The 250,477-nt window shown below is 42.1% G+C and overlaps 5 protein-coding genes across 11 annotated transcripts; all 5 read right to left on the bottom strand.

Moving 5' to 3' along the window:
- Positions 1-17,116: 17,116 nt before the first annotated feature.
- mapkbp1 (mitogen-activated protein kinase binding protein 1) lies at positions 17,117-101,957 on the bottom strand. Of its 3 annotated transcripts, XM_080414422.1 has the most exons (34): positions 100,988-101,957; positions 85,357-85,448; positions 70,454-70,516; positions 67,695-67,752; positions 63,800-63,970; positions 63,155-63,289; positions 62,408-62,590; positions 53,417-53,577; positions 51,268-51,478; positions 48,943-49,077; positions 48,368-48,561; positions 46,964-47,055; positions 46,764-46,797; positions 46,581-46,672; positions 44,629-44,699; positions 42,416-42,537; positions 36,431-36,506; positions 36,062-36,173; positions 35,467-35,530; positions 35,076-35,177; positions 33,360-33,478; positions 33,204-33,259; positions 32,393-32,545; positions 30,710-30,844; positions 24,700-24,815; positions 24,280-24,410; positions 23,352-23,480; positions 23,081-23,141; positions 22,635-22,782; positions 21,317-21,598; positions 20,578-20,899; positions 18,233-19,111; positions 17,937-18,022; positions 17,117-17,540 (listed from the first exon to the last, which is right to left on the bottom strand). In XM_080414422.1, the coding sequence occupies exons 1-34, from the start codon at positions 101,099-101,101 to the stop codon at positions 17,199-17,201; spliced, it is 5,241 nt and encodes a 1,746-aa protein (XP_080270548.1). In that variant the 5' UTR covers positions 101,102-101,957; the 3' UTR covers positions 17,117-17,198. The 3 variants fall into 3 exon arrangements, with proteins under 3 accessions (XP_080270548.1, XP_080270547.1, XP_080270549.1); XM_080414421.1 differs by lacking the exon at positions 46,764-46,797 and having other exon boundaries at positions 46,581-46,706; XM_080414423.1 differs by lacking the exon at positions 46,764-46,797 and having other exon boundaries at positions 20,578-20,887; positions 46,581-46,706.
- A 3,527-nt stretch (positions 101,958-105,484) lies between these two features.
- Positions 105,485-160,377, bottom strand: mgaa (MAX dimerization protein MGA a). 4 transcript variants are annotated; one of them, XM_080414709.1, is made up of 32 exons: positions 160,258-160,377; positions 154,821-155,949; positions 152,063-154,319; positions 151,631-151,733; positions 151,345-151,452; positions 150,460-150,588; positions 148,555-148,680; positions 145,366-146,669; positions 141,511-141,629; positions 141,222-141,382; positions 138,340-138,470; positions 136,302-136,388; positions 135,310-135,601; positions 133,905-134,533; positions 132,768-132,925; positions 131,885-132,002; positions 130,309-130,615; positions 128,548-128,850; positions 124,658-124,969; positions 122,927-123,552; positions 120,796-121,230; positions 119,788-119,928; positions 118,652-118,763; positions 118,029-118,264; positions 117,580-117,713; positions 115,826-115,940; positions 114,030-114,141; positions 113,699-113,917; positions 113,024-113,188; positions 112,673-112,792; positions 111,928-112,068; positions 105,485-109,992 (listed from the first exon to the last, which is right to left on the bottom strand). In XM_080414709.1, the coding sequence occupies exons 2-32, from the start codon at positions 155,900-155,902 to the stop codon at positions 109,040-109,042; spliced, it is 11,235 nt and encodes a 3,744-aa protein (XP_080270835.1). In that variant the 5' UTR covers positions 155,903-155,949; positions 160,258-160,377; the 3' UTR covers positions 105,485-109,039. The 4 variants fall into 4 exon arrangements, with proteins under 4 accessions (XP_080270835.1, XP_080270837.1, XP_080270836.1 ...); XM_080414711.1 differs by having other exon boundaries at positions 111,976-112,068; XM_080414710.1 differs by having other exon boundaries at positions 128,548-128,826.
- A 9,360-nt stretch (positions 160,378-169,737) lies between these two features.
- tyro3 (TYRO3 protein tyrosine kinase) lies at positions 169,738-210,002 on the bottom strand. Its single transcript, XM_080414609.1, has 19 exons — positions 209,504-210,002; positions 203,515-203,698; positions 191,770-191,870; positions 189,182-189,352; positions 187,426-187,512; positions 187,016-187,131; positions 186,642-186,822; positions 184,341-184,483; positions 182,400-182,538; positions 181,630-181,753; positions 179,576-179,673; positions 177,739-177,834; positions 177,289-177,369; positions 176,552-176,644; positions 175,865-175,989; positions 174,745-174,854; positions 173,793-173,952; positions 172,796-172,932; positions 169,738-170,542 (listed from the first exon to the last, which is right to left on the bottom strand). The coding sequence occupies exons 1-19, from the start codon at positions 209,622-209,624 to the stop codon at positions 170,026-170,028; spliced, it is 2,784 nt and encodes a 927-aa protein (XP_080270735.1). The 5' UTR covers positions 209,625-210,002; the 3' UTR covers positions 169,738-170,025.
- Positions 210,003-211,755: 1,753 nt separating this feature from the next.
- Positions 211,756-227,591, bottom strand: lrrc57 (leucine rich repeat containing 57). The gene is made up of 6 exons (XM_080413812.1): positions 227,465-227,591; positions 225,229-225,718; positions 222,397-222,532; positions 221,074-221,342; positions 220,506-220,691; positions 211,756-214,823 (listed from the first exon to the last, which is right to left on the bottom strand). The coding sequence occupies exons 2-6, from the start codon at positions 225,310-225,312 to the stop codon at positions 214,782-214,784; spliced, it is 717 nt and encodes a 238-aa protein (XP_080269938.1). The 5' UTR covers positions 225,313-225,718; positions 227,465-227,591; the 3' UTR covers positions 211,756-214,781.
- Positions 227,592-230,001: 2,410 nt separating this feature from the next.
- Positions 230,002-242,144, bottom strand: haus2 (HAUS augmin like complex subunit 2). Of its 2 annotated transcripts, none has more exons than XM_080414535.1 (7): positions 242,100-242,144; positions 240,479-240,572; positions 239,777-239,872; positions 238,735-238,804; positions 237,884-238,016; positions 237,336-237,444; positions 230,002-230,366 (listed from the first exon to the last, which is right to left on the bottom strand). In XM_080414535.1, the coding sequence occupies exons 2-7, from the start codon at positions 240,563-240,565 to the stop codon at positions 230,256-230,258; spliced, it is 606 nt and encodes a 201-aa protein (XP_080270661.1). In that variant the 5' UTR covers positions 240,566-240,572; positions 242,100-242,144; the 3' UTR covers positions 230,002-230,255. The 2 variants fall into 2 exon arrangements, with proteins under 2 accessions (XP_080270661.1, XP_080270660.1); XM_080414534.1 differs by having other exon boundaries at positions 242,105-242,141.
- Between the last annotated feature and the right edge of the window lie 8,333 nt (positions 242,145-250,477).

The raw sequence follows: 250,477 nt of genomic DNA, 5'->3' as shown, positions 1-250,477 counted from the left end.
TCAACTTTTAATGTTACTGAAATAACATCACACAAATTGAACATTGCTTTTGACATAGGCCTACTACTGTATACGTTTACTATTCTTACAGCAAGTCTACTCTTGCTGAATATTGGTATTGGCATATTGACCATTGGTAAGCTAATTTGATGACAAAATAAGACAATCATGTTTTCATACTGTAATACCATAGTATAGCATTGTTTTAAGAGTCCTGTTGTGACTCTTGTATTGAGTGAAACATTTTGTTGACAAGATTTGATGGTATGTTGTATGTAGGGAATAGAAAAGCACTGGACTGGATATAGAACCTTTCTGTGACTGTATATGGAATAATGATTTTCGGTGATTACTTAACCAATGTGGAAAGGAATAATGCTGTAACTGTTGAATTCATATGGATTGCTCCTGTGACATACTGTACAGTAGAAGTGAGTGTTGTAGTGACCACTACTGTAGGCCTACAGAGTGTGGTACAGTATATGTTTGTATTTTTTACAAGAAACATCAGACAAACTCAGACAAAATTGACTATTGTTATGGTTTGAAGCACTGTCAGGTTGTCACATGTGTGCACAGGCAAGGCATGTGTATGAGTGTGGACGGCAGGCGTGTTCATGTGTGTTCATGTAGCCTAGTATTTGGGTAGGGTGGCCTGGAAGGGTGTATGACTCCCGGCCTGAATTACAGGGCCAGTCTGGACCTGGGTGTGTCTGACTGTCCTCAAGTGACTGAGAAAGAGCCACTAGGCTCGAAACGTCACACGTCATGGTAATAAACCTTTGATCGTTTGGAGCATAGTCCAGTGTGCAGACACATTTTTTTCATTGTTGTTCACCTCTGCCCAGCACCTATAGTATTAATTTAGTTGGATGTGCATGCTCTTCTACCTGTTGACTGACATGATACTGACATGATAATGAAATGATACTGACATGATACTGACATGATACTGACATGATACCGACATGATACCGACATGATACTGACCAAGTTACTGACATGATACTGACCCGTGTTACTGTCATGATACTGACATGATACTGACCATGACACTGACCATGAAAATTACGTTGATACTGACATGATACTGAACATGCTACTGACATGATACTGACCATGACACCAACATGATACTGACATGATACTGACCATGACACCAACATGATACTGACATGATACCAACATGATACTGACCATGATAATGGTATGATACTGACCGTGTTACTGACATGATTCTGAAATGATACCGACATGATACTGACCATGATACTGACATGATACTGTAACACTTTTCTCAACCATATGAACCGTTATTACATTATGAGTGCAAATTAGCTTTGGCTATGCAACGGTTTCAGGTTTTTACACACACAGAGTTCTGACCTGAGGCTGCGGTCCTGACAGCCAATGGCAGCGTACTTCCTGGTTGCATCAACGTCCATGTCGTACAGGGTGGTCTTCCTCACCACGTGCTGAGTCCTCCTGAACTCCAGACCCTCTTCCGTCTAGAAACCACAGAAGAAGAAGAAGATGGACAGGTCAAAACATCTGGGTAGAAGAAGACCACTTCAAACATGTGAGCGAAGCATTGTGAGCTTGTAGATCAACTATTTTAACTATGTTGGCTTGACACTCTTGTATGATGAACCGCACAGGGCCCACAATGCTCTGATCCCCAGGTCCCTGGTTCGATTCCCAGCCAGCCCAACCTGCTTGCTGAATATCATTCCCTTTCTCTCTCAACTGTCATTATCAAAATTAAGGCAAACAAAATAACTGGGGGGGAAAAACAATAATAAAAATAAAAACATGTATTAAATATTGTCGCCGTTGGGTAGAAACCTTGTATGTTACTTTTCAGGAAATGGAAAGAAAAATGTTCAGAAATAGTGAAAACAGCCAATCTACAAGCTACATTATCACAATATAGACCTATTTAACAATTCATTTAACTAAAGAAATATATCTACTGCTCTGCTAAAACAGAACGCCTGCCTGTGGGGCAGTACCATTTGTCAGCCAGTAGGTGTCCCACCGACACCAGGGTGTAACATGTCTCAATGGAAGAATAGGGAGACTCCAACCACTCCAAAAATCAACTATTTTGTTCAACATATTTGAAAAATGTTGAACTATTTAGAATATATTGTTTTACACAAATCTTCTCTTCTGGGGGTCCCTGTCACGGTTAAGCTCCAAAATCACATTAATCACACAAACCCACTCTGCAATTATTTTCAATTTTGTGGAGGAGAGGAGACCAGTGTCCTAGCCTGGCGTAGCTAGACTAGAGTGCAATTTTTTTTTGCACTCGCAGATTCGTCTGGTCCCAGGCTACCAGTGTCCCTGTTCAAACCTAGAGGAGAGGAGAGGAGAGGAGAGGAGACCAGTGTCCCTGTTCAAACCTAGAGGAGAGGAGAGGAGAGGACCAGTGTCCTTGTTCAAACCTCCAGGGACAAGAGGCTCAGTAACTGGGACACACTGGGAACTGTGTTTAACCAGGAGGAGACGAGCTCAAAACATAACTACACTCACTAAATAAGAAAAAGAGGTTGCGCATCAACAATGTTTTTTTTCAGTGGAGTGCTAGACCCAAAATCCAGTATACACATCAAAAGTAGGAATTTAAAAAAATCCCATAAAGGTAGCACATCCAAAATTTTAAATAAATGGAGGACAAAGTACTCACATTTCCATTTTGTATTGACACACACCAATAAACGAACGTTTACGCGTTTCCTACACAACGCTTACACGTTAACTACACTTACTAACTTTGTATCGTCTCTGTCGGGTGGAAACCTCATGTGTCTAAAAACTGTTACTTTTCAGGATTGAAATTCTAAAATAGCAAAAGTAGCAGATCAACGAGCTTGTGGATCTGCTACTTTTTGATGCTTATGTGTGACGCTGTAGTATGATCAAGTAGAGCGTTAATTTACCAAGAAAAAACACACAAAGTTAAAATGTGGACATAAGAGGTTTATGACCGACAGCAACGACATTAAACAGTTTGAGCATTTCCCAAAGGGAAGGGGAGGAGGTGAGAGGAGGAGGTGAGAGGAGGAGAGGAGGTGTAATCAATACCTTCTGAGCGGTGCGGAAGTAGATGCTTTTATCGGCTCCACAGCTGATCATGATTGACATTGACATTGACATGATGACTCATCATGATTTGTGTGCATGGGGATCTCATCTTAAACAAGCTCAGTGCTTAATGAGTCTTCCAGTTTAGTAGACCTTGTATTGTGAATTTGTACTTCCATGTACTGTTATTCTCATGTCTTACTAAATAAAGTACATCAATCAATCAATCAATGAATGATCAGCCTGAGCTTCCCCTCATTGGCTGACAAGACAGGAAGGAGAAAACACACAACCATCGTTATCAACACTGACTTTGAGTTTTTTTCTCAGAAGTTCAGGAACCCAGAAGTAAGCGTTAAAGCTGCAATCAATACCTTTCATTTAGTTCATTAAATGCTATTTTGTAATTCATTTGTATGGTAAACAGAGCATGTGGGCGGAGCGGAGCTGGAGCTCTTCTGCCGCACAAGAGGCCGCAATGTCGGACATTACCCGACGCTTGCATCATACGCTCTAACCTTTGATTGCCTTTCAATAAAACCATATTTGATAGACATAAGTATCACCAACTGATTATAGAGAATGTGAAATTATTGTTATCTTTATTACCTGTGCAATGGATTAATGAAATCCAGCGAATTTGTGCTCCGCGAATGGCATCGCAGAGCACAAATCATTGCGTCTTATATAATCACAATTGACAAGGAATTGACACACCCACTTCTGCTGATAATAGGAATATTAGAATCACAGAGATTTCTTGAGAATTAGGAGTGAGGGATATACAATAATAAATAAATACAGTGAGCTCGTAAATCTCACGGTATCAATACTGTGGCTATTTTATTTATTTTTTTAAGATATTGTTTGGGGCTTTTTCTGCCTTTATTGATAGGATAGTAGGCTGACAGGAAATGGGGAGAGAGATGGGGGGGATGACATACAGCAAAGGTCGTCGGGATCGGGAGTCGAACCAGCGACACGCTGTCAAACTGTATTACCAGCATATATGGTATGCGCCTGGACCGCTAGGCCAGCAGACGACCCAATACTGTAGCTATTTATACCGTGGTAATAACATAATACGTATACCGTTACATGCCTATCACCAACCAATCAAAGGATACGGTTTGAAATACAAGTGGCGGGTTTTGTCTGAACCACTCACTTTGCGAGTCCCTCTCTCTCTCTCTCGAACCTGGAATTAAATCCCACAGGATTTAATGCCGTTTTATTAAAAAAAGACAACGCCTATGTAAAAACTTGGATTTGGACTGGCCTAAGTACAGTACTTAAGTAAATGTACTTAGTTACTTTCCACCACTGGTCCCAACATTAATACAATATGTATTTGTCCACGGATACCAGATTGAAGTATTGAATTATGATAACGAAATGACAACAGACTGAAGAGATAAGTTGAGGACCTAAATGTGTTGCAGGAATGTCAGTAGTTTTTCATGTCAGTATAGTCAGTGTGGTTGAAACAGACAACTCATTTCAAATGTAAATTGTTGCGTTGCTATGCGTTCTCTATTAATGTTTTGGTTATTTGACCACTGACAAGCTGATTTTAAATCACAGTACAATGTAAGACTCTTTTACTCTGAACATTTCTTTCACACGTCGGGTCAATTAAGGCAACAACAAGTTAAAACCAGTGTTGTAAACTTTAATAATTACATTTGACACAAACTTTGAGCACCTTCTGGCTGTCTGCTAGATACATCGTCATTCAGTCCCCTTTGGTCAACTGCTGTTGAAATTGAACCTAAAAATGTACAATTGATTGTTTATCGTTTTACTTGAAAACTTGCATTACGTTCAGAAGAACTACTAGAACTCTTAGGGCCCCAAAAAACATGAACATAATGTTGCGTGAATTCAAAAGTAGTATAGGCTACAAGGCTTGCAGACAGTGCAGTCTAATGTAGTCCAGCGTCCTATTTTTAGTGTCAGACATTGATTCGTTTAACTGACAGAACGTTCAACCAGGCTGCATCACAGCCATGATGAAGAAGCTTGACTTTGCATCTTAAATGGTTCCACTTGGGGGCGAAATTGAACTGCAGAAAGTATCTCTCTCTGGGATGTTACTGTAAAAGGTTGGGACTTCTACAACATTGGTTCTCAAGCCATTTAACCCATTAAGACCTGAAGTGATTCTTCATTTATTTTTTCTAAATCCCAACAGTTTTTTGAAAAAAATCTAAAAGATTTCTTTTGAAGAATTTTCAAAACTAGCAGATCTACAAGCAAAAACAAAATAGCAGATATACAAGCTCATAGCGCTGCACCGAGTGCCGCACTATGAGCTTGTATATCTGCTATTTTTGAATAGCCAAAGAAATCTTAGGTGACACAGATGCGTTCCAGGTCAAGGACCTCCATAACTCAAGAGTGTAGAAATGTACACTTTCAGAGTTACTGACCTGCACGGGTCCATTTGGAACCCCCCGATAAGGAACCCCGACAGTCCCTGGATCCCAAATTGAGAACCACTGTTCTACAATAATACATTACCACCATCAGGTGGAGAGAGAAACTACTGTCGGTTTTCATCCAACAGCGGTGACATAACATGACATGATATCGGAGCAGAGAAACAATACAACAAAGTACAAAACAGCAGGAACTCAGTACTGTTGCTACAGTAGTTGGATGGTATCATATTACTCATGAATCTTTTAAAAAACACAGTAAGTCGTTTCTGCTGTTTGTCTCTGTGGAACACAATGTCCCATAACCGTAGTAACATTATATCCATCAGTAGTCTCAAAACAAAAAAAAGGTGACAAAAAAACTTCCATGGACCTGTTTCAACCAATAAATAGACATACAGTAACAGTACATACATATAAATGTTCATACGTGATTCTGTAACAGTCTCTCTCTTTCTCTCTCTCTCTCTCTCTCTATTTCACACATACACACACACACAGTCAACTCAGAGTGAAAACATGGATGAATTGTGTTCATTTAAGACTAGAGGATTGATTGCTGTTAAAATATTGTACCATTGTGTTCTAAAGCTATGCTGTAGTGTTATGGTGTTGTGTTATAGTGTTACAGTGTTGTAGGGTTGTTGTGGTAGTGTTAGTGTTGTGTATACAGGTTCAACAGACTAAACCCTGGTGTGTAATGGTGCTTTTCCAGTGCAAAGAACCGACTCGACTCGCTCTTCCACTCAATGTAGTTGGTCATCATTATAGCGATGTCCAACCCTTTGTATAGATGATTGCTTAATAATCCTTAAAATAAAGTTAATGTTTATGCCAATACCGGAAATTATCTGCAGTCTAACAACAACAAAAAATTTGGCAAGAAATAGACCAATATTTATCAATATTGATGAATTTCACAATGAACCACTTAAGCCCCTAAATACTTCGTCATATGACAAATAGCGGGGAAATAGCAGATCTAAAAGCTCAGAACTGGATACAGCAATTGAATGAAAGCACCCCCCCCCCCAATTCTGCCAAGTAAATTCAACCCCAAGGGAGAGGAAATAAAATGCAAGTAGATTAAAGTTGAGCTGGTTCTATGCAAAGGAAAAGCGCCATAAAGTCACTCCAAGCACTTTGATGAATGATGACGGATGGTTATGGTTAGCTGGTAGAGTAAGACTAATATGATTATTTTAATTTGATAATAAATTGGCATCATTTTAGAAAGAAAATGTTGAGGTTGTTTTCAAAGTGCAAGCGGTTGTCTATAAGCTCACTGTCGACCAACACCCAGTCATGTGAATGACCTGTTAACTTATCAATACATCCATCAATAATAATCACCTTGCTGATGCTGAACCAATACCCAACTCATAATAAATAATATGTAAACCCCAAAACCCTAATAAAACACCCAGTATTGCTAGTAATCCTCTGACTTTAATTGCTGACAATTGTTGTTGAAAAAACAACAACATTCTTTAAGACACGTGCCCGACACAAATCCAAGTGTTAACTGGAAGATAGCCGAGGAGAAACGAGCTGGGGCAGTGAAGGCGGGGGGCATCAAAGCCACTGTGGCCGTAGGGCATGTCATTTTTTGAAGGGCACACGGCCAGAGAGAGGGGCAAAGAGGGCCATGGCCGTCGTGGCTGCCGTGAAATTCCTGCTCTGCTCATGATGTAATAACGGTTCATAATGTAATAATCTAAAGGTAATAAAAGCTCATAATGTAATAATCAGCTCATAATGTACTGCAATAAAATTATGAGTGCATAACGTAATAACAGATATTTTCATAATGTAATAATGTGTTACATTGAGAACCTTATGTAGCCACTCATAATATAATAACAGTTCATTATGTAATAACAGCTCATATTGTTAAGAAAAGTGTTACATCGTAATAATCAGTATCACTATCATGTCAGTATCATGGTCAGTATCATGGTGACTATGGGAAAAAATGTAGTCGACACACTGGACTATGCTCCAAACGATCAAAGGTTTATTACTATGATGTGTGACGTTTCGAGCCTCGTGGCTCTTCCTCAGTCACTTAAGGACAGCTAGACACACCTATACTAGTCTGTGCTAGGTCAGCTGACCAGTGACCCAGCTGGCTACAACGATACCAATAATGACAAGATGAAAAGTGCAACACCATGCCCATCATGAATATGATATACAGAGATAGTCACAATGTACATGTAACTACTACCATAAAGTACATACATTCAATGGACCCACAGAACCTTTAAAATCAATATAAAAACATCCTGGCGGGTCTTTGCGTAACCCGTTTGCAAAATAGATATATGCAGCTGACCCAGCAGAGCAAATATTAAGGGCAACTACGCAACGATCCCAAGTCAAAATCCTCATTTAACCCTTTTGGGGCCAATGTGTCTAAAGTGTAAATCCAAAAGGCTTCTTGTTTGAGGAGCCCCCAGTATAATATGTAATATAATATTGAGTTATTTGTATGCTCCTAGGGATTATGTTACTAAACATTGTATTCTCACCAGCCTGTAACAAGCTTGAACTTTTAGCTCATAACATGGCACAATTGGTAGGCTATTCTATATGGCTGGATGTTTAGCTGTAAAAAATAACCTTGGCATTAGGCTACTTGTTACTGTCAAAGCTTATTCCGTTTAGTGATAGTAGATGTGTTTTTCTTGTGGTAAGGTCCAGGTACGATTCACCATGGTCAGAGGTGGATACCTGCGCAAGGAAGTTTTTAAGTGCCATAGGGGGTGCGCTCTTCCTAGTCGCACTATCTTCACCACGATGAGGTAAACCCGGTGGCGTGGGTGACCCATGACGACCAGTCCCCCATCATGGCTGCAGGAGGCTGCCGGGTCCTTGTTTTTTTAAGGCCCGCCTATTGCGCACCGCCAGCATTGTTGTGGTATTATGTCTATCACAAACATAAAACCTACTATTCTCTTATAGTTGAGTGAGTTGACTTTGTCAACTTTTAATGTTACTGAAATAACATCACACAAATTGAACATTGCTTTTGACATAGGCCTACTACTGTATACGTTTACTATTCTTACAGCAAGTCTACTCTTGCTGAATATTGGTATTGGCATATTGACCATTGGTAAGCTAATTTGATGACAAAATAAGACAATCATGTTTTCATACTGTAATACCATAGTATAGCATTGTTTTAAGAGTCCTGTTGTGACTCTTGTATTGAGTGAAACATTTTGTTGACAAGATTTGATGGTATGTTGTATGTAGGGAATAGAAAAGCACTGGACTGGATATAGAACCTTTCTGTGACTGTATATGGAATAATGATTTTCGGTGATTACTTAACCAATGTGGAAAGGAATAATGCTGTAACTGTTGAATTCATATGGATTGCTCCTGTGACATACTGTACAGTAGAAGTGAGTGTTGTAGTGACCACTACTGTAGGCCTACAGAGTGTGGTACAGTATATGTTTGTATTTTTTACAAGAAACATCAGACAAACTCAGACAAAATTGACTATTGTTATGGTTTGAAGCACTGTCAGGTTGTCACATGTGTGCACAGGCAAGGCATGTGTATGAGTGTGGACGGCAGGCGTGTTCATGTGTGTTCATGTAGCCTAGTATTTGGGTAGGGTGGCCTGGAAGGGTGTATGACTCCCGGCCTGAATTACAGGGCCAGTCTGGACCTGGGTGTGTCTGACTGTCCTCAAGTGACTGAGAAAGAGCCACTAGGCTCGAAACGTCACACGTCATGGTAATAAACCTTTGATCGTTTGGAGCATAGTCCAGTGTGCAGACACATTTTTTTCATTGTTGTTCACCTCTGCCCAGCACCTATAGTATTAATTTAGTTGGATGTGCATGCTCTTCTACCTGTTGACTGACATGATACTGACATGATAATGAAATGATACTGACATGATACTGACATGATACTGACATGATACCGACATGATACCGACATGATACTGACCAAGTTACTGACATGATACTGACCCGTGTTACTGTCATGATACTGACATGATACTGACCATGACACTGACCATGAAAATTACGTTGATACTGACATGATACTGAACATGCTACTGACATGATACTGACCATGACACCAACATGATACTGACATGATACTGACCATGACACCAACATGATACTGACATGATACCAACATGATACTGACCATGATAATGGTATGATACTGACCGTGTTACTGACATGATTCTGAAATGATACCGACATGATACTGACCATGATACTGACATGATACTGTAACACTTTTCTCAACCATATGAACCGTTATTACATTATGAGTGCAAATTAGCTTTGGCTATGCAACGGTTTCAGGTTTTTACACACACAGAGTTCTGACCTGAGGCTGCGGTCCTGACAGCCAATGGCAGCGTACTTCCTGGTTGCATCAACGTCCATGTCGTACAGGGTGGTCTTCCTCACCACGTGCTGAGTCCTCCTGAACTCCAGACCCTCTTCCGTCTAGAAACCACAGAAGAAGAAGAAGATGGACAGGTCAAAACATCTGGGTAGAAGAAGACCACTTCAAACATGTGAGCGAAGCATTGTGAGCTTGTAGATCAACTATTTTAACTATGTTGGCTTGACACTCTTGTATGATGAACCGCACAGGGCCCACAATGCTCTGATCCCCAGGTCCCTGGTTCGATTCCCAGCCAGCCCAACCTGCTTGCTGAATATCATTCCCTTTCTCTCTCAACTGTCATTATCAAAATTAAGGCAAACAAAATAACTGGGGGGGAAAAACAATAATAAAAATAAAAACATGTATTAAATATTGTCGCCGTTGGGTAGAAACCTTGTATGTTACTTTTCAGGAAATGGAAAGAAAAATGTTCAGAAATAGTGAAAACAGCCAATCTACAAGCTACATTATCACAATATAGACCTATTTAACAATTCATTTAACTAAAGAAATATATCTACTGCTCTGCTAAAACAGAACGCCTGCCTGTGGGGCAGTACCATTTGTCAGCCAGTAGGTGTCCCACCGACACCAGGGTGTAACATGTCTCAATGGAAGAATAGGGAGACTCCAACCACTCCAAAAATCAACTATTTTGTTCAACATATTTGAAAAATGTTGAACTATTTAGAATATATTGTTTTACACAAATCTTCTCTTCTGGGGGTCCCTGTCACGGTTAAGCTCCAAAATCACATTAATCACACAAACCCACTCTGCAATTATTTTCAATTTTGTGGAGGAGAGGAGACCAGTGTCCTAGCCTGGCGTAGCTAGACTAGAGTGCAATTTTTTTTTGCACTCGCAGATTCGTCTGGTCCCAGGCTACCAGTGTCCCTGTTCAAACCTAGAGGAGAGGAGAGGAGAGGAGAGGAGACCAGTGTCCCTGTTCAAACCTAGAGGAGAGGAGAGGAGAGGACCAGTGTCCTTGTTCAAACCTCCAGGGACAAGAGGCTCAGTAACTGGGACACACTGGGAACTGTGTTTAACCAGGAGGAGACGAGCTCAAAACATAACTACACTCACTAAATAAGAAAAAGAGGTTGCGCATCAACAATGTTTTTTTTCAGTGGAGTGCTAGACCCAAAATCCAGTATACACATCAAAAGTAGGAATTTAAAAAAATCCCATAAAGGTAGCACATCCAAAATTTTAAATAAATGGAGGACAAAGTACTCACATTTCCATTTTGTATTGACACACACCAATAAACGAACGTTTACGCGTTTCCTACACAACGCTTACACGTTAACTACACTTACTAACTTTGTATCGTCTCTGTCGGGTGGAAACCTCATGTGTCTAAAAACTGTTACTTTTCAGGATTGAAATTCTAAAATAGCAAAAGTAGCAGATCAACGAGCTTGTGGATCTGCTACTTTTTGATGCTTATGTGTGACGCTGTAGTATGATCAAGTAGAGCGTTAATTTACCAAGAAAAAACACACAAAGTTAAAATGTGGACATAAGAGGTTTATGACCGACAGCAACGACATTAAACAGTTTGAGCATTTCCCAAAGGGAAGGGGAGGAGGTGAGAGGAGGAGGTGAGAGGAGGAGAGGAGGTGTAATCAATACCTTCTGAGCGGTGCGGAAGTAGATGCTTTTATCGGCTCCACAGCTGATCATGATTGACATTGACATTGACATGATGACTCATCATGATTTGTGTGCATGGGGATCTCATCTTAAACAAGCTCAGTGCTTAATGAGTCTTCCAGTTTAGTAGACCTTGTATTGTGAATTTGTACTTCCATGTACTGTTATTCTCATGTCTTACTAAATAAAGTACATCAATCAATCAATCAATGAATGATCAGCCTGAGCTTCCCCTCATTGGCTGACAAGACAGGAAGGAGAAAACACACAACCATCGTTATCAACACTGACTTTGAGTTTTTTTCTCAGAAGTTCAGGAACCCAGAAGTAAGCGTTAAAGCTGCAATCAATACCTTTCATTTAGTTCATTAAATGCTATTTTGTAATTCATTTGTATGGTAAACAGAGCATGTGGGCGGAGCGGAGCTGGAGCTCTTCTGCCGCACAAGAGGCCGCAATGTCGGACATTACCCGACGCTTGCATCATACGCTCTAACCTTTGATTGCCTTTCAATAAAACCATATTTGATAGACATAAGTATCACCAACTGATTATAGAGAATGTGAAATTATTGTTATCTTTATTACCTGTGCAATGGATTAATGAAATCCAGCGAATTTGTGCTCCGCGAATGGCATCGCAGAGCACAAATCATTGCGTCTTATATAATCACAATTGACAAGGAATTGACACACCCACTTCTGCTGATAATAGGAATATTAGAATCACAGAGATTTCTTGAGAATTAGGAGTGAGGGATATACAATAATAAATAAATACAGTGAGCTCGTAAATCTCACGGTATCAATACTGTGGCTATTTTATTTATTTTTTTAAGATATTGTTTGGGGCTTTTTCTGCCTTTATTGATAGGATAGTAGGCTGACAGGAAATGGGGAGAGAGATGGGGGGGATGACATACAGCAAAGGTCGTCGGGATCGGGAGTCGAACCAGCGACACGCTGTCAAACTGTATTACCAGCATATATGGTATGCGCCTGGACCGCTAGGCCAGCAGACGACCCAATACTGTAGCTATTTATACCGTGGTAATAACATAATACGTATACCGTTACATGCCTATCACCAACCAATCAAAGGATACGGTTTGAAATACAAGTGGCGGGTTTTGTCTGAACCACTCACTTTGCGAGTCCCTCTCTCTCTCTCTCGAACCTGGAATTAAATCCCACAGGATTTAATGCCGTTTTATTAAAAAAAGACAACGCCTATGTAAAAACTTGGATTTGGACTGGCCTAAGTACAGTACTTAAGTAAATGTACTTAGTTACTTTCCACCACTGGTCCCAACATTAATACAATATGTATTTGTCCACGGATACCAGATTGAAGTATTGAATTATGATAACGAAATGACAACAGACTGAAGAGATAAGTTGAGGACCTAAATGTGTTGCAGGAATGTCAGTAGTTTTTCATGTCAGTATAGTCAGTGTGGTTGAAACAGACAACTCATTTCAAATGTAAATTGTTGCGTTGCTATGCGTTCTCTATTAATGTTTTGGTTATTTGACCACTGACAAGCTGATTTTAAATCACAGTACAATGTAAGACTCTTTTACTCTGAACATTTCTTTCACACGTCGGGTCAATTAAGGCAACAACAAGTTAAAACCAGTGTTGTAAACTTTAATAATTACATTTGACACAAACTTTGAGCACCTTCTGGCTGTCTGCTAGATACATCGTCATTCAGTCCCCTTTGGTCAACTGCTGTTGAAATTGAACCTAAAAATGTACAATTGATTGTTTATCGTTTTACTTGAAAACTTGCATTACGTTCAGAAGAACTACTAGAACTCTTAGGGCCCCAAAAAACATGAACATAATGTTGCGTGAATTCAAAAGTAGTATAGGCTACAAGGCTTGCAGACAGTGCAGTCTAATGTAGTCCAGCGTCCTATTTTTAGTGTCGGACATTGATTCGTTTAATGTTCCTCAACAGAACAACACTGACAGAACGTTCAACCAGGCTGCATCACAGCCACGATGAAGAAGCTTGACTTTGCATCTTAAATGGTTCCACTTGGGGGCGAAATTGAACTGCAGAAAGTATCTCTCTCTGGGACGTTACTGTAAAAAGTTGGGACTTCTACAACATTGGTTCTCAAGCCATTTAACCCATTAAGACCTGAAGTGATTCTTAATTTATTTTTTCTAAATCCCAACAGTTTGTTGGAAAAAAAAAAGATTTTTAAAAAACTAGCAGATCTACAAGCAAAAAAAAAAAAAGCAGATATACAAGCTCATAGCGCGGCACAGAGTGCCGCGCTATGAGCTTGTATATCTGCTATTTTTGAATAGCCAAAGAAATCTTAAGTGACACAGATGCGTTCCAGGTCAAGGACCTCCATAACTCAAGAGTGTAGAAATGTACACTTTCAGAGTTACTGACCTGCACGGGTCCATTTGGAACCCCCGATAAGGAACCCCGACAGTCCCTGGATCCCAAATTGAGAACCACTGGTTCTACAATAATACATTACCACCATCAGGTGGAGAGAGAAACTACCGTCGGTTTTCATCCAACAGCAGTGACATAACATGACACGATATCGGAGCAGAGAAACAATACAACAAAGTACAAAACAGCAGGAACTCAGTACTGTTGCTACAGTAGTTGGATGGTATCATATTACTCATGAATCTTTTAAAAAACACAGTAAGTCGTTTCTGCCGTTTGTCTCCGTGGAACACAACGTCCCATAACCGTAGTAACATTATATCCGTCAGTAGTCTCAAAACAAAAAAAAGGTGACAAAAAAACTTCCATGGACCGGTTTCAACCAATAAATAGACATACAGTAACAGTACATACATATAAATGTTCATACGTGATTCTGTAACAGTCTCTCTCTCTCTCTTTCTCTCTCTCTCTCTCTCTCTCTCTCTCTCTCTCTCTATTTCACACATACACACACACACAGTCAACTCAGAGTGAAAACATGGATGAATTGTGTTCATTTAAGACTAGAAGATTGATTGCTGTTAAAATATTGTACCATTGTGTTCTAATGCTATGCTGTAGTGTTATGGTGTTGTGTTATAGTGTTGTAGGGTTGTTGTGGTAGTGTTAGTGTTGTGTATACAGGTTCAACAGACTAAACCCTGGTGTGTAATGGTGCTTTTCCAGTGCAAAGAACCGACTCGACTCGCTCTTCCACTCAATGTAGTTGGTCATCATTATAGCGATGTCCAACCCTTTGTATAGATGATTGCTTAATAATCCTTAAAATAAAGTTAATGTTTATGCTAATACCGGAAATTATCTGCAGTCTAACAACAAAAAAATTAGGCAAGAAATAGGCCAATATTTATCAATATTGATTAATTTCACAATGAACCACTTAAGCCCCTAAATACTTCGTCATATGACAAATAGCGGGGAAATAGCAGATCTAAAAGCTCAGAACTGGATACAGCAATTGAATGAAAGCACCCCCCCCCCCCAATTCTGCCAAGTAAATTCAACCCCAAGGGAGAGGAAATAAAATGCAAGTAGATTAAAGTTGAGCTGGTTCTATGCAAAGGAAAAGCGCCATAAAGTCACTCCAAGCACTTTGATGAATGATGACGGATGGTTATGGTTAGCTGGTAGAGTAAGACTAATATGATTATTTAAATTTGATGATAAATTGGCATCATTTTAGAAATAAAATGTTGAGGTTGTTTTCAAAGTGCAAGCGGTTGTCTATAAGCTCACTGTCGACCAACACCCAGTCATGTGAATGACCTGTTAACTTATCAATACATCCATCAATAATAATCACCTTGCTGATGCTGAACCAATAGCCAACTCATAATAAATAATATGTAAACCCCAAAACCCTAATAAAACACCCAGTATTGCTAGTAATCCTCTGACTTTAATTGCTGACAATTGTTGTTGAAAAAACAACATTCTTTAAGACACGTGCCCGACACAAATCCAAGTGTTAACTGACGAGCTCAGTCTAATCCTCATTTCTGTCTTACAGAGACTGTCTGTCTGTCTGTCTGTCTGTCTGAGAGACAGACAGACAGACAGTGATTCATAAAGTGTGAGCAGAAAACAGTTCCTGCTGTTTGTCTGTGTAAACATCAGGTAACAGTAAACAGTGCTGCTCTCTGGGACCTGCTCATAATGTCTTCTACCATGCAACACTAAACCAGGGCTTTTCTGGGACCTGGAACGCAATAAAACCAGGGCTTCTCTGGGACCTGGAACACAATAAAACCAGGGGTTCTCTGGGACCTGGAACACAATAAAACCAGGGGTTCTCTGGGACCTGGAACACAATAAAACCAGGGCTTCTCAAACGTTTCCATCTTAAGGACACCCAAACAGCGGTAGCCTCCATCTGGCTGCAGACCCCCCCCCCCAAGCCAAATGGCTTTTATTTATTAAATATTTTTTATTTATTTATTTAACCAAAATAGCGTAAATAGCTGATCTACAAGCTCACACAACACTCTCTGCTATTTTCGCTATTTTAATTGTTTTCGTATTTTTGAAAATGTTAGAAAATGTTTGATAACTTTGCCCAAAAATAGGGGCCACCAGGTTGAAAGTGGTTCAACTGGCACAATGATTAAATAAAGGAATTGAATTTTTAATATTTTACAGTATATTATAATTCTTTCTTTTTTCCTCTCCTTTCCAATGATCTCCCATAGTGCCTATACGGTTTTCAAAGCGCCTCCCGCCACTTTGAAAACCTGTGCAATAAAACACTCTGTCTCGATGTCCAATGAGACGGCTGAACAGAAGGCGAGTTTCACGAGAGTTCCTCAGAGCGATCTGGACTCTTCTCTGAATGTCTTCAATGTCACTCAACTGGGGAGAGGGGTGTGTGTGTGTGTGTGTGTGTGTGTGTGTGTGTGTGTGTGTGTGTGTGTGTGTGTGTGTGCACTCGCGTGTGGCATGCAATGCATGCATGCATGTGCATGTAGGTGAGGGTTGATGTTCTAATATGAACAAAAACCTGACCAGTTTCACCGTATAAAAAAAAACGTGTGTTCACGCTTTGATCCACAAGTTTGTAGTTAAGACTGGGAAACAACTTCCTTAAAAAACTTAAGACTCCTAAAAAAAAACGCGTCCTCTAGAAAAGAAACGCAGCGTTCCTTCATTTTGGAAATATCATTGAATGCTTTTAATAAAAAAAAATACAAATAAAAAGTAGAATCCGTCGATTATTGTTCCCGGGCAAAACGAGGTGCACCGAAACCCCAAGGAAATAAAATGGCTTTGAGATCCTTCGTCTATGAGGAGGAAGAGGAGGAGGAGGAGGAGGTGGTCTAGGACAGTTAATCCTCAACCTTTTTTTCCATCTCGAGGACCCCCAGTTTGGTATGCATGAATCCACGGACCCCCATTTTTTTTTTTTTTATCTCAACACGGTAAAAATCCTCAGTGTTCATTTAACTCAGAGAGTGTGCAAATGGAACCAAATGGACCCTTACGGGTCCATTTGGTTCCATTTGCACACTCTCAGATTTTACAGACCCGTATAGGGGTCCATTCGGACCCCTTGGTGGTCCCGGACCCCCCAAAAAGAAACATGGGTCTAGGAGTACTTGTGCTCCAGTCGTTTCTCCACAGCCTGCACCAGGAGAACGGAGTAGCGCTCCAGGAGAGCCAGAGTCCCCTCCTCTTCCTCGCCTCCTCCTCCTCCTCCTCCTCCTCCTCCTCCTGCCACCCCCGGCTCCTCCCCCCCGATGCCGCTACCCACAATGCACGGCGGCGAAGGCGGCGAGCCGGAGCGTCCTGCCGTCGTAGCGATGGCGGCCAATCCGGTGAGAGCAGGGAGGGCGTTGAGCTCCGCCCTGACGGCCAGGAAGGCGTCCGATAGGAGCTTGGACATCTCCATCTGCTCGGGGGAGGAGTTAGCGGCAGGCCCGCTGGTCACCTGGCGACACACACACAGTTTTTGTTCCTATACTTGTGAGGACATCGACAATTTATGATGACGATTTTATGAATGCCATTTTTTATTTTTTAGGCCATTTAAACCCTAATCCTAAAGCCTAAAAGTAGCAGATCTACAAGCTCGCAACGAGTTGTGAGCTTGTATTTTAGTGCGCGAAACCGGCACGCAACTCAACCTAACCTCTAAATGTCTAATGATAACCCCAACCTGAGCCTTTTCCTTACACACACACACACACACACACACACACACACACACACACACACACACACACACACACACACACACACACATGCGTGTACAAATGCGTGCTTGCATTTATATCTCAATTTGTAATAAAAAATAAAGTGAGTAATGTGTCGCATCTCCTCTCACCTTCCTGTAGACGTCTGCTGCCTTCTGAACACACGTCTGCAACTCACTGACCACTGATCTACACAACTCTACACTCACACACTGACCTGGAGAGAGAGACACACAGAGACAGACAGACAGACAGACAGACAGACAGACAGACAGACAGACAGACAGACAGACAGACAGACAGACAGAGTGTTTATAATCAAACGTTTCTGTTTCCATTCAGGTTTTCTAATGCGATGCATCATAATTGTAAAATATGTTAACATTTTCGCACGAGGGCGGCTACACACTGTAAAGACGAGTCTCACCCTGCAGCTCCTGCGTCAAGGGAGCCTCTGTCTGGGCCTGCTCACGCAGCTCCGCCGTAGGCCCTATGTGCTCTGGTACGGAGCTCTGAGCTGGGGCCTCCCGGGAGTCTTGAAGCTGGGGGGCACTTACTTGGGGAGGGTGTGAAGAGGAGGGGGAGGAGCGAGGAGAGGAGGGCGAGGGGGGAGGAGAGGAAGGGGAGGGGGGCGGAGAGGAGGTCTTGGAAAAGGAGGGGCAGAGAGTGAGCGAGGGTTTATCGGGGAGGGGCTTGCTAATCAGCTTGGACTGCAGGAGACCCTTGGAGGGCGTGGCCGCAGGGTTACCGTGGTTACCGGCCGAGGAGGAGGAGGAGGAGATGAGGGGCAGGACTATGGCGGCGTGGGGGGGCGTGGCCAGAGAGGCGTTGGAGGGAACCACCGCCACGGGGGTAATGGCCCCTCCCCCACCCGGTTTGTTACCACAGAGATGAGCAGGAGACGCCGTCGGCGGGGCTCCGCCCACCCTGGCCGGCGTCGATAACGTGACCGCCGCCGCCGCCGCCGCCACCGCCGCCTGGCTCTCCGACGAACTCCCAGAATCCTCGGAGGGGGAGTGCTCGTTGAGTCCGTCGCCGATGGAAACGGAGCGACACATCTTGGCCATGGAGGAGGTGGTGGGAGACATGTAGGAGGAGCGCTTACGGGGCGTGCTGTTACCGTGGTTACCAGAGGAGGAGGAGGAGGAGGGGTTGGGGCTGTGGAGGGGGGAGTAGGAGGCGGGGGGAAGGGAGGAGGGGGAGAGGGCCCGTCTGGGCGTGGAGGGGAGGGTGGTGGGGCGCTGGGGGAGGGGGAGAGGGAGGGGGGACGCGTCCTTGGAGGGACGACATACCGACTGGGAGGCATCTACAGAGAGACAATATACATGAATCATTATATTACATATAATAATAATATACAGTATTATGTCTTCTATATGAAGTTCAAGTTGTACAACTTGTGTTTGTCTGTGTGCCCGGACTCCAAATATGGACATGCCCAACGTCAGCACAAATAAGAGAGATCAGCGAGAGGGAGAGACCGTTTCACAAACGCAACAACCCAGAATGTTCTGAAATGCGTTCTGAAATTTTAATAAATGGCCATATTAGGGGTATTTTACACTGGGCCCGAATACTTCAGGTGTTTGGTGGTATTTTACACTGGGCCCACCTATACTTCAGGTGTTGGGGATATTTACAATTTACAATTTAGGCATTTAGCAGACGTTCTTAATCCAGAGCGATTTACAGTAAGCAAGGAAAAGATAATACATCAAATGCATAGGAATAGTAATCTAATAATAAAGTAATACATAAGTAAACCAATAATCTAATAATAACTAATACCAAGAACCTATCATCAGCCTGTACATTGAAACTATACACACTATAGGATGCCAGGTCAACAGTGACCTGGCATCTGTCTACATAACATGCTATCTACATTTTAGCCTTTGCATAATCCTGCAAGGTCGTCAAGGCTAGGACAAGTGCTACGGGCTAAAGGTGCAGTCTGAAGAGGTGAGTCTTCAGATTACGGGAGAAGATTGGGAGTGAGTCTGCAGTTCTAACTGCAATGGGGAGTTCATTCCATAGTTTGGGAGCCAGAAGGGAGAAGAGTCTGGGACGAGTGGAGCGTTGTCCGGGGTGTTTTAGGGAAGGTTCTGACAGCTTCCCTGTGTTAGCTGATCTGAGAGAGCGGGAGGGGTTGTAGGGTTGGATCAGGCTTGAGGATATGGGGGTGCCATACCTTTGCTTGCTTTGTAGGCCAACGTCAGAGTTTGGTACTCTGTGCGGGCAGTAACTGGGAGCCAATGGAGGGAGCGGAGAAGGGGGGAGACATGTGAACATTTTGGCTGGTTGAAGACCAAGCGTGCTGCGGCATTCTGGATATTTTACACTGGGCCAACCTATACCTATAAGTGTCGTGACAGTAATGTGCCCTTCATGGGGAAATTAAGCTCTTGGTCCAAAGAATAAATAAATGTTCCACCAAAAGGAACGCTTTATTGATTGATGTGTTGTCAGCACAATAAACCTGTATCTATCTATCTATCTATCTACAGTATATACTATAATTTACCAAATCTGTGTGTGTGTGTGTGTGTGTGTGTGTGTGTGTGTGTGTGTGTGTGTGTGTGTGTGTGTGTGTGTGTGTGTGTGTGTGTGTGTGTGTGTGTGTGTGTGTGTGTGTGTGTGTGTGTGTGGGGGTGTGTGTGTGTGTGTGTGTGTGTGTGTGTCACTGTCGTCTGACAGAGCAGTCTCATATGACCAGAGTTAAATAATAATAATAATAATAATAATAATAACATAAAGTGCTAGTGTTCTTACCCATCTCAGACAGCAGGCTGTGGACTGACTGGGCCTTGCGGAGCCCTGAGGAGGTGCCGGTTCTCACCACAGGTCCCAGAACCGCCGTCTGGGTCTTCCTCCTGGTCGGGGTGAGGCGCTGGGCCAGGGGAGGCGCAGAGGAGGAGGAGGAGGTGGGGGTGGAGACCTTCTCTGGACCAGGAGAACCAGCCAGCATCTCATGTTGCTGCTGCTGCTTGGAGGAGACACTGCAGTCCTTAGAGACCTTGGTGTGGTTCTCTCCTGGATCCAGTTGAACCTGGTCCTGGTGGGTGCTGCTCTGCGTTTGGTCCTGGAAGTAGGCCTGTAACAATTATTACATATTAAATCTAATCACAAATTATTTGAGATAATCGCAATTATTTTGCATAATCGCCATTAATCGCTTCCATGTTGAAAAATGTTCATAGTACATTAACATTTTCAAAAAACAGTGGAAATAGCAGACCTACAAGCTCACAACGCGTTGTGTAGATCGGCTATTTCCACAAGTAATGTTTTTTTTTAAAGTATAAAGTTACTAAATATGTCATTTCTTTGTATATTTAGGTAATTTGTCATATCTGCCCCTGGGTAACTTCAAAGCCTAAACGCCAAAACAGAAAAGTGATTTTTATGTTCCAGTGTTCAATGTCAAAAACACAATGAAATCGTTAATCGCAATTATTTGTGTGACTATTTAATCGTCATGTAAAATGTCCTAATCGTGAGACAGCCCTACCTGGAAGGAACTTGGACCCTGCTGCTGGACCCGAGTCTGGGTTTGGTCTTGGACCTGATGAGTCTGGTCGGATTGGTTAGACTTCTCCTGGGGGTTCTTCTGAGGCAGAGAATCGTGGGAAGAATCCTGATCCAGATTTGGACCCTGGTGGTTCTGGGTCCCTGGTCCCTGCTGCTGGAGGACTGGGTCCTGGAGCTGATCCTCGGTCCAGGACTGAGTCTTCTCCTGAGTCCCGGTCTGGTTCTGACACTGGTCCTGGATGTGTGATGATGACCACGTCTCCTGAGATGAGACACAGATTCACCACTTAAACCTTCTGTTCTTAAGAAGTCAGGACAGACCTGAGTTACAAGTGTACATGGACCGCTTTTTTTCCCCCCTCCACACAAAATCTCTTCACCAAAAATAGCCGATCTACAAGCTCACAATGCATCATGATGTTGCGTCACGTTGTGAGCTTGTAGATTGGCTATTTTTGGCTAACATAGAATATGGATGCTGGGGTTCAAGGGGTTAAGGTAAACATGAGGTAAGTAAAAAATAATTTTCAGATGATCTAAGTAATCTCTATGGTCAGATCATCAGGTAGTGTTGATCAATATGTGCTGGACTACACTGATTAGTTACAATGTAACAGTAGAGCCTCTAATCTAATAAAATCATTTCACCACTTTCAAACGTTGTCCCTATTTTCCCTATTCGTCATAATGACGAAGTATACAGGACAACCCAGGATGCCCTCAGTTAGTCTCTCTCTCTCTCGCTGATCGAGCTCTGGTCTGATGTCACACACAACATGATCCGTTGCTTAACCCATTAAGACCTGGAACTTTTGATTTGAGCTAAAAAGCATTATTTTACACTTTGGCTATTCAAAAATAGCAGATATACAAGCTCATAGCGCGGCACCGAGTGCCGCGCTACGAGCTTGTATATCTGCTATTTTTGAAAAATCAAGAAAATGTGTACAAATTAATTTTTTATATTTTTTTAAAGCGAACATTTTTAACTCAAATATTTGCTTCTGGGGGTCCCTGGAACAAAATATTTTGAGATGGGGGTCGGCGGCCAAAAACATAATTTCGGGGGTCCTTGACATGAAAAGGTTTGAGAACCACTGATATAGAAACATACGTTTTTCAGAAAACTGTTTGGATTTAGAAGACATTAGTAAGAATCGGCCTCAGGTCTTAATGGGTTAACAATGCCGATTTATGGTCATGTCAGGGATCACCAGGGAATAGATGTAGAGGTAGAGAGAACAACCTGCTGCTGAGCCTTACTGTCTGTTAATAGAACATACATCATAGGTTCTGACCTCTCTGACGCACTGTGGAGCCGTCCTCTCCTGGTCCTGGTTCTGGTCCATCAGTGGTCGCACCTCAGACACCAGTGGTCTGACCTTCATCTCCCCTCCTCCTCCTCCTCCTCCTCCTCCTCCTCTGCTGCTGAATGGAAACACAGACCTGAGAGGATGAGGAGAGGAGAGGAGAGGAGAGGAGAGGAGAGGAGAGGAGAGGAGAGGAGAGGAGAGATAAGAGAAGGACAAGAGAGAGCAGTTTTGACTTTTTCTACTTTTCTCCCAATTTAGTCATCAAGCCAAATCCTCCTTATACTGTAGTTCTTGTCACTGCTGCAGATCCCTAGCCTCGTATAATTTAAGTTGATATCGGTATCACAACGAACTAATAGTAATAACAATCTTTGTTAAAATATTAATGTTATACCATCATTAAAATCTGATTTGAATTGTTGTTTATTTACCTGTTTGTTCCCTGAGAGAGAAACCTGGAAGAGATGCTGACGCTCTCACTGGAATTCTGGCCTGTCACACACACACACACACACGCACACGCACACACGCACACACACACACACACACACACACACACACACACACACACACAAAGATATATAAAATTGATTGGGAATCGTTTTGAATTGAGAATCGATTTTGAATTTGAGTGTGTGTGTGTGTGTGTGTGTGTGTGTGTGTGTGTGTGTGTGTGTGTGTGTGTGTGTGTGTGTGTGTTACCTGAGGTGTTGACGTCGTTCAGGGTGACAAAGTGTTTTTTGAGGAAGACTTCCTGGTCTGGAGTCTGAGGTACTTCAGTCTTCATCACCTCAACATCATCATCCTCATCCAGCTCAGACGAGTTCTCCTCTGACACACACACACACACGTTAGGAACAGCAGTGATTCACAAAGTAGGGTCCGGGGACCCCCAGGGGGGGTCTCCAGAAAAATGTGTTAAATCATTATGTTATACTTCGGCTACTCAAAAATAGCCAATCTATAAGCTTCACAACACATCGCATTGTGAGCTTGTTGATCTGCTATTTTGGAAACATGTAACACACATCTTCTCCTATGGGGGTCCCTGGCACAAAACATTTCCTTCACTTTGGGGGTCCTTTACGTGAACATGTTTGAGAACCATTGATATACAGTATGTGTGTGTGTGAGAAGCATGATGTCATATATCTCTGCTGTCGGGCAGAAACCAACCATGTCCAAAATATAAATGTTTCAGTAAATGAAAAAAAATGTTTTTAATAACGACAATATTGCCTCATCAAAGTTAGTATGGTGACTTTATACATTGTCAGATACTTGTATGTGTCCTTATATTATCATCAATTTACCCAAATCCAGCTCAAGTGGAATTTTTGACCATTAATGTGGAGATAATTATCATCAATGACGAAGTCAGATGGAAAAAAAACCCTAAGTTGGAGTTGGTGGATTTGAACGACAGTTTGAGGATCCAATAGAGTTAGGAGGTTTAGTCAGAAGCGTTTCTAATACTTTTCATTGATTCAATATTTGTAAAACCCACATACAGACGTAAAGGGTGTTCAATAGCACTGACTTTTTCAAGAAAATAAAACAGTTGGAAAACAGAGATAGTTAGTTCCTGCCTGACAGCGATATAGACTGTCTGTCTGTCTGTCGGTCTCACCCTCTCCAGTAGGTCTGTCTGGACTGGACAGATGGCTGACAGATCCGTATCCCAGAGAACAGGTGCTGTCTGGACTGTGTTTGTCCTTCACACCGCCTGACCCACCACGTGACTCCTGGACCTGGTACTCACTACGCACACACAAATTAACAAACGCATGTGTTTACAGTAAACTGTGGAACACGTATGACATCATCACATACTGTCCTATAAGCACTTCCTGTGTGTTGTATGGTCAGATGTTTGCTACCACTTTGAGTAGGTACTGGAGCTGTACTTTGATTTTGGTTGCACACACACACACACACACACACCCCCACACACACACACACACACACACACACACACACACACACACACACACACACACACACACACACACACACACACACACACACACACACACACACACACACTTACCTGCCGGCGAGGCTGGTCTGGTCATCCCAGTTGTCAGGGTAGAGGATGGGGTCAGGGTTAGGGGTCAACAGGATGTAGTCTGGACGAGGACTGATTCTGTCCTCCTCTTCCTCTGTCTGGGGGGGGAAGAGAGAGAGAGAGAGAGAGGGAGAGGGAGAGAGAGGGAGAGAGAGCGAGAGATCAAAACACATCTACCGACCTACCTACGGGCTATAATTTTGGGCCTAACCCTAACCCACTTTGCTGCAAGGACTCACTCCACCCTTCTCCAGTCTGGAAAATACCAAACGTCACCAAGCATCACCCGCCCGACACCCTGTTGACTGAGCTTCATACCTGATCACCCAAAATAGGACCCTCTGTCTGTCTGTCTGTCTGTCTGTGTATGTATGTCTGTGTATGTCTGTGTGTGTATGTCTGTCTGTCTGTGTATGTATGTATGTGTGTGTATGTCTGTCTGTCTGTGTATGTCTGTGTGTGTGTGTATGTCTGTCTGTGTATGTATGTGTGTGTATGTATTGGATCATTCCTTTTAACAGGACGTTCATGAAAGTCCTTGCGGGCTTGTTTCCAATGAGGGCCTGTGAGCAATTAGGGGTTAAGAGTCTTGCTCAGGGACACATTTCATTTCATCGACACATATGCTGCGTGGCCTGGAATCGTACCTGGGGCAACCAGGGCCTCTGGCTCCCTAGGCGGGCTCACTAACCACTCAGCTATGGCCGCGTATGTCTGTGTATGTATGTGTGTGTATGTATGTCTGTGTATGTATGTGTGTGTATTAGGGATGGGAAGATATGAAATTTTTATGTCACGATTATTGTGACCAAAATGATTGCGATTTACAATATTATCACGATAATGTAAATAATTATGCTTAAAAATCTTAAAATGCCACTTTTGTTAACCAGTTGAACCCCAGCATCCATAGTCTAGGGTGGAACATTTGGCAAAAATAGCAGATCTACAAGCAACGCGTTGCGAGCTTGTAGATCGGCTTTTGAGATTGTATTTGATTTTTTTTAATCTCTAGGCCATCAATCTACACCGTCAAAAACAAAAATCTGAACTGTGTTAGTTTAACTCTGACAGTGTACAAATTGAAGCAAATGGTTCCATTTGTACACTGTCAGAGTTACAGGCATGTAAAGGTCCATTTGGTTCCTAACAATCAATCTTGTGACTGCACTGAAACTGAAATTATAACACTAATATCACTAATTATAATAGTATGAACTTTTTTGTGGTATTTTTAAAAAGGTTTTCAGAGTACTTGACCACTTCTGTTCGCTCAACACTACATATTTTTGCCCATTTTTTTTTACAAGAGCTTGTAGATCAGCTAGTTTTGCTGAATGTTCACCCCAGCATAGGGACGCTAGGGTTCATGTGGTTTTAAAAAAAAAACACACACAACCAAGCCATTTACACAAGGCAATAATATAATGCACTGGGGGCAAGTACAGTAAGGTCAGTCAGGGGGATGCTACCATTTACCCTCCTGAAGTCTGTGAATAAAAGAAGCCTATGCTACTGTATATCAGCATACTCATAGAAGCATAGACATATCTAACCCGAAGTATTACGGTTTAACCCATTAACACATTGATTGCCTAGATCGAATTAATTCGTTTTTCAAATCCATCGCTTGCGTGCCGCAATTCTGAAGAACGAGTTAATTCGTTCTTTGGAATTTTCATTGTGTTAATCTGTGATCGCGCTGTTCTGTTTATTTTTCATCATAGGTTTCGTTTTCCACTTACTTCACACACACACACCGGGATCCGGTTTCATGACGCAGATTCCGTTTCCGGTTCTCTTTTTTTTTTCCCGGTCATTTTCGGCCAGAATAGGGAAAAACACATTTTTTTCGCACAGTATAAAAAACTAACGGAGAGCTCCACTTCTATTTTATTTAGTCCGGGTGACGAACAGTCTTCGTCGTCGTGTATCACATCGTACTTAAGGCCGATCAGCGATTGTCGAAAACGTCACATCCGGTTATGACGTATTGACTTACCAAAGCATCTGTCATTTTAACCAATTTAACCATTATCTTATACTTTGGCTATTTATTTTAGAGAAATTGTGAAAATGGGAATATGTGTATTTTTAAAGCAAACATTTGTAACTCAAATCTTTGCTTCTGGGGATTCTACAAAATGTCTTCTAATTCCTAACAGTTTTCTGAAAAAAAACGTATGCTGCTATAATCAGTGGTTCTCAAACGTTTTCATGTCAAGGACCCCCAAAATGATATTTATTTGGCAGCGGACCCCAATCTAAGAATATGTTTGAGTTAAAAATGTTCACTTTAAAAAAAAAATATATATATATATATATATATATATATATATATATATATATATATATATATATTCAAGGATTTGCATTTTTTTTTTTTATATATCGGATCTAAAGCTCATAGCGTGGCAATGAGCTTGTAGATCTGATATTTTTGAATCGCCAAAGTATAAAATAACGGTTTAAGTGGTTACGCAGATGCGTTCCCGGATTGAATGGGTTAAATGCCAATGTATATGTCACAGTACGTTTGGAGAACCAGTACGATTGAAGACAGAGCGCTCGTTTTTAGGCACGGGGCTCCTTCGGGGCGAGGCGGGGCTTTTCGAGACAGGGTTTATTAGCGAGGCTCGCGAGGAGGAGAAGGAGGACGCGGCGCTGCGAGGCGGGGGTTTATTACGCGAGGCTCGCGAGGAAGAGGAGCCTCCTCCTCCTCCTCCTCCTCCTCGCGTAATAAACCGTCCTCCTTCTCTCCTTCTCCTCCTCCTCCGAGGAGGAGAAGGAGAACGCGGAGAGGCGGGGCTTTGATGCGCCGACGCAGACCTGTCTTTTGTTGTTCCCCCCCACATAGCAACCAGGACACTACGCTAGGGGAACCATAATATCTATGAGGGGAACGCTGAACACGCGTTCACACGCACACGCTTGTCCATGACGGAGGCGCGCCGTCTAGTAGAGCTTGAGGCCGAGGAAGCGCGCCCTCGCGCCTCCAGGCGCGAGTGCCCGCGCTGACCGGCCGATGCTCTACTAGACGACTCAGCGCCGTTTGAGTTGTAAACCGATAGGGACAGAATAGTTCTTTTCATGGATCACTGTGTGTGTGTGTGTGTGTGTGTGTGTGTGTGTGTGTGTGTGTGTGTGTGTGTGTGTGTGTGTGTGTCAGGGAGAAAGTAAAACAAAAGCCAGAACACAATAAAAGTATCTAAACAGTCCTGCTTTCAATAAACCAAAAAAAGCATGAGCGCGTGCGCGTGTGTGTGTGCGCTTTTGTGTGTGTGTGTGTGTGTGTGTGTGTGTGTGTGTGTGTGTGGCCATATATGTTTGCGCACAAGCCTGGCTTGTGGCTCCCTCTAGTGCTGGGTGGGTGGTAAAAACGAGTGCGCTTTCTTCAATCGTACTGGTTCTCCAATCATACTGTAACATATACGTGCACCTACTGTACTAGAGGTTTAATGTATACGTGCACCTACTGTACTAGAGGTTTAATGTATATGTGCACCTACTGTACTAGAGGTTTAATGTATACGTGCACCTACTGTACTAGAGGTTTAATGTATACGTGCACCTACTGTACTAGAGGTTTAATGTATATGTGCACCTACTGTACTAGAGGTTTAATGTATACGTGCACCTACTGTACTAGAGGTTTAATGTATATGTGCACCTACTGTACTAGAGGTTTAATGTATATGTGCACCTACTGTACTAGAGGTTTAATGTATACGTGCACCTACTGTACTAGAGGTTTAATGTATACGTGCACCTACTGTACTAGAGGTTTAATGTATACGTGCACCTACTGTACTAGAGGTTTGGGCCACAGAGGAGACGAGCAGGGAGAGAGGGGGATGACAAGAAGGAGAGAGAGAGAGGGGGGCGGGGGGTGAAGATGAAGATTAGACATTCTAGACAGGAACTGACCATGTCCTTGTGTGTGACTCTTAACAGCTGCTGCGTAGAAGCTCTTCCCGAGCATTGAGCCTCAAACTCCAGTCCACACAAACACACCGTTTCCAAGGTGTCGTTGCCTTTCTCTACATCTCTGCATGTCTGTCTGTGTTCTATCTTTTGTCTTTATCTCGATGTGCCCAAATATGGATGACTGATGTCATAGTACTGGTGACCATAGTACTGACAAAACACATCTTATTATTAGCACATTTCAGATTATAGATTTTGCTAAAAATGGCCATTCACTCTGAGTAACGTCATATAATGATTTCATCAAGGAATGACATCACACTATCGTCATCACATTCAGCATAATTGTCCTTTTAAACGTTTTTTATTCTATTTCCAAACACAACACCATTCAGCAACTGTTACCAACACATTGCCCCGACTTCTAACCTCTTCTGTAAATTAGTTGCACTGATTCACAGTGGTGCTGGTGTGTGAAATGCTTCACTGGACGATACATCGGAAAGGAGGACCTAGGCTTTCCTGGCCGGCTGCTGTCATAGTCGGACACAAGCTGTACTCTTTTGGAAGTTACCCTAACAGTCATTATATTGATGTCCACATCTTCAACACACTGTCTTTACGCTGGAGGACGTTGACCACAGTGAAAACTGGAGGAGGAGAACATCACCTTGAGGTTCCCTGCGTGCGTGCGGGCCATACAGCTGTTCTGGTAGAAGATATTGTCTACATCTGGGGGGGACATACTAACTGTAACGTGCTTTATTCATTTGATGTTGACAACCACAGATGGTCCAAACCCAATATTGCCGGAACTGTTCCAGAGGGGAGGAGCTACCACTCAGCCTGTGTCTTGAGGAAGGTCATGTATATTTATGGAGGAAACACCCAGCTGACTAATGACATCCACAAGTTGGACACCATCACAATGGTCTGGTCTTTAATTAACACCAGAGGCACTTCAGCACCCGTTTCACCATATGACTCTGCCACCATCATCGGGACAAAGATGTTTATATTTGGGGGCTGTGGCTCGGGGCGCTTATACTACAACATCAGAGTGTTTGACACAGAGACCAACTGCTGGCTGAGCACACGTGCACCTTCTGCACGGCTTCGTCCAAAAAGACGCCATGGTCATTCTGCCTTTGCCTACAATGGAGAGCTGTACATATTTGGTGGAAACAACAACTCGGGCCAGACCCTCAATGATCTGTGGAAATTCAATCCACAGACCTTCTCATGGAAGAAGGTTGAGCCCAAAGGGAAATACCCAAAGGGAAATACCTTATGGATGCGTCATTGCATGGTGGGAGATCATATCATCCTCTTTGGAGGATACAACACACCTGATGACCTGTATATCTTAGATTTAAGTCCTAGTCTGAAGATGTTATGCAAGCTAGCAGTTATTCAGTACGGTGTGGAGCAGTCTGAACTACCACATGACATCAGGTGGGAACTGGCAGCCATGACTACCGACAATAAAAAGCCCTATAAAAAGAGGAACAAACTGAAGCATATCAGAGAAAGATGATGAAGAGGAAGATGATGGCCCTCAGGAGAAAATGCAGATGAAGAGGAAACATAAAAACATAATGTGGTTCACAGTGACATGTGTAGACCAAGGACCAGTGGAGATTATATCCAGAGCTAAGTGGCTGATGTGCTGGAACTGTTACCTCCACGACCCTCTGGATAAGTGGATGAAGATGGATGGCTGGATGGATGGATGGATGGGTGGATGGATGGATTCACCAAATTAAGACTAAAGAGAGGGGCGTGTCTGATAAAATGAATATCAAATATCTAAATACTGAATCAAGCAACTGTCCGGGGTGCTCCCAAAAGCCTGATCATGTTCGCGATAATTACAGTACCCCGCGATACAGTTATCGTGGACGCTTTTTATCGCGATATACGATAATATCGTATATCGTCCCATGCCTAGTGTGTATGTATGTCTGTGTATGTCTGTCTGTCTGTCTGTGTCTGTATGTCTGTCTGTCTGTGTCTGTATGTCTGTGTATGTCTGTCTGTGTCTGTCTGTCTGTGTATGTCTCACCCATGCAGGTGGAATCTGCAGACTGACGGTACTCCCCAGCTCTGGACGCGTCCTGTGAAGCCCCACCCCTTCTACAGGGCTCCGCCTCCTTGGGCTGCAGGCTGTGTTTCTGACCTCTGAGGGGTGGTCCTTCACCTAGAGTGGGAGGGGACAAAAAATAAAACATTCATACTAGAGCCAAGAATAACAGAGAGAGAAAAGGAAGAGAAAGAAGAGAGAGACAGAGACAGACACAAACACACACAGACAGCCAGTGTAAGAACTGTACGGTAGTGTGTGCTATGGGTATAGAGGTGTGGGGGTGTGCTGTACAGGTGTGTAGGGCGTACAAACACAGGAAATAATGTGTATATATATATATATTTAAAAAACAAATCAGTGCAAATGGTTCTGATACCCCTTTCGATACCCCTTAACACATTCCATGCCAGAGTTTAATATCATAATGTACTCACCAGTGCCAGCGATTTATTGTTGTTTTTTTGTTTTTTTCACCTCGCCACAGACCTCGCTAAATACCTTATGATCGCGCGTTAAACTGTTTGTAGACACACAGGGTAGCTGTGTGAGTGGCCCAGAGAAGAAATTTTCAATCGGCGACATTCCATTTTGCAGTCGTCGCAGTTTCTATTAACTCATTGAGTGCCATTAACGTGTTTCACCGCTGGTGCAACGTGCCATTTTTTTTTTTAGAACCCAAGATATCATTATCTGAAGATTTGCAGCTTCATCCACTCCTTGTTTAACTTATAACTGAAAAAGGCTGTATCTCGCTTCCTAAGCACTTTTACTTTGAAAAAAAAATAATAAAAAAATCGTACTGGCCAGAAATAGCCAGAAATAATTCGGGCACTCAATGAGTTAAACAGCGTTCAGCGCGGAGAAAAACAACACCGAGATAATGGCGGATTAGCGGACGCTTTAGAGCGGCGGCGGATGGGAACTAAAATCTTCGATTGACATTAATTTCCGTTTCCGGTGTGCTACAATGAAATGTGTCACTGCGAGAGAGGCCTACAATGAAATGTGTCACTGCGAGAGAGGCCTACAATGAAATGTGTCACTGCGAGAGAGGCCTACAAGGAAATGTGTCACTGCGAGAGAGGCCTACAATGAAATGTGTCACTGCGAGAGAGGCCTACAAGGAAATGTGTCACTGCGAGAGAGGCCTACAATGAAATGTGTCACTGCGAGAGAGGCCTACAATGAAATGTGTCACTGCGAGGGAGGCCTACAATTAAATGTGTCACTGCGGAAAAAAGAAAAAAAAATACCACTTCGCGTAGATCTACGCGACTGGCACGCTGCGCTGTTATCTAGGTTCGCGTAGAACTACGCGATTGGCACGCAATGTGTTAAGGTTTCGATACAGAGTAACATTGATGCTTTCATTTCGATGTCAAGCCAATTCCAGGAGCCAGGTAAAGGTTAGGTGATTTCGGCATCTAGTACGGATGCCTCCCGAGCGTCTCCTTAGGGAGGTGTTGGTGCACGTCCCACTGGGAGGAGATCCCCTGGCAGACCAAGGACCAGATGGGGGGATTATAACATCTCCACACTGGCCTTGGAACGCTCGGGAAAGAGGAAAGTCTGGAGCTCTCTGCTGAAACTGTTGCCCCCGCGACCCGACTACGGATAAGCGGTTGAAGATAGATGGATGGATGGATGAATACCAAGCCCTACCGGTGTGTGCGGTGGCTCCAGAGGTGTGGGGGTGTGCTGGCAGTAGGACTCCAGCTGACGCAGGTCCAGCATGGACTTGACCATCAGGGACCCGTCGGACCCCTCGCTGTCCGTCCTCCTGGACCAGCGCCGACGAGGCGTCCGCGACACCTCCTGATTGAAAAAAACCCAAACAAACACCATTTAACTACTTGAACCATCTAGACCAGTGGTTCTCAAACAGTGGGTCGGGACCCATGTTTAGATCACGCACACCTTTTTATGGGTCGCAAGTATCGTTTCCTACATTTAAAAAAATTATATGTATATACATATATTTCAATTTTGTTATAATTTTTCATCAATTAAAAACAATTCCAACATTTCTCAAAAGTATTTAATTAATACAATTTTAAAATCAAAATCATTCTATAAATCAAAAAAACTAAAATAGCAGATTTACGCAACTCTGCGTGAAGTGATGCGTTGTGAGCTTGTAGATCTGCTATTTTCACTAGTTTGGGTCCCAGACAAACGTCTAATTTCTCTTTTGGGTTCTTGAGCTATAAAGTTCGAGAACCGCTGCTCTAGACCAGTTGTTCTCAAACTTTTTCATGTCAAGGACCACCAAATTGACACATATTTCGGTCGACATTTCGGTCGTTAGATCTTCATCAGGACAGGACAAACAATGAAACGTCGACCTTTAGAAACGTCGAATAAAGAGCAACATTTTTCCAAGTTCCAGACAGACCTCTTTCTTTGGTTTGATTATCAGAGATCCCCTTTTGATTATTAGTTAATAAAACATATAATCATATTAATTTCAAACCTTTCTGTCGTTTCTGCAGTGAGAGATGAGGTTGTTGTGTTGCTCATCGGATGTGTCTGGAACACATGAGAACACAAATATTATTATCATTATAATGAATACACATCTAAAATCATACATACAGTACATGACACCGTAACCTGCACGGTAACCCACCAGTCTCCTCCCCCACACTTCCTCCTGAGACCATAAAAGGAGATATGAGCTCCTCCCCTTCCTCCTCTTCCTCCACCTCCTTGTCGCTGTCGGAGGACATGGTGACGATGGGAGGAGAGCTGTGCACGACGCGCGCGCACACAGACACACACACACACACACACACACACATGCATGCACACACACACACAATAGGAAAAAAAGAACACTTGATAAAACAGGATGTGGTCACAAAGTTTACAATATCTTCTCTGTCGGGTGGATGATTGATTGATTGAATATTTTATTAGGCAAAAAATTTAAAACAGCACAGTTACATTTAAAATACTTTGTCTAACAGGTCCGTTCATAAAAGTCCTTGCGGACTTGTTTCCAATGAGGGCCTTGGTATTCAATTCATAGACATATAGTGGCACCACAGTTCAAATATCATTACAAAAAAAAAAAAAAAAAAAATTAAGGGGAAAAAAATATGTACAAGAACAGGGGGGGGGGGGGGGTCTGCTGTCTAACGGGAAAATGGTACTACCTCCTCTTTTGGCCTCCTGAAAGGTGATTTTTTTTTAAGGCTCTTTTAAATGAGCCCAGCGAACTGCATTTTTTGAGGGATGGAGTTAGACTATTCCAATCCTGGGTGGCAGTGCTGTAGAAGGAGAATTTGCCCATGTTTGTTTTATGGGTGGGTGGTACCAAATTGTTGTTAACGCTCCCTCTGGTATTGTGACTGTGGGTGTCACTAACCTTTTGGAGGTATTTACTCAGATATGCGGGAATAGGGGGCATATCGGGCAAATTTGCATTTACAATTTTGAAGGCCAGTATCCATTTTTAGTTGTTTAACCCTGTCTTCCACCCTGAGCCAGCCTAGGCTGGCAAAATGGGTGGGAGAAAGGTGGGTCATGGGCCCCAATCCGAGGAGTAGCCGAATCAGTTTGTTTTGGGAGGTTTGAAGCTTAGTCTTCAGTGACACTGAGGTGTTGGAGTACCAGGAGGTGCAAGCATAGTCAAAAAGTGGTTGAATCAGGGCCCCAGAGAGAGTCCTGAGGGCCTGAGGGTTGACAAAAGAGGAAACTCTGCCCATAAATTTGGTTCTCTGGTTTACTCTTTTGACCACCTTTGTAGCCATGCTTCCACCTGTCAGGTATTTGTCAAGAACACAACCCAAACAGGTAATCTCTTCTTTGCTAGAGATAATTGTGTCATCGACTTTGACCTTGAAATCATTTACATCCATCTGTCTGAGGGAATGTTTGGTCCCAAAGAGAATGGATTCAGTTTTCCCAAGGTGTAGTGACAGTTTGTTATCGGTAAGCCAAGTACGGATTTTTGAGAGTTCAGAGCTGAGCGCCTCCTCAACTTGCAACTTGTCCTCTCCCGAGATCAGGAGTGCCGAGTCATCAGCGAACAGGAACAATTTGCAGTTACAGGCAGCATTCATGTCGTTAATGTATAGAAGAAACAGTAACAGCCCTAGAATGCTGCCCTGAGGAACCCCACAGCTCACCGGGAGGGATGAGGACATGGTTCCGTTGATGTCAACCACTTGTTCTCTTCCCTCCAGGTAAGATCTCATCCAGTTTAGTGATGTGCAGTCAAAACCAATCGCCCTCAGCTTATCAAAAAAAACTCATATGTCCAAAACTGTTACTTTTCAGGATCCAAATTGAAAAATACCAAAAACTAGAAGATCTACAAGCTCAAGCTGTACGTGCTCACCTGACTTGAGGTTTGTGAGGCGGTGTCTTGTGTTTGAGTTCAGACAGTCTCTGTCTCATGTTGATGGTCAACTCTGGACTCAACCTCCAAATGAAGATACAACTACACGCACACGCACACAAAAATGTCAAAATTTCACTTTTAGATTATGTCCATAAACAGACACCAACTACAGTACACACATTAAAACACAGTGTTAAGTGTGACAAATACCATCAATTACTATTGCATTCCCTCACAGAGAATCCAAAAAGAATACTTGATGAATTGAAGAAAACAGGGGCCCAGGATTAACAGCAAAACTATGTATATCAAAAAATATGTATGTTCAAGCTTCAAGGTGTGAGTACTTTATAGAACATATGTACACACACACACACGAAGGCAGTACCTGTCTCCAGACACTGTGAGGAGGTGTTTACAGTCGTTGGTGAACTTCATCCCGGTCACAACCTCTGAAATAAGAGGGACAGAAAGGTTCACACACACACACACACACACACACACACACACACACACACACACACACACACACACACACACACACACACACACACACACACACACACACACACACACACACACACACACACACACACACACACCCCCCATTGTTAAGTTGTACACTGATGCTGCTATGGAACCAAACATAATATTGAGTCTCACAGTAAACTGGGAAGCCAAGGCCTTGTGTCAATAACTGCGTTTGATAATGTGTTTTTTGCCCAAAGACCAAACCAAAACAAAATATATTTCATAAGAGGAAAAACATGAGTGAACTGTTTGAGAAACATTGTAATAGTTCTTCTCCTTTGTAAAGACTAGGACTGAGGCTTTCCTTCAAATATACTACACAGCCCGTTTCTCCTGGCGGCTGAAGTGCAAGATGGTCAGTATAGCAGTGAGGGTCTGCTGAGGTCAGGAAGACAGACAGACAGACAGACAGACAGACAGACAGACAGACAGACAGTTGAGGTGGCGTTTACCTGAGTGTCCATACATGGTAGCCACACATTCTCCTGTATAGAAGTCAAAGATGCTGATGTTTTTATCTGAACAGCTGGTGGCCACGTAGAGTCCAGAGGGGTCAGTCTGCACCTGGAAGCAAACAGTGGTGGAAAACACATCATTTATATTATATATTATATCTGAATAAAACCAAACACATACATTCAACATGTAATAGACATGTGGTTCTCAAAGTGGGGTCCAGTGACCTGCAGGGTTCCTTGAGGGGGGTTCCAAATGGAACCTTACAGGTCGGTAACTCAGAGTGTACAAATGGAACCAAATGGACACTCTAAGAGTTATGGGGAAGCACTGATATAGGCTGTTGTTCCTGTGTTCATACTGACCTTTATGAGAGTACCATCTTCTCCCAGAGACCCTTTATACAACTTCTTCTGTTTACCAGTACTGACATTGAAGAGCCTGCAGGACACAGCACACAACATCATCAATTATAGTTATACTATGTAAGATTTTCAATTAAAAGAAAAACGTTTTTCACTGGCACATCCTACTTTGACCAATGATCTGAACTTGCACACAGAAATTGGCCGTTGGCATATGAAGACAGTGACAAAGCAAATTCTTCCACTTTTCCCAATTTAAGCTGTTCATTAGCGTTCTTTTGTAAACAGTCCTCACAGGCAATGGGATCTGTAGTTGTGTTTGTCTCATAGCCCGGATGGACAGTGGGTGGAAATAAACATTCAATATAAATAACAACCATTCAATATAAATACTACATAATACATAAATAAATTAAAAAAAACAATGTTTATTCGCGAGTGTCTGCCCGCTACACTGGGAATCGCAGTTGAAACTGCTATACTAGCCGCATAGCTACCGTCACCAAAATACTCCAATTCTATTTTTACACTTTACACAAACAGAAAACAGAAAACTACAATTGTTCTTTTTAAATATATTTATTTTGAACAAAATGAAAAAGGATCATCATGTACTATGTGAGATTTGATGTGGGAGGCAGCTGGCTTATTTGAAACAAACAAAAACAAATTCATAATTTATGCATTCATTTTGAGCAAAAAAGGCTGCGGTGTTAAAGGTTTCATGACATGCTGGTTTTACAAAACATTAAAAGTCTTTATCATGGCCCTTCAAACGTGTATTAAAAAGGTTTTAACTGAAAAATCCACTAACGTGAGCCATAACTTCATAGTGTTAGTGTTCTTGATATGTTCTTGTAAATTCAGGTAACAGGAAAATAATTATGCTCCAAGTCAAGTCCACTGACAGAAACTACATTAAAGATTTAAAAAACAGTCAAACGTAATATGATAAATGGAAATGAACCATTAACCAAAATCTGATCAATTACTCCTATTAACCGGCCATTCAGAATAAATCGTAAAACCAAACTATTATGATATCAGAAAATAGGCAGTAAAACACACAAAAAACGGCTGATGTAGTCAAGTTGCTGTCTCTCGTTAGAGAGATAGACAAAAAACAACATTTTATACAGCATAACTGCAAAAGGAATAATCTGCTTTTTATTTGCAAATCGGAAGATTCTCCAGTGACCTCTTGGATCAGGATGCCATAGGGACGAATGGCACCTTCCACAATCTTCAATATAGTGATATTGGTATTAGTAATAATAATCATAGTATTTCTTGTATTAGTATTGACAGTATTGTAAGGATATTTCAGAATGTAAATCAATCTGTGTTGTAGTTACGCAAGTCTGTTTCTCAACGCCTTCAGGAGGGAAAAAAAAACAGGAAGCAAACCAGAATTTTAGCGGGCTCACACACACACACACTTTTTTTAAAACCACAAACAGTTTTAATTTTAGCGGGCTCACACACACACGGTTTCACAATGATCCGAGCCATAGGACACACATGCATCTAATACCTTGACAGTATAGGGGCCCCGGCCACAGGTTTCCTGCTCAGCAGTGGTGTAAAGTAACAAAGTAAATTTGAGGTACTTTTACTTTACTGGAGTATTTCCAATTGTCAATACTTGTACTTTTACTCCACTACAATTATTTGAAAACTTAAGTTACTAGTACTTACTTTGCAGATATAGATAAAACATACATGAACCACTTTAGCCCTATTTCATACTTAGGCTATTTGAAAATAGCCGATCTACAAGCTCACAACGCATCGCGACGCGTTGTGAGCTTGTAGATCTGCTATTTTCAAACATGTTACTACTTCTACTTTTGGTACTTTAAGTACATTTTGATACCAATACTTTTGTACTTTTACTCAAGTACATTTTTTATTCCGGACTTTTACTTGTAACAGAGTACTTCTACGTTGCAGTATTGATACTTTTACTTAAGTAAAACATTTGAGTACTTTTTCCACCACTGCTGCTAAGCTGCACTTAAAGTTAGGGTAGTTAGTGAGGAGAAGGAAGTAGTCTGTGACGTGCACATGCTGTCAGGGTAGAGAACTTATAACCTGTAGAATGCTGACTTAGTAATGTAATCTTTGCTTTTACTCTGATCAAATCTTTGTGCTTGTTGTGACCTGGAGACATCAGCTGGTTATAATGCATCTTCTTCACCACCTTGCACTTTGTCTCTGGTATCAAGTCACTTGTCTTGCTTATCACAGAGTTATATCACTGGAATTGTTACATTTCCATAACAGATAGATATAAAGATAGTCGGACAGTAAATACAGAATACAGGGAGAATGTACTGCTCAACAACAACAAAAAACCTGGAACCCCCTCAAGGACCCCTTTTAGAACCACTGGTTCATTGCAATGTTGTATTGGTAATGTATTTTTTATAAAATACAGGCAAGGCATGTTTATTTGTATAGCACATTTCAACAGCAAGGCCATTTTCAAGTTCATTGCAAAAGTCCATCACTGGTTCATTGCAAAGTTATTTACATAAAACATCAAGAATTAACACATAATAAACACATTATGAAAGGACACTTGAAAACAACAAACATAAAAATGAAAATAACAAATATGAGTAAAATTACAGCGCAGAAGAAAAAAATAAACTCAATAAAAGGCAATGGCAAACCTTTTTTTTTCTTTGCTTTTATTTAAAAGAACTTAAGAGTTGTAGCTGACCTGCAGTGTTCTGGGAGTTTGTCCCAGATATGTGGTGCATAAAACCAGAATTTTGCTTCTCCAAGTTTAGTTGTGATTCTGGGGACAGAAAGCAGACCCTGTCCCCCAGGACGACCTGGAAGAGGTCTGGAACATCAGAAATGTACTTTTAGTCCCAAACCAATTCAATGCTTCACAAACATTTGATTTCGTATTTTAAAATCAATTCTCTGACAGACCGGGGGCGTCGTGGAGCGGGGGGTGGGGGTGGTGGACATCGTGACTGCAATGTTTGCTGAGAGACTGGATGAGGTGGGCGCAAAGGGGGGTATCCAGGAGAGGAGACAGAGGTAGGCTGGCGGGAAAATTTGGTCCCGGGAGTGACCAAACTTACCCCAGAAGGTCGTGAATAGGGGGGTGGGACTGGGGGCAGTGGACCTCCTAACTTTAATGTTTGTTGAGCCACTGGATTATGTGGGCGCAAAGTGGGGTGCCCAGGAGAGAAGACGGGAGTAGGCTGGCGGTCAAATTTGGTCCCGGGAGTGACCAAACTTACCCCAGAAGGTCGTGAAGAGGGGGGTGGGCAAATGCTGGGAGTAGGCCGGGTCGTATGTTGGTTCCCAGGAGGGACCAAACTTACCCCAGAAGGTCGTGGAACGGGGGGTGGGGGTGGGGAGAAAATGGCAGTAGGCCGGCGGGTACGTTTGTTCCTATGAGTGACCAAAAAAGCGGTGGGTGGGGGTGGTCCTGGAGAGGGGGGTGGGGGTGGGGGTGGGGGAGGGATAATGCTGGGAGTAGGCGGGTGGTCACTCCTGTTCTCAGGAGTGACCAAAAAAGCGGGGGGTGCTGGCAGTCTCATGCTGGCAGTAGGCCGGGGGGGTGGGTCAGTGCTGCCAGTAGCCCGGGGGAATGGGTTAGTGCGGGTAGTAGGCCAGGAGGGTGGGTCAGTGTGGGGGTGGGCCAGGGTGGGCCAGGAGGGTGGGTTAGTGTGGGGGTGGGCCAGGGTGGGCCAGAGGGATGGGATAATGCTGGCAGTAGGCTGGGAGGGTGGGTTAGAGTGGGGGTGGGCCAGGGTGGGCCAGGAGGGTGGGTTAATGCTGGCAGTAGGCCGGGCAGTAGGCCGGGCAGTTACCAAACGGTAGGTCACTGGAGGTTCTCCAGTGACCTCTTGGGCGGGGGGTGCTGGCAGTCTCATGCTGGTAGGCCGGGCAGTAGGCCGGGCAGTAGGCCGGGCAGTGACCAAACGGTAGGTCACTGGAGGTTCTCCAGTGGCCTCTTGGATCAGGATGCCGTAGGGTCGAATGGAACTCTCTACAATCTTTCTCTCCTGCCGAGAAGAGAGATGTTCTGGAACAGGAACCAGCCAGTATTTCTCGTGGTTACATATCACTCTCTCTAGGGGGTTTATCCGGTTCTGCATGATGACCCGGTAAGTTTTGCCGTTCTTTTTGGATGTGAACGTCTTGGTGTACCGCCGGGCCTCGCTGAGACACGGTGTAGAATAAACACCCCGTCCGTGCACGGCCCTGTTTCCTGCCTTAAAGTGAGACTGGACGATACCTTTGGCTCCCTTTATGCTAGTGCCGTGATAGGAGACGGCCCATTCTCCAGGAGCAGAGTGATCCCTCCAGCAGCAGCCGTTTGAACCCAGCCAGGTGTTGCCGTCGGGGTACTTGTTCCACACTTTCAGGGCCATTCGGTACCAGCCCCAGGGCCGTTTGTAGGACTCCCCGCCTCTTGAGCACCGAGTCGATCGAAACGGCAACTCGGTGAAATCACAGTCATAACTTGGATCAAAAAACTTGCCCATATCCACAAAAAACTCTCTCTTAATCGCTTTGCACTGACTTGGCAAAGATGTGACCATGAGCATCTGCTCCATTTCCCTCGTCAACAGCATGCCGAGGAAGTCCTCTGGAGTAACGGAGGTGTTGGTAGATAATATATCCAGAGGTATCACATCAGCTCCCAGAAGGGCAGACAGAGCCTCAAATCGGACGTGTTGATCAACCATGGCTGACAGAATTCAAACACTGCTTGGCTGCGTGTGGATCTTCGAGTGTGGTCGCTGCGTGGATGTACTGTTCCCGCCAGAAGAATGAAACTTTCACACACACTTTTACTTTCATTTCCTGGCCAACTTCCTACAATGACGAGCTGCACGCCATCTGTCAGTTGCCACAGTTTGTTTGACTTTTTTTTCTCTGCCATTTCTAACAAAATAATAATAATGTTTCACTAGGAAATACACCATGATATTATGGTCACAAAAAAACACATCTTTAAGAAGTCAATCTTATCTGCCGCTTTTTATTGTTATGGTGTTGTTATATTCTACTGCTCTGTTGGCAAAGTCTCTGCAGAACATATCTTCACCAAAATTTCGCTGAGTAATCCCCTCTTAATTCTTGTTCATAGGCCTGAATAGTATAGGTCTGTGGTTCCCAACATTTTAACTTGAGAGACCCAACAGAGAAATGTTATGTCACCCTGGGACCCAAACAAGTGAAAATAGCCGATCTATCTGCTGTCATTTCTTAGGTTCTATTATCGTTTTGAAAAAGGGTATTATACTCGGTATATACTCGCAACCCATAATAATGGGTCCACAACCCACACATGGGTTCCGACCCACTGTTTGGGAAACACTGGTATAGGAGATATGATTATCATCCTATGTCTTATGGTATATTAGACATCCTACAGTAGGTCTTATAAATGGTAAATGGTGCATCTATATAGCGCTTTTATCCAAAGCGCTTTACATAGATTATGCATTACATTCACCCATTCACACATTCATTCATTCATTCATGCAAGGCACCAACCTGCTCATCGGGAGCAATTAGGGGTTCAGCGTCTTGCTCAACGACACTAACTCTGGGGGAGCCCGGGATCGAACTGGGAACCTCGCGGTCCATCCGGCCGCTCTACCGACCACTCTACCCCTGAGCCACTGCCGCCCCTTATGTCTTATTATGGTCTAGGACAGTGGTTCTCAACCTTTTCTGGGTAAGGGTCCACTTGAATATCTCAAAAGTGCGGGCAACGGTTTTAGGTTTTTATAAGTTGATAAATTGCCCCTATCCCTGTCAATTGATAAATTGTCCCTGTCAAAAAAAAACTTCCACACAGTTTTTCTGTGTTCAGTTTATTCTGTGTTTACATTGTAGGTCCACACACACACACACACACACACACACACACACACACACACACACACACACACACACACACACACACACACACACACACACACACACACAAAAAGTTCTGACCTGAGGCTGCGGTCCTGACAGCCAATGGCAGCGTACTTCCTGGTTGCGTCGACGTCCATGTCGTACAGGGTGGTCTTCCTCACCACGTGCTGAGTCCTCCTGAACTCCAGACCCTCTTCCGTCTAGAAACCACAGAGGAAGAAGAAGATGGACGGGTCAAAACATCTGGGAGGTAGAAGAAGACCACTTCAAACATGTGAGCGAAGCATTGTGAGCTTGTAGATCGACTATTTTCACTATGTTAGCTTGGTCCCTGTTTCGATTCCCTGCTTGCTGGATGTCATTGACTTGCTCCCTCAACTGTCACTATCAAAATTAAGGCTAAAAAAATAACTGGGGGAAAAATAAAAACATACTTAAATATTGTCGCCGTTGGGTAGAAACCTTGTATGCTACTTTTCAGGAAATGGAAAGAAACTTCAGAAATAGTGAAAACAGATGATCTACAAGCTACATTATCACAATATAGACCTATTTAACAATTAATTTAAAAGGTAGGGTAAGTGATTTTCTTTGGTCAAAATAAGTGTTAAATAGCTCTATATTCTGATAGTACTCATTGCTATAGCTATAGAGCGTCGCAGTTCCCGCCCACTTCCTGTTTTTTTTGGTGCCGGAAGAAAAAACTCAATGCATTTTTCCATTGACATTTCCAAAAATATTTATATCTATTAATTTAAGCCTCGAATCAAGCCATCACGAGATGACATGAATCATGACCATAAAACGTTTTTTTCTGTGATTTTTTTTAATTTTATATTTAATTATATGATATACTATATTTAATAAATACCCTTTGTTTTGCCGTTTTCAACAAAAAAAAAAATCACAGAATCAAACGTTTATGGTCATGATTCATGTCATGTCATGATGGCTTGATTCGAGGCTTAAATTAATAGATATAAATATTTTTGGAAATGTCAATGGAAAAATGCATTGAGTTTTTTCTTCCGGCACCAAAAAAAACAGGAAGTGGGCGGGAACTGCGACGCTCTATAGAGTGTTCAGTAACAGGAGTTACCATGTCTCGCCAGCTCTTTAATAAACAGAAAATGCATTTTCAGGTCGGGATACCAATTTAATCCAATCAGGATAGAGAACTCAGTCAGGATACAGATTAAACAAGTGACATTGGAAGTGAAAACAAAAAGAAATGAGCAAACAAAATTGGAAGTGGAACACTATAAAAAAAAAAGCTGATAAATGGGTGAAAATACGTTTTCTGTTTATTAAAGAGCTGGAGAGACATGGAGACTCCCGTTACTGAACAAACACTCTGTAGCAATGACTACTATCAGAATATAGTAATCATTAACAAAAAAACGTTTTGTTTTAACCCAAAAATATCACTTACCCAACCTTTAACTAAAGACATATCCCTTACTATACCTTTAAGGCTGAAATCCATTTCATGTCCTACCTGGGGATTTCAACCCAGGTCTACCCAAGTCTACTGCTCTGCTAAAACAGAACCCCTGCCTTTGGGGCAGTACCACTTGTCAGCCAGTAGGTGTCCCACCGACACCAGGGTGTAACATGTCTCAATGGAAGAATAGGGAGACCACCTTCAACCACTGCAAAAATCTTCTATTATTTTCAACATTTTTGAAAAATGTTGAACAATTTAGAATATATTTTCTTACACAAATCTTCTTTTCTGGGGGTCCCTAGCACGGTTAAGCTCCAAAATCACACAAACCCACTCCGCATTTTCTTAGGCGGAGTGGGTCTTTAAATGCACTTTGTCCCGCCCCCCCCCCCCCCCCCCCCGTGGTGAGGTGACTGCTTAGTGCCACCTCAGTCATTTAAACATGTGGTGGAGGAGAGGAGAGGAGAGGAGAGGAGAGGAGAGGACCAGTGTCCCTGTTCAAACCTCCAGGGACAAGAGGCTCAGTAACTGGGACACACTGGGAACTGTGTTTAACCAGGAGGAGACGAGCTCAAAACATAACTACACTTACTAACTTTATATCGTCTCTGTCAGGTGGAAACCTCATATGTATATTTAAAAAAAAAGTAGCAGATCGACGAGCTGGTGGATCGGCTATTTTTTTATGCTTCTGTGTGACGCTGTAGTATGATCAAGTAGGGCGTTCATTTACCAAAAGAACACAAAAAGTTAAAATGTGGAGGTTTCTGCCCGACAGCAACGATATTAAACTGTTTGAGAGGAGGTGAGAGGAGGAGGTGAGGAGAGGAGGAGTAATCAATACCTTCTGAGCGGTGCGGAAGTAGATGCTTTTATCGGCTCCACAGCTGATCAGCCTGAGCTTCCCCTCATTGGCTGACAAGACAGGAAGGAGAAAACACACAACCATCGTTAATATCAACACTGACTTTTTATTTGTTTTAGTTTTTCTCAGAAGTTCAGGAACTCAGAAGTAAGCATTGAAGCTGCAATCGATACCTTTTATGTAGTTCATTAAATGCTATTTTGTAATGAATTTGTATGGTAAACAGAGCATGTGGGCGAAGCGGAGCTGGAGTGGAGCTGGAGCTCTTCTGCCGCACAAGACGCCGCTTATGTAATGTCGGACATTGCATCATACGCTCTAACCTTTGATTGCCTTTCAATAAAACCATATTTGATAGACATAAGTATCACCTAGCCTGGTAAACCCTCCCTCCGGAAATCTCATTTCTATTTGATTCCTGGAGTGAGTCTGGCCTGATCCGCCTTTCTGCAATATTGGCTGTGTATGCCAAACGGCCGAGCCTATCAGCGTCGTCGCTCATTGTTCTGTGATTGACAGCTTACGTTGGCCAATCAGGTGGCGAGTTCGAGTGAGTCCAAAACACGAACGGCAGCCATCTTTTCCTTGTGCGCTATAATTCTCCGAAATTTTTTTACTTCAAAAAGCTCTCTAACTTCTATTTTGAGGCACGGAATTTACTTATAAGATATCGTTTGGATAGAATTTAGTTGTTTAACTTCATATATGTGGTCAATTAATCATGACAAAGCCTATTTAAAAATAAAATTTTAGAGAACCGGTAGGGGCGGGCAGTGACATCCATGTAGCCGAATAAGGCAACCCATTTTGGGCATGGATCGTCTCAAAAGTCCCGTTCCGTCACATTAGACTGGTGAACTGCTGATTGGCTGAAGGGGAAAAATTATCATTGGCTGAAGGGGTTGTCAGTCAACGGTATTACTCCCGCCCAACTCCAGCACAGCCAATATTGCAGAAAGGCGGATCAGGCCAGACTCACTCCTGAAATCAAATGGAAATTAGATTTCCGGAGGGAGGGTTTACCAGGCTAAGTATCACCAACTGATTATAGAGAATGTGAAATTATTGTAATCCGTTCTTTATTACCTGCGCAATGGATCAATGAAATCCAGCTAATTTGTGCTCCGCGAATGGCATCGCGGAGCACAAATCATTGTGTTTGAATAGACGTTAACGTCTTATATAAACACAATTGACAAGGAATTGACACACTCACTTCTGCTGATAATAGCAATATTAGAATCACAGAGATTTCTTGAGAATTAGGAGTGAGGGATATACAATAATAAATAAATACAGTGAACTCGTAAATCTCATGGTATCAATACCGTGGCTATTTTTAAAAAAATTGTAAGATATTGTTTGGGGCTTTTTCTGCCTTTATTGATAGGATAGTAGGCTGACAGGAAATGGGGAGAGAGATGGGGGGATGACATACAGCAAAGGTCGTCGGGATCGGGATTCGAACCCGCGACACACTGTCAAACTGGATTACCAGCATATATGGTATGCGCCTGGACCGCTAGGCCAGCGGACGCCCCAATACTGTGGCTACGGTATTTATACCGCCGTAATACCGTAAGACGTATACCGTTACATGCATATCACCAACCAATCAAAGGATACGGTTTGAAATGCAAGTGGCAGGTTTTGTCTGAACCACTCACTTTGCGAGTCCCTCTCTCTCTCTCGAACCTGGAATTAAATCCCACAGGATTTAATGCCGTTTTATTAAAAAAAGACAACGCCTATGCAAAAACTTGGATGGCGTGTTTTGCATCAAAGTTACTGTCCATCTAGGCTCTCTACTACGCTAATGGGAACGCATTTGTGCCAAAAGATGAAGTGTTTCGGACACGCAGCAAAATACCCGTGTTTTTTTTGTTTGTTTTTTGGCTGCTGAGTGGACAGGCCTGAGCGGAGCGACTCACCAGCGAATCTCACGGCCGTAATGGATGAAGAGTGTTCATCCATCGTCTGGACGAGACTGTAATCTCTGTCTGCATCCAACACATGGATCAACCTGTCTCTGCTGGCTGTGGCTAGCAGACTGACTCCTGATAGAGAGACATAGAGACAGACAGAGAGAGAGAGAGACACACACATGGATCAACCTGTCTCTGCTAGCTGTGGCCAACAGACTGACTCCTGATAGAGAGACATATAGAGACAGACAGAGAGAGAGAGAGACACACACACACATGGATCAACCTGTCTCTGCTAGCTGTGGCCAACAGACTGACTCCTGATAGAGAGACGGAGAGAGAGACAGACAGACAGACAGACAGACAGTGAATGAGTGAGTGAGTGTTACCAGTCTCAGGTTTAGTGTATTCCAGACAGAGGATCTCAGAGTCGTGAGCCTGAACGTTGAGAATCTCCTCCATGCTCTCCACATCATGGATCCTAACACGCACGCACACGCACACACACACACACACACACACACACACACACACACACACACACACACACAATAACACCGATGTAAAAGTATGCAAACAAGAAAAACATAGGTCCTATGCACTCAAAAATGGTCATAGGAAGGAACAGCTACATTAAAAAATATATATATTATATGGTGGGTACAAAACAACCTTGTAGACCGGCTTTTGGCAAATAACACTTCTGAGTGTAGGGGAAAAAAGCAGGGGACCAAGTTAAGGTTGAGTACCGAAAACCGATAACATACTAGAACCGGTACCACCACGTCAGATACTACCGATACAGTACAGTAATAATAGTACTGATAATAGGTACCGTATTGCAGTGCTGTGTAACTAATCTAGGCTAATCTCGAATCAGCGCAAAGTAGAGGCCAGTCCACACCAATGCAATTTCTTGGAACTGGTTGCAAGTTGCGAGTGGACTGGACTTAACCCTTTAAGACCGGGAACGCATACTGTGTCATTTTTTGAATTCTTTGGGCTATTCAAAAATGGCAGATATACAAGCTCATAGCACGGCACCGAGTGCCGCGCTATGAGCTTGTAGATCTGCTATTTTTTGGGAAAAATCGTGGAAAATCATGGGTCTTTGAATATATATTGTTTTAAAGCGATTTTTTAAAACTCAAATCTTTGCTTCTGGGCATTCTACAAATGTCTTCAGTTTTTTGAAAAAACATATGTTGCTATAATATCAGTGGTTCTCAAAAATGATATGTATTTGTCCAAAATATTTTGTTCCAGGGACCCCCAGAAGTTGTAACAGAGTTAAAAATGTTCACTTAAAAAAAATATATAAAAATGTATTTTTCAAAAAATAGCAGATCTATAAGTTCACTCGGTGCCGTGCTACGAGCTTGTATATCTGCTAATTTTGAATAGCCTAAAGAAGTCTTAAAATGACACACAGATGCGTGCCCGGTCTTAATGGGTTAAGGCAGCACTGGCAGCAGGCTCACATAATGAAACCAACTGTCCCCCAATAGTACAACATTAATCAAATTTGCCCTGGCAAAAAAAATTAAATAAAGAAAAAAAAGGCCATTATTGTCATTACCCGTTTTTTTTTGTATTGAAAGGGGTTCTGGCACAGTTTCGGCACTGGCATTGTTTAAAAACTACATGTTTAACACTGGTATCGGATAAACCCCAATCAATACCGAACCCTAGACCAAGTATAGAGCCCTGGGGGATGCCATGTACTGATATTTTTTTGTACTGGACTTTACAATTAGGAGATAGGATGAAGTGCTCTTCCTTTCCTCCTCTACCTCAGTATTCCCATGCGGTCTCCGGAGGCCAGGTGTCGTCCGTCGGGGCTGATCTTCAGGGTTCTGATCCCCGCCCTCGTGTCTGAGGCTCCGCCCCCTTCCTGCCCCGTCCCCTTCTCCGTCTGGTTGCCGGTGCACTCGACGTCCAGCAGACCCGAGAGGTTGTTGTCAACGTAGATGATCTTCTGGAGGTCCTGATGAGAGACAGAGAGAGAGATTATGTGTTTATGTAGGTGCTTTTCCTGGTCCTCATAAGATAAATTGATGTTTTAAATGTTATATTAATATAATAGTTAGGTTTATGGGTTACTTAGTTAGGGTTAGAGTTAATGCCTGATTTATACATAATACAGTTGTGCGCCGGTGACACGGCCCGAAAATAGCAGATCTACAAGCTCAAAATGTGTCGCAGCACATCGCGTTGTGAGCTTGTAGATCTGCAAATTTTGTCTTCAGGGTAAAAATGGCTAATTTATTTCTTTAAATAGCATTCATAAAATTGCCGTCTGAAAATGATGATGTCCTCACAAGCATAGTAATAAAAACGTGTGTGCGTGCGTGCGTGCGTGTCTTACATGGCTGATGATGTTGCGACACAGAGCGGTGCTGTGAGCGTCTGTGTTCCACAGTCTGATGGTGTTGTCTGATGAACAGGTGAGGAAGGAGCCTGGGGGAGGGGCCGCCTGACCCCCTCCTCCTTCTGGATACACCTGAGAGGAGGAGGAAGAGGGGAGAGGAGGAGAGGATGAGGAGGGAGGAAGAGAGGAGAGGATGAGGAGGAGGATGAGGATGAGGGGAGAGGAGGAGAGGAGAGGATGAGGAGGGGAGGATGAGGAGGGAGGAAGAGAGGAGAGAATGAGGAGGAGGATGAGGATGAGGGGAGAGGAGGAGAGGAGAGGATGAGGAGGGAGGAGGAGAGGATGAGGAGAGAGGAGGATGAGGAAGAGGAGTTGCATTAGCCTCAATGTGTTCAGTTTTAGTTTAGTTCATTCGAAAAGTAGCAACAAGTTATAACCAATGGAGGAATACGACACATCAGTCCAGGACTTGGAAAACAATTACAACTGCAGGTTCTCACGGGAGATAAAAAGTGGTTTAAAGTAGTTCAAAGTGTCAGTGGTGCTCATGAGTCAAACAGGGTCAAAACTGAGGCTGTCGCCTTGATTTTTTTTTTAGTTTGAGAACCACTGATATAAAGAATTTCTTAGAGAAATGTCCATCACAAGCCGGCCTGGTGATGAGCCCTGCTCCAGGAGAGGGGCCACAGAGAGGAGAAAATGGCGTGCAGCAGTCAGGGGCCACCTGTCATGTGTGTAGATTACATGTGTCCCCTCATGTGACAGCCAGGGGCCCACCTCTCTGTCTCATATGTGCAGATTACATGCGTCCCCTCATGTGACACACCATGAGGGTCGCGTACCGCCTGCACGGTCACATGCAATGTTATACACACACACAACCCCCCACAATGACCCATTTCTGGAGGAGCTGAAATCGATGGACAGCCATAAGCAACGCAATAGGTGTGTGTCTGTGTGTGTGTGTGTGTGTGTGTGTGTGTGTGTGTGTGTGTGTGTGTGTTAGAGGTGAAACGGTTAATCAAATGAATCCATTTAATCACTTCTAAAAAGGTATCTGTAATCGATAATTTCATAAAATAGATTATTAATACTTTATCCCTATTTTGGGCATGTCATTATAGATGAACGGTTCAAAACTTTCTTTCTTGTTTAAATAGTAAAGATAGACAATCTACCAGCTCACAACGCTTCGCATCATGACACGTTGTAAGCTTAACGTTGTTAAGGCTATCTTAACAATTTTTGCACAACAGCCTTGTGTATAAAATAATGCTTAGGTGGTTTATCAATTTGTTTATATATATTATTTTTATATTAAAAAAAGCATCTCAATTATTCAATTTATCTTCTTCACGAATAAAATAAATACATTGTCCCCAAATATGGCTTATGTCAGGCAGTGGTGGAAGGTAACTGAGTACATTTACTTAAAGGAGAATTCCGGACAAATTAAGTGTTATCTTTCATGTCTCGTTACTCACCTAGCGACGTAAAAAGTGGCGTTCTTTTTTTCCATATATTCCCCTGTCGTCATTTTTTAAACACCCTCCGTTGTTATAATGGGAGCGAGTGGGTTAGTGAAGTTCGTCTATTATAACCAACGCAATGTTATTTTTTTCTCTACTACGATTCATTGTAGAGTCTCATGATAGTCAAACATGCGCTGAAAATTCCTGCGAGCCTGCCGTTAATGGCGAACGATTTAACACTGGTTGCTTGTTTCCAGAATCTGGCAACACGAGTTGCCAGGTTCTGGAAAGAAACAAGCATCCAGTGTTAAATCGGTTTCAAATATTTTTGTACTTTTACTTTTGGTACTTTAAGTACATTTTGATGCCAATACTTTTGTACTTTTACTCAAGTACATTTTGAATTCTGGACTTTTACTTGTAACAGAGTATTTCTATATTGCAGTATTGGTACTTTTACTTAAGTAAAGAATTTGAGTACTTTTTCCACCACTGATGTCAGGGAATGTTGTCTAATTGGGAACAAAACAGATGTCCCCAAATTGAATATTACTCCATTTCATAGGGTTGGGTTAGAAGATATGGAATGAATCTAAGTCGATGTAAATTCCAGGCCTGCTCACTCCTCATGCGTTGATGGAAGCATGAGCTCAGTCCAGGGCTCTCCCCAGGCTGGCAAAGGGAGAGTAGCGCCAGGATTATTACAAGCATAGGCATTGGCACTAGGTGAAAAATGGGTTACAAAATCGTGGAATCATTTTTGCTTAAGAAAAAAAAGGAAAAAATAGTAAATTCCAGAAAATCTTTAAATATGTGTTTGTATGCGTGTGCATGTGCACGTGCGTGTTACCTCCAGACTCCAGACGCAGGCGGAGTGGAACAAAGCAGAGAAGATCTTCTTGGTCCTCCTGGGCTCCCGTACATCCCACACGTACACACTGTGGTCGTTGTACACACACGACAGCCAGCCGCTGCTCGGGTCAAAGGTCACCGCCACCGTGTCCGGGTAGCCGCGCCCGTCCTCTTCTGACCCCGCCCCTCTGTGGGCGGAGAACAGGTGTCTGTGGGTGAGGGGGGGAGGTGAGGGGGAGAGGGGAGAGATTCATTCAATGTCCTGTTATTACATATCGTTGTTGTCGGGCAGAAACCTCTTATCTCCATATTTTAAATTTTTGCTTCTTTTTGTGTGTAAATTAACGACCTACGTCGTCATACTACACTGTCACACAAAAGTAGCAAAAATAGCCAATCTACAAGCTCACAACGTGCCGCATCTTGTAGATCTGCTATTTCTTTGCTATGTTTTAATTGGAATCCTGAAAAGTAACAGTTTTGGACATACTGTATTGAGGTTTCCAGTTTCCACTACAAATGTTCTGAGCTTCTAATATCGGCTATTTTCACCAACCCCTATCTGAAAATGTTTTGTGCCAGGGACCCCATACCATACAAATGTTTCAAAAATATAGCAAATTTGTCCAAAATGTTTCGAAATTATTATTACTTTTAAATAGCAGATCTACAGTGGGTTTGTAGATTGGCAAATAGACAATTTATCATAGAGTTAAAGTGGTGAAATGCTATTTTAACTAATTTTCCTGGGAACCCCCCTCAAGGACCCCTGAGGGGTCCCCGGGCCCCACTTTGAGAACTACCGTCCTAAACAACACCAGGGTGTAAATGTCTCAATAGATCCACTAGTCCCAGTCAACTGGTTAAAATCATTCATTTTAAATCATTCAAATAAGTTCCAGATTGCACCTTTAAATCTATTTTACAGAGTGGTCTGTGATTTGTGTTGATTCAGTCTGTGACCTTTGACCCTGACCGCCTCCACTTCCTCTCCCCTCTCCTCCCCACAAAGAGGAGGTGCTCTCCTCTCCTCCCCACAGAGAGGAGGTGCTCTCCTCTCCTCCCCACACAGAGGAGGTGCTCTCCTCTCCTCCCCACACAGAGGAGGTGCTCTCCTCTCCTCCCCACAGAGAGGTGCTCTCCTCTCCTCCCCCCACACTCTCCTCCCCACACAGAGGAGGTGCTCTCCTCCCCACAGAGAGGAGGTGCTCTCCTCTCCTCCCCACAGAGAGGAGGTGCTCTCCTCTCCTCCCCACACAGAGGAGGTGCTCTCCTCTCCTCGCCACACAGAGGAGGTGCTCTCCTCTCCTCCCCACACAGAGGAGGTGCTCTCCTCTCCTCCCCACACAGAGGAGGTGCTCTCCTCTCCTCCCCACAGAGAGGAGGTGCTCTCCTCTCCTCCCCACACAGAGGAGGTGCTCTCCTCTCCTCCCCACACAGAGGAGGTGCTCTCCTCTCCTCCCCACACAGAGGAGGTGCTCTCCTCTCCTCCCCACATAGAGGAGGTGCTCTCCTCTCCTCCCCACAGAGGAGGTGCTCTCCTCTCCTCCCCACAGAGAGGAGGTGCTCTCCTCTCCTCCCCACAGAGAGGAGGTGGACAGAGGATGAGTTGTTTACACATGAATAGACTGAACACACACACACACACACACACACACACACACACACACACACACACACACACACACACACACACACACACACACACACACACACACCTCTCTGACAATGTTTGTATGAATGAAAGTGTCTGTCTATCTGTGAATTTGCATGTGTCTGTCTGTCTGTCTGTCTGTCTGTCTGTGCGTACGTACAGTATGTACGTACGCATACGCACGTATGCAAGTAACATGTCCCCTGGACTTTTTTGTGTTAATTAACACAAAACCTTAATGCCTGACTGTACCACGTGCTGTTTACATTTCTGACTAATAAAGTATTCAATCAATCAACGTATGTATATGTACAGTATGTATGTATGTATGTACCGGTATGTATGTGATGTGTATGATGAGTGTGCTTATTTAACCTTTATATAACCAGGTGTTTTGTAATTTGGCACTTTCTCAATTAGTTTGCTCTGCAAAGTGACCGTGTGTGTGAGTGTGAGTGTGAGCGTGTGTGTACGTGCGCCTACGTGTACCCACCCAGGTTCGGTCAGTGTGGAGATGTCTGTCCCCAGGCTGTGAGGTCGGGGCAGGCTGCAGATGAAGTGCAGGTTGGACGGGCTGAACGCTCGGATGATCCCATCGGCACAACCACAGAATATACACTCCTCTGTTACACACAGACTGGTGGCCTGGCGCGTCTGAGAGAGGACAGACAGACGGGTTAGACTGGAGGTGGCGGGGTGGGACGGGTAGACAGACAGACAGACAGACAGACAGACAGACAGACAGACAAAGGGAGAAAGGGAGAGAGGGAGGGATGTATGTATGTGTTTATGAGAGATGAGTGGGTGGGTGGCTTTTCCATCAATCTGTTTTGAAGTTGTGTTTAAGGTGAGCACCTGCAACTACAGCCTTCATCAAGCTACCTTGATAGAGGCTGTGGCTGAAACATCGGGTCTGTAGTGGTATTAAGACCCATCATACCTTGATATCAATAAAAACACTTAAACCCCTCTATTCTTAGTAAAACGGACCTGAGTTCTAACTGTACTAAGTTGGCACACTCTTTTTTTCCCAATCTACACCAAATCTCTTCGCCAAAAAATAGCAAGTTCATAAGCTTGTAGATGCTGCACATTTTTGGCGAACACCCACCACAGAACAGGGATGCTGGGAACAAAAAAAAACTAAAAACAAACAATACACATTTATTGCGTGAGCACCTGATTTGATCAAGTCTGCTACTTAGTTGTTTTTCTGGGTCGGCATGGCTACTTACAGCCAGTGGTGGAAAAAGTACTCAAATGTTTTACTTAAGTAAAAGTATCAATACTGCAATGTAGAAGTACTCTGTTACAAGTAAAAGTCTGGAATTCAAAATTTAGTTGAGTAAAAGTACAAAAGTATTGGCATCAAAATGTACTTAAAGTATCAAAAGTAAAAGTACTAACATATTTGAAAATAGCCGATCTACAACCTCACAACGCGTCGCGATGCGACGCGTTGTGAGCTTGTAGATCGGCTATTTTCAAATAGCCTAGGTATGAAATAGGGCTAAAGTGGTTAATGTATGTTTTATAATGTAATAATTTATATCTATAAAGTAACTAGTAACTAAAGTGTTCAAATAAATGTAGTGGAGTAAAAGTACAATATTTGCCTCCGAGATGTAGTGGAGTAGAAGTAAAAGTACTGGAAATTGGAAATACTCAAGTAAAGTACAAATACCTCAACATTGTACTTAAGTACAGTACTTAAGTAAATGTACTTAGTTACTTTCCACCACTGCTTACAGCCACCAAAAGACTGATGGTTGTGTGTGTAAAAACCTTCAAAAGGATTAGCAGACCCCAGGGGCACCTGACCCAGCCAGAGGACCTCCCCGGCCAAGTCCCCCCAAGACGTGGCCCGCTGCCCCGCACCAGCCTCTCCCTGCTCCAAAAGTCTGGAATCGCTGCATGGTCCCAAAATACCACCATTGTCCCACAGAAAACAGCACCTCTCCCGTCTGACTCTGAGCGACTTAACACCAGCCACCATGAAGTGCTTCAAGCAGCTTGTCGAGGAGCCCACATCACCTCCTCACTGCCCCCCCTCCCCCCCATAATTTTGTTGACTAAGACTAAGATTTTGATATTTAGTCGACTAAGACTAGACTAAGACTAAACCATTTCAGATGACTAAAATAGGACTAAAACTAAATGGTGTCTTATTCAAAAGACTAAGACTAAATCAGAATTTGCTGTCAAATTAACACTGCCACACACTACACCAGTGGTTCTAAAACTATTTTGTGTGCCAAGGACCCCCAAATTGATATGTATTTGGCCGTGGACCCCCACCCTCATCTGAAAATGTTTTGTACCAGGGACTCCCAGAAGAGAAGATTTCTGTTTAAAAAAATAATCAAGATTATTCAAAAATATTCAAAAATAGCAGATGTACAAGCTCGCAGCACGGCACGAAGTGACACGCTGTGAGCTTGTAGATCTGCTATTTTTAAAAAGCCACAGTAACACATTTATCTGGGGACCCCCCTGGTTCTCTATATACATCGATTAGATACTGTACAGTGTACACATACAGAGATTCCCTGTAGATTCTTTATTGTAAAGAAGAAGACACTGCTCTCTCTCTCTCTCTCTCAACGACCTGACACGTTGATAGCTTGTAGAGCCGTTCTTGTTTTGGCAAGCAACACCATCGTACTTCCGAGTATAAATTAGGCTCGTCATATTTTGCTTACCGCTGTGGTTAGAATTGCAGACGGAGGATGAGTTGGATAGAATCCCAACCGCCCACAACTTGCCACAACAACATAACTGCCGTATATTCAGCTACAAAGCAACTTCCTATGCCATTGTTCGGAATGTTCAGAGTCAGACGCTGTGAAGACAGACCTTTCACTTGGAACGTCTAGAGAGCCTTCTCTGCAGGTTCAAAGAGCCTTCAGAAAGTGTTCTGCTGGTTCAGAAATGGCTGTTTTCGAACTACAAGAGCTAAGTGAAACCATGCTGTTTAATAAGGCATTTCACAGGTTCAGGATTTGTTTCCACGAGATACGACTCCTATAAGAACCTTTAATTTGGGCCTTGCTCAGGAGGTGGCACTTAACCCTGAGTTCTTGGAACCCAGAACTGAGAACTTATATGCTTTCAAAAACCTGCTGCTTTGTCGAGCATCTATACGAACACAATCGTCCCGTGTTTGGGGGAGGGTTATATTGGTCACTGCACGTACTGCTACGTAAGTGGGACTGAGTTACTAGGCCCCCCCCCCCAAAAAAAAAAAAATCATAGGGGGGCCCACAGTGAATCTTTGTCCCCAGGGCCCAGAATTTGGTGCTACGCCCCTGGGAGTAGTACTAGGAAGCAGTGTTGATTTTGATAGCAAATTTTGATTTCGTTTTAGTCATAGTCTTTTGAATAAAACTTTAGTTTAATTTAGTTTTTGTCATATTTTAGTTATATGAAATGTTTTACTGTTAGTCTAGTTTTAGTTGACAAAACATCATAAGATTTCAGTCGACTAAATCTACAGTTGATTTAGTCGACTAAAATGTATTTTGGCGGTGCCTTGATGGCGTCGTAATGGCTGATTTCACACTTGGTTGCATGCTGAAAATAGCCGATCTACAAGCTCACAACGCGTCGCAGCGCGACGCGTTGTGAGCTTTTAGATCTGCTATTTTCAGAGCGCAACACCCGAGCGTAACCAAACATAAAATGACTCGTCTCAGTTCTAATGGATCTCTTCTCCACTAGTCCCTCCCTAATATTATAGTCTAGTTTTTAATTTGTTGACGAAATTGTCAATATATTTAGTCTTAGTTTTATCATACAATAGCTTACTTTATATTTCGTTTTTGTCAGTGAAAAAAGGTAGTCAACGAACATTTTTCATCACAGTTTTAGTCGACGAAATCAACACTGGTAGGAGGGAGGCTCTATGTCTTCAATGGACGTGCTCAATGGACTGAGAATATATTAAATACTGTATATGAATCTATTAAATGTGTTTTGTTTTGAGTGTGTGTGTGTGTGTGTGTGTGTGTGTGTGTGTGTGTGTGTGTGTGTGTGTGTGTGTGTGTGTGTGTGTGTGTGTGTGTTGTAGTTGAGTTAGAACAGTCCTGATGAAGTTGATGACCACTTTACACAGACCAAACATGTTGTGTAAACTCTCTCTTTCCGTTCGCTCCATCCTATTCTCTTCATCATCCTCTCATTGTCTCTCTGTCCTCCTCTCTCATTATTTGTCAACTCCCCCGCTTTCCCTGACTTCTGTTTCATTCATACACTGCTCTCTCTCTCTCTCATAAAGGCTGATTGTTCATTGTTCTGTCTGCCAGTCGGTCCACCTCCACTGACCCATTTTACACACACACACACACACACACACACACACACACACACACACACACACACACACACACACACACACACACACACACACACACACACACACACACACACACACACACACACACACACACACACACACACACACACACACACACACTTTCTCAGAATGTGCCTTCATTCCATCTCTTCGTGACTCCACCCACTCCAGCCAGCTCCTTGACCTTTGACCTCCTTTCTGTGTTTTTCTACATTTCACCTACAATTCTGTTGAAATGTCTCTGTCGGGTGGAAACCTCATATGTCAAACTGTTACTTTTCAGAATTCAAATAAAAATCACACCAGTGTGAAGAGAGTGGTGCCTTTCATGAGTTCATTTCGTTAGTTACTTTTTACAGACTTTGATGACTTCAAAGTATTTTTACGAATTTTAAGTACTTTAAAATGTTTTTATTGATTTTTACGTGTTTTTACTCATTTTAACATCTTTTAAGTATTTTTACTCATTTAAAGTATTTTTACTCATTTAAAGTATTTTTACTCAGTATAGGAACTTTAAAGTATCTTTACTAATATTTAAGTATTTTTACTCATTTTAAGTATTTTTACTCATTAAGTATTTTTACTCAAAAGTGTGTGTTGTGTGTGAGTGTGTGTGTGCGTGTGTGTGTGTGTATAATTAGTGTAACTGGTTGCATCTTTGTGTTGCAATCAGCCGCAGCTGTTGAGGCTGTGCTCATACACACAGACACACAGACACACAGACAGACACCAGGACAAAGTCACTCCTTGGAGTGGCTAGCACCACTCAAAAATATATGAAATAACACAAAAAGTTTGAATATGGAGATAAGAGGTTTCTGCCTGATAGCAACGATATTTGACTAAGGGTGCGTTCGGAAATGCGCACCGGGAGCGCACTCACGTATTCATTTGTGTTGACAGTGCGCTCAGTGCTATATTATCCGAACGCACCCTAAATGGTGAAGGTTGTGGTTGAGGTGGTGCACTGTGAAACCATCCAATGAGGTGTGAGGTTGACTGGTGAGATGACAAGGGAGTCAGTCAGTTCAGAAGCAAGTTTCTAAATCATGTACGGTATGTCAATAAGGATGCTTCCATTTGATAATTTGGAACAAAGATTACACATAAGACTCATCTAAACTGACCCTTTGTTTCAGGTAGTGTTCTTAAGGGCAGGTACACACTGCAGGATATTAGGTCCGATATTGCTGTCGCCGACTTTTTTTGGCACTCGCCGACAAAACCTCCCGATCTGACGCAGATCGGGCTTTGATCGGCGAGCTAATGCTCGCTGTGTGTGAAAGGCTCCGTGAGACGATTTGGCCACGATTATCCGCTCTGCGATGGCTTTCCGACCGTTTTCAGATAACTACCCTGTTAGATATTCAGCTCTGTCCCAGACAGGACAGCAGACAATATCATACAGTATGAAAGGAGCTGCGACCACCTTGCGAGGAGATGCACGCTACAGCCAATGAGAGCACATTACAGCCACCGCGGCTAGGGGAGCGTCGCTGGATCTGACCACAACAAACAGTCCCTACCGCAATATTACCGTCCAGTCCTGTATTAAGTTAACATTATAAAACAAAATGAGAGAGTGAGCGAGCCTGGTGGGCTGTTTATTTGAGAGGAATTGTACAGAGAGAGAGAGAGACAGAGACAGAGAGCGAGAGCGAGCTCTGTGTGTGTGTGTGTGTGTGTGTGAGTGACAGGGTACAGCCACACATGTCCGTAAAGCGTCCGTCAAGTTGCCGTACGGACGCCGGAAGTCCCATCCACTCCCATGTTAAGTTTAAAACCGGAAGTACCGTTCCGTTTTTTTTTTTAACATGGGAGTGGATGGGACTTCCGGCGTCCGTACGGCAACTTGACGGACGCTTTACGGACATGTGTGGCTGTACCCAGAGACACACGCTGTGTCTGAACTGCGTTGCCAGATGTTGCGAGAGAAATAAGCAACCAGGTCTATGAAAACAAGCCCAAGAAAAGGCCACTTGAGCACTTTAAACCTATTTACAAATACATTGGATATTTGAAAATAGCCGATCTACAAGCTCACAACGCGTCGCAGCTATTTTCAAAGAAAAATCTTGTGGAATATTTTCCAAATCCACACAAATCTTGTATGGGGGTCTATGATGGCACAACATATTTTCAGAAGGGGGAGATCTGCGCTTTTGCGGACAAATATTAATTTGGGGGTCCTTGCCATGAAAATGTTTGAGAACAACTGGTTCAAACAACATTAGGAAACAAGGCCAAAAAAGCAACTACACTTTCAAGCAACTTTACAGAAAAACAATCCCAAAGTCGCTTATAATAAGCGGACATGGCAACCCTGTCACTGACTGCTTCAGCGCACTTGACGTGCGAGAGAGAGAGAGAGAGAGAGAGAGAGAGAGGGGGAGAGGCATATCACGGGATACGTCGATTAAAATGAATTTGAATGAACACAAATGTATGTATTGGGTCTGACTCTGGAGATAGCATCCTAGTGAACTATCCTACAGTGTGTAATCCCTGGTCGGGGATCAATCTATAGTGTGAAAACCACAACGACATATGACAGCCGATTTCAAGAAATAAACTCCTGCAGTGTGTAATGCTTAACGATCAGATGACCCCCCGACCACTTTAAGGTCCTGCAGTGTGTACCTGCCTTAAGACTGTCTTGCTGAAGTGACTACCTCACATCATGTTATTTGATCTTATAACATGCCTAGCTTTTATTTGGGGTTTAAAAGGGACAAGCCATACCTGCCCTAGGGCATATAACTGATATGACAGTAGCTGACCAGTCAGCTCATACATGATGAACGGTCAACATGAGCGGGCTCACTCCTTAAGGAACACAACATGTCAAACATTTGCATTGATCAAATGTTATTTTCCGTCTTAGCGGCTAAATAATACTAAACTGGGTTATACTGGGTAAAGAAAGTCTTAGTCGACCAATAGTCATAATGATTAATCAACTAACTCAGGGGTCTTTTCCACTATATATTGTATAAAATTGTGTCGCAGATTAAACTTTACCATAGATTTTACAGATAGCGTTATAGACGTGTTTGACAGCACTGTCAACGTGTAGAAAAATATGGGGGAAAAAAGCTGAAACTAAATATTGGTCGACTAAGAAAGACCAAACCGACTGATTAATCAACTCCAAGGGGACAGGCCTAATATGACATACTGGAGGTGTCCCCTCAAAAGTTGAAGAATAGATTCATCTGAGTGATATACAAACTAACGACATACGCCGGCACATACAACGTTTATCCAACGCAGGCTGGATAAACTCCTCTGGCAATTAACACAATTCCCAGGTTGATAATCTATGTCTTCGATCTCACTTCATCTCTAGGACTGTCACGATTACAAATTTAAGTTGATGATTAATCATCACTCAAATAATTGCGATTAACGATTTAATTGTGTTTCTGTCGTTGAAAATTAATGGAACATTATGATTAAAAATTACATATCTGTTTGGCTTTTAGCTTTCGTAAACAAAAGTTGCATAGGGCAGATATGACAAATAACACATAATTAATTACTTTATACTTAAAAATAAACATTAATAGTGGAAATAGCCGATCTATAAGCTCAAAACACGTCGCGATAGATCTGCTATTTCCACTATTTTTGACATTTTTTAAAAATATGTAATTTTAAAATAATATTTTTTAACAAGGAATTGATTATGACTATTATGCAAAAATAATTGCGATTAGACGATGATGTAATAATTGTGACAGGCCTATTCATCTCATGTCATGACAACAGTTTAAATATTAAAGTGTGCGTTGCTGAAGTGACTGAGTCTAAAAGATGAGATGTTTGAGATGCTGTCGTTCTGACTGACTTACTGTGATGTGGTCGAGTTTCTGGGAGCAACACAGGAGCAGGGGAACAGAGGTACTCACGTTAGAACGGCGGGGCAGGTTCAATTCACGGTCAAATTCCTCAGTATTAAAAAAGGTGGGGTAAGTGATATTCTTTTGTTAAAGTAAGTGTTAAATAGGTCTATATTCTGATAGTACTTTCATTGCGTGAGTGTTTGTTCAGTAGCACTAGTCTTCCTGTCTCTACAGCTCTTTAATAAACAGAAAATACATTTTCAAGCCGGGCAGAAGAGAGAACTCACACAGGATACAGATTAAACAAGAGAAATTGGAAGTGATGACACAAAGAAATGAGCAGACATAATTGGAACTGGAACACTATAAAAATGAAGCCGATAAATGGATACAATTTGCAACCCACCTGAAAATGTATTTTCTGTTTATTAAAGAACCGGTGAGACGGGGAGGCTCCTGTTACTGAGCAAACACTCTGTAGCAATGATTACTATCAGAATATAACACTTTAACCTTTTAACAAAACACTTCAAGTTTTAACCAACAAAAAGTATAACTTACCCTTACCTTTAAATGAACACTGAGGATTTGACTGTGTGCATTCATAGAATCCAGCTACATGCAGTAGTATTATCGGTTCATGTTCCATTGATGTCAGTGTTTCTCAAACGTTAATTAATTCGATCATGATTCGACTGGAAACTGAGTGAATTACTTTGAGATCAAATGACTCAAACTAAGTCATTTAATTTCCCCAAGCAACAACAAACTGACTCACCCATAGACCCACCAACATCAACTAAATAACAATAAGTAGGATATCGACTCTGTCGGGTGGAAACCTTGTATGTCCAAAACTGTTACTTTTGCTAAAATAGCAGATCTAAAAGCTTGAAACGCGACGCAAGCTTGTGGATCTGCTACTTTTGATGCTAATAGGGCATTATTAATTATTACCCAAAAAGTTAGAATATGGAGATAAGAGGTTTCTGCCCGACAACAACGATATAACTGATTGATCAATTAACTAAAGCGGAATACACACTCCGTCCGACGTCCTAACGTTTCTTCGGAAAGGGAGGTGATATAACTACAAATTGACGTCATTCCGACCTTCTGATGGGAGGTCACAGAACTTTTTTTCTCAGAACTCGCGCACCTCCAGATGTACCGACTCTCCGAACTATAGTTCGTAAAAGCCTGTCCGAACCCTGACGTCGGGAAGGAAGTACGTATTGCGCTTAATTCAAGTGGATTTCTAATTGGATGACTGGCTTTTTACCCGTAGCTCCACCCATTTGTCCAGGAGGCGTCGGTCGTTGAACTCGCAGAGGAGGCCGGACGACGTGATGCAGAAGGTGGAGCTAGCGTAGCGGCCACGCCCACACGCCACGTCGCTGAAGAAGTTGTTCCGCAGCTCCCCCAACAGGCCGGAGCGGCCTAACAGAGGAACTGTAGCATTCAACTGAGAGAGAGAGAGAGAGAGAGAGAGAGAGAGAGAGATAGAGAGAGAGAGAGAGAAAGACAGAGGGAGAGAGACATAGAGAGAGAGACACAAAGAGAGAGATATAGAGAGAATAAAAGCAGAAAAATATATGTCATTTGTCGTTCAGAGCGAGAGAGAGAGATATTGAGAGAATAAAAGCAGAAAAATATATGTCAATTGTCGTTCAGAGAGAGAGACAGAGATACAGAGAGAATAAAGCGTAAGGTTCAGAGAGAGAGAGAGAGAGAGAGAGAGAGAGAGAGAGATTTCTTTATTCCCATTTAATTGTACATACATAGTTTTGTTTTGGCAATGTAAACGTATGTTTTCTCATGCCAATAAAGCCCCTTTGAATTGAATTGAGAGAGAAAGAATGAAAGTAGAAAAATATGTTTCATTTGTTGTGATGTCAGCTGTTAGCTAAGGAGCATATGGTTGGCGCAGGGATGAAGTTACTCTTAACTCTTACTGTGTGTGTGTGTGTGTGTGTGTGTGTGTGTGTGTGTGTGTGTGGGTGTGTGTGTGTGTGTGTGTGTGTGTAACCTTGGAGGTCTTGGTATCCAGGTACCAGAACTTGACGTGACGGTTGCCGGCGGTGACGAAGTAGGAGGAGTCATCGGAGAAGGAAACGGCCGTCACCTTGCTGGACACCTTATTGGCTGCTACCACCACGTTTTTCTAGACAGACAGACAGACAGACACACAGTATTTCTTTTATTTGTGTCCACATACATGAAAAGCACAAAATGCAAAGACTTGATATTGTATTTTATATGTTTATAATAGGTTGTGGACAATAATTGCATTGCCACAGTTACGTGACGCATACCACTGGTATTTTATATTTTAAAAAAAGTGTCAGGTGCAGGATTCAAAAAGGTCAAAGTAAGCATTGTGTAATAAAAACTCAACAAAAGATACAATTTAAATTCACTAGTTACTGTTGTACAATTAACGAGAAAAACGAAAACGAAGGGCATTTTGTCTATAATTTCAGTCCGTTTTAGTTAAGTTTTGTAAACACACAATACAGTTTCAGTTAGTTGTCGTTTCTTTTTATGTTCTAGTTTTTATTTAGTTAAGTTAGCGAAAATATATTTTTCAATTTTAGTTTTCGATATTTCGTTAGTTTCCGTTAACTATAATAACCTTGGTGCTGGTATCAGTCAGTCAGTCATTCGGTGTTACCTTCCAGTACCAGACGTTGACCATCATGTCGTGCTGGTATCCCACGCTGATGATGTATTTGCTGTTGGGAGAGAAGGACACGCAGGCGATGCCATACTTGTGTTCCTGTAGCTCTGCCACCTGCACGCGCTCAGTGACCTCCCACACGCGCACAGCAGGCATGTGACCACTCTGCAAGACACCCACGGGACAGGACAGGAGAGAGTTAACAACCCGTCATAAGCTGTACAAACATACACCATCATTACAGTGATATAGTGATATATACACATGTAGCGCACGTATATAATTCCATATACGAACACCACACTACTTTTTTTTTATTTTATTTGCTACGTGACCACAAACGGAACAAAAGACACACAAAAAAATTAAACATAAAAAAGAGACAAAAAATAACCACTATACACCAAAACAACATTTGACAACATTGAACATTTTTGAAAAATCTTGAAAGTGTTTGAAAAATCTTGAATAATTTTCAATTAAAGAAAAAGTTTGAGAACTACTGATTTAGAGGACATTTGTAGAAACCGACTCAGTTCTTAATGGGTTAAATAAACAGACAGACGAAAGACAGTTTAACCAATAGGCAGACAGACATACTGTAAGATCATATAAAACTTTATTGAGCACCAGAGGTAAATGCAGGTGTCATTTTAGCAACCCGGTTGAAACACAGGAGAATCAGAATCAACTTTATTGTCACATCACAGGTTTACAGGTGTGAAACAGCGGGTGAAATTCATTTTTGTGTAATCTCCATCCAGGAGAAGTTCAGGTAAGAGTGAAAGCCAAGATAAAAAGAAAATAATAGATTATGGCACTCCATTTCTGCAATGGGGAATTAATTTATGTAATGACAGTCTATCATAACAAGCATAATACAGTATGTCAAAGTTCTGCACTATATACAGTACATCCTAGTACTCCATGTGCAAGAGTCAGTATTCAAAACATCAAAAGTCAGTAATAGCCGACGCAGGTCTTATGAGGGTTAAGGCTGGGTTGTGGAGCCTGATGGCTCCTGGCATGAGGGCTCATCATGGGGGGTTGAATGGTCCAATCTGTTGGGGGAAAAAAACAGCTTCGGCTTGTTTGCACGGTCCCCTCAACAGCAGTGCTTGAATGTTGGTAGCCAGTTGTCTTTCTTGCGGTGCGCGCGCGCACACACACACACACACACACACACACACACACACACACACACACACACACACACACACACACACACACACACACACACACACACACACACACACACACACACACACACACACACACACACACACACACACACACACACACACACACACACACTCTGGAGCTGTTGGCCTGTAGCCTAACCTCCAGACTGGCCTTGGTCGCCGCCAACTCCCATCTTCAACTCCTTCTGGACAGCCTTGACCTCCTCTGCCATGAAGCCCTCTTCTTCTTCTTGTTCAACCGGGCTTTGATGGCCCCCATTGATCCAGAAAAAAGTTGCTGAGGAAGCAGCTTTTTGGTGTTACAAACTCTCTCCTTACAGAACGTGATGTAGCCCAAAACACAATGGGAGAGTCCACTGACGTTCTCCTTGTGGACCTCATCTAAATGGGTCCCAGATCTGTTGTTTCCTCTGTAGAGTAAAATCCTCTGTATTAATTCATCCGTACAACTCCAAGACTGTACAAATGGAACCAACTGGACCCTTAACAAGGTCCATTTGGTTCCATGTTCCACTCTTGGGAGTGTAAAAACGGACACGCCTGTAGTGAACCCTGCTGAACCACCTGCGTACCGGGGTACTGGGCTGCTTCATCTATGAAGAAGTGGAGCCTGGCAGACAGCACAGCATGCGAGTGCAGGGGAGCTTGAGCAGACTGCCGACCACACAGTCAACACCTGTCCCCTGTATAGACCACCTGTATAGACCACCTTCTGTCCCCTGTATAGACCACCTTCAGAGGAGGGCCTCTTCCTAGTGGGACCAGAGATGAGGGGGGCGTGGCTTCTAGTCGGTACGGTGATACACTGGCACGCTGGTACATTGGTACACAATGGTACAAGTCTCACCAGGTTGTGGTCAGTGAGGGGGAAGGGCTCCTTAATGTTGGCAGACAGCCGGTCCAGGAGGTCATGCCGGGTACCTTCTGTCACAACTCTGTTCCCTCTGTTCTCTTCTTCTTCATCTAGACTCTTCATTCTACCGCTATCTGTGTGTTAAACCATTAATGCTTCAATCATTCTACCTCTATATCCATCTGTGTGTGTGTCATTCATTCATGCATACATATAAAAATACAACTGCACTGTCCTATATGGTGCCCTGTGGTTTTACTTTTAAACTTTTACATGAATGTGTGTGTGTGTGTGTGTGTGTGTGTGTGTGTGTGTGTGTGTGTGTGTGTGTGTGTGTGTGTGTGTGTGTGTGTGTGTGTGTGTGTGTGTGTGTGTGTGTGTGTGTGTGTTTTAAAGAGCTGTGGTGATAAAGGAAAAGAAGCAGGAGCTGGTTTTATGAGACATGTTCTAGAGAGGGAACATGTGCTGAAGGGGAAAAACATTCTGAGGGGGAAAAGAAAAACGCTGGTGCTGTGCCAGGGAACCAGTGATCCTTCTCATTGAACCGGCTCCCGTGTATCAACCCCGTTGGAGGGAGAGTCGGACCATTGCGCCAGTGGTTCTCAAACTTTTTCATGTCAAGGACCCCCAAAATGTATTTCTCCAGGGACCCCCATCTCAAAATGTTTTGTTCCAGGGACCCCCCAGAAGCAAAGATTTGAGTTGAACAAAAATATACATATTGAAAGATTTGCACACATTTTTCCGGATTTTTCAACAAGCTGCTATGAGCTTGTAGATCTGCTATTTTTGAATAGCCAAAGTATGAAATATGGTTAAAGTGGTTGAAATGATTGTGACGCTGTATTAACACGTTTTGCTGGGGACCCCCTGGTACCCCCTCCAAGGACCCCTGGGGGTCCCCGGACCCCACTTTGAGAACCAACGCATTACACAACTGGATGTGGTACGCAGCTGGGCTGCCATGGAAACTGTGAGCACACAGATGTGTGTGTGTGTGTGTGTGTGTGTGTGTGTGTGTGTGTGTGTGTGTGTGTGTACTTATATTACTATACTTGTGAGGACCAAATGTCCCCACAAGTATAGTAGTAGATTATGAGAAATAAGACGTCAGGACAGATTGGGCTCAGTTGCAGCCCCCTCCCTTTGGAACTCACTCCCATCTCACATCAAAGCCGCCCCCACCCTTGCCCTGTTCAAAGCCTCCCACCAAAACCCACCTTTTCAGACTTCACTTTAAATTCATATCCCTCTTTCTGCCTTTTAATTTTAATGTTTTTCTTTGCCTAGTTTTTTGCCTTTTTAAAAGGACAACTTTGGTTTTTTACAATCAAGGTTTATGTTTTAGCTTGTAATTAAAGTAAATAAAAGATGAGTGTTATCACATTTTCATTTACTGCTTTCTATAGTTTTAGCAATTTTTGCAATCTTTTTTACAGTGGGCGGGGGCATTTGAGCAGGTGGCGAAATGTATTTTTTTACACAATAAAAAAGGTCCCGTGGTCTTTAATGGCCAGATGTGAGTTATTGGGGGCTAGAAGAGCTACTGTAAATAATAATAAAGAAATCGACGGGTTATTGTGTAAAAGAAATACATATTTAGCCACCTGCCCAAATGCACACTCATCTCTTATTTACTTTAATTACAAGCTAAAATATAAACCTTGGTTTAAAAAAAACAAAGTTGTCCTTTAACAAGTTATTCTCTCAATGAAGTTGTTTCTTTTCTTATTTGTTCTGTTGTGTAAAGCGACTTTCAGTACCAAGAAAAGTGCTATATAAATTGGTTGTATTATTATTATTATTATAGTGTGTATGTGTATCAGTCTCTCACCTCTCCTGTTACTATGTACTTCCCATCTGGAGAGAAGGATAGAGTGGTGATGGTTTTCCTGAAGAAAGAAAGAGAGAGTGAGAGAGAGAGGAGTTTCATTGGTCAATTACATTGACCCAGATTTCATCCTCTGCATTCCAGACATCCTAGGTTCCCCGTCAGTGTCTGCTCAAGGACAATGTGTGAAACCATGCCAGCAAGAGCCGGCATCGAACCGGAGAGACCTTACCGGAGTACCAGGTACATAATAATAACCTTTATAGTAAAACAGTAATATAATAAAGTACAAAATAAAAATTTTGTTGAACATACAGTGGTGGCGTTTCTTTTTAGTTTATAATAATATACGTTTTTTATAATCGTTCAGTAACCCATTAAGACCTGGAACGCATCTGTGTCACTTTAGATTTCTTTGGCTATTCAAAAATAGCAGATCTACAAGCTCATAGCGCAGCACCGAGTGCCGCGCTATGAGCTTGTAGATTTTTTTCAAAAAACTGTTAGGATTTAGAAATCATTTTTTAGAATCGTCTCAGGTCTTAATGGGTTCATCGTAATCGAGGCAAAAGTTTGAAATAATCGTGATATTGATTTGAAGTCGTATCGCCCATAGCGCTGCTTTGCACTGTAATAAATCAACATTCACAACACGTGATTTCATTTTAAACATCAGCACCGCCGTTCCACATTTCAGAGCCGCTCCTTTTTTATTTATCCACTCGTGCAAAACAAACTGCGCCCGGAGTGCATTTCTTTTGTGGAGGGTTGAGCTCCAGTCACGCAGACGCAAGACGTCATCAGAAGACTTTTCTTCCTTCTTTTCAGAAAAGGCTCTGGACATGATGTGTGAGCACTATGAGAGACATAATAAGGCTTGCACGCGGCTCAGTGAAGTCATGCTAGAGTTGGAACCTAAAGAACAACAAGAGGTACTGCTGGGTGAAATACGATCATGCAACCCAGATATCCAATGCTCTTCTCAAGCTGGAGCAGAAATATGTTATTTTCTAACGTCGATGAACTTGACGGCGCAAAGCCGATATAATTCATGCACCATAAAACACTTAATGTACACATAATACACCGTTTAATAGTGATTATTGATGTTAGATACAGTTTTAGAGTGGTTATTAATGTTAAGATAACAATGTTTTAGCTCAGTGGCCTTGTGGTTAAGAGTGTCCACCCTGAGATCGGGAGGTCGGGGTTATAAAATTGGGACCCAATGCCTCCCTGCTTGGCATTCAGCATCAAGGCTTGTATTGGGGGTAAGTCCTTGCGACATACTAGCAGGGGTTGACACTAATGTCTCAGAGGCACTTGCTCGTCGGGCAAATATCTAAATAACTATGAATCTGACTATGGGTAGTCATGTTATTCTATACTTTCAAGTGTAGCAGTGAAAACAGCACATTATAGGCCAACAGTGCCCTTATTTTACATTCCACAAACCAGAACTTTCCCATAACATGACAATGTGCTCTTATTTTGAAGTCCACCGACTGGAAGTCAAGGGTTTATGTTCGTCTGACTTGACACGTGCTTTGACCGTTCAATAAACAAAGTCAGTAGGTACTGGGCTGGCACTGCTGTTTTGAAAATGACATAAGGAAGGCTTTATAAGCTGCATTTTCACACGTCGGCCAGGGACTAGGGAACATGCGACAAAAGTCTGCAGGTGTTTTTTTTTAAATTATATCGCGGGTGGGATGCATGCATCCGTGCTCATCTCACGCACATGCCCGCCCGTAGTAGAGTTAAACAGTAGCAAAGTATTTTCTACTGGGAAAGAAGGCTTGAATGAGCTGAAATTGAAACAACACTTTGTGAGCTTGTAGTTTCTCCGGAGTTCATAAGAGCCACTGCACTGTAGAGTGTGCGTGTGTGTGTGTGTGTGTGTGTGTGTGTGTGTGTGTGTGTGTGTGTGTGTGTGTGTGTGTGTGTGGAGGGAAGGAGAGAGCGAGAGAGAGAAGCGGGGACAGAGCGATCTGGCCACGTTCAGATGTTTAGACAGATATCTCATATTGTGTTTATAGTGAACTAAAGATGGTTGCCTCCCCACTCAAACTAGCAGTTGCCCAGTCGGGCGACTTATTGTAAGTCGCTTTGGATAAAAGCGTCAACCCGGAAGCATTTTCCGCCTGCCCGCTAGTTTTATTTACCTACCTCGGGCAGCCGTTAGCGTCAACCCCTGTGCTAGCCTCATGTCCAGGGGGTGTACACTGTACTTGTACATCATGGCTGGGGGAATGAACTTCAAGCACATCAAGCTGCCTCACGCTACAGAAACAGGAGATAGGCTCCTGAACTGATTGATTGATTGAATACTTTATTTAGAAGTTTGAAGAAAAAAAAGCACATGAAAGTACAGTTTAAATACAAGGTCAACTAAATAGGATTGAAAAGCCCATGAAAGCCTAATGGCTTGTTTCAAATGGGGTTCCCATGTACTCAATTCATAGCAAAATGGGCAACATTGCTCGGCAAGGCTTACTTACTTACTGTTTTGTAGTGGTTATTACATTTAAGTACTGTTTTCTAGTGGGTATTAATGTTAGGTACTGTTTTGCAGTAGTAGACTACAGAGTTAAATATGATGGTCCTATATGGCCTTTATCCGACGACGGTCACAGTGACATAGTGACGCGATTGGCTGTTGAGTGCAAGCAGAGGGACATGTGATTGGCTGTGGAGTGTAAGCAGAGGGACATGTGATTGGCTGTGGAGGGTAAGCAGTGTGGCGTGCGATCGGTTGTTACCTGCAGTTATTGAGGATGTGATGTTGTTTGTTCTTCTTGGGGTTCAGTAACACCACCACACACCTGGAAAACACACATTTGAAATATGTATTTATGTCCACATAATAAGAAGTACAGGATGTACAGAGGACATAAACACTGCCAGTGCAGTCAGATAAAGGGAAAACAGACAGTTACAAAGTGCATGTAAAGCAGAGCATTGTTACATACAAAACAAAAGATGGCACACACACACACACACACACACACACACACACACACACACACACACACACACACACACACACACACACACACACACACACACACACACACACACACACACACACACACACACACACACACACACACACACACACACACACGTTATATTACTTGACACATTATTAAAGGCAGTCATGTTTCAGACAAATCAGTCATGTGACACAGAGAAGTGCTCATCTCAAGATAATGAGTCACTGACCTTAAGTCTGTGGACATACTGGACCACACACTCCCACTGGCCAACAGTCCTCTACTGTTGTACTGGGAGCTGACCAGTACAACCACAGCCTTCTACTGTTGTACTGGGAGCACAACAGCTTTGGACATATGAGATTTCCAACCGACAGAGACGATATAGACGGGATTCAAAGTCAGTCACCATTATGTTCTCACGTTACTCCTTGTGCGTCCATTTGTCTGTCTGTCCTTTTGAGAGCATTGGTTCGCAAACAATGGGCCGGGACCCACTCCGGAGGGTCCGGGTCACGCAACCATTTTTATGGGTTGTGAGAACAAATATTAAAGAGATCAAAGAAGAGTCGCCGATGCCAATGATTTATTGAGGATCTTTTGAGAGAATAATTTTTTTTAACAGCGGATTCACTTGTGAATAAATCTTCCCCTTTTACGTAAAAAAAAAGAAGTAGATATTTAAAAAGAATTACAGATACTGTAAGTTCTTAACTCTTTGACTGCCAATGACGAGATTTCTCGTCATATTTTGCCAAGGCTCACACTGCCAATATCGAGTATGACGAGATTTTGTGCTAGATGGCGCTGTGGCCATTTCATTCTCAGTCACACGTGATCGCAAGATCTCCTCCACCATTCACTTCCTTGTTATTCGATTAGGAAAAACGGCTGTATCTCGCCTCCCTGGATTTCCTCTGCATTTTTTACGAGACATGCTACATTCAACGGCCTATAACTAGCTAACGAGGGGTCGCAATGATTTCTTTTTCTTTTTCGGAAGCACAGAGAAACCCTCTGTGTTTAGTCAGTTTTGATATTTTTTTCTTTCATAAATTACAAAATGAAAAACCTGCGACAGTCAGTCAGACAGTCAGTCAGTCAGACAGTCAGACAGACAGTCAAGTACAGTAGGTTGTGTGTGAACTTGATAACCAGGGTTCACATTTCATATCGACCACGGTGGGTGACAGACGAATAAACAAGGACGTAACCAACTTCACACCGCAGGCACTTCCTGCGCAGTAACACAACACTCTGACATCACACCTCAAACACACAGACACACACACACACACACACACACACACACACACACACACACACACACACACACACACACAACGGGGACACTGTGACATCACTTACACAAACTTCTTTGATGTCACAACAGCAACACAGGGAGAGAAGGTAAGATGTTCTCTGACCTCATTTGTGGAATACAACAGGTGTGTGTGTGTGCAAAATGCATGTTTCAATTTGTCATACTGTACTACAAACATCCTGTAACACAAAAGTTACGCACACGCACACACACAGCTGTGAGCTCCACAAGTAGGGACGCTAATTTAGTCGGCCCTCGTCGGGTCAATCACTTTAACCCTATATATACGTACGACAAATAGTGAATATATCTATAAGTTCACAACGCATCACATCGTAACACATTCTCGTGCAGTGGTCTGGTCTCGCGCCGCTAGTTTGCGCACCGTTTGCACATTGAGTAATATGCGCAGTCGGCTCCAAAAAATCTGCTCGGCTCAAGTTGGTTGTGAAATGGCCGGCTTCTTCAAAAGGAGGGCTAAACAATTACTGTAGCAAGGTACTGCTCAATATCAGCTATTATAGGAAGCCGCTCAATTTGGAGGAGGTGTCGTTTCCTTTACCCATGATTGTTGTCTGCTGTGCTTGACAAGTATGCCAACATTATTGTATGTAACAATGTTCTGCCTTATATGCACTTTGTAACTGGCTGTTTTCCCATTATCTGACTGCACTGGCAGTGTTTATGTCCTTTGTACAAGGCATTCTTGTACTTCTGTTTATGTGGACATAAATACATATTTCAAATGTAAGCTTTCGACCTATAATGACATGTTCAGAATAGGGAAAGTGATTAATGGTTATAAACCGTCCGTAATTTTTTTAAACATTGTGCATGTGTGTGTGTGTGTGTGTGTGTGTGTGTGAAAGCTTTCACCTATAATGACATGTTCAGAATGGGGAAAGTGATTAATGGTTATAAAGTGATAAAGATTTAAATGTACCATTTAGAATTATGGCCGAATGTCAGTGACTCACCCACCAGGACTAAATTTGCACCGCTGCTACAGGAACCCAGTACAACTAAATGTGAGTAAATGTAGTCAATCTGGTATTATATTTCATATACACGCTGTGCAGCTCGGCATCGTGTGTAGTACATAAATTGCCTCAGTCTGCAAAACCTTGCAATTTGTGAAGCATGCAGAGCTAGCATATTGATTTAGATCATACCGTTATTGCGAAACACGCTTTTTATTCTGGCGAAGAGACATCGTTTGGAAATTAAAATCTCACAGACGTCTCGACCGGCCGTTCGCGGCTTGTCAACTTCCTAAAGTGCCTCAAGGCTCCTGACTTTCCTGAGGCACGAGACCACGAGTATAGGGCAGCTGTGACAAAGGGACAACCGCCCCCCGTCCCCTCTATGATGAGCTGAGACAGAGGGACATTAACCCCTCCCGTCCCCTCTATGATGAGCTGAGACAGAGGGACATTAAAGGTTCTATGACATTCATTTTTAAATGTTTTTTGGGGGGTTTTATGACCTCAATTACACCCAAAAAATCTGAACTTTGAACATTCAGTGGATTTTCTGTGGTCTGGGGTTTTCTGAATAATTAGGCTGAAAAGTAATCTGAGCTTGGCCCTTGGGCAGTGAAGTCACAGGCCATTAATCCCGCCCACTCTCCTCCTCGCCCCTCCCCTCCCCTATCCTTTCCTTTGGGGGGGGGGCGGAGCAGTGGCGATGATTGACAGGCAAAATCCTTCAACAGCGACACCCGACAAAGATTTATTTTTTCATTGCAGTTGAAAAGGCTTTAGAAATGTGAGAGAAAAACACCTGCCATGGATCAATGGAGTGGATTTTTTTGTTAAAGCTTTTTATACACGTTTGAAGGACCATGACAAAGACTTTTAATGTGTTGTCAAACTGAACGTCATGAAACCTTTAACCCCTCCTGTCGCCTCTATGATGTATTTATTACTGGTTATGTGACAACCCTGAGGTTGTCCTTTGTGTCGTCTGATCTTGTGCTGGTGTTTCAGAGTGAGTGGAGGTGGAGTAAGGAGATCTGGTGCACTCTAATATCAGTGGTTCTCAAACTTTTTTAATTTCAAGAACCCCCATGACTCTGACCCGAAAGGGTCCGTTTGGTTCCATTTGGACCCCCTCAAGAAACCAGAGGGTCCCTGGACCCCACTTTTGAGAACCACTGCTCTATATAAAAGGCTTCGTCTCTCTCTCCATGCGGCACCAAGAGAGCACTCCGGCTCTTCATCTTTTCATATTTGACCATTGCTTGAACACACTTAATCTTCCACTCATCCTCAGATTAGATTACCGATTTGATTAGGTGTCCATTATCATCCACTAGGGAAAATCATTGTGTTCAGGTCAATACATTCATTCAAGACAACAAACTTACATGTGTCATTCCTGAGTTTCGTTATGTTTACGTTGGCAAAGACAACATATTTGAACGGTTAAGTTTGCGTGAGCTTCCTCCTTTGTTACAAGATGAGCCGCTTGTAACCATTGTGGCCTTTATTGTCTTATAGTTTATTGATGTGTGTATTGTTCATTGTTATGCACTTTTTTTTACTCTTTATTGCTGTTTACAACCTGAATTTCCTCCCTGTGGGATTAACCCATTAAGACGTGAGACCGATTCTACAAATGCCTTCTAAATCAGTGGTTCTCAAACTTTTTCCGTAATTCACAACACTTTCAAGATTTTTCAAAAATGTTCAAAAGCAGCATATGTACAAGCTTGTATAGCCAACGCAAAAATAAAACGACAAGGCTTTCCCGGTTTTAATGGGTTAATACAATAACACACACACGGATGAGTATTGCTGACAGTAGCTCACTGTAAGAAGCTAACGAAGCTGTCAGCAGTCAATTATGCGACACCTTGTAAAACAACACAACACTACACACAACATTACCACACAACACAACACAGCGGAGCACAGCTCAACATACTAAGGCCAGACAATTTGACTACAAATCAATCACGATTCTTTCTAACTTTTGCCTCGATCACAGCATAGTGAAAATAGCCGATCTGCAAGCTCACAACGTGTCGCCACGTACAGCAAAGCACTGTATAATGCACGGCTTACTGTAAGTGGTTAATCAGACTAATTGATTAAGTCAATTATACAAAAATCTATTAGAATTGTCTCGTGCCGAGTCAAATGTAAATAAATTATCACAAATAACCCTGCTTCTAAATTAGTTGATTAACCTACATGAGCAAGGTTAAGTCGGGTAGAGGTTCTACATTTCGGTTAATTTCCCAGCCCTACAACACACAACATTACAACCCACCAAAATACATCTACACACAAAGAATACAACACAACAAACATCATAAGTGATCTCCCTACTCTTCCATTCCTTGCCATTAACTCTCTCAGTCAGGAGAGGGAGACAACAGACATACAACTTATGCATTGTAGCTTTAACACGTCATGCTGTGACTAGCTTCATTAAACCCATGTTGCTTTTGTCTTTGTGTGAAGGTGGTTTTGTTCCTCGAGCGTGTGCTCCTAAGGCAGCGCTTAGTCCTGGGCAGCCTACTACGGTCCCCAGCAGCCATGTAATCGCCTATCACCTCTATTTAAAAACGCAAACATTGCAATATCAGTTTTATACATATCAACTTGCCCTGATACACACAAAGAGCAGATATCAGTATCTAAGCCAAATATTGTCCCTTCTAGATTGAAACAAGAATTGCACAGCTTGTATGCCACGATGCACGATGATGGAGAGACCGACCCTGTTTTGCAATACCCGTTATACCCGTTGTCATAGCACCCGTTTTAACGGAAAAGTGACTGACAAAAAAAAAAGTGAAAAGTGGACTGACTAACTAATCAAATGGCAGGTGTGGGGAATTCGGCCTGGCGTGAGGAATTTGCCAAATCAAGTTAAGGCTGGGGTTGCCATGGCAATAAATTGGCTCATTTGGGCCACGGCCAGAGCCTTTTCTGGCGGTTCTGGACAACCGCCTATTTGTCGACGCCCGGCACTGCACTTCCTCGGGTCGTCTGCGACGTGTGTGTGTCGAATTTGAAGTCGTGGGTCGAATGGTTCTCGATATTTTACAGACGTACATACAGACTCTCAGTGCATTTATTGTAAGATATCCCCTTCCTTCCCCTGAACTTAACTGATCTAGCCTCAACACGAACCCTAACAGACACAGTATATGCCTAACATCAACCCCAAAGTCTACAAAACTCTAAAAGGGGGGCCGGACACACACACACACACACACACACACACACACACACACACACACACACACACACACACACACACACACACACACACACACACACACACACACACACACACACACACACACACACACACACACACACACACACACACACACACACACACACACACACACACACACACACACACACACACACACACACACACACACACACACACACACACATCAATTATGTCCCTAATTAAACATGCACAGTCCCAATTAACTGGTGTAACGCCTAAGATTTTACCCAAAACGTGGCCCGTTAGGAACGAACACATTATTCACTCTTTCTCTCTTACACACACACACACATGCACACACACACGTGCACACACTGCAGTATGCAGTAGCCAGCTGTGTAGAGGAACATGCATGTAGTCAGGTACTCGCTGTACCTAAAGGACACACACACTGCAATGCAGCACACAGAGAGACAGAGAGAGAGAGAGAGAGAGAGAGAGAGAAGGGGTTTTGGGGGTCTGCAGTAAAAGGGGGAGTGGTCCATCATCTCTCTCTGTCTCCTTTCTCTTTCTTTCAGTCTCTCTCTCTCTTTCTATACCTCCTCTGCTGTTCTCTCGGTCATGTGCTCCCTCTTTCTCTCTCTGTCGTCATGCATATGTTTTACTCCCTCCATTTGTCCTTCCCCTGTATATTCTCTCCCTCTGTCTCTCTCCCTCCCTCCCTCTCTCTCATCCCTCACTTCTACAACCACTTTGACTTTGACCTCTTTATTGATAATAAACATAACGTTGCTGTCGGGCAGAAACCTCTTATCTCCATAATCCATATTCTAACTTTTTGTGTTTTTCCCCCGTAAACTAACGCCCTACTTGATCATACTACAGCGTCACACAAAAGCATTAAAAGCAGCAGATCTCCAAGCTCATCTGCTACTTTTGACGCTTCCTGAAAAGTAACAGTTTTGGACATATGAGGTTTCCCCCCGACAGAGAGACGATAGGTATTGTCACACAATAGACCAATTATTTGTTTACCAACATTGAGACTGAACACACAGGTGATTGTTTCATGCAATCAATTCCCAACATAGGGTGCGTTCGGAAATACAGCAATGAGCGCACTGGCCAATACAAACTAATAGGCGAGTGCGCTCCGGTGCGCAATTTCCGAACGCACCCTTGGTGTCGGACCTGCGGGCGCAATACTGGTTCTTATCGCTTGCAACCAGTGTGACGTCGTCTGTTAAGGGGTCTATTATCAAAAGGATAAAACGCAAGAAAGCCAGCGGGCTTTATTTCAATGGCGGTCCTTTCACATGTATATGTGCTAATTATGCAGTGATGCATGATGGGATGAGTGAGTGAGTGTGTTTCGCACTCAAGTCCACCACGCACCCACTGGTGCAAAAAAAAAGAAGTCCTTGTGCATGTCAGTCTGAGCACCGGTCGGTGCAAAAAAAAATGTCCTTGAGGTAAAAGTGTGGGTGTGCCTTCCCCACTGTCTGGTGGGTAGGGGGGAGATACCTGAGAAATACAGGCTGGAAGCGGGGGAGGGGGGACGGGACAACCTGTTCATCCACACCTCTTTCTCTCACTCTCTCCTCTCCACAGTCCCACTGACCCAGTTTGTAGCTGTTCTGTTCTGTTCCATGCTGTGTATTTCCATTTCACGCCATTAAATTCATAATTCAACTAGAAAAAGGTGTCTCCCGCCAGCCGTTGCAGTTTTAACCCATTAAAGACCTGAGGCCGACTCTATACAAATGCCTTCTTAAATCTCTAAAATCAGTGGTTCTCAAACTTTTTCGTGCCAAGGAACGCCCGAATTGATATGCATTTGGCCGCGGACCCCCCCAGAGAGATTTTGTTAAAAAAAATGCAAAATTAAAATAAACACTATTTTTATAATGAACTAAAAAATAGCAGATGTACAAGCTCGTAAGCTAACCACTGCTCTAAACCACCGTTTTAATCCGAAGAGTTTCCTGAAAATATTATATATACTATATATTGCTATAGCCAAAATGTTAAATGAGATGCTTTCCCGGTTTTAATGGGTTAAAACACAAGCTTGTAAACGAGCTGTTTGTTGGGACAGGCTGTGTCCATTAGCAGCAGGGCATTCTCTGTTAGTAGGCTACAGAGGTGTTAAAACCCCTGCTATGTGCAGCTGGAGTTCACCTTCACTTATTACGTTGCTTTTGTTGAGCTTGCATTAGTTTATAGATACTTCTGTGTGAACAGGACTTATCGGGGCCACTCCTTCATATATAGGCTGTGTGCATAACTCTAGCTATAGTCCCGGGTTTCCAAAAAGGTGGCAAATTATTCCGGTTCAGTGTCCCGTATAAGCTTGGTATATAATCCAAGGCCAATTTTTTTTTAAAGTATCTGCGTGAAGCATAGGTGGCCGGCTGGCCGCCTTTTTTGGAGACCGCAAGCAGGTTGGAGTCTATTATTTTATGATAGTCTATTATAAGAGTGAACGTGAACACAGCTTCGGAACCATTTTTTAGCGCCATGGTCACTGAACTAAAGCGAACGCAGCGTGTCACTTCGTCCCACGCTGTGAGCTTGTACGTCTGCTATTTTTGGAAAATCTTGAAAGTGTTTGAAAAAGTTTGAATATATATATATTATTATTTTTACACATGTTTTCTTTTCTGGGGGTTCCTGGCACAATAGTTTTTCAGATGGGGGGGTCTGCGGCCAAATACATATCAATTTGGGGGTCCTTGACATGAATAAGTTTGAGAGCTACTGCTGTATGCCACCTTCTGGAAGCCCGGGACTACAGTTATGCACAGAGCCTGTAGTACTCTGGACAGACAATAGGTCTGCACTTAATGCATTCACAAAAATATGAAATAACATAGTTGACATTGACAGATTGGAAACAAATGTGTGTGAAGCGTCTTCCTTGGCCTACTAGAACCGTGCAGAAAATGTTTGCCGCCAATTGGTCCAGCGATTTGCAAGATTAGCTCTGGAACCATCCACACACTCACACACAAACTCTCAACACAATCTCTCACCCCACCTTCGGCTGGCAGAGACAACAATGAAACTCTTATGTTTTCTACGTTTACTTACTGGAATCAAACCTGTGAATAACACAAGTTAAAAACAGAGAGAGAGGCTTGATTGTAGGGAGACAGCCGCGCAGCTGAGAGTGAGACAGTGTAGGAGAGACAGACAGTAGCACAGCTGAGAGAGAGACAGTGTAGGAGAGACAGACAGCAGCACAGCTGAGAGAGAGAGAGAGAGAGACAGTGTAGGAGAGACAGACAGTAGCACAGCTGAGAGAGAGACAGTGTAGGAGAGACAGACAGTAGCACAGCTGTAAGGGAGACAGTATAGGAGAGACAGACAGTAGCACAGCTGTAAGGGAGACAGTATAGGAGAGACAGTAGGAAAGCTGAGAGACAGTGTAGGAGAGACAGTAGGACATGAGACGGTGTAGAAGAGACAGTAGAAAAGCAGAGAGAGAGACAGTGCAGGAGAGACAGTAGAAAAGCAGAGAGAGACAGTGTAGGAGAGACAGTAGAACAGATGAGACAGTGTAGGAGAAACAGTAGAAAAGCAGAGGGAGAGACAGAGTAGGAGAGATATACGGTAGGACAGCTGAGAGAGAGAGAGACAGTGTAGTTTATGAAACAGGTACTAGGGATGGGTCAGAATAATTGAAAAACCATTTTGGGATAAAATCGAATATTAAAAAATCTATATTGTATTAAAATATTTTTTTCCCTGTTGTAAAGACTATATAACGAATATTCGAATAATCGTTATTAATAGAATTATAGTTAGAAATTGATGATAGTAGAAATTCATTTTGGTCACTTTTACACACATCAGATGCTACCACTCCATCCAGTCTGACAGGTTTTTTAATGTCAGAGAAACCTGACACCACCACAGCACACAGCAGTACAGAGGGCCCCAAGGGCCACATCACTCTGTCCTCTGTCACACTCATCAGGTAACAGGTGTGTGTGTGTGTGTGTGTGTGTATGTGTGTGTGTATGTGTATGTGTGTGTGTGTGTGTGTGTGTGTGTGTGTGCGTGTGTGCGCGTGCGTTTAACCCTTTAAGACCTGAAGTCGATTCTACAAATGTCTTCTAAATACCGACTGTTTAAAAAAAAAACTTTGTTGCTTTATCAGTGGTTTTCAGGCTTTTGCATAGTTGTCAAGGACCCCGAAAATGTATGCATTTGGCCGTGGACCACCCATCTCAAAATATTTCGTTCCAGGGACCCCCTCAGAAGCAAAGATTTGAGTCTCACTCAACGTCCAGTGTGTGTGTGTGTGTGTGTGTGTTTTACAACACAAACGCATGACCTTTTACATCATCACTTGACAACAAGGCAGGTGTGCCGAGCAGCCGGAACAAAGTCTGCTGCCCCACAGCCGGGGGTTTCACTCAGCCGCGCCCCGACCAGCCTCGAGGCCTTGAATGTTGACGAGCCGTGCCGTCCATAATAGTTTATGACGGGAAAACCAATTCCAAACAAGTGATCCCTCCTATGTTCCTCCACATGGGGCCCCGGGGATCCTTGATCCTTGAAATGTTTGATAGTTAATCTTCACCATTAACCCATTTAAAATGTTTGACAAACTTGATTTTGCAAGTTTTGACAAACTATTGGTCAAATCATCGGTAATCCGCGGGCTAGGACACTGCAAATTCGGTATTGGCATCGGACTCAAAAATCGGGCATTGGTTTGACTCTAGTAGACAGATTTCAACTGGAAATTGGGGGGGGGGGGGGAGGGTGCATTTCCTGTTAGAGATCATTGGTACAGATAACTGGTTTATATAGACAAACTTGTTTGTCCACAAATGATAATAATGGTCTTTAGCATGTTGTTTAGACAGTTCTTCAAGGTTTTATGTCCTATAGTTTATTTGAAGCACTTAACCGTTTTATTTACACTCTACTTATGTGACTATCCGCCCAATCCACTTATTTACCCTGTCCTTTGTTGACTAGTATAGGGTGGAAGCCACTTACTCTGATCTTACCCTTTGTAAGTCACTCTGGATAAGAGCTGTTTGCTAAATGCCTCTAAAATAGCTGAGCTGTAACACTGCAGCTAGTCCATCTTTAAAGGGATAGTTCACCCAAAAAAATACTTTTTTTTCCAGTCGATTAGTCACCCCATGGAGACTTGATTTCATGATTTTTTTTATGTATGTCGCATTCCTAAGCCAATAATGTGATGACCAGCGGACCGGTAGGCAGCGGTTCCGGTAGGAGACACAAAGGAGACTCTTTGTCTCTCCTAGCGGAACCTCTGCCGGTCATCAAATTATTGGGTTTGGAATGCGACAAAAAAAAAGATATATATATATCCATGAATTAAAGTCTCCATGGGGTGAGTAATCGATAGAAAAAAAGTCATTTTGGGGGTGAACTATACCTTTAAGGGTTTACTATGACTCCTGTCTTAGCATCATCTGTCGGTCTTGTGTCTGTCTGATTTATTTATCACATAATCGCCTAATCACAATTATTTCAGCCAATTACAATTATTTTGCATAATCGTAAAGGCGGTTACACACCGGCGAATATGCGAATATACGCAAAATTCGGACTCGTTCCGAATAATTAAAAGACGCTTTTTCGCTCCATGTACGCTTCCATTGACTTTATAAGGTTTTTAAAAAAAACATATTATTCGCATGAAAAAATCTCCCCGGTGTGTAAGGACCTTCAGAATTGTTTCCATTGATCTGTATGAGAACAGCTGGATGTAATGAACAGAACTGTCCTATTTACAGGGTTAGGGTTAACCACTTTCAACCTGGTGTTCCTATTCTGGGCCTTTAGGGCGAGAAATATTCTCTATTCAAAAATAGCAGATTTACAAGCACTATGAATGAATGAAGATTACATTATCAGTATTACATTATGATACTCGTCATTTATTTTGATTATTGGTCCCGGTCACTAGTTCCTAGTACCTTTGACTATGAATTGAATACTAAGGACCTCAATGGAAACAAGATTTTTTGGAACGGACCTTTTAGACAAAGTCTTTTAAATGTACTGTGCTGTTTAACATTTTTGCCTAATCAAATATTCATTCAATCAAAACCTACAGTAGTAAGTACAAGCCATTCTCTGGTTTTATGACGAGCCTGTGAGTGTGTATGAGACATGTGAGGACCTGGTGTTGACCCTGGACCCCACATGTGTGTGTGTGTGTGTGTGTGTGTGTGTGTGTGTGTGTGTGTGTGTGTGTGTGTGTGTGTGTGTGTTCTGCGAGGCAGTCCCTCTGCATCACATGGTGGCTTTGATCTCATTATGTCATTAGTCTTTAAAGCTCTGTGCGAGTGTGTGTGTGTGTGTGAGAGAGAGACAGACAGAGAGAAACAGTCAGAAATAGTGACATTCCACCAGCAGCTTTATGTGCAGTTTGTATGGAGCTCATGTTAGCTATATAAACATTACATAAGGAGGGGCGTGCGCGTGCGCCCACACACACACACACACAGTGCATTTCTCTTCCACAACAACAGACCATCATTCACACCTCTCTCTCTCCCTCTCAACGCTGAGCTGGCACTTTTGTCTCTCTAAATAACAGATAGAGCTTTAACCTCAACACGAGAGAGAGAGAGAGAGCGCGAGAGAGAGGGGGAGCGCGAGAGAGAGAGACAGAGAGACAGAGAGAGAGAGAGAAGAGACTTGGAGACAGGGAGAAGGAATTCCCACATGGTTGGCAACATATTGTACATTCCTCAAAGATGAGTCTGGTTAACATCCGACAGTAGAGCTACACCACTACACCTAACAGTAGAACTACAGCTACTGTAACATACAACAGAACTACAGCTACTGTAACATACAACAGAACTACAGCTACTGTAACATACAACAGAACTACAACTACTGTAACATACAACAGAACTACAGCTACTGTAACATACAACAGAACTACAGCTACTGTAACATACAACAGAACTACAGCTACTGTAACATACAACAGAACTACAACAACTGTAACATACAACAGAAACAAGCCTAGCAGAACTAGTTATCATCAGTAGCTGCTCTCAACGTTTGGCAATGCATAGCCTTGTAGCACTGTTGCCAGATTTTGCGAGATAAATAAGCAACCAGGTCTATAAAAACAAGCCCAAAATAAGCGACTAGGATACGGCTATTTGAAATAGCCGATCTACAAAATAGCCGATCTATAAACCCAAAACTAACAATATTTACAAGCTACTTTACATAAAAACAAGCCCAAAGTCGCTTGTAATAAGCAGACCTGGCAACACTGCCTAGTAGCCCAGGTGCCCCGTTCCCAGAGACCCTGCAGGAGTCCATGCAGTGTAGCTCTAAAAGTTCCTCCGCCAGTTTAAAAGTTAACTTTGAGAATTAATTTGCTGTGCTCTTGCTATACACAAACCAGCTCATCGTGCTTTTCAAATGGCCTATTTGTTCATATTTACAAGGTCCATGGTTCAGAAGAGGGTTGTATTGCATCCATAGAAATCGTGTTAAAACTTGGTCGTGTCCCCCAGCGTTACGTTCACTTCAAAGCGGCACACCTGATAACACGGGTGGGATAATGAACTGAGAGCATTGCTCACGTCTCAATCTTGGACACGGTTTAGGAACATAATAGTATGTTTTTGTATAGCAGTGGCATGGCAGCCACACAAGCACAAACGACGTGACTCCACTTGCCTGTAGTTCAAAGAGTAGTAAGAAGACTCTGTGATAACAGGCAGAACCTTGTAAACGTTAATTCCCAAATAGGCCCCAATATAAGCTCTCTATTTGTACACAGTGAGTTCATTCAAGGCTGAGTTCACAGACAGTGTTGTACTTGGTTCAAATCAGTACTGCAGCCAAACAGTGCAACTCTACACTATACACAGAGAGCAAAGAATAAACGCTCACGACTACGCATGCACCTCATGGTACCATAGCACCACAAAGGCCTTAAAAACAAGGCTCCAGACATCCCAAAACAAACTGGCCAGGCTACTTGCTTGGCCTTGCATCTACAACTCATCTAACGCCTGCTCACTTTGCTAGGGTGGGATGGCTCAGGGTAGAGGACAGAGTACAGCAACTTGCAATGGGCCTGGTCTACAAGATACACTACACCACAAAGACACCTAAGTACCTGTCAAACTACTTCAAAAACGTTAAAGACGTCCACAAACTCAACACCAGAGGGAGCTCCACAAATCACTTTCAACCCAGATTTGGCTCAAACACAGGATTACATTTGTTCTGCCCCTATATGCCACAAAAATGTGGAATGCCCTACCAGCAGTCATAAAGACATGACTCAAAAAACACTCTAAAAGAGCACTTACAGGTGGCTGCAATTCGGAAGCGGCCCCTGTAAAAAGTCAAAGCCTGCTGAACTGTACTTCCCTGTGCTTGTCTTTTCAAACCATTAATAAAGTATTCAATCAATCAGTGACTTTATTCCTTAATCTGTCCTGAGATCAACATGGACTCATGTCACGTCAAATGCACATGCTGTATATGGATGGAGATCAAAATGCACAGATGTCATATACACAACATAAACCAAATGCTCATGTATGGAGATTTTCAACTGGACTGATGTCAGACACAATCATGCATTATTAGATTTAAAAAAAAAAGATGAACACTGTTTTGCGATATGAGCAAAAAATAAACACTCACTTTATTCCTGTACGGAAAGAAAAAAAACAGAACACTGTCCTACACCACTACCGCTGATGTTTTTAGTTCACACAACCACACACACACCACATAATGTTAGATACAAGCTTCCTGTTTGAAAAGGCATCAGCTGTTTGTAATGGAAACTAGGGATGAGCAGGGCTAGTCTATTAACTCATTCAATCCGGGAACGCATCTGTGTCATTTTTTGATTTCTTTGGCTATTCAAAAAATAGCAGATAGCCTATACAAGCTCATAGCGCGGCACCGAGCACTTAAGTCTGCAGCTATGTTGCTATACATCACAGTGTACGATAAGGTCAACCTGCCATGTTTTTACCCTGCTGTGGAGTTTTTAAACCAGTACAGGAAAACAGAATACTAAATCAGTTACGGTTTCATGCCCCTTTAAACGGTGGTGTGTGCACGTGTGTGTGTGTGTGTGTGTCTCTCTCTCTCTTACCCTGCAGGATAAGCTACCAGTCCAGTCCGGGGGTCACAGGCCAGCGCTCGATTCCCCGGAGCCGTGATTCCCAAAACCTTCTCTAAGGTCACCTGGGGGGGGGAAAGGTCACATAGGTCAATGACATCATTCTTGTTGTTATGTTATCAGTCTGTGTGACACGCGCGCACACACACACACACACACACACACACACACACACACACACACACACACACACACACACACACACACACACACACACACACACACACACACACACACACACACACACACACACACACACACACACACAGTTATTTTCATAATAATCACTTATTGTTTTGATTGTTTGACAGTACATGGATGAGGGTGAAATAAGGTAATAAAAGCACACGATGAGGGTGAATGCTCACGACATGTTACCGGAACATCAGGATATTGTTTAATATGTTTAACGCGGCCAGTCGGAACTGAACCTTTTATTTCATAACATGAAACAAGGAGCAGCATTCACATTTTGGTAAACACCACGTATTAGAAATACCTATAAACACCAAAATTCAATTCAGTTCATTTTCTGTCGAGAGTTGGGATATAGTGGTAGATGGTGTGTGTGCTGTGGTACAGTAGGTTTGCTCTTTGGTTTCCATGTGGAAAGACCCAGGTCCTGGGTCAAGAAAAGGTGTTTATTATGGCTTTTTAAAGATTTTTGTAACCCATTTTTTTCACCCGGTGCCAATTTCCTAAGTGATCCTGGGCGCTACACCAGCCCTACACCAGCCCTACACCAGTCCCCCACAGCCTAGGGAGGCTAGGGCCGAGCTCATGCTTCCTTCAATGCATGAGAGCCAACTGACCTTCTTGTCACCTGACAGGGGGGAGTTTCCCTGGTAGGACGTAGCGCGTGGAAGGAACACGTTATTCCAACCAGTTCCCTTCCCCTCCATCAGGCGCCCCGGCTGTCATGGGGGAGGCGGTATAGCGACCAGGATTACTACATGTTTTTGTGAGGGTATTAACTACCCTAGGAGACACGGGGAGAACATGCAAACTCCACACAGAGTAGGCCCTTTCACCAACCCCACCTAGGGTATGGGCGCTGATGACGCAGAGGAGAAGACACGCCCCCAGCGCCCACAGCGTCCCCGGCGGGAATCGAACCCAGGACCTTCTAGCTGTGAGGCGACAGCGCTACTTTTCATTTTTTTTAAATAACAAAAGGAACAGTTTTGGACATACTAAGGTTTCCACCCGACAGTGACGATACGATGCCTAAAACCTCGTCGTCGTACCATTTGACCTTAAAAGCACTGTATGTTGTTGTTGTTCATGGCAGTACGGTGGAGCTGCGCTCTGATTGGTCAATTAAGTTTATTAGAAACGCCTCGCTTCACATTGAAGTTAACACACTAGCTAATTTAATCAACACCCCCCCCCCCACCCCCCACACACACACACAGACTTTGGTCTGAATGGTCAAGTTAATTTTCTTTAGTAGTATTTTCTCCGTCAAGCTGTTCAATATATTGACTTAATTGATATAAATAAAGTTGTGCCCCTGTCGAGCACAAAAAACATGTATGTCCAAAACAAGTTACTTTATGGAAAGAAGAACCCGTATTCCAATGGAACCAAGTTATCATTATTGGTTATTATTCAGGTCACAAAAAGCTCTTTTTTTTTATACTTTATTGGTTTTCAATGGTTTCAAAAATAGTGAAAATAGCAGATCTACAAGATCTCAAAAAGCAGAAATATGGATATAAGAGGTTTCTGTACGACAGCAACGATATATTAAGTGTGTCTGAAGTGCAGTTAGTTACAGATTAAAACAGTCATTATGTATATTCTCAGCAAACAAATCATACACTCATTCCGGCTACTATGTCTGCTACCAAGGACACACACACACACACACACACACATGCGCACACGCGCACACACACACACACACACACACACACACTTGACTTTGAACAGGGTCCTAACGAGGGAGGCCATCTCCTTGAACGACTATGAGCATAACGAGCTGTCACAGCCAATCAGAATCTCTGTCTCTGACCTCGTAAAACCGTTATACTTAGTTGACCAGGGGTCTCCCAGGGCTATGAGGTCCGTCCCTTTTCCCCTCTCAACACCACATATCTTCTAAAAAAATAAAGAACATAGCCGATCTACAAGCTCACAACACATCACAAGTCGACACGTCGTATGCTTGCAGATGGACAGTTTTTTGTCAAAGACGTTTAATGGTTCAGAGTGAAAACAGGACAGGGGGACTTTGTATTGTAGTCAACTACTGAATACAATAGGATTTAACCCATTGCGGCCTGAGGTTCCGATTCTGCAAAATGTCAACGGTTTTCTGAAAAACTTCAGTTTCTATATCAGTGGTTTTCAAACCTTTTCATGTCAGGACCCCCACAATGATATGAATTTGGCCGCGAACCCCCCATCTCAAAATATTCTGTTCCAGGGACCACCAGAAGCAAAGATTTTAGTTAATGTTTGCTTTAAAAGAATATATATATATTAAAAGTTTTGCACACATTTTCACGATTTTTCAAAAATAGCAGATCTACAAGCTCATAGCATGGCACTCGGTGCCGCGCTATGAGCTTGTAGATCTGCTATTTTTGAATAGCCAAAGTGTAAAATAATGCTTTTTAGCTCAAATGAAAAGGTGACACAGATGCTTCTTCAGGCAGGCTGCCAAGGCTAGACTGACTGTTTTCTACACCAACTGTGTGTGTGTGTGTGTGTGTGTGTGTGTGTGTGTGTGTGTGTGTGTGTGTGTGTGTGTGTGTGTGTGTGTGGGGGGTAAGGGTTTAAGATATTAGCAATTATTTTTGTATGATCGTCATCATCGTTTCTATGTTGAGAAAGGTTCTTACATTTTGAAACGTTTTTTTTTAAAACAGTGGTTTAGCCGATCTACAAGCTCACAGCAGGTCGTGTGATGCGACACGCTGTGAGCTTGTAGATCGGCTATTTCCACTATTCTGTAATACATTTTGAGTATAACTTATGCCGTGTTTTGGCCATACTACATTGATTTAGATTAGATTATTTGTGTATTTACGTTTTTGTCATATCTGTCCTGTGCAACTCCTAGTTTGCAAGGCCTAAAAGCCACACAAAGAAATAGTTAAAGGGTCTACACCATGAAAATCACTTTTTTCTTGTTTTTTTGTATTTTTTGGGGTCCCCAGTGTCTCTTGTACCCAAAAAAATGTTTTTTTTTTAATTCAGTCATTCCTTCTCATTTCATGGATTTCCAGAATGGGCGTGTCTGAACAGGCGATCTCAGAATGGAAATGTTTATGATGTCATAAACATTAATGATGGCAAACCCAATGTTAAATGAAAAGTGCCCGAATCGCTCCGAAACTTTTTCTACCCCCCCTAAGTGGGGGTCTACGAACAAATACTTCGGGCTCGGATTTTGGCTCCGCCCCCCGGAAGTGGGTGAAACAGGCACCTCAAACACTTGGTGGAATTGTTCAAAAATGTTCAAAGTGTTTTTTTTTTCGATTTTGTATTTTTCTTATATGCTTCTTTTTATGCAGAATTTTTCCATTTTTTTTTTATTTTTAATAATTTTTTTAAATATTTTTTTTAATTAACAGACAGAATTGCTCAGTAGCCCCCCCTGCACAAGAGGACGTTTTGGTATTGCAGCTGAAAGTGCTGTATAAGCCAGAGACAATTGACTTGGGATGAGTATATCTGAGTGATGATTTAGGCTCAAACCTTTTGAAAAAGGTTTGAGGGACATACACCATATGATATTAAATATCAAATATATTTTTTAAATTCATGGTGTAGCTCCTTTAATCACAATTATTTATATGACAATTAATCGTCGAGTAAAATGTCATAATCGTGACAGCTCCGTGTGTGTGTGTGTGTGTGTGTGTGTGTGTGTGTGTGTGTGTGTGTGTGTGTGTGTGTGTGTGTGTGTGTGAGAGAACAGGGCTAAGCTCACAGCGGTTGTGTTGATCTCAGGTTTAAAATCCAGGATGGAGACACTGAGTCAGTCAGAGCACACACCTCCTCTCACATGACTCTCTCTCTCTCTCTAACACATCCCCCCTTCACACACACACATCTATCTCCCTTCCTCTCACTACTGCACACAGACAGACGGGTGGGGGAGAAGCACCAACAAGGCAGAGACATGGAAAATAAGAATAGGGCAAGACAGACAGACAAGAGAGCAGCACTGCAGCAGACAGACAGACAGACAGACAGACAGACAGACAGACAGACAGACAGACAGACAGACAGACAGACAGACAGAACCAGTATTGACAGAATGATAGAAACATGCTGGGGTCACTGGTGTTTCTGAATACAGATGTTATGTAACACATTCATATTCATTTTCACAGAACTCAACCTGAGTGAAGGATATGTGTGACTGTGTACGTATCTTATCTGAAGCTCATATTAGAACCAGATTAACAGGAATACACACGCACACACACACACACACACACACACACACACAGGCAGCTATATTATACACAATTGCACACAAACAACCACACAGACATACTGTATTTATGCACACACGCACATTGTACACATCTCAAACACACAGGCACCCGACACTTATTGTTTATAATGGTACATAAACACATTAAAATGTATTATTTATTTATTTGAGGTAGGACTGATGCACACAGCAGCTAACAAAGGCAACTACATTGTTGGAATTGTATTTTCAGTGCTTTTTTTAACTGCCATTTTTTGGCCATTCACTCATGTCACTGCAATGTTGAGGAGCCAAAACCCATGAATCTCACCCTCTTTATACGTGTGAGACGTAACAATAAAAAATGTTGATTCTAGAGCTGCCAGCCTGCAGCAACAGTAACATTGTATTCCCTGTAAACAGACTGGATCTATAAACCACAGATACTGGAAGATCCTTCAGGGCGGACACACACACACACACACACACACACACACACACACACACACACACACACACACACACACACACACACACACACACACACACACACACACACACACACACACACACACACACACACACACACACACACACACACACACACACACACACACACACACACACACACACACAGCTATGACTTAAAACATGGAGCAGGTAGGAGAGATTTGTAGTATGATCATTGTCCTCTGCAGGTCAGCCCTGTCAGTGGATCTGATGTGGACTCATGTAATGGGTCTGATTGGACCTCAAGGACAGAACGAGCAAACACTCACAACTCATTCAACTTGACATGAAGCTCTGAGTCGCTCTCATTTACCACTGGATCCCGCACATGCACGCACGCACGCACACGCACAAACGCACGCACGCACGCACACGCACAAACGCACGCACGCACGCACGCACGCACATCTGAGAAACAAAGGGTCCAGTTCTCAAGGAGCTACAACATCGTTAAAGTAAAGTACAGGAATTCCAAACTAAACACAGAGCGACAGACAGTCTACTATAGGCTATAGGGCAGTGGTTCCCAAAACATTTAGCTCAAGACCCAAAAGAGGAATGTGATGTCTCCATGGCCGGGGACCCAAACTAGAGAAAATAGCAGATCTACAAGCTCACGACGCGTCACATAATATGCTATTTTTGGGCGGTGAAACCGCCCCTATATGTGAGGTTTGGACATCGACATTCGCTGCACTGTGATTGGCCACCATTGTACCCCCCCACCGAAGAATGCGAAGATTACTAGATATCTAAAAACACAGATTATTCACAAAAAAAAACCCAGGATCTTGTTTCTTGACTCCTAAACTTCATTAAAAGACCGAAAACTTCTTCCAGGGGTGAAATGCTCCTTTAAGTGAAATTCCATCACTGTGATGACCACTGTGACCACACCGCCCACTTCACACTGGGTGTGATTTTTTTCACTTCTTCGGGTGTAGTATGAAATGTGTGTCAGTGACCGGCACTGAGAGACCAGATGATGTTGAATGTCTCGAGACGCTACAGCCAATGGCAGCACAGGACAGGTGGACACGGATGCATGTTTGACTGTGTACAAGTAATTGTTATTTTTATAGACAGGCCATGAATGAAAAAAGGGGATATTGACTCGGAAAGTTACCCCACTCTTAACCACTGTTTCCCAAACAGCGGTTTGGGACCCATTTTTGGGTCGCGGACCAATTGTTATGGGCCGCGAGTAAATATCCCCTTTTTTTTTGTTTACTACATAAAAAAGAAATAAATATTGACACAAAAAAAGTCGAATATAATGAAAAAATCACACCCAGTGTGAAGTGGGCGGTGTGGTCACAGTGGTCATCACAGTGATGGAAGAAGTGATGGAAGAAACCATAACTTAAAAAAAAACACATTTATGGTTTTTTTTAAGTTATGGTCCTATTTATAGGGCTATGCACATGTGTCATGTTTCCCTAGCCAATCACAGTCCTGAATAGACTGTGATTGGCCAATCACGGTGCAGGGTTAGGGGGGTACATTTGTGGCCAATCACAGCGCAGGATTTGGTGTGCAAATATCCAAACCTCACATATAGGGGCGGTTTCACCGCCCAAAGAAATCACACCCAGTGTGAAGTGAGCGGTGTGGTCATCACATCATAAGTGGAATTTATAGGTTATCAATGTCATCATGTGTCTCGCTAGCCAATCACAGTGCTGAATAGAGTCAGCCAATAGAGTCAGCCAATCACAGTACAGCTAGGGGTGTACTAATGGGCCAATCACAGTGCAGGAAACTAATACTAATGAGGTGTCCCAACCCCACTTATAGGAGCGGCTACACCGCTCAAAAATGATATTTACTCACAACCAATAAAAATTGGTCTGCGACCCATTTTTGGGTCCCGAACCAGTGCTCTATAGACGAATCCACAGACGCGCTGACTGTAGGCAATCATAACTGCTCAGACACCAGTTATGATTGCCCTTCTGTGGATTCGTCTACAAAGTGCACCTCCAAAAGCGCTTTCCCTTCTACCCCTGGGGGGGGGGAGGGAGGGAACCACAAATGCTTGAAGTTGAACATAGTCATAGAAACGCTATCCACCCCACAGCTTCCTCGCGTCCTCCTGACGGTTGCAAACCATGAATTACACAGCCCTGGCTAAGGCAATCTGGCGGAGATATGGCGCGCACCGTTTTTTCAATCCAAAAGGGAGAGGTTTTGTGGGCTCTGTGTATCATTGTTTGTTTTCCTCCCAACTTCAGGATCTTCAATGCTATTTGAGCCCTATTCTGCCTGCAGTTTTACTCTGTCTCGGAGCACCACCTCACACTAAGTTCAAACTTAGCCTAGTTAGGGAAGTATCTGTCATTTTTAGATCTATTTGGCTATTCAAAAATAGCAGATCTACAAGCTCATAGCACGGCACCGAGTGCCGCGCTATGAGCTTGTAGATCTGCCATTTTTTTGAAAAATCGTGAAAATTTTACATTTGTAACATGTTTTTGTTCCAGGGACCCCCAGAAGCAAATATTTGAGTTAAATATATATATTCAAAGATGTGCACACATTTTCACGATTTTTCAAAAATAGCTGATCTACAAGCTCATAGCGCGGCACTCGGTGCCGTGCTATGAGCTTGTATATCTGCTATTTTTGAATAGCCAAATAAAGCTTTAAAAAGGTTAAGCTATAACTAGGCTAAGTTTGAATTTAGTGTGAGGTGGTGCAACTGGCCCCTGGAGATAATGTTTTGGTTCATTTCACCAAAGTTGGAGCTCCTGCAGCTTTACTGCAGCAACATAAGGGTGCTGCTATTTTGCTCTCGGTTCATCCTCAGATTTATTATCGAGTTCATTCATTAATGTATCTCCACCAGGCCGAAAGGTCCGGGAGGGGTGGAGAATGGAGATGATGTTATTATTGCCCCTGTCCGACCTGTCTGTTCATCTGTCCGTCTGTGTACAGCTGACCTCTCGGCAGTGGCGTCCCCAGGATTTACATTTAGGGCAGGCGAGATCAAAAACTAAATGATTCATTGGATCATGACAACCCCCCCCCCCTTCCCCCCACCCCCTCGTGAGTCATGAGAACAATGTGACATTTACATTCACCCAGTCTCTCACACACATTCACACACACATTCACACACCCATGACAGAGACAACCATGCAAGGCACCAACCTGCTCATAGGGGAGCAGTTAGTGGTTTAGTACAGGGGTCCTCAACCAGTGGTCCGGGGACCACCAGTGGTCCATGGGGGGGGTGCCAGGGGGTCCCCAGCGAAATAACCTAGCGTCAACAGTCATTTTAACCGCTTAGCATTGGCTATTCAAAAATAGCAGATATACAAGCTCATAGCGCGGCACCGAGTGCCGCGCTATGAGCTTGTAGATCTGCTATTTTTGGAAAAATCGTGAAAATGTGTGCATATCTTTGAATATATATATTTTTTTTCAAAGCGAACATTTTTAACTCAAATCTTTGCTTCTGGGGGTTCCCTGGCACAAAACGTTTTCAGATGGGGGTCCGCGGCCAAATGTATATCAATTTAGGGGTCCTTGGCATGAAAAAGGTTGAAAACCACTGGTTTAGTATATATTGCTCAAGGACACTTCGACAGGAACCTTCCGGTTCCCAAGTGGCTGCTCTGCCTCCTGAGACACTGTCTGTCGCCCCATGTCCTGACCAGTGGTGTAAAGTAACTAAGTACATGTACTCAAGTACTGTACTTAAGCACAATTTTGAGGTGTTTTTTACTTTACCGGAGTACGTCCAGTTTTATCTATTACAAAACATGCAGTAACCACTTCAGCCCTATATACATTTCGGCCATTTGAAAATAGCCGATCAACAAGCCGCGACGTATTGTGAGCTTGTAGATCTGCCTTTTTTTTTTTTGACATTTTATACATTTGAAAACACGTGAAATGGGACATTCTGCATAATGAGTACTTTCTACTTTTGTACTTTTACTCAAGCAAATTTTGAATTCCAGACTTTTACTTGGTTATAACAGAGTATTTCTACATTGCATTATTTGATACTTTTACTTAAAGGGATATTTCACTTTCAACATTTTTTTTTGTCATTTTATCGTCTACTCAGGCCTTTGTGAACCCCCCAGACAGTTTTTAAGATGCTCCATTCAGTATTTAGATATTTGATATTAATTTTATCAGACACGCCCGCTTCCTATACAAACCCATTGTAACTTCAAACTCCATTTTAACCATGTTAGATTAATCAAAAACACCCGTCCTTGGTTCTGGTGACTCATACCACCCCCCTAATACGCGAGGGGGCTGTGTTTTTTCAATTACTTTTTTCATTTATTTTTAATATTTTTTTAGGAAAATGAAAAAAATAAAATGCAATAAAGAAATGTAATAAAATAAATGAAAAAAAATATCGGAAAAACACGGCCCCCTCACGCATTAGGAGGGCAGGGTGAGTCAGCAGAACGAAGGACTGATAAAATGAATATCAAATATCTAAATACTGAATCAAGCAACTTAAAAACGGTCTGGGGGGTTCACAAAGGCCTGAGTAGATGATAAAATGACCAAAAGTTTTTTTGAAAGTGAAATATCCCTTTAACTAGACAATGTGAGTACTTTTTCCACCACTGGTCCTAACGGCTGCCCCCCCCACGACTGACACAGCCCTGTGGTAGGTGTAGTGGCTCAGAGCCAGGGTTGCCACATCTGCTTACTATAATTTTCCTGCAAGATTTTATTTGAAAATAGCCGATCTACAAGCTCACAACGCGTCGCATCGTGACGCGTTGTGAGCTTGTAGATCTGCTATTTTCTAATAGCTGATGTACATGTTAAAGTGCACATGTGGCCCATAGTGGCTTCTTTTGGGCGGGTTTTCCTAGACCTGGTTGCTTGTTTCTCTCACAGAATCTGGCAACACTGCTCAGAGCCTCTGCCTGATGACCAATTGGTTATTGGTTAAGATGTTGGCTTTCCAATGCGAAAGAGGACCCGGGTTCGATTCCCGGGCGTTACATAGGCAACCCAACCACAGCCTGCTATAGAGGCCTACACACTCCGCTAGTGTTCAATGTTTGTCTGGTTGACATGACAACCAGCAGACTGTCTGGTTATGTGCAATCAATCCATGGTTCAATCCACCTTCTGCTGTTATGAAACCTTCTGCAGGGAGACCATGGATGTGTTGTCATGCTTGCTGTGTGTGTGTGTGTGTGTGTGTGTGTGTGTGTGTGTGTGTGTGTGTGTGTGTGTGTGTGTGTGTGTGTGTGTGTGTGTGTGTGTGTGTGTGTGTGTGTGTGTGTGTGTGTGTACACGTTGTAGTCCTGATAAACACAATCACACCAACAATCACTGTGGAATGTTGTTGCTGTGGATCTGGAGACAGGCTGTCTGTTGTGTCTGTGTGACAGTGATAAATGCTATAATGACATGCCCAAAACAGGGATAAAAAAAAAAAGCCCTTAAAATATATATATATATGGTCTCTGTCGGGTGGAAACCTCATATGTCCAAAACGGTTACTTTTCAGCATTCAAATTCTAAAATAGCTAAAGTAGCAGATCTACAAGCTCAAAACGAGTCATGGTTTTGTGCTTGTAGATCTGCTACTTTTGATGCTTTTGTGTGACGCTGTAGTGTGATTTAACTAGTTGTACGAATGCTTGTTTTCTATTGCTGTATTGTTTATTGGATTATTGGATTGTTTATTGGATCTTGTTTAGTCGATACACTTATTTGTTTTAGCTCATGCTCATTTGATTTAGCTATTTTGTCTCATCTGTTTAAGGAAATAGGTAGCTGATATATTGCACTTTTACCTTAGCGCTAGGTATACTCTTGGCTGCTTGTTTTTGCAGAAAATGCACTAAAGACTTCTGGTGATTAGTAGTTTTCGTTCCCTACCTATGTTGAATACACTTATTGTAAGTCGCTTTGGATAAAAGCGTCTGCTAAATGACTGTAATGTAATGTAATGATCAAGTAGGGCATAAGTTTACGAGAAAAAAACACAAAAAGTTAAAATATGAGATGAGAGGTTTCTGCCGTATAATGGGTTAAATTGATTAGCTGGATTAAGAGCTGCAAGCCTAATAGGAGACATTAACCCATTCAATCCGGGAACACATCTGTCTGATTTTAAGATTTATTTGGCTATTTTTGGAAAATCTTGAAATTTGTGCAAATCATTTTTAACTCAAATCTTTGCTTCTGGGAGGGGGGGGGGGGTCCCTGGAACAAAACATTTTAAGATGGGGGGGTCCGCAGGCCAAATACAGATCTAAAAAGGTTTTCTAAATCCTTACAGTATGTTGCTATATCAGTGGTGCTCCAACTTTTCCATGTCAAGGACGCCCCCCAAAATTTGGCCGCGAACCCCCATCTCAAAATGTGTTGTTCCAGGGACGCCCAGAAGCACAGATCGGAGTTACAAATGTTGGCTTTAAAACATACACACACACAGATTTTTTTTTTGCAGATTTACAAGCTCATAGCACGGCACAAGCTTGGAAATCTGCAATTTTTTTTAATAGCCAAAGAAATGTTAAACTGACACAGATGCGTTCCCTTTAAGACCTGAGGCGATTCTTTAAAAAAATCGAAATCATAACTGTAAAAAAATTAATAAATCTTTTTTTCAAGATTTTTCAAAAATAGCAGATCTACAAGCTCATAGCGCGGCACTCGGTGCCGCGCTATGAGCTTGTATATCTGCTATTTTTGAATAGCCAAAGGCATCTAAAGTGACACAGAAGCGTTCCAGGTATCAATGGGTTAATGGATGAAATGAAAGAAGAGCTGAGCTGTGTTGGTCAGGGTCAGTCCATTGATTCCAGTCATGAATTGATTGATGGATGGATTGATCAACGCTGACCAAGACAAGACGGCGGTTCTGGATGTTGACTTTGCAAGAATTGTTTAACCCCATATATACGTTGTTGGGCGGAGTCCGTCAGAGCTCTGTACTAGTGTCTGTTTTGTTTTCCCTCTACATTAAAATATCTTGAAAGCTGAAAGTCAGCCGATCTACGAGCTGCTTCCACAACGCATTGTGAACGTAATTTTCTGCAAATGTATCCCCCAGAATACGGAGGGCCTGGGGTTTAAGTGTTTAACTACTCTTCTCCAAAGTGAGTGACACCCACAGCCACGACACTAGAGGGGGTGACAACGATCTGGTATAGGGTTGGTGAATTAATATTCGAATATCGAATATTCCTCGAATATGGGGAAAATATGTATATTCGAATTGAAAATTAATATTCGAATATTTAAAAAAATATATATATATATAAAATAATATTCGAATATATTTGAATATCAGCCAATTTTTAAGACCAATATTCGAATATCATTTCTGAGGAAAGTTGACAGCCCTAGGTACCACCCAAATATAGAACAAACATGGGGAAAAAATCACATTCTACTATTCTGACACCAAAATGTGGAATGCCCCGAGTCTGACACCATCCATTACCAATAATAATAGCTAATAATAGCTTGAATTGATGTATCGCCTTTCATAAACCCAAGGACGCTTTACATCAAAAACAATGAACAACCAACATAACAAGCATAACAACACAACATAACACACTCATGTATGTGCTCATTGAATGAAGTTTAATCACAAAGTGAGCTTGTAGATCTGCTATTTAACTATTTTCTGTATGTTTTGAGAATTCTGGAAAAGTTAGGCCTATAAAATAAATAACAAATCAATTAAATAGATTACTTCGATTAACTGAATGCAGCAGATGCACCCCCGCGTGAATCTCGTGGAAGAGTGGGAGAAGATATTTGACTAAATAAGACATTTTCGGAAGAACTTTCAAATGGATATGATGCTAGATGACAGGAGCTGACCCCGCGTCACAGCAGTTCATTACTGGGTGAACGGAGTGCTACCAATTAGAACGCCGCCGTCGCCCGGTTCAATCCTCGATTCCCTCCATGAGATTACATGGAGTGTTCCATGGCTGGGGAGCGTACACCAAGGGGCCAGCTTGAGATTTTTACATTGACTCCAATACGGAAGAGACAGTTCATATGAATGGCCTGTAGTTTTGCCGTTTTACCGCGGCAGGTGTCAGAAATAATTTATTTTAACGCAAGCGGATGGGTTTTTGACAAACTTTTTGACAAACTTTTAGACTAGATTTTCTTACCTTAATAAAAATTGTCATAAATTCTATATGCTTCCAGTCGCTAGTTTAAAGTCTCCTTCCAATCATCATGATATGCGTTTTGCTAAATTATGGTCCCATTTATTCTAAAATTGACGATAAAGTAGTAGGCTATTCTCTAAGAGGGGCGGGATGATTTGATTGACAAGCTACACAACCAATAGCATTCATTCCCCGCCCCCGCTCTTGATTGACAAGCTACCCAACCCAATAGCATTCTTTGGGGATTGTTTTCCGGTTCCTGTTCCCGACGTGCTTTTGGGCTTATATTAGAGATGGCGGATTTCTAATTCCTGAACAATCTGCTTCATTTTCGGTCTGTAGAAACCAGCGGTCTGGCTTTGTCCATCTCTTTTATACAGTCTATGGCGAATACCCATGTTCACCTCAAGCCCTATGTTGTATGTATAAGATTTGTGGCGTGAACATTTTCAAAGAATGTCAAGATGTTTTGAAAATAGCCGAGAGAGAGAGAGATAGAGAGATATATATATATAGTTGGTTCCTATCTAACCATCATTTATCTGGGGAACCCCTGGAACCCCCTCAAGGACCCCTGGGGGTCCCCGGACCCCACTTTGAGAACAAATGCTGTAGAATACATGTATGGATGGAATATCAGCCATTCTAGGGCTATAATATAGACACAACACTACAACCATAAAATAACGCACTGTATACCATACCAGTGGTTCTTAAAGTAGGGTCCAGGGACCATCAGGGTCCCTTGAGGGGGTTCCAAATGGATCCCTAAAAAGGATCCCTGGCTATGCCTTCATACATTATAATTGCCCTTTATAACTAAAATGTCAAATTAAAATGTGTTAGTTATTTTAGAAATAGTTCATATTTTACTCAAGGGGGACAACTTCCGTCACAAGCTGATGATGTCATTTGTCCATGTGCTCTATCCCTGTGGAATTTATGGAATGCATGTGCACATAAAACATATTTAAAATATTGATTTGATGCTCATATTAACCTTAGGAAGTATTACGGGGTTTTTTTCACATGCATTCCATAGGGCTGGACCACACATGGTCCACATCAACATTGCGACGGGCGTTGTCCTGCTTGAGTAAAAGATTAACTATTTTTTGTTACTATATTTTTATATTTAAGGTGTTTTTATTTGAGTTATTTCTTTGAGGCAATTATAATGTATTAAGGCATATAAGGCTCATTAGCCAGGGATCCTTTTAAAGGAGGTATGCAACTCTGTGAGTGTAAAATGGAAAATGTGTGGTTCCATTTATACACTCAAATAAAAAAGTTTGAGAACCACTGCACTATACTATACAACACTACACACACACACACACACACACACACACACCATAAAAACACCACAAAACTAGACTACAACACACTACACCATACCAGTACACACAACAACACAAGCACATGAACACAACTGGAGACCTTTATACAGTGAGTGAGTGTGAGAGAGAAGTTGCTAACAGCAAAGACATCAAACCCTTCACACACACAAAGGATCAGCGTGCATGGTGTTATACTGTAGCCTAGGGTGCTTTACTGTAAAAAATCTTCAGAAACATTAACACACCTGGAACCAGAGACAATCTGACTGACAAACTACATGATATAGTTTTTTTTTAATGCTATGTTGATGAAGTGAATACATACTGTAGATAGGACCACAATGAAAAATCCCCAGGACTGTTGTTTTATCTTTTTAGCCTTAATGTCTGACCTGCTGTACCACGTGCTGTTTACATTTAGGACTAATAAAGTGTTCAATAATAAATTAATAAAAGTCATATACTGTGTGAGAGTGTGAGGGTAGGAGGGACAGACAGACAGACAGACAGTTAGTTCTCTGGATGAACATTATGAGTGAATGTGTGTCAACCAGACAGCATCTGCCTTACATTGAAATGAGAGAGAATACAGGCTGCTCTGTTCAACAGTCTTCACATTAAATGACCCTTTGATCAACAATACAGCTGATTTATTCTGAACATTATCTCTCTCTCTCTCTCTCTCTCTCTGACACACACACTCTAAAGTTAATAGTTGTTTTATTTTTTGTTATTCCATGTAGAGTTATATCCAGATCAACACAGTTTAAAACCTCACACTGCAGGAACATAATATGTTATAATGACATAGCTTTAGATTAAATGTATTATTGGCTGAAACCATTTAAGGTCTATAAATTGAACAATCCACATTGTGTGTGTGTGTGTGTGTGTGTGTGTGTGTGTGTGTGTGTGTGGATGAATTGAATACATAGCCCTATTATCCTTTTAGCATCATTGTATACTTGTACCTCTGTACTATTTGCAAACTGTTAATAAATAAGTATTCAATCAATCAATCAGAGTGTGTGTGTGTTTATGAAAGCTGTTAGTAAATACACAGAATGAGGCTTGGGTTGGTTGGTTCTGACACACACACACACACACACACACACACACACACACACACACACACACACACACACACACACACACAGTGCTATAATGTGTTCCAGACTGACCTTCTTGCTAAGGTGCTCTTTGTTGACAGCTTTGCTCCTCCTCAGGTTGATGGCCGGGGACCTGAGCAGGTTCTTGATCCGGTTCTTCATGCTGGTTCCGTCCGTTCCAGTCATGATTATTAATACAAAAAACCCCACTTTAACCCTCCTTTAAAACCCCCACTTTAACCCTCCTTTAAAAACACACTTCAGTCTGATCAGACCATGGGCCACTGAGAGGATGTTAAACTGCAGCAGACCCGGGGGTCACATGGTACGAGCTGATGCGTTTTAATAATAACCTACAGATTTAAAAATGAAAACACAACAAAAAAGGGAAGGAGAACAGTCTGAACCGACAAAACAAAACATTAAATAACACAAAAAAAGGAGATAAAGCTAGATAAATTAAATTAATAGGCTAAATAAAACGCCTCGGAGAGACAGTCGGGAGTCAGTTATAGGAGGAATGAACGAGGAGGTTTTTTTAGAGTCTGCTTTGCTTTGCTTCCAGAATAGATATCATCATCATCATCGCAGATAAGAACAGAAATCCTTCCTCGTTTCTTCTATAAAAACACACACAGGTCCTCGTGTCGTAGATAGTGGTTAAGGTCCTTTAAAAACAAACCAAAAAGCAGCATTGACGTCCATTTATCCATGTGTATGTATTCCTCAGAGGAGACAGTGAGTGTGTTCTGTTCTGTTGCGTCGTTCGTTAAAAATCCAACCGCCGGCCGGCTGGTGCGTTCAGATTGTGCAGAGCTCTGCAGAAAACACAGACACACACACACACACACACACACACACACACACACACACACACACACACACACAGAGACTCACAGAGAGACTCACACACACCAGTTCAGAAGCAGTGGGCTGACTGGGAGTCCAGTATACCCAGTAAAGCACCACACACACTCACTCACACACTCTCCACACAAAGGCGCAGGTTTGCCCTCATTCCGCCACACATGGAACAGCCTGATGATGTCCCTCAGATCAGATCAGATGAATTCTTCTTCCATCTACATTTTGACAGCCATATGTTTCAGATCTGACCCACATCCATCCCCGATCCATCCACGTTACGACGGCACGGCCGGGGGAAGTCTACAGCGCTCCCCGCAGGTCGGAGTATACATGACTGTCATATCATATGACAGTCATGGCGCTACTTGTTCCTGGTTTTTGAAATATATACATTTACAACCCTACATCTACATAAACGTTCAAATCTCAAATATAAAGTAGTGACCTCACGGCCATGGATGTAAAAAGTTAAAACGCTTGGGTGTAAGTTCACGTATTTTCCGTATTGTTCAATAAAAAGCATTTTAATCCGATTGGTGGCCATTTTTATAGAGTTATAATGTATCAAGAGTGCAGTACACCTCCCAACCGATGGGGTCGCGTGGTTGAAAGCATATGAATAAAAATTCGGAGAAAATGGCCACTGATTGGATTAAAATGCTTTTTATTGAACAATACGGAAGATAAGGGTACTTACACCCAAGTGTTTTAACTTGTTACATCTATGGCCGTGGGGTCAGCACTTTATATTTGAAATCTAAACGTTTATGTAGATGTACGTGTTGTAAATGTAGACATTTTAAAAACCAGGAACAAGTAGCGCCATGACGCTAAGTTGTGACAGAAGAGCGTCATGTGAACCATGGCTACGGCGGTGCAAGCATGGGGTACTTTTGTTGCCTTTAATGTTGATGGTTAGCCACCGTCCCGTCGACACGTTGAGTTCCTTCCTTCCACCCGAAAATGCGATTAATTTAAAAATCGATTGGTTAAAAAAAAAGACGATTCACATGTTAAAGATTATGTTGTGACACATAAATGGCATAAAACTTACCTTACGGCAAATACAACACATCCGACAAAACCTTCTGAGTCTAAAAGACTATCTAGCGGCCCCTAGAGGCCGTATTGCTTACTTACATCCAACTGGCACAAAAAAGCTAAAATAACACAGGCTATTAAAGTTAAAATAAAATAAGAAAATAGCTGCAACACGAAATAAGTGGATATTTAGCCTACAAGGGAAGCCAGAGGAAAGGCTATGAGATAACTCAAATTTGTTTCAGTCTTAGGTTTCACCCATCCTGCAATCTTCATATTAGATATTAGATGCATAGAGTTAGAGTAGATGTTATAGATCTTGTGTGTAAGCTACAGTAAAGGTCATAGGGTCATGCACATAGATATTTAGACCAATTTGATTTAAAATAAAAAAAAATTATATGATTAAGTCCTCACTGTTTTGCCTGATTCACTGCCATTTTTGCTTTTATTTTAATGTTGTTTTATGCTTTTGCTTTTCTTTTTGCTTTATTGTTACATTTGTTGTACTTTTTCTGTAACTGTATTCTTGCTCTGTAAAGCACTTTGAGCTCCATTTCATGTCATGAAAGGTGCTATACAAATAAAGTTTATTATTATTTAATATTTTCTATATTATATCAGTTGATCCAGCTCCAATCAAAACACATCATAGCAGTTCTGAAATCTCTACATTATTATTAGTTGTAGTATTTAATACCAGTGTAGTGTCCAGAAGTTTTAAGAACTTTACATTTTAATTTAAAGTCTAGTAACTGGCCTATTAAGCTTTCTGGGTGGCCATAGCTGAATGGGTAGAGAGGTGCAGGGTCCCCATAAGGCAGGGTCCCCATAAGCAAGACACTTCACCCCAACTGCTCTCCGGGTGCTACATTAAAGGAGCATTTCACCCCTGGAAGAACTTACAGACACTCAATGTTAATAATATTTGTAGTAGATAACAGTAGCAAAATTTGAAATTTGCACCCTATGGCCATAAAAATATAGAAGTCTGTGTGTTTGACTGGGGTTTGACTGGACTGCTGCATTACTACAAGTAAGACGCGCGAACGCGGGAAGCGAATGCAAAAAAAAAAATAATGAAAAAAAAAAAAAAGAAATTCTACGTTAAAAGTAGCATCTTAGAAAAATACAAATTCACAAAAAAAAAACTTTGAATGTTTTTGAACAATTCAACAAAGTGTTTGAAGTGCCTGTTTCACCCACTTCGGGGGGGCGGAGCCAAAATCCGAGCCCGAAGTATTTGTTCGTAGACCCCCACTTAGAGGGGGGTAGAAAAAGTTTCGGAGCGATTCGGGCACTTTTCATTTAACATGGGGTTTCAATGGGGAGTTTTTAGGAGCCTTCTCTGGGGCGTGGCTTCCGGGGGAAGAGGCGGGCTTAAACGCAACCTTGACAGGTGTGTTCAGTTTTCAAAGACCTTTCATTTGATGTATGGTACGTCTATATTGGACATTTACTTGGCTGCACACAGGCAGTGCACACAGACACACACACACACAGATACACAAGCCGAGCACGGTGTCATAGTAAGCTCCACTTGCGCGGAGGCTCCGCTGCGTTCGCAACAATGACCATAATGCTTTGGGGCACTGCCCTTCCTTGTGGGGAGGGGAGGCTGCATGGGGGTGTGGTCTACATTGTAGTCAGGAAATAAGGTGAGATAAAGAGACTATGAGTCAAATGACTCATAGTCTCTGAGGATATGGATACAAATAAAAAAATACAGATAAAACACCAAAAACACACCAGGATCATGTTTATGGGTCCTAGACCTAGATAAAAATAGGGGTTTGATGCAAAAATCGTCAAAATGTCCCTTTAATAGCACCCACTGCTCCTACTTAATAGTTACAATGGGTTAAATGCAGGGAACAAAATGTCACTTACTTTGTGCAAACTATGACAAAAATACCCCCCTTCCCCTCCCCTAGCTCCCTTACTGGTGTAACTTGGTACACAGACTCATGTCATTTATGAACAGAACTGTAAACTGCTGCTTGTTCCAGAAACTCAACGTCAGTTTAAGAACAGCTTGACTTGTCTTTGGCCTTTTAAGAACTGTTTGGGGAAAGAAGCACATCTCTTCTTAGCTGAATTCAGTCTTATTCTGCATTAATTAACCACTTAAACCCTCTCAGTCATAGTTCACACTGGCAGCTACAAAGATGCAGGTACTACCATTCTTTTTCAATGGAAGTTTCCATATATAGATAGATATACAAAGATACATCCAACGTTTGCAGCTGCTACAAAGCTACAAGAAAGTTGAGCTGGTTTCAGCTTCAGCTACACAGATACAAAGCTAGAGGAACTGGACTTGAGTTACAACTGTATTTTGACCGATTGTTTCTACGACATATCTCTTCGCCATAAATTGCCGATCTACAAGCTCACAACGTGTCGTGCTGCGACACATTGTGAGCTTGTAGATCGACTATTTTTGGCAAATGTTCCCCACTCCCCCCCCAGAATTATGCTTAAGTGGTTAACCTCTTAAACTGCACACTTCTCTGACCGGAGTCCCCCCAGGGGTCGATACTTGGGCCCGCTCCTTACCACCCCCCCCCCCCCCACGCCACATTTCTTTGCCCAACAATTGCCGATTTGCAAGCTCAGACTACCAGAGTAGAGAACAGAACCCTTTTTCATCAGTACGTTTTTATTTTATTTTATTGCGAGGACATCTTAATTAAGCCAACATATTATATCCGAACCTGACATCTTTTTTTTACAAAAATACAATGCATCTCTAAAAAAAAAAAAAAACACAAAACAAAACAAAACGGTAAATTAACAAAGGAAGGTTTGTAGGAAGGAGTATCACCCAAGCTCTGTCACCCAAACAGGAAGTAGAAACTATATCTTCAGTATATATATATATATTTTCAGTATATATATATATATATATTTTCCAGTATATATATACGTGTCTATATATATATATATATATATACACACACACACACACATGCATCAAACAAAGATGAAGCGCTTTTAACACAACTTAACTTTATACAATCATTGATTCGGTCCGCAGTGCACTGCCAACCAATGGGATCCATCGTGCTAGTGAAAGGAATGGGACAATATGAAAATTACATGTCACGATTATTGTGGCAAAAAATATTGCCATTAATGATATTGTCGCAATAATCAAAATATGCTTGAAACTTAAAATAGCACTTTCGTTAACCAAAAAATGCCGATCTACAAGCTCGTAGATCTATCTGCTCGTAGAGCTTGTAGATCTGCTATCTTTGGCGAATCGATTTACCAACTGTGCTCTTTACAGGTCGGTTTAATCAAGTATAGAGGGTTTAAGTGGTACTGAATTTGCAGCTCGACAAAAGCTAATTCATCCTAGTGTATGACAAGAGGACAATTTCACAATAAATTAAAATCTCTGCTGTGTTTTTTGACCACGATAAACTATTATCGTCCCATCCCTAGCTATAGTGACGTTATGTATTTGCATGATTGAACCTGAGCGGTTTGCACCTGCCGTCCAACAACAGGCCAATGAACAACGTTCTTCCAGCTGAATGCTCACCTGTTGGTTCAACCAATCAGACGTCACCTTTAGAGCACTGGTTTTCAACGCCGGGTTCCGGTGGACCACCAGCGGTTCCAAATGGACCCTCCAACGGGTCTGTAACTCCGACCTAGAGTGTACAATGGGTTAATCTCTGGGACCCCAATCTACACTGTAAAATCTTGCAGTGTTCATTTAACTGTGTGCAAATTTGTACACTCTTGCAGGGGTCCATTTTGACCGCTGGGACCACCAAACATTGAGAACTAGTGCCTTAAGACAGTGGTTCTCAATCTGTGCACATGACCCCCCCCCCCCCAGATGACAGTGAAGTGACCTAAAAGTAATACCTAAAAAACAAAGAGAGAATAGAAAAAGACCATTACTGCATCAAAGGTAATCAACAAACTTTACAATAAAAACTGGCCAATCATTGGCCAAATTGTTAAATATAAGAAAGAGGCAAAAATTGTGAAAATAGCCAATCTCACAACGCCTCGCGTGAGCTTGTAGATCTGCTATTTTCACAATAATTATCTGTGGAGCTGAGTCAAACTAAATCTAATGCCTCACCTCCTACAATGCCAAGCGCTTATCAGGGTGGGGGGTCCCCAATTCAAATACGATTATTTTGGGGGTCCCCAGTTCAAATATGATTATTTTGGGGGGTCCCCAGTTCAAATATGATTATTTTGGGGGGTCACAGCCTGAAAAGGTTGAGAACCACTGCCTTAAGAGATTCTGATCACAACATCCTTAAATTTCATCTGCCATTTGTAAATCAAACCTGTTGCACTGGAGCGAGATTCCTATGTCCAAACATTATACGCATTATATATATATATATATAGATATATAAAAGATTACATGTTTACATTGTTTTTCTTCAACTATGTAAACATTTAAATGACACATGAGCTTTTGAAAACGGAACAGAACCCGGCGAGCTCACATTCTACAATGAAGAGACTTTAATTGTTAGGAATTAATTCAGTGAGTGGAGAGAGTTTTCAGTGACTCTCAATATCCCAACACCAACCTCTGTACCAAGAATCACTATAGTACTAAAAAACCTATCGTTGTTACAACTCAAGTCATTCCAGTTGTTTTTTTTTACAAAACTTTAATTATTAGTTTCAGTTACAGTTTAACATGGTTCCGAGACAAAACCCATAGCCCACTGAACCTATAGAACAACCTAGAACAATATGGAACATAACTGTACAAAGTTTAAGGTAGTTGTGGTCATCGTGTCTTATTTCAACGAAATACAAATAAAATAAAATGTCTAGAGAACAGATGATGTTTAATGGAGCAGCATACCGTCTTCTGTAACACACACATACACATTCTCACACACACACACTTGTCTTTGGCTTACAAGTTATGCCCAATTTATACTGAAGGTATTATAAGATGGTGTTACAGACCGAGAACAGCCTATCTAGAAGCTCACTAATTGTGACGCAGAATGCGACACATTGTGAACTTGAAGATGTGCCATTTTCGGTGCGCAACACCGTTGTACGACCGAGCATAAATTAAGCAACGAGGCTGTTTTAGAGCAGAACTGCTTATGAAAACAGGCCAGACATACAGTACAAACTGTACATTATCACATTCTAACAGAAGCCAGCAAATCTCTGATGGTTTCAGACAGACAGACAGACAGACAAGACAAGACAAGACAGGTCATCTACAGAAAGAACCAACAAAGCCAAACAGAATCAAATGGAATCAATGACTCAAGGTTCCATAGGAACAAGGAGTTCTTGTGTGAGCATTGCCTCTATGTATGAAGCGCTACAACAGAGTCACAGGGGGCAAACTAGACAAGAAAATGTCACCAGGACCAAACAGACAAGCAAATGACTTCCCATCCAGGAACTGACGTTTGTAGCTGCTAATTGTTGGCGCTTCGGAGAGAGGAAAACAATGGTCGCTAGTGTGTACTATCTTGCGGTGGCAACTCGTCAAGCTAAAGTAAAGCCCCCGTGCCGCAATCATAGAGTATGCTGGGAATTCTTTTTGAATTATACTGGCTTAATTAGCCAAATGAAAATGTATCCCATATATTCTTTCAGTCCACAGCAGTGGGCTATATGAATGTGAAGACAACACCGTTTTGAACCGTTGCTTTTCTTGCCGTCGGTCTCTTGTGTCCGTTGTTCTGCTCACAAGTCTCTCTGGAGGGTGACTGCAGGGTGAATTAAGGCTCTATTTCGACTACGAAGGGTTAACTCAGAACCTTCCAGAATCTGAAACCTTTCGATGAAACCTGTGAAGTCTTTATGATTGTTGTTTCTGCTTACGTTTCCGTAATAATAAGCACAGCCACTCCTGAAGGGGGAGGCACGTGATAAAAAACAAACTCATTAAAAAAAATTGCAAAGATAGCCAATCCACAAGCTCATGAAAGCGTCTTATCGCCACGCGTTGTGAGCTTGTAGAGCTGCTTTTTCTGGGGTGGGAAAATGTTTTAAAGTATAGGTTCTGGAGTTCGGGGATGCCCAGAACTACCTCCTGAGCAGGGGCCCAAATTAAGTTCTGAGAACCGAGAACTGAAACTTGAGCTGTAGCGTATGGAAACAAAACCCAGAACCCGTGGAAACACATCTCACAGCACGGCACGGTTCCCTTGGTTCCCTTGGTTCTTGTGAGTGTTAAAGAGCTCTTTAGTGCTACGTGGGAGGAGGGTTGTTCCGGAGTCCCAGCGGAACCAGCCGAGGCATGGGTCTCCACTTGGGCGTCGCCGAGCCGGGCCCCGCCCCTCCTCCCGCCCCACCCTCGCTGGGGGCTTCCACGCTTTTGGCCACGCCTCCTCCATGATGACCCGCCTTCATCTGCAGCAGAGGGGGCGGAGTCAGCGCGTCGCCGCCGCCGCCGCCGCCGCCGCCTTTGGAAGAAGTGCATTGTGGGCTCTGTAGTTGAGCCTGTCCGTTGGACGTGTCGGCGGGAGGAGGAGGAGAAGGAGGAGGAGGAGGAGATGAGTGGGATCCTGGCTGCGGCTGCGTCCTCTCAGAGGAGGAGGAGGAGGAGGAGGTGCTCCCACTAGGGTCCTCGTTCAGCTCCAGCAACCAGGAGGGGCTGAGGGGGGGCTCTCCTGGAGGAGGAGGGGGGCTGGGAGGAGCGTCCGAGGCCTTCTGGTTGAGAAACTCAATCTCGCTGAGGAGAGACTGAAGGTTCTCTTCACCTCCGTCACCCTCCGTATTGTCCCTCTCCTTCCCCCGGGAGGTGTTGCTGACCTCCTCCTCCTCCTCCTCCTCCTCCTCCTCCTCCTCCTCCTCCTCCTCCTCAGCCTGTGGAGGCCCTGCTCCGCTCGAGCCAGTCTCCTGGCCGGGGAGGCCAGAGCGTGAGAACGTAGGTAACGATGACGATGACGAGGAACCCGGGAGTCTGGAGTCTGGAGGAGCGGGTTCTGGGTGGACGACGTGGACCTGGGCAGGGCCCGGGGCTCGGACTGTGTTCTGTGTGGGGGTGGGGGTGGGGGTGGGGGCGGAGGCCTGGGTCCCAGCTCCCTCTGGGTTCTGGGTGGAGGATGGTAGTCGGGGGAGAGGGTTGGTGCTCCTGGTGACCAGCTGTAAGGTGCTGCTCTGTGGTTGGACCAGGCTCAACACGGTGGGGACGCTCTGAGCTGTGAACGCAAAACAACCAGTGTCAGCTAGAGTTGAATACTTCATTTACTAGGGATGTACCGATACATTTTAACCCATTAACCCATTAACTGCCAGAGAGGTATTTTCATATTTTTTTAGCCAGTGCCAGAGATTTTTCATTGAAAAAAAAAAGTAGCCGATACAGAATTTTTAAGTTTTAAGTTAACAAGGAAGTGGATAGGAGTCTAGATCTTCGAAAAATCATATCTCCTTGGTCTTTGGGTCAAATTGGAAAAAAAAATAATATATGTTTAGTTCACGTAGATCTACGCGACTGGCACGTGGCGGCTTTAAATAGGTTCGCGTAGATCTACGTGATTGGCAGTGAATCAGTTAAGACCTGAGGCGATTCTTGATTTTTTTTAAAATCCTAACAGTTTAAAAAAAAAAAAGAAAAAAAAATGTTCAACGTTTTTCAAAAATAGCAGATCTACAAGCTCATAGCGCGGCACTCGGTGCCGCGCTATGAGCTTGTAGATCTGCTATTTTTGAATAGGCAAAGAAATCTAAAGTGACACAGATGCGTTCCAGGTCTTAATGGGTTAACAGCGATACGATCCGCGTCACGATACATGGTTGACGATACGACACAAGGACGATATTGGTTCATTCATAGCGATACAATACGTTTCAATGATTTAAAATCGATACAGTAACTATTTAGCAAAGAAATTTGATCTGTGTGGAACGTGTGGATAGCTCAGGTATTTTAAGGGAAACATTTATTATTATGGATATAAATAAGTAAACACAGTGATTCTCTGGCAGATACATGGACATTGTATTTGAACACAAACCCGCACCTTGACATGAACACAGAGAATACACACATTTATCCATAGACCAAGTGTATCTATAAGTAATTAAACCCCTCTTTTTATTTGTTCATCTTAAAATTGCTAAATGCAACGCACAAGTGCTTAGTATCGATACAATTGATTATTTGCATTGCAAAACGATTCGATACGATACAAAGTCTAAGATAAGATATGTTGTTGTTTACACTTTAATATACTCCGATTGTTGAAATTAAAATCGATGCCGTTACTGTATCGTTACACCCGTATTATTAACCCATTAAGACCTGGGGCCGATTCTACAAATGCCTTCTAAATTCTAACAGTTTTCTGAAAAACGTATGTTGCTATACATCGTTGCTGTCGGGCAAAAACCTCTCATCTCCATATGTTTGATCAGACACACCCTAATTGATCATACTACAGCGTCACACAAAAGCAGCAGATCCACAAGCTTGAAACTCGTCGCGAAGCGACGCTTTTTGAGCTTTTGGATCTGCTACTTTGAATTTGAATCCTGAAAAGTAACAGTTTTGGACATAATGAGGTTTCCACCCGACAGAGAGGATGACACAGATGTTTTCCTGGATTGAATGCGTTAATGCAACATCTGGAATAAACAATGACTTTTTTTTTAAAAATTTGACCCAAAGACCAAGGAGATATGATTTTTTGAAGATTTAGACTCCCATCCACTTCCTTGTTAACTTAAAACTTTAAAATTCTGTATCTCGGCTCCTGAGTACTTTTTTTTTCTCAATGAAAAATCTCTGGCATAAAACAGAAAAAAAATCTGAAATAACTCTGGCATTCAATGTGTTAATATGTTATTTCTTCTTTCTGAGGTTAGCAGCAGAGGCAACAGTAAGAAGCACAGTGTCTGTTTAATGGGCTAGTTATATGAACATCTACCTGAGATGTTAGCTAGTTATGGCAAGAATCATGTACCGGAGATGTTAAACAGTTGGTTATTTATTTGTGCACCTGACTTAACGTTAACTATAACGATAACTATAAATACAGATTATAGATTATATAGATTATTCATAATATCGTCTCTGTCAGGTGGAAACCTAGTTATTACCTGGGATGTTAGATAGATAGTTAGTCGTGTACCTGAGATCTTAGTAACAGTCAGTAGATGGTGCTGCGTGAACATCTTACCAGGAGCTGGGTGGGACAGAGAGAAGGCAGGACCACTGCTATGGACCACCTGATTGGTCAGACTGGGGATGTTGAAGGTGACTGAAGCCACACCTACACAGGAACACATTTAAACCAATGGGATTAAAAATGAATACATACCAGGTGTGTATTCATGTTTATTACAGGTTTAGTGTATTACAGGTTTAGTTCAGGTGTTACCCTGTGATGTCTCGAATTTTCATTTGTAAAATATTCCTTAAAGGTGAATGAAGAAACCAAAAACGTCTTTTTGAATTGAAGTAAATTGGAGACCGAAATTAGCAACAAAAAACAATCTGTTTATATAACATATATTTTACTGTAGTTAAAATGGATTCTCTGTGTCTTCACAGGGTAAGAGAATGATAGAAATAAAGTCAATTCTTGGGTTAAGTATTCCTTTAAGGAGTAGTTCATGTGTAGTTCAGGTCAGCGTGATCTAATATGAGAGTGACGACACTAGCGTTGACTCCCATTGTAAGAATGGAATGCGGAAATGCTCTGTCTCAATGAGGAAGTTCCAATGTTTGGAACTATAGCCCATAGAGGCCCGCTTTGCGGCGGGATCAAAGCGTGTCACAACTCTCTCTCTCTATGGGTCTGGTTTAGGTGTAGTACCTGGCGTAGTTAAGGTGTAGTACATAGTGTAGTTAAAGGTGTGGTTAAGGTGTAGTACCTGGTGTATTTGAGGTGTGCAGCAGGGTGGGTCTAGGGAAGGGGTTCATGGTGACGATCCGTTGCTGTGGCAACACCAGGGACAACACAGTAGTAGTGTGGACGGGAGGAGGACTCGCCTCTGAATGGAAGGAACACAGTAAAAAGATGAAACCAATATGTCTTACAGTCAAACAGAAGACGAAACACCCTGCCCGAAACCAATATGTCTTACAGTCAAACAGAAGACGAAACACCCTGCCCGAAACCAATATGTCTTACAGTCAAACAGAAGATGAAACACCCTGCCTGAAACCAACATTTCACACTGTCAGATGGAACATGAAACAGGATGTAGGAATTGAACCCTCACCCTCCGTAGGGTCTGTGAGCGGCTGTAGCTGCTGCTTGCGGCGAGACAGGATGTTGGGGACCGTCCTTGGTCTGTCCCATCCCATCCCGTCCTGGGATGGAGAGGGTCGGGGAGAGGGTCGGGGAGGGGGAGGACGGTGTGGGGACTGCTGTGACGCTGGCATGACTGTAAAAATAATAATAATTATGTTTTGTTTTTTTATGTTAAAACTATTTTTTACAGAGTTCAGAGGAGTACAACCCACACCAGATCTTTTTGAGGTGCGGGCTGCAGGTGCAGAACTGAGAGGAGATCAAAGTAGCCGCACGCTCCTCATATACCCTGAGGAAGGCAGCGTGCCAGCCGAAAAACGTCGGCTATGTGGTTTTAAATCTCTCTCGTCCGTTATTAAAATAAAGTCTTTGGCACTGAAGCGACGAGTGTGCGGCTACTTTGATCTCCTCTCAAAACTAATTTTACACACATGGCTCAACAGTGTTATGAGTCACATCCTGCTTCGTAATGAATGGACAGATATTTAGTGTATTTATAGTCGTGATTTGTGATATGCTACTCCCATTTGTGTGTGTATTTTTCATGAAGTAGTAATAATAATAATATGAAAACTTGACAAAGAAGAAGAGAGTTTATAAAGTGCTTCATAAAGTCATCAAACATATAAAAATGAAATATTACCATTATGAGATGCAGAAGTGTTGGCTACAGGTCTGGAGGACTGGGGCGTGATGGAGCCTGACAAGGGCTTAAGGACAGCACCCTCTGCTGTCTGTTTGGGGGTACTGCGATCAGGTGTGTGTTTGGTGGCGCTGGTCTCAGTTCCGTCTTCCTTCTCCACTCTCCTGCTTTTACATGTGATCTGCTGTAACTTCCCTAGAATGCTCTCCTCACTTTTACCTGGACACAAACACACACACGCACACACACGTACACACACACACAGTTAGTTATTCAACACGTTATTTGTTTAGTTAGCTGGTAATTTATCATTTAACGGACTCATTATTACCAGACTTGTGAGCGATCTGTCTGATGTACTCCGCTCTCTGATAGGTGAGACAGGTGTGCAGTTTGTCCAGTCTGTCCTCCTGCTCTGTGAGGTCTTCTATTTCCCTGCGAGCCTGTGACACGGGACACACAGCGCCATTAGCCACTTAAACCCATTAACCCATTAAGACCTGGAACGCATCTGTGTACGGTAATTTTTAGATTTGAGCTAAAAAGCATTATTTTACACTTTGGCTATTCAAAAATATCAGATCTACAAGCTCATAGCGCGGCACCGAGTGCCGCGCGCTATGAGCTTGTAGATCTGCTATTTTTGAAAAATCTTGAAAATGTGTGCAAATCTTTGATTATATATATTTTTAAAGCAAAAAAAATTAACGAAAATCTTTGCTTCTGGGACCCCCTGGAACAAAAATATTTTGAGATGGGGGTCCGCGGCCAAATACATATAATTTTGGGGGTCCTTGACATGAAAAAGATTGAGAACCACTCAATCTTTACGTTTTTCTTTTTTTTTTAAACGTTTTTTCAAACATATGTTTTTCAGAAAACTGTTGGGATTTAGGAGACATGTAGAATCAGGGAACGCATCTCTCGTCGTTGTAGATTTCTTTGTAACTCAATCTTTGCTTCTGGGGGGACTTTACAAATGTCTTCTAAATCCTAACAGTTTTCTGAAAAAAAGTATGTTTCTATGTCAGTGGTCCTCAAACTTGTTCATGTCAAGGACCCCCAAAATGATGTATTTGGCCGCGGACCCCCATCTCAAAACATTTAGTTCCAGGGACCCCCAGAAGCAAAGATTTGAGTTTTTTTTGTTGTTGCTTTAAACAATATATATATATATATATTCTATCTACAAGCTCATAGTGCGGCACTCGGTGCCGCGTTATGAGCTTGTAGCCCAAAGAAGCCCAAAGAAATCTAAAATGACACAGATGCGTTCCCGGCTTTAAAGGGGTTAAACCCCGGCATCCGTATGGTGGGGAAAGCTTTTTGCAGAAAATAGCAGATCGACAAGCTCACAACACAACACAACACAGTAACAGAAAACAGAAAATACACTAGTATAGAGCCCTGAGGGACTCTGCCCAGCCATATTATTTCTACTTTGTTTTGTCTTGAGTGTCGATGTTTTGTTATCGTTTGTTTTTAGTATACTATAAGGGTGGGAATTATAAGCTATGGCTTCAGCCTACACCTTTTCGGTCCAAGGATTGTGTTTTCTTTGCTGATAATATTGCTGTGACTAACTCTGTACAAGGCTTACGACCGAAATAAACGATTGCATTATTCATTCAATTAAATATGGGGTTTAAAAGGTTAAGCACGCCAGCCCATTAACAACACGCCGCACGTTCTCGTCTGCCACCGACGGAAGTGTAACTCGGGCACTAAGGGTGATGTGAGTATACTTAGCTAGAACAGCTGCTCTGCCACGCAAGCACGTATAAATCAGGCATTACAACATCATACATCATATTCCAACAGGTTCTCATGGGATCCAGCAGGTTCTCATGAGGTCCAGCAGGTTCTCATGAGGTCCGGCAGGTTCTCATGAGGTCCGGCGGGTTCTCATGAGATCCAGCAGGTTCTCATGAGGTCCAGCAGGTTCTCATGAGGTCCGGCAGGTTCTCATGAGATCCAGCAGGTTCTCATGAGGTCCAGCAGGTTCTCATGAGGTCCAGCAGGTTCTCATGAGGTCCGGCGGGTTCTCATGAGGTCCGGCGGGTTCTCATGAGGTCCGCGGCTCTCATGAGGTCCGGCAGGTTCTCATGAGGTCCAGCATGGTCTTACCTCATGCAGGACTGCAGCTTTAGTGAGACACTGAGCGTCCATGTTCAGGGTCACTCTGAGGGCGTTGTACTGAGTGTTCAGCAGCTGACGATGTACTTTGGCCGTCCAACGGTTTCTGAACAAACAAAACGTGACTTTACATATAAATATGATGAATAAATAAATGACCTACACAGAGACAAGACCTACTTCTGGATCTACTTCTGGTCTGCTTTAACCCATTCAATCCGGTAACGCATCTGTGCCATTTTAGATTTGAGCTACAACCATTATTTTCTACTTTGGCTATTAAAAAATAGCAGATCTACAAGCTCGTAGTGTAGATCTGCTATTGACTTGAAAAATCTTTGAATGCATATATCTTTTTTTAAACAACATTTTTAACTAAAATCTTTGGGGGGTCCCTGGAACAACATATTTTGATTGTCGGCCAAAAACATAATTTTAGGGGTCCTTGACAAGAAAAAGTCTGAGCACCACTGATACAGCAACAATAGTTTTTCAGAAAAATGAAGACATTTGTTGAGACATTTGACACAAATGTTACAAATGTACAAAAACGCTTTAAAAAATATATATATTGAAAGATTTGCACACATTTTCACGGTTCTTCAAAACTAGCAGATCTACAAGCTCATACCGCGGCACTCGGTGCCGCGGTATGAGCTTGTAGATCTGCTATATTTGAATAGCCAAATAGATCTTAAAATGACACAGATGCGTTCCCGGTCTTAATGGGTTAAAGGCCAGCGGTCATGATTAGAGTTTAGATTTATATTTCCTTGACTCTTCCATAATAGGAGATTAACCTTGGAAGTGTGTGCACTCTCCACTTCTTATATAGCTCAATGATATAAGTGAATGTACATCATACACCTTATTTATATCATTTATATATACGTACAGTATGTTGTCCCTGTCGGGTGGATACCTCATACTGTACGTCCAAAACTGTTACCTTTCAGGATTCAAATTCAAAAATATCAAAAGCAGCAGATCCACAAGCTCAAAACGCCTCGCTTGGCGCCGCGTTTCGAGCTTGTGGATCTGCTACGTTTGAGTGACGCTGTAATGTGATCAAGTAGGGCATTCTTTTTTTTTAAATAATTTTTATCCCTCGATTTTGTAACCCTTTTTTTCACCCGGTGCCAATTTTCTAAGTGATCCTGGGCACTACACTCCCCTCACCAGCCTAGGGAGCCCAGGGCCGAGCTCATGCCTCCTTCAACGCATGAGAGCCAACTGACCTTCTTGTCACCTGACAGGGGAGAGTTTCCCTGGTTGGACGTAGCGCGTGGAAGGAACACGTTATTCCAACCAGTTCCCTTCCCCTCCATCAGGCGCCCCGGCTGACCAGGGGGAGGCAGTATAGTGACCAGGATTACTACATGTTGTTGTGAGGGTATTAACTACCCTAGGAGACACGCGGAGAACATGCAAACTCCACACAGAAAGGCCATTTCGCCAACCCCACCTAGGGTAAGGGCGCTGGTGACGCGGAGGAGAAGACACACCCCAAGCGCCCACAGCGTCCCCGGCGGGAATCGAACCCAGCAACGATATTCTCTCGATCTTGAGGCGAGTCCCTGTGTCTCTCTCCTCTCAACCTCCATCATGAGCCGGGGAGACGCACGCACACACACACACACACACACACACGCACGCACGCACGCACGCACACACGCACGCACGCACGCACGCACGCACGCACGCACGCACGCACGCACAAGAATGATGACAACAAGTGCACTTACTTCTGCATGGCGTGTGGTGATTTGGTCATCAGACTGGCGTCCACGCTCTCTATATCAATCATCTCCTCATCATCATCATCATCATCATCATCACCCTGTGACTCACCATCATCCTCATTATCAACATCCTCCTCCTGCAACACAAAACAGGAACACAGGGGGGCAGTGTTCATTTTGACAGCAGATTTTGATTTAGTTTTAGTCGTCGTCTTTTGGATAAAATTCTACTAAATTCTACTAAAATACTACTTCATAGTTTAGTCATCTGACATGTTATAGTTTTAGTTGACTAAATATAAGATTTTAGTCAACAAAATGTACAGTTGATTTAGTCGACTAAAATGATGCCTAATTTATACCTGGCTGCATGCCGAAAATAGCCGATCTACAAGCTCGCAAGAAAACTTTCATTTCACTATTATTTCACTGGCCGAGTTCTGTGTTCTTACACTCGTGAGGTTGATGACGACACGTTTCCTCTTCTTCATAACAGCCTCGTCTTCATCTGAGGAGTTGATGACGACGCGTATCTTCTTCTTTTTCTTCTTCTTCAGCACAGCCTCGTCTTCATCTGAGGAGTTGTCCGTCTCCTCCTCAGAGGAGTTGTCCGTGTTCTCCCCCAACAGGTCCACCATGGAGTGGCCTGGGGTCTGGACCCGTCTGTACACCGCGTCTACGCTCTCACCTGGACACACCACACAGGACACAGACAGCATGAGAAGATAGGACGAGATAGGACAGCAGTGGTGGAAAAAGTACTCACATTTCTTACCTAAGTAAAAGTATCAATACTGCATAGTAGAAATATTCTAGTAAAAGTAAAAGTCCGGAATTCAAAATGTACTTGAGTAAAAGTACAAAATTATTGGTATCACTATCAACATGCACTTTAAGTACCAAAAGTAAAAGTAAAAGAATGTCTGAAAATAGAAGATCTACAAGCTCACAACGCGTCGCATCGCTGTTGTCAGCAAGCTTACGCTGCAAGCCTGCTGACAACTGAAAAAAGACATAACTTATATTATTGCCCTGGTCTTGATTTGGTTTGAGGTTAGACATGTGTTGTGTTTACCATTCAGGATGGACATGGTGTTCACCAAGTCGTCTCTCCTCCTCAGCAACTGTCTCTTCTTCTCCATCAAAGTCTTGTGCTCGCTGCTCAGAGTCTGGACTGTCTCCAACGCCTACAAACATGATACACACACATTACAGTTGTACTTTGAAAAATACACATAAGAACAGGTAAAAGACAGCTGTGCAAGGTTCTTATGCGTATAGTAAGAAAATGCTTTTGTACACTTGTCAATCATACATCACTGTATGACTGATCTCCACACAACAGTTAAGATCAATCAACAACGTACACCAGTTAACTCATTCACTGCCTGAATTATTTATGGCCTTGTTTGCCCACTGCCAGAGATTCTTCTTTTTTTATTTTTTTTAATAAAATAAACAAATATGTTTTTTACGTCAGTGGCAGTATTGGTAAACGGGAATAATTACGTTTATTACGTCAGTGGCAGTGAATGAGTTAAGAGTAATTTTTCTTGCCCAATTTGGAGTTATACACAATAGATTTGTATGTCATATTCTACAAGCTCACAACGCCTATCTTGTAGATATTTTGCAGGCTATTTTATTTTTTAAGATGTTTTTGGGCCCTTACTGATAGTCCACAGTGAAGAAGAGAGACAAGGAAACAGGGAGAGACATGCAGCAAAGGTCCATCGGGCTCGGGAATCAAACCCGGGACTCACTGTTAGGGATCAGAGCCCGTGTGGTAAGCGCCTTAACCACTTGGCTATCGGCGCCCCCAATAGGCTATTTTCGACTAAGAGATTTGCGGCCCTATCTTGCGTGGCGTCTTATGCCGTATCCCTAATCTTCTGAGGCATTTTTAATACTTTTAAAATAGTGAAAATAGCCAATCTACATCTACGCGCTGTGAGATTGTAGATCGGCTATTTACACTATTTTAAAACGTTTTTCTAAGTATAACAAAATGCCTAAAAGATTAGGGATAAGGCATGAGGCGCCGCGCAAGATGGGGCCCATAGTGTATCTGTAGAGGGAAAAGGGAAAGGGGCCAAGGATAGAGCCCTGTGAGCACCGCGGTCAGCGTCTCAGCGAAGTATACAGGGAAGAAGTTTAGTAAAGCGGCGTTAAGACTGCAGCCAAGCAGCGGTTAAGGAGAGACAGGCTGACCTCGTTGAGGATGGTTTTTTTGGCCGTTTTGGTTTCGATGAAGCCCAGCTCTTTCCTCAAAGCATGGAACCTGTGGCCCATGTCCACTCTCCTCTTCCTCTCGACAACGTTATGATTCATCCTCCCTGCAACGTTTATCTTCTGCAGACAGGACACACAATGTAACATATACTGTATGCGTGAGTGCGTGTGTGTGCGTGTGTGTGTAGCTGTGAGGCGACAGCGCTACCGACTGCGCCACCGTGCCCCCCTAAATGAGACCTTTTAACGCATTCCAAGAACACATTCAGGAATCGAATCGACTCCTGTTTAAGTGCAAACTGCACTATTGTTGAGAATACTAATACAACAGCTATTAACCCATTAAGACCTGGAACTGTGTCATTTTTAGATTTGAGCTAAAAAGCATTATTTTACACTTTGGGCTATTCAAAAATAGCAGATCTACAAGCTCATAGCGCGGCACCGAGTGCCGCGCTACGAGCTTGTAGATCTGCTATTTTTGAAAAATCGTGAAAATGTGTGCAAATCTTTGAATATATATATTTTTAAAGCGAACATTTTAAACTAAAATCTTTGCTTCTGGGGGGTCCCTGGAACAACATATTTTGATGGGAGTCCACGGCCAAACACATATAATTTTGGGGGTCCTTGACATGAAAAAATTGAGCACCACTGATATAGAAACATACGTTTTTCAGAAAAACTGTTGAGATTTAGGAGACATGTAGAATCGGCTTCAGGTCTCAATGGGTTAACCCATTAAGACCGGCGACGCATCTGCGTCTCATTTTAAGATTTCTTTGGGCTATTCAAAAATAGCAGATATACAAGCTCATAGCGCGGCACCGAGTGCCGCGCTACGAGCTTGTAGATCTGCTATTTTTGAAAAATATTGAAAAAATATTTTCCAGATTTTTTTCAAAAAACTGTTGAGATTTAGATTTTTTAAAGAATCGCCTCAGGTTTTAATGGGTTAATAACAACGATGATGAAGAAAGCTCTTACCACAGGATTCTTCTCGTCGTCGCCATCGCTGTCCGACGACGAGGCAAACGACGAGTCTGACGAGTTGTCCGTCTCTTCGCTCGAAGAGTCCAAGTCCACCGTCTCCACCGACTTACTCGTCTTCGTGTGCACGATCTCCACCTCGAGGTCGGAGTCCGAATCCACGATCTCCACTTCCCGACTACCGTCCAACGAGGTTCTCTGTCCGTCGGCCGGGTCCGCGCTGCCGCTGCCGCTGCCGCCGCCGCCCGCCGCCCTCTCTACGGGAACCTCCTCCACGACGTCGTCGTCGTTGTCTTCGTCCACGCAGACGATGTCCAGATCTACCAGACCTTGGGCCGGCTCGGGGCTCGACGACGGGCCTCCTCCTCCGGACCCGGGCCGGCCTGCTGGGACGGCGGGCCGGGCCACAAGAGCCGGAGCCTGGGTGTAGGGCTGTCACCCATTACAAATTTAAGTTGACGATTAATTGTCAGTCAAATAATTGCGATTAACAATTTAATTGTGTGTTTGGCCATTGTTGAACATTGGAACAATGTTCAACAATGCCTTCAAGGCCTTTAAAGGACAACTTTGTTTTTTTACAACCAAGGTTTTATGTTTTAGATTGTAATTAAAGTAAATAAAAGATGACTGTTATTTTTTTTTAATTTACTGCTTTCTATAGTTTTAGCAATTTTCGCGATATTTTTTACAGTGGGCGGGGGCATTCTGTCCGGTGGCTAAATATGTCATTTTTTACACAATAACCCGGTGTTTTCTTTATTATTATTTAAAGTAGCTCTTCTAGCCCCCAATAACTCACATCTGGCCATCAAAGACCACAGGACCTTTTTTATTGTGTAAAAAAGGCATATTTAGCCACCGGACAGAATGCCCCCGCCCACTGTAAAAAATATCGCTAAAATTGCTAAAACTATAGAAAGCAGTAAATGAAAAAAAAATAACACTCATCTTTTATTTACTTTAATTACAAGCTAAAATATAAACCTTGGTTGTAAAAAACCAAAGTTGTCCTTTAAGGCTTCGTAATCAAAAATTGCACAGGCTAGGGGTGTGCCGATTACACTAATTTCATGAAACGATACGATACAATATTGGGCTCACGACATCGATACGATACGATATACGACACTTTTTTATTATGAAAATATATGGGGGGGAAAAAAAGTAAATTCAAAAAACAAAACAAATTCTTCTGTTTTTGCATTATTATTATTGCCCAAAAAAACTTTTTTTTTCTTTTTTCAAAACGATATTTTTTCCCCCCAAAACGATACATATCGTCACGAAAACGTATCGCGATATTTCACGGGACGATATATCGGCACACCCCTACAGGCCAGATATGACAAATAACTTGAATATACAAAGAAATTATTGACATTTATTATTGACAAATATTTATTATTTAATCATTTTATTCTTGCAAAAATAGCAGAAATAGCAGATCTACAAGCTTACAACGCGTCACTTTGTGACGCGTAGTAAGCTTGTAGATCTGCTATTTCCGCTTTTTTTAAATATTTCAAAATGTGTGAACAATGTTCAACATGGAAAGGATTATGACGATTATGCAAAAATAATTGCGATTAAAAGGAGTAGTTCACCCAGAAATTTTCTTATTTTCTATCAATTGCACACCCCATGAAGGCTTGAATTCATGGATTTGTTTTTGTTTTTGTCGCATTCCTAAGACAATTATTTGATTACCGGCGGAAAGATGCTAAATGCATTCGGTAGGAGACTCAAAGTAGACTCTTTATGTCTCCTACCGGAAAAATAAATGTTGAATTCAAAGCTTCATGGGGTGTGTAAGTGATAAAGAATCACACCCAGTGTGAAGTGGGCGGTGTGGTCACAGTGGTCATCACAGTGATGGAAGTTCACTTAAAGACAAGTAATATTGTGGACCAACCATTGTACACCCCTAACTTAAAAAAAAACATAAATGTGTTTTTTTTAAGTGCATAGTCCTATTTATAGGGCTATGCACATGTGTCATGTTTCACTAGCCAATCACAGTCCTGAATAGACTGTGATTGGAATCACAGCGCAGGGTTGGGGGGGTGCAAATTTCCAATCCTCACATATAGGGGCGGTTTCACCGAACTACTTGTGACAGGCCTACCTGGGTGCTGACGGTACCAGAGGCCCTGGCTTGGTTTGGGGCCTGGATGTGAGTCCATCCAGGCCCCAGCCCTGGACCTGGTACGATGGAGACGACGTTGAGCGCCGGTGGTGGCAGCGCGGGCCGCGTGGGAGACCCCCCCTGCGGGGGTGGTGGCTGCAGGAGGGTGAAGGAGCCCGTCGAAGCCGTCACCTCGGTCCGGGGCTCGGTGGGAACCATGGCACACTTGACGAACAACGGCTCCTTGTCCTTGGACGTGGGCAGGATCTTCAGGGTGCACGTTCCCTTCTGGCCCAGGAAGCCGGCGCCCGGAGGGACGGGCACGGAGGACACGCCACCGGGGATGGAGAAGGACTGCAGGCCGGAGAGAGAGGAGGTGGTGGTGGTGGTGGTCGTCGTTGGAGAGATGGTGTTGGAGATGGAGAAGGACTGCAGTCCGGAGATGGAGGCAGCGGCGGCGGCGGTCGTCGTTGTAGGAGTGATGGTGTTGGTGGAGAGGATTTGGCTGGCAAAGCGGACCTGCATGGTTGGCGCCGGAGGAGGGAGGCGATGAGGGCCGCCGGCTGTGGGCCCAGCCACGCTGGGTCCTAGAGAGATAGTGGCTGTGGGCCCGTGGGTGGGTCCTCCTGGAAGAACGGCACATTTTAGAATTAGGGAATTTGTCAGAACACTCTTATCCAGAGGTCAGGGGGGCGTGAACCCAGCCAACAACATGAAGTGGTTCAGTGAAAGTGTGAAAAGTACAATGTACAACGTAACGATTATAGCAGGTAGACGGTGTATAGGAGACAGTAGGACAGCTGAGAGGGAGACAGGAGTTGCTTTACCAACTCATTACAATATTACACTCGAGCACACCCTCGAGTGTAATATTGCGATAATACAACAGTTACCAACAAAACACATCCAAATGTATTCATATTGTGGGGCAATTAATAATAAAAATGTTTCGCTATTATCCGTTTCCCTGTAAAGAGAAGAGTTTTTGACTGAGAGACATTAAATGGTCCCTGTAGCAGCGCTTTGAGTTTGAGGCACTGTCTCATCAACACAGCTGAGCTATCAATGCTTGCGCAGTGGAATGGGATTTGAACTCAGGCTAGTCAGGACGTGTGTGTGTGTGTGTGTGTGTGTGTGCGTGTGCGTGTGTGTGAGACACCACCTCAGCCCGTAGCACTTGCCCTCACCTTGACGACCTTACAAAGGCTAAAATGTAACTTACATTGCATGTTACGTAGACGCCAGGTCATTGTTGACCTGCCATCCTGTAGTGTGTATAGTTTCAATGTAGGCTGATGATAGGTTCTTGGTTTACGTATGTATTAGTTATCATTAGATTATTGGTTTACTTATGTACTACTTTATTATTAGATTACTATTTTCGTGCATTTGATGTATCATGTGTATTATGATGCATCATCTTGTGTCCTTGCTTACTGTAAGTCGCTCTGGATTAACCCATTTAGACCTGGAACGCATCTGTGTCACTTTAGATTTCTTTGGCTATTCAAAAATAGCAGATATACAAGCTCATAGCGCGGCACCGAGTGCCGCGCTATGAGCTTGTAGATCTGCTATTTTTGAAAAATCTTGAAAAAGTTTTTGGGGATTTTTTTCCAAAAAACTGTTTTAGAAAACATTTTTAAGAATTGCCTCGGGTCTTAATGGATTAAGAGCGTCTGCTAAATGCCTAAAATGTCAACTGTGTGTGTGTGTGTGTGTCTGACTCACCTTTGGTGACCACCAGGTTGGGGTTGAGGGCTCTGAGCTGGCTGAGTGGGATCAGCTGGACCAGTCTACCGTCCGGCTTCTGACACAGCAGGGCCCCGTGGTTCGACCCTCCCGTCACCTTGTGCACCACCAGCTTCTGGCTGGGCGGCGGCATGGGCACGGCCATGGTGGTCCTGCTGCTCTGGCTCTGTGGGGCCGACCGACTCCCCCCCGCCGGCGAGGGAATCAGCAACATCTGGCTCATCTGGTTGTTCAGAATGGTGTTTACCGCCGCGGTGCCGGCTGTCTGGGAGGACAGGAGCCTGGGCTCTGCTGCAGAAAGACATGGATAGTGAATTTGTCAGAACTTAAAGAATCAGTGTTTTTGCTACGGAGCCAGGGCTCAGTTAGTCACATGAACCCCAGCCTCCGTATTCTGGCCTGGGGAGAACCTTTCACCGAAAATAGCTGATCGGCAAGCATTCAAGCTTCTCAATCTGCTTTTTTTTTGTGTTTTTTAATTTGAATCCTGAAAATTCATATGAGGTTTCTAACCGACAGAGATGATATATTACGCTTAACATATACATTATTTCACAAATTAACGAAAAAGATAAACAGAGCCACATCTTTTGAATTGTGTCAGTAAGATAGAAAACCTGACAATATGGAATGATATTGAATATGAAATATCATTACAACTCTAAGTCATAGCACCTTAGCTCTAGTACTATCAGTCTTTCTATCAGATTGACCAGTGTAACCAACCACTGAAACCACAATGAACACAATGGTGACGCATAGTGGATGCAAATCTCACAACATCCTCACAGCACAATCACCACACAACGCAGACAATAAACACTACAAGACAACACCACAAAATAAACCCAACGCAGCATAAAACACGACAGTGTGACGTTGCAGGCCAGCGTTGGGGGCGACGGCACACAGCAGACGATACAAAGCAAAGGGTTTGGAGATGAGAAGAACGTACATAGATGCGATACGATGGGAGAGATGGACACAGGCTGCCGCACAATTCATTGTAGTATTAATCATAAATCACAATTTTAGTTGAAGCCGTCAATACATTCCTCAATGCGTTTCAGAGTATCATAAAGGCTGATTGATTTGGATTTCTGGCTATAGATTAAAAGGGGGTTTAAGTGATATATATTCTTGTTAAAGTAAGCGTCAAATAGCTCTATATTCTGATAGTAATCATTGCTATAGTGTGTTTGGTCAGTAACAAGGGTCTCCCCGTCTCTCCAGATATTTAGTTAACAAGAAAAAAGCCTACATTTTCAGTTAGGAATACCAACTTTATCCTATCAGGAGAGAAAAAAAAGAGAAGATAATATTGCAACTGGAACCATGTAAAACTGAATCTGAGATAAGTGATCTTTGTGATGTTCTCCAAAATTGGCTTACCAACCTGAACATGTATTTTCTGTATTTACTAAAGAACTGGAGAGACAGGGAGACACCTGTGACTGAACGAACAAACACTCTATATAGCAACAATAATAAGATACAATACAAAAAGGTACAATAAAATGATTTCCCCCCCATTTCATCAAGTACTGTAGCAATTGTGATATATGACCTTCATACAACAATCTAAATCAGTGGTTTTCAACCAGTGGTCCAGGGACCACCAGTGGTCCTTGAGGGGGTTCCAGGTGGTCCCCAGCTAAATAATGGAGAGTTGGTAAACAAATGGATCCTTGTTAGATCTTTAACGTAAAATGAAACCAAATGGACCCTTATGGGTCCATTTGGTTTCATTTTACACTCCTAAGAGTTCAATTATTGTTAAACATCTGCATTTACTTAATTAAAGAATTGTTATTTTGATCAACGTTTGCCTGTTATCTCTCCTATTGGTACCAACATCAATACAGCATGGAATTGTGGACAAAATCTTATCCAACGATAACAAAATATTCTAAGTCTTGGGTCTGAGAGGCTTAAATCTTGACATGAAAAGGGTTGAAAACCACTGATCTAAATGATCATCCAAGACATACATAAAAGACAAATCAAATAAATTAAATCCAGGTTCATGAACCATGAACCTCGTGCTCCTGCTCGACATTGAACGACATGGCATGAACACTTCTGAACCATGACAGACGCACGTCACGCCAAATTCACACCAGCAGTGTGTGGTATTGCTGCAGCCAAATTCAATGCATTACCTATGCATTGGTTCTCAAAGTGGGGTCCGGGAAGGAACCCCCAGGGGTCCTTGGGGGGGGTTTCAGGGGGTCCCCAGCAAAATGTGTTAATATAGCATCACAATAATTGTAACCACTTTAACCTTTTATACTTTGGCAATGGCTATTCAAAAATAACAGATCTACAAGCTCATAGCGAATCGTGAAAATTTGTGCAAACCTTTGAATATATATATATTTTAAAGCAAACATTTATAACTCAAATATTTGCTTCTGGGGGGGGGTCCCTGGAACAAAATACTTTGAGATGGGGGTCCGCGGCCAAATACAAAATCATTTTGGGGGTCCTTGAAATAGGCGGCGCAGCCAAAGAGTCACGGGGGGGCAGCCAACCAGAAGCGTGATGTGGTCTGAGATGGAGCCGTGGACTAGGCATACGCGCAGGGTGTTTCAAGATGCTTTGTGCATGCATGCACATGATAGAAATCACTTTGAAATGCTGGTGTGAATTTGCTGTAAAGTATGACTGTTGTGAGACTCACTTGTACCTTATTATACACTCATATATTTAATTGTTGATACTTTTACATATTTGTCCCAAAATAGAGACTCCCAGGTTCATAGTCGTCGAGTCTGTCTGAGTTTTAACCAATGACAAGTATTAACAAGAGCTTGTTACCAGTGGTGGAAAGTAACTAAATACATTTACTTAAGTTGAGGTATTTGTACTTTACTTGAGTATTTCCAATTTCTACTACTTTTACTTCTACTCCACTACATCTCAGAGGCAAATATTGTACTTTTACTCCACTACATTTACTTGAAAACCTTAGTTACTAGTTATTTTTCAGATATAAATTATGATATAATGAAACATACGGTACACTAACCACTTTAAACCTATTTTAAACCTAGGCTATTTGAAAATAGCAGATCTACAAGCTCACAACGCCTCGCATCGCGACGCGTTGTGAGCTTGTAGATCGGCTATTTTCAAATATTTAGTACTTTTACTTTTGGTACTTTAAGTACATTTTGATGCCAATACTTTTGTACTTTTACTCAAGTACATTTTTTATTCTGGACTTTTACTTGTAACAGAGTATTTTTATATTGCAGTATTGGTACTTTTACTTAAGTAAAGAATTTGAGTACTTTTTCCACCACTGCTTGTTACTAAATAATAACTATATTGGATCCATTGGTTTCCGCCCGACAACGATGATAATATATATCCACAAGTTTCCTAGGGCATTGTGGGCATCCCTTCCTGTCGATTTGATCAGGTATCAGGGATCAAATCAATAGGAAGTGATGCCCACAATGCCCTAGGAAACTTGTGGATTGGCCTTATTTGAGAATGTTCGACTATAACATTGCTCAAAATAGGGACATAAGGGTTCATGTTGGTTAAACAATACCTCAGATAGACCCGCGTGGATAAATAAATGTTTATCTTATTGTATCATATCTTATTTTATCTTAACCACTTAAACCCTATATGCCTGACCCTGCCTGAAGTCCCTCGAGGCTCTATACTAGCGTCTTTTATCTGTTTTCTGTTATTGTGGGGAAGGCTTTCGCAGGAAAACAGCCGATCGACAAGCTCACAACGCGCCGTGGTCCACAATGCGTTGTGAGCTTGTCGATCTGCTATTTTCCTGCGGAAAGCTTTCCCCACAACAACAACAACACGGAGGCTGGGGTTTAAGTGGTTAAAGGATATACCTGAGACAGAGGCGGAGCTAACGGACACAGCAGGTACCACCCTGATGGGATTGGCCCCTCCTCCTCCTCCTCTTCCTCCCTGTGGGGCTGGAAAGACGGTGGTGACCAACTGAACTTTCTGGTTCTGAGCCACTCCTCCACCTCCTCCGCCCGCTGAGCCTACGGCCTGTACCTGCCCCGCCCCCGATTGACCGGCCGGAGGCAGAGGCGGAGCACAGGGACGGGGGACGGAGGTCGCTGGACCTGATTGGCCGACCCGCACAGTGGGGGCGAGGCCTGCTGAAGGCAGAGGGACCGCAGGGACTGTTTTAATAAAGAACAGCGGTGTTAACCCATTAGAACCCATTTTAGATTTTAGCCTTGGCTATTAAAAAATAGCAGATATACAAGCTCACAGCGCGTCACTTCATGCTTGAACATCTGCTATTTTTGAAAATTAAAAAAAAAAATCTTGAAAGTATTTGAAATATGTTGAATAGTTAAGACTTTTTTTTACTCAAATCTTCTCTTCTGTTGGGGGGGGGATAAAACGGCATAAAACGTTTTCAAATGGGGGTCCACGGCCAAATATATATCAATTTGGGAGTCCATGGCACAAGAGACTTTGAGAACTATTGATTTAGAAGGCATTTGTAGAATCGGCCACAGGTCTTAATGGGTTAAAGGTCCTTTACACACCAGGGATACACACCAGGGATTTCGTACTCATCCTAAGTGCATCCACACAGATGCCCGAACAATTACCATAACGTTAGGCCTGAAACCCCGGAAAACCAGAAGAAGTGTCATAATGTGCTTAATGTGCTCAAAGTCACACATCAAACAAGCTTTGAACTGAGCAGATTGGACCTTCCATTCCAGAGATAATGGACAAACATCTTGAAAACGGCAACTTTCGCCGTTTTTAGATGTTTGAGTTTTGGCCATTTTTGCCAGTTTTCTTTTCATAACACGGGCTAGGAAGGTCGGACGGCAACGAACTAGGTACCTGAGTTAAAGTTCACTTTGAGCTGCATCCAATGCATCCACTGCCATTTCCGTCGGCCTTACCGTTAGGCCGCTAGGGGCAGTTGAAATGTCTTTTTTGAGGGTAATAGAATTGATTTTATTTTATATTTCTTTTAGACATGCATGGCAGACTGGCGTCTTGACCATAGACATGCATGGCAGACTGGCGGACAGGGTGCGTAACGCAACACCGTTTTTGTTTTTGAACGAGGCATCGACTACATGAATAGTTCTAATGCGGAGTAATCGCCGGATGTTTTTTTTCATATAATTTATTCATCACCCCCCCCCCCGGTGTGTAAAGACCTTTACTGTTCATAAGCTGTGTGTTGCACTCAACACAATTGTACTGAAACTCATAGCAAACACATCTACTGTTAGGACAATAAAACAGTTGAAAGGACAGGTGGTTCTCAAACATTTTAACCACTTTATCCATTTATACTTTGGACGTTCAAAAATAGCAGATGTACAAGCTCACAGCGCATCACTTCGTGCCGCGCTGTGAGCTTGTAGATCTGCTATGTTTGAAACATTTTGAAAAATATCGAAAATGTTTTGATCATTTAGCAACATAAATCTTCTCTTCTGGGGGTCCCTGGGAAAAGAAAAATCAGATGGGGGTCCGCGGACAAATTCATATCAATTTGAGGGGTCCTTGAGAACCAGTTGAAAAGACATCACACACACACACACACACACACACATATTAATCCAGAATCACACAATGATTTTGAACACCCTCGTCCTCACCTGTTGTCGCCGCCTGTGTCAGTTTGAGAGTGACGGTGGTGGAGATGGGGGTGGCGGTCGTCACGACGACACCGGGCATGGGAGGAGGAGGAGCCTGGCTAGCGTGGGAGGAGCCACCAGAGGTTTTTTCCGCTGGGCTGCAGGCGGCGGCGGCGGGAGCGGCGGGCTGCTGCTGCTGGGGAGGTTTGGCGCTCTTGGCGCTAGGCCCCACCCTGCCCGTCAGGTACGCCGCCAGCCGGTTCGCCGGGTGGAGCGCACCCATCCCGCCTAGCTGGATCTTGGCCAGCGGGTACGCCTTCCCGTTCACCTGGGACACACACACACACACACACACACACACACACACACACACACATTGGCGTATAATGTTTACACTTTTACAAAGCAATAGGTTTGGAATTTATATAACCAATTAAACCATTAAGACCTGGAACGCATCTGTGTCACTTTTTTATTTGAGCTAAAAAAGCATTATTTTACACTTTGGGCTATTCAAAAATAGCAGATATACAAGCTCATAGCCGGCACGAGTGCCGCGCTACGAGCTTGTAGATCTGCTATTTCTGAAAAATTATGAAAATGTGTGCAAATCTTTGAACATATATTGTTTTAAAGCGAACATTTTTAACTAAAATCTTTGCTTCTGGGGGGGTCCCTGGAACATATTTTGAGATGGGGGTCGGCGGCCAAATAAATGTAATTTTGGGGGTCCTTGACATGAAAAAGTTTGAGCACCACTGATATAGAAACATACGTTTTTTTCAGAATACTGTTGGGATTTAGAAGACATTCGTAGAATCGTTTAGTTTTCTGAAAAAACTTATGTTGCTATATATATAAATAAATCTTCCAGTGAGACATTTAGACCAATGGTGGTGTTGGAGCTCATAAAAGCCTAATATCTCTCCTTGGCCAAGCGGGGAGCTACTGAATACCAATTAATATTTCAAAACTTTAATAACTGATACCACGTTATGGCTTTACTATTGACTCGCATTCTAAATGCTTATCGTACAAAACTGTTGCTTTTCAGGATTCAAATTCAGAAATATCAAAAGTAGCAGATCTACAAGCTCAAAACGTGTCGCTTTGCGCCGTGTTTTGAGCTTGCAGATCTGCAACTTCTGATGCTTTTGTGTGACACTGTGGTATGATCAAGTAGAGCGTAACTTTTACGAAAAAACACAAAAATAATTATACATTTAACTCTCTCAGTGCCACACAACGAGATATCCCGAGTTTTTTCTGAATGCCCTCAGTGCCAAGAACGAAAAATCCAGTGTAAAAATATATATATATACATTATTATTATTATTATTTATTTTATTTTTTTTAATGTTCAGAACCCAAGACATCATTATCTGAAGATTTGCAGCTCCATCCACTCCTTGTTTAACTTATAACTGAAAAAGGCTGTATCTCGCTCTCTAAGCACTTTTTTTTTACTTAAAAAAAAAACAATTGCTGGCACAGTATGAACATATTTTTTTATTTCATTGGCACTGAGAGAGTTAATATGGAGATGAGAGGTTTTCTGCCCGGACAGCAACGTTATGCTTCTAACTTTAGTGCTTACCTGGACCAATCGGTCTGTGCCACCCGGCTGTCTCTTATTGGCTGAGAGGATTCCAGCAGGGCTGATTCCAGTGATGAAGGGCAAACCCATCTTCATCAGTCTCTTCCTGTCCGCAGCGCTGTCACCATCATCATCATCATCATCATCACAGTTTAGTTGACCATTCATTGTTATACAAATAATTGTGATGAATGATTTTATGGTGTTTTTGGCACTGAACTTTCTTGGAACATAATAAATAAATAAAAAATTTTTTTTTTGCCTTTTTAGGCTTTGTAAACACAAATTGCACATGGGTAGATATGATAAATAACTGAAATATATAAAGACTATTACGGAAATATAGAAAGAAATGACTTGACAATGACCCGTACCAATAATCAAAAAATCTATAATTTTACCATCGCCAAATCAGGCCATTTCCTTAACTCATTTAGACCTGAGGCCCATTCTAAAAAGTCTAAAACGTTATATATATATATATAATATATATATAATATATATTCAAAAATTACAAAAAATGTACGTTGCTATATACTGTACATAGCAACAACAACCGCAAAAAAAGGGGTTCCCTTCTTGAAAGGTATAGTTACAAATAGGGGTTCCCGCCCTAAATGGGGTTAATAAATACACACTTTAAATGTATTTAAAGAAGAAAAAAAAAAGACAATCAACCTCTTTCAAACTATATGACTGGTATCCTATTCAATCTTTTCTCCGTAGGAGGCGTAAATGTGTAGTATTGTCAATGTATTGTGTGATCTGTCTATGTATTGTGTATTGTTTATGCATTGTGATTTCTGTCTCCTGGAATTTGCACAGGGAGGGACAAATAAATAATCTATTCTACATAAACAATGTAATAATTTGTGACAGGTACCTGTGCACTCTGCTGCGTTCCTCCTCCTCTCTAGCCATCTGCTCCTCTGACTCCATAGCGTCGTCCGTCCCAGAAGAATCCTCCTCCTCTTCCACCTCCCTCTGCCAGTCCTCCATCCCCGCCTCCTCCTTCTCCTCCTCATCCTTGCGCTGCATGTCCTTGCATGGATTAAAGCAAAAATAAAATGAATGAATAGTTTATTTCGGTCCCTTTAACCCATACAATCTGGGGACCCCCCCCCCCCCCCCCATCTGAAAATATCTCCCCCTCAGAAGCAAAGATTTGAGTTACAAATGTTCGCTTTAAAACATACTAACTAGACCATACCCGTGGGGGGATATGCGCACATGATTTGGCAACCCGGGAGCCAGCGAACACAAAAACGCTAATAAACAGCTGACATTTGGGGAAAGTGAAAAACGGGCTTGGCTGTTCCGTGCACATGGTAATGGTCAATAGAGTACAGAAGTCCTGACGTCACTCGTTCATCCCCTGGTTCGTACGGTAATTTCTCTATGGAGAATAACATTGGGTCATCTTAGAATCGTCTCATATAAGAATTGTGGTCCAAAAATAAACAAACTGTCTTGACGATATTGTCAGGGAGGAGGTTCTGTATCGTTTATGATAGTCAGTCACTTATATTTGATACAGTCTGTTTCTGGTGAAAATGTAACTAATTCGGCGGAAATGACATTATCGTTTTCTCACCGTCAGTTGATGGTTCATATCCATAAGAGTCAAACCGCCGGGATCATTTGTTTATTTTTGGAACACAGTTCTTATTTGACGCAATATTAAAGACGTCTATGGGAATTCAGAACGGGGGTGGAAAACCACGAACCAGGTAGGATGTGTAAATTACGTCAGACTTCGGTGCTCTATGGCTGTGTGCAAATTCAGATCAATTGCTCCTGCCACTGAGGAGAACCGGGCAGAAGAGATTTTGGGCTCACCACCCACACAGAGCTTTGTGGAATTATAGAAGGATATATATATATATATATTCAAAGATTTGCACCAATTTTCACATTTTGCCATATAAATGCAATTCATTATTTTTGAATAGCCCAAAGAAATCTTAAAATGACACAGATGCGTTGCCGGGTCTTAAAGGGTTAATCCGTAGGGTCCTACCTCATTGGTCGCTGGCTGCGGTGTGCTGGTGAACCAGGGGCGCGGGCCTGTGTTGGTGACCCGGCGGGGCGGGGCTGTGTAGACGACGGGGGGCGGGGCTGTGTAGACGACGGGGGGCGGGGCTGTGTAGACGACGGGGGGCGGGGCTGTGTAGACGACGGGGGGCGGGGCTGTGCTGGGGACCGGGTACGGGGGCGGGGCCGTGCTGGGGACCGGGTACGGGGGGGGCGGGGCTGTGCTGGGGACCGGGGGCGGGGGGGCGGCAGTGATGGTGAACGTGGGCGGGGCCGTGACCCGGGGCCTGGGCCCCGTCAGGATGGGCTCGGAGATGTTGACCTTGTAGTGGAGGCAGGCGTCGGGGGCCTCGCCCTTCAGCACCTTGCAGATGGGGGTGATGAGGTGGGAGCCGACCCAGAAGGCCTCGTTGAGGCGGTCCTGACACATGGCCTGCACCACCTTCATCAGGACCTGGTTGCGGAGGCCGGTGTTCTCCCAGCGGCAGTCCGTCACCACCTCCAGCCTTTTGGACGCGGGGAGAGCGGGAGGAGGAGGTGGAGGTGGAGGTGGTGGGGGAGGTGGAGGTGGTGGGGGAGGTGGAGGTGGTGAAGGAGGAGGTGGTGTTTGTTTAGCTGAGGAAGGGAGAAATATGGATTGGAAAAAGATTTAAATATGCGTTGTTTTTGTTTTCTATGATAATCTCATGTTTTTTGCATGTTGGTTACTTCATCTCATTCATGATTTTTATAGACATACTGACTGTTTGCTGTCCACAAATGTTAAACCATTGAATCCGGGAACGCATGTCTGTCATTTTAGATTTCTTTGGCTATTCAAAAATAGCAGATCTGCTATTTTTTTTAAATCGTGAAAAGCTGTGCAAACCTTTGAATATATATTTTTTAAAGCGAACATTTGTAAAATCTTTAGTTCCAGGGACGCCCCAGAAGCAAAGATTTGAGTTACAACTGTTCGCTTTGAAAAATATATGTACTCAAAGATTTGCACAACTTTTCACGATTTTTTCAAAAATAGCAGATCTACAAGCTCATAGCGCGGCACTCGGTGCCGCGCTATGAGCTTGTAGATCTGCTATTGTTAAATAGCCAAAGAAAAAAAAAAAGAAGAAAAAAAAAGACATGTGTTCCCGGATTGAATGGGTTAAGAATGTTATTTAGATGTCATGTTGTTTAGACAGATGCTAGCGTTGATGTTTTAGCTGGTATCCTAGTTACCTTGTTGCACTTAAATTGTTTTCTTTAACACATGACCATTTACGGTTGTTTGCGGACTAGGGTTTTCAGGCCATTGACTTAGATCTTCCACTATGTAAGTCTAATATAAGAGTGTCTGCTAAAATCTTTAATTGTTGCAAAAAATATGGTAAGAGAGTCAATATTTCTCTTACCATGTTGTTTCAAGTTTTTTTTAGAATTGGTGTATCTGGTGTATTTGATCTTGGCGAGGCTCTTGTCTGGAGATCCTTTGTCTTTAGTGTTCGCTGCTGATCCTTTGACTTCTGGACTCTTAACTACTGGCGCTTTGTCCCGTTTACTTTTCCTCGTCACTGCTGATGCCTTCACTTCTTTACTCGTCACGGCTGATGCTTTATCTTCTTTAGTCTTCACTGCTGATGCTTTATCTTCTTTAGTCTTCACCGGTGATCCTTTGTCTCCTTTGCTCTTCTTTACAACAGCGTTCTGGGAGACAGAGACACACACACACACACACACACACACACACACACACACACACACACACACACACACACACACACACACACAAACACAGTACCAAAACCTCAGTGGGAGATTTTCCATGATGCATCAAGAGCATTTTTATTTTCTGGCTGAAAACGCAAAATATACTTAAAAGTACCAAAAGTGGAAAGTAGTCATTATGCAGAATGTTTCATTTCACAAGTTAAATGTATAAAAAACTTTTGAAAATAGCAGATCTACAAGCTCACAATGTGTCGCATCGTGATGCATTGTGAGCTTGTAGATCGGCTATTTTCATTTAGCCAAAACATATATAGAGCTTAAGTGGTTAATGTATGTTTAGTAATACAAATCTAAATCTAAAAAGTAACTAGTAACTAAAGTTTTCAAATTATTGTAGTGGAGTAAAAGTAAAATATTTTCCTTTGAGATGTAGTGGAGTAGAAAGTATTGAAAATAGGAAATACTCCAATGTAAAAATGCCTCAAAATTGTAATTAAGTACAGTACTTAAGTAAATGTACTTAGTTACTTTACACCACTGTTTATTACCCTGCCTGTACACCGCAATGCGTGGCAGGTTATTGTGCTCCCTCCTGTTTGTTTGCGTGTAGATCTGCTTTTTTTGCCTCATAAATGGGACGCTAGCGTTCATGTGTATAAAATATGGGGATGCTTACCTTGGCTGCAGCGGTGGGGCTGTGCTGTTGAGTTTTCCTGCCGCTGTACGCTCTGACTCTGGCACACGTCGTCCCACCTGGATCATCCTGCCACACCAATCAAACATGATTTTCAGGCATTCTGTCACACCGATTTACCCTCTACGCACCTCTGCCGCGACACAATTTCCCACCGGCGAGACTTATAAAATGTCAGAAAACTTGTCGGTTCCTTGTGTAGGTTTCATAAACCTTAATTTAACCGGGAAGTCACATTTGGGTTGAAAACATTATCATTATCCCCCAGCATTATCCCCCAGCAAATCCAACCTTGCCTAGGAACAGCCAGTAGGGGTCAGCAGTGAGGCATTCTTAGCATCACCAACATTGTTCTTGTGAAGCACTCTTGTTCTTATTGGTGAAATATTTACACATTTACAACACCATTTCCATTTGGCCAAATGCGCTGTTGTAGACTGTCACCGCACTGGGAACGTGCACACAAACCGGGACAGTACAGCTTCACCACTTAACACTGCAGTGATATTTTATTTGTGCGGCTTCCATTTACAAACTGCACACTGGAAAAGGAACCCATGTCGTTATTATCAGGCAGTCTTGTTTTTAGCTTGTTGGACAGAACAGTGAAGAGAAAAAAACGTGAAATATGTCTAAGAACTAGTTGTCGGGCAGAAACCTTGTATGTCCATATTTCATTTTTTGGTTTTCTGTTTTTTTGTTTTTTCATAATTGAATGCCCTATTTTATACTTCCATGCGTGTCATACAGTGTCATGCAAAAGTAGTGAAAATAGCTGTAATCTACAAGCTCGTAGACCTGCTACTAAGTTGATACAATTCTGTGGGGATTTCAGCCTATAACGACATGCACAACATAGTGCCACCAGGTTGACAGTGGTTTAAGTCCGTCTGTGGGTTTTTATCAATATTTAACCAGTATTGACAAGAGCTTGTGACTAAATCATAACTCCATTGGATCCGTGGGAACACCGAAAAGTAACGGTTTCGGACATACAAGATTTCTGCCCCGACACCCGACAATATATTTTAATGAATGATATAAAAGTCATGTTGCCCATACTGTATGTCATGTGAATCAATAAGCAAAGTGAGTAAGAAAGTAATGAACCACTTGAACCCCAGCGTCCATATTCTGGGGGGGAACATTAGCCGCTATTTTTGGCATAGAGATTTGGTGTGGAGGGTGGAAAAGCCGGTTCAAGTACAGAGTCATCTCAGGTTGGTTTTACTAAGTCTGCAGTGGTTCTTCTCTCATTAACGATTTGCTTAGAAATTATGTTCAATGGTGGCTTAAAAGCGCATTTTTTTGTTACTCAGAGAGCGAGAGGGTACAAGTACACGGGTCCATTTGGTTCCATCTGTACCCTCGCAGAGTTAAATTACGGATCGCGATGTAACATTACCGAGTGGGGAGATCATCTCACAGACAGACAACCAGACGACCAGCTAGCCGAAATGGAGAAAGAAGAGATGCCGTCGCCAAAGAATTTCCCTCATATTACGGGGTTGTGGTATAAAAAAAGTTTGAGAACCCCTGGTCTAGAGGGTTTAACCCTTTGAGACCTGGAACGCATCTGTGTCAATTTTTGATTTGAGCTAAAAAAAAAACATTATTTTACACTTTGGCTATTCATAAATATCAGATCTACAAGCTCATAGCGCGGCACCAAGTGCCGCGCTATGAGCTTGTAGATCTGCTATTTTTGAAAAATCGAGAAAATGCGTGCAAATTAATCTATTTATATTCTTTTAAAGCGAACATTTGTAACTCAAATCTTTGCTTCTGGGGGGTCCCTGGAACAAAATATTTTGAGATGGGGGGTCGGCGGCCAAATACATATATCATTTTGGGGGTCATTGACATGAAAAGGTTTGAGAACCACTGATATGAAAACTGTTAGGATTTAGAAGACATAAGTAAGAATCTTAATGGGTTAAGTGGTAACATAGTGAACCCATATGGTTGTGATTATGTTGGGGTCCCAGTCAGACTGAGGGGGGGGGGGGGGGGTTCTTACTGAGGCGGGCAGGGAGGCGGGCAGGGAGACCAGCTGGGCGCTGTAGAGTGGCTCTGGATCCATGTGTCCGGGCTCCTGCTGCCACAGAGTTCTGATGCGCTGGGCTGGCTCACAGACGCTCTCCTTGAGAACTGCAGGGGAACCAGAGAGGAAAACCTAGTTGAACCGCGTGAACACGGAAATTAGTGATGCACGATATTATCGATAGCATATCGATATCGGCCAATATTTCATTAAAAATGCAATATCGGTATTTGTTCTGGCCCCATGAACTCCCCACTGATGTCAGGACAGCAGAGTCACTGCCCATCTTTCGCCGCAGGATGAAAACCCACCTCTTCAGGAAACACTACCCCTTCGCCTTGCCTACTTGTTGTTAACTAGTTGTACGAACTCTTGTCTTATTGTTTTATTGGATCTTGTTTATTCGATACACTTATTTCTTTTAGCTCTTGCTCATTTGATTTTCCTATTTTGTCTCATCTGTTTATGAAAGCAGGTAGCTGATATATTGCACTTTTACTTTAGCGCTAGGTATACTCTTGGTTGCTTGTTTTAGAAGAGAATGCACTTAATGCTTCTGGTGATTAGTAGTTTCGTTCCCTACCTATGTTGAATGCACTTATTGTAAGTCGCTTTGGATAAAAGCGTCTGCTAAATGACTGTAATGTAATGTAATGTAATCTAACAGATATTCTTTCACCAATATTGACCGATATTCTTTCACCGATATCTTTTGACCGATATTTGATCGATATTTCACAGATATTGACGCAAATAAAATAAATAAATAATAATTCAGCAATGAGCTCAATACAAATATAATGTATAATAATGTAATATATCGATATCGGAATCGGTATCAGCTAGCCTGACACTCAGCCTGAATTTTCATTTCGTTTCACTCCATTATTCAGTCTGAAAGCCCTCTCAACGCAGCGGAGTTCTGAGATGGGGGCGTGGCCAAAGTGGGACTCCACTATGAACCAACGCGATTGGTTCATACTGGATTGTCCCGATCCCGATTCGTCGGTCAGATTTTCAACCGAGGAACACCCGCCTTCGAAAGCGTCACCAGACCCTGAATGCTAGGCAAAGGATTCAGGGGGTGGAGCCAGGCTAGGTATCAGCTGCTTTCAGCCTGCATATTATCGTATGTCGGTAAAATTTCAATATCGTGCATCTCTAATGGAAATCGAGCCATTATTAACCACTTGAACCCCAAGCGTCCCTATTCTGGGGGCAAACATTCTGTGAAAATAAACCAGAGAGAGTAAACCAGACGGCAGACGCATCCATCCATTCTATCCAGCATTGATAAAAAAGAGTGCATCCAGATCCTGTATTGTTCAGTATATATATATCGTCTCTGTCGGGTGGAAACCTCATATGTCCAAAACTGTTACTTTTCAGAATATACGATCAGAGGCTCCATTCAGAAGTATACGTCTGGCAGCCGTTTCTGTCACACTTTGAGGTGTATTCTACTGTTGCAATATAGACATTTGCCATTCCCCCCCCCCCTTCCCTTTCCCTCTTCATCCCAGTTATAATAGATTTATTTATTTTACAGATTTTTTACGTTGCAATTGATTACATTACATTTCACTACAAAAAAATAATAAATATAATCTGTTCCATTCCTCCTTTTATTCTGCATTTATTTGTTTATTCTCTTTTTTTTCTTTTCTCTCGACTTTTATTTTGTGATACCGATTTTCTTGCCAATGTATTGTACAAAAATTCCCTTGCATTTTCGGTCATTTAATAATTGGTTGATACGGGTATCTGTTTCATTGGGTATTGAGTACTAGTGTCTGTGATGTTTGTAGTTTGTTATATGTTTGTTTGAGTATCTTTGTCTTAAAAAATGTAATAAAAATATTTGAATAATAACCGTTACTTTTCAGGATTCAAATTCAAAAATAGCAAAAGTAGCAGATCTACAAGCTCGAAACGCGTCGCTTGTGGATCTGTTACTTGTGTTATTACGCTGTAGTATGATCAAGTAGGGCGTTAATTACGGGGGGAAATAACAAAAAGTTAGAATATGGAGATGAGAGGTTTCTGCCCGACAGCAATGACATGGTGAAAATGAAGGGGGATGATGTTGGCTAATCATAGGCTATTATGTTCAGATCAAATCAAATCTGATTTCTAAAGATGTGTCTCAGGGAAGCCCGATCTATACTTTGTCGTACGACGGTAGTTGCTCGCTCGAAAAGCAGATCTACAACAATATACAATTCAGGCATTCAGCAGATGCTCTTATTATCCAGACTTACAACAAGCAAGGTAATCACATACGTCAAATGCAGAGAGTCATTGTAGTAGTGCTTCAGTAAACTAGGATCACAAGTAAACCAAGAACCTGACCAGTGGTGTAAAGTAACTAAGTACAAGTACTGTACCTTAAGCATTGTAAGCTTGTAGATCTGCTATTTTCAAAAAATATGTATACATTTTATACATTTGAAAACTTGTCAAATGGGACATTCTGCAAAATGAGTACTTTTACATGTGGTGCTTTAAGTACATTTTGATACTTTTGTACTTCTACTCAAGTCTATTTTGAATACTGGACTTTTACTTGTAACAGAGTATGTCCTACATTGCAGTATTGATACTTTTTACTTGAGTAAAACATTTGAGTATTTTTTCCACCACCGAACCACAAACTCCACACGAAGCGAAATATTTACAATCTCTTAACGCGTCGCAGGGTGACACGTTGTGAGCTGGTAGATCAGCAATTCGTCATATGATTATAGGACTTAAAGTGGTTAAAATGGCACGCACGTGTGTGTGTGTGCGTGCGTGCGTGCGTGCGTGTGTGTGTGTCGGGAACCACCACTTTGAACAGCACAGGAGCACAACCCTACCATATGCCATCTTCATCCTCCTCTTCTTCTTCCTCTTGCGGGTGGAGTCGGGGGTGTCGGTGTGGCTGGAGTCGGAGCCGTCCAGGTTCTTCAGCAGCACCACCTTCTTCCTGAGGCAGGTGCAGCCCAGCATGCAGTCCACCCGGCCACAGTGGGTCAACCTATACATAAAAAATAAAACATGGTTAAAGTGGTTACACAGACGCTTTCCCCGGTTGTAATGGGTTTATAATGGAAGAGGTAATGGGTAGAATACATTAATGAGAGAATGCGTAGCAGCGGTTCAAACCTGTGGGTGTAGTTGAGGCTGACACAGACGCAGCCCAGCCGACAGCATGCCTTCAGGCAGGGCGGAGCTCTGCGTTTGATCACCTGGATGGGAGCCGTTGGGTTTTCACTCACGAAACCCTACAGAGACACACAAAAAGACTTTTAGGTTGTTGTTCATCCTTTATCCCAGTGGTTCTCAACCTTTTCAGGCCAAAAAAACGATCACATTTGAACTGGGGACTCCCCCACCCTGATAAGCGCTTGGAATTGTAGGAGTTGAGGAGTTGAGATAAATAATTGTGAAAATGGCAGATCTACAAGCTCACAACGCCTCGCGTTGCGAGGCGTTGTGAGCTTGTAGATCTGCCATTTTCAAAAACGGTTGCCGCTTCATTTTTGAGGTATTGAAAAGGTCTTAAAAATCATAACTCATTGAGTGCCATTGACGTGTTTCACGTGTTTTACCGCTATGGCGCAATGTGTTTCACGTGTTATTTTTTTTTTCGTTTTTGTTTTTAAAGAAACGTTCAGAACCCAAGATATAATCATTTGAAGATTTGCTGCTCCATTCACTTCTTGTTTCACTTATTACTGAAAAAGGCTGTATCTCGGCTCCTGACCACTATTTTTTACAATGTATTTTTGGCCCAGACATGTTATTTTCAAAGGCAGACAATTAATGTCAACAAGGTCGCGATGACCTTGTTGACATTTGCGAAACCACACAGTGCAACCCTCAGTGATTAGCACCCATCAGGGGGTCGATTATACTGGAGATAAATATTCTGTGACTACTTGAAAAAGGTAATAAAATTGAAAGATTGCTGGCACAGTATAAACATATTTTTTTTATTTCATTGGCACTGAATGAGTTTAAATTGTCACTTCACTGTCATCTGGGGACCCCCGGTTGTACAAACGCGAGTCGTGGGTTGCGGCCGCCGGGAACGCGAGGAACACGCTGGGAGGAATATATCGTCGGAGGCCGTGCGACGCGCGGATACATGGCGTTTTGATTTTAACCCATTAAGACCTGGAACCGTGTCATATTTTTTTAAGCTAAAAAGCATTATTTTACACTTTGGGCTATTCAAAAATAGCAGATATACAAGCTCATAGCGCGGCACCGAGTGCCGCGCTACGAGCTTGTAGATCTGCTATTTTTTTTAAATCGTGAAAATGTGTGCAAATCTTTGAATATATATATTTTTAAAGCGAACATTTTTAACTAAAATCTTTGCTTCTGGGGGGTCCCTGGAACATAATATTTTGATGGGGGTCCGCGGCCAAATACATATAATTTTGGGGGTCCTTGACATGAAAAAGATTGAGCACCACTGATATAGAAACATACGTTTTTCAGAAAACTGTTGAGATTTAGGAGACATGTAGAATCGGTTTCAGGTCTCAATGGGTTAAGAAATAGGCCTCTCCCACTAATTTTACAGGCCAAATACTGAGACCTGAGATCACTTGTATTTCATTTTGAGAGGATTGATGCCCCCAAAAATCATGTTTTTGCCTCAAGCGGTTACATTTTGCGAATTTGTGGCGTGCCCTACCACACGACCCTTGACATGTGATTCAAATTTGGGATTGACTGGAGGTTTTGTTCACGTTTTTTGGGGGATTTCAGCATTTCTAAGATCCCCGATTTGGTCTCTAAACCTTGTGGCGTAGGTGTGGGACGACAGTTCTGCCCGCATTCTGCTTGCTTCCAGCAGGAGGCGGTTTCATTTCATCTGTGTCGGGTGGAAACCTTGTATGTCCAAAACTGTTACTTTTCAAGATGCTTTTGTGTGACGCTGTAGTATGGTCAAGTAGGGCGTTAATTTATGAAAAAAACACAAAACATTACGAACTTGGAGATAAGAGGTTTCTGCCCGACCGCAACGATTTGTTTTTGTTTCGTAGCAGGGATGGTGCTTCAGATCAAATCCATGTGACAGCTCATTTTAAGATCTCTTTGGCTATTGAAAAATAACAGATATACAAGCTCATAGTGCGGCACCGAGTGCCGCACTATGAGCTTGTACATCTGCTTTTTTTTATTGTGGAAAATGTTTGCTTGAAAAAAGAAAAGAATATTAAAATAATATATATAAATATTAATAATTATATATTCAAAGATTTGCACAAATTTCACACATTTTCAGATTTTAAAAAAAAATAGCAGGTCTGAACTTGTATATCTGCTATTTTTGAATAGCCAAAGAAATCTCAAATGCCACAGATGTGTTCCCCGAATTGAATGGGTTAACCTCCAGTTTTCTAAACATGGATTTTTTAAAAAACTTTAACCATTAAAGCGGCATGAAACCCTAGGCTTATTTTGTCGTTGGTTTGCAACGTAGCTGCAGCCAATCAAATTAATAATGGCCGTGTTAAGATTTGGGTGTGCCCAAAAAGACCCATAGAGAGAGTTATGACTTTGATCTCACCACAAAGCGGGCCTTTATGGGCTATAGTTCCAAACATTGGAACTATACCATTGACATTTCCGCATTCTATTCTTACGAAGGGAGTCAACGCTAGCGTCGTCACTCTCATATTAGATCACGCTGGGTCACCTGGGTGTGCCTAGAGCCATGGGTGTGCCAATGATTGTGCAAGCATAGACAGAAGTCAACAGTATGGTGAATGCACGCTGACACACCTAAATCTACTGTAACACATCCATTATTAATTGGATTTGCTGCAGCTGCATTTCTTACATCATGGTGTACTACAGTATAAGGTCAGTCTTATACAGCTTGCCATGTTTTTACCCTGTTGAAGTTTTTAACCTGAACTAGAAAACAAACTGGCTAGGGGGCTAGGGGTTTATCCCCCTTTAAATGCCTTAATACATTATAATTGCCCTCTATAATTAAAATGAAACATTTAAAAACACCTTAAATATATTTTATTTTAGAAATAGCTCATCTTTAAATCAATAGGGACAACACCCGTCACAGGTTGATGATGTCATTTGTCCATGTGTGGTCCAGCCCTATGGAATGTATGGAATGCATATGCTAATAAAACATACCTAGAATATTGTTTTTATGTTCATATTAAGCGTAGGAAGTATTAAGTTGTTTTTTATTAGGACATGCTAATAACATTCCATCTGCACCACACATGGACAAATGACATCAACCTGCGACGGGTGTTGTCCCTATTGAGTGAAAGATGAGCCATTTCTAAAATAAATAAAATATTTAAGGTGTTTTTATTTGGCTTATTAGCCAGGGATCCTTTTAACCCATTAAGACCTGGAACTGTGTCATTTTTAGATTTGAGCTAAAAAGCATTTTACACTTTGGGCTATTCAAAAATAGCAGATATACAAGCTCATAGCGCGGCACCGAGTGCCGCGCTACGAGCTTGTAGATCTGCTATTTTTGAAAAATCGTGAAAATGTGTGCAAATCTTTGTATATATATATATTTTTAAAGCGAACATTTTTAACTCAAATCGTTGCTTCTGGGGGTCCCTGGAACTAAATATTTTGATGGGGGTCTGCGGCCAAATACATATAGTTTTGGGGGTTCTTGACATGAAAAAGATTGAGCACCACTGATATAGAAACATACGTTTTTCAGAATACAGTTGAGATTTAGGAGACATGTAGAATCGGCTTCAGGTCTCAATGGGTTAAGCGTATATGGCCTCAATAAGTATTGACAGAACAATGTAAAACACCATACTGTAACCGTCATGTAGGAGTTTGTGTTCTTCAGATGTCTGACCATCGGTTGTCACGTATGACTTTTGTACGTGTGTAGAGGTTCACACCCCGGCCCCTAGTGACAAATACCACAAGTATGGAGAAAAAAAAACATCTACATTCTTCTGAAGCTCCTTGAGACAGAAACACAGTGGAACCTACCACTAATGTGAAGAGTGACGTCAGAGAGATGGCTGCTCTCTCGGTGGTGATGCACGTCTTGGGTCGTCCCTCCCAGACGACCCCGTCCTCCAGATCCTTCTGTTTCAGCAGGGCTTTGGTTACCAGGGGCGTCTTCTCGTACCTTCCGTCCCGTTTTCGCTGAGTAGAGACAGAATCCAGCTCAGTGTCCGACTCCAGAGATGCCAAGTCCTCAGGAACCTCCATTGGGCCCCGGATTTGGGGCAACGATCTGGCTCTTAGCTTATTTTTAAAGTTGACGAAGGGGTCTGACTCGAGAGGCACCATTTCCTCAGAAACCTTCCTTTGATCCTGGATTTGGGACGGCGACTTTGTTTTTAGTTTCTTTTTCCTTTTCGAGAAGGTTTCCCACTCCAGAGGGGCCATTTCATCAGAAAACTCCATTGGATCCTGGATTTTGGACGACGACTTGGTTTTTAGTTTCCGTTCGTTTTCCAAGGTGGGGTCCCACTCCAGAGGCGCCAGGTCCCACTCCAGAGGCGCCATCTCCTCAGAAACCCCCATGAGATCCTCGATTTTGGACAACGACTTGTTTTTTAGTTTCTTTATCTTTTCAAAGATGGGGTCCCGTGGCAAGTGAGTCACGGGTGCCGTGTTATTGAACTGGAACGGATCTTTTGCCGGTTTCGGGGGCTTAACGTGAGACGAGTTCTTGGACTTGAACGTCATTTTCTTTAGGCTAAGGACATTGTCCTTGGGTCCATTGCTGGATACCGTGTAGTTGTACAGCGACGCGATTCCCTGCGTCTTATTGTTATTGACGAATGACGGAGGCTTGGCGACGTCCGGACCAGCTGGAGGAGGTGTAGCGGGTGCTGTGGGCGGTGCTGACGCGGCAGTTCCTACACTTCCCGTTTTGGGTAACTTCTGACTAGAACCTAGTGTATACTGCTTCCTCAACTGCCATTTCTTCTTCTTGGGCCCCATCGACATCATCATGGGGGGCAGTCGGGGTCTCTTTGACGGGGGGACGAATCCGGAGATGAGGGCGGAGGTGGGCGTCGAGGTGGGGGGCTGCATCTTGAGGACGCTGTCCAGCGTGCGGACGTAGCTGGCGCTCGTGACGGGCAGCTCGTACGTCACGGGTTCGAGCGCGGCGGCCTGGGAGAAGCTGGAGGCCCGCTGGTCGAGCAGCTTCCCCTCGTTCTCCAGGTACTCGTCCAGCATGTCGCTGCAGAACGCCGCCAGGTGGTTCTTACTGGGAACATCTGAGGCCGGAGGAGGAGGAGGAGGAGGAGGAGGAGGAGGAGGAGGAGGAGGAGCCGCTGAAGAACAACAGAAAGCATTTGATGATGATGTTAGCTTTTCAATGTAGTGAGCAGTATTGCCAGATTTTGTGAGAGAAATCAGCAACCAGGCCTAGGAAAACAAGGCCAAAAGAAGCGAGTATAGGCCACACTATAGGCTATATATAGGCTATAGACACCCTATATACTGTATACATCGGCTATAGCCGATCTACAAGCTCACAACGCGTCGCATCGCGACGTGTTGTGAGCTTGTAGATCTGCTATTCTCAAAATAAATCTTTAAATAAAATGTGGAATATTTCTTAAACATTCTAACATTTTCAGAGGGGGGGTTAGGGACAATAGTAATATTATAAATAACATTAATTTGGGGGTCCATGACATGAAAATATTTGAGAACCAACTGGCTTAAATAATCAATTTAAAAATTCAAAGCAAGCAAATTAGCAACTGCACTTCAGAAACAAGCCCAAAAAAACGCAACCACCAATATTTACAAGCAACTTTACAGAAAAGTTTGCTTATAATCAGCTTATAATGAGCAGACATGGCAACACTGGTTGTGAGTTCCCGGGACCCACAGGTGGCCATTTGATTGGGTCACCAATATAATTAATTTGATAAGAATTAAAAAAGTGGGGTGCCATTTAATGTGCTTGATGTTATATCATCCTATAATTCTACAAAGCTCTGCGTGTGCCTCTGCGTGTGCCTCTGTGTGTGCCTCTGTGTGTGCCTCTGTGTGTGCCTCTGTGTTTGCGTCTGTGTGTGCGTGCGTGCGTCCCCAAAATCTTTCCTCCCGGTTATACTCAGTGCCTGGAGCAATTGCATTTGCACACAGCCGTTGACCATCAGCATGTGCACGGAACACTGACGCCCGTTTTTCACTTTACCCAAATTCAAGCTGTTTAATAGCTTTTTTCCGCACCTCTGTTTAATTCGGGCGGAGTTTTCACCGTTACTGCGCATGCGTGGCCACGTGTGCATGAATGCGCAGCCACGTATGTGCGCATGCACGTTTGTGGTCGCTGGCGACCGGGTTGCCAAATCATGTGCGTGAAACAAGCGAGTGCGTCCCCAGAATCATACTTTGGGTTCTCATATCCCCCGACGGGTATGGTCTAATGGTTATAATTGTGGTTATACTGATGGAACAAAGCAACATAAAATCTCATGACTGAAACCTTGAAAATTGAAAATATTGCTTTGATGCTCATATTAACCTTAAGAAGTATGAAGTTGTTTTTTATTAGCACATGCATTCCATAGGACTGGACCACACATGGAGAAATGAAATCATTAACTTGCGACGGGAGTGGTCACTATTGAGTGAAAGATGAACTATTTCTAAAATAAATAAAATATTTAAGGTGTTCTAGTTATAGAGGGCAATTATAATGTATTAAAGGGGAAATCCACCCATTTTCAATATTTAACTATGTCATTAATATAGCATAAAGGAGTTGTGTGGAAATAAGAAAAAATTTAAAAAAATTAACATTGCAAAAAAATTTAACATTGCAAAAAAATTAACATTGCAAATTACACTGTGATGACTCATCATGGTGTAATTTGCAATGTTAATTTTTTTGCAATGTTAAATTTTTTTGCAATGTAATTTTTTTTTTAAATTTTTTCTTATTTCCACACAACTCCTTTATGCTATATTAATGACATAGTTAAATATTGAAAATGGGTGGATTTCCCCTTTAAGGCATATAAGGCTTATAAGCCAGGGATCCTTTAAAATTTCAATTATTTATTTACTCTGGTGATGTCACATTATAGAATTCTCCCTGGAAAGTGAGAACTGACAGAGGACGAAAAATAGATTTGACTAAAACAAACATAGCAGGCAACTCAAAACGTCAAAAAGGTAACAGCCTATGAATAAAATTACCTTCAGGTACAGATGAAGGGGTTGGGATGGGAGAGGATTCTGAGGCAGGGAACTTATCTCTCCAGCCTTTTATCTGGGTGACGTCTGTTGTTTTCCCCGTTCTAGAGATGAAGGCAGCAGAAACACCTGGAGGGCAAGCAGCGGTGGAAAAAGTACAGACATTTTTAACTTAAGTAAAAGTATCAATACCACAATCTAGAAATACTCAAGTTACAAGTAAAAGTCTGCCATTTAAAATGTACTTGTGAAGTACAAAAGTATTGGCATCTAAATATACTTAGAAGTAACCAAAGTACTCATTATGCACAATGTCCCATTTCACAAGTTCAATATGTATACAAATCTTTTGAAAACTAGCAGATCTACAAGCTCACAACACGTCGCCTCACGCCGTGTTGTGAGCTTGTAGATCGGCTATTTTCAAATAGACAAAGTATATATATATATAAGGCTAAAGTGGTTAATGCATGTTTTGTAATAATAAATCAAACTTTACACCCATAATGACATGCCCAAAACAGGGATGCCAGGTTACTTCATTTTAGTAGTGTTTTTTGGTGACACCTCTTGTAGCTAGAAGAGAGAGAATAGAGTGTGCACACTGGTGATGCTGAAAAAGCTCTGCTGTATTTTATTGCGTCGTCATCGTTTCGATCTATTCATATCTTCATCAGGACATATACATCATCTAGTAGCCTGGCTCTCACATCTAGTAGCCTGGCCCTCACATCTAGTAGCCTGGCTCTCACATCTAGTAGCCTGGCTCTCACATCTAGTAGCCTGGCCCTCACAGCTAGTAGCCTGGCTCTCACATCTAGTAGCCTGGCTCTCACATCTAGTAGCCTGGCCCTCACATCTAGTAGCCTGGCTCTCACATCTAGTAGCCTACAATTTAGGCTATATGCCATTATTACAATTATTGTGCTCATGCACATGGCTACATATTCAACGACAAACGCGATGCAACAACAGAGGACGCACAACAGATGAATGCAGAGACACACACACACACACACACACACACAGAGAGTGCAACAGTGTCTGGCAAGCATGGACGCTTGCGTCTTGCACAAAATAAAGTCATTTTCCTTTTCATTACTGTCGCGATATATGGCGTTCAAAAGCTCAAGTATCCTGTGTGTGTGTGTGTGTGTGTGTGTGTGTTCACGCGTGTGTGTGATCGCACATGTGTGTGTGTGTGTGTGTGTCGGGGCTAGGCAGAGATCGAGTCACAGGAACAGACGGCTGGTATTTTTGGCGAAACAGTTTATTTTGTGTGTCTTTGTGGGTTACTTCATCACGTGTGTGATGGCGTGCATATGTGTGTGTGTGATCGCGCGTGTGTGTGATCGTGTGTGATCGCGTGTGTGATCGTGTGTGTGATCGCGTGTGTGTGATCATGCGTGTGTGTGCGTAAGAGCCCTTCTGGGGCAACGTAATATGGGTCACGATAGAGTGGTGTGCTACCGAGCCAAAATATGGCCCAAAGAACGAATACAAATGTATGCTGAACAAATAAAAGTACACAACCCAAAGGCTACAGCCATGATCGATTTTTAGGCTAAATGTGTAGGAAATTGGACGCGTGGTCTGCTAGAACATAGCTACAACATAGCTGAAACAAAGAGTCCTACCCAAACTCCGCCTCTTTGCAGATAACCCGGAAGTCTAACCATTAGGCGATTTTAATATAGGACAATGTATACGATACATATACGTCATGATGTATAATATGTCCTGATGAAGATCTGAATAGATCGAAACGTTCGACGACAATAAAATACAGCAGAGCTTTTTCAGCATCACCAGTGTGCTGACTCTATTCTCTTTTATGATACTTTTGCTTGTCTTGCACCTGGGCCACGGATGTGCGCGCACTACCTTCCTCATAGCTACAGGACTCACCTTGAGACGAGGGCAGTGTCTCAGTCAGCGCTTCCAGGGGGGTTCCTGGTGGAGGGATTGGTAGACGAACCCCCAGCCATTGCAGGTCGATGGTCAACATGGGGTCCAGCAAGTTCAGCTTCAAGCCAACTTGGTATTTTTAATGCATCACGAACAAAGAAAGACCGACAAATTTCCAGATTCAAGGTTAAATAATGTATTGTCCTTTTAACCATGGTTGCTATAGGGTTTTCTTTCTGCTCATGATAAATTGTGATAAATGATATTCTTGTGGCACCAAAGGGGCAGCTATATCAGATGGTATCTGTAGACTGGGTTCATTGTTAAAGCTGCACTATGTAACTTTCCTCTTCTACAAGTGCTGACATTTTTACCATTGAGCCGATAGAGCCTGCCTGCTTGCTCAGGGGATACATTGAATCTTGACCTATAGGTCTAGGTGAGACATGACCTTTGACACGATCTAAATGTCTCAATAGAAGAGCAGGGAGACAAAATACAACCACCCCAATTGTATAAGTTATATTGTATGAACATAGTCTACCATACAGATTTGACAAAATGTAATTCTATTCATTAAGAAAAGGTTACATAGTGCCACTTTAATTATAAGTTGAGCCATGAAACAATTTCTAAACTATTGTAATGAAGCTGTTTGTGTTAAGTTCATATTAGATCTCTGACTCAATATATAACATTATGGTGCAGTCTGGTGGCCGAAAGGTCGTGATTGGCAAAGATGCACCCAGATCAACTAGGCACACGCCTGTGTTGTATACAGTATAATGACAATGTTGCAGTTTATGAGTGCACAAGTAGGCTGCCCAATAACTCGTATACTAATTAAAACATTTTGAGAAGTTTGTGTTGCAAATGAGAGCGTACCTTCTTGTAACACAGGATGTATGACCTGTCTGTGTTTCATCAGCTTCAGATCTTTCAACAAAAGCTGCTCCAAGACCGCTATTCTTTCCTCTAGGGTCTCTGTTTTAACTGCGCAAAGCAAGATTCTTGAAATCAATTTCTCTCACGTAATTATACTCATAACGCATGTGTTTTTACTCCTAATAAACAATATCTCACATAATATTTCATTTTTGTCACACAACAATGTAAAACGTATGATTTTCTATCAATCACAATGTAAACATATTACAACTATGTCGTTTACCGTTCGTAGTGGCTTCAGGGGACTCCTGAGGTTGAGGTTGATGAGGTTGTGCAGTTGCCTCAGGAGACTCAGGGGCATCCCCAATGTGAAGTTTAAGTGCTTCCTGAAATGTGAGGCTTGTGTTTACTGTCATTGAACAAGTTTATGTTTAGACTGTGAAAAATGTGATGATCCCTTTTATAACAATCAAATCATAGGCAACTTGATTATGAATTAAAATAGCTCAACGGTAATAATCTGTAATGTTTGGCGGCTCAGCAGTATTATTGATGTTGAACGTTTTGCATTATTTCAGTTTAACAGTATAAAACGCTGTTCTTCTTTCACACCACAAGATGGCACAATGCAGACAAAAATATAGACACAATTGTCCACTATACTGTGCATATTGCAACACACATGAAAGCAAGAAATAAAACATTTTAACTTTACCTTTGATGTGAAAGAGACAAATAGCTGTTCCTCGACTTCTTCAACACTGGGTTGCATATTAGTAACTCTGGATTCGGCCTGATCTCTGGATTCAGCCTGATCGGTCCTCCGAGGCCTTCCCCTTTTCTTCTTGTGTTTCAGGGGTCTGGTGTCTGGGGTTGGTGGTACTTCTTTTTGAGAAGGCAGTACTTGTGTGTTGGCTGAAACAACAATAGGAGGAGGACAGGGAACTGGTGCTGCTGCCTCTGGGTTTGAAAAGTCCACCTCCATCCCAAGATCTCCATCAGTGGAGAAAAAGTTCATGAGATCGCTAAGTGAAGGTGTGGGTGACAATGCATCACCGTCTAGTGAGGAAAATGCTGGAGACAGTGGGGATGGGAGCGCAAGAGGAGACAGGCCTGCAGGGAATGGCAATGACTGATCATGGTCAGTGGGGGAAGGGCAAGTAGCGCTGTCCAGATCTTGTAGGCCAGAGTGGGACTGAGGCAAAGGCAACAGTGGGATTGGTTGAAATGATGTAAATGTGGTTAAGAATGGGTCGGGTGGAGGTATCACCGTATGCCATTTCAACAACTTTTGAGTGGGGATATCGACACGGTCTGCTGTCTGTGTACGAGGTACTGCTGATGGTTTAGACCCGGTGGAAGCAAGGTTATGTCCAAAAGCTGCAGAGATATCCAGGGAGGGTAAAGGATCTGGTGAAGAGGCAGGTGACAAAGGCTCAAAGCTGATCGGAGAAGATTCCCGGAGTGAGTGGGTACGTCTTGTGAAGCCTGGGCTTTGTATTCGTGTAGTAGCAATTGTCTCTGTGAATGGAAGGACCGGGGGAGATAACACTGTGTCAAGGGGTGATGATGACATTGGATAGGTTGAAGTGATGGCATGAGATGAGGGGACAGTGGATAGAGCTGCTTCAGAGGTATGAAATGGCGGATTTGTGCTGGGTAACACTGGTGCACAATCTGGTAGTAATGATTCTGGGGTCACACTTTCAGGGATGGGGGCGAAGACTGGACAATCGTATCTTGGTTCCAATTGGTCTGCAGTTGGAAGGCCAGCTTGACCCGAAGGACAGGAAACCAGACCACTACTCTCATTTGCTGGACCAATGACATTTGCTCTCTGTCCTACAATACACCGCTCTGAAACATCAACAGAGGCCTTGCTGGCAAACTGTGTGACTTGACTAATGCAAGCATTTGATGGATCAGCAAGGACAGTGGAAGGATCTTTGACAGAACCACTGGAAACTGTGCTAGCCTGTGAAGATGTGGACGGTGATTCAGGTGGAACTCTGGATGGTGATTTCAGTCTGTTGGTGTGCCTGGGTTTCAGCGCATGCTGCTTCAGAAAGAGAGCGAGGGCAGGCAGAGGCCCCCGCACAGGCTGTTTGTGTGGTTTCGGTGTCTCTTCAGGCTGAACTTCTGATGGGATTTTCTGATCGTCTGATGGCGTTTTCCGGTCTTTAGGTGGCGTTTTCTGGTCTTTAGGTGGCGTTTTCTGGTCTTTAGGTAGCGTTTTGTTATCTTTAGGTGGCGTTTTGTGACCTTTAGATGGTGTTTTCTTGTCGTTAGGTGGTGTTTTCTGAACTTCAGATGGTGTTTTCTGAACATCAGATGGTGTTTTTTGATCTTCAAATGGGGTTTTCTGAACTTTAGACAGTGTTTTGAGATCTTTAGACTGTGTTATCTGATCTTCAGATGATTTTTTCAGAACTTCAGATGACATTTTGTGATCTTCAGACAGTGTTTTGTGATCTTCAGACAGTGTTTTCTTATCTATAGATGATGTTTTCTGAACTTCAGATGGTGTTTTGTGATCTTCAGACAATGTTTTCTTATCTATAGATGATGTTTTCTGAACTTCAGATGGTGTTTTGTGATCTTTAGATGGTGTTTTGTGTTCTGCAGATAGTGTTTTGTTATCTTCAGAAAGTGCTTTCTGATCTTTAGATGGTGTTTTGTGAACTTCAGACAGCGTTTTGTGATCTTTGGATGGTGTTTTCTGAACTTCAGATGGTGTTTTCTGATCTTTAGATGACCTGTTATGATCAGTTTCTTTGTTGTCCCGGTCCATAGAGGTGTTTAGGTGTACTTTTTTCACAACATCGTCGTTGGTTATAACATTTACTCTCCCCGTAAAATACTTTGCAGGTGCCTTGGTTTTGATGCCCATTTCCTTCCGGTCGCATCTTTTCAGTGTGACGTGAGCCTCCCGAATCAGTTCAGAAAATAACTTTTGTGTTGGACGAGCATTACTGATGTGGGGGAACAAACAACAACACATTAGTGCCAAATCGTTTTCGGTCATGTTCTACTCTTGTAAACATCAATCTCGTTAATGATTCAGCCATCTATGACATCTTACACATTTGGTCATAACTTTAAAGTCACTCATTCATAATTTAATCCATTTATGAATTTAATATGTCATTTGCTTATGGTGATCCAAAATACAAATCCATCTATCATAGAAGATAAAAGAAAAGATATGAACCATAAGGGGTAGGGTATTACATGTGCAAAAAGGTTCAATGAAGAGCATAACAGAAGCCGACAAAAAAATTAGCAATGTGTAAAGCTCTCAAACAACGGTCCTAACATAAAAAAGTAAATGTTTGCTTGACATATACTGCTGGATATACTATGTAAAGCGGTGTACTCTCAATTCGGTTATTCACCAACTTCTGTGTTTAATATACTATTATGACTAGTTAGGACACCTTTATCGATGAATTGATTAAATATCACGTTCTTACCAAGAATGTTCTCCAGTGGATACGTTAGCAGACTGGTCTTTGTCTGTAGTCGTCTTCTGAGGGACTGACGGGGGGCTTTTTTGGTCCAACACTTTAGCACTTCTGGGCTTATGGTTTGCCAGTAAAGACTTCAAGTTCCTTTTCATAGAATTCCCCTCCTTAGAGGTTGAGCATTCCTCTTTCTTCAAGTCTTTGCCCGAGATTGACTTCAGCTTTAGACCCCATGAACTCGACCCATCCTCCTTCAATCCTTTAGCGAAAGGGTTGTAGTCAACTTTCAGCTGGGCAAACCTCGAGTTCTGATAAGCTGTTACCGCAATAAACTCTGTCTGGGGAAAAGTGAATGTAGCGTGCGGGCTGCTGAGTTTTAAATCTTTAGGCGATTTGTCAGATGGAAACACATGCAATCGTGGTATGTATTTGTGCAATGCATGCAAGACAAGCATCCCCTCCTGGTCTGAGACACTGTCAGTCAGCTTGAGTTTGTAAAAGGACACTGGATTCTGCATCCAGTGTTGACCTGATGCTGGAGAATCTGGATGGGCAAAGGGACTACTTTTCACTTGCCGTTCTGCTCTCCCATCTCCTACCCAATCTTCCCCAGTCCACTTGTAATGGTTGCTATCCACCAGTTGGATGTCGATCAACAAAGAGTACTTCTTAGATGGCTCCAAGCCAGCAAGGCGGAAGCGGCAGTAGGGAAACATCCTGCTACCTTGCTTGCTCAGAATCATCTCCGTTTTACATCTGAAGAACTCGTTCCACATGTTGTTGTTATCTAGTGTGACCTCAATGCCTCTGCAGGTACTGTCTGCTGGCAGATTCTCCAAAGGCTGCGTGATGGGAAATGTAGCAGACACTTTGACCATTTCCTTTTTCGAGGTCATGTGAGATCTAGTTTTTGTCAGCATCTTTGCCTCATCTCCATTAACAAGAAGGCCTTCTCCCATCCTGCCCTCATGCGCCTTCCCAGGTTTCATGGCAACAAAGAGACTAGATCGTGAGTCCGCTGCAGATGCTGTCGGGGCTGCTGCCCCTTCATCATGACGCACCATTCCCCTCGTCTGCCTCGTAGTAGCCATGAACAAGTCACAGACATCTGAAGGCTTTCACTAGTCATACATGACTCCTAAAAAACAGAGACAGTTATTCAGAAAGACAAACACCTTGTCCCATAATCTCAAAGGAAAATCTGTAGTCATCTGTAAACTGGTTATATGGCTAGAATGAAAACCAACTCAATTCTAGGTTCTCAGGAGGTGAACTGAAATCAAATCCATTCATTAGAACTTCAGATTTGAGAATAAAGTTGGAGTTGATATAGGAGACGTTTAAAAAAAGGATTATTACACAAGAATGTTCTGTTCAGTAGGTAAAATGTCATAACATCAAGAAGAATGTTCTGTTCAGTAGGTAAGATGTCATCACACCAAGAAGAAGTGGCTACAGCGCTAAACTGGAACTTCCAGTTCTAGCCCATAAAACTGGCCATGTCTACAGAGGTTAATCGTCCATAAAAGCTAATATAGCCTATGGGCTGCAAAATTGCTAGCCTTTAACAGAGAACAAACTGGGGTCAACTGAATTTCCCTCTGGATCAGTAAAGGCATGTCGGTCTGTCTATCTATATGGTTCATTCTGCAATCTGCATTTGATTATGCATTATCTTGTGTGGAAAGCTGACATTTTGACCTGAGGGTGGCGGAAAAGGTCATGGGGTCACTGAAATGGTTAGGGTTCATACTCCAGGGAGGATGAATGCGCTTCTCCGTAAGTTGCATGGCAATCCAGCTACAGTATTCCATTTTGAGATCTCTTGTGTGCGCGTGTTAAATGTTGGCCCAGTGTTTTTTAACCTTGACGATCTTTGGAGAGCCACGGGAGCAACGATGTGTACAGGGATGTAAAACAAACCGCGATCGGCCATCTTGTTGCTATCGGCCGTTGAAAAAGGCTTGTTTTCACCAACAAACAAAAAAGAAATCCGACTAGATGTGTTTTTCTACAACTCATAATATAGGAGTGGACGGAACGGACGTTTTTTGGGATGACGTCACATCCGTCCATTCCTTCTCTCAGAGTCAAGGGATCATTCCTTTTTTTTATTGACGTAGATCTACGTCAATGTGGTCAACGGTTGAATTTGAAATGACGTAGATCTACGTCAATGGCGGTGAATGTGTTACTAAAGTATTCATTTATCAATCAAAACCAACAAAGAAAAACGTCCTTGGGGCACTCACTGTCACCAGCAGGACTAAAAACCCTAACCTGACTCCGTCAGATGGGGCGGTATTGAGTTCACATTAAAGTAATACTAGGTAACTTTTTCAACAAAACTAAAGTTAAATTGTATATCTTTTGTGAGTGGCAAATGTTTCACAACACCCACTCCATGAATTTCAACCCCGAAAGCCTTTTCTATTATAATTTCTATTGAAAAGGTGGCTCGGGGAGCCTTTCCCGCGAAAATGACGTCATCCGGCCGGAAAACGGAAAAGGAAATGCACCGGTTTCCTGTTTGGCCAGGAACTACCGTACCGGTTTCCTGTTTGGCCAGGAACTACCGGGCTAATAACAAAAAGGAAACTCACGCTGATTTTAAGAGATTGTTGGATTTGAAGATCGAAAAACAACAGAAAAAGAAAACACAGCTCACGGTAACTAAAGCTCCACTGGCTAAGAGAAACGATCCACAGATCGTATGAAACAATTAAAAGAACGCTTTTTGAAACGCTTCCGTCTTCCGGTGAAAACAAATGGAATTCTGGGTAACAGAGGAATAAACCAACGGCCTGCAGTGACGGTAATGACCAGCAGAGGCTGCTAAAAATAGTTATTTGTGGACCTGCACTGTATAACTTTAAGTTCACTGTAGAGCGTGCCAAAATTCCAGAAGGGGGCGTCAACAAGTGTCTTTTGGTAGCTGCGGACATCTTTGAGGTGTAAAAACCAGGTTGACTTAACATTGCCCAATGCCCCCCCCCCCCCCCCGTGGTGACGACACGTTGACACGCTCTATACAGCCTCCATCTGGGATCGTCAGAGATTTGAGTTTACACCGACCCGTGCCCAGTCAAACAAATCAGCGGCAGCTACGGGCGGATCTTGGCGAGACCGGATGTGACACCATCGAGAAGCTCCTATCGCATTGTAGTTCTTTCACTATTCATCATGGCTGCTACCACGAACAACAACACTACAAGTTGCCCAGCTACTATACGTCATGTAGACGCGTCAAATATGATTGGTTGGAGTTAGCACGGCCAGACGGTGATAGACAGACGGTCCCATCCAATCACCTGCCAAGTAGCTTGAAAAAAGGGACCGCCGTCTTGCAGCAGTTGGGCTACCGAGATCCCAGATGGAAGTAGGTTGTGAATTAAGTGTGAAGCAAGCTTCTTCCATCTGGCGGAGTCAGGTTATAAAAACCCAACTTCAAAATAGAACTAAAAACATTATATTGGTGAACTAAATCTAATTTAGTACTACTTTATTTTGAACAATCTAGCCAGCCAGTAAATGCAAGTCAATTTATATGTTAAAAAATAACAGAGATGAAGGCTGACATCTGTCACAGTCAGGATGTACCGTCACGGAACTACATAAAAACTGGGCGTTTCTCCCGGGGACCGCCCCTTTAGCCCAGTCACGCCATGATTTGCGATGCAACGAACCCGCCGCAGAACGTTGCAGTAAAAAGTTGCAGCATCACGAATCATTGGTGTGGAATGAATGGGCTTCACTTACGAGTGTTGTGTGCCTGATGTTAGTTCTTGTTGGCTCACATTGGGGCGTCTTGTCAAGCTAAACTAAGCTAGCAAAAAAAGTGTTTATTACTACTAGCGCTGGGAACCCACCAAAAGAAGTGTCGCTAACTCGCTTTTAATGTGAACGCAAACTGTGAGTGCTGTTATCACCAAACGTGGCCACACCTAGCCTGGGATCAATACCATTTTCTTACCATTTAGTTTGGTACGTTTCTTTTGGTACAATAATCGTTTGGTGTGTCCATATTCTATCCTACAAAAACAATGCAACGCCAACTGGAACCAACCACCGGAACCACGATACTTTTTTCTAAACCGGATCACACGGCTAGTTTTAGAACGAATACCAGGCTTAAGGCTTTCCTCCGAGTTAGAAAGTCTGGTGACGCAAGGTTAGGCCACAACAGGACATCTGGTCAATGCATTTCAATGAGAATGCGCGTTGACAAACTTGTTTTTCCGCCCGAGCGGAAAAAAATAACTTCACGTGTGCGAGTGGAGCGTCCGTGCTCGAACAGTGAGAACGGCTATATTCATTAACATAGAGCGGGGGGAAACAGTGTCTGTGCGCTTATGCTTGAGTGCCTGCCAGGTTCCTAGCGTTACTGTGACTTATCTTTGCATTAACCTTAAGTTTAAACCTACAAGATACCTCACATCTAGTTCTAACTTCAGCCAAACATTTACTGTAGCAGCCTGCATTGTGTGTTTATGCAAACCACTGATACGTTGAATGTTGACATTTCTTAACCAGAAATATATTTCATATCAATATACAATTTCTAAATAAATAATGACTTATTCGCAACCTACTGATATGCAACTCGACGACGCACAAGACCATCGGCTGCTGTGGGCACTGGCTCACCTAGCACCCTGCACTGCAGGGTCCTGACAACCGTGCATCCATCTTGTTAAACCACACCCACCCGGCTGAAACACCCAGCACAGCTAGCAACGAGCTAGCTCAAATACGCTATTGGAGAGCAGAGATGGTTTGTTAAGTGCAGGATTAAATAAAAAAGTTATAGTTAACCTAAACCACGTCAGTCTCATCTCAAACGGCATGCTAGCAGGCATCGTTTTTTGCATCAGAGTAAGAGAAAATCAACAGTAACTTCCCCGCAACCAGTTGAAAACCGAGATCTGCATAGACTTGTTTTGCTTCTTACACAATAGACCAGTTATTTTGAGACTCCGGTAAATAGCACAACACTGCAACCGAAGGGCATCAACTTAGTATTTAAGTAGCTAGCTACCTACCTACAAGACTTCACCAACAGCATTGACCTGCACACAGTGCATCCACAAGTAAAGTTAGCTTCTTCCCATAGCAGCCATGGTCAAATAACAGGCCTGCTCAACCCACAGTTCCCATGTTATAACTCTCACTGCATTTCTTGAGCTATATGCATAGCAATAGCACACATTCTATCATCCTTTAGTACATCTGTTTGTCACGACGTCATATCCAATATGGCGGTTCGCAGATTGAAGATGGCGACCGAGAGATGCGCATTAACCCCGAACCGTTGGCACGTGAGTGCTTGCTTCAGCATGTATGCTTAGCAACCGGACCTCAGGTTGACCCATATAATTACCCAAACAGCTAAACATACACAACTGAACATGTCTGTCCAGGTACCTCTCAACTACACATGGATTACCTTGTGACACATCGGTTATGATCACGTAACGTCGACGGCGCTGTTTTAATCCACGTGCTATCGTCTCTTTTTTTCCCCCATTCGAAAAAGAAAAAAAACAACAGACAACATGGAGTCTTTTTTGGGGGAGGTGAACAGGCAACCATGCGCGAGGCTCGTCACGTGACCAGAGACGAGACCACAAATGGTGCGCGCGCACGCTACAGTCCGCCATTTTGTTCCTGTGTCGTGGTTCAAAAACAAACCCCGGTCGGTCGGTCTCGGTCCGGTCCAGAGAGAGACTGCCTGGCACGGCACGGCACGGTACGGTACGGTACCACGCAGCGGAAAGACACCTAAAGCGGGGGACCCTCTCTCTCTCGCGGACGCAACCAGCGGTGTCGTCTTTCAACGGTCGTGTCGGTTCAGGTTACCGGTGTTTTTTATCCGTTTAAAAGGCACCAACGACGGCCGTTTCCGGGACGCTTCGAGTCAAACGTAACGCCAGTGTTAAGGTTCAGTGTCTGGACGTTTTTTTTTGCGATACAAATCCACACGCAAAAACATTCCGTGACACATTTTAAATGATTCCAATCCTCTTTCAACCTGTAATGGTAACGTTTCAGCTGGAAGCTACAGCCTGTTCTCCACAGCTAGAGACCATTCACCGGGTGACCAGACCACGGCTAGTGTTGGGTTTGTTTAAAACGTGTTCATGGCCGTTGTATAACTTGTATTGTTCCTAACGGTCGTTACTGCCGTCCGGAGCACATGGCGCTGCTTTGTTGGAGCTGTGTAGTGAACCGAACGTCGAGCTTCCATTTTAAACTGCAGTGCGGTTATATTCTTTACATTTACACAGCACAACAGACAAGTAAGACTGATGTGCATCGCACACCACAGTTAGAATAGTAGTTACATGTTTTAGGACATCGATTTAGTGTTATACAAGTAGTGTTATTATCAAGTAGTTTGATGTTAGGATATTGGTTTAATGTTGTAATGGTAGGACATTGGTTTTAATGTTGGAACAGTAGCTTAGTGTGTGTGTGTGTGTGTGGGGGGGGGTGTATTGGTTTAAAGCCCTTAACTTGCTCAGAATCCTTAGTTTATCTCCCCATAAATATGTCAGTGATGTCAGGAACAACTAACAACTAATATCTAGTACGTCAATTACTCCTTAATGTGTGACTGATCACAACCCAGTCAAAATGCCTAGTCAATGTTGTCAGTAGCCTACTGTAGGCCAACTGTATTTTCTGGTGTAAACTATAGCTAGGGTTTTGATGACACTGATGCGCATGGCTCTGTCTGTATGTCATATACATTTCAACAGTACAAAGTTACACATGAGATACATTACAAGAGATTGGAGAGTATTCAAATTTATGCTTTTACTGTTTGTACTGTAATTTCTTGACAGACTGTCATTCCAATACAGAAATGAAAAACACTGGACTGTTTGACAGAATATAAAATAAATACAAAATTATATGTAAATAGGAGACAATCCATAGGCATAACAACTGTACATAGCCTACACAGCCGTATGGGGGTTTACAGTTAAATCTGTATAATCCACACCTCCGGACGTCCCGGTATGTCAGGCCACAGATTCTCATCATTATTTGCACACACTTATTTAACTCAAGACCATGTTCACATTGTATGGAGCACGGATTCATATATTGACGGAATACAATAAATAACAATATTCGTAAGGAGTTACAGATGAAGCAAAAGGCATGGCTGAGTGAAAACCTGTGTGATTACCTGTGTGACCACTATGCATCATTTGAACAACGGACCGTTTTTCAGAAAAGCACTCAATTTACAAGAGTGCAGGTAATTTCAACATAGATGGGTGAATTATATAGTACTTTGGCAGATATATTCTCATCCACATCACAACAACAGATCTCTGCTTCCCTTGCAATGCAGCATGGAAAGTATCTTTCAGAATGTCTGATCCACCATCTGCAGGCGTCTGTCTGCTGTGTTGTCCTTTCACATGCATCCATCCATGGCAGCCAGCAGGCTCACCTGAATACCTTCCACCGCTGAGTACAACTCCTCATACTAATAGGGAAAGGAGTGCAGGAATCAAATTATTGTGGGAGGTCCCCAGATGATAACTTAATCTCCATTGTTTTCTCACTCGACAGAAACAAACTAACATTACAGTAAGTGTAGACAGGGTATCTGCACATTTCCAAAGTGACAAGCCAATCTACAAGGCGTTGTGAGCTTGTCGTTTGTCCATTTTCCTAATATTTATCTGTGGAACCGTCAAACTAAATGTAATGCCTGCAATTCCAAGTGCTTGTCAGGGTGGGGGGTCCCCAGTTCAAATATGATTATTTTGGGGGGTCACGGCACTGAACAATTTGGGAACCCTTGCTGTAGTGGGTCTAATGTTATGACAGCTGGTTCACAAACAAACATGACAACTCCTGGCTCAACAATTCTGCGATATGAAACAATGCCTAGTTTTGGCAGAGAAGACTATTCAGACAATAATACATTTTGATCAACATGAAATAAACACCTGATGATGCAGGATGATAGTGTAAGGAAACGACAGAGAATTGTGCATAAATGTGCCAAAGCATTTGCAATTTGTTACAAAATAAATAGCTGTTATGATGAAGTGACTAGAAGATGTGGAGGTTGGACAAGTAGTAACCGGGAGAGCATATTAAAAAATAGCAGATCTACAAGCTCACAGCGCATCACTTCGTGCCACGCTGCTAGCTTGCACATCTGCTACTTTTGAACATTTTTTTAAAATCTTAAGCGTGAGAACTAAGGCATTGTAGAATCAGCCTCAGGTCTCAATGGGTTGGAGACTGTATACAAAATGACACGAACTGGAAATAATAGGTGGTCTGATATTAGTGTTATGACTGGCTCTACGATTTTGCATGTAATGCCCTGTGCAATGAACTAATGCATGTATTCAACAGAAAAACAGTTTAACCACTTAAACCCCAGCATCCAGCGGTATTGTGGGGAAAGCTTTCGCTGAAAATAGCAGATCGACAAGCTCACAATGCGACGCCTCGCGTTGAGCTTGTCGATCTGCTATTTTCAGCGAACAGAAAATACACTAGTATTGAGCCCTGAGGGATTCTGATTACCCACATGGGATTTAAGTGGTTAATACATTGTTGATGAAATGTCAATTGACTATGTAGAGAACAGCATTTGCATGAACATGCCAAAGCACTTACAAAAAGAATGAGAAATCACATTTATGATGACTGCACAACAAGTTTGAATAGATTATTAAATTGAGGTTGAACAAGTACTTTAGATCATGAGAAATGAAATGTACCCAAACGTATAAATGGAGGACATGTTGACGTCATTGGGAGTGGCGTCTTTTCCAAGGTCTCCATCTTGAAAAGTAGGAGGAGGAGGAGGAGGAAGAAGAACGTTCTGCATGTTTGTTTGTCTCCTGGAAGAATACCTTCATACGTCTCGGATTAAGATCCTTTTCACCCCCTCAACAAAAAAGAGAACCTGCTCAACTGAAACCAGTAGCAGTGGAAATAACATCGTGCTGCATGCTTGTATTATCTTATTATTATCTGCATGGCTGGTTGAATTCAGTTGTAATTTACAAACGAAACGACGCTTCGGAGGGTCTTTTTTGTTTGGATTTACGACGGTCTATTTCACACAGGATCAGCTGTTCCCACTTTGTGTGTGTGTGTGACTGACTGACTGACTGACTGACTGTGTGTGTATGTTTGTTTGTTTCCACTTCCAGGTGTTTTAGTGGGATGTGTGGATGGATGTGTTGCTCTAACCTGTGAAATGTAAAACATTTTCTATCAGATCTGGTTGTTGGATGGATGATGACATACATACAGTCTTAGATTATTGTGGTTTATTTCTCGTTTAAATGGAGCGGCATCCCATTGTTTTTGTCCTTTGTTTCATTGGTCCCACCCCCTTGTGTGTGTGTTATTTGGATCCCCATTTAGCTACTGCAGCAGCTACTCTTCCTGGGATCCACACAGAAATAAATTACATTACATTTTTTAATCAATCGATTATATGGTGGACTGTAAATCCTTGCATAATTATGATTTCTTGATATCTCAACAACCATAGATTATACTAGGCCCAGAGGCTCTGTATCGGCCCATAGAAACATTAAAAAGTGTGCTGTGTGTGTGTGAGAGAGAGGGGGTGGCGGTCTGCAGAAAGCCAATGCAAAGGGAACGGGGCCTCAGGACAATGTTTAGGCCCTGCGAAAATGTGTTCTTGTCGTACCGAACCGAACGTTTGAATGGTAGCCTAAAACCAGTGTTGCCAAAATGTGTGAGGGAAATAAGCAAAGCAACCAGGTCTATGAAAACGAGGCCAAAGAATAGCCTATCTACAAGCCCACTCGTGATGCATTGTGAGCTTGTAGATCTGCTATTTTCAAAAAAATCTTGAAGAAATTGAATACTGTCGAAACATTTTGGAACAATACAAATTTGGTATGGGGGGTCCCTGGCTGGCAGGCTGGCACAACATGTTTTCAGATGGGGGTCCGTTGACAAATACATTTGACCTGAAAATGTCTGGCAACCACTGGTTCAAACATCATTAGGAAACAAGCCCAAATAAGCAACAACACTTTAGAAACAAGTGCAAGCCCGAACAGCTGGCGTAGTGGTCCGGGCACCTAGGCTCCAATGTTGCCTGACAGCGCATCGCAGGTTCGAGTCCCGTTCCCGACGATCTTTGCTACATATCTCTCCCCATCTCTGTCTGACTGTACTGAAAACTATAGCCCCCCCAAAAAATACTTTAGAAACAAGCCCAAATAAGCAACTATACTTTAGAAACAATCCCAAATAAGCAACCACACTTTAGAAACGAGCCCAAATAAGCAACTATACACTTTAGAAACAAGCCCCAAAAAACGCAATCCGCAACTAACCAATATTTACAAGCAACCGAACAGAAAAAGAAGCCCAAAGTGGCTTATAATAAGCGGACATGGCAACACTGCCTAAAACACTTCTATGTCGCCCAACAGCATTGTGTAGGATATCGATGCAGTCTCAGGGAGGGGAGAGGGCAGTGAATGTTTTGTGAATATTTTGTCCAGACCAGAACTAGCCTCCTAGACCTGAGTCCGATTCTACGAATGTCTGCTAAAAATCCTAACAGGTTTTTGAAAAAACTTATGTTGCTATAATATCAGTGGTTCTCAAAACGTTTTCGTAAGGACCACCCAATATTATATGTACTATTAGGCCGTGGACCCCCATCTCAAAATATTTTGTAATAGGGACCCCCAGAAGCAAAGATTTGAGTCAAACATGTTCCCTTTTAAAAAATATATATATGTTCGAATATTTGCACAAATGTTCAAGATTAAAAATAAATAAATAGCAGATCTATATATGCTGTTTTTTGAATAGCCAAAGAAATGTAAAATGACACAGATGCGTTCCCGGTCTTAATGGCCCTATGTGTGTGTTTCCCCCCCCCAATAAAATGGTATTATTTTAAGGTAGTTAGTGGTTCTCAAACATTTTCGTGTTGAGGACTAATATTCTATTTAGGCTGCGATTGGTCAGCATTCATGAATATTAAAATATGGCTTTAAGAGCTCAAGCTGTTTGTTTTGCTGGGACCAATTAGGTATTGGGTATTGGGTAGGTTTCTATCTGAACCTTTCCAACAGAATCCTGGTAGGCTACCCATTAAACTCCCATCGATAGGAATTGACGATGCAGGACTGCTGCTCATCGACTACAACTATAAACAAACGTGCATCTGAATATCTTTCGAAATAAATCATTAAAAAAAACCTACTCATAATACTTTATTCATGTGAGTAGAACACAGTTCTGATGACAGATCTGAAGCCAGTTTGTAGAGGTAAGAAACATGACATCATTATTATACACGTCTTCAAGTCTAAAAGGTTTTTGAATTTAACTCAGGTACGGAAAGCATCGTTCAGACACATCACATATTACATAACAATCAACTTCTATAATATTAAAACTTTGTCTCCCTTGATATATCCCAACAACACACACGAAAAGGTCCAATAAAGATTATTATCAAGGACATGGTTACTTCAAGCGTCTTGTATGGACGTGAAACTAGTTAAACCAGCCAGTTGCCTTTCTTGGCAGCCAAAGTAAGTAATATAAAATAAGTTTCAAATACACAATGGCTATATACCTGGTACAGGTGCTACTACTGTAACTGGCTGGCAGCTATAAGAGTTATTTCACGCCATCAATAACAACCATCCCATATCTACAACACAATATAATATACATCTATAGGTACAGGAGACTGACACATAAGCCAATATTGGCATATTAGTGTCAATTATAAAACATTTAATCACAGCTAGGAGAGTAGGTGGTCCCATTAAAACGCATCAAAGTTGAATTATATAAACAGGCCTATTCATTATTAGCGTGCATCATACTTCAGCATTGTTAGGGATCCTGAAATGATAAGTGAGTGGTTTTTCACAAAGCAGCGAATATAAATGCCCAACTTCTACAGCACACTTTGAAAACAGTGGTTGGTTCAGTTCATCATTTCACAGTGCCTCAAATTAATAATCATAATAGTGAGCTTCTAATGAGGTTATCTATTCATAATGTGAATAAATCATCATTGGCCTTATGGTCCAAATACAAGGAATGAGATATATATATATATATATAATAAGGCATATTCATTATAAGTCTAATAAACGTTGAATCTGCTACATATGTTGACATGTCGCTCAAAACCAGTGGTTTGAAGTGACAATTAAAAATAAAGAAGGGGGACGGGGTATAATCTCAACACCGCACAAACTACAGTGTTTTGTCAGAGGAAGATGTGTTGACATTAAATATGATAAATATTTTAATAAATTGTTACTCCAACACAGTGGCATGTCCCTCAGGCTGCAGACATTAGTGACCCACATCCAGGGAATGTCCCATGACAGGTCTCTCTGTTCAGGACAAAAGGCCAAACAGAATGGAGGACCAGGCGTAGATAATTATTGGCAAGCTTTCTATAAATATATCCTTTTGACTGATCTTGTAATCTGCTGTGGTGTGAGTCAGTCTGTGATAAAGGCCATACATTGTAGTGATTGGATGAGGAGTGGGTTATAGTTACTTCATGACATGTTGGTGTAGCTGGTTTATGGATAGCTTAGCTTAAGTGCTCAACTGGATGTGCAAAATGCAACTGCAAAAAAGGCATTTAAACTGCTTTACAAAGCCAACGAGCAGTTATAACGTGTGCCTAGTAAAACAAGAAGTGTCTCCTGTTTATCCAAAAGTATTGTTGGTACATAGGCTAAGTGGATAAGATATGATTTACTAGCATTTCTCATTAGGATTCTTGGTTGATAAGAAAACTAAAGTTTTATTACTTACTAAGTTATTGTGCTGGTTGACTTCAGGAGCCCTCAGGTTGGTACCATATCGTTGCTGTCGGGCAGAAACCTCCTATCTCCATATTTTAACTTTTTGTTTTTTCATAAATTAACAGCCCCTAGTTGCTACTTGATACCACAGCGTCACACAAAAGTATCAAAAGTAGCAGATCCACAAGCTCGAAATTGAGTGTGTAGATCTGCTACTTTTGCCGTTTTTGAATTTGGATCCTGAAAAGTAACAGTTTTGGACATATGAACCGTTGCTATAAACAGTAACAGGGGTCCCCCTGTCCCGTCCCCCGTATCTCCAGCTCTTTGGTAAACAGAAAATATATTTTCAGGTCTGGATACCAATTTTTACCCAATCAGCTTCATTTTGAAGGGTTAGGGTCTTCCAGTTCCAATTTTGTCTTCTCACGTTTTTTTGTTTCATCACTTTAGAATTTCACATTTTTCCCTGTATTAGTTGTCGTCTATCCTGATTGGAATTTGGTATTTGGTATCCCAACCTGAAAATGTATTTTCTGTTTACTAAAGAGCTGGAGAGATAGAGAGAACCATGTTACTGAACAAACACTCTATAGCAATGATTACTATCGGAATATAGAGCGATTTTAAACTCTCTTTTAGAAAAATTAACACTACCTTTAACTAGCATTGATAATCTAATCGGTGTCGAGTTCAATCACTCAGAGAAGAGACCCAAGCCTAGCTGGCATGTGGTTGAAATGAGCATATCGTCTCTGTCGGGTGGAAACCTCATTATGTCCAAAAATGTTACTTTTCATGATTCAAATTCAAATTCAAAAGCAGCGAAAGCAGTAGATCTACAAGCTCAAAATGTGTCGCTTCGAGCTTGCGCGGATCTGCTACTTGTGATGCTTTTGAGTGAAGCTGTAGTATGATCAAGTAGGGAGTTAATTTACGAAAAAAAAACAAAGTTAGAATATGGAGATAAGAGGTTTCTGCCTGACAACAGCGATAATGTGTATCAGTGTTCATCTGGACATGTGCAAAATTCTAAATATATACATTAAAAAAAGGCGACGTGCAGTAGTCCAAAGGCACGTTATCCCTAGAATAGCCTGGACCCCGAGAATCACTTCACCTTCAGTGGACTGTCTGTAGAATACATACATACGTACATGCTCTCTCATCACTGTTGTCCTGCTTGGCTTCCATTTCAACCTGACTAACCAGGGACCTAAACGTGATTTATGCAGGTGCCTTACACACAATCTATAAGCTCGATCAAGGTTATTAAAGTTGACTATAACCAGGGGGGGGGGGGTGGTTAGTTAAAAATAAAAATGAGGCTTTACCAAAAAATAAATAACCAACTGCAACTGTATTTTGTGTTTACAAAACTAACTAAAATCATAGAGAATATAGCTGTAGATTTCATCTTTGCCAATATTTCCTAAAAGCCAAATATGTTTGGGTGAATATGAAATGAATACTGGATACTTTGAATAGTTAATATGGTATGTTTTGTTTCTCTGCAGTGTCTGCGGTAATAGAAAACAAGAAGTCAACAAAATAAACCCTGGTCGCGTTATGAGCTTGTAGATTGGCTATTCTTTGTACACGACACTGGCACGCAACTAAGTATAAATCACTCTTAACCCCTTAAGACCTGGAACGCATCTGTGTCATTTTAGATTAGTTTGGCTATTCAAAAATAGCAGATCTACAAGCTCATATCTACGAGCTTGTAGATCTGAGCAAAATCGTGAAAATTGGTGCAAATCTTTGAATATATATACTGTATTTTTAAAGCGAACATTTGTAACTCAAATCTTTGCTTCTCGGTGTCCCTGGAACAACATATTTTGAGATGAGGGTCCGCGGCCAAATACATATCATTTTGGATGTCCTTGACATGGAAAAGTTGGAGCACCACTGATAAAGGATTTAGAAAACATTTTTAGATATGTATTTGGCCGCGGACCCCCATCTCAAAATGTTTTGTTCCAGAAGCAAAGTTACAAATGTTGGCTTTAAAAATATATATATATATTCAAAGATTTGCACAAATTTTCACGATTTAAAAAAAATAGCAGATCTACAAGCTCATAGCGCTATGAGCTTGTAGATCTGCTATTTTTGAATAGCCAAAGAAATCGCGGATTTCCCGGAATTGAATGGGTTAAAAGTAGGCCAAACGTCTGGATAACCAGGTGAGTAGAGTAGACACCTGTCTAGCAGTGATGTTTAGTGTCACTGGCCCCGCCCCCGGTCATTCATTGGTCGTTCAAAGTATTCAACCCGCTGGGTCAGGGTCAGGTCGTACAGGTGGGGGTGGGGGTGGGGGGGGGGGCGGGGGAGTGGCAGCATGTGGTCCATCTCTTGTCCAATCAGGTCAGAACCCGTCACACGTTAATGACGGCATCGTCCTCTTCGTCCCTCAACTCCTCCTGTAAGGTGCCCATGGACTCTCCTCTCCCACGACCTCCTCCCCCGGTCACCACCTCCGTGGTGGTGGTGGTGGCGTCTTCCTCCTCGCCGCCCCCCACGAAGGTGTTACGGGGTCCCAGAATGTACCTGTAGTCTCCCCCGATGGCAAACGCCGCCCCCGAGGACACCATCAGCCAGTCCTTCTCGCCGCCACCGGCCTCCATGCCGCCACACTGCCACGGCACGCCCCAGGGGGGCTCCTCGAGGCCGGGAGAGGGGGCCCCTGCTACGGCCCCTCCTCCTCCTCCTCCTCCTCCTCCTCCCCCCCGCTGGTCCCTCTCCTCCCCCTCCAGGTTGACGTAGAGGAGCGCCTCTTTGAGCAGAGGAGCCGGGGACAGGCTGGCCCACAGCGCCTCCAGCTGGCCGACGAGCTGCTGGAAGCTGGGCCGGCACTTTGGAACGGGACTCCAGCAGCTGTGCATGATTTCATAGCTGAGAGGAAAAGGGAGATATAAATAACATGCAGTGGTGGAACAAGTATTTTTTTTTACTTAAGTAAAAGTACCAATACTGCAATGTAGAAATGTTACAAGTAAAAGTCTGGTATTCAAAATTTACTTGAGTAAAAGTACAAAAGTATTGGTATCAAAATGTACTTAAAGTACCAAAAGTAGAAAGTACTCATTATGCAGAATGCCCCATTTCATAAGTTTTCATGTATAAAATCTATTAAAATCTTTTGAAAATAGCAGATCTACAAGCTCACAATGCGTCGCATCGCGACACATTGTGAGCTTGTAGATCGGCTATTTTCAAATGGCCAAAAGGAATTTAGGCCTGAAGTGGTTAATGTATGTTTTGTAATAATCCAAATCTACAAAGTGACTAGTAACTAAAGTTTTCAAATAAATGTGGTGGAATAAAAGTACAATATTTGGATCTGAGATGTAGAGGAGTAGAAGTAAAAGTATTGGAAATTGGAAATACTCAAGTAAAGTACATAAACCTCAAAATTACAAAAAGTACAGTACTTAAGTAAATGTACTTAGTTACTTTCCACCACTGAATACATGTTATTATTTGTTATAATAACTTGTTATTACGGATTATCAGAACAATAGGACTTTAAACCCTATATGTGTTAAAGATCAATTTGGACAGGGGTCTTCAACAGGGGGTCCGGGACCCCTAGGGGGTCCTCAGAGCTATTACAGGGGGTCCGCCAAATCTTTGTGTGATAGGATTTTCTTTTCTTCCCATTAACCACTTCAACCCCCAGCATCCCTTTTCTGAGGAGAACTTTAGCCAAAAATAGCAGATCTACAAGCTCACAACGCGAGGCGTTGTGAGCTTGTAGATCTGCTATTTTTGGCAAAGAGGTATAGATGTAGAGAGAAAAAAGAGCAGACCAAGTGGGAAAAAATGCTTTATACAATATAGAGGGGGTCCCTGCTTCATCTCTTTCTCTCAGCTAGGGGGTCCTTGGCCTGAAAAACTTTGAAGACCCCTGAATTAGGATATAACTCAAGGAGGGACATAAGCAGTGGTTAATCATAACTAACGGGGGAACAGAAGGTTACTGTTTCGATCTTCGGCTGCCCCTGGGTTAGTGTTGAAGTCTCGCGTAGCCAGACAACTGTTCCACAATCTCCGAATGCTATATTATACAGTATAGGCCAAGGACCCCCTAGCTGATAGAGAGATGAAGCAGGGACCCCCTTTATATTGTATAACATTACCTCTTTGCCAAAAATAGCAGATCTACAAGCTCACAACGCCTCGCGCTGCGAGGCGTTGTGAGCTTGTAGATCTGCTATTTTTGGCTAAAGTTCTGCTCAGAAAAGGGATGCTAGGGTTGAAGCGGTTAAGGTTAAAAAAAAAACATATCACACAAAGATTTGGCGGCCCCCCTGTAGTAACTCTGAGGACCCCCTAGGGGTCCCGGACCCCCTGTTGAAGACCCCTGGTATAGAGTCAGGAACTACACCTCCCGAAATCCCAGAACGGAAGCTGTCATCTATTCGTCATTTCCGTTCACGAAAATATATTAAAAAAATATCTATACGTTTTATTTTAGAATTTCCATTTCTAATAAGCAGCAAGCTATATATATCTCTGCTGTCGGGCAGAAACCAACTAACTCCAAAATGTTCATTTTTCAGGAAATGAAAAAAGAAAAAAAAAAGAAAAAGTTGAGTTAGGAGATTTTGTTCATCATTGATAAGAACAGCTCCACCCCCAAAAGGGGGTGGAGCCTGGAGTCAGCAAAACCAGCTAACTCCACCCCCCTTTGGTGGAGTTAGCTGGTTTAGCAGAAAGTTTGAGGATCCAATGGAGTTAGCTGGTTTTGTCCGAAGCGCTTTTTAATGCTTTTCATTGGTTTATTACAAGTGTTACGGTCTGCTACACTGATATTAATAGCAAACTCTGTTTATTTCTAACAAATAATGTGGTTTCAATTTACTGCTTGTAACATACAGAGAAACCTCAGAATTGTTCATCTGCTTAATAATAATCAAAATAATCCACTCAAATAACAATCTGCATTCACACATGTTTTTTGCTTCTAACTGAAACTATTCTACGTGTATCCGTCAAACGTTCATGGGCATGATTGTATGTTTGTATTGTATTAATGCAAGTTATTTATGATTTGTATTGTGAACGTCATAATGGAAATAAATGATGAGAAATGATACTTGTGTTCATGCATGAAGTGAATGTATACACGGTAACATGACTTACATGTCGTCCCTGCATTCGGGAGGCTGTTTCAGTCGTTCTCCTTTGATGAGGAACTCGTAGATCTCGGAGTTTTCTACTCCAGGGTACGGAGTCTGACCGACAGACATGATCTCCCACATGGTCACTCCAAACGCCCACTGGAGGGCGACAAAGAACAAGTGAGATCATTCAAAGAATAACTGGCTTTATTTAAAGGTAGGGTAAGTGATTATCTTTGGTTAAAATAAGTGTTAAATAGCTCTATATTCTGATAGTACTCGTTGGTTGCTATAGAGTGTTTGTTCAGTAACATGAGTCTCCATGTCTCTCCAGCTCTTTATTAAACAGAACATGCATTTTCAGATCAGATCAGGATAGAGAACTCAGTTCCATCATATTACAGATTACAGATTAAACAAGTGAAATTGGAGGTGGTGACACAAAGAAATGAGCACACCCATTTGGAACTGGAACACTATAAAAATGAAGATGATAAATGTGCACTCTCTCCTGATTAGCCGAAACTTTTACACCTACAGTACCTGAAAATGTATTTTCTGTTTATTAAAGAGCTGGAGAGTCGGGGAGACTCCTGTTACTGACCAAATACTCTATAGCAATGATTACTATCAGCATATAGTGCTTTAACCTTTTAACAAAAAACACTGTGTCGTGTTGCCATGTCTGCTTATTATAAGCGACTTTAGGCTTGTTTATTTAGGCTAAGTTATTTGTAAATATTGGTAGTTGCGGGTCGTTTTGGGGGCTTGTTTCCTAATGTTGTTTATAAACCAGTGGTCCTTAAACAACAGTTGCCAAGGACACCCCCCCCCCCCCCCCCCCTAAAAAAATATATTTTTTCAAGATTTTTGTTGTTGTTGAAAAAGACCTGGTTGCTTATTTCTCATGCAAAATGTGGCAACACTGAACCTGTGTCCCATCACAACATTAAACGTAACTTCAGTAGAAGCAGTGTGTGTGTGTCTGTGTGTGTGTGTGTGTGTGTGTCCAGTAGTACCACGTCACTCTGTGTTGTGTAGACGTTGTCGGCCAGGCTCTCCAGTGCGATCCACTTGACGGGCAGCTTGGACACAGAGCCCTGCCTGTAGTAATCGCCACTGTAGATCTTCTTAGACAGACCGAAGTCTGCCACACACACCGTCATGTCCTCGTTCAACCTGCACACACACACACACACACACACACACAGTTAACCAGTGGTGTAAAGTAGCTAAGTACATTTATGTTAAGGGAGTTTTACATTTCTGGAGTAAACTTCTGGAGTCACTGGAGTGACTTCTAATCCACTACAGTACATCTCAGAGGCAGGTACTTTTACTCCACTACAATTATTTGAAAGCTTTAGCTACTACTTACTTTGCAGATATAAATTACATTTTAAAACATACATTAACCACTTTAGCCCTTTTTCTACAAAGGCAATTTGAAAATAGCCGATCTACAAGTTCACAACGTGTCGCATTGCGACACGTTGTGAGCTTGTAGATCTGCTATTTTCAAACATTTTAGTACTTTTACTTTTGGTACTTTAAGTACATTTTGATACCAATACTTTTGTACTTTTACTCAAGTACATTTTGAATTCTGGACTTCTATTTGTAACAGAGCACCTCTACACTGCAGTATTGAGTATTAAGAAAAACATTTGAGTACATTTTTCCACCTCTGCGTTTAAGACCTGAGGGCAATTCTACAGATGCCTTCTAAATCAGTAGTTCTCAAAGTTGTTTTGTGCCAAGGACCCCCAAAATGATAAGTATTTGGCCAAGGACCCCAGGAGGAAGAAGACTCTAGAGGGCTGGGATTCTAGTCCCTGCCCCCCTTGCTAAAAACTCGCAAAACACCCAGGGTTGAACCAGGAAGCCGTCACCTCGCTGATCCTACACCCTGCTCTGGTGGTTCAGGTCACACTACTGAAGGTCAATGAGGTGGCTTTCACACTGACTCACATGCAGTTGCGTGCAGCCAGGTCTCTGTGGATGATGTTCCTATTGCTCAGATATTCCATCCCACGCCCGATGTCCAACATGAACTGGATGAGCTGCTGAACACACAGCACCTGGATGGGGGGGGAGAGAGAGAGACAGAGAGAGAGAGAGAGACAGACAGACAGACAGACAGACAGACAGACAGACAGACAGACAGACAGACAGACAGACAGACAGAGAGGGAGGTGACTAGGCATGTACGATTTATCGTAAATCGATTAAAATCGATTCAAATTGGTGACAATTTAAATACATTTTATAACAAATGTATCGCGATGTAAACAGCAGAAGGCGCGTAAAAAAAAGAGAGGAAAATACAGGATCTTTGTAAGAGAATTGATTAAAAAAAAAAGAGTTTTCAGTCATTTGCTACTGTATTGAAAAGAGAAAACACAGTATTGTAAAAAACAAAACAAAAAAAACAAGAAGAAAACACTGGATATGTGTAAGAGAAATAATTAAATATAAGATTTCTCTGTCATTTGTCTGGAAAATAATTGGGTTTAAAAAAATCTTGAAAAATCGTATCGTGAAGCTAGTATGGTGATTGGAATGGTGTTGTGGGTTGAGTGAATCGTTATATGTAGTGGTGACAAAAGAAACATTGACCTGAGGCCGATTCTACAAATGCCTTCTAAATCAGTAGTCCTTAAAAAAAAAATGTGCCAAGGACCCCCAAAATGATATATGCATTTGGCCGCGGACCCCCATCTGTAAATCTGAAAATGTTTTGTGCCAAACATTATAAAAAAAAAACATAAATAAATAAAAAATGTTTTGTGCCCCAGAAGAGGAGAAGATTTGTGTTAAAAAATTACAAATAATTCAAAACCGTTTTTCAACTATGTTCAAAAATAGCAGATAGCGTTGGCTATTCATAAATAGCAGATATACTAGCTCCCAGCGCGTCACTTTGTGCCGAGCTGCAAGCTTGTATATCTGAAATTTTTTAATAGCCAAAGCTAAAAACTAAAATGACACTGACATGATGCTTTCCCGGTTTTAATGGGTTAAATAAGTGCAGAGTTCTGATGTGTGTGTTTGTGTGGAAGTGAACTTTGTGTGCGTGCGTGCTCCTTACAAAAGGCTCCTCCCCCAGCCGTGACATCAGCAGGAAGGTGTGCAGGTCTCCGTGCTTCATGAAAGGAAGTATCACCATGGGAACGGGGAGTCTCTGACCCTGTGGACGTCTGTGGAGACTCACACCTGTTGGTGGAACAGCCCGTCAATCAAAGCTATAGACCAATGACTGTTGGAGGAGGTTCCAGTCCTGTGGTAAACACCCTGGTTGGTGTGATGGAGTCGTGATGCGACACCAGCGTACATACGAGTATAAATTAAACCAGTGATTATAACACTTTTTCGTGCCAAGGACCCCCAAATTGATATATATTTGGCCGCGGACCCCCATCTGAAAAGGTTTTGTGCCAGGGACCCCATCCCCCCCACCCCCCACAAAATGTTCTTTTAAAAAAATAGCAGATGTACAAGCTTGCAGTAAGTGACGCGCTGCGAGCTTGTGGATCTGCAATTTTTGGAATAGCCAACGTATAAATGGATGAAGGGGTTAAAAAAGGTTGTGATGCTGTATTAACTGCCTTTGCTCGGGACCCCCTGGAATCCCCTTAAGAACGCCTGGGGGTCCCCGGACGCCACTTTGAGAGCCAATGCATTTTTGTGTTATACTTTTAGCATTATTGTATAACTGTTACCTCTGTACTTTTTTTTTACAAACTGTTAGTATTCAATAAAAATAAAAAAAACGTACCAATGAGCTGAATGACGTTAGGATGGTGGAAGTCCTTCATGTACGCTGCTTCCTTCAGACACTGTTCAATGTCCCCTGATGAGTTCACATCAGCTACAGACAGACAGACAGACAGGCAGACAGACAGACAGACAGACAGACAGACAGACAGACAGACAGACAGACATGTGTTTAGTACATGTAAACATAAGGTTGTATTAAACATCCTATTCAAAAACATCAACATCCAATTGTATTCATTTTGTCGACTAAGACTAAGCCTAAGAGACTATTTTGATATTTAGTCGACTAAGACTAAACAATGTCAGATGACTAAAATAGGACTAAAAGTAAATGGTGTGTTATTCAAAAGACTAAATCAGTCATTTGCTGTCAAAAGTAACACTGCATCCAGGAGAGCAGGAGTATAGCATCTCCATATTTAAACTTTTTCCGTTTTTCGAAAATTAACACCTTACTTGATCATACTACAGCGTCACAGAAAAGCATCAAAAGTAGCAGATCCACAAGCTCGAAACGCGACGCAAAGCGGCGCGTTTTGAGCTTGTAGATCTGCTACTTTTGATGCTTTTGAATTTGAACCCTGAAAAGTAACAGTTTTGGACATATGAGGTTTCCACCCGACAGAGACGATGCACTGTACATCTAGGTTGTGTAATGTGTGTTTTCTTATCTGGACCGTGAGTCCGTATCATAAAAGTTTGAGTTGAACTGAATAGAGCAGGAAACTAACTTACATTTAAGGACTTTGACCGCCACCTTCCGGACGGAGGAGTCATCGCACTTTAGATAGGCCTCTCGGACTGAAGCGAACTCACCTAGACACGCGCACACACACACACACACACACACACACACACACAGTTTTTAAATGACTTTCATCCCTTCAGTCTCACAAAAACTTTACTCACAGTCAGCATTTTTGTCAGATGCGTGTGTGTGTGTGTGTGTGTGTGTGTGTGTGTGTGTGTGTGTGTGTGTGTGTGTGTGTGTGTGTGTGTGTGTGTGTGCGCGTGTGTGTGTGTGTGTGCGTGCGAGTGTGTAAGAGAGTCAGTGTGTACACACAACACACTACAACAAAGAGTCACGCAAAGGCTTTGCAGCATTAAACCTTCTATTATAAAGGCCATAAAAAAATAATGAGCTTTGTGTGTGTGTGTGTGTGTGTGTGTGTGTGTGTGTGTTACCTTTCCCCAGCATGTGCCCCAGTGTGAGAAGCCTCTCTGGTATTAAAACATCCTGGAGTTTGGTCTTCAAGTCATCGCTGATACCCAGACTGTCCACTAGAGGGATGACAAAAACAACACAGTCATGTCACAAAGGAGATCAACTAAACATAAACTTTAAAATAAATTTCCATTAAAAAGTGGTATCCCTTAAACCACCGGTGCTCATGGAAGGGATTAATGTTCAGTAGAGGAAAAATTATGTCAAAAAGGCATAAAAATCCAGGTGCAGGCATCCACAAGGTGGATTTTATACAAAAGCGTGTAATATAATAATAATAATAATAATAATAATAATAATAATAATAATAATAATAATAATAAACTTTATTTATATAGCACCTTTTTAAACAATGTTACAAAGTGCTTAACAACATAAAATCAAACAGTGAATCAAAGATCATAGACAATTACAACAGTAAAAATAACACATAACAGCAGTATCAGTGAGCATAGATGCACCAAATTTCTGCTGTTTAGGAGGTTAAGAAGGCCTTTCTATAAAAATTAGTCTTTAATTTTGATTTAAAAATGGTGATGGAACTAGCAACCCTGAGGTCCAATGGGAGGCTGTTCCAGAGTGTGGGGGCCCTGACGTCAAAGGCCCGATCACCCATGGTCACCAGCCTAGACGTAGGAACATCTGTGTAATGACATTATCATCTCATTACACCCTGAAAAAGCAAGCCGACACGCGTTTTTTTTTAAAATGTCTCTAGCCCAAATATAATAAAGGCCTTATATCTATAAAATCCACCTTGAGTGTCTGGACCTGGATTTGTTTAAACATATATATTGACATATGACATAGATATTTACATTTTTACACAATCAGCATTCAGCTACAGTAGATAGATTGGTGGTTCAGTGCCGTGGAAACTGAACCTGTGACTTTAACGTTCCGGCACAGCTTTTAAGAAAAGTTTTTGAAGTAAAAGTACTAAAATGTTTGAAAATAGCCGATCTACAAGCTCACATCGTTGTGAGCTTGTAGATCGGATATCTTCAAACAGCCTATGTATAAAATAGGGATAAAGTGGTCAATGTATGTTTTATAATATAACTGCAGTAACTAGTAACTAAAGTTTTCAAATAATTGAAGTGGAGTGAAAGTACAATATTTGCCTCTGAGTTGTAGTGGAGTAAAAGTATAGACAATTGGAAATAGTCCAGTAAAGTAAAAGTACCTCAACATTGTACTTAAGTACAGCACTTGAGTAAATGTACTTAGTTACTTTACACCACTGGTAGGGCGTTAATTTATGAAGAAAAAAAAACACAGAAAGTTAGAATATGGATATAAGAGGTTTCTGCCCGATATAAGGCCTTTGTACCAACAGTCAGTCAGTCAGTCAGTCAGGAGAGCAAACAGAACAGAACAGAGTGAGTTCAGGTAGGCCATGTTTACGGTCTCATGCTAAATACAGGTGCCTGTATTGACACAGACTGACCAGCAGTCTGCTGGCCAGAGGTTTCCCAGCACGCCTGTATTTACTGCACACATCAGGACAGACAAAACGGGGGAGAAAAAAAAACACTTGCGACGCATTGTGAGCTTGTAGATCTGCTATTTTCAAATGGCCGAAATGTATATAGGGCTGAAGCGGGCTATAGGGCTGATCTTTTGTAATAATAATGAAAATCTACAAAGTAACTAGTAACTAAAGTTTTCAAATAATTGTAGTGTTGCAGTATAATATTTGCGTCTGAGATGTAGTGGAGTAGAAGTAAAAGTACTGCAAATTGGAAATACTCCAGTAAAGTAAAACAAAGAAAAAACACTCAAAATTGTACTTACATGAGGACTCTTGCAGTTCTGGAGTCTGTCTGTTGAAGGACCTGGCGGCTGTGAAGGACACCGTGGTGTCTGCTCCTCCTGGAGCCTTAAACACTGACCTGGGATCAGATACATGTTCAGAGCAGGTTTTATTTTTTAACCCATTAAGACCGGGAACGCATCTGTGTCATTTTTTGATTTCTTTGAGCATTTCAAAAAATAGCAGATCTACAAGCTCGCTATGAGCTTGTAGATCTGCTATTAATTTATTTTTTAATCATGAATATATTGAATATATATTATTTTAAAACACATTTGCAACTCAAATCTTTGCTTTTCTTTGCTTTGCTCCTCCCTGGGAAAAAAACATATTTTTTTAGATGGGGGTCCGCGGCCAAATACATATCATTTTGGGGGTCCTTGACATGAAAAAGTTTGAGAACCACTGATATACAGTAGCAACATACTGTATGTTTTAAAAAAAAAAACTGAAGACATTTTGTAGAATCGGCCTCAGGTCTTAATGGGTTAATGGTCAATCAAACGATTGCGTTCCGTCTGGGATCAGAGTGGAGCTAATAATTTAAGTTCCTATCTATCGGTACCCCAATGAACATTAGTTTTTCAAGGTTTTAAAGAAGAATTACCATGTTGTTTCTTAAAAAACATAAAAAAAAACTATATTAATGTTATGTTATCAATAAAGTCTTAAAGCCAATACTTGAAGGGCTCACTTGCAATATCCTCACGGCCCACAGGTTGGGAATTGCTGGTCTATAGCATCACATATTTAACCATAATCTCATTTATTAACAAAGAGAATTGCTGGTCTGATAGCATCACATATTTAACCATAATCTAATTTATTAACAAAGAGAATTGCTGGTCTGATAGCATCACATATTTAACCATAATCTCATTTATTAACAAAGAGAATTGCTGGTCTGATAGCATCACATATTTAACCATAATCTCATTTATTAACAAAGAGAATTACTGGTCTATAGCATCACATATTTAACCATAATCTCATTTATTAACAAAGAGAATTGCTGGTCTTTAGTATCACATAACCATAATCTCATTTATTAACAAAGAGAGAACATAGTGAGAAATTAAAAGACCACCACGTTCTCTTATCCATTTCTTACGACCCCCCCCCCCCCCCCAATTTAGTCGTTATGCCAATTCCCAATTCCCCTATGCAGTCCTTGTGACTGCTCAGCCCTACCAGTTGGTCATGTGGGAGGTTGTATGCGAGCGCATGTCTCCTCTCCTGACATCACCAAATGGAGCAGCACTCAGTGTTGCCAGGTCTGCTTATTATAGACGACTTTGGGCTTGTTTTTCTGTAAAGTTGCTTGTAAATATTGGTGTTGCGTTTTTCTGGGGGGGTTGTTTCTAAAGTGTAGTGGCTTATTTGGGCCTGCTACCTAAATGTTGTTTAAACCAGTGGTTCTCAAACATTTTCATGTCAAGGACCCCCAAATTAACATGTATTTGTCCACGGACCCCCCATCTAAACTATTTTGTGCCAGGGACCCCCGTACCAGTTTTGTGTTGTTAAAATGTTTGCAGAAATATTCTAAATTTGAACTTTATCCAAAATAAATGTGAAAATAGCAGATCTACAAGCTCACAATGCGTCGCATCGCAACGCATTGTGAGCTTGTACATTGGCTATTTTCAAATATCCAATGTATATAGGTTTAAAATGCTCATGTGGCCTATGGGGTTGTTTTCATAGACCTGGTTGCTTATTTCTCTCACTAAATCTGGCATCAATGGCAGGCAGCACTTTTCACCTGACAGTGAGGACTTTCACCAGGAGAACATGTTTATATTAACGCATGTTTATAGAGCTAAATTACAAGTAGCAGGTTCAGGTTGGGGTCAGGATAAGGATTAAGCATTTAGACTGGGGTTAGATTTAGGTTCAGGGTTAAAAATGCGATGAAAAAAGTGAGTGAGTGAGTGAGTGAGTGAGTGAGTGAGAGAGAGAGCGAGAGAGTGTGAGAGAGAGAGAGAGAGAGAGAGAGAGTGAGAGAGAGAGAGAGAGAGAGGATGATAGTTACCCAAACTGTGTCTCCTTCTCCCTGCGGCGAACAAGGACCGTGAGGACGAGTCCAACCATGATGGCGACCAGGACCCCCATCAGGACCCCGACCCACATGTGACCTCTCTGAGGCTGGACCTGAACTACACACACACACACACACACACACACACACATATACTGTATACCATACATGGGTAACTGGCGGCCCGGGGGCCACATGCGGCCCCCACCTTCACTTAATGCGGCCCGCAGGTTAATATCGGAATACTGATATATCATTGATTTCAGATGTTACAATTCCAAACATGCAAACATGACCCGCTTTGATTACCTCAGTCTATAGTAGTAGCTTAACACATTAAGACCTGAGGCGATTCTTTTAAAAAAAATCAAAATCCTAACAGTTTTTTGAAAAAAATATTTCAAATTTTAAAAAAAATAGCAGATCTACAAGCTCGTAGCGCGGCACTCGGTGCCGCGCTACGAGCTTGTAGATCTGCTATTTTTGAATAGCCAAAGACAACTAAAGTGACACAGATGCGTTCCAGGTATCAATGGGTTAATGACTAGTATTACATTTCCATTGTCTTTTTTCACATCCAATGTATTTGTATTTAAGGTCATAAAGTTCAATATAGTGGCCCTCTCCATCATCAAAGTTGCCCACCCTTGCTGTATACCATTGTTGTCGGCCAGAAACCTCTTATCTCCATATTTTTGTGTCTTTTCCTACTTTCCACCACTGGCTGAGACCATGAGGGGTCCACAGCCCACAGAGCAGGTTACCTGAAGCAGGCAGAACCAGTACAGGCTGAGACCAGGGTCCACAGCCCACGGCGGTGCAGGCAGACACCTGAAAGGTGGCGTTGAAGAACCTGCCCCCCCCTGACAGACGAGCCACGTTCTCCTTGAACAACAGAGCCTCCTGAGGGGGGGGGACAAACAAAAGTGAAGCTTAAAACTTGAACACCAGGACCTCTAGTACTGATGGTTTTCTATCCTACCAGGACCTCTAGTACTGCTGGTTTTATATCCTACCAGGACCTCTAGTACTGATGGTTTTCTATCCTACCAGGACCTCTAGTACTGCTGGTTTTATATCCTACCAGGACCTCTAGTACTGCTGGTTTTATATCCTACCAGGACCTCTAGTACTGATGGTTTTCTATCCTACCAGGACCTCTAGTACTGCTGGTTTTATATCCTACCAGGACCTCTAGTACTGCTGGTTTTATATCCTACCAGGACCTCTAGTACTGCTGGTTTTATATCCTACCAGGACCTCTAGTACTGATGGTTTTATATCCCACCAGGACCTCTAGTACTGCTGGTTTTATATCCTACCAGGACCTCTAGTACTGATGGTTTTCTATCCTACCAGGACCTCTAGTACTGCTGGTTTTCTGTCCTACCAGGACCTCTAGTACTGTTGGTTTTATATCCTACCAGGACCTCTAGTACTGCTGGTTTTCTATCCTACCAGGACCTCTAGTACTGATGGTTTTATATCCTACCAGGACCTCTAGTACTGCTGGTTTTCTATCCTACCAGGACCTCTAGTACTGAAGGTTTTCCTACCAGGACCTCTAGTACTGCTGGTTTTATATCCTACCAGGACCTCTAGTACTGCTGGTTTTATATCCTACCAGGACCTCTAGTACTGATGGTTTTATATCCTACCAGGACCTCTAGTACTGATGGTTTTCTATCCTACCAGGACCTCTAGTACTGCTGGTTTTATATCCTACCGTTACTCAGTTGTGTAAAATAACTAAGTACATTTACTCAAGTACTGTACTTAAGTGCAATTTTGAGGTATTTTTTACTTTGCTGTAGTATTTCCAATTTTCAATACTATTACTTCTACTCCACTACATCTCAGAGGCAAATATTGTACTTTTACTCCACTACAATTATTTGAAATCTTTAGTTACTAGTTACTTTGCAGATATAAATTATTACATTATAAAACATACATTAACCACTTTAGCCCTGTTTTATACCTAGGCTATTTTAAAATAGCCGATCTACAAGCTCACAACGTGTCGCATCGCGACGCGTTGTGAGCTTGTAGATCTGCTATTTTCAAACATTTTAGCACTTTTTACTTTTGGTATTTTAACACATTGGGTGCCAAAACCGGGATTCTCCGGTTTTGTAAATAGTCGTGTTGAGTGCCAAAACCGGAGATCTCCGCGAAGAGATGTATTTATTTATTTTTCCACGTGGGGGCGCTCTAACGCAACTTTGGAATGATTCACGGAGCTTGAAAGAAGGAGAGGACGGAAGTGGATCCATGCCAAAAAAAAAAACGACCTCCCGCTTCATATCTCCATTTCATTTTTTAACGTGGTGGGAACGAGCCGTTTTCGATGGGCGATCACTCTGCAACGGAGGATCGCGTTAGAAATATTATTGTTCCAGGCGTTAGTCGGGACCCTCGACCATCGTGCACGCAGCTTTTGTTTACATCTGCGTAAACATCTGCCGTAAACAGCGCGGCGTAAACGGTAAGAATGCCGGCACCAGATGTACCCTTAATAAACCTCTGGCTTCAAGGTGCCCCCAAGTGTTAAGTATATTTTGAAGCCAATACTTTTATACTTTTACTCAAGTAACATTTTGAACATATTGTGGTATTGCTACTTTTACTTAAGTAAAATATCTGAGTACTTTTTCCACCACTGCCGTTACTCCTAGCAACAGCAGTAGTATTATGGGACGTACCTGTCCCTCTCCTCCCAGGGTCCACTGGACCCTGTAGGCCAGCAGTTTGCCCTGAAGCTCCTCCTCCTCAAGCTCCGCCCAGTTTAATGACAGCTGCTGCTCCGTCAGGTCAAAGGTCAGGTTCCTCGGAGCTGCAGAGGGCACTGGAAGGTAAACACACACACGCACGTACACGTACACACACACACACACACACACACACACACACACACACACACACACACACACACACACACACACACACACACACACACACACACACACACACACACACACAGTGTTGTTTAGAGTTGACTTGACAGACACACAAAACTGATTCCATTCAGTGAGCAATACCGGCTCTGAAAACCAGGGGGCCCTGGAGAGCCCACCTCCATGCAGAACCACTTTTGTTTACTAATCAGACAGTGTGTGTGTGTGTGTGTGTGTGTGTGTGTGTGTGTGTGTGTGTGTGTGTGTGTGTGTGTGTGTGTTTCTTGTTATGTGGGTGAATGTGTATCTCTTTTTGTGTGTATGAAGTCAATTGGTATGTATTCAGCGTATGCAGAGTGTGTGTGACTGTGTGTGTGTGTGTGTGTGTGTGTGTGTGTGCGTGTCCCATTGGTATGTATTGAGGCCAGGGACAAAGGCCGATTGTACTGAGGAATCTACTGCCTGCCAGTTTGCGCACACACACACACACACACACACACACACACACACACACACACACACACACACACACACACACACACACACACACACACACACACACACACACACACACACACACACACACACACACAAGTGTAGAGGTCTTCACTGGGGCTGGGGCACTATGTTGGATATTGAGGAGTATTTGATAGTGTTATGATAGTGTGTATGTTTGTGATATTTATGATAGTGTTATGATAGTGTGTATGTTTGTGATATTTATGATAGTGTTATGATAGTGTGTTTGTTTGTGATATTTATGATACTGTGTATATTTGTGATATTTATGATAGTGTTATGATAGTGTGTATGTTTGTGATATTTATGATAGTGTTATGATAGTGTGTATGTTTGTGATATTTATGATAGTGTTATGATAGTGTGTATGTTTGTGATATTTATGATAGTGTTATGATAGTGTGTATGTTTGTGATATTTATGATAGTGTTATGATAGTGTGTTTGTTTGTGATATTTATGATACTGTGTATATTTGTGATATTTATGATAGTGTTATGATAGTGTGTATGTTTGTGATATTTATGATAGTGTTATGATAGTGTGTATGTTTGTGATATTTATGATAGTGTTATGATAGTGTGTATGTTTGTGATATTTATGATACTGTGTATATTTGTGATATTTATGATAGTGTGTATGTTTGTGATATTTATGATACTGTGTATATTTGTGATATTTATGATAGTGTGTATGTTTGTGATATTTATGATAGTGTTATGATACTGTGTATGTTTGTGATATTTATGATAGTGTTATGATAGTGTGTATGTTTGTGATATTTATGATAGTGTTATGATAGTGTGTATGTTTGTGATATTTATGATAGTGTGTATGTTTGTGATATTTATGATAGTGTTATGATAGTGTGTATGTTTGTGATATTTATGATAGTGTGTATGTTTGTGATATTTATGATAGTGTTATGATAGTGTGTATGTTTGTGATATTTATGATAGTGTGTATGTTTGTGATATTTATGATAGTGTTATGATAGTGTGTATGTTTGTGATATTTATGATAGTGTTATGATAGTGTGTATGTTTGTGATATTTATGATAGTGTTATGATAGTGTGTATGTTTGTGATATTTATGATATTGTTATGATAATGTGCCATTTCATGTAACATCCTAAACAAGACATATATGTATCCATTCATCCACCCCTCCATCAATTTATTTTTTCCATAAGTCATACTCATTTCCATGTTAAAACATTTCATATATTTAGAAAAAAATTAAAGAGGACATTTGAGCTTGAACTACTATTGAGCTTGTACCACTATATAAAAAAAATAAAAAATAATAATATATATATATATATATATATATATATATATATATATATATATATATATATATATATATATATATATATATATATATATATGCATGTTATTTGTCATATCTGCCCTGTGTGCAACTTTTGTTTACGAAGCCTAAAAGGCAAACAGAAATGGATTTTTTATTCGTAATGTTCCAATTTTTAGACGTTCTATTATTTGAGTGACAATTAATAGCAATTATTTGAGCAAAATGTCATAATGGTGACAACCCTATCCCTCCCTCCCTCCCTCCCTCCATCAGTACCTGACTCAGGGGTCTGGAAGTCGGTCCAGGTGGAGTAGGGTGAAGCCCCCACCTCGTTGCTACAGGACACCCTGACACTGTAGTTGGAGAAGCTGCTGAGAGACGACAGGACCAGGAGGAACGGAGGAGCCTCCACCTCCTGCTCCGGAATCTCCACCCTCCTGCCTGAGCGCTTAGACAGCTGGAGAGGAGAGGAGAGGAGAGGAGAGGAGAGGAGAGGAGAGGAGAGGAGAGGAGAGAATGTGAACATATACATATGTTCATAGAACATATGAACATATATGTTCATATATTGTCTTTGCCCCCCCTGGTGGCAAAGGCAAAAATCGCCTGTGTGTGTGTGTGTGTGTGTGCGTGTGCGTGTGTGTGTGTACCTGTATGGTACAGGAAGACAGCTCGGAGTGTCCGTTGAATCCTTGGTGCCATGCCAACGTGACATTGTTGTCCACCATTTTCAACACCTGAACCGCAGCAGGCGCCGACGGCAGAACTGAGAGACAGAATTAAGATGATCATCATACTAACAGGGAAGTGTATATATATCCTTGCTGTATGTATTTACCATATGTGCACAGTAAAATTCCTTAGTGCTCATTTAACTCAGAAGAGTGTACAAATCCAATCAAATGTTTTGATTGGTTGTGAACTTTAAGTATGCAGTTTCATTCCAATGAAGAGAGCAGAGACGAGAGACAAGAGACGGACGGACAAAGGACATTTCATAACGTGACCATTTGTTGCACTGCCCTTAGTAATAAATCATAATAATGAATAATGAGGTTACCTTTGATGTGCACAGTAGCCGTACGTGACACAGAGATACCTCTGGTGTTCTTAGCTTCACAGTAGAACTTTACACTGCTGTTCACACCTACAGAGACAGACAGACAGGTTACATTAACTATCAAGAAAGTACACAGCTAGAAGGTCCTGGGTTCGATTCCCGCCGGGGACGCTGGTGGCGTGTTCTCTCCTCCACGTCATCAGTGCCCATACCCTAGGTGGGGTTGGCAAAAGGACCTTTCTGTGTGGAGTTTGCATGTTCTCCCCGTGTCCCCTAGGGTAGGTACCCTCACAAAAAACATGCAGTAATCCTGGTCTCTATACTGCCTCCACCTGGTCAGCCGGGGCGCCTGATGGAGGGGAAAGGAACTGGTTGGAATAACGTGTTCCTTCCACGCTCTACGTCCTACCGGGGGAACTCCCCCCTGTCAGGTGATAAGAAGCGGCTTGCTAGCTCCTCATGCCTTTAGGGAAGCATGAGCTCAGTGCGGGGCTCTCCCCAGGCTGGCAGAGAGGGAGAGTAGCGCCCAGAATTACAAGCTTAGGCATTGGCACTGGGTGAAAAAATAGGGTTACAAAATCGTGGGATAAAAATGTTGTAAAGTAAAGTGCCGCAGAACACAACATGGCGGCACACATGCGCACACACACACACACACACACACACACACACACACACACGGAGAGTACGGATAATTGTAACCACAAACAAACCAGAATATAAGAATATTTATCATATTACCTTATCATTTATCATACATTTATCATATAATGTATCATATAATGAAGCAGCTGTTTTAGTTTCTTCAACGCAGACAAACAGCTCCACCCGTCAGGGCCGACCCGCTGCTTACACCCAACGCTCACATACTTCTGGTTCACTTCAAACTCACCCCTACATCAGGTGATGAGTGTGTGTGTGTGTGACGTGTATGTGTGTGTGAGCATGTCTAGAATGCAATAAAGCCATAATCCTTGAACTGGATGACTAACACTGATGACGCAATGTGGACCGTAAGAATAAGATAAATACAAACACACACACACACACACACACACACACACACACACACACACACACACACACACACACACACACACACACACACACACACACACACACACACACACACACACACACACACACACACACACACACACACACACACACACACACACACACACACACACACACACACAAAGAAAGTGAGGTAGAAGGAGAGAATAATATGAGGATTTACAGATCTCTGGAGGATGAAATCTCCCCACACTTTAAAGACAGAATGATCCTATTTTCACCATGGAGGGATTTAGATCAGTGATTCTCTACCTTTTGAATTTCACCCCCCCCCCCCCCAGTTTGATATGCATGAAGCCACAGACCCCCAATTCATATTACCTTTTTTTCTTCTTTAAGACCGGGAATCTTTTTATTTTATTTCTTTGGCTATTAATTTTTTTTAAATCATGAAAATGTGTGCAAATCTTGCTTCTGGGGGATTCTACAAATGTCTTCTAAATCTTAACAGTTTTTACTTTTTTTTAAACTTATGTTGCTATAATATCAGTGGTTCACAAACTTTTTTCATGTCATGGACCCCCAAAATGATATGTATTTGGCCGTGGACCCCCATCTCAAAATGATTTGTTCCAGGACCCCCCCAGAAGCAAAGAGTTAAAAATGTTATATATTCAAAGATTTGCACAAATTTTCGCTATTTCTTTTTTTTTAAATAGCAGAATCAACTCCTTCTGACCTTCAATGTGCAGCACGGAGGGGGAGGGGCCGGCGTCGCCCACCTGCTGCTCGCCCACCCACCACACCACCTCCACGGGCTCCGGGGGGCCCACCGCCGCGCACGTCAGGTCGAAGGGCACGCCGGGGAAGGTGGCTATGTCATGAGGCGCCGCGGTGAAGTGGGGCACCCCTGGGGAGACGGAGAGGGGGGAGACGGAGAGGGGGGAGACGGAGAGAGAGAGAGAGAGAGAGAGAGAGAGAGAGAGAGAGAGAGAGAGAGAGAGAGAGAGAGAGAGAGGGGCAGGCAGGCAGACAGACAGAGACAAAAAAGTATTTATTTTGCTCACATTTGTTGTGTTCATAAATTTAAAACATGTGTGTGCTCGACGAAAAACTCACAGAAAAACATATTGTCATGACATAAATTAGACGCTAACTCGTGTAGTTTGATTAAATTTGAAGCATTTTCTTTTGGGGTTTTGGGCTAAATTGATTAGTCGGATTACGCCCTATTCATATTTCATTGTAGATTGATTAATTGATTGAATATTTTACTGACAGTTTAAAAGTACTGTACGTAAAAAAACTAAAAGCCAAATGGAAAAAAAAGACTTTGTTTTCAAGATTTTTCAGAAATGTTCAAAAATAGCAGATGTACAAGCTCGCAGCGTGGCACCAAGTGACGCACTGTGAGCTTGTAGATCTGCTATTTTTAAATAGCCAACATACAAATGCATAAAATGGTTAACATGATTGTGATGCTGTATTAACACATTTTGCTGGGGACCCCCTGGAACCCCCTCATTCAAGGACCCCTGGGGGTCCCCCCACAAGGACCCTACTTTGAGAACCACTATCCCTAAAGTCAAGTACAGCATGTCTACTACCAGTGGTGTAAGTACATGTACTCAAGTACTGTACTTACTCCACGTGCCAGAGCCTCTCCTCTCCCCCATTCCTGGCAGAGTAGTTTCGGACAAGCGTATTGAGTGGCCCTGTCTTTCCCTATTTAGGACTGACCGTGGGTAGCTACCTGGGACGTAAGTCGGGGCTTGATCAACCCTGGCTGAGTCACCTGGGTGAGGGTGTATGTTGCGAGACCCGAAACATCCTATGACCCCAGGCTACAACACTGATGATACGTCCCAGGTGCATCCATGTGATGTTTTTTCGTTATAGTTATTCTATTTATAGTGGCTCATAGGAATTTATAGACTACGTGACAACCAGGAACAGATTGGTGACCACCGGAGAGACGGGTGACAGCCGGAATGTAGACGGCATCCGGGAGCAGTTTGGGTTGGCACCCCAGTCTGTGTCTTCCGTGAGGAAGAAGCCCAACAAATCCACGGTGAGGCCTTTAGGAGGGCCATTCAAGCAAGCCGCAAAGGGAGCCTGCAGTACCACCACGGGCCAAGACACCATCACACCAGAATGAAATGTTTGGAGCGGGGGAGTCTGGTGCAACGCTCAGGTCCTGGACCTGGTGAGACGGAGGAGGAGCCCGGCCAGGAGGCCATCCACAGAGCCTAGTCCCTCCACGTGCCAGAGCCTCTCCTCTCCCCCATTCCTGGCAGAGTAGTTTCGGACAAGCGTATTGAGTGGCCCTGTCTTTCCCTATTTAGGACTGACCGTGGGTAGCTACCTGGGACGTAAGTCGGGGCTTGATCAACCCCGGCTGAGTCACCTGGGCGAGAGTGTATGTTGCGAGACCCGAAACATCCTATGACCCCAGGCTACAACACTGATGATACGTCCCAGGTGCATCCATGTGATGTTTTTTCGTTAAGTACAATTTTGAGTTACTTTTTACTTCACTAGAGTATTTCCAATTTGCAATACTTTTACTTCTACTCCGCTACATCTCAGAGTTGTAGAAAATTTTAAAAGTTGTAAAAATTATATATTATCCACTACAATTATTTGAAAACTTTAGTTACTTTGCAGATATAAATTATTATATTATATAACATACGTTAACCACTTTAGCCCAATTTTATACATAGGCTATTTGAAAATAGCCGATCTACAAGCTCACAACGCGTCGCGATGCGTTGTGAGCTTGTAGATCTGCTCCTTAAAAAAATGTCAGCACTTTTACTGTTGGTACTTTAAGTATATTTAAATGCCAATACTTTTGTACTTTTACTCCAGTAGCATTTTGAACAGGCCTTTTACTTGTAACAGAGTATTTTTCTATTGTGTTATTGCCACTTTTACTTAAGTAAAATATCGGAGTACTTCTTCCACCACCGTCTACTACCAACGTTATGGTCCAGTGTCAGTCAGTTGTGTTGTTGTTGTGACACAGTGAGGACCTCACTGTGTGGCTTCAACGTTTTACTGACATGTAGACACTTCACACATACCCACTGTTTACACTAATGACAACACACACAACCAATGGAGTACAGAGAACCAAGAGGGGGGTGTGTGTGTGTGTGTGTGTGTGTGTGCCCATTGAGTACTGACATGACATGCTTATTGTATCATGAAGACATATGCCATGATTTTGTGAATGTAACCTTAACTGTACCTTTAATGTTTGTCCTTGTATGCTCTCCTTTATGTGGACATACTGTACATGAATGGTTAAAATGTACGTACCCTCCACAGTGATCCATGCAGGTTGGGAGGAGTATGTCAGGCTGTGGAACTCCACCTCACACCAGTACTGTCCTGCGTCCTGCTGCTGAACAGACTTAACACTGACATTTTCACACACACACACACACACACACACACACACACACACACACACACACACACACACACACACACACACACACACACACACACACACACACACACACACACACACACACACACACACACACACACACACACACACACACACACACACACACACACACACACACAGTTTTGTCATCATCCTATACCAAGGGGTACTAAAATACAAATATTTTTTTTTTATATATAAAGTTTTATCCCACGATTTTGTAACCCATTTCTTCACCCAGTGCCAATTGCCTATGTAATCCTGGGCACTACTCTCCCTCTGCCAGCCTAGGGAGAGCCCATAACTGAGCTCATGCCTCCTTCAATGCATGAGGAGTGAGCAGGATGCTTTTACAGGATACACTACTTATCACCTGACGGACGTCAGGTGATAAGTAGTGCGTGGAAGGAACACCTATTCAGACCAGTTCCTGTCCCCTCCAACAGACAGACATAACTACAACTAAGCCTATATCAGGGGCAGTGATGTGTTCTACCGTGGTACGCTGTATACGCAGTATGGCCTGCAGATTTTTTCCGTCGCCACCGTATACATCCAAAAACGGTTCGAAACGGCGTATCTGATACGTTGATACGCATCTGATCTGATACGCTGCACCCAGGAGTGGCTGGGCTGGGGGGCAGCAATACAAACAGCAAGAATGTCGTCTGACTAGTCTAACCCTGAGGTGAAGCCGTGAAGGCTTATCATGTGTGTGGCTGTTGTTCTTGGGGTGATAATTAATGGCTACTGGTGAAGGAATTCACACATTTCAACGACCTGCCATTCACTTCATTGTAGGTCACTGAATTGAGTACTTCAAATTGCGCGTCATAGCACAGCAAAATCTTGAATCTTCAATACAGTTTGTGTCTTCAATGCCAAGTTAATACTATTCTGTAATAGATACAGGAAGGCTTGCTGTTAACACTGCTATAATTATATCTGATAAGCCTAACCAGCATTTGTTTATAACAATGCTTGCACTTCTATGGTAATAAAATAAAATAAAAAATGCATCTAAGACTAAAAGCAGCTCCGAAGTGGTTGAGTTACAGGGTGATTAACATTAGAAACAGTAGAAAAATCAGTATAAAGCATATTGTAAGTGTACTCAGTGTTACTGTGAAACTGGGCCTGAGTGGGCCTGGCCGAGTTTGTGCGGGGCAGAAACGCGCGCGCAATTTTTTTACATTAATTAATTATACGAGCGTGCGTGCCGTGCGTGTTGGAGGAACTAGGGGGGGAATTGTTATAGTATACCCTCCAAAAAAATCTAGAACACACCACAGGGGTCTTCCAACAGGGGGTCCGGGACCCCTAGGGGGTCCTCAGAGTTACTACAGGGGGGGGCGCCAAATCTTTGTGTGATAGGATAATAAATGTTTTAACATAATTAACCACTTGAACCCTAGCATCCCTATTTTGAGGAAAACCTTAGCCAAAAAAAGCATTTTTTTCGGCAAGGAGGTTTGGTTTAGAAGGGAAAAAAGAGCAGACCAAGTACAGAGCCAAAGGTCAAGTTTACTAAGTATTGACGGTTTAAGTGGTTAAATGTCTGAAAATAAAATACACATTAACATTAATCCAACACCGATGACAGTGCTGTCAAACAAGTCTATGAAGTTATCTATGAAATCTATGAAAAACTTTAATCTACAACAAAATTCTATACAATATATAGTGGGGGTCCCTGATTCATCTCTCTCTCAGCTAGGGGGTCCTTGGTCTGAAAAACGTTGAAGACCCCTGGCCTATATGACTGTTGTGTATGATGCTGCTGTTGTAATGTTGTATATATGTTACAGGGAAATTGGCATTCCAGGGAAATTGGAATAGGAGCGCTTGTTTTCACCGCCCCCCCAGGCAATTCTGTATAACCAACGCTAGAGGGCAATGAATGCACACTGAATCCACACTGAATCCACACGCATGCACATGCGTGTGTGCGTGTGCATGTGTGCGCATGGGGATGCGCACACACGCACACATGTGTGTCGTCGACTCGTCGTGGACACTGGATAGTAACCAATGCCATAGACTGTAACCCACGAAAAGACCTATTCTCCCCCTATCGGTTCACAACTCGGACAGCGCTGATTCGACTAGCAGACCTTCGGCCGGTCAGCGCGCGCACTCGCGCCTGGAGGCGCGAGGGCGCGCCTCCTCGGCCTCAAGCTCTGCTGAGTCGGCGCGCCTCCGTCATGGACAATAACTATTATCACGTGTGCGTGTGAACGCGTGTTCAGCGTTCCCCTAGCGTAGCTTCCTGGTTGCTATGTGGGGGGAACAACAAAAGCCAGGTCGGCCTCGCATCAAAGCCCCGCCTCGCGCCTCCTCCTCGCGCCGCCTCGTATCAAAGCCCCGCTTCGCGCCTCCTCCTCCTCCTCGCGCCGCCTCGTATCAAAGCCCCGCTTCGCGCCTCCTCCTCCTCCTCCTCCTCCTCCTCGCGAGCCTCGCGTAAAAAACCCTGTCTCGAAAAGCCCCGCCTCGCGCCGAAGCCCCGCGCCTAAAAGCGAGCGCTCCTCTTTCAATTTCCCTGGAAGGCCAATTTCCCTGTGACATATACATTGATTGATTTTATTTTATTCCCTTATTTAGATTTTAGCTATATACTGAATATATAGCAACATAAGTTTTTCAGAAAACTCTTAGGATTTATACCAGTGGTTTAGAACAGTGGTTCTCAAAAATAGCAGATGTAAAAGCAGCGTGGCACAAAGAGCTGGTACATCTGCTATTTTTTTACATTTTTGAAAAATTCGATTTTCTTTTTTAACACAAATCTTCTCTCTTTCTACCTCACTTTCTTTTAGTGTGTGTGTGTGTGTGTGTGTGTGTGTGTGTGTGTGTGTGTGTGTGTGTGTGTGTGTGTGTGTGTGTGTGTGTGGGGGGGGGGGGTAGTCGATTCAGACAATATAGAACATCACCAAACCCAGTACTGTTTTTTTTTTAGTTAACTTACTGTTGATTTCGCGATTTTTATTCGAAAGAAAACCTGGACTGGATCGGCGGATCCGGATCCGGATCTTCAAATAGTAAAATCATCAGGAAGTTGACATTTTTATTAAAAAAATAAACAGTACTGGGTTTGGTGATGTTCTATATTGTCTGAATCAGCTTAGTTTGTGTTCGTTTATGGGCTAAAAGAGTGACTTTGAGAGCTGTTTCAGTGTACAATGTAAGTCAATGGGGAGCATATTTTTAATTATCAATTTCTAATTAATAGAGCAATTATTTTTCATTTCTTGTCCACCTTTGGAGTTACATCATGGCGAGGTAACTACACAACCCAAACCTCTACCAAAGTGGTCTTGCCCTTTAAGCACTAATAACTAAGTCACCTGAGAGGGTCAGATAGGGGCTAGAGTTCCATTTCAACACAAAGGAAACATAAAGTAGAGAGCATTCACTCAATGTTGTTGCTGAAACAGCAGCAGCGAAAAATCTCTGCTAACATAACCTCCGTCCACTGCCTTTTTCTTTTTTTTTACCTCTTTTAGTCGTTATGCCAATTAATTCCTCCCCACACACATCTGTGTGTTGACACTGCTGTTGTATCCTACTGAACGCTACTGAATCCGGGAACGCATCTCTGTCGTTAGGGGTCGTTTAGATTTCTTTGGCTATTCAAAAGATCTGCTATTTAAAAAAAAAAAAAAAAAAGTGTGCAAATCTTTGAATATATATATTTTTAAAGCAAACATTTGTAACTTCGCTTCAAAATATATATATTCAATTTGCACACATTTTCAAGATTTTTCAAAAACAAATACCACAAAAAAAAAAAAAAATAACAATTTTTGAATAGCCAAAGAAATCTAAAATGACACAGACGCGTTCCCGGTCTTAATGGGCTAAGAGCCTTCGTCCTACTCCTTCCGCCCAACCCTCCCTGCTGACAGGTGAAGCCCCCACCCCCCCCGCAGTTGTGTTCGTACAGACACTCGATAAAAGACGGATGCACCACGTGGTGGATTCAAACCCACAACCTCTGTGCTGGTGGGCAGCCCACTGCTTTGATAAACAATCATATCGCGGTGCCAATATGAAGCACCGCCAGGGCCGGATTACCCATAGGCCGTTTTTTAAATAAGAATGAAATAACATAACCCTAACATAACCCTAACCCTAACCCTAAAACCGAAATAAAGTAACCAAAAACCGAAAAGAAACTAACAAAATCCGCCCCAAAAACGTCATTTTTCACGCGAGTGCACGATTCAAGCCATATCTCCGCCCCAGGGAGCAGGGGGGGGGGGGCACTTCAACTTGAGGTCACCCTGGGGCACCACATAGTGCTAATCCGGCCCTGAGCACCGCCCTAAAGTCTCGCCCTAAATATTTATTCTGTGTTGTCAACATTCTTTGTTACTATACTGTAGGTCTTATCAGGACATTATTGACTTATATAAGAAGGTCAAAGTAAAGGTGGATTTTACAGTGTGGCGCCGGGTGATCTCACCAGCCTTGGAAAACAGCAAAGTGATCATGTGCCCTAAAAAGCTTGTAAATCCCTGAACTTACACTATCCAGACTATTAATCCAGAAGTCAGTAGAAGACATCAAGACTGTAAAATGAACATACCAAATGTGCAATATCTATGTATATACTTGCCTCCTTACTATATAGCATAATACTGGCATAAATGCTTCTCACTGTGGATAGATTGTATAGTATTGTAATCTTTACCATGTATAGACTGTATATTCCTCATTATCCACAGTAGACTGACTGACTTTTTGTGCTTTTTTTGTAAATTAAAAGGGATAGTTCACCCCCAAAAAAAATTCTTCTATCACCTCATGGAGACTTGAATTCATGGATATGTTTTAGTTTTTGTCGCATTCCTAAGCCAATATATGTTGATGACTGGCAGCAGTTCTGGTAGGAGACACGAATAGTCTCCTTTGTGTCTGCTACCGGAACCGCTGCCTATACCGGTCCGCTGGTCATCAAATTATTGGCTTAGGAATGCGACAAAAACAAAAAAATATCCATGAATTCAAGTCTCCATGGCTTGGGGCGACTACTCGATAGAAAAAAAGTCTTTTTTAATGCCCTTCTTGATCATACTATAACGTTACCCAAAAAGTATCAAAAGTAACAGATATATAAGCTCGAAACGCGGCGCGAAATGACACATCTTGAGCTTGTAGATCTGCTACTTTTGCAAAAAAAGACAAATTGAATCATAGTTTGTGTCATATGAGGTTTCAACCCGACAGAAACGAATACAGTATTTACCCACACTACTGGGGGTAGATAGATTGTTCACATACATTAATAGCTCACATAAGCAAAACAAACTACATCCATCTCTATAATGTGTATATAATACTGCAGGGGTGTTATATTGTTATGTAGTCGTGTATGTTTGTTTTTAAACGTAGATCTATTGCTCTAAATGCTGAGCTGACCTGTTTTTCTTGTACCACACATTTCATTGTACCATTCACCTTGTGTTAACCTGTATATGACTAAGAATGCTGAGCTGAATTAAAAACACCCATAAAAACCATTAAGAAGGCAGTGACCAACGCATTCCTTTCAGACTAACAGAGTGCATTCTGGGTCATGAGATAATGCAGGTCAGTAGCAGTCAGTTTGAGGTCAGCAGCAAGAAACAAGATATGGCCTGTCTGGGTTTAGGCAGTGGTGTAAAGTAACTAACTAAGTACATTTACTCAAGTACTGTACTTGAGTACGATTTTGAGGTATTTTTTACTTTACTGGAGTATTTCCAATTTTGAGTACTTTCACTTCTACTCCACTACATCTCAGAGGCAAATATTGTACTTTTACTCCACTACAATTATTTGAAAACTTACGTTACTAGTTACTTTGCAGATATAAATTGTTACATTATAAAACATACATCCCACTTTAGCCCTATTTTATACCACGGCTATTTGAAAATAGCAGATCTACAAGCTCACAAAGCGTCGCATCGCGACGCGTTGTGAGCTTGTAGATCTGCTATTTTCAAACATTTTAGTACTTTTACTTTTGGTACTTTAAGTATATTTTGATGCCAATACTTTTGTACTTTTACTCAAGTAACATTTTGAACACAGGCCTTTTACTTGTAACAGAGTATTTTTATATTGTGGTATTGCTACTTTTACTTAAGTAAAATATCTGAGTACTTCTTCCACCACTGGGTTTTGGCATGTACTACTCTAGTCTACAGTATAGCAGTGGTTCTCAAACATTTATATCTCAAGGACCCCCAAATGTATATGAATTTGGCCTCGGACCCCCATCTGAAAATATGTTGTACCAAAGACACCCAGAAAAGACGACTTGAGTTAAAAAAAAACGGCTATATTATTCCACTATTATTATTTTTTGAATCCTGTAAAGTAACAGTTGTGGAGATGTGAGGTTTCCACGCGACAGCGACGATAATGTGAATGTGTATGAACCGCCTCCTGTTTGAATTGAACCTTTACTCAACCAGCTGCTGCCATGGAGACGCAGGGAGAGCGCAATGTCAACAAACTGCCAAGAGGCGATAAAAGCAGTCAAATGCAAACAATACATCATCTATGACATGTAGAGCAAGGTTGAGATTTACTACACAACAAAAAATGTACAAAGGTAACCAAATTATAGACCCTAAGCGGAGTATGGGTCCCTTAAAATGGTCTAATGAAAATGGTTTACTAAGGACCTTCTACAACACATGAGACCTCATGCTGTGTTCACACTATAGCTCTGGTCTCTAGGAGTTACAATGTATGGAGATAATCTGGCAAGTGCAATAATACTCCATTGCACTAATATTACACATATTATGTGTAATATTAGTGCAATGGAGACCCAAGAGAAGTGTGTATGAGAGGTGCAATACGGGTAATGCTAAGTGATTGAAAGCTTAACATGTAGAGTACCAAGTTGAGCTTTTCTGTTGCCAATGTAATTGGGCTGGACCAAGTCAGAATGGCAGGGGGGGGGGATTGTGATGTGTTTGTGAAAGGCTAAGGATATTGTTGTAGTGTAATGTTGTAGGAGAATCATTACTGGTGTAGTTCATGGAGTTTTAATATATTTTATGAGAGTTAATGTTATATGTATTTATGTATTTGTATATATTTGTATATTGGTTAATCTACCCCTTGACATGGTGGAGTCCAAAGTCCAAACTAATTGCCTCAGCTGAGTATAAAAAGGTGCCAGCAACAAACATATCCGGTTGGTAGTAGGACGAGAGCCAGGCACCACCCTGTCACCTGTGTTGGAGCTCCTGTTTTATGTCTTTTGCCTTTTTGGTGTCAGTGAATGAAGCACTTTTTTTGGTTGCACTTTACATACAAGCGCCTCTGTACTGCTTCCAGCCGCGAAATGGCTCATTCTCACAGGGAGGTATAGGGGGCCTGGTGGTATAGACCGCTGCAGGACTTCAGTCAATGAAGTATATAGGGTTTAAATGGAGGTTTTATGCAACCCCGGGGCCAAAGACTTTTTGTTAGCAGAACTGCCAACGTTCATGAAGCCAACAAGCAGTCGGAACAGAAATCAAACAGAGTGTCTTTCTAAAGTGTGCCGATGAAAAAAAAGACTGGAGAGACCAGCTGTACCAAAACACCCCCTACCACTGTCTGGAGGCCACTAGCACAGTGGTTCTCAAACTTTTTCATGCCAGGGACCCCCAAATTGACACTTATTAGCCCGCGGACCCCCATTTGAAAAAACATGCCAGGGACCCCCATAAGAGAAGATCTTTACGGCTCTAGCAGTGATATTCAACCATTTTAATTTCAAGGACCCCCCAGTTTGACATGTATTAGGCTACGGACCCCCATTTAATGGCATTTCTATCTCTGGGACCCCACTTTATACTTTAAAAGCAATGTAAATTTAACTCTGAGAGTGTACAAATGGAACCAAATGGACCCGTTAGGGTCCATTTGGTTCACTCTCAGAGTAACTGACCCATACTGGTCCATTTGGTTCCTAACTATCCATAATTTTGCTGGGGACCCCCTGGAACTCCCTCAAGGACCCCTGGGGGTCCCCGGACCCCACTTTGAGAACCAATGCACTAGCATATCGTCTCTGTCGGGTCCAAACCTCATATGTCCAAAACAGACTTTTCAGGATTAGAATTCTAAAGTATCAAAAGCAGCAGATCTACAAGCTCAAAACTACTTTTGTGTGATGCTGTAGTATTAATTGTAGATTAAGTAGGATGCAAATATACCAAAAAACACGATAAAAAACAAAGCATGTTAGAATGTGGAGATAAGAGGTTTCTGCCCGACAGCGACGCTATCCTTGTTGTCGGGCAGAAACCTTGTATCACCATATCTCATCTTTGACACACACACACACACACACACACACACACACACACACACACACACACACACACACACACACACACACACACACACACACACACACACACACACACACACACACACACACACACACACACACACACACACACACACACACACACACACACACACACACACACACACACACACACGACGTTGGCAGGATTATCAGTGAGTGCAGGTCATGTGTGTTTAAACTATATTCCTACCAGGGTTCGGGGCGGCCATAGCTGAGTGGTTAGTGAGCCCGCCTAGGGAGCCAGAGGCCCTGGTTGCCCCAGGTACGATTCCAGGCCAGGCCAGCATATGTGTCGATGAAATGAAATTTGTCCCTGAGCAAGACTCTTAACCCCTAATTGCTCACAGGCCCTCATTGGAAACAAGCCCGCAAGGACTTTCATGAACGACCTGTTAAAAGGAATTATCCTTATCCTAGACTTTCAACAACACCACATTCTGTCCTACAGAAAACAACAGTAACTGAGACTTCAAACAGCGTTTCCTTGCATATGGATGGAATCTGCTTTTCAAAATAAACTTTGACAAGAAAATGTTTAAAAAATAGCAGATGTACAAGCTTGTATAATGTATCTGCTATTTTTGAGAACCACTGTTCTCTAAAAAACACTGTTCTAACTCCTAAGATGGTGTTAAAGCATGCTGAGAGAGAGACAGTGTAGGAGAGACAGACAGTAGGAAAGCTGAGAGGGAGACAGTGTAGGAGAGACAGACGGTAGGAAAGCTGAGAGGGAGACAGTGTAGGAGAGACAGACGGTAGGAAAGCTGAGAGACCAGACGTGTAGTAGAGACAGACAGTAAGGAAAGCCTAGAGACAGACAGTGTGGGAGAGACGGATAGTATGAAAGCTGAGAGGGAGACAGTGTAGGAGAGACAGACGGTAGGAAAGCTGAGAGACAGACGGTGTGGGAGAGACAGACGGTAGGAAAGCTGAGAGACAGACGGTGTGGGAGAGACAGACGGTAGGAAAGCTGAGAGACAGACGGTGTGGGAGAGACAGACAGTATGAAAGCTGAGAGACAGACGGTGTGGGAGAGACAGACGGTAGGAAAGCTGAGAGACAGACGGTGTGGGAGAGACAGACGGTAGGAAAGCTGAGAGACAGACGGAAGGAAAGCTGAGAGACAGACGGTAGGAAAGCTGAGACAGACGGTGTAGGAGAGACAGACAGTATGAAAGCTGAGAGACAGACGGTATAGGAGAGACAGACAGTATGAAAGCTGAGAGACAGACGGTGTGGGAGAGACAGACGGTAGAAAAGCTGAGAGAGAGAAAGTGTGGGAGAGACTAGTCTCAGACGGCCAGGGCCCAAGAGTTTTAAACTTTTAATCCTTATCCGATCAGATTTAGATTTTGGGTAGTTAAAAACAAAAACAAAAAAACAACATTGGGATAACTTTGATATCCGATCTGTGATCATACTGACAAAACTGTCAAAATTGTTTGATATACGTTTGTTTAATTACATTATATCTCTAACATCCAAAATTCTAATCTGATCCACTTGCAATAGGAAATAAAAGTTCTGAACTCTTGGTCACTGACGATCAGAGATCATCTCCATGTAGCCTGCTGAACTTCAGACCTCCCAAAACAAATACAACTGACTCGACTACTACTCGGCCTAAAGCCCATGACCCACCTAATGCCAACACACTTTCCAAGCAAATATCAATGGGATTGTTATTTAAGATACTCACAGGGTCAGTGCCCACATACCGGTCTAACTTCTCAGGAATCTGATCTAGTACCCCCCAAACTCAGCACACACATGGGAAAAGATTCATTCTTCGTCTCTGCCACCGTAATGTGGAATGCCCTGACACTGTCTGTGTGTCTGTGTGTGTGTGTGTGTGTGTGTGTGTGTGTGTGTGTGTGTGTGTGTGTGTGTGTGTGTGTGTGTGTGTGTGTGTGTGTGTGTGTGTGTGTGTGTGACTGTGTGACTGTGTGCATGTGTTATGGTTTGTGTTGTGTATGTGCATCTTCAGTGTGTGTGTGTGTTGGGGCAAACAGACTTTCTACAGTAAATAATGGTATCGCCCCTCTCTGTCTGTCTGTCTGTCTGTCTGCACTGTTCACACAGTGAGTGATCTTGGTACATAGAAATACTGTACATACAAACAGAGCAACTATCTTTAAATACATTTGAATTGTTTTCTGATATTTGTCCCAGAGGTTTTGTACCAAGTGAAAGCAAAACACTGAAATACTGCTCTCCTTTGTCTCATAAGTTTATCCCAAGCTAAACTTTCCTATGTGGACGTATAACTGTTTCTGACAGCAAATGCACAATTCTTATGGTTTTGTAAGATGGTTTTCTCTGAGTTGCAATCTCTGTTTACACATGTCTTTATTCCCATTTAATTGTACATACAGTACATTGTTTTGTTTTGATTGTTTGAGAAAGAGAGTGTGCATGTGTGACTTTGTAGGTGTGACTGCGTAAGCAAATACATGAGTAAGAGAGAGAGAGAGAAACTGGTGAGTTAATAATACTGGATATGACACAAAAGGTATATATCAAAGGAACGAGTCCAGAGGAATCACTTAAGCACCAGTGGGGGGATATGGGTGTGTTTGCGATAGAGGGCGCACTTCCACAACCTGTGAGTGATCCTAGGACTTCCGAAGAAGAGCACACCCGGAAATAACGTGATCTTTAAAAAATCCTGCCGGTTTAGTCTATAGGATTTATAAAAATACATTTATTTCTGCTTTCTGTTCCCAAACAGCGTTTTTGGTGAAAACAAGCTATATTCAACTGCCAATAACTAGAGAACAGAACATCGCAGTGACACACTTCCCCCCCCCGATGAAAGCAGAGACTCTCGTCTTTCTTTTGAGATATTTGGTGTTCACATCGTCATAGAACAAGATATTCTATGGGTCTTGAAAGATTAGTAAAAACACTCAAAAACGCTGGCAGTGTGTGCAGACTGCACTAAATGAGTTATCCCATTAAGACTTGGAACGCATCTGTGTCACTTTAGATTTCTTTGGATATTCAAAAATAGCAGATATACAAGCTCATAGCGCGGCACCGAGTGCCGCTCTATGAGCTTGTAGATCTGCTATTTTTAAAAAATCTTGATTTTTTTTTTATTTATTTTTTTTACTGGATTTAGAAAAAAAATAAAAGAATCGCCTCAGGTCTTAATGGGTTAAAGCCTTGTTTTATAGAATGAACAATAAGGCATGACCATGTATACAGATACATTTGTATACTGCTTATGTGTGCGTGCGTCTACCTATGGAAGGTCTCCCAGTGGTGGTCCCCCAGCAGGATGTACATCTGGTCAGTGCTGTAGAGTCTCTCCCCATCCTTCCTCCAGATGATGTCGGGTTCGCTGAGGCCCTCCACCGCGCAGCCCAGGCGCACCGCGTTGCCCTGGCTCACCGTCTGGTTGGACGGGTGCTCCGTGAAACGCACCCCTGCACGGGGGGGGGAAGACAAAGATGGAGGACGAGATGAATATAATAATGATCTTCATCTCCGTATCTACTATATCGTCTCTGTCGGGTGGAAACCTCATTATGTCCAAAACTGTTACTTTTCAGGATTCAAATAGAAAAAAAATGGCTTAAGTAGCAGATCGACAACCCCGAAACGCGACGCTTCGTGCCGCATTTCAAGCTTGTAGATCTGCTACTTTTGATGCTTTTGTGTGACGCTGTGTGATCAAGTAGGGCGTTGATTTACAATGAAACTGCGTTGTTTGACATCAGACCAGAGGTCAATCAGCATGAGAGAGATATAGAGACGGAGAGACAGAGAGAGAGACAGAGAGACAGAGAGACAGAGAGACAGACAGAGAGACAGACAGAGAGACAGAGAGAGAGACAGAGAGAGAGACAGAGAGACAGAGAGACAGACAGAGAGACAGACAGACAGAGAGACAGAGAGAGAGACAGAGAGACAGAGAGACAGAGAGACAGAGAGACAGACAGAGAGACAGACAGAGAGACAGAGAGAGAGACAGAGAGAGAGACAGAGAGAGAGACTACTTCACCCACACATGCAAGTAGGTTCCGAAGCCCGAACAAGCTGATCGACAGGACCAAGGCCATGCCGGGCAAACTGATAACATGGCATGAAACACTGTGTTTCTCCTCTTGTTTTATAAATACTAGACCTCAGGAAGCAGCGCACCATACCAGAAAATGCCTAAAACGTTTAGGGATAAGGCGGCTGGCAAGATTATTTTTTTGGTAACCATACGACCAATCAACTAAACATGGAGATACGAGGACCCCTGATGTCGTCAGAAACCTCTGATGTTGTGTTGATGACATACATGGGCATAAATGGGAGACAGACAGGCTTGCAGACAGTCAGACAAACAGTAAATGGGAGACAGATAGACTTGCAGACAGTCAGACAGACAGTAAATGGAGCCAATCAGGGAACCCGAAGCCTATCCCCCCCCCCCCCACACACACACACACACACGCGCGCACACACAGTGTGCATCCTCCACAGACAGACAGATACAGACATATAGTAGGCCTATGTTCAGTTCAGTTCAGTTTTGTATTTTCGGATATTGGACACGTAACATAAATAGTGAAGTACGTTTCATTAAGCGCCAATGTTTTTAAATGATTGTCCAAGTGTCCGAAAAAGGGCTAGGGAGAAGCACTAAGCTTGTCGGACCCTAGATTTCCTTTTGAAAATGCACGCCTCATGGCGCATCTGTTTACCTACATACACACATACATTCCACATATATACATACTCCTATACACTACAATATAATAATCCATACAATATTGAGGTTTTTTTTCAGATCTGGACAACCGCCGGTACGGACAATTCCAAATTGGCACAAACCAAACCATCCTATGGTCATCGGCGACTCACACGGCACTATAGGTTTGAAGTCAATCGGTCAAACAGCACGCACGCACGCACACACACACACACACACACACACACACACACACACACACACACACACACACAGTAAATTAAACCAGTGGTTCTCAAACTTTTTCCATGTCAAGGACCCCCATCTCAACATGTTTTGTGCCAGGGACCCCCAGACGAGAAGATTTATGTAAAGAAAATCCTTCAACAAAAATAGCAGATGTACAAGCTGCCAGCGCGGCATGAAGTGACACGCTGTGAGCTTGTATATCCGCAATTTTTTTATAGCCAACGTACAAAATATGGATAAAGTGTTTAAAATGATTGTGATGTAATAACACATTTTGCTGGGGACCCCCTGGAACCCCCCCCAAGGTCCCCGGACCCCACTTTGAGAAACAATGAACTAAACTACACAGCCGGAGCTCTACGTTTCATTTTGAGTTATGGTAAAAAATGTTCACAATGTAAAGGCTCTATTAAATATGTCAGACACTTGCACAGGAAACTGGGTTCAAATCCGGGGTAGAGAGACTACTGAGTGCAGCTTTAATGTTACATTATCATTAAGATCTTAGCGTTTTGCCAATTATTTTGGGGCCCTTGTGCAATATATCCTAAGGAATGGCTGTCCTAGACTTTTCTCCCAAGCTGTGGAGTGGAATGACCTCTTTTACCCCCCCCCCCCTCAGTCAGGGGACTGCAGACTCACACAACATTTAATTGTCCACCAGGCATATTATCATGCCCTTTAACCTGAACCTGACACCGATTCTACAAATGCCTTCTAAACCAGTGGTTCTCAAACTTTTTCATGCCAAGGACCCCCAAATTGATATGTATTTGGCCGTGGGCCCCCCCCCCCCCCCATCTGAAAATGTTTTGTGCCAGGGAGACCCCCGGAAGAGAAGATTTACTGTTAAAAAAAATATATATATATATATATATATATATAAAATGGCAGTTGTACAAGCTCGCAGCGCGGCACGAAGTGACGCGCTGCGAGCTTGTACATCTGCTATTTTCGAACCACTGTTCTAAACCACCGTTCTAAATCCTAAGAGTCCTAAGATCTAAAATGACACAGATGCTTTCCCGCCGGTTTTAATGGGTTTTTAACTCAATTTCAAGGACTGCCTTTTATTCCCCTACGTAACATTTCAAAATTCATCCCGTCTCAAAAAAGATGCAGACAATTTTGCTCATGCATTTGTTTACTTCCTCCCCAGTCTGGAAACACATCAGAGCTGGGAATCTGTTCTTGAGAGATGACTTCCTCCCAGACTGCATTATTATTGCAACTTGTTATTATCAGGCTGGAGCCAACAAGTCTAAAAGATGCTGCAGTTGCTGCAGAATGCTGCTGCTACGTGTACCGACAAGAACTACTAAAAGCAGTCTGCAAATCAACTAAAATACTCTGCATTTCTCGTAGCACCTTCATCCAAAGTGCTTTACAATGTGCATCACATTCACACGTTCACTCACTCTGACTGTGGAGGAAACCGTGCGAGGCACCAACCTGCTCATCATCAGTGGTGTAAATTAACTAAGTACATTTACTCAAGTACTGTACTTAAGTACAATGGTTGAAGTATTTTTACTTTACTGGAGTATCTCCAATTTTCTGTACTTTTACTTCTACTCCAATACATCTCAGAGAAAAATATTATACTTTTACTCCACTACAATTATTTGAAAACTTTAGTTACTTTATAGATTTCGATTATTATTACAAAACATCAACCACTTTAGCTCTGTAGTCTCTATACATTTCGGCCATTTGAAAATATCCGATCTACAAGCTCACAATGCGTCGCGATGCAACACATTGTGAGCTTGTAGATCTGCTATTTTCATTATTTTATACTTACTTTGAATGGCTATTCAAAAATAGCAGATCTACAAGCTCATAGCGCAGCAACGAGTGCCGCGCTATGAGCTTGTAGATCTGCTATTTTTGTTGTAAAATCTCAAACATTTTGTGCAAATCTTTGAATGCATATATAAACTTTTTGAACTCAAATCTTTGCTTCTGGGGGGGGGGTCCCTGGAAAAACATATTTTAATGGGGGTCAGCGGCCAAAAACATAATTTTGGGGTCCTTGACAAGAAAATGTTTGCACCACTGATATTATAGCAACATAAGCTTTTTTTTAACTGTTAGGATTTAGAAGATATTTGTAGAATAAAAAATAATTAGTTCCAGGGACCGCCAGAAGTAAAGATTTGAATTTATAAATGTTGTTATATCAGATCTACAAGCTCGTAGCACGGCACTCGGTGCCACGCTATGAGCTTGTAGATCTGCTATTTTTGAATAGCTAAAGTATAAAATGGTTATAGCTCAAATCTAAAATGACACAGATGCGTTCTCGGATTGAATGGGTTAAATAGTCACTTTAGAAATGTGCAGATACACTTATTATATTGTATGTAGGTTTACATATTAAAGGGATAGTTCACCCCAAAATGACTTTTTTTTCCTATCTATTAGTCACCCCATGGACACTTCAATGCATGGATATTTTTTTGATTTTGTCACATTCCTAAGCCAATAATTTGATGACCAGCAGCGGTGTCCGCTGCCTAAACTGTCACATCCCACGACAGTGGGGATGACATCATTTCATAAGAACGATTGGCTGACATCATAAATACTGAGATAAAACCGATTGACTGACATCGTAAACACTGAGATGAAACAATCTAACAGATTTCCCCTCCAGTAAGTAATGATGACATCATCAGCAGTACCCGGCTCTCTCTCACTTCCCTGCACTGATGACATCACTGTAATGACATCACCACCATGTATAGGAAATGTCATATTATTACAGAGATACATTCTTTTTCTGATCAAGCCAGGGGCTGTGTGTGTGTGTGTGTGTGTGTGTGTGTGTGTGTGTGTGTGTGTGTGAGAAGAAAGACCTTCACTGTGGCAAACACTCAACAGCTGTCCTCAGCTGTGAAAACACACACACACAAACTAGGGGTATATCAGTGACTAAATTCTTTGATAGCACCCTGGACAGCTTCATGTCACACATCATGAGTGTTAACAGTTAACACGCACACACACACACACACACACACACACACACACACACACACACACACACACACACACACACACACACACACACACACACACACACACACACACACACACACACACACACACACACACACACACACACACACACACACACACGGCTTGTTGTCTACTTGGCTGCTCAGTAAACAGTGTAACATTTATCTCAGACCAACAATGCTGAAAAATAATAGATCTACAAGCCATCAACAAACATGTCCCATAGCTTGTAGATCTCAGTTGTTTTGGGCAAGAATAAGCGACTAAAATAGGATTAAACGTGAAAGGCAACAACCCACAGGGCTGGGAATTTGGAGGATGTAGAGATTAACAGATTACATTCTTATTACATTCCAGCACGTTTCCCTGTTGCACTTTATATGACTTTGGAATGTCGACACAATTAACAATAAATAATAATAATAATAATAATAATAATAATTAATAGTCATACTCATACTACTACTACTACTAATAATAATAATAACAATAACAATAATAGCTACGAAAGAAAGAAAGAAAGAAAGAAAAATGGGTTGTACATCGGCTATTTTGGCTGTTTTAATATTTTGTGGTCAAATATAACAACTCACAGGGCAAACAGCAGGCTATGATCATCATCATAATATAGATTATATTGATATATAAATATTGACAACCCGAGATGTTCCAGTCAAAGCTGTGTGGAGACAGATGGGGATGCATAATAAACAGTGGTGGAAAGTAACTAAGTACATTTACTCAAGTACTGTACTTAAGTACAATTTTGAGGTATTTTTACTTTGCTGGAGTATTTCCAATTTTCGATACTTTTACTTCTAGTCCACCACATCTCGGAGGCAAATGTTGTAGGTACTTTTTATTCCACTACAATTATTTGAGTTACTAGTTACTTATTATTATCAAAAACATACAGTAACCACTTCAGCCTTTATATACATTTCGGCCATATGGTTTATTTAAAAAAAAATCTGGAGTATTTCCAATTGTCTATACTTTTACTTCTATCCACATCCCAGAGGCAAATATTGTACTTTTACTCCACTACAATTATTTGAAAACATTAGTTACTAGTTACTTTGCAGATATAAATTACACTATTTTTATAGTACATTTAGAATCCCATACTTTTAACTTGTAACAGTGTGTTTCTACATTGCGGTATTGATACTTTTACTTAAATAAAACATTTGAATACCTTTTTCCACCAGTGGCAAACTGTTAATAAAATATTCAATCAATCAATCAATCAATCAATAGTTGTAATAAAACTCACCATTGCTGTTGCTGCAGGTTCCTGGACGAAGAAGAAGAAGAAGTTGCAGCGAGAAGAACAGAGAGCAAACAGCAGCAAATACTCTCATTGTGTCATTATTAGTAGTGTTATTATTACACATACAACGTCTTCACAGTTTATATTCCATGTGAATCCAATCCTGGAGTTTCTCCAGTCCTTCAATCTGGAGGAAGAACAACATTAATCCAACAAACAAACACAACAGAACAATAAATCCCTCAGTAGGAGAAGAGAAGCATCCATTGAGCTTGTTGTTGTTCTGGTGAAGAACAAACAAACAAACAGTCACAGCAAAGTGGAGAAAAGAAACAACGCGTTAACCGGGCCAGTTAAACCATTAAAAAAACGTCTCTTGTTTGGTTAGAATAAGGTTTAATAACGGTGGAAGCCGGTGTTCCTAGAGCAGTGGATGTGGTTTGGTAATAATGTGATAGTTTGTTTTGTTGTGCGGGTCGCAGCGGAGGAGCGGAGCTCTGTGTGTTGTCGTGAGTGTGAGTGGAGGAATGTGGGAGAAAGTTGGCTCAGGCTTAGCCATGGTTCACATGACGCTCGTCTGTCACAAGCGTCATGGCGCTACTAGTTCCTGTTTTTTTGAAAACTTTACATTTACAACCCTTACATCTACATAAACGTTCAAATTTCAAATATAAAGTGCTTTCCCCCCGGCCACGGATGTAACAAGTTAAAGCGCATGGGTCTAAGTACCCGTGTCTTCCGTATTGTTCAATAAAAAGCATTTGAATCCAATCGGCGGCCAATTATTTTTTCCCCCTTAAAAAAAAAAAGATGTATCAAAGCGCAATACACCTTCCAACCAATAGGGGTGCGTGGTTGAAAGCATATGGAGAAAATTCGGAGAAAATGGTCGGTGATCGGATTAAAAAGCTTTTTATTGAACAATACGGAAGATACAGGTACTTAGCCCCATGCGCTTTAACGTATTACATCCGTGGCCAAGGGGTCAGCACTTTATACTTGAAATCTGAACGTTTATGTAGATGTACTGAATGTAAATGTAAAATTCTAAAAACACAGGAATAAGTAGCGCCATGACTGTCTGTCATGGTATGACAGTCGTGTTTCAGGGCTAGCTCAGGCTGGTCAGTCCAGCAGAGCTTATTGTAATGAAACCGTGCCACCTAGTGGCCGAGAAAAGCAGCATTTTGTCAGATAGAATGATCTGATTTTAAATCAGTGAATCCAGTGGTGGTTCATTCAGAAGATTCAGAACCACTGGTTCTCAAACTTTTTTCATGTCAAGGACCCCCAAAATGATTATATATTTGTCCATGCACCCCTAGCCCTGGTCCAGAGCGTTAGTGAGTTCTCTCTAACGCTCTGGACCAGGGCTAAGGGGCTAACGCACCCCCATTTGAAAATGTTTTGTGCCAGGGGCCCACAGAAGAGAAGACATTTTGAGAAACCAATGAGTAAAGCAACATATTAATAACATAATGTTATTAATAATATTTTACTTTCAAGAACCCCCAGTTGAATATGCATTAGGCTACCGACCCCCTTAACTCTGGGAGTGTACAAATGGAACCAAATGGACCCATAAGGGGTCCTGGTAGGATAGAAAACCAGCAGTACTAGAGGTCCTGGTAGGATAGAAAACCAACAGTACTAGAGGTCCTGGTAGGATATAAAACCAGCAGTACTAGAGGTCCTGGTAGGATAGAAAACCAACAGTACTAGAGATCCTGGTAGGATAGAAAACCAGCAGCAGAGGTCTTGGTATCTACTGTAAACATCCATGTTATCATTGCTACAAAGTGCAGAGAAAACGCAATCAAAAATATGTCACAATTAAATACTGTATGTCAATAATTAATTTAAACTATAGATTTGTGATCTTTTGCTTCATGGTTAGATTTAGAAGCCTGTCCCCACACAGAATGATCACAGGTTCGAGCCCCACTGCAGCCAGTGTGTGACCAGACGCGTTCGTCTCTGAATGAATGAGTGAAATGAAAATATGAATGTATTAATGTATCTTTATTGATAGATCAGTGAGGTGACGTCTGACAACACAATATGAACTATGAAGCTGCTCAGGCAAAGGAGTGTTTTTAAAGGTCACAGGTCATGACTAGGGTTACTTTAGACCATTGGTTCTCAAAGTTTGGCTATTCAAAAATAGCAGATATACAAGCTCATAGCATGGCACCGAGTGCAGCGCTATGAGCTTGTAGATCTGCTATTTTTGAAAAATCGAGAACATTTGTGCACATCTTTGAAGATATATTTTTAGAAGCCAACAAAATATTTTGAGATGGGGGATCGTGGCCGAATACATATCATTTTGGGGGTCCTTCCGTCCTTGACATGAAAAAGTTTGAGAACCACTGGCTTAGAGATCAAAGTCAAACCAAACGATAAACAGTTAAACCACTATGTACCTTGTCGCACGACGAATAACAACATTTTTAAATGTTTTGTTTTTGAAAAATATTGAAATATTTTGCCTTATAAAACGACATGCCCAAAATAGGGACACCATGTTGAAAATGGTTAACAGGCGTTTGACCCCGCAGGACAGAGCCAGGGATGCACAGATTCACAAATACATCAAAATCACACAATGGACTCATACGTTATACAATTTCCATATATTCCATACTGCAAGTAACCTCACTCCGTCAAATGGAAGAAGCTTGCGACACACATTTTGTTTCACAGCGTACTTGCATCTGAGACTTCGGGCGCAGAATCGATGACAGACGGAGTTTCATTTTTTCAAGCTACTAGGCAGGTGATTGGATGATCCCGCCCCTAGCAGCCGCTGATTGGTTCGTATGCGCAGCGGTTCGGGCAGCTTTACTCTGTGAGCAATCCCAGACCCTCCTTCCTGAAACCAAATGCAATGCAATGCATGAGATTTCCGGAGGGAGGGGGTGTTTACCAGGCTATACTGCAAGGTGCTCTTTATAGAATGAATCTTGCTGAACAAAGCCTTGTGTTGCTTGCTGCACAATCATGCATGCTTAGAATTAAAAGTTATTTTGTTAATTTGATTAAACCTGAGCAAATTCTACACACCATTAACATCCCATCTGCCAGAGCAAACATTACATCACAGTCATAACATCTGACAGAACTTACGGAATTCCGAACATTAATATATGACGCAGGTAAAGAATAATATAAACGTCATTAAAAAAAAAAAAAAATGATGTTATTGTGTGAGTTTTTACGTTCGCTCAAAACACAAACACCATTTCTCCCGACATATGCAGATGCAGCTGTTAAAATAAATATACATACTAACAGTACACATGCTGAAATGGGAATTGATCAATGAAGCTGATCGATCAATCATTTAATCTGTAGGGGAAGGAACCTTAGCGTGAGAGAACACCGAAAGCCTCACACATCAACATACTACATCAACAAAAGATTTAGATAATTTATTCAAATATTTAAAATGAAATAATGTTAAGTGTGATACAGTAATAATTTCATCCAGGACAGGAGATGGTTTGAACCTTAGAACGTTGCCATCCTGTAAATCAGTGGTTCTCAAACTTTTCATGTCATTTGGCCTCGGACCGCCATCAGAAAATATGTTGTGCCAGGGACCCCCACCATACAAGATCTGTTGTTAAAAGGTTTGTAAAAATATTCCACATTTGTCGAATGTTTCGAAGATGATTTGAAAATAGCCGATGTAAACATTAGGGTTAAAGTGGTTAAACTGACTGTGATGACGCTATATTATCACATTTAGCTGGGGGGACCCCCTGGATTGGAACCCCCCTCCTCAAGGACCCCTGGGGGTCCCCAGACCCCACTTTGAGAACCACTGCTTTAAGTGAAAACGTCACAGACTCAATCCCCTCGACTACAACCACCCATGTCCACGAACCAACCCACTTGTCCTGTTCAATGCCTCACTGCATTCCACGTCTGTCTGGATCAGTCTAAACTGAAGCATCATTTATATACCGTCGGCAACCAGTACAATTCATCAGACATTCTCTCAGTATTCGGGAGCAGAAGGATTCCAAAGGAATTTAAAGAGATAACATGCCATGCTGATGCTCCACCAAACATACGTTTCTCAACCCAAGGTTTCTGACCAAAAAGTGGGTCTTGAAATGTTCCGACATGGTCAGAGACAAATAACAGCTTTACTAATGCTTTACTATTACTTAAAGACCAGCTGAAATGGCTTTTCATCACCATATCACAACGATGGGGGCGGGGTTAAACCAGCTGAGTTTTACAGGCACTGGTCATCATATTATTAGTTGAAATTGGTTACTACTGTACCTGCCGATGTAATCATGCATTACGTTTTAGTTTGACAGTTAGTAATTAAGATTGGCCTTTTAATATAAAACCATTCAAAAAAATGAAATACAAATTTGACATCTATTGTTAACCATCTCCCCATTATGACCACAGTTTCTTTATTCATTTCAGCTGGTCTTCAATACCGTATACCGGGTCCTTAGTGATCTCAGTGAGAAACCAGTTCACTGTCGTTGACCTGTTTTTGACCATCAGGTACATCGTTATGAAGACACACTGTACAGGTACAGTCTGTGACTGCCTGCGTCTCTCTTGAATCTGGAACATATCAGTCAATCTTTCTCATAGCGAGGAGAGTTTGGCCACATTTGACATTTACACGGAGCCTTTCTCATAAAGATACAATTCACATCAAAACACGTCAATGAGAAGGTAGTTATTAAGTCAAGCATCTGTGTGAATGCGATCATCTCAGTGTAACCCCCGCCCCCCCCCTCCAACCTTAAGATGGCATGTGATAGATCCTCTCTCTTTCTGTTGTTCTGGAAAGCACTTAAGTGATGCTGAAAGAAGAATTGTATAAATAATAAAATTGAAATGTTTTGAATGCAGTGTTTGAATACAGACGACCCTGTACTTCCTTGTTTCTTCAGCCTGCTCAGTAGCAGGGTAATCTAATGAGCCAGAGCGAACCGGCCTTGGAATGGAAAGTTTGCAGGTTCAATCCCGGTTCGCGAGGCATTGATTCATTGGACCCAGGACTCGGCCCTGTGTATGTTCTCTTACTAAGAGAGTCTGATTAATGTCCAACTGAACTGTCTGGCGTCTTTTTTATTGTGGTTATTGTTTGTTATTATAGTGCTGCATGTTGTTAGGGAGCCATCATCATCATCATCATCATCATCACCACCTCTCAGGCTTTTCACTTCAGTCAGCATCCTTTTCACTTCAATCAGCATCCTGCCCCCAGGGGGCAAGTTTTTTTGTTGTGCTGTTTACTTCAGGCAAACTTCTTCTTGGTGGCGGTGAAGCGCTCCATATACTGAGAAGAGGAAGAAGAAAAAGAAAAAAATAGTTAGAGATTATTTCTAGGCCAGTGTCAATGTTCAATAGAATTTTTCTATTGACACGATCTGCATAGGTGCCGCACTGTAGTAGCTATAACATTTTTCAGTCCCGAGGAATATTTTATTTTCTGGCCAAAAGGTGTATTTTTAGACGGAAGGTGGGGCACTGAGAGACTTCCCACCGAGGAGAGTAGGCTTTCAACACATTAAAACAGTCTTTGTTTTGTGAGTATAGCGAAAGTGCATTCTTTATTTTCTACCTAAGTCGAGAGACTGGGCTAGCAGGGGAATAGAGAAAAAAAAGCCCAAAGAGCCACCTAGCGTTAAGAAGAACTCCTTAACGCTATGGACCAGAGCTAAAAGGTCTGTATCTCTGAGAGCGTAGAAATGGAACCAAATGGAGGCCCTGAAATTAAAAGGGTTTCAGAACCACTGTTCTAGGCGCTGGGAGGCACACTGGAGCCAGAGGTTTGGTGGAAAGCACTGAAGTCAAAGACAGCTGGGTGGACAAGCTTATGATATCGTTGTTGTCTTATCTCCATATTCTAACTTCTCGTGTTTTTTTCGTAAATTAACGCCCTACTTGATCACACTACAGCATCACACAAAAGCATCAAAAGTAGCAGATCTACAAGCTTGGTTTTGAGCTTGTGGATCTGCACATTTTTTATTTGAATCCTGAAAAGTAACATTTTTGGACATATGAGGTTTCCGCCCGGAGGTTGTTTACTTTAACGTGCACACTGTAATTCCATTGCGGTATCTAAAGAGCACATCAAGGTTTATGACCGACTGGGGCAGTGTGTGGGGCTGTCATCGTGAGACTTAATTATTGACAGCCTGTCAATAGACCAATTATTTGTTTACTAACATTGAGACTGGATGCACAGGTGATTGTTTCACGCAATCAATTCTCAACCTGTTGTTTTGGGGTGCGCTGGTTTCAGTACACCCCAACCCCCTCTTGTGTGTTGGCTAGTGAGGCGCGTCCTAGCGAGACCCGACAGAATGGGTTTCATTGCGTGCATACTGGTTGCACGCATACTGGTTCTTATCAGTGTGGCGTCGTCTGTTAAGGGGTCTATAACTAAGCAACTAATAAGCCTCGCTGTTATCCCTCTGCTTCCCTGTTTCAGTAGTGCAACCAGTGACGGAGAGTTCACAGGTTCAATTCCCGCCCGGCGTGCATACGAGTCACTGATTGGACCCAGGACTTGGCCAGTGTGTTCTCTTATTAGGAGAGATTATGAACGAGAGAGAGAGAGCGAGAGAGAGCGAGAGCGAGAGAGAGAGATTGTCTCTGTCGGTTGGAAACCTCAAGTGTCCAACACCGTTTCTCTTCAGGATTCAAATTCAAAAGCATCAAAGTAGCAGATCTACAAGCTCAAAACGCAGCGCGAATGAGTTTGCGGATCTGCCACTTTTGATGCTTTTGTGCGACACTGTAGTTACTAGTTAGTATGATCGAGTAGGGCGTTAATTTGCGAGATTAATTAAAGAGGTTTCTGCCCGACAGTGACGATACAGAAGTGTGTCCAACACGCTTGCTTTCAATGGGGACAGATCTATGGCTGTATTTATTCCGGCTCCGTGACACAGCCCACTAGTGGCCACACTGCTTGTTGGGAAGCCAAGTCAACATTACCAGCAGCGAAACTATTTAAAAAAAATGGGAAAAAAAACTATTATTAGTAGTAGTGTAGTCGATGATCTAACTGTAGTACTAGTACTCAGTACTACTATATGTATTTGTCTATATTTGACCTGAAGAGTTGACAGATTATGACGAAGGGGGTCTTAGCTAAACCACCCGAGCCTCAACTTTCACCAACTGATCCCTCTAATCGGAGAGAGAAAAGCCTGAACGAGAGAATGGCACAAAATCCCATTATTGCCGAGAGCTTAGCTAACTTGGCTAGCAGCTAGTTCTCCCAGTGCGGCCGGCCGGCCGGCCCCACACACACACACATCCTTCAATAGAACAACAACCTCAGTCATATGACAGTGTTTAATTATTGTGGATTATGAATGTGTGTGTGTGTGTGTGTAAACACATTGGTTCTGTACTGTAAAGAGCGTGTCACTGTCCAACTGAATGAAAACATGACAGCTGTTTAGGCAACAGTGGGATTCTCTCGCTCTTCTTTTCCCATGTGCTAATTCTATGTTACAGTGGTACCCAACCTTTTCCGGATCAGGGTCCACTTGAAAAATCTCAAAACCATTTGGGGTAGGGATGCAAATTATCCATGAATTCATTAATTGATAGTTGATAACCTTATCGATCGATTAATTGATGAGCGGTGTTTTTTAGGAACAAAAGGAAAGTTCTTGTCCAAAACCGAAAATGAGTGCAGAAACATAATCTCCTTGATGTATATAACATTAACGAGCGTCAGCTGGACACAGACACACCCCCCCCCCTCTGCAGCACTATGGAGTCTGTCTCATTTCTCTCCAAAAGCCCTTTAATATGATAGAATGGAAGGATTACTGTGATTATGGTAAACTCACATCTGATATCACACACGCCATACCTGTAACTTTCACCCCCCCCCCCCCAAAAAAAGAAGTAAATTCTTAACACCGATTAATTGATTATAGATTAATTGTTAACATCCCTAGTTCGGGGCCCACCCAAGTTTAAGTGGTCAGATGGGTGGGCCGCCTGCATTTTCAGAGCATGCTTATTTTAACCCATTGAGACCGGGAAAGCATCTGTCATTTATTTTAGATTTTAACCACTTAAACGATTATTTTATACTTTGGCTATTCAAAAATAGCAGATATACAAGCTCATACAAATCATTTGCGCAAATCTCTGTATATATATATATTTTAAAGCGGATTATTTTTAACTCAAATCTTTGCTTCTTGGGGGTCCCTGGAACTAAATATTTTGAGATGGGCCAAATACATATAACGTTGGGTGGTCCTTGACATGCAAAAGTTTGAGAACCACTGATATTATAGCAACAGAAGTGTTTCAGAAAACTGTTAGGATTTAGAAGACATTTGTAGAATCGGCTTCAGGTCTTAATGGGTTAATGATGGATCAATCGATTGTGTGTTTCGTCTTTGATCAATGGAACTATCCTAGGATACTGTAAGTTTCTATTTATCCGTATCAGATTATTTTCAAGGTGTAAAAGAATAAATACCATGATTATTTAGTTTTTTGTTTTTCTTACAATATGTCTTTATACTAATGTCATTAAAACGTGTGTATTTTTTCCAAATTATTTGGGGGTTAATTATTACTTGTAGTTATAGTTGAGAATCTCTGCTGTGACACACACACACACACACACACACACACACACACACACACACACACACACACACACACACACACACACACACACACACACACACACACACACACACACACACACACACACACACACACACACACACACACACACACACACACACACACACACACACACACACACACACACACACAGCGTGTCCAACTGAATGAAAGCAGGGCAGCGGTGGCCTAGGTTAGAGGAGCCAGTTTGTAACCAAAAGGGTTCCCGGTGCAATTCCCCCGGACCGGCAGAAAAAGATCTGGGCGTGGGAGAGAATGGCCACTGAGTCTGGAACTACACCTCCCGAAAGCCGAGAACGGATGCTGTCATCCGTTTGTCATTTCCGTTAACGAAAATATCTTAAAAAATATCTTTACAGTTCATTTTAGCATTTACATTTCTAATAAGCAAGCAGCAAGCTATAATATGCTTCAATTATTTTGATTTAAATTGGGATAAATGTATGCGACGGTTAAGACAGAGCTTTCAGAGCTTCCGTTGCTCCAGACTGTATGACGGAAGCATTTGAAAATTGTGGGAGGCAACAGTCTGGCTCGCGAGACTACCCCACCCCCAACACCGCTGAAGAAGTGCCCTTGAGCAAGGCACTGAACTCCTAAACTGCTCAGTGGCCAACAGTATAAGACTGTGGTCTGTCTGTCTGTCTGTCTGTCTGTCTGTCTGTCTGTCTGTCTGTCTGTGAAGCAGGGCGTTCCTGAATAAGAGAATTCGTTCTCAGTGAACCTCTCCTGGATAAATAAAGGTAAAAAAAAACAACCCAAAACATAACAGCTGTTTAGGCAACAGTGGGATTGTCTCTCTCTCTTCTGTTCCCAGCTGTGTGTGTGTGTGTGTGTGTGTGTGTGTGTGTGTGTGTGTGTGTGTGTGTGTGTGTGTGTGTGTGTGTGTGTGTGTGTGTGTGTGAGAGAGAGAGTGTGTAACTGTGTATGTATGCACATAGCACATGGACTGTGTACTTATCGTTGCTGTCGGGCAGAAACCTCTTATCTCCATATTTTAACTAACTGTGTTTTTTTCATAAATTAACGCCCTACTTGATAGCGTGTCGAGCTTGTAGATCTGCTACTTTTGAATTTGAATCCTGAAAAGTAACAGTTTTAGACATATGAGGTTTCCACCCGACAGAGATGTTACACAACCATACAACTTCATGCGTTCCTGAATACTTTTCAAAACCCTTAAATATTATTTATGTGGGGAAAAGACTAAGCTAGCCATGCATGCTACACGGATGCTCACATCTGAGCAAATGGCTCCCACGCTGTTGTGTTGACGCATGACAGTCACGTAACTTAAGACTATCCTAGATAGTTGCGTACGTGGTCTGCACTTTTCCCCTCTCTACACCAAATCTCTTCCCCCGAAAATAGCCGAGCTTTTCGGCAGTGGTGTCGTCTCGATTTTTTCAGAGGGGCATCCTGTAATTATTCCCTCCCACACTCACGGCAAGCGCACTCACACATTCACGTGGTCACTGAATGAAATAACCTCTAGCCTTCTAGACATAATGTTCCCTGGGGTTTTATACCGGGTGCCAATATTGCACGTGATGTACGTGCAGTTTCTGTTGAATACTGATTAAGTGGTCGAGATAAGTGGCTCAAAAGGTAGAGCAGGTCGTCCATTGATCCGAGGGTCGGCGGTTCGAATCCCGGCTCCTCCTGTCTACATGTCGAAGTGTCCTTGGGCAAGACATTGAACCCTCCAATGAGTCGGTCGGCGCTAGCTTGCCACCGTTGGCGTGAGAATGTGGGAAGTGAGGACGCTGGCGTCGACTGTTCGCCGCTTCACCTCCCAATGTATGAATGAATGAACCATTGTAAAAAGCGCTTTGAGTAAGTGAGTACTTAGAACTCACTTACTCTATAAAAAATGCAATTCATTATTATTATTATAAGTGAACATCTTGCTACCCCCAGCCCCTCCTCCTGCGTTTACAGAAACGCTAGCTATTTTCGCACAGAGCATACTACGTATATAGTGTGTATTTGTAGTAGGGCTGGTGAATTAATATTCGAATATCGAACATTCCTCTAATATGGGGAAAATATGTATATTCGAATATGTTTTTTTTAATGTTTATTTGACAGGGACAATACAGAAAACAATGTATCAAGTTATAAAAACAAACAAAAGATATGTTTTATTGGATCCGAGCACTCGATACATTGTTTTTAGTATCGTTTCTGTCAAAAAATAATAATAAAAAAAATTAAGACCTATATTCGAATATCATTTCTGAGGAAAGTTGACAGCCCTAATTCGTAGAACACACTACTGCTTCTCGGCGAACGTTCGGCCCCAGAATAGGGATGCTGGTACCTTGTCGTAGCCTTCCAGGTCCCTGATGTCCTTGACCTCAAACAGGTTCCCCTCCACCGACAGCATGGACACCCCGGACTGGGTCAGGATGGACACGGGGATGGAGGACAGCTCCAGACAGTTCTCCTCCAGGCGGAGAACCTTCAACCTCGGACACTTGGACACCTCCTCAGACACCACGGAGATCTGATGGAGGAGAGGAGAGAGGAGAGATCTCTTTGGAACAGTGGTTCTCAACCAGTGGTCCGGGGACCACCAGTGGTCCTTGGGGGGGTACCAGGGTTATGTTAATTAGTTAACATAGCGTCACAATCATTTTAACCACTTAGCTTTGGCTATTCAAAAATAGCAGATATACAAGCTCACAGCACGGCACCGAGCGCTTGTAGATCGGCTATTTTCAGCATGCAACCAAGTGTAAAATCAGCCAGTACGACGCCATCAAGGCACAGACAAAACACATTTTTAGTATACTAAATAAACTGTAGATTTAGTCGACTATAATCTAAAACTGAAAAAAACATTTGCTGTCAAAATCAACACTAGTTTTAAAATGAGGTTCTGTTACCTGGTTCTGGTTCAGGTTGATCTCTATGGTCTGCAGAGCCGACACCTCGGCGGGGACCACCTGGAGGTGGTTCCTGGACAGGTCCAGCAGGTCCAGCATCCGGAGGGTCCCCAGTCCGGAGGGGAAGTCTCTGAACTGGTTCCCCGACAGGCAGAGGGTCCTCAGGGCCTTGAGCTGGCCCATGGTGGAGGGCAGCTGCTGCAGCTGGTTCCCGTTCAGGCTGAGGGTCTCCAGCTTCTTCAGCTTACAGATCTCGCTGGGAATGCTGGCTGTGTGTCAGCAGCAGCAGCAGGCAATAAAAGGAAAGAAAATATGGGTTGATATCGTCGGGCAGAAACCTGAAACCTATTTCTCCATAATTTAACTTGGATTTTCTTTCGTAAATGAACGCCCTACTTGATCATACCACAGCGTCACACAAAAGCATCAAAAGTAGCAGATCCGTAAGTTCAAAATGCAGCGCGAAGCGACGCGCTTTGAGCTTGCCTTGTAGATCTGCTACTTTTGCTATTTTTTTTCTTTTTGAATCCTGAAAAGTAACAGTTTTGGACGTACTGTACAGTATGAGGTTTCCACCCGACATAGACGATATACAAGAATCTAGATTAAAAATGGACTAAAAACCCATGGGTAATTAACCCATTAAGACCTGAGGCCGATTCTACAAATGTCTTCTAAATCCCAACAGTTTTCTAAAAAGCGTATGTTGCTATATCAGTGGTTCTCAAACTTTTTCATAGTTGCCAAGGACCCCCGAAATGTATTTGGCCGCGGACCCCCATCTCAACCCCCCCCCCAGAAGCAAAGATTGGAGTTAAAAATGTTCGCTTTAAAAGAATATATTCAAAGATTTGCACCAATTTTTTAAATAGTGTAAAATAATGCTTTTTAGCTCAAATAAAAAAATGACACAGATGCGTCCCAGGTCTTAATGGATTAACAAAGCAATTTCTTAATTGTTCCTGGGCCTTTTTTTTACCCAGTTTTACCTAATTTGACTCTTTAGTCTAGCCTAGTTGGATACCGTGTAATTGTTTGGTTGCCTATGCTGTTTTTATGCCATGCTTTTAAAGCCTGTAGCACTTTGAGATTTCACAAGAATGTAAAGTGCGTTATAAATAAAATGAATTATTATTAGGGGTTAATCGAACTATTCCCCACACACACACACACACACACACACACACACACACACACACACACACACACACACACACACACACACACACACACACACACACACACACACACACACACACACACACACACACACACACACACACACACACACACACACACACACACACACACACACGTCCTTACTGAGTTTATTGGAGTTGAGCGTGAGACTCTTCATGTGTGTGAAGTTGCCAACAGCAGGGGGCAGCATCTCTATCTTGTTAGCGGACAGGTCGACCGTCCGCAGGTTTCCGGTCAGTTTCTGCAGCTCCTCTGGGAACTGGATAAAAAAAAAAACATCGATATAGAAACCTAGATACCTCATTGGCCGCTGCAGTTCATTGGAGCGACCTGTATCGCGGCCGCCATATTAGAGGGGCCTGACTCTTGGCCAATCACAGCGCTGTCTTTTCCGGGACTTGTCAGAATCTAGTTGTATAAAGTATAATATTTATATACAACTATCAATGGAGGAACTGAAATCGGTTCCATCCAGGGCTGTGACCATTACAAATTTAAGTTGACGATTAATTGTCACACAAAACATTGGAACATATGAATACAAACTTAATTTCCGTTAGGATTCATAATCACAAATTGGACAAGGGCAGATATGACAAATAACTTAAATATACAAAGACATTACTGACACATTTAGCATAAATGGGTGATCTACAAGCTTACAACACGTCACTTTGACGTGTTGTTACAAGCTTGTAGATCTGCTATTTTTGGAAAATGTTTGAACATTTTTCAACGTGGAAACGATTATGAAAAGTATGCAAAAAATAATCGCGATTATCTCAAATAATTGCGATTAGAGTGACTCCAATCGCAATTATTTCATATCATTAGACGATAATGTAATTGCGACAGGCCCAGTTCCATCACATCTGGAACCGTTTCCGGAACCGTGTTTTTTTTTATCAAACTGTCAGAGCTGGTGTGTGGACTTTACGTCTGATATGCAAATTACAATACCGGTGGTTCTCAAGCTTTTTAAATTTCAAAGACCACCATAGCCCTGAGAGAGTGTACAAATGTACACTCAAGATTTTCATTGTGATTTGGTATTAAAATAAAAAGTGACTTTCAGGCAGGGGCAGGGGGGGGGGGGGGCAATGGTAGGGGAAACATTGTTGACTTTTTCTATTAGACCATTGGTTCTCAAAGTGGGGTCCTTTGGGGGGGGTTCCAGGGGGTCCCCAGCAAAATGTGTTAATATAGCATCACAATCATTTTAACCACATTAACCTTTATGCTTTGGCTATTCAAAAATAAAAAATGTAGCAAATCTTTGAATATATATATTTTTTTTTAAAGCAAACATTTGTAACTCAAATCTTTGCTTCTGGGGTGGTCCCTGGAACAAAATATCATTTTGGGGGTCCTTGACATGAAAAAGGTTTGAGAACCACTGTATTAGACTGTTGTTTATTGGGTGCATTTGAGGATGAACATGGTTGGAAGGTGATGTTCCCTCAAGCCTCAGTTATACTTAAGTTGCGTGCCGGTGTCGTGCTCTTTACAGCACGCAGCTCTTTACAGCACGCAACACCAGAGTGCAACCAAGTATAAATCAGGCTTCGCCCCGTTACCTCTATTACCTAATCGGGACCACTGGTACTACTGCATTTATGGCAAGCAACACCGTTGTACTACGGATTATAAATGAGGCTTAACTGCAGCAGGGAGGGACACCGACTACTGTGTTTCATACCTCCAGCAGTCCTTTCCCTGCCAGCTGGAAGACCCCAGTCTTCTGTGACATCTCCAGGTGGGACTTGAGCTCAAAATTATTTTGAGCTCAAGTCTTGAGATTATTTTTTCATTAAAATTATATAATAATTGTACATATTTTATATTATATATTATTAAATTAAAGCGATTAAAATCAACTAGTTTAAAATATTGCACCCCCTAAAAAGGCACAGTACATGTTTTGGAAAGACCTCTCACATAGACATATACATGTTATTATACTGTATGTATATTATATTATATTATATTATATTAATATACTGAATTAATTATAAACATCAATCATACATACTTTAATTGACACATTTGCCAAGATGACTTGACTATTTCTATTTCCTTTTCTATTATTACGCAACTTAAGAGACAATGAATTTGAGGATGAACATGGTTGTGGAGGTGATGATGTTACACAACACACTGTATGTCTGCTGAGATAATTAGCTGGTAGCGCTGGTATGACTGCATTTTTGGCAAGCGACACACACACCGGCAGGGGGGCGGGCAGTTTCTAGAGATGTACCAATACCATTTTTTCCTTCCCGATACCGATTCCGATAACCATATTTTGCGTATCGGTCGATACCGAGTACCGATCCGATAACAGTGTGCAATAAAAAAAGAAATCTAGGACAGTGGTCTCTGAACTGGTATAATCGCTGGTGTGTAATGACCTTGAGAGTAGAAAACAGTCGTGCGCCATAAAACTGAAGCATTCAAAATATGACTGTAAATGAAATATATCATCATGTGATAAATTACGTGGTATCGGAATGGCATAGACCAGAGGTTCTCAAACTTTTTCATGCCCAAAAGACACCCAAATTGATATGTATGTGGCCGCGGACCCCCACCTGAAAATGTGTTATGCCAGGGACCCCCAGAAGCAAAGATTTGTGTTAAAACATTTCGCCTTTTTTTTCAAAAATAGCAGATCTACAAGCTCATAGCGCTATGAGCTTGTAGATCTGCTATTTTTGAATAGCCAAAGTATGAAATATGGATAAAGAGGTTAAAATGATTGTGACGCTTTATTAACTAATTTTGCTGGGGACCCCCTGGTATCCCCCCAAGGACCCCTGGGGGTCCCCGGACCCCACTTTGAGAACCAATGGCATACTCGCCGATACCGATAGCAGCATTTTAGGCAGTATATCGGCAGCTTTTCCGATATACTGGTATTGGGTATGGGAACACCTCTTAACAGTCTCATCATACCTCCATCAGTCCTTTGCCCGTCAGCTGGAAGACCCCAGTCTTCTGAGACGTCTCCAGGTGGGACTTGAGCGCGCTGTTTCCCATTGTAGGCTCCTAACTAAGACTATCCTCCACAAGAGAAACAACTTGTCCTAACACACACTAAACTAAGCCCAGGAACCTCCCCACAACCCCAACAACACTAAACTAATCCCAACTGAACTGACCCTAACCCCACAGGACACTTACTGACAATGAAACGTTACCAAACACAAGTTAAACTATAATAATACCATACACTAAACTATAACTCTACAATACACCTTATACAACTGACCTAGAATCAGTTTATCGCCGGCTATCGACAGCCACCCTAGCTGCTGCCAACATTTTTTTTTTACGTCTCTGAGATTGGATCAATAAAAGACCTTGTGATCTCATATAGAGTAGTAATAATCAATAATCAGCTGTGTTGTTTCCTCTCTGATGGCCTGGTGGTTATGCTGGTAATCTATAAGAGAGAAGGGGGAGAGAATGACGGCTGAATTAGTTATGAGAATTAGAATGTAAGCGTTTATAGCAAGACACTCTTATCCAGAGCGACTTAGACATAATTATGCAACATCAGGCAACTAGGCGTGAGCAAGATAGAGTGAATGCTCATGTAAGCAGTGGTGGAGAAAGTACTCAAATGTTTTACTTAAGTAAAAGTATCAATACTGCAATGTATACTCACAATGAGCTTGTAGATCGGCTATTTTCAAATGGCCGAAATGTATATAGGGCTGAAGTGGATAATGTATGTTTTGTAATAATAATCAAAATCTACAAAGTAAGTTAAGTAACTATAGTAACTAAAGTTTTCAAATAATTGTAGTGGAGTAAAAGTACAATATTTGCCTCTGAAATGTAGTGGAGTAGAAGTCAAGGTATAGGTATAGAAATTTGGACATACTCAAGTAAAGTAATAAAAATACCTTAAAACTGTACTTAAGTACAGTACTTGAGTAAATGTACTTAATTACTTTCCACCACTGCATGTAAGTCAGTGGTTCTCAACCTTTTCAGGCCGTGACCCCCCCAAAATAATCATACTGTATGTGAACAGGGGACCCCCCCTACCACCCTGATAAGCACTTTAAGTGTAGGAGTTGAGGCATTACATTTAGTTTGATTCGTTCCACAGATGAGTAATGTGAAAATAGCAGATCTACAAGCTCACAACTAAAAAATGTTTGCCTCTTTTCTTATATTATTTGACAATTTGGCCAATGTTTGACCAGTTTTTATAGTATAGTTTGTTGATTACTTTTGATGCAGTAATGGTCTTTTTATTTTCTTTCTTTTGAGGTATTAAAAAGGTCTTAGAAGTCCTTAAATTGTCACTTCAGTGTCATCTGGAGACCCCCCCCCCTCCACATGTGGGGACCACCTGGGTATCCCGAACCACAGGTTGAGAACCACTGATGTAGGTAGAGTGCAAAAAGCCTGGCATCCAGTGTCTAAACAACATGCTATCTAAATAACATTCTGTGTATTTCGGTTAAAGTAACAGCACTTGTATTTAAATAACAGTATGTAAACAAGTAAAAACAGCTTAACCTACATCAATATTGTATAACTAAAAAATAAAACAATATTCAGACGATCAACAAAACCAGTGAGGTGGTGGAGCTATAGCTAGAGAATCTAAAATATTTGATTTATTCATTATTTTAGTAAACAGCTAAACTAAAGTACTAAACACAGTACAAAACATTACATATAAACACAATAGATAACAGAAAGCAATGAATTGTAAATACATTATAAATATTACTTATCAGCTATCTCCAAAACATAAATAAAATAAACATTAAATACATGATGAATAATACATGCTGCTGTTTATAAACATTATGGGTGGGATCACTGAGACATTTAGCTAAACTAAGAAGCATACTATATACTATACTATACTGTAACTACAGCTACAATGTAACCAACTAAGAAGCATATACTACTAACTACAGCTACAATGTAACCAACTAAGAAGCATATACTACTAACTACAGCTACAATGTAACCAACTAAGAAGCATATACTATAACTACAGCTACAATGTAACCAACTAAGAAGCATACTATACTATAACTACAGCTACAATGTAACCAACTAAGAAGCATACTATACTATAACTACAGCTACAATGTAACCAACTAAGAAGCATATACTATAACTACAGCTACAATGTAACCAACGACACAGTCTTACTTACATTAAAACACTCGTTGGTCCTTTAAAACAGAAGAACTACTAAGGAGAAAAGCTGTTTATATAATGTTTAATAATAATGTTGTTTACACACAGCACTAATCCACCCACTGCTAAGAGCTGTTAGCAACATTAGCAACTATAGGGCGTCAGAGTTGCCAGATACTGCGAGGGAAACAAGCAACCAGCCAGGTCTATGAAAACGAGCCCAAATTCTGTCATTTAAAAAATATATATTTAATTGTATGATATACTGTATTTAATAAATAGTAATTACCCTTTGTTTTGTGGTTTTCAAATACATATAATATATAGTTTTTTTTTAATAAATATTTTTTTTATTTTTTTTATAGAGAATCAAATGTTTTATGGTCATGATTCACCAGGAGTCTGGATGGCTTGGTTCCATAGAAAACCCTGAGGAACAGAGGAAGACTGTATTGTCGAAACGTTGGTTTCATTTCGTTCTAATTAAACTTTCTGCATCATGGCTAAGAGCTGTGCGGCCTCATCCTTGTCAACATTGGTTCCATAGACTTAAAATAATTAATAAACAAGTCCAAATAAGCAACTACACTTTAGAAACAAGCCCAAATAAACAACTGCACTTTAGAAACAAGCCCAAATAAGCAACTACACTTTAGAAACAAGCCCAAATAGCAACTACACTTTGGAACAATTTAAATAAGCCCAAATAAACCCCAACTAAATATTTACAAGCAACTTTACAGATAAACAAGCCCAAAGTAGCTTATAATGAGTGGACATGGCAACCCTGTAGGGAGGGAGAGGTGGGGGGGGGGCTGTTTTACAATGGATCATAGGGTACTTTCTTTTGCCTTGAATAAATTAATGTGCGACTCTCTTTTTTAATAGTTAAACATTACAAATTAGTTAAGGTAGTTTTCTAACGTTAGCCAAGTGTGCTTAAAAATGTGGTGAATATAGGTACACTACGGAACAATGTTTTTTCAGTATGAATGTTTTAATTTTAATCTTTTTCTTTCTTCTTTTTTAGGTAGATTGATTTTCCATGCATCAAACTGTTTGGATATCCAATATTTTATGGAATTTCACTAATTAAAAAGTAGGGGACTTTTTTTTTAACACATTTATGGAACAGGTCACTGTTGGAGATATGATGATAAAAAAATATCTTCAGAGCTGGTAATAATAAAAAGAAAACATTGGTAATACATAATCTGTTGCAAATGCATCTTTGTCTATATAAGCATTTAAGTATTTTGAGTAAATGTGAAATATATCTTAGTTGTTTTTTTTTAGCTCTGCCTGTGAATACATTTTTTAAATGGTATATTTTGTTGAGGGTTTTACTACACAATTATTTTTCTGACTTTTTGTGTCTCTTGCCCCTGACTAATACTCCATATTGCAAAAAAAACAAACACAAACTAAGCCTTTTGTAAACTAAAGTAGCAATCCTGCTTTAAAACTGAATTAAAACTGGGGCTGACAGCGCAAGTCCCCGGTTCGATTCCCAGCCCCCGCTGGCCATTGCATGTCACTCCCCTGCTCTGTCTCAGTGTTCCCCGTTTCTATACACTGTAAAGCAGTAGATCTCAAACTTTTTCATGCCAAAGACCCCCACATTGATTTATATAATATTTGGCCGCGGACCCCCATCTGAAAAGATTTTGTGCCAGGGACACAAAGTGACACACTGTGACCTTGGAGATCTGCTATTTTTTGAATAGCCAACATACAGTATACATAAATGGATAAAGTGTTTAAGATTATTGTGATGCCATGTTTACTACTTTTGCTGGGGACCCCCTGGAGCCCCCCCCCCCCTAAATTTGATTAAGACTCAATACAAACATATCTTGATATATGCATCTTTTTATTAGGCACATAAGACTAACAAACATAAAAAAATGTTTATAAAATATTAAAATGTTTTTCATTCTAATAAAGATCCAGTCACAAGTTCCAAGCGCAGAGAATTTCTCATCGGCCAATCAGGAGCCGAGAACCTCATGTGGGAGTGGGAGGAGCTTCAGAGCCTCAGAGATGGTTATGTCAGTTATGTCCAAAAAGAGGCTCAACCTTCACTCTGTACGGTTTCGTTTAGTCTTCATTGAGCTGTGATTTCTCCGTGATCGTTCTAGGTGGAAACCTGACATTAAACTGCAGTAGTTCACCCAAAACAAGGACTTATTTTCTATCGATTACACACCCCATGAAGCCTTGAATTCATTGTTTTTGTCGCATTCCTAAGCCAATAACAATAGCCAGTCCCCTACTGACCGATGACCCGGTCATCGAATTATTGGCTTGGGAATGCGACAAAAAACAAAAAAAATCCATGAATTCAAGGCTTCATGGGGTGTGTAATTGATACAAAATAATAAGTAATTTTCTGGGTGAGCTACTGCTTTAAAAAGGGATAAATAAATAAAAAATAATAATACAAAAGTGTATGTGTGTGTATATATATATATATATATATATATATATATATATATATATATATATATATATATATATATATGAGATCCAGGTTAAAAGACAATGTTTTGTTCTTGTTAAGATTGGCCAAGGGGTTTCATGCCACAGCAGTTATCCCATTAAAACCGGGAAAGCATCCCGTGTCTTCACATTTTTGCTTTGGCTGTTAAAAAAATTGCAGATAGTGTATACAAGCTCGCACATCTGCTATTTTTGAACAATTTCCCACCACAGAGACACGGGACCCCCTGCAGAGGTAAAAGTGAAAACATAATTTCTCTTGTGCCCAAAATGCTGTGGAGAAAAACCCCCATTTGATCCGTGGGTCACGTGGAGGCGTTGGAGAGACTGCTGTGATGCTCCTTCCACTGCAACACCTGCCTGGATAAACCCTCCACCTCTGACACCTGGTCCAGCAACTGAACCACAGCCGTGTTCTGTAGGACACACACACACACGTTTGTATTACTATACTTGTGAGGACATCAACACTTTAGGACAGCCATTTTATGAATGCCATTTTAAAAATATGTATATTTAGCTATTTTTAACCGTAAGCCTAAAGCCGAAAAGCAGCAGATCTACAAGCTCAAAACTTGTAGATCTGCTACTTTTTATACTTTTGGGTGACGCTGTAGTATTAATTGTAGATTAAGTAGGGGGCAAATAAAAAAAAAAAAATTAGAATATGGAGATAAGAGGTTTCTGCCCGACAGCGACGCTATCCTTGTTGTCGGGCAGAAACCTTGTATCTCCATATTTCACACACACACACACACACACACACACACACACACACACACACACACACACACACACACACACACACACACACACACACACACACACACACACACACACACACACACACACACACACACACACACACACTTTATGAATGCCATTTAAAAAATATGTATATTTAGCTATTTTTAACCGTAAGCCTAAAGCCGAAAAATAGCCGATCGATAAGCTCACAACGCGTCGCAGTGCATGACACTGGCGCGCAACTAAGTATAAATCATGTTTAACTCTAATTCCAAATCCCTAAACCTAACCTCTAAATGTCTAATCCTGACCTGAATGTTTTACTGATTGTAAACGTATCTCTAAAAAGGTTTTTTTTTAACTATAAAACAACCATTTGCATTGTGAGGACCAGGAAAACGGTCCTCACAATGTAGATTTCTTCAAATTCTACTATACTTGGTCCTCGCAAGTATAGTAATACAAACACACACACGAGGAGGGTCAGAGAGAGAGAGAGAGAGATCATGTTCACTTTTATAAGACGTGAGGTCGATTCTACAAATGCCTTCTAAAATCAGTAGTTCTCAAATTCCATATTTTTTGAAAATGTTCAAAACTAGCAGACTAGCACGAATAGCTTGTATATCTGCCATTTTAGCCGACGCACAAATCTAAAATGACAAATGTTTTCCCGGTATTTAATGGTTTAAGCCCTTATTTTTTCGTGTCAAAAAACATCTTAAAAAATGTTTTGGGGATATTTTACATCAAACCTTTCCGCCTACAACTACATGTTTGGGTTGGTTGTGTAGTTATTTTGCCATGATGTGACACCAAATATTGGAGAGATGCCATCTTCAATTAGTTGATCCCCTGATTAGAAATGGACTGACATTGCACAGTGAAACAAAAAATGAATGCAAACGAATCACATTCTGACGATATGTAACATTACAAAGACCTGACTCAGCATTATTCCATCTGTTTACAATGACTGACAAAAAGGTACCACTGTCAGTTCTTACACGTACAATAACAAAGTGATTCACTTGCCGGATCTTCTTCCTAAATGCAAATAGTGAAATCAACACAAAGTTGACCATTTTAAAAAATAAAAGAAAAATGCCATGTCTGGTTTTAAAATTGATATATTGTCAGAATCTGCTTTGTTTGCATTTGATTATGAGCTAAAAGAGTGACTTTGACTGTGTTTGTGTGTTGCGTTTAAACTAAAAGGAGTAGTTTCTATCAATTACACACCCCATGAAGCCTTTTTTTTGTTATTGTCGCATTCTTAAGCCAATAATTTGATGACCAGCGGAGTCTCCTACTGAGCAGCCACCCGGTCATCAAATTATTGGCTTAAGAATGCGATTAAGCCTTTGCAATTGATGCAATTGATGGAAAATAAGTAAGTTTTTTGAGAGACAGCAGGATCCCAAAGCGGCAGTGGCGGCCGCCGTGACCCCACCACGCCTCCGCCACACCCGCTGCGGCGGAGACGCGCCCGCCTTGCCTCCGCCGCACCCCGCCTTGCCTCCGCCGCACCCGCCGCGCCTCTGCCACACCCGCCGCGCCTCTGCCGCACCCGCCGCGCCTCTGCCGCACCCGCCGCGGCGGAGACGCGACCGCCACGGCGGAACGACCGCCACTGACAGCCACTGACTGCCACTGACAGCCACTGACTGCCACTGACTGCCACTGACTGCCACTGACTGCCACTGACTGCCACTGACTGCCACTGACTGCCACTGACTGCCACTGACTGCCACTGACAGCCACTGACTGCCACTGACAGCCACTGACAGCCACTGACTGCCACTGACAGCCACTGACAGCCACTGACAGCCACTGACTGCCACTGACTGCCACTGACTGCCACTGACTGCCACTGACAGCCACTGACAGCCACTGACTGCCACTGACTGCCACTGACTGCCACTGACAGCCACTGACAGCCACTGACAGCCACTGACAGCCACTGACTGCCACTGACTGCCACTGACCGCCATGGACCCGCCACGGACCCGCAACAGACGCCACTGACAGCCACTGACCACCACGACCCGCCACAGACCCGCCACTGACCCGCCACTGACCCGCCACTGACCTGTGGCATATTTTGCACATTGAGACAGAGCAGTTGAGATTTCATCAGGCCAGATCTTTGTCAATTTTACTTGAATTCTTATAATTTTATAATCTGTCAATTAATCTATCATCTGTCACAAGGGTTTTCAGCCCAAGGACCCCCTTGCTGAGAGCGAGATGAAGCAGGGACCCCCTCAATATAGTATATATTTTTCCCTCCACCGATTGCTCTTTGCCAAAAATAGCCGATCTACAAGCTCACAACGCCTCACGCTGCGAGGCGATGGAGCTTGTAGATTGGCTAGTAGATCTGTCTGTCTTTCTGTCTGTCTGTCTCTCTCTCACTGTCTGTCTGTCTCTCTCTCACTGTCTGTCTGTCTGTCTGTCTGTCTCTCTCTCACTGTCTGTCTGTCTCTGTCTGTCTGTCTGTCTGTCTGTCTGTCTGTCTGTCTGTCTGTCTGCCTGCCTCTCTCTCTCTCCCTCCCTCCCTCTCTCTCTAACTGCCTCTCTTTCTCTCTCTCTCTCTCTCTCTCTCTCTCTCTCGCTCTCTGCCTGCCTCTTCCTGTCTCTGCCTTATCCCTCGAAACCGCTTATTGCTGCTTGCAGCTATATTTATTATTATTATTACCCTTATTATTATTATTATTATTATTATTATTATTATTATTGTCATTAAATTGCTAAACAATCCATTTCGACGCACATCAGCCAAAATACATGTCATGGTCCAGGTCCTTGGACAGTTCATTCGCGATCATTACAAAAAGAGTGTAGCAGTGTACCTTCAAATAGGTAGTATTTTAACATTAGTATTTATCTGATGAAGTTGGCTGGTGTTTGGGCTATTTCAATGGAATTCGTCCTGGGTTGTCAAACAGAATGATCACAACACCGTCACCAAGTCCAAGACAAATGGAGTTTACTGGCCAGCTCAATAACAGACATATGCTATATGATATATCTATATATATGCTATTCCTTCTGTAAATGGGGTGTGGTTGGTTGGTCAAAGATGCACACAGGAATGAGTAGGAAAGTTGTCAGTGTTAAAAGGTCATGTCAGTCCAGTCGCTGTATAGGTCTTATACCATAAGAAGCGCACACCTCTCTCTCTCATCTGATTAGGTAAAAATAACGGGTAAAAATAACGGCTTGATCCAGTTGATCCAGTTGTCACTGTGCCTGCTATGTTATTTGTATGATGGTTGCAGTGACGTGTAATTGTGCATGACACATGCGTGCCACACATGTCTGTTTGGTTAAAGGTAGGGTAAGTGATTTGCTTTGGTTAAAATAAGTGTTAAATAGCTCTATATTCTGATAGTACTCATTGCTATAGAGTGTTTGTTCAGTATTAGGAGTCTCCTTGTCTCTCCATCTCATTATAAAACAGAAAATGCATTTTCGTTTCAGTTTCAGTTTCATTTCCAATTTTATCCAACCAGGACAGAGAACTCAATCAGGATATAGATTAAACAAGTGAAATTGGAAGTGATGACACTAAGAAATGAGCAGACAAAATTGGAACTGGAACACTATACAAATTAAGCTTAAAAAATGGTACTTTCTCCTGATTGGCTGAGATTTTGACACCTACCGAAAAATTTATTTTCTGTTTATTAAAGAGCTGGAGAGACAGGGAGACATCTGTTACTGAAAAAACACTCTATAGCAATGATTACTATCAGAATATAGTATTGTAACCTTTTAACAAAATACTTTTTGTTTTAACCAAAAAATATCACTTACCCTACCTTTAATATTTTGATTATTATGATGATAATGATTATAATACAATACACATGGGACGTTATACAAGCATTATATGATTTCGTTTTGATATAATTTCAACGGGGCATCATTCGAAAAGGCTTTCTGTCCGTCAGACATTCACTGTTTGTCATAATAATAATAATATGAATAATAATAACCATCTTATTGACTATATGCGCGGACTTTCGATTGACTCTCTATCCATCAATGATTCACTATTTGTCAGGATAATAATGATTGGATCCGTTGAAATCATATTCAGATGTGCATGCTGCCTGCATATAGATAGATAAATGGACAGAAAGACATATATTCAGATGTGCGTGCTGCATGCAGATAGATTGATGGACAGACGGACGGACGGACCACCCACCCTGTAATAGATACAGGAATGCTTGCTGTTAACACTGCTATTATATCTGATAAGCCTAACCAGCATTTATTTATAACAATCCCTGCACTTCTATGGTAATAAAAATAATTGAAACTGCATCTAAGGCTAAAAGCAGCTCCAAAGTGGTTGAGTTACAGGGTGATTAACATTAGAAACAGTAGAAAATAAGTACAAAGCATATTGTAAGTGTACTCAGTGTTACTGTGAAACTGGGCCTGAGTGGGCCCGGGCGAGTTTTTGAGGGGCAGAAACGCGCTCAAAGCGCGCGCAATTCTTTTACATTAATTAATTATACGCGCGTGCGTGCCGTGCGTGTGGGAGGAACTAGGGGGGGAATAGTTACACACCACAGATTGATAGATAGATAGATAGGGGTGTGTGTGTGTGTGTGTGTGTGTGTGTGTGTGTGTGTGTGTGTGTGTGTGTGTGTGTGTGTGTGTGTGTGTGTGTGTGTGTGTGTGTGTGTGTGTGTTACGGCCGCGGGCGTTTGACAGACAGACAGACAGACAGACAGACCCAGGCCGTTGGAGCACACTCACACTTGTGAGCTTGTTGATCGGCTATTTTTGGCAAAGAGTTATCGTGTAGAGGGGAAAAAAAGAGCAGACCATGTGCGTAATTACGCACAGAAAACTTCGGCTTGATATCATTTGATATTATAATAAATTATAAAATAAATTATAATAAATTCATGACTGATACACCGGAAAATATAAACTTGACAGATCATAGAAACATTAAAATTATAAGAATTCAAGTAAAATGTACAGAGATCTGGCCTGATGAAATCTCAACGCAAAATATGCCACAGGTCAGTGGCGGGTCTGTGGTGGGTTTTTGCGGGTCGTGGTGGTCAGTGGCTGTCAGTGGCGTCTGTGGCGGGTCCGTGGCGGGGCGTGGCGGGTCCATGGCGGTCAGTGGCAGTCAGTGGCAGTCAGTGGCTGTCAGTGGCTGTCAGTGGCAGTCAGTGGCAGTCAGTGGCAGTCAGTGGCAGTCAGTGGCAGTCAGTGGCAGTCAGTGGCAGTCAGTGGCTGTCAGTGGCAGTCAGTGGCAGTCAGTGGCAGTCAGTGGCAGTCAGTGGCAGTCAGTGGCAGTCAGTGGCAGTCAGTGGCTGTCAGTGGCAGTCAGTGGCAGTCAGTGGCAGTCAGTGGCAGTCAGTGGCAGTCAGTGGCAGTCAGTGGCAGTCAGTGGCTGTCAGTGGCTGTCAGTGGCAGTCAGTGGCAGTCAGTGGCAGTCAGTGGCAGTCAGTGGCATGGCGCGGCGGAGGCGCGGCGGGCGCCACCGCCGTTTTGGGATTTCGCCCCTCCTGAGTTTTTTGGGTGAACTACTCCTTTAAGCCCTATTTTATACGACGGCGTCTGCTGCAAAAAATAGCCCATCTACAAGCTCACAAGAGCTTGTAGATCGGCCGTTTTTCACTATGGAAAATGTTCACCTATAAAAGACCCAAAACAGAGGACACCAGACCAGGTTGAAAGTTGTTGAACTGGTGTGATGGGTTCAGTAGACGTTAAAGCTGCACTACGTAACATTTTCCTCGTCTACCCCGGATTTGAACCTGATTTCCTGCTGAAATGTTTACCATTGAGCTAATAGAGCATGTCTGCTTGCTCAGGGGATACATTGAATGTTGACCATCAGGCAGATCCTGTGTCTAGGTGAGACATGACCTTTGACACCATCTAAATGTCTCAATAGAAGAGCAGGGAGACAAAATACAACCACCCCAATTGTATAAGTTATATTGTATTATCAGATTGGACAAAATTGCATTTTATTCATAAAAAAAAGGATTACATAGTGCCCCTTTAAAGCAGCACTATGTAACTTTTTAACAACTATATAGTGTATTATGTCCCACAAAATTATAAAGTTAAGCAACAACAATCATCCTTCCATAAATGTATAGACTCAAGGGGGTCCCTGCTAGGGGCTTGACTGTATTACTATGTATAGGGGAGACCATGAGTTTCATCCTGGCATTTGCAAGGCACCAAACAGGATTGGCAGATCTGCTTATTATAATTTACCTGCAAGATTTTATTTGAAAATAGCCGATCTACAAGCTCACAACGCGTCGCATCGCGACACGTTGTGAGCTTGTAGATCTGCTATTTTCAAATAGCTGATGCATATGTTAAAGTGCACATGTGGCCCAAAGTCGCTTCTTTTGGGCTGGTTTTCCTGACCTGGTTGCTCGTTTCTCTCACAGAATCTGGCACCACGGCACCGAGGCAGCACTGCCAGTCAAAGCAACGACTGGCCAATCACAGCGTGTCCTCGCCGGACATGCGTGCAGAGAATCTTGGGTAATGAAGCCAAAGACGATGGCTGCCGCGTTATTTGTGTGCAAGGAGCCCACAGATGGCCCAAACTACAGAGAAGTATGAGCTCTCACCAGCTGAACCATGGACTGGTCCATGGTGGGAACGGAGCGGACAATCTCCAGGTTCCTGTCCAGCTTCTCTATGAAGTCCACCACCATGCTGATCAGCTCCACCACGTACCTGCAATAACACAACACAACACATCACCACAATAACACAACACCACAATAAACACAGCACAACACATCACCACAATAACACAACACATTAGCCCCCATTGTACCACAAAGTATAAGACGGTTAAGCAGACAAATTGATTTAGTCGATTATGAAAAACAATTAAATTCTTATTTTAAGAAAAAATAGATTTTTTTTTGATTCGATTAACCTACATGAGCAAGATTAAGTCACTTTTACCTTTGGTACTTTAAGTACAGTTTGATACCAATACCTTTGTACTTTTACTGAAGTAAATTTTTAATTCCGGAATTTTACTTGTAGCAGAGTATTTCTACATTGCAGTATTGATACTTTTACTTAAGTAAAACATTTGAGTACTTTTTCCACCACTGGTTACAAGCTGTAACTCTTTCACACACCCCCACACACACACACACACCTGTGCAGATCAGCCTGTATGGGCAGGTTGGTTTGGTGCATGGGTCTCATCAGTCTCTGTCTGAGGCTGCTCTGTGCCTTCAGAACCTCCTGCAGGTGACTGGAGAACCTCTGGACCGTCTCCAACCGCTGGCCTGGGATCAGCAACAACACAATCAGCTTTATTGTCACATCACATGTTTACAGGTGCATGGAATAAATACTGCTACTATGGAATCTAAATGAATGAAATCAGTCGTGGCGACTGAGAACATAAACCCATGCAGTATGTGAATCAGTGGGTGACATCCTATGTCCGTGTGGCGTCATTATGGATCCCACACCAGCCCTTGGCAAACCCTGCAGTGATTGGTCAGTAGTCGCTGTGATTGACAGTTCTCGTTTTTGCAACTATGCCTAAACCTAACCCTAACCTCAGTAAAACTATGCCTGCCAGGGAGCCAATCAGACAGGTAAGCCGGGTCTATATCCTGGATCGCTGGTGGGATCCATAATCACGCGTCCGTGTGCGCTCCATCATCGGCTCAAGCATGGGGAAAAATGCATTCTACTACGTATGGTGCCGCCAAAACGTGGAATGCCTTACCAAAAATTTAAATGTAGATATCCCCCCCCCCCCACCCAGATGTAGATCTGCTATACCCCGCAATACCCCACAATTATCAGTTTCAATGTTATAGTGTTCCAGTTCCAATTTGGTCTGCTCATTTTGTTTCATCACTTCCAATGTCACTTGTTCACATTATGATAACCACTTGAGGATTCTCTCCTTGGCCAACGCCAACCTGAATAATATTTATACATACGTGTCTGTGTGCTAAAGAGTTTTACTCAGAAACACAACAGACTTACTCAGGTAGAACTTGTGAGAAACGTCTGCAGTGTCCTTCTCCAGGCGTAACATCTCCAACTCCGTCTGCAGCTGAGGACAACAACAGCATGGATGTTACTGCATGTGGAGGCAGAAGATAATGGATGTTACTGCATGTGGAGGCTGAAGATAATGGATGTTACTGCATGTGGAGGCAGAAGATAATGGATGTTACTGTGTGTGGAGGCTGAAGATAATGGATGTTACTGTGTGTGGAGGCTGAAGATAATGGATGTTACTGTGTGTGGAGGCAGAAGATAATGGATGTTACTGTGTGTGGAGGCAGAAGATAATGGATGTTACTGCATGTGGAGGCAGAAGATAATGGATGTTACTGCATGTGGAGGCTGAAGATAATGGATGTTACTGTGTGTGGAGGCAGAAGATAATGGTGACCTGCAGACAGGTCAACAGCAGGAGAGTAAAGCATCTGCCCTGCCCCCAATAAACTGTCTCTCCTACACTGTCTGTCTCTCAGCCGTCTGTCTCTCCTGACCTACACTGTCTCCCTCTCAGCTGCCCTGCTGTCTGTCTCTCAGCTGTCCTGCTGTCTGTCTCTCAGCTGTCCTGCTGTCTCCCTCTCCTACACTGTCTCCCTCTCAGCTGTCTGTCTCTCCTACACTGTCTCCCTCTCAGCTGTCTGTCTCTCCTACACTGTCTCCCTCTCAGCTGTCTGTCTCTCCTACACTGTCTCCCTCTCAGCTGTCTGTCTCTCCTACACTGTCTCCCTCTCAGCTGTCCTGCTGTCTGTCTCTCCTACACTGTCTCCCTCTCAGCTGTCTGTCTCTCCTACACTGTCTCCCTCTCAGCTGTCTGTCTCTCCTACACTGTCTCCCTCTCAGCTGTCTGTCTCTCCCACACTGTCTCCCTCTCAGCTGTCCTACTGTCTGTCTCTCCCACACTGTCTGTCTCTCAGCTGTCCTACTGTCTGTCTCTCCTACACTGTCTGTCTCTCAGCTGTCCTACTGTCTGTCTCTCCCACACTGTCTCCCTCTCAGCGTTCCTGAACGATTATTCCAGTACCTCATCAAGCCTCCTCTTCATTTTGAAGTCTTGTTCAGTTTCCTGGAGGGAATCAGAGACGACACTGATGTCTCTGGGGACAGCGTCCAACTCCTCCTGAGGACGGACATACAGACAGAGGGAATAGAACCAATAAGAACAGGGTTGAAACTAAACTGTTTCCATCTGTGCAGTCAATGTGGTAGAAGTTGTAGAGGAGTTATTTTGGGTGAATGTTGGCCCCAGAATAGGGGCACTAGGAGTGATGTGGTTATCATGTTACTCATGTACAGGTAATCCTGTACGCTACTCTCCCTCTGCCCGCCTGGGGAGAGCCCCTAACAGAGCTCATGCTTCCTTCAACACATGAGGATCTAGCAAGCCGCTTCTTATCACCCGACAGGGGGGAGTTTCCCCGGTTGGACGTGGCGCGTGAAAGGAACACGTTATTCCTACCATTTCCTTTCCCCTCCATCAGGCACCCCGGCAGACCAGGGGGAGGCAGTAGGATTACTGCATGTTTTTTGTGTACCTACCCTAGGGGACACGGGGAGAACATGCAAACTCCACACAGAAAGGCCCTTAAGGATGCTTGCATGCTTCTGAATCATAAAAATGTTCTTTCACATTTCACCTATAATAACAATTATTTTATGACATTTTAGTAATTTAATGTAATAATTGATTCGTTTGACCGTTGCAGCCCTTGTGTTTTCTCCTCACCTGTGATATGGTTCCTCTGGCAACACATTTAGCCAGCAGGGCGGCGACTGGCGTCACAGTAAACGGAGCCTTGTCCCACTGATTCATGCTGAAACTAAAGAGAGCACTTTGATCAATTACAAATGGATTGTATTCATTATTCAACAAGGTGCAAAAAATATACATGTAACTATATATTCCCCTGAGTGTTTATTCGGTAACAGGGGTCTCCCTGCCTCTCCAGCTCTTTAATAAACAGAAAATAAATTCAGGATACCAGTTTTATCTATTCAGGAGAAAGAACTCATACAGGATAAACAAGTACAATTAGCAGTGATGACACAATGATTGCGTCATCACTGCTAATTTCACTTGTTTATCCGGGCGACAAAATTGGAAGTGGAACACTATAAAATTGAAATATTGAAACCAATGAAAAGCACCAACAAGAGCTTGTGACTAAAATAATAATAACTACCATTGGATCCACTGGAACACAGGTTCTTCTTTTTTTGGACAAGGTTTCTGCCGCCCGACAGCAGCAATAGCATTGCTGTCGGGCAGAAACCTCTTATCTCCATATTCTAAATAATCTGTTGTTGTGTTTTTTCGTAAATTAACGCCGAACCTGATCACACAACAGCGTCACACAAAAGCATCAAAAGCAGCAGATCATCCACAAGCTCGAAACGTTTTGAGATCGTTAGATTAGATTTTTGAGCTTGTTTGTTGTGTCTTTGGCATTTTTTTCCTGAAAAATAACAGTTTTGGACATAATGAGGTTTCCACCCGACAGAGACTATATTACATCTCTGAGTCAGATATCTGACGGATGCAATTTCGGTGGTGAAATATAATATTAATAAGATGAATGATAAAAAAAGAAAGAAAAGGCAGGCATATCTTTTCTGCCTCTTTGGAATAAATCAGCTGCTTAGCTTTGCTGGTGTCAGTTTATGCTTCTGCTTATTATTATTTTTAAGCAAACATTTTTTACTCAAATCTTTGCTTCTGGAGGTCCCTGGCACTAAACCTTTTCAGATGGGGGTCCGCGGCCAAATAAATACATATCAATTTGGGGGTCCTTCCCTAAAAAAAAAGTTTGATTAGAACTACTGCTTTATATTACACACACAAACACCATTTTTGGAACAGTGCTGTCCTGATAAGTTGTTATTTATTTAATTACTTTTTATCAATGGGATTTTTTTTCAGGGGGGCGGGGGGGGCGTGGCTACTGGCTAGAGACGTCAAGACCACGTGGTTGATGTTGATCCAATGGAAACATCGGAAACAGAAGAGCGGCGTGTACACTTTTGAAAAGATTAAACTGTTTGTTTACAGATTCAATTATTATATACAAACTAATTAATTACATCAATTATATTATGTAAAGTAATTACATACAGCTTTCCTGGAGAGACGTGAATGCGTCAAACAAGTTGATATTCATTTGTAAAATAAGCCCGTTAGACTGTTAGTTCTGTAGAAGTTGTTAAAAAGCATCAAAATAGCCGATCTACAAGCTTACAAGTTCAACGCCTCAATAGTAGATCGGCTATTTTCGTACCGCACCTGTGAATGAATAAAGTAGAGTTCTGTCATGTGTAGATCGTATGTTAATAATAATAATAAAACAAACCTCACCGTTCAGTGTTGTTGCTGTAATGCTGTTCCTCCTCCGTCTTCCTCTGTGGTGTTTGACAAAGAGTCAAAGACACTTCCGCAGCTGAATGGGAAACAGTATTGTTCTCTGCTGCCACCTCCTGGACACACTGGAGAACTCTTTTTGTTGTTGTTCTTGTTGTTGTTGTTGTTGCCTTGCATTATTGATTGATTGATTGATTGATTGATTGATTGATTGGTTGATTGATTGATTGATTGATTGATTGATTGATTGATTGATTGATTGAATACTTTATTAGCAGTTTGCAGATAAAAGCACATGAAAGTGCATTTCAATACAAGGTCAGCTAAGAGGATTTAAAACCCAAGAAAGCCTATGGCTTGTTTCCATTGGGGTCCTTTGTACTCAATTCATAGATAAATGAATTATGATTCAATTGTATGCCTGTAGACTGTATATCTAGCATTGATTATAGCTAAGTATTACTTTACTATGAATGCTGGCAATATTACAAAACAAGGCAATTTGGCAGTTCAAAAATAGCAGATAATATACAAGCTCATAAGCTAGTGAGCTTGTACATCTTCTGTTTTTGAATATTTCCCTGGGGGGTCCCAGGGTAACCTATGCAGCAAGCAACATTTATGGTATCTTGCGACGCGTTGTGTCGTGAGCTTGTAGATTGGCTATTTTCAAATAGCCAAAGTATACTGTATTAATAACATATAATAATATTAATAATAATCTAAATCTACAAAGTAACTACGTTTTCAAATAATTGCAGTGGAGTAAAAGTACAATATTTACCTCTGAGATTTAGTGGAGTAGAAGTATACGTATAAGTACTGACAATTTGAAATACTCAAGTAAAAGTACCTCAAAACTGTACTTAAGTACTTGAGTACATGTACTTAGTTACTTTACACCACTGGGTTAACTCTAATATGGTTGTGTCTTGTGGCCAGTGTGAAATCCACGGGGTGGCAGTGAATGTTGCTACAAAAGATGACCACTAGATGGCAGTATAAGTCTTTAGCACACTATGCACTAGTTTCTGTCTAGATTCTGTATATTGGGTCTAAAGTATATACACATCCTACACACATAGTGGACATAATGTCTATTGTCAGAAACCAGAATGGATTTGTTTTGTGTCTAATGTATATTCTACTGTATTTTACTGATCCACAAGGGAATTTTAGTCACCATGGAAATGACTCCAGTCATAAAAACACTGATAATAAAAAACATGTCAGTTAAAAGGATCCATGGCTAATAAGTCAAATATGCCTTTAATGCATTATAATTGCTCTATAACTAAAATGTCAATTAAAAAACACCTTAAATATTTTAGTTATTTTAGAAATGGTTAATCTTTTCCTAAAGGGGGACAACGCCCGTCACAAGTTGATGATGTCATTTGTCCATGTATGGTCCAGCCCTGTAATGCACATTTATTTATTTGGCACATTTGGCTTTTTAGCCAGGGATCCCTTTAAGTAAAAGTAGCCATCCAGAAAAATATATATATATAGTATAGTATAGTCACACAGACTATATCATGTATACATCTGTCTGAATGGATGTTGTGTGTAATGTATAGTCTACTGTCTGAATGGATGTAGTGTCTAATGTATAGTCTACTGTCTGAATGGATGTAGTGTCTAATGTATAGTCTACTGTCTGAATGGATGTTGTGTCTAATGTATAGTCTACTGTCTGAATGGATGTTGTGTCTAATGTATAGTCTACTGTCTGAATGGATGTTGTGTCTAATGTATAGTCTACTGTCTGAATGGATGTTGTGTCTAATGTATAGTCTACTGTCTGAATGGATGTTGTGTCTAATGTATAGACTACTGTCTGAATGGATGTTGTGTCTAATGTATAGTCTACTGTCTGAATGGATGTTGTGTCTAATGTATAGTCTACTGTCTGAATGGATGTTGTGTCTAATGTATAGTCTACTGTCTGAATGGATGTAGTGTCTAATGTATAGTCTACTGTCTGAATGGATGTAGTGTCTAATGTATAGTCTACTGTCTGAATGGATGTAGTGTCTAATGTATAGTCTACTGTCTGAATGGATGTAGTGTCTAATGTATAGTCTACTGTTTGAATGGATGTAGTGTCTAATGTATAGTCTACTGTCTGAATGGATGTAGTGTCTAATGTATAGTCTACTGTCTGAATGGATGTTGTGTCTAATGTATAGTCTACTGTCTGAATGGATGTTGTGTCTAATGTATAGTCTACTGTCTGAATGGATGTTGTGTCTAATGTATAGTCTACTGTCTGAATGGATGTTGTGTCTAATGTATAGTCTAATGTGTGAATGGATGTAGTGTCTAATGTATAGTCTACTGTCTGAATGGATGTAGTGTCTAATGTATAGTCTACTGTCTGAATGGATGTAGTGTCTAATATATAGTCTACTGTCTGAATGGATGTAGTGTCTAATGTATAGTCTACTGTCTGAATGGATGTAGTGTCTAATGTATAGTCTACTGTCTGAATGGATGTAGTGTCTAATGTAGTCTACTGTCTGAATGGATGTATTGTCTACTCTAATGTATAGTCTACTGTCTGAATGGACGTTGTGTCCAATGTATAGTCTACTGTGTGAATGGATGTAGTGTCTAATGTATAGTCTACTGTCTGAATGGACGTTGTGTCTAATGTATTGTCTACTGTCTGAATGGATGTTGTGTCTAATGTATAGTCTACTGTCTGAATGGATGTTGTGTCTAATGTATAGTCTACTGTCTGAATGGATGTTGTGTCTAATGTATTGTCTACTGTCTGAATGGATGTTGTGTCTAATGTATAGTCTACTGTCTGAATGGATGTTGTGTGTTACATTACGTGAGTCCTGTATATTCCTGGTGTTAATAGTTTGTCGTTGGCTTGTCAAAGCAGAATGAACTTCAGTTCAGACTTCTAGTGATCTAATGTTTCGGCGCTGTGACTCTGTAAGACCTTCCAGTCTCCAGTGAAGGAGTGATGAGATAATGAGTCTCATGGTTCCTCCTCCGCTCTCGTCTTCATTTAACTTCCCAGGCAGAGTGAAGTGAAAGAGCACACGGTTGATCTTTATTGCTAATACCAGCGGCCGAGGCGATGCCGAGGCTCTGATACTGATTTCTCTAGAGAGGAGTTGTTCTCGGCCCGGAACATTACAATGAGACTCTGGAGGGAGATTTGCTGTGGAAGTGACGTGTGACTTTTACACAGAGAGAGGTTGTTATCAGGAGGCCTATAAGCTTGTAGAAGACAGAAATCCTATTGGGTTAAACTCAGCATCGTCTCACACAGAATGTGAATCCTCAAAATGTCATTCATTAAAAGCACTTATTATGCAACATGAAGCTTCAACAAAGACACACGTGCCCACTCAGCCGACCACTTAAAGGGATATTTCACTTTCCAAAAAACTTTGGGTCATTTTATCGTCTACTCAGGCTTTTGTGAGCCCCCCAGACCGTTTTTAAGTTGCTTGATTCAGTATTTAGATATTTGATAAAATTGTTATCAGACACGCCCCCTTCCTATACAAACCCATTATAACTTCAAACTCCATTTTTAGCATGTTAGATTCATCATAAACACCCGTCCTTGGTTCTGGTGACTCACCCTGCCCTCCTAATACGCGAGGGGGCCGTGTTTTTTCGATAACTTTTTTCATTTATTTTTTATATTTATTTTGGAAAATGAAAAAAATCAAATACAATAAAGAAATTAAATAAAATAAATGAAAAAAGTGATCGAAAAAAAAAACTTGCATATTAGGAGGGCAGGGTGACTGTAGTCACCAGAACCAAGGACGGGTGTTTTTGATGAATCTTAACATGTTAAAAATGGAGTTTGAAGTTATAATGGGTTTGTATAGGAAGGGGGTGTGTCTGATAAAATGAATATCAAATATCTAAATACTGAATCAAGCAACTTTAAAACGGTCTGGGGGGCTTACAAAAGCCTGAGTAGACGATAAAATTACCCAAAGTTTTTTTGAAAGTGAAATATCCCTCTAAGTGTTCGTGGCCCACCCATCTGGACGTGTGCATTTTCAGAGAAGTTTTTTTTTAAAATGATTAATCAATCGATTATGTTCAGGCTTGGATCAATAATAATACTAATAATAAACTTTTTTTGTATAGCACCTTTCATGACATGAAATGCAGCTCAAAGTGCTTTACAGAGAAGACCACAAGTGCTTTACAGAAAAAGTACAAATAATTTAACAATAAAGCAAAAAAATGGCGCTAGTATTCTTTAAGTTTCTATTCATTTCTATTTTATATTCATCACTATATGAAAACATTTTTGGTAAGGTTTTTTTTTTGTTGGGTACAGTGTTTTTAATATTAATGTTATATTATCATTACATTCTATAGTGTTTTTGTGAATTCTTTGGGGGCCCACTTGCAATATCCTCACAGCCCACTAGTGGGCCCCTGCTCACAAGTTGGGAAAAAAAGGTCATCCACTTGAACCCTATTCTGGGGCGGACTTTCTGTGAAAATTGCCGATCTACAAGCTCACCGTGAGCTTGTAGATCTGCATCGGTGCAAACACTTACAAACACATTTACGCGCATTGCACACGTAAACACATACGCACATGCCACACACACACACACACACACACACACACACACACACACACACACACACACACACACACACACACACACACACACACACACACACACACACACACACACACACACACACACACACACACACACGCGCGCGCACACACACACACACACACACACACACACACACACAGGAGCACAAAGCCACAGAGTCAGCGACAGAACATATTACAAGATGTTACATTTGGAGTGTATTCATTTATTCATAATAATAATAATGATATTAATTGAACGATAGTAATAATAATGTCATTGAACTATCTGGGAAGTCAAATCCAAACAGCGGCGGGGTATTGCCAAGAATAATCACAAGTTAGAAAAATATCTTTCTCTACATTTCAACAAAGTTTGCGGGTGTATCTTTTTCCCCCCCCAAGAGAAATATGGCCAAACCCTGACTAAATAATAACATTAGTAATAATTATTACAATTATAAATGAAATATGAATATTAAAATAATAATAATTTGGTTTTAAATAGAGCAAATCATCTGTCGGGTGGAGGGTGTCCAAAACTGTTACTTTTCAGGAATCAAATTAAAACAATCGCAAAAGATCTACAAGCTCGAACAGTTTTGAGCTTGTAGATCTGCTACTTTTGATGTGTGTGTGACGCTGTGGTATGATCACGTAGGGCGTTAATTTACGAAAAAACACAAAAAGTTTGGAGATGAGAGGTTTCTGCACCGACAGCAACGACATGAAGTATTACTGCATCAGAGTGCTTGGTAAAGTCCTAAGAGAGAATGTAACTTTCTCCTTCATTGTTCCCGGTCCCCAGGACAAATTACTTTTCCACTGGAGTACCTACACTGCGTTTGGCTTGGCGCGCGTGTGTGTGTGTGTGTGTGTGTGTGTGTGTGTGTGTGTGTGTGTGTGTGTGTGTGTGTGTGTGTGTGTGTGTGTGTGTGTGTGTACAAAGCTCTCATCACTTCTTGAATGTTGACAGGTCACATTTAGCTGCAAATGTATTCAGAGGATAAATCTGCTGTCAAAACCCTTGCTTTAAAATGGAACATTTACATTCATTTGAACTCCTATACAGATGCTCAAACTCTTTTTTCCCACTCAATCTGAAGTTAAAAGTTTAAAATCTTTATTCATCCATTGTTTTTGTAACTCTGTGGAGTGTAACACAATGTAGTTTGGTTACATTTTGTTTACAGTTAACACTCCCAGAGTTACAAATGAACAACCAGGGGATTTTACGGCGTGTTATGAGAACAAAGCAAACAGCCAGAGGGAGAGAAATAACATTAATAATAAACAATGAGATTATCACACTGAATCACTCTCCTCTCTGGATAATGACAGCGAGAGAGAGAGAGAGAGAGAGAGAGAGAGAGAGAGAGAGAGAGAGAGAGAGAGAGAGAGAGAAAGCGAGAGCGAGAGCAGAGCTGCATGCCTCAGGAGATAATGCTTGTTGTCTACAGTGTAATAGCCGATAAGATGACCTCTTTACCAAATGATAAACACGGGGCGTTGCCGCGGGATACCGTAATGACTGCAAATCATATGGGTAAACAATATGCGCCGCAGGAAATGAGCAGTGTGTGTGTACGTGTGGGTTGTATGGGGGTACGCATAATTACAAATTCTGTGTATATGCTCTGTGTGTGTGTGTGTGTGTGTGTGTGTGTGTGTGTGTGTGTGTGTGTGTGTGTGTGTGTGTGTGTGTCCTTGTATTACTTGTGAGCACCAAATGTCCCCACAAGTAGATTTTGATAAATTGACATTGTGAGGGCCATTTTCGAAAACGGTAGTGTTATGGTTAAATTGTAACTGCACGTAATCCTACGGGCTGGGGGGCGGAGCCTGTTGGGTTGGGTGGGAGGGGTAGGACGGAGGCTCTACTATGACTTCCTCCCGGTGGGGGCTCCTCACTGGCAGGTCAGTCAGTAGGATACCACAGCAGTGACAACACAGACTGTGTGTGTGTGTGGAGGAATTAACCCATTAAGACCTGGAACTGTGTCATTTTTAGATTTGAGCTAAAAAAGCATTATTTTACACTTTGGGCTATTCAAAAATAGCAGATATACAAGCTCATAGCGCGGCACCGAGTGCCGCGCTACGAGCTTGTAGATCTGCTATTTTTGAAAAATCGTGAAAATGTGTGCAAATCTGTGAATATATATATTTTTAAAGCGAACATTTTTTTACTCAAATCTTTGCTTCTGGGGGGGTCCCTGGAACAAAATATTTTGATGGGGGTCCGCGGCCAAATACATATAATTTGGGGGGTCCTTGACATGAAAAAGTTTGAGAACCACGGATATAGAAACTTACCTTTTTCAGAAAACTGTTGGGATTTAGGAGACATGTAGAATCGGCTTCAGGTCTCAATGGGTTAAATGGCATAATGAGTAAAATAATGACAAATATACAAGTGTTTCTGCCTGACAGCTACAATAACAATTATATTATGATCAAAATGATTCAGAATTTAAAACCCATCAGCACTTTGAAAAGATGTCCTACAATAACTGTTTCTTCCTGTTCACTTGCTATAATAAAGGCTTAGTTATCAACGATTGAATATAAATGATTGATTACCGTCATTTCGGGTGTTTTTGTGCTTTCTTTATGAATTCTGCTCTCATAGAAACGCCGTTTCTTTGGCAGGAGCCCGTATCAAATCAACGTGGACGTTCTGAGCTACATTTCTTAATCATTTTGTTTTAATTCTGTGAAGTAAAATGATTGTCCCCCATCAATCTGTAAAATAAAATAAACAACAATTTAGAATTCAAATAAATAAACGAATAAATATATAACAAATTGTTCTGCGATGGGAAGTTATAAAGTGTCCTGCTGCCCAACCTTATCGTAATAGGAACCATATAATGTTTATTTTTTTTACAATACATATTATCATCATCATCATAACTGGTTGACAAAAAAAAGCCAGCTTTAAGGTGAAAGATGGTCTCAGGTAGTGGCAAGGTCTTCAATTGTCTCTGGGGGGGAAAAACTAAAAAACGAAACAAAAAACTAAATAACGAGTTCCACTCGTCTCTCATTTTGAAGAACCCCCAAAAAAAATGGTTTGGATTAAATTGCTGTACTTCAATCTCCACTGGCTCCTGATGGATTTGAAATGGTCTCTCTTTTGAAACCATGCACCATTTCGGGTCCAGGTCCAGTTTAAGAGTACTGGTTCTCAACTCCGGGGACCACCAGGTGGTCCAAATGGACCCTTACGGGTCTGTAACTCTGAGAGGGTACGAATGGAACCGTCCATTCGTATACCCTCTCAGAGTTAAAATGAACACATGGATTCTACAGCGTCGAATCGGGTCCCAAAGACAAAAATACGGTGGTTCAATTTGTACACTCTCAAAGTTACAGACCCGTCAGGGTCCATTTGGACCCCCCCTGGGTGGTGGTGGGGCCTCGGGACCGCGTGTTGAGAAACGGCGGGCTTATTAGAGGATTGCTGTGTGTATACAGGTGGGCAGAGTTCTGGTCTCTCCATTGGTTACAGTTTGTTTTATTTGTTGACCCATGTCCAGCCGAGAGCAGCTTCAGTCACGACACTAAACCTTCTCCGCTCTAGTCTTTGTGTCAATAGTCTTAGTCTTGAGAGTTCATTTGTGGTTCCGTTGAAGAATCTAGAACCGTCCAGAATGCCACAAAATGGTTCTAGAAACACAGTCTTAAAAAAAAGAGGAAAAAAAGAGTTCTAGAACTTGGGATTCATTGTGTTTTTAGCCATTAACCCATTCAATCCGGGT

This window comes from Gymnoscopelus braueri (genome assembly GCF_963280865.1).
Source record: "Gymnoscopelus braueri genome assembly, chromosome: 19".
In the NCBI taxonomy this organism is placed as follows: domain Eukaryota; kingdom Metazoa; phylum Chordata; class Actinopteri; order Myctophiformes; family Myctophidae; genus Gymnoscopelus; species Gymnoscopelus braueri.
This window is presented reverse-complemented; position numbering and strand designations above follow the sequence as displayed.

Excerpts from the sequence above, each read along its gene's own strand:
- mapkbp1 (XM_080414422.1), bottom strand. The coding sequence starts at position 101,101 with ATGACTGGAACGGACGGAACCAGCATGAAGAACCGGATCAAGAACCTG. Across the intron at positions 51,479-53,416 it reads TCCACACTGACCGAACCTGG|ACACCTGTTCTCCGCCCACA; the intron begins GTGGGTACACGT and ends CCTCACCCACAG. Across the intron at positions 46,798-46,963 it reads ATACACTAAACCTGAGACTG|GAGTCAGTCTGTTGGCCACA; the intron begins GTAACACTCACT and ends TCTCTCTATCAG.
- mgaa (XM_080414709.1), bottom strand. The coding sequence starts at position 155,902 with ATGGCTACTACGAGGCAGACGAGGGGAATGGTGCGTCATGATGAAGGG. Across the intron at positions 154,320-154,820 it reads TCCACTGGAGAACATTCTTG|TAATGCTCGTCCAACACAAA; the intron begins GTAAGAACGTGA and ends CCCCCACATCAG. Across the intron at positions 121,231-122,926 it reads CTGGTACCGTCAGCACCCAG|CCCTACACCCAGGCTCCGGC; the intron begins GTAGGCCTGTCA and ends AATGGGTGACAG.
- tyro3 (XM_080414609.1), bottom strand. The coding sequence starts at position 209,624 with ATGTGTAATAATAACACTACTAATAATGACACAATGAGAGTATTTGCT. Across the intron at positions 173,953-174,744 it reads CTGGCTGCACGCAACTGCAT|GTTGAACGAGGACATGACGG; the intron begins GTGAGTCAGTGT and ends GTGTGTGTGCAG. Across the intron at positions 170,543-172,795 it reads CCCGAATGCAGGGACGACAT|CTATGAAATCATGCACAGCT; the intron begins GTAAGTCATGTT and ends TTTTCCTCTCAG.
- haus2 (XM_080414535.1), bottom strand. The coding sequence starts at position 240,565 with ATGAATCAGTGGGACAAGGCTCCGTTTACTGTGACGCCAGTCGCCGCC. Across the intron at positions 239,873-240,478 it reads CCAGAGGAACCATATCACAG|GAGGAGTTGGACGCTGTCCC; the intron begins GTGAGGAGAAAA and ends GTCCGTCCTCAG. Across the intron at positions 238,017-238,734 it reads TTCTCACAAGTTCTACCTGA|GCCAGCGGTTGGAGACGGTC; the intron begins GTAAGTCTGTTG and ends TGCTGATCCCAG.
- lrrc57 (XM_080413812.1), bottom strand. The coding sequence starts at position 225,312 with ATGGGAAACAGCGCGCTCAAGTCCCACCTGGAGACGTCTCAGAAGACT. Across the intron at positions 222,533-225,228 it reads CGGGCAAAGGACTGATGGAG|TTCCCAGAGGAGCTGCAGAA; the intron begins GTATGATGAGAC and ends TTTTTTATCCAG. Across the intron at positions 220,692-221,073 it reads TCAACCTGAACCAGAACCAG|ATCTCCGTGGTGTCTGAGGA; the intron begins GTAACAGAACCT and ends CTCCTCCATCAG.